The sequence below is a fragment of the Camellia sinensis genome, chromosome 1 (assembly GCF_055761805.1).
Source record: "Camellia sinensis isolate YWXY chromosome 1, ASM5576180v1, whole genome shotgun sequence".
Classification (NCBI taxonomy): domain Eukaryota; kingdom Viridiplantae; phylum Streptophyta; class Magnoliopsida; order Ericales; family Theaceae; genus Camellia; species Camellia sinensis.
Window position 1 is genome coordinate 64,041,526 of NC_138961.1, and position 288,358 is coordinate 64,329,883.

The following is a 288,358-nucleotide window of genomic DNA, read 5'->3' on the forward strand; positions in this document are numbered from 1 at the left end:
AAAAAAATATATATATATTTGATTCTCATTACGTATATTTGCCAATATAGCAAGGGATACTTAAAAGAAAGAAGAGAAATAACACACTCCAAGGCAAATAATAGATTGGGGGACTTCACAAACAACAGAGTGAAATGGTATTCTCCACATATCCCAGCAGCAAACATCAACACAAACATTGACAGTGAGAGGGAGACATAGGTAGAGACTGAGTGAGTGAGAGTGATACAGCAGATTTTTACCTGCAATTGTTGCTAGAGAGAGTTGAAGATGCTCCGAAAAATCACGATGGTGAGGACCCTGGTGGCTGACACATTGTAGAAGAAGACGAGTATGAGAAAGAGGAGTAAGAGAATGAAAAGAGACAAAAGTGAGACACAGATCTGTGGAGATATAAATAGAGAGACGATTATCAGTTCGAAAAAATACCTAGATGAATCAGAAATGGCGAAGATGGACGGCGGCGCAGACGGTGGAGAGGCGAGGACGGCGGACGGCAAGGTTGATGGTTAGGTGAGGTGATTGGCGCGAATTTTGGTCTGATCGAATTCGACATTTTTGCCAAAAGAGGCGGGGATTTCGTTTTATGTGAGTGTTTGAATTAGGAGTGGAATCCCCGACAAACATGTTGGTCGGCTAATGACTACTTGGGAATTTGCATAGCAAAACGACGTCGTTTTGGTTTCTGTGACAAACTCATATTAGTCGGTAAAAGATCGCACCTGCTGCAGCCCAATTTTGATTTTTCGCCTCTATTTTTGCCGACAAAAAATAGAATTTGGTCGCAAAAAGATACTTATTTGCAACAACATATTTTTAGTCGGTAATAGTTTGAAATTTTAGCAACCAAATTTTATTTTGGTTGCCAAATTTCATTTTTTTGCGATGAAAATATTTTTGGTCGGCAAAAGTGGTCGGCAAATGTGCTTATTCTTGTAGTGAAGGGTTGGAAAATATTATTGTGGTGTATAGAGAGAGATTTTGTAAATGGTGGATGTAAATAAAGGTGTATGACAATTTTATTTTGGTATTAGGGATATTTGAATAATTTTTTTTATGTTACGTCAGTTGAAGAAGAAATTTCGATAAAAAAGTATTTGTAATTTTCAAAATGTAAAGAAGAATTTGTATTTTTAATAAATTTTAAAGAGTGTATTTATAATTTAGTCAAAATAATAACAATTGCAGGGACTTTTATACCTTGTCGCACAAGTAATTGATAGGACTTGGTTATAATTAATTTGAAGAGAAAAAATGATAATATTTGACTTGACCTGAGGGAGTTGCAATGGTTCCGAACAATCCACGTAATTTCAGAGTAAAATGCTGTAATTGAAGAAAATGAAACAAACTCTAATGTGATATACACGTTGAAATTGAGATTCTCCTCATTATATGATTACAAAATAAAATTTAAAAAAAAAAAAATGCCCACATCATAGCTCTCACATGAATTAAAAAAAGTCATACTACGCAAATTAACAAATTTTATGAATTTTTTACTCATTTATATAACATTTATTATATTTTTAAATTGAGTAATGTTTTGAAATTTAGGCTGTGTAATGGAGTTTCAGCTGATGCTACTGCGGTGGCAGAGTCTTCAAGAACACCTGGGTTTTTTTCCAAGTAGATTAAGGCTTGTTTGGTTTGATTTTTAGATTCAGAAGATTTTTCTAAAAATTTAAAATATAATTTGGTGAAAAAAATGAAAAATATATAGTTTTATCTTTTTTTTTTCTTAGTGTATATTTTTATCAAATTAGTTTCTATTTTTTGAAAAAAAAATTAGAAAATTGTTTCTTGATCTAGTGTGACAGTTGCCTCAAATAGCAGACTCAACGCATTAGGAAAAATATCGAAGTGCAGTTTTACTCTACAATGTAATACATTTTGCAACCCAGCAGTGGTGGCATTGTGGTTAAGGCTTGGGGTTTAAGCCCCAAGGTCACAGGTTCAATTCCCTCCCCCTGAGCCAATCTCCTGGGCGAAGCACAGTTGGTTAGGAGATTGGATCTCAAGTTGTCTAATCAGCACTTGGTGTGGGTCAATGCTCCTCCGATGTGCGAGTCCTGACTTAAGCGGAGCTTGTCTTGGGAGGTCGGTGCAAGTTCCCAGGTTATAGTCTCCTCGCTCGGAACGGTTGGGAGGTCGGTGCAAGTTCCCAGGTTATAGTCTCCTCGCTCGGAACGGCTAACAGGACACCCTGGTGATCTCTGCAAAAGGCGCTGCCTTGGACTTGCAGAGGCAAGTTCAGGTTATAGTCTCCTCGCTCGGAACGGCTAACAGTTCCCAGGTTATAGTCTCCTCGCTCGGAACGGCTAACAGGACACCATGGTGATCTCTGCAAGAGGCGCTGCCTTGGACCTGCGGGAGGGTAGGGAGGATTTTCTTGTAATAATAAAAAATAAAATAAAAAGTATTACATTTTGCAGAAAATCCTCCTCCTTTTTTTTCTTAATGAAAAAGTATCTCAATTCTTGATTTAAGGAGGGTATAATAAAATGATTACAAAGAGTTAGTCATCACTACTGTTGAGGGTATAAATAGTTTAAATTTTTAGAGGAATTACTGGTCAATAATTTAGTATGATATTAAAATAAATATCAAATTCTACTGTTTACAAAACTTCACCGTTAACTTAATAATTATAATATTTTCCCGTGTCACGCATGCTTATAAAGAAGAGACTGACCACACATTTGTTATCATTATTTTCAAATGACATTGCAAATAGATATTGTGTGGGTGAAAATCTGACCACACTGCCCGTTTAGTGATCAGCTGGAGAGCACAAGCAGAATAGATGGCTAAAGTAACCTGAAACAGAAAGAAAAAGCTCTGGCGGTGGTTCTTCCACCCGGGGGCACTCCGACGATCAAGTCAGTATATCTCTCAAAGATAATCAAGTACTAAATTGAATACTCAAAGTATAAGTTACATCCTTAGACCCATGGGGGTGCCTCTCTTTTATAATATACTCAATCCAAGTCCCACTAGAAGTATGACTTCTATGAATTCTAGTTCACTGTTTACTCTGGACTCTTTTAAGTGATACGGATAAACTCCTTGAAAGTTTTATCCTTATCTTAATTCAGTCCCCTTTGTGCCTTAGGACTCTTGCCCCATATCTCGGATTCCGATACCTTCGGAGATGACCTCGGCTTCTCCGAGATTACCTCGGCTTAACTACCAGGGCACGTGGCACCTCGGCTGACACGTCGGCGTCACCATGCCACGTGTTGGTATACAGAAAATATATCCCCACAACTGCCCCCTAGGTTCTATTACCTCGGCATTCTGAGGTGATAGAACCTATTTCCGAAATTTTGTCACTTCTTTTCTGAGTAATAGCTTAAAAACTATTTTGTCAAGATTATTTATTTTCAGCCGACGTGTTCTCTTCGGAGAACATGGCTTCGATCGTATTCTCCCATGAGCTGTCATGCATATCTAACTGTTTCTCTTACGTGTTTCGTCTTTATTGGAGCGTGTCAGTGACGCGCCTGAAGCTGTCTGTTCATTTCGTCTGCGCCGTCTGACGCGTGCGTTACCCTAGGCGTAATGATTGCCCTAATTTTGCCACCGTTTCATATTTTTGACAAAACTTTTCTTTTGCCTCTATCTTTTCTTTACTTTTTCATTCCATCTTCTCGCTCTTTCTCTCTCTGAAAGCTTATTCTTCTTCGAATCTGCCATCGCCTCGATCTCTCTTCTGGATTTGCTTTTAACCCCTCATTCTTGCAAAGCCTTCTTTGCTGTTGCAACCGGTTTCTGGGTTCGGCGAACATTGCCTCGGCTTCCTTTGTCCTGGTAAGATCCTTTCTTTTAACTCTTCCATTCTTTTTATGTGCTTTTGTTTGTCTGTCGCCATTACTGATCTTTGCTCGAAGTCTTGATTTTATTTGTATCTTGAATTTGTGGCTTTTACCTTGAACTTCTATGCTTTTCCATCATTCTCTTTGCCGTTGTCCTTGATTTTTTCTGTATTTCTATTGTTTCTGAGAACTATACCTCTGTTCTTGAATCTGAAACTTCATCTTTGTTTTCTCTTTTTTGTATCTGCCCCAGATCTGTGCCCTCGATTTTTATCTTCATACTTCATTGATTTGGGATTTGTCTATAGAACCCTTAATCTTTAGGGAAACCTGAAAAACGCCCATCTTCTGAAACATATTCCTCTTAGTTTAATCCAACATAATGGGTATGTGGAGGCATAGGGTAAATACCCCGACAAAACTTGAATACTTTAGGCAAGAATTCTCGATCCCAGCCGACGTTCATCTTAAATTGGCTGGGGATAATGATACCATCGTGCCCACAGATCATACAATGCCTTTTCCAATAGTTTCTTTTACCGAATGTGGACTTCGGCTTCCACTCGATCCCCTTTTTCGTCAAGTTCTCCATTTCTATAAGCTGAACCCTATGCAACTTACTATCAATTCCTATAGGGTAATTAACGGTATTATTGCCTTAGCTAGGCAAGAAAACCTTAGAATCACCCTAGCCGACCTTCAATATTGTTATACCATGTGCCCTCTCGATCTGAAGGATAGGGGTTTTGGCTATTACCTTATGCCGAGATCCACTCAGTACAAAATTATAGCCGACCTCCCAGACTCCAACAAGGGGGCTGGAGATGATTTTCTCATTGCTTCTGGAAATTGGGAATTTGGCCCAGATGAAGATGTCCACCTCTACCCTCTTCCTCGAACACTTACAGAGGGCAAGAGTAAGAGCCCTGAGTCAACACTTAGTTGTTTTTACTTAAGACTTTAATACTTTATTTCTGACGCCCGTTTCTTTGCAGATCTTCATCAGCCACCGAAAAATTTTCGCCAATCCTTCTTCCCAGGAACAGATCTGAAAACATTTCTTGGCCTCCCAATCCATAAACGAAAAGCCCCAGTATTACTAAACTTCATCCCTACATACAAATCCACCTTACCCGACGTCCCAAGAAAAAGGAAAAAGAGCCTTTCTCCACCTACAGCCACAACCTTAACTGCTTCTACATCCCGAACAGATCAAGAATCCACATCTGACCCAGCCGATCTTCTATCAACTTCGGCCCCCTACTTAATACCAATTCCTGAACGTAAACGCCGAAGAAAGCTTGTAAAAACAGCCGAAATGGTTCGTCCAAGGCCTGTCGTCCAAGATCTTCTCGCCGACATTCCAACTGACGCCGAAGCCGCACCAACGCAAACAATGCTTCCACCCAAACCGAAGAGGGTAAAAAAGGCTCAGCCTAAGGCCAAGGCTACAGATGCCGAGGCTGAGGATGCTCTGCCGATTTCGAAGCTAGCTGAAAGCAAAAAATCAGCCTCTACTTCAACCAAAAGGTCTGCTGAGGGCCAACCCTCAGGGTCTACACAAACAAAGAGGCCAAGGTCATCGTCTGCGACGACCTCGGCTTCGAAGAAGCCCGACGTCCCCTGGGCCCCTGATCTATCCCTGGAGGATAGGCCTATCATGGCTAGTGAAAGTGCTGATGATATCAACGTTGCTGTCGCCCTTAGCACTGCTCTTCTTCTACCAAATGACTTGGAGCGAAATGCCAAGTTTAGTGAGTATGAAAATTACGCTCTGATGCTCCAACACTCTGCTCAAGTAAGTATTTCTGTCTGTACTTGTGATTCTTTCTTCCGTTCTTCACTGAGAGTACTGTCTCACATTTCTGTTCTTTTTGCAGGCCATTCAGCATGCCCACTCATTTTCCATGCAAGCCTTTGAAAATCGTCAAAGGTTGGTTGATATGAAGAGGGAAGCATCTTCTATGAAGAGAGAGATCAGGTCTCTTGAAGCAAAAATGAAAAAATTGGAGGATCAAGCCGAGGCTGCAACTAAGGTTCAAACTCTAGCTCTTGAGAAGGCCGAAGCTGCTGAGGCCGTTAGAAAGGTTGCTGAGGCCGAGAAAAGAGAGGCCGAGGTTCAGAAGGCCCAGCGGAGAAAGAACTACAGCAAGCCTTGGCCACCAAAGAGGCCGAAATCAAGGAGGCCGATGAAAAGGCCTATGCTCAAGGTATGGCCGACGTCGCAGAAGACTACAAGCTTCAAGTCAGGCAGGCATGCAACAGGGGATTTTCCCTTGGTTGGATGTCCTTGATAAAGAAGCTTGACCTTCCTGCTGACTCGCCATTGCGTCAGGCCGACGCTATTCCGTTACCATTTCCTCCACCTCCTCCTGAAGGTGAATCAAAGTCTGAGGCCGAGGCCGTGGAGGAAGATGAAGAAAAAGATGATGGTGAGGCCTTGGTGAGAAAACCCAAGAATGCTGCCGAAGTCAAGTCCCCTCCTCCTGCTGAGCTGGTTATGGACTTAACTCAAGATGAGGGGGGTGATGATGCTGAGGAAGTGCCCAGGGAGTCTGTTCAAGGGTATCTATCATCTGACCTCCTTCTGACTGAAAGAAGTCTTGACACAACATTGGCAGAGATAGATGCCGAAATACAAGCGGAGAAAGTGGCCGAGGAGATTCCACCTGAATCGTCCGAGGTCCCCGTTCCTGCAGTGGCTGATACTGAAGAATCTTGAAAATGTTTTTTGTACTTTTTTCCTTCTTTTTTCTGTACTTTGCACTTTGTACTTTCTGGGTAATGCAAAACTCTTTCTTTTGGCCGACGTGGTTTCTTCAACATGTAACTGTAACAGTTCTTTCTTTTGGATGTTTTGATCTTGTGATATTCTGTTGACTGCTTAATCTTTTGCATGTTGCTTCCTTTGTGCAATCTTCTCGGGGTTATATACCTCGGGTATAACCATGAGACTTTTACTTCGGCAAGATACTGTCCTGCAATCTTTTCATAAATTTCAACAAGTATACAACATATATTTCGGAATGTAAACTTTTACAAGCTCCTTCTTAAGTTTCAACAAGTTTTAGACGGTTATCTTAATCTTACCTACTTGTGAATTGTTACAAATTTCAACAAGTAATGAACAATATACTTAGCCTTTATTTTAACCTGTAACTTTCTGTGTACCTCAGCGGGTGATCGTATGTCGGCTTAACATAAACTTGTAAATTGCTACAAATTTCAACAAGTGTTAAGCATCTTCCCTTGGGTTTAAACAACCCACATATTGCTATGAGAACTTAAGCAATAACCTCGGCCTATCTTCAACTTGTAAATTGCTACAAATTTCAACAAGTGAAGATAAGGAATCAGCTTAATTCCAACTTGTAAATTGCTACAAATTTCAACAAGTGGATTAAGGAATAACATCGGCTTAACTTCAACTTGTAAATTGCTACAAATTTCAACAAGTGAAGATAAGGAATCAGCTTAATTCCAACTTGTAAATTGCTACAAATTTCAACAAGTGGATTAAGGAATAACATCGGCTTAACTTCAACTTGTAAATTGCTACAAATTTCAACAAGTGAAGATAAGGAATCAGCTTAATTCCAACTTGTAAATTGCTACAAATTTCAACAAGTGGATTAAGGAATAACATCGGCTTAACTTCAACTTGTAAATTGCTACAAATTTCAACAAGTGAAGATAAGGAATCAGCTTAATTCCAACTTGTAAATTGCTACAAATTTCAACAAGTGGATTAAGGAATAACATCGGCTTAACTTCAACTTGTAAATTGCTACAAATTTCAACAAGTGAAGATAAGGAATCAGCTTAATTCCAACTTGTAAATTGCTACAAATTTCAACAAGTGGATTAAGGAATAACATCAGCTTAACTTCAACTTGTAAATTGCTACAAATTTCAACAAGTGAAGATAAGGAATCAGCTTAATTCCAACTTGTAAATTGCTACAAATTTCAACAAGTGGATTAAGGAATAACATCGGCTTAGCTTTGAGTTTGATATGTCTTCAAAAACATCCATGCATAACTTTATCAATCGATCATGTTGAAAGGATTCTGAAAAGACTTTATTGATAACATCGGCCAAACAATGATGTTTTTCTAATGATAGAAAAATTTCAAATTACAAGTATTCCAAGGTCTGGGCAATGCTTTGCCCTCATTGTCCTCAAGCCGATATGCTCCATTGCCTAATACTGAAGTGACTCTGTAGGGTCCTTCCCAGTTTGGGCCAAGCTTGCCTTCCCTGGGATCCTTCTTGTTCCCGACGACTTTTCTTAAGACTAGGTCGCCAACTTGAAAATCTCTTGGATTAACCTTCTTGTTGTAAGCTCTGGCAAGCTGCTGCTGGTATACTGCGAGCTGAATCGCAGCTTTCTCTCTTCGTTCTTCCAATAAATCCAGGTCTCGGGCTAACAGTATGTCATTGGTTCCATTCTCTACTCCCTGGGTTCTGATCCCTGGGATGCCAATCTCCAATGGGATGACTGCTTCTGTGCCATAGGCCATGGCAAAGGGGGATTCTCCTGTTGATCTTCTCGGCGTAGTCTGATATGCCCAAAGTACGTTGGGCAATTCATCCACCCACTTTCCTTTTGCTGCCTGCAGCCTCTTCTTTATTCCATCCAGGATTACTTTGTTGGATGCTTCTGCTTGCCCATTGCTTTGAGGAAAACTTGGTGTTGAGAAATAATTCTTGATCTTGAATTTTGCACAAAAGTTTTTGATGAGTTTGCTGTCGAACTGTGTCCCGCTGTCGGCAACAATTGCTCTAGGAATCCCAAATCTGGTGATTATGTTTCTCCAAATAAAATTCTTGACATCCACATCTCGGATTTTGGCAAGAGGTTCTGCCTCTATCCATTTTGTGAAGTAGTCTGTTGCTACCAGCAAGTATTTTCTTTGCCCAGTTGCTTGGGGAAGTTGTCCAACCAGATCCATGCCCCATTGGGCAAACGGCCAAGGGCTGGATACTGGGTTTAGGTCGGCAGCTGGTTGATGTATCAAAGGTGCAAACCTTTGACATTGTTCGCACTTCTTTACATAGGCTTCGGCGTCCTTTTGCATGTAGGGCCACCAATACCCCTGGGTAATGGCCCTGTGGGCTAACGATCTGCCCCCTGCATGGCTTCCACAAATTCCTTCATGAATCTCGTAAAGGAAATCTTCAACCTGCAAAGGGTGTACGCACCTTAAAAGTGGTCCAGTGAAGGACCTCCTGTAGAGTTGGCCTTCCGCTGTTAGACTGAATCTGGCCGATTTCAGCCTAATTTTATGTGCTTCTTTATGGTCTTCTGGCAGCTTCCCCTCTTTTAGGAATGCAATGATTGCATCCATCCAACTTGGTCCAAGGCCTACGCACATTGCTTCTTGTTCAATGCTCTGTTTATCTATGCTCGGGGCCGACATGTAGTCGATCATAATTGTCCTTGTTTTTCCAGTTTGAATTGAGATGGCCAAGTTGGCTAACGCGTCGGCGTGGGTGTTGTCTTCTCGGCTTACTTGGAGTAATCTGCAGTTCTGGAATAGGGCTGCCAGTCGGATGACTTCCTTTGCATATGCCGACATTCTTTCGTCTCTGGCTGCAAATTCCCCTGTTGACTGGTTAACAATCAATTGTGAATCACAAAAAACAATTACCTCGGCTGCCTCTGCTGCTGCTGCTAGCTTTAGCCCTGCAATTAATGCTTCATATTCTGCTTCATTATTGGAGGCTTTGAACCCCAGACGGATGGACTGTTCTACAATTTCTCCATCTGGAGATATCAGCAGTACTCCTGCTCCTGCTCCCTGGCGGTTTGAACTTCCATCGACGAATAGTCTGAATGAATCGCCGATGTAGATGCTGCATGGTCTGAGCTTTTCTTTCTCTTGCTTTTTTGTCTTTGACTGGGATTCTTTTTGCTTGTCGGGGCAATGTTCCTCTTGGCTCGACGGAGCCCGAGGTGTGATGGCTTCAGGTGTGAGTTCTGCGACGAAGTCGGCCAAAACTTGGCCCTTTATTGCTGTTCTTGGCCTAAATTCTAGGTCAAACTGGCCTAGTGTTACTGCCCATTTTGCTATTCTTTCTGTTAAGTCTCCTTGATGTAATAAGGACTTCAGTGGGTGCTTTGTTAGAACCACAATCTTGTGTGCCTGAAAGTAATGGCTCAATTTCTTTGAGGCCATTACCAAGGCTAGCATCAATTTTTCCAGTGGTAGGTACCTTGTTTCCGCGTTAGCCAGAGTTTTGCTTACGTAATAGACAGCCTTTTGCTCCCCTTTTTCCTCTCGGATTAGCACTGCACTGACTGCGTGTTCAGAGACTGCTAAGTACAAAAACAATTCCTCCCCTGGGATTGGGTTAGAAAGGACCGGGGTTGTGGTCAAGTACTTTTTTAGGTCGGCTAAGGCAGCTTCACATTCTTCCGTCCACAGGAAGTCTGTGGCTTTTTTCACCAGGTTAAAGAAGGGTCTGCACTTGTCTGAGCTTCTGCTGATGAATCGGTTTAGGGTTGCGGCCCTTCCAGTGAGCACTTGAACTTGCTTTGCCGATGTTGGACTCTGTAGTTCCAGGATGGCCTTGATTTGGTCTGGGCTGGCTTCAATGCCCTTTCTTGTTACCAGATATCCTAGGAATTTGCCTGACCCAACTCCGAATGCGCACTTTGAGGCGTTGAGTCGGAGCTGATATGTTTTGAGTATGTCAAAGACCTCTTTTAGGTCGGCAAGATGACCTTTTGATTCCTTGGTCTTTACGACCATATCATCGATGTAAACTTCTACCATTTTGCCAATCAGGTGTCTAAACATCTTTGTCACTAACCTCTGATAGGTTGCTCCTGCGTTTTTCAGCCCAAAAGGCATTACCCTGTAACAGTACAGGCCTTTCGGGGTGATGAACGCGGTCTTCTCCTCATCTAGAGGGTACATAGCAATCTGGTGGTACCCTCTGTATGCATCTAAAAAACTCATCCTTTCATGTCCCGAAGTGGCGTCTACCAGAGGAAAGCTGTCTTTCGGGCAGGCTTTGTTGAGGCTGGTGAAGTCTACACAAACTCTCCACTTGCCATTCTTCTTTTTTACTACTACTGTGTTGGACAGCCACGTTGGGTACTGGACTTCTCGGATGGCCCTGGCTTCAAGGAGTCTGTCTACCTCTTCCTCGACTGCTTCGACGTGCATTAACGTCGGCCTTCTGGCTCGTTGAATCACAGGTTTTGCCGATCTGTCGACATTCAGACTGTGGCAAGTGACCTCAGGGTCAATGCCAGGCATTTCATAAGGTGTCCAGGCGAACGCCTCTATGTTTGCCCTTAAAAAATCTTCCAGTTCTTTTTCTTCTTCTCTAGCTAAGCCTGAGCCGAGAAGAAAAAATCGTTCTTCGTCGCCCTCCTGGACAAGGATTTTCTTTAGCGCCTCTTCGCTTTTCTCGGCTGGTTCTTTCCCGACGTCTTCTAGGACTTCCATGTCCTCGTCTTCAACTTCTGCTTTCTTTGGCTCTCGTATACTACAGGTGGATTTTATTGCTGCCATGGAGCAATTTTTGGCTTGTAGTTGATCCCCTCTGACTTCTTCAATCCCATGCTCTGTTGGGAACCGGAGTAGTTGATGCAACGTCGAGGGAACTGCCCCCATTGCATGCAACCACGGTCTTCCCAGGATGATGTTGTATGGTGAGGGTGTGTCAATTACCAGGAATTCCGTCCTGATCTTCTTAGTGCCGGCTTGTACCTCCAAGCTTGTTGCGCCCAGTGGCCATGTCGGCGTTCCATTAAAGCCGACCATCGGGCCGCTGGATTGTTCTAGGTCATCGGGATGAAGGCCTAGCTCTTTGTAACATCTGACGTACATGATGTCACAGGAGCTGCCTTGGTCTATTAGGATGCGTTTTACTTGGCACTCCCCAACCTGGAGGGATACTACCAAGGCATCATTATGCGGATGTTGGACCAGGTCTAGGTCGGCTTCAGTAAAGGCTATCATTGGCCCTTGGCATTCTTCTGGCCGATGTCTCTTTTCCCCGACTTGGTAGATATGCTGTAAATGTCTTACCCTCTGGGTTTCTCCTATGACTTCGTTTTCGTTGACCCTTGAGTGGATCACATTAACCACCCTCGGTTCTCCTGCTTGTGGTAGCTGTGCTGGGGGAGGGGATGCCGCTGGTGCTTGAGGCAACCTTGCCTGTTCTTCCCTCGTTCTGGCCTCGTCGACCAGGTCCCTCAGAAGGCCTTGTCTTACTAGGTCTTCCAAGTGTGCTTTTAAGGCTTTGCAACCTTGAGTTGGATGCCCTTCTTCATTGTGGTAGGCGCAACGTCTACCAACGTTCCTTCCTATGAATTCCCCTGGTGCTCTTGCTGGAGCCCTGAAATAAGGTTGATTTCGAATCCGATCTAAGATTTTATGGATTGGGATCCGGAATACCGTTGTTACTGCCTGTTTATTTCTCAATTCTATTTCTTGTTTGGTCGGTCCATTGTTGATTCGGCCTCGCTTTGGCGAGCCGTTTCCCTTTTCTTGTTTCACCTCCTTGTTTCCCGATGTATCTTCCTCGGCCCTGGCGTATTTCTCAATCCTTGCCATGAGTTCTTCCATGCTTTTTGGCAATGTTTTTGCCAAAGATTTCCGTAGTGGGCAGTTATCTTTCAGGCCGTTCTTGAAGGATACGACTGCTACTTCCTGGTTGCATTCAGGTATTCGGTTGAACACCTCGTAGTACCTCTTCGCATAGGCCCTGAGGCCTTCTTCTTTGGTGATTCGTAGAGCCATCAAAGCATCAACCCTCAGGGGTTGCAGCTTGTTGGTCACGAATCTGGCCACAAACATCTCGGCCAAGCCTTCCCATGTCTTTACGCTTCCTTTTGGTAACTTATGGAACCAATTAGATACAATTTCCCCAAAGGATGAGGGGAATACTTTGCAGAGCAATGGCTCGTTCCCGCTATACAACGCCATTGAATTTAGGTATAGCCCAACATGAAAGTTTGGATCTGACTTACCATCATAGATTTGAAACCTCGGCATACTGAATCTTTTGGGCGGTTCGAATTTGTCCAGTTCCACCGAGAAGGCTGTCCTCGGTTTCACTGGGGAATTTACCTCGGCTTCTGCATTCTGCTGCCTCCTCTTGAGGTAGTTCCTTAAGTCTTCTTTGCTCCTCCTTGGAGCTCGGCTGTCTTTGGATTTTAGTCTTTTTGGTACACTGCTTTCGGCCTCGTGGTGGGGTCGTTTGGATCTTTCTTCATGGGTTGTGTCAAAATGGAGTACTTGCCCCTGAACATGTCGATGTTCCTTGGGGTCTGGATTCTTCATGTGGTGTGTCCTTCGGGACTCTTCTTGCCTCGGGTTTTCCGGTCTGACTTCCCTGGAAGGCCGGTGAGAATGCCTTCCGCTTCTGGTATGCTGAGGGACCTCGGGGATTGTTTTTCTTCCATCCTTCTGGGTGTTGTTCGCCGGCATCGGCGTATCTTGCAGCGGGTATGGTGGCTGCATAACATTATTCTGCATCATGAAGTTGACGACTGACTGGAGGTCCGCCAACTTGTTTGCTAATTCTTTTACTTCTTCATCCCTCCTTAGGCACCTGTCCCTCCATACCTGGAGGTTATCTTCATTGTAGTATTTTCCTTGGTTTGCTCTTTTTGACGTGTCGCCTTCTGGGATGACGTCGTTCTCTCTGTGACCCTGGTCACGGGCTTCTGTATTGTGGTTATCTCCTTCGATGTCAAGGTCAATTGGTCTGCCACTCCCAGTGGGAGCGTCATCCCCAATATTTTCCTGCTGTCCGTTACTGGCCATCTATTCTTCCTTCGATTCCCACAGACGGCGCCAAATTGTGTGGGTGAAAATCTGACCACACTGCCCGTTTAGTGATCAGCTGGAGAGCACAAGCAGAATAGATGGCTAAAGTAACCTGAAACAGAAAGAAAAAGCTCTGGCGGTGGTTCTTCCACCCGGGGGCACTCCGACGATCAAGTCAGTATATCTCTCAAAGATAATCAAGTACTAAATTGAATACTCAAAGTATAAGTTACATCCTTAGACCCATGGGGGTGCCTCTCTTTTATAATATACTCAATCCAAGTCCCACTAGAAGTATGACTTCTATGAATTCTAGTTCACTGTTTACTCTGGACTCTTTTAAGTGATACGGATAAACTCCTTGAAAGTTTTATCCTTATCTTAATTCAGTCCCCTTTGTGCCTTAGGACTCTTGCCCCATATCTCGGATTCCGATACCTTCGGAGATGACCTCGGCTTCTCCGAGATTACCTCGGCTTAACTACCAGGGCACGTGGCACCTCGGCTGACACGTCGGCGTCACCATGCCACGTGTTGGTATACAGAAAATATATCCCCACAGATATTCATATTAGCACGCTATGAAACGTTCCATGATTCACCTCATTAATTAACAATTATTGACTTCATGAACAGCATAACATTCATGTTTGTCAATCACTGAAATTGCTATGAAGGTTCGAAGTTGGTAGAATATTGTACAGTCAACCCTAGAAGTTAAATGGGTACTATGAATATACAAGTCTTGATCATGGTTGAATGGAATAGCTTTTGCGTGTTGACAGTTTTATTTTTATAAACTTGAATACATTACAAGAAATTAAATTTTAATTGAAAACAAAAATTGCATAATGAAATCACTTATTTAAAATGAAATATTTTAGCTGTTAAAAGTGTTATCGTTGTTTTTTTCTTTTTTAAGCAAAAAAAATTAAACATTTAACGAAGAATTATTATAATTTTTTAAACAAAATTTTTGAATAAATCTTTTCAATACGAAATTTTTTTGTTCTTAAAAGTGAATTTATTAGTGACACTTTTAAAAATTGTCAATAAAGTTTTTTTTTTTACTTTTCAAAACTGCCTTTTAGTGATGACTCTCGATATAACAGGAATTGGCCTGCTAATGACTTTTGCAATAGAATTTTCATTTTTAGAAATGAAATTTTTTAATTCCTGAAATCTTTATATGTTGTAGTGACAAAAATTACATTAACTAAAGGTTTTCCTAAAGAAAAAATGCTAACAAGATTTTTAGTTGAATCAAACCTTTTCCTACGTGCACTATAACATATAAGAGTTTTAGAAACTAAATGTTTTGATCTCTAAAAATGAAAATTTTGTTGCAACAGATGTTTAGGGACCAATTTTTATCGTCATATAGTCGCTAAAAGATCGTCCCCAAAAAGTCAAAAATAAGGCGCTTAGCCTCAAAATTTTGAAAATGACACTAATAAATTTAAGGACAAAATAATTTGGTCCAAAAATTGTTTATTTTTGGGAAAAAAATTTGATCCTAAAAGGATAATAATTCATCACTAATGTCTAATTTTTATTCCCAAAAATATAATAGCGACACTTTTCGTAACAAAAATATTTGGTCCCTAAAAAATAATTTTGTCCCCAAATTTTGATTTTTAAAATCTTAAATTTTTGTAGTGATTACTTGGAGAATATGTATATCAAATTCATTTTAAATATGCCTGCAAATATAGTTTAAAAAAGGGCATGACTTCTGTCCAGTCCTTAATCGGACTGAAACGTGCTGTTGGGCCCGTGGGGCCCATCACGAGTCCCGTTTTGATAATCTGAACCGTTCAATTAGTAGAACTCATCGAGTACTATATGCCTGTAAAAAATCACATTAATCGGATATCGATAGCTATGTGATCAAATCAGTTTTGTATAAAAAAATGGACGATGAATAAATTAACGGTTGACAAAAATCTGGTTTGATCACATAGCTATCGATATCCGATCAACGTGATTTTTTATAAGCATATAGTACTCGACGAGTTCTACACATTGATCGGTTCAGATTATCAAAATGGGACCCTTGGTGGGCCTCCACGGGCCCAACAGTACGGTCCAATCTGATTAAGGACTGGACAAAAGCCATTCCCTTTAAAAAATGTATATCAGATTCAATGTAAGAATTTGGATTGCTTCCCCTGCTTTTGCTAGAATCCTTGTGTTATTTTTCTTATCTTAATTCAAATTTTCTTTTTTGATAAAAAAAAAAACAAAAATGATTTTTCCCCCAAAATTTCCCCCTTCCCGAACAGCTCGAAAAACAGATAGAAGAGAAAAACAGAGAGAAAGAGAAGAGAGGGAGAGGAGAGAGAAGAAGAGAGGAGAAAAGAACGAGGAGGGGAAGAGGGAATGGAGAGAGAGAGGGCCCCTTTGCTTCCGCCGATCGATTGTAGCTCGTCGCAGCCTCGCCTCTGCCCCGTTTCTGCCTCTTTCTTCTTCTTCTCTTCTTCTCTTCTTCTCTTCTTCTTTCTTCTTCTTTCTTTCTGCTTCTTTCTTCTTCTTCTGATTTTCTGATTGAAAAAAAAAAAATCAAAACGACGAAACGACGCCGTTTTGATTTCAGAGGGGAATCGGGGGCTTCGATTTCGAGCTACGTAGTACGGTTGAAAAAATAATAATAATAACAATGACATGGAGGTTGAAGAAAATCTCACTCACAGTTGGTTTGTAGGGATACTTAGGTAAGCAAGAATTTTGAATTAATTGTTGACCAAAAATAAGTAATCTAAAATAACTTAGGCATAAAAATGTATCAATAATGTTATGTAAAATAACTTAGGCATAAAAATGTATCAATAATGTTATGTAAAATAACTTAGTCTTACTACTTATAAATGCACTAGTGTATGCTCATACCTGAAGGTACGGTATAAATAATATTAGGATTAGAATATAATTGTAATCCTAATACTATTTAAATTTATTTTTTAATTTGATAAATTCACAAATTTATAATAAACTTTTGCAGTTCTCATAGAACTCCTCACAAAACTCGTTTTTGCTTATATAATATATAACTAGATATTTAGATGTGTCTGGCGTATATACAATTTCCACAGGCATACATACAATATTACTTTTGCTTATATAATTATATGGAAATTGTATGTATGCCCATAATGTCATAGTGTAGGGCATACATACATTGTATAGAAATATGTATAAAATATATTAAACAAAAAGGAAAAAATAAAAAAATAAACAAATACAGAGAAAAATAAAAACAGGAGAAAATAAAAAAAAATAAAAAGAAAAGAAAGAGGAAGTAACGCCCCAAAAATTGGGCAGGGTATATCTATTTATGCAACAAAACCCACCTGATAAACAAACACATATATATAGCTAACTATTTCATACACCCATTTCCATTAAATCCCAAATGCCAAATACATGTTGTTCACATCTCAATGCCCCAGTTTCAATCCCAAGCATGCATTTTACAACAAGTATGAACTGGAAGTCAAACAGATAATAAGTACCCTACAGGCTTACATATTTATCCAAGAACATTCTTGGTTACACAAAATGGAGTTTCAACTCAATGCAAATACAGCCATGGGCTTACATTCAACAAATAACAATAAAACAAAAATGAAGCCTCAGCTCCGAGTCCTCCAAAGTCAATGCCTTGGCGGAGGCATAGCACATGTACTTGAAATGGTTTCCCTTATATGGTGAGCCACTGCCCAGTACAGATATACTATGCAACATATGGACCATGACAAGACTAAAGAGGAGTATACTCATGCCATGCTCATGATAAAACAGTTTATCTCTCTTTTTATAAGCATGCAATGCTAAAATGCAGCAACAGATATAAAAGCCATTTCTATTTTAAACCATATCTGCTACATGAATACAAGCTTTGTGAATCTCTAGGTGTGTGTCTACAAATAGGCCTTAATGCACTACTATTGTCATTTTTACCAGTAAACTGGAAGGCTCGACACCTAACTGCGCAGTTCCACACCCCCTACCTAGATTCACCAAGTATTTATCTTTTCGCAAATAGATACATTTCCAAACATTTCTAAAAAACAGATACATTTCCAATGAAATGAATGTAATACAATGTTCAATGCAACAAATGAGGAATGTGATTCAATTTAGCTAAGTCTCATGTATTTCTACAACTATCTTGGCTATCCTCCACCGATAGGCCAAAACAGATATTTCTAAACAGATATTTAAACAATTAAATCCCAAAAATTCTGATAAATACAATCTATTCCGCATCTCATCAAATATGAACAACTACACTACTTTTCACATCACAATCACGTCCGGTAACCTCTCAAGGTCCATTTCTAACAGTGTCGATTTTATTTCAACAGATACATTAAGCAAAATAATACCGTTAATGCCCAAGAAAACATCATTTTCTTTCCAAACTCATTCTCGAAGCATTATTCAAGTATGACATCCTATTTTGATCAAAAGTCCTAAAAGTTAAGCGTAATTCCTTTGTTTTCTTTAAAAATGCTATTTTGGTCACAAAACGGTAAAAATTTCAAAACCGATCGAATCGAAATATGTTTTTGTTCAAATTTAAAACATAGATCTTTTATAACCTTAAAAACATATTCCAAGTTTACACTTTCACAATTTGGGCATCAATTCTTTATTTTTCTCAAAATTTCCCTTTTAAGCAAACAAATCACAAATTTTTCAAAAATTCTAATTAAATTATATACAACTCTAAGCTCCAGATAATCAAGAAAAAGTACATAAAGAAGTGTAGGAAAAATCCCTACCTCAAGCCAAGAAGCTTTCAAATTTTTCGGCAACATAAATTAAATTTTTTTAGAGCCAAACGACACCTTTTCCGCCTTCTACGTTTTGATCCAAAGCACTAGGGGTCAAAAATGACTTACACTAGATCAAACCCAAAAAAAACAACTTGGAATCCCTTTTCTCTTCTTTCCCATGGCAAGAGCTCCAAGAGCTCGCAAAAATTTGACAAAAATCTATTTGGTCACTTTTTATAGATATTTTCTAAACAAATATCTAACTAAACAAATATCTAACAATATATATATATATATATATATATATATATATATATATATCAATTTAAAAATACATTTCAACATCTTTAATGACAAAAGTAAATATAATATTTTCTCACCACAAAATATATTTCGTTTAATGATACACACCATAAATATTCACAACTCTTTTATGATAATCAAATAATAATAATAAAACAACAACAATATTACATGGTTACTAACGGATCACAATTCAATCAATTGGGTCCAAATGAATGGAGTTAAATAATTTAAAATAAATCCCCAACTGAGACTAAAGTATAAATTCAATTTTATTCAACTCGTTACAACCTTCCCCCCTTATGGAATTTCGTCCCCAAAATTTAAACTAGATAACCTCGCTGAATCAAAATCAATTACAACCGTAGGAACGCAATCATGGCATGATAACACAACCTCCCCATTAAACATAAGAAATTCACCCTATTTCATAACGTATACAATGTACATCCTAATATCAAAATAACATTTCTATTACAACTCTCAAACATCGATAAAAAAAGGTTCGAATACTTCTCGCGAACTTCAGCCTCACGTTCCCAAGTCGCCTCTTCAACTCCGTGGTGTCTCCACAACATTTTCACCAAGGGACAAATACGAACAAAAGATACACAAATACGTACATATACATAGACACATACGAACAAATACGGAGAAAATACACAGATACGTACATATACACAAACACATTTAGGGAATATGCCGTTACTGACAAGGAATATTTTGTCTATGGACGTCAGCGAGCATATGCCGTTACTACGACGGAATATTCCGTTAGCTGACGTCATCGCGCGTAAGAAAAACATGCAAAAAGGAAAGAAAACACAAATGCAGGGATACGGGGTTTCGAACCCCTGATCTCAAGCTTAGGCCCCAGCCCAAACCACTGAGCCAAACTACTCTTGTGACAAAAATAGTTGAATAAATGTATATAATAAATAAATATACACTATATATACATATATGTATATAACTTTCTTGCTTCTCTCTCTTCCTTCGAAAACTGTGTCTCACACGCGGCCTTGCTTTTGCATCAGCTGGTTGACAAAAGCAGACCTCCTTGATTTGTAAGCTCACCTCGGCTCTCTCTCCTTCTTTGTCTTCTTCTCTTCTGTCTTCTTTTTCGTCGGCTGGCCAACAAAAGCTACCCTCCTCAATTCTCTTCCATTTCCTTTTTTTTGTTTTTTTTTTTTTTGCCACGACTCTCTCTCCCTCTTTGTCTTCTTCTCTTCCGTCTTCTTCTTCTTCTTCTTCATCACTTTCTTTTTTCTACTTAATCACTCCCTTCTCCTTCTTCTTCCTCTTTCCCCTTGAGAGAAACAGAACATCGAGACTGAACGGAGGAGAAAAGCTAAAGCTGCCCCAAAACTCAGTCTGTTCTCTGTTATTTCTCTAACTCTCATTTCTTTCTTTTCACACCTCTCACCATACATGGCCTCATCTCGTCCCCTCACTCTCTTTTCGGACCTCAATGATCCAAGCTCTCTTGGACCGAGTGCCCCTGTTTCTACTCTCCTTAACCTTCCTAAACAGAGTGCCCCTGCTCATACTCTTCTTAACTTTCCCATGATGTCAGTTGAGCAAATCATGGTCGCTCAATCTAACATTGAAGCCAACCACTTCACACTGAGATCCTGCATGGAGACAGTGACTGTGGTTACCAAATTGTCTCACCGGCCGCAGAATAGAACCAGTGAGGTACATCAGTTAAATGCCAACTTTCTCTACTCCAGCGCATTTACAAAGATGCGCGAGCAGAGATTTGCGCACTGAAGGCGGAGAATAAAGAGCTGAAACAGAATACCACCGTCATGGCCCGATTTGGAGCACCTTCATACTTCGCCTTTGACAGCCAGCAGGGAGTCAACTCTCTCGGCCGTCCTGTACGCACTGAGGCAGGGCCTTCAAGGGTCATCCAAGAATACAAAAAAAGGAAGAGCTCAGCGGGAGAGTTGAGTAAGTGAAGTCAGCGTGTGGCCGTTATCAAAAACAAGATCCCTCTTCTTCTTTTTTTCATGTTGTCTCTACAATCGGGGACGTCATCCCCTGATTTCAATAAAATCAGTTTCGTTTTTTTTTTTTTTTTTTTGCACATCAATGGCATAACTGGCATAACACTTTGAGCTTGAAAACAATTTTGTTTGACTAAATTTGAGAATGATTGAATTTTGAACTCTCAACTTGACATTGATTCCATACTGACCTGAATCAAAATCATGGCTTAACGAAAGAAAAATGAAGCAAAACAATCCAAACACACTTATATACACTGACTGGTATTAACGAAAGAAAACCGTGTCAATCAATACATGGCAATAGAATTACAGAACACGAAGGTACCTCTCACAACCGAAGATGCTGGCATTAACTCTGGCGTGGTAACAACATACGCACGCCCAGTAGGTCTCTAATCCACCTGCTCCCCTCTCGGAGCATAAGCAGGATGTACAAACTGAGCTGAAGAGGCTCCCGAAGTGGCCCTTGAAGCCTATGTCGACTGTGTTGGCTGGTGACTCTAAGTCTGCCTCGATCCAGATTCACCAGATGTGCCACCCAACTATGGACAGTACCTCTTCATGTGTCCTACCTGTCCATACTGAAAGCAAGTCAAAGACTGCCTCCTCCCCTGACTCTGGCTCAGTAGACGGATTGAAAATGGAGCAGCCCGCTATCCTCCCCCCTTCTGTGGGCAAGAAAAGGACTTGTGACCCAACTGGCCACACTTAAAACAAGAAAATCCTCCCTGGCCACCTCCCCCTACCCCTGAACTTGGCACTGGAAAAGTAGACCTAGACTGTGCCCCATGAGACTGCTATGGTGTAAACCCTTTCTGCCTCTTGCTGTCTCGGGCCTCACCCTGCATCTCCTAGCCTCTCTGCCTGAAACCCCTCATCTCCTTCTCTCCAGCTCCTAACCGGGTTTCTATATGTGCCGTTGCCTCGACAAGGCAGCTGTACTCCCTCATCATAGACCCGCCCACACAGTAGGCAAGCTCATCTCTCGGTTGAGTCTCAAACTCGATACAACGTGCTCCTCTGTCGCCATAAGCTCAGGAGCAAATATGGCCAAACTAGCAAAAGTGGCCTCGAACTCCGCCACCGGTGTGCCAAGCTGTTGTTTGAGGTTTTTGAACTGTTCCCTCAACCTCTCTCTGATAGTAGTAGGCAGATACTTCTCCTGAAAGGCGTTGACAAAGGCCTTCCAGGTCACCCCAACACGTGCTCGCGCGTATTTCCACCACTAACCCGCTTCTCCCTTCAGCTGAAAGGATGTCAAGGTCACTCTCAGAGCGCCGTCCTCAATGTCTAGCATCTTGAACATCTTAACCGTCTGCTCTAGCCACTCATCAGCATTTAGCGGCTTCTTAGGATCTCCCACAAAAATATCCGGATTGGTTTGGAAGAACTCTCTTTTTAGCAAGAGTGGTCCTGTCTCTGCAACTGGGGCAGCTGGGGCTTGTGCTAGGTTCTCAGCCCTCAGTATGTTTAGTACCCCTGCTATCTCTCGTGCCAAAACACCCATGGCTTGTTGCCCAGCTGGCTCAGCCACATATGTCTGCCATGTCCGCTCCTCTTGCGTTGGAATCTCATCCGGTATTGGCATCTCGTGCCTCCTAGGCCTACCATGCCTACCACTACACCTTCTACGTCCTGACATCCTAATAAAGGTAACATTCGAGATTGGCACAGTCACAATTGTGCCGAAGCTAACTCACTCACGTCCTAAGGCAATGGACAATAGTTAATTCATTCCACATAAGCACATAGTCACATAAGCACATAAGCACATACAGATTTTCTTTCTAGATAATGATTGTCCCATGACGTTGCTAGAGTTCCAATAAAAAATAGCAGTGATCAAGTGCTCTTCTGACTAGACTTCCAGGAACTCACAGACCCAATCAATATCTCAGAAATCAAACCCCATACCCATATAATCACATAAGCATGTTATCACTTAGCACCTCATCATACAAATATCTCTATCAAGCGAGATAAACCCACTATGGTACTAACCACTCCCCACGTACCCAAAGTATTCAAACCTGGTACGCTCTGATACCAAGTTGTAACACTCCAAAAACTGGGCAGGATATATTTATTTATGCAACAAAACCCACCTGATAGACAAACACATATATAGCTAACTATTCCATACATCTATTTCAATTAAATCCCAAATGCCAAATACATGTTGTTCATATCTCAATGCCCCAGTTCCAATCCCAGGCATGCACTTTACAACAAGTATGAAATGGAAGCCAAACAGATAATAAGTGCCCTACAGGCTTACATATTTATCCAAGAACATTCTTGGTTACACAAAATGAAGTTTCAACTCAATACAAATACAACCCTGGGCTTACATTCAACAAATAACAATAAAATAAAAATGAAGCCTCAGCTCCGAGTCCTCCCAAGTCAATGCCTTGGCGAAGGCATAGCACTTGTACCTGAAATGGTTTCCCTTATAGGGTGAGCCACAACCTAGTAGAAATATACTACACAACATATAGACCATGACAAGACTAAAAAAGAGTATGCTCATGATAAAATAATTTATCTCTCTTTTTATAAAGCATGCAATGTTAAGATGCAACAACAAATATAAAAACTATTTCAATTTTAAACCATATATGTTACATGAATACAGGCACTGTGAATCTCTAGGTGAGTGTCTGCAAGTAGGCCCTAATGCACTACCATTGTCATTTTTACCAGTAAACTGGAAGGCTCGACACCTAACCGCGCAGTTCCATACCTCTTACCCAGATTCACCAAGTATTCATCTTTTCGCAAACAGATACATTTCTAATGAAATGAATGTAATGCAATGTCCAATGCAACAAATGAAGAATGTGGTTCAATTTACCTAAGTCTCATGCATTTCTACAACCATCATGGCTGTCCTCCACCGATAGCCCAAAATAGATATTTCTAAACAGATATTTAAACAATTAAATCTCAAAAATTCTGATAAACACAATCTATTCCACATCTCATCAAATATGAACAATTACACTAGTTTTCATATCACAATCACGTTCGGTAACCTCTCAAGGTCCATTTCTAATAGTGTTGGTTTTATATTGTAACGCCCCGAATTTCTAGCCCAAATGATAATACAACAATAATGGCTCTTTTAAGGAAAACCGAATATAAATCTCCAAACTTACATTACATGATATAATAGTTCTTCATGCAACAATACATTAATCCAACAACAAGTAAATAAACAAATAAATACCCTCAAGGGTTTACAAGTTTCCAAGGCTTGAGCCTGGTTACACAAAACGGTTATTCAAACCCACACACATACAACCCTTGGCTTACACACAGAGTCACAGCAAAATGAGAGTCTCGTACTCTCAACACACATTTCCTCGCCTTTAGTTAGGCGACATCACCACATCTTTTCCTGCACAAAAATCCCGTAGGGTGAGCATAAAGCCAAGTAGGAAATCCTTAACAAAGTTTATACATTTTATACAAGTCTCAAGAGATGAAATGCACATGCCATGCTATGTCCCTTCTTGAAGATAAATCACATTTTCATCTTTTGAAAACCATCATGCTCAATGATGTCATGCAATTTCAATTGTTCAAAACTTAACAATTTATTTCAAGGGCGGTAAATACGACTCTAGTAATCCCTAGGTCGATGTCTGCAAATAAATTATACAAGTACTACCAATTTGTCATTTTTATCGGTATTAACCGGAAGACCCGACACCCATCCGCGCGGGTTTTCGGTCTTTCACCCCGGACTCTCAGACCAACTTATTCAATATCATCTACACCACCTATCAAGACTTACCAACGTATTCACCCCAAAACCATTTCATGAAAACTTGTTTCTCAACATTCTTTTCTCAATGCAAGTTTTCAAATTAACTTTCAAAGTTTAATGTAATCAAATGAATTGTTTTGCCAATAACACAAGATGAATATAAATACTTTTATTCTAATTCATCATCCAAGGAATAACACAATTCCCTCTTCTCAAGTATCCTCAACAATTAGTCATTTCAAGACTATTTCAAGTTTTGAACAATAATTTCCAAAATGAACAACAATTCTCGTATTCCCTGAAATTCATCATTTATATAAATATAAATAAGAAAATTTTCCAAACATCCATTTATTTTGACACAAAATAAATACAACAATAATATTCATGGATTTTCAGTCTCTTTTACAAAAATTCCCAAATTTTAGGTTTTCTCACCAAAACTATACAACTCAAATCATTTAAAAGAAAACTTTCCAAAATCATCTTTTCTTCAATCAACGAAGATCAAAACCCATAAGATAATTTTAAAAGAATAAGAGACAAACCTACTTTCAAAATCACTCAACTTCTTGAATCAACAATCAATTTTCAAAGCTATCGAAAGATGATTTTGAAAATCATATAGATCTTGCAAAAATATATATATATAACTCTAAGAAAATCCCTAACACAAGTTTTGAAGAAAAAATTGAGATGGAACGCCAAAATTTACTATGTCGAAACTCGATCTCCACAGCACCCAACGAAGCCCTCGAGGTGATGACCAACTTTGGTGAAGAACTTAGGCCTAAATCCCAATGGATTTGGAGAAATCAAAGAGAGAATGTGACTTCTAGAGAGAGAGAGAGTGCTGCAAAAATGATTCAAAATATCTGATCTACGAACTGATATAAACAGGCTCGCTCGAGCGAAGGAGTTGTCGCTCGAGCGACCAGATACAACAAATCTCCTCGCTCGAGCGCAAGAAGCCTCGCTCGAGCGTAAAATACTAAGCTTCAGAAGTTTTTCAGACGCACTCCTCGCTCGAGCGCAAGAAGCCTCGCTCGAGCGAGCGACTCTTTTCTGCAAAAGTACTGGTGCTCACAAAGCTCGCTCGAGCGCAAAAAACCTCGCTCGAGCGAAGAGCCAAAATTTCAAGACAACAAAAGTTTGAACAACTTGCAACTAACCAGTTCCAAACACTCCCAAGACATCCCAAAACTCGAATTCAAAGAGTGAAAGGAAGAAAAGACGTAGATAATATTATCTAACCATGAAACCCGAGTCCAGAACACCATGAAAGACGGATCAAAAACTGGAATCGCTATAATCTTCCCCCCTTAAAGAATTTCGTCCTCGAAATTACAAATTAAGTCCAAAATCATAATTACACTAGCCACAACAAGGTTATTCTTACAATTACATCACCATGACCCATTCTCCGGCCATCCATTCCCATCGACTCGACTCACAAGTCCCAATCAAAAATGAAATTTACAATTTCCCAAAACATTTGCCATGTTAAATCAAAGTCAGAATTTTCAAAAGTTTTTACACTGCATACATAATGCTTCCAAAAGTGATACCACACACACAACATTCCATATTCTCAAAACATATGTCATGTTTATATTGAATCCATGTTTTTGGAAAACAAGAATAACTCATGAAATGTTCTCATAAGTTAAAACATATACAATGCCCATACTATTCACTAACATAACCAAATCCCATTACATGTTCATGCATCAAAAAACAAGTCCGGATATTTCTCTCAGACTCCCAACTCACGCTCCCAAGTCACTTCCTCAACCCCGTGATGTTTCCATAATACTTTTACCAAGGGAATTGTCTTGCCTCGTAAGACTTGGTCCCATCTATCCAAGACTCTCATCGATCTCTCCTCATACGAGGCATCCTCATCTACCTCTAAGTCGGTCCAATCCAACACGTGTAATGGATCCAGCTTATATTTCTGAAGCATACTAATATGAAACACGTCATGAACCCCAGAAAGCTGTGGCGGTAATGCCAAACGATAAGCAACCTCTCCAATCCGCTCAAGGATTTCAAAAGGGCCAATAAACCGAGGGGACAACTTTCCACTCTTCCCAAACCTCATCAAGCCCCGTCTAGGTGATATCTTCAAGAAGACATAATCTCCTACCTCAAAAGACAAGGATCTCCTCCTATGGTCGGCATAGCTTTTCTGGCGACTCTGAGCCGTAGCTAGCCTTTTACGGATAAGTACTACTTTCTCCGTTATTTCCCGAACCAACTCTGGACCTAACAAAGGTGCATCTCCCACCTCGGCCCAACAAACAGGAGATTTGCACGGTCGACCATACAAGGCCTCAAACGGTGCCATGCCAATACTCGATTGGAAACTATTGTTATAGGCAAACTCCACTAAGGGCAAGTGCCTCTCCCACGAACCCGAAAAGTCAAGAACACAGCCTTGAAGCATATCCTCAAGGATCTAAATAGTACGCTCGGACTATCCGTCAACCTGAGGATGATACGCAATACTAAAGGTCAATCTGGTGCCCAAGGCACTCTGCAAACTCTGTCATAATCGAGCAGTGAAATGCGGATCTCTATCCGAAACAATCGTTACAGGGACCCCGTGTAACCTCACTATGTCCCTAATGTACAGGTCGGCAAGATAATCTACTAAGTCACTTACGCGTATAGGAATAACATGCGCCGACTTAGCCAGCCAGTCTACTACCACCCAAATGGCATCACTATCCTGTTGAGTCCTCAGAACGCCCACAATGAAGTCCATCGTAATATGTTCCCAATTTCACTCCGCTATAGGCAAGGGTTGCAACAAACCCGCTGGCCTCTGATGTTCGACCTTCACTTGTTGACAAGTAAGGCACTTTGACACAAACACAGCTACATCCCTTTTCATGCCTCTCCACCAAAACTGGCAACTAAGATCCTGATACACCTTCATGCCTCTCGGATGTACCGCAAGGCGTGAGTGATGAAACTCTCGAAGTACTTCCTCTCTACAAGATTCTGGTACAAGCAGACGGTCTAGGTAACGTACACTCCAAGTGGATATTCAAACCTTTCTCTACCTTCCCATTGGAAATTTTAACCCAGATCGACTCCACCTCATGGTCCTTTTGTTATGCCTCTATGACCTTACAAATCAAGGTAGGTTGAGTATTCAAAGTAAACAGGGTAGCACTCTCTCCGGACTCACCCAAGTGCAAATCAAATTTTCCAATAACATCTAGCATATCCCATTCCCGAATGGCCACACTTTCCAAACTACTCACAGGTTTTTGACTCAAAGCATCGGCCACCACATTGGCTTTCCCCGGATGATAGTGTAACTCAAAGTCATAATCCTACATAAATTCCATCCACCTCCGTTGTCATAAATTCAAGTCTTTTTGAGAAAACAAATACTTTAGACTCTTATGATCGGAGAAAACCTCAAACTTCTCACCATACAAGTAATGCCTCCAAATTTTCAAGGCAAAAATCACTGCCGCTAATTCTAAATCATGAGTGGGGTAATTCTTCTCGTGAGTTTTCAATTGTCGTGATCCGTAGGCCACAACTTTTCCCTCTTGCATCAAGACACAACCAAGTCCATCCCCGAATGCATCACAATAGACAGTGTAATTCAAATCCCTTTTCGGAATTATCAAAACCGATGCGGTAGTCAATCTAGTCTTAAGTTCTTGGAATGACTTTTCACAAGTCTCACTCCATATAAATTTGATACCCTTTCTAGTCAACCTAGGCAAAGGTGCAACTAGTCTAGAGAAGTAACTTACAAAACGTCGATAATACCTCGCTAATCCCAAGAAACTCCGAATTTCAAAAACATTCTTGAGTTGTTCCCAATCTTGTACGGCATCTATCTTTGAGGAGTCCACAGTTACTCCCTCTCTAAACACTATATGCCCCAAAAACTTCACCTCAGTTAACCAAAACTCACATTTCTCAAATTTGGCATACAATTGGTGCTCACTAAGTAAACCCAGCACTACCCACAAGTGAGTCTCGAGTACCTCCTCGGAGGTTGAATAAATCAATATGTCATCCACAAAAACGACTACAAAATGGTCCAAGTATTCCTTCAAAATTCTGTTCATCAAATCCATAAAGGAAGCAGGCGCATTGGTTAACCCAAAAGGCATTACAAGGAATTCATAGTGGCCATAACGCGTACAAAAGGCCATTTTCTGAATGTCCTCCTCCCGGACTCTCAACTAATTGTACCCCGACCTCAAATCTATTTTTGAGAAGCAACGAGACCCTCTAAGTTGGTCAAACAAATCATCTATTCTGGGTAGAGGATACTTGTTCTTAACTGTAATTTTAGTCAACTTGGGGTAATCAATACACAACCGCAACGATCCACCCTACTTCTTCGCAAAGAGAGCCGGTGCTCCCCAAAGTGATGTACTAGGACGAATGAAGCTCTTATTTAAAAGCTCTTGGAGTTGAATCTTCAACTCATGTAATTCGGCGGGTACAAATCTATACGGTGACATGGAAATCGGTGTCGTGCCAGGCACTAATTGAATGGAGAACTCAATCTCCTGGTGAAGTGGTAAACTAGTAAGATCTTCTAGAAAGACATCCAGGTATTCAAAAACTGTCCTTGGTAACTCAACATGAGCCCCGTCACTCTCATTATCCAAGAAAGTTGCAAGAAGGCCACTAAGTTTGCTCATACTACGAGGGTCAACAACTGGCAACAAGGCTCTATCAACTGGGTTCCCCAGAAAATAGAAACAATCCCTACCTGAGGTACATACACTAACTCTCTGATGGTAACAATCAATCACAGCTCGATACGAACATAACCAGTCCAAGATGACATCAAAACTCGACATGCCTAGTAACACAAAAGCAAACGGAAGTCGACGCCCGACGACTTCTATCTCACAATCTCGACACCCCTAGTCTAACTCAATCATACCCCCAACAGGTGACTCTACTCTGAGCAGAGATGCCAACTATGCCACCTCTAGCCCCAAAGCAGACACAAATGCAGCAAATATAAATGAATGAGAAACACCCGTATCTATTAACACGCTAGCCAAAGTATTACACACAACAAAAATACCTCTCACAACTGAGCATCCCAGTGACTGCTCTGGCGCGGTGATAGCATACACACGCCCTTGTGACCCTTGATAAACTTGCTCTTCCCTCGGAGCATAAGCCTGGTGCACCGACTGAGCCGAAGCGGCTCGCTGGTTAGCTCGCGAGGTCTGTGCAGAATGAGCCTACTGGTGGCTTTGAGTCTGCCTTGACCCTGATGTGCCAGATGTGCCTCCCAACTGTGGGCAAGTCCTCTTTATGTGCCCTGGTTAACCACATTGAAAACAATTAAACCCTTGACCTTTATTCTGAGACTGAAACTGACTTTGAGATTGGTTAGGTGGTGGTGGTGGTAACATCAACTGCCCTCCTCCTTTCTGTGGACATGCAAAGGCTTTGTGACCCTGTTGGCCACACTTGAAGCAAAAAAAAAGCCACTATGTGCACTCTTTCCCGAGCCCAAACTAGGCAAAGGAAAGGTGGATCTAGACTGCTGGGGCTGGGATGAGAAATTGCCCCTGCTCCTCTTATTCTGCCTATAGTCCCCCTGGGATTCCTGGCCCTTAGACCTCGAACCCCGATGTCTCTCCTCCTCAACCTGCACAGTAACCTCTACATATGTCGCCGCCTCCACGAGATGAGCATAGTTTTGAACCATATTTCTGGAAACTTTGTACAAGATCTTGGTTCTTAACTTCTTCTCAAACTCAATACAACGGTGCTCTTCCGTTGCCACCAACTCCGGTGCAAACCGGGACAAACTAGAAAAGGTCGCCTCAAACTCGGCCACAAACATGTTATTTTGTTTGAGGTCCAAAAACTCCTGCCTCAATCTCTCCCTAGCAGTGGGAGGTAAGTACTTATCTTGGAAAGCAATCACAAAGGCTTCTCATGTTGGCTCCACTGAACCCTTGGCGTACTTCCACCATTGACCTGTATCTCCTTTAAGATAGTAACTCACGAGATTCACCCTTAGTTCACTATCCTCAATGTGAAACATCTCAAATGTCTTCACTGTTTGTTCGAGCCACTCATCTGCTTTCTTGGGCTCGTGGCCACCAAGGAACTCATCCGGTTTGGCCCGCAAAAACTCTCAAGTAAGGAAACCCGCAGCGTTCTCTTGGGCTTGGTTCTCAGCCCTCAACAAATTCATAGCCCCTGCTATCTCTCGAGCTAGGGTCCCTATTACGATGTGACCCACTGGTTCGGCCACACTAGCTTGGTCTGTCCCTTCCTCTTATACCGGAACCCCATGGACCGGTATTTCATGCACACCCTGGCGGGCTCTTCCACGCCTCCCACCTCTACCACCACGGGTTTGACCTCTTCCTGACATCCTATAAAGGACAATAGAAAAATTTAGCACACTAACCCATATGTGCCCGCAATTTACCTTGCATGTCTAATCACCGCAATTCTATATATTTCACTACTATATAGACATTTCAATTTCATTTTACATAAGCACTTAGTCATGTAAACACATACGGATTATTCTTTCATGATGAAATTCGTCCCACGAAAAACCAAGAATTCTTAGTAGAACGAGTATTGATCAAGTACCCTTCTAAAAAGACCTCAAGGAATTTAACAGGTGCAAACAACATCCCAAAAGTCCAACCATATACCCACATAGCCACATAAGCATGTTATCACATAGTCACAAAATGTATAACATCTTCCTATCATGCAACCTATCATGCAGCATGAACCCATTGTGGTAAAACGACCACTTCCCACGACCTCCAAGTATTCGAACCCCATAGTTCTGATACCAAGTTGTAACGTCCCAAATTTCTAGCCGAAATAATAATATAACAATCATGGCTCTTTCAAGGAAAATCGAATATAAATCTCCAAACTTACATTACATGATACAATAGTTCTTCATGTAACAACACATTAATCCAACAACAAGTAAATAAACAAATAAATACCCTCAAGGGTTTACAAGTTTCCAAGGCTTGAGCCTGGTTACACAAAACGGTTATTCAAACCCACACACATACAGGCCTTAGCTTACACACAGAGTCACAGCAAAATGAGAGTCTCGTACTCTCAACACACATTTTCTCGCCTTTAGTTAGGCAGCATCACCACATCTTTTCCTGCACAAAAATCTTGTAGGGTGAGCATAAAGCCCAGTAGGAAATCATTAACAAAGTATATACATTTTATACAAGTCTCAAGAGATGAAATGCACATGCCATGCTATGCCCATTTTTGAAGATAAATCACATTTTCATCTTTTGAAAACCATCATGCTCAATGATGTCATGCAATTTCAATTGTTTAAAACTTAACAATTTATTTCAAGGGCGGTAAATACGACTCTGGTAATCCCTAGATCGGTGTCTGCAAATAGACTATACAAGTATTACCAAATTGTTATTTTTACCGGTATTAACCAGAAGGCTCGCCGCCCATCCATGCGGGTTTTCGGTCTTTCACCCCGGACTCTCAGCCAACTTATTAAATATCATCTACACCATCTATCAAGACTTATCAACGTATTTACCCCCAAAACCATTTCATGAAAACTTATTTCTCAACATTCTTTTCTCAATGCAAGTTTTAAAATCAACTTTCAAAGTTTAATGTAATCAAATGAATTGTTATGCCAATAACACAAGATGAATATAAATACTTTTATTCCAATTCATCATCCAAGGAATAACACAATTCCCTCTTCTCAAGTATCCTCAACAATTAGTCATTTCAAGACTATTTCATCGTTTTCAACAATAATTTCTAAAATGAACAACAATTCTCGTATTCCCTGAAATTCATCATTTATATAAATATAAATAAGAAATTTTTCCAAACATCCATTTATTTTGACCCACAAAATAAATACAACAATAACATTCATGAATTTTCTGTTTCTTTAAAAAAAATCTCCAAATTCCAGGTTTTCTCACCAAAACTATACAATTCAAATCCTTTAAAAGAAAACTTTCCAAAATCATCTTTTCTTCAATCAACGAAGATCAAAATCCATAAGATCATTTTAAAAGAATAAGAGACAAACCCACTTTCAAAATCGCTCAACTTCTTGAATCAACAATCAATTTTCAAAGCTATCGAAAGATGATTTCGAAAATCATATAGATCTTGCAAAAATATATATATAACTCTAAGAAAATCCCTACCTCAAGTTTTGAAGAAAAATTGAGATGAAAAGCCAAAATTTACAGTGTAGAAACTCGATCTCCACCGCACCCAACGAAGCCCTCGAGGTAATGACCAACTTTGGTGAAGAACTTAGGCCTAAATCCCAATGAATTTGGAGAAATCAAAAAGAGAAGGTGACTTCTAGAGAGAGAATATGAACATCTCAAAATCTGGACAATTTTAGAGAGATAGTGCTACAAAAATGATTCAAAATATCTGATTTACGAACTGATATAAACAGGTTTGCTCGAGCGAAAAAGTTGTCGCTCGAGCGACCAGACATAACAAGTCTCCTCGCTCGAGCGCAAGAAGTCTCGCTCGAGCGAGCGACTCTTTTCTGTAGAAGTACTGGGAGTTCACAAAGCTCGCTCGAGCGCAAGAAGCCTCACTCGAGCGAAGAGCCAAAAATTCAGGACAACAAAAGTTTGAACAACTTGCAACTAACCAGTTCCAAACACTCCCAAGACATCCCAAAACTCGAACTCAAAGAATGGAAGGAAGAAAAGACGTAGATAATATTATCTAACCATAAAACCCGAGTCCAGAACACCACGAAGGACGGATCAATAACCGGAATCGCTATATATTCCAACAGATACATTAAGAAAAATAATACTGTTAATATCCAAGAAAATATCATTTTCTTTCCATACTCATTCTCTAAGCATTATTCAACTACGACATCCTATTTTGATCCAAAGCCCCAAAAGTTAAACGTAATTCTTTTGTTTTCTTTAAAAATACTCTTTTGGTAGCAAAACGGTAAAAATTTCAAAACCGATCGAATCGAAGTCTGTTTTTGTTCAAATTTAAAACATAGCTCTTTCATAACCTTACAAACATATTTCAAGTTTATACTTTCGCAATTTGGGCATCAACTCTTTATTTTTCTCAAAATTTTTCTTTTAAGCAAATAAATCACAAATTTTTCAAAAATTCTAATTAAATTATACAACTCTAAACTCCATATAATCAAGTAAAAGTACATAAAGAAGTGTAGAAAAAATTCCTACCTCAAGCCAAGAAGCATTCAAATTTTTCGGCAACAGAAATTAAATTTTTTTGGAGCCAAACGACACCTTTTCCGCCTTCTACGTATTGATCTAAAGCACTAGGGGTCAAAAATGACTTACACTAGATCAAACCCAAGAAAAATCAACTTAGAATCCCTTTTCTCTTCTTTCCCACGGCAAGAGCTCCAAGAACTCGCAAAAGTTTGACAAAAATCTATTTGGTCACTTTTTATAGATATTTTCTAAACAAATATCTAACCCCATATATATATATATATATATATATATATCAATTTAAAAATATTTTTCAACATCTTTAATGACAAAAGTAAATATAATATTTTCTCACCACAAAATATATTTGGTTTAATGGTACATACCATAAATATTCACAACTCTTTTATGGTAATCAAATAATAATAATAAAACAACAACAATATTACATGGTTACTAACGAATCACGATTCAATCAATTGGGTCCAAAATGAATGGAGTTAAATAATTTAAAATAAATCCCCAACTGAGATTAAAGTATAAATTCAATTTGATTCAACTCGTTACAGTGGGATCATGGGATCATTGAAGGATGGGTGAGAAAATGAAATGTGTGTGTGTGTGTGTGTGTGTGTGTGTGTGTGTGTGTGTGTGAGAGAGAGAGAGAGAGAGAGAGAGAGAGAAACGGGAAAGTAGAAAATGTATATATAGGATATTTTTTTGGAAAATATATCTCAGTCATTATTTTATAATTTGAACAGATCTAAGTCCTTCAAATATCCTAATAGGACAAAAATATGTTGAAGATTCAAAAACCGTCATGCTTTATGAATAAAAAATAAGTAAACAAAAAGGAGAAAATAAAAAAAAAACAAATAGCACTACAAGAAGTTGGGTCTTGAGTGACGAAATTTTTTTGTCTCCAAAGAGCTAATTTCGTCACTATAGATATTTGTGAGGAAATATTTTCGTCACCGGTTTCGTCATTGAATGTTTGTCACTAAAAGCCAACGTGACGAAAAATAATTTCGTCACCAATGAAATTACTTCAGTGACGAAATTTTTTGTCACCAATAAAACAACATTTTGTCGCAAAAAATTCTCATTTTCGTCACCAAATAGTTATTCAATACCATATTTATGACTTTAGTTGACGAATAAATTTGTCACGCATGTTGATCATTGATGAGGAAATAATTTCGTCACAATAAGATGTAAAGGTGACGAAATTTTTCGTCTTCAAAAGTCATAATTTTTTTGTTACCAATAAAACAACATTTTGTCGCCAAAAATTCTCATTTTCGTCACCAAATAGTTATTTAGTACCATATTTATAATTTTAGTTGAGGAATAAATTTGTCACGCATGTTGATCATTGATGAGGAGATAATTTCGTCACAATAAGATGTAAAGGTGACAAACTTTTTCGTCTTCAAAAGTCATACATGGGTGACGAAATATATTTCGTCACAAATATGTATATATACGTGACGAAATTTTTAGTCACCAAATAACAAAATAAATAAAAACTTTCATATGTAAACTGCAGTAAATTTTGTCACAAAAAAAGTTTATCAGTGATGAATAATTACTTTGTCATAATAACAAATACAAATGACGAAACAAATTCGTCACTAAACTTGTTCCATATTTTATATTTCAATTTAAATTATTATTTCACAAATATCCCTACTCATATCCAATAGCATTTTAAATGTACTAAGAAATTCACTAGCTATTATACACCACTCCACAAAAAAATTCACTAAACAATTTATATTATAAATGAAAATGTATCCATCAAACAAATTTAATAATAATCCATTAAGTATAATAAAAAAAACCATCATAGCAAATTCCAAAATGAACTAACGTGGAGTCAACAAAAAAATAACACTCGATCTTGATTTGCAACTAGAACTAAGTATCAGTTCAAGAAAAAAAAAAATTCAACACTTCATCTTGATTTGCAAGTATGCTTCCAAATGTCATCAAAAATCAATCTGCAAAGAAAATAAACAAGGAAAACATTAATATATTATCAATTACATCTAAACTCATATATAAATAATTTTATTTTATAAACCAATTTAGTAGAAATGCATATAACAATCTAAAACTTTAAAAAGTTGAGGTGATCCTTGATGATAAAGCAAAGCAACACAGGTAATAGAAGATGCCAAATATTAATAATCATTTAATACATAAAGGAAAAAGAAAAGTAAAGAGCAATGGAAAGAGCACATCCCAATAAGATGTAGTAATAAAATACTTTCTTCACTCAAAGTATTATTCATGTGAAAAATATTGTTACAAAAACAATAATTAAAAAAAGGCTTACATGGCCATAAACAACCAGTGGAATGACTCACTTGAACACCTAATACAGAGAACATATAATACAATTAAAGAAAGGGAAAATGAATTAAGAAATTTAAAATTAAAAAAAAAAACCATTTCCCAATCAGCTGGAATAATAAGATAATCAGATTCACAACGAACTTACAAACCTGTGCATGTTCCAGTTATGTTCCAAGCAGAAAATGGGCCAAATTCATTCTCATCTTTTCTGATAGAAAGCCACTACAAGAAGTGATGACAAGGAAAATAAAAAGAACAATCTCAGATTCAATAAAACTTAGCTGCATTATAAGACTGCGTGTTAGCAAAATTTATGTCAAATAGCTAAATTGTCAATAGTCAAATGCAATGTTTAAAAAAATGAATTACAAATTCATATATATATATTGAAAACCAATATTGAAAATAGTCGTAGAATTCTAGAGAACAAACAAGCTCTTGAAAAAAGGGTATGATCTATTTTCCTCCTAAAGTAAAAAGAGTAAAAATGATTATACAATCAAAACTTACTGATACAAACAACCAGAAAAGGAAAAACAAGAAAGAAGAAACCAAAAGCAATTGCCTAAATATGTTAGCTACATGCTCCAACTAAACAACACTAGTTTAGTAGTTCCAAAGTGATAGAAAACAAGTCCATGTATAAGATAGGCTTTTTATAGCTAGACATTGACTCCATTATAAGCCAAGAAAATGGCCATGTTCATTCCTTGATGTAACAGATAGGATTCATATGGGAGACCCTGTAAATACCCGCAAACATGATAATGGTACGATGAATAATAATTTGTTTCATGGTCAATGAGTGCGACATATAGGAAATTTGATTCACAGTTAATCAGTGGTCACATGTGGGAGAAGAATTTAAAGATAATATGGTGGATTGCGATTTTGTTTGCTCCTTAATTACATAGGCAAGTTTAGAAACAAAAGACTCTGGGTGTTCACATGACCATTAATGACAAAATGGTAATAGACATTTGCATTCAAGCAGGAAATTATTAGGGGAAGGTAGAAATCACTCATTATGGTGGGGTTGAGGTCTACCAGACAATTGTGTAACTCTCTAATGATCTTGGTGCATCTAAAGATATTAGGAAAGAAATGGAAGAAGTTCCTTGAACATATAATGTAATTGTCAGAGGACATATAGGGTCAGATTTTGGAATGAACGTAGGCTGCCAGAAGAAAGGGGGCAGGGGTTGCTCTTGAGAGAGAACGTGTTCCAACTCAGAATTCTGCAAGAGGTAACCTCCAAATTTGGAGGTTTTGAGGTCAAGTACTAGTACACACAATTGATTGGAGATTGTAAGTATTTTTTCCTAGTAAAGGGATATCAAATCCAAACTAACAATGTGTTTATGTGTGTCTACGAGATAGACATGTATTCTAAATGTCCAAACTCCACCTAAAAACATCTAAAAATATAATAGGGCATGTCTGAATGGGTGCCCAACACATGTCCAACATGGACATGGAACCTTTTTAGAAGAATCCATATTTCTTAGATTTAGCTAGATTCTTGTACTTGTATAGGATGATAGCATGTGCTTCCCTTGGACTTTCTACATGAGTTGTATCCACTTTTAGCACCTTTTATAAATCTGTCTCTTATTAATAAAAATACATAACCAACAAAAAAAAAAAAAGTTAAGCGTCATCAACATTAAATCCCAGCCAAAACATTTATTGGTACCACGATCAATAAAAGTTCCATCCCATTAGGATAATAACCTGCCTCTCCTCCTATAAACATTATCCCAAAGAGAGAGTCCAAATTTATGTTTATTGGACAGGCACCATACATGTGCATGTGCTACAGTTATTTACGTGTCATACTGGGATGAAAACCGACATAACATAAGCTTTTCAGTACACGCTTGCTACACTAGTTTTGCATTTTTTATTCTCAACAAACTCAAGAGACTACATATTTAATTGATAATTACAATCATAAATCAAATATTTGATAGTCGCCATCATATATCAAACACCAAGAATATGCTTATTCATATTTGGTATACCTAAAACCATACTTGTCAACAAGACGGCTAAGGAAGGATCAGTGTTACTCATGGATGGTCAAAGAATCTCATGTCCCACTGCTTCTAAAAATGTATTTCAAAGGGTTGTGGAAATGAACTACTCTCAGCTACCACAATACATGAAATATGCAATCAAAGCCTGATATGCAAAACTGAATGCACTCTTCAATCAAAAGGGGGGTTCCAAATTGAAGATCCTCATTGAGCTGCTATATAAAAAATCAAGATTCCTAAAAATACAATTGCTAGAGCATCTCATTGTTCTCTCGATTAAAGACCCATGGGGAAGAAATTATAAAAAGTAATTCAGAGTAAAATAGAACATTTAGAGAGAGAAAAAATGCAACACCCATCAATATGAATAGGCAAACCATGTTAACTTCATGATCAGACAAGGTATTAAGAACTATAATGTAATGGTTAATTACAACATCTAATAAAAGTTCACAGTTTTTACAAGAAAAATTGAAAGCATGTAAAGCTATTGTGATCTCCCAAAAAAAATAAAAAATAAAAAAAATAATAATTCTTTACTTTTTGGTCGAGGTCAGAAGAAATTGGAAACCTGATCAATATTGTAGACTATTGTACAAACAAAACTCTTTGGAAATGATATCAGGAAATGAATACCACTAAAAAGAAATAAATAATTGAATTGAAAATGAGATAAAGATGACATAAGTTAAGAACATGAGCATAGCCCATGTTACACCTCTAGCTTTCATTTAGAGAGAGAGATTAACAGTGTGGCATTGCTCTATTCAGTATCCAGAATATTATGGTTTCAGCATTTCATGTATTAACACATCAAACCATAAAACACAACATAAAGTATCCAAGAAACACAAGCATTCTGGTTGAAAAGACAATCAAAATTACCTTAACAAGATCCTTGATGCTGCCATGTCCTTTGATTAGAACACGGCACTCAGCACTTGCCTCTACTCTCTTGAGTGAGTTCCCTCTAGGACCAAGGAGGCGGCCGACAAAATTGAACTTCAACGACAAGTGGGTAACAAGAAGTTAAACATGAAATGCAGTAAACCACACCATGAAAAAGATGCAATGGAATTAGAGAGTAACTCGTACATTAGGATATTGATCAACTGTGATATCCACCCTCATCATTCTCTTCACTATAAGACCAGATGAGCTGCCTTGAGAACCAAGCCTGTTTTGTGCAGATGAGGGCTGCAATAAACCTGACATCTATGTAATAAAAACACAGCCAACGTTAAAAGAACGTAAAAGATAGATACACTTGTAATACTGTTTTGCAAAGCAAGATCTACCAAATTTCCAAAAAACTATCACAAAGAAAAGTACCTTAGAACTGCTGCACATTGAAATTAAGATAACCCACAGAAGTAAATAGGTGCACCTCAACATATATTACCAGCTCTTATGAGTTTTTTTTTTTTTTGGTTAATTTTTTCTTTGCATTCAGATGATAGCATATTTAACTACTGTATCAACAACATAATAAATTAGTCACTTCTTAGAACCAAAAACAAATGAATTGGTCTCTGCCAATAAGTCTCCCCTTGTAATGTACACCACTAAACATCATGTTAATTAAGAAGTCAGCAGTAAGAACAAAAGTCCTCCAATTGTCTCAGCCCTTATAGGTAAATGTCCTTTCCAACATTGTGTTAACTATCTAGTTATGCTGGATTAGGACACTTGATTAAATCTTTGTGTTATTCTTAATGATGTTAGCCTCAAACTAACCGTCATGAAAGACACGGAATTTCAGTACAAGCACTCAAATAGACTAATGAAGTTAGAATGAAATGTTTAAAAAATGAGTCAGGAATGCTTCTGAAAAACAATAAAATTAGATGGAACAAAAGGTTATGTTAATAGTTAGTATCCGTACTTTTGATTGAAACGGTGATGCCCATCTGTTCACATTGGCTCCTCCATTTGAAAATATTCCTCCTAAAGCCAGGGAGCTAGCATGTTCCAACCCACTTTGATCTAAAAATGACGCATTCCCCAACAATGTGGTTACACGCAATATTTCTGCTCCAAAAATGTCAATTTTCAAGAATAAAATGTACCAGTTACATTTGTTAACAAATTAGTCACCAATCTCCACAAAATCGATAGACTACCCTGATTGTTTACTGGGCTAGCCATAATCAATGCTTCCCCCTATGTGACAAACTCAAATCTTTCAAAAAGAATGTACCCTAGTAGAAAATGAGAAAAGAACATGTAGTTAAGCTCTATTCTATTATAACTGAATGGTCTATACTCATTCACAAAAGATTTGACAAACTTAACATAATTATTGATATGTGGAGAAGGGTGCATAAGAAAATACATCTCCAATCAATCAGCTGCTTATTTAAAAAATTCACAATCTTAAACATCTTACAACAAAGTTTGACGCCTTTAAATAAAATATTATTCATGACATATCACTATTCAAATATAAAATGGAGGAGTAAAAGGTTTCAACAGCAAAAGATGAAGATTAGGAAAAAGAACCAAAAAAAAAAAAAAACAGAAAAGAAAAGAAAAATAATTAACTATTTAACAATACAAAGTAATTACAATCCAAATAATACTACTTCACTTGAAGTACCTCTTTTTGCTGAGATAAAAGCATCCAGAAATACAAAACTCGAAACTCACAAAACTGAAGGCCAAAGATTCAGAAATGCAAACAATTTTCTCAACCAGAGAACAAGTTCCAAGAGACCACCAAAAACCCCTCAATTCTACTCTGTAACATTGTAGGAAAATCCTATCATGTAGAGAGGTTAAATAGATAACAAATTTATGGAGTTAGACTAGCACAATCAAGCCGTGTCAGCTAATAAACCTTTGCTAGAAATCTATTGACAATCCTTTTTTTTTCCCTTCTACCTACAACAAATAATTAGTTAAGGTTAACCCCAACCCCCCCTCCCCGAGTAATTATTTTGTCAATATATTATTCAGAAACCTGTTCAATAAGGGAAACCTGTGAAGGCAACGGAAGTCAATCAATGTTGTGAAAACAACCAAGCAAATAAGTTATTGTCAACCTGCTTACCAGGGAGAAACATTAGCAATCAAATCAATCATGTCCCCACCATTCAATCCGAAGAAATCACAACCTTTAAATGCAAAATACAGTCCGAAGAAGTCACATATGGGACACTGCGTGTCTCATTAGATTTGAAAATTAGGGAAAATAGAGATAGAAAAATAGAGAGAGAGGACCCATACCTGAAAATACAAAGCAGAGAAATCAAATAATAAGAGGCATTGATGGAAGAGAACACATGGCACTAAAGGAGACGGGCGGACGGGCTCGGAGATGCGACGTCGGCGGCACCAATGAAGGAGGAGAATGGGCGACGTCGGCGGCAGCGCTGGAGAAAAACACGCTAAAGGAGGACATGGAATGCTAAAGGAAGAGACCTAACTTGTGTTTTGTTTTTGAGAGAGAGAGAGATATGAGAGGAAAACTAATAAACACAAAAAAAAAAAAAAAAAAAAAAGAGTGGAAAACTAATAAACACACAAAGGGGGGGGATATTAATCTATTTTTTTTTCATTATCGCTCAATATGTCAAAATTCTCCCTTTAAAATTAATGACAAAATATTTTTCTCATCAAAGGTCTCAAAATATTAAAAATTATCAGTGAGGAAATGGTCTTAAAATATTTAAAATCAAGTTTCTCAAAAAAAAAAATTAAAAATATTGATGACGAAAATATATTCCTCACTAATAATTTTATAATTGGTGACAAATTCTTTTCTAACCAAAAGTCTCAAAATTTTGGCGCCACCCAAAACAATAAGAGGCAAAACCTTTGGTGACGAAATTTAATTTTTCCTCACCTAAAAAAAATATTTATTGATGAAAATAAATTTTGTCACCAATTATTTTTACGTTTTTATTATATGTGACAAAATTTTATAGTTTGTCACGGATTATTTTTTTTTAGTGACGAAATTTTTTTTTTTTTTTACTACTTTTCATCACCATAAGTTACTTAGAGAGCTAATTAACTTGTGTTCTGTTTTGAGAGAGAGAGAGGGGGGAGAACAGGAAAACTGATAAACAAAAAAAAAAAAGAGGGAAAGTTAATAGTCTATTTTTTTTTCATTACCGCCCAATATGTCAAAATTTTCCCTACAAAATTAGTGACAAAATAATTTTCTCACTAAAAAGTCTCAAAATATTAAAAATTATTAATGACAAAAATATATTTCTCACCAAATGGTCTTAAAATATTTAAAATCAAGTTTCTTAAAAAATATATATATAAAATTATTGGTGATGAAAATATATTTCTCACCAAGCGAAGAAGATGTGGCGGTTACCGGCAAGGCTACTAGTGGCGGCGACGATCGGCAAGGCTAATAGAGGCAACGATGGCGATCGGCGTGGTGGAGGAGCAAGGGGTAAGACAAATTAATACCCTATTTTGAGAGAGAGAGAGAGAGAGAGAGAGAGATAGATAGAGATGATAAACAGAAAAGGGGTAAAAAAAATTAATACCCTTTTTTTTTTTTATTGCCGCTCAATATATCAAAAATTTCCCACTAAAATTGGTGACAATATTATTTCCTCACCAAAAGATATCAAAAATATTAAAACGTTTTGGTGACGAAAATATATTCCTCACAAATAATTTTATAATTAGTGACAAATTTTTTTCTTACCAAAAGTCCCAAAATTTTGGCGCCACCAAAAAAAAAAAGCGGGAAATTTTTTGTTGACGAAACTTAATTTTTCCTCACGTAAAATGAAGTATTTATTGACGAAAATAAATTTTGTCACCTACCATTTTCATTTTTTTATTATATGTGACAAAATTTATAAATTCCTCACGAATTATTTTTATTTAGTGACGAATTTTATTTTCTTCACTAGTTTTCGTCACCGTAGGTTACTTTTGTTGTAGTGTAGTGAGAAAAATAAAAAGAAAAGATGAGGGAATGTGGGATCATGAGATCATAGAAGGATGCGTGAGAAAAAGAAAAAGTAAGAGAGAGAGGCGGAAAAATAGAAAATGTACATGTAGGATATTTTTTTCAAAAATATATCTCAGCTGTTTTAAAATTTGAATAGATCTCGGTCGTCAAAATGTCCTAGTAGGATAAATGTGTATAGGACAAATTCAAAAACCATCATGTTTTATTATATAGATGTTCATAAATGAGATAATAGACAATATGATAGCAAATCACGGTAAATAATACTTTATTTTGATTTTTTTTTCAATTTGACCCTTTATTTTAAAATTTTTTCTAAATTTACTTCAAAAACTAACTTATATCCAAAATTAAACAGAAAATGACACATTGGCAGTCATGTAATGTGGGGACATACTTTTAGGGTGGTCCTCATGTGGCCGAGGATGTTGGCCGAGGTGCCACATGAATGGACCATGTTACCAAGATATGATGCGATTATAATACGAGATATTCGGATAGAGGACAAAAGTCCTAAATGATGTTAAACTACTTATTTGGGTAAGGTTGGACTCTTAAGAGAATTGATCTAAATCTAAATAAGTGGAGTCTTAGGTAAGTAATAACTTTATAAAGGATAGAGTCCTATGAAGTGATATCCTTCGAGAGGACGAGAGCATTACTGACTATAAAAGTAAGGCACCCCCGTGGTTCTAAGTTACGCTTTAATTGAAAGTTGTTCAACTTATGCCGATATCTTTGTGAGATAAATTGACTGACTTGATTGTCGGAGTATCCTAGGGTGGATGAACCACCGCGATATTTTTTGTCTTCTTGTGTGCAGGTGTTTGGCTTAATCTGTTCTTCCATGTGTTCTCCAACTGAGTTCTCTAGATCTCGGCAGTGAAATCTATTTGGTTGTGAGTTCAAAAATCGACACCCACAATTCGGTGTCATCTGTGAGAACTTAGTAAGGAGATCAAATTGAAGATGATATAACCAATGAGAAGGTGACACGTCATAATGTTGGTATGACGGTTGAGTTTGTTTTGCGATAATAGATTTCGAATCTTGATGTTTTTGAACTAGCGAGTCACGATCTCGATTGAGATGTTGATCTTGGATGAGAAAGAATATTTTAGTTCTTGGTTTTTGCCGAGTGGGACACATGCAAGTCCTTGTTTCTTAACGCCGACAAGTAATGATCTTGATCGAAGAGCATCTTCCAGCATATTTAGTCGACATGTTGGGAGGTCAGACGACATAGGTTCCATTGTCTCAGGTTACTGACATAATAGAACTTAGGGGCAATTGTAGGGATATATCCTTAGGGTTGTCTGCGTGGCTGAAGTTGTTGGCCGAGATGCTACGTGGATAGACCATGTTACTGTAATATGATGTGATTATATCAAAATCTGAGATATTCGGATAGAGGACAAGAGTCTTAGGTGATGTTAGACTACTTATTGGGGTAAGGTTGGACTCTTAAGAGAGTTAATCCAAATCTAAATAAGTAGAACCTTGGATAAGTGATATCCTTGTAAAAGATAGAGTCATATGAAGTGATATCCTTCTAGAGAATGAAGGCACTGCTGACTATAAAAGTAAGGCACCTTTGTAGGTCTAAGGTATGCTTTAATTGAGAGTTGTTCTACTTGTGTCGATATCTTTGTGAGATAAGTTGACTGACTTCATCATAAGGGTGTCTCCGGGTGGACGAGCCACCATAGTATTTCTTGTCTTCTTGTATGCAGATGCTCTCCAGCTAAGTTCTCTAAATCTCAGCAATGAGATCTATTTGATTGTGAGGTCGAAAGTTAACACCCACATGTGGCATACAAATATTTTATATATATAACTCACACTTCTAACACAAACTCAAAATTTAATATAATAATATATTTTTTATGTCAAATAACAGTTAAACATGATATTTTTTGTTTAATTTTAAATATAAATTAACTTTACGAGTAAATTTAAAAATAAAAAAATAATTTAAAAAAAAAAACTCGCAACGAAAGATTAAAGTTAAAACAAAAAATTCTTCACTAACTAAAGTGAAAAAATAAACACATATAAAAGAGGAGAAGTGTAACTTACACTAGCAAATAATTTTGACATTATCAAATTCGAAGGATTATGTGTCAGCAATGAGTCGCGAAGTGCACGCTTATTGACGAGTTCCAATCTTCAAGGAAAAAAATAATAATAATAATTTATTGACGAGCAATAGAAGTAAACTTCTCTCGTTCTAAAAAAAAATGCAGAAGTAAACTTTTCAGACTTTTGGAAACTTCATCGACTTTGTAATTTTTTTTTTCATTTATTTAAAACATTTATCTGTATGTGAACAAAACAGCCTTATCTCTTTAGTTTTAATTATAATTTTGAACAAAAAAAAAATTATGTGACAATTTATTAGGTTTTTATTCTTGGCAATCCCGTTTGACAAAACTCCTTTAAGTTGTATTTGTTTTCATACTTTTTATTACAGTGAGGCGATGAGTGTTTAGATGTGAATCCAACCCAAATTGTGCCTTGCAGAGAAGTTTGTGATGTTAATACTTTCAAGATTACCACTTCGCTGATTATGACGGGGGTCGAGCTACCTGATCAGCTTACAGCCGAAGCAAAATGCAAAAATGCATTCAAAATTGCCTATCCGCTCAAGCGTCCGTTTCCCCGCTCGAGCGGAGAATGCTAAGTTCCAGAAGTTTGGTGAGCCTGCAAAAATACTGTGATCCGTGTTTTCACGCTCGAGCGTCGAAATCCCCGCTCGAGCGTACATCCTGGTTTGGAACACGTCATATAGTGTCTCCGCTTGGGCGTCTATTTCCCCGCTCGAGCGTACACCCTAGTGCGGAACACTTCATATAGTGTCCCCGCTCGAGTGTCAATTCCCACGCTCAAGCGGACCTCGCGATTTCAGATTTTATAAATTCGCAACGTGCTCCAAATCTATGATAACTTCTCCAGATCTTCTTCTTGGATTCTAGGGTTTATATCTGGGGATATTTTGCTAGTTTTCTTTGATGTTTTGATTGAGTATTAAACTCATGGTTTAAAGAGTATACATCAAAGGATTATTTGTTTGTTCTACACAAAAGAGAGAGTTGTTCTTCGGTGGATTCTAAAGAATTCGAGCCTGAAGCTTTGGTGGATTCCGGAGTGGCTCATCGTCAAGACAATTCCGAGGTGAAGACGGGGTTGGAAGAGGCACATAGAGGTTGGTTTAATTCGGGCGTGGATTCGCTAGGTAATTGAGAGTATACCTGTGTAATTCCTTTATATCTTCTTTGTGGAATGTTTTGTGGCTGTTGCCCGTGATTTTTTTTATCACAATTGGAGGTGTCCAATTGTGGTTTTTTCACGTAAAATCGTTATGTCGATTTGTCTTGATTGTTTGATTGGGATTGTTATATACTGCTTAAAATTGATACATAATCACAAATCAACACCTAGAAGATTTCTAGATTTTTCACAATTTATTTAACCAAACAAGTATAACTTTTTTCATGTATCTTATGAAAAGTTATACCAAATAGATTTACAACTTATTGTAATTCTTTTAAACTAATCATCTAAAAGGTCATAATCATTAAAAATAATTTATAAATGAAAAAATGATACCAAATAGCCAATATTTTTCATATTTGTTATTCCAATATACAAAAATGATATACTATCCTTGAAATTGAGAATAGCTAGGGGAGTCTGGATTGTTTGGAACTAGCCTCTCAACTCTTTGGACAAATTACATTCGTAGTTTATAGTTTATTCAATTGTATCAATTTTATTCTTAAGTTTTTTAAATTATATTAATATACTTTAAAAATTGAATTGAACTCAATGACCAAAATAAATCAATTCACTCTCTTAAAAATGATTTACGGTTTGATGTCTAATTTAAATGATTTGTTCTCTTTTGAATGGATCATTTTGCCTTTTATTTATGTCTTATTTCTTAATTAATATTATCAATTAGATTACATTGACACAATGTAAAAAATTAAAGAGCAAAATTAATACAATTGAAATTGTAACAACCAAATTGACAAAAGAAATAAAATAAGATGACTTGTATAATTTGCCTTACTTGTAAAGGGTGTATACCTTTGCATTTTATGCTAAATCTTACTCAGCTCTCTCATTTTCAATTGTAACCTTACACTTTTAATTAAGTGGCAAGGTGATCTTTTCATTAATTTATAATTGAATTGGCTAACAGACGTTATCATATCGTGTGCCTATCACATGAGCATTTTTTTAAGGCAAAAATGTGAAAAAAAAAAAAAAAGTTTTTTTTTCTTATTATCTATTTCTTCGCTATATTTCTCTTTGTACAATATTTTCTAGAACAATACTATAGACCACTAATTTGCCATCACTAATTCCACCACTAGTGAGGTGGCAATTGAAAAAAAAAAAAAAAAAGGCACAAACACGCTGTAGCAGTGAGTGGGACCCACTGCCACATCATTAGAGCCACCACTAATTAGTGTTTTAAAGCATACTTTAGACCACTAATTTGTCATTACTAATTCCACCACTAGTGAGGCGACAATTGAAAAAAAAAAAAAAAAAAAAAAAAAAAAAAAAAAAAAGCACAAACGCGCTGTAATAGTAGATGAAACCCACTGTCACATCATTAGAGTCACCTCTAATTAGTGGTCTAAAGCATTTCTCTATTTTTTAAACCCACAATCAACGACCACCACTTACCTGCCCTTGGCCCACCAACCAAGGCCACCACACGACATTTTCTAATCACCCTACCTTAAATTCTCTCTCACATTCTCTTGTATGTGCCCCTGTTGTCTTCCTCCTACCTCTTTCTCCAAAGAGATGGGAAGAAGAAAAGCAAATGGAGTGGGTTTGCAGTGGAATGGGCATAGCAATAATGGTAGGCAGATAGGAATGAGAGAGAGGGTTGCGGTGAAGGAGGTGGTAATGTTTGTGGCCCATAGCATTGTGGAGTAAATGGTTTTTATGCGGTGATGTTTTACCGAAACCAATTGAGGGGTGCGGTTGGCCATGGGTGTTGGAAAGGGTTAGGTTGTGAATGGTGGGAAGCGGTGTGGGTGGTGTTAAAATGTAAGGAGTTGGTGGGAAAAGGATAGGGTGGTGAGACATGGGTGAACAGTGGTCACGGATGGTGGGAAGAGGTGGGTAGTGATGGCAGGTATAGAAAATATATTAGAGAGAAAACAGAGAGAGAAAATAGGGTGAAGAAATAGAGAAGAAGAAGAAGAAGAAGAAAACTGTATTTTTGTCCCAAAAAATATCTAATGTAGGGTTAAATGGCAATTTTTGTTAATAAATTTAACACCAGACTAACAGAATAACCACATTGTAATTTGACCCAAAAGTTAAGAAGTTGATTGTTATAATTGAGAGATAAGGGACTAAAATGAAATTTGGTGTAAACGTTAGAGTGCAAAGTGTAATTTATCCTTAATAAAAAAAATTGGAGGTGTAAGAAATAAAGCTATTATTTTAGTCTAAATTTTATTTTGATGGGAAAATTTTTTTAAAAAAAAGGGGGGGGAGGGTTGAACCTTATAACAAAATAAATAATGATTTTTTGATTTTGTAAATTTAAACTCTGATTTTGTATTTGTTTTCAATTTAAATCATTCGTCTATTTTCATATTTCTTAATCACATAACAACTGGTCTCCTCCATAAATCGATTGTTGAGTTAAAATAACAGAGCCTATGACGTAAGCAACATTTTTTTTTAGAAATACCTATATTAACAAATCCGAATTTAGCACACTTTAGTTTTTTCACATTAATTCCTTATTCCCAATTTTCTTTCAACTAATACAACCACTTTGCCTAATCATCAGACCACTCTCTCCCGCTCTCAATCAACACCACCACCATTATTATCTATAAGCATTTGGTGTGTCGCCAAGAAGGGTTGGAAAATATTATGGTGGTGCATAGAGAGGGATTTAGTGAATGGTGGATGAAAATAAGGGTGTGCGATAATTTTATTTTGGTATTATGGATATTTGAATAATTTTTTTTTTACATTATGTCAGTTGAAGAAGAATTTTCAATAAAAAAGTATTTTTTTACCGATCAAAAAAAAAAATTCAAAATGTAAAGAAGAATTTTATTTTTAACAAATTTTGAAGAGTGTATTTATAATTTATCCAAAATAATAACAATTGCAGTGACTTTCATACCTTGTCGCACAAGTAGTTGATAGGACTTGATTATAATTAATTTGGAGAGAAAAAATGATAATATTTGACTTGACCTGAGAGCGTCGCAATGGTTCCCAACAATCCACATAATTTCAGAGTAAAATACTGTAATTGAAGAAAATGAAACAAACTCTAATGTGATATACCCGTTGAAATTGAGATTCTCCTCATTATATGATTATAAAATAAAATTTAAAAAAAATGCCCACATCATAGCTCTCACATGAATAAAAAAAGTCATACTGTGCAAATTAACAAATTTTATGAATTTTTTACTCATTTTTATAACATTTAATCGAGTTATGTTTTGAAATTGAGGCTGTGTAATGGAGTTTCAGCTGATGCTACTGCGGTGGCAGTCTTCAAGAACACCTGGGTATTTTTCCAAGTAGATTAAGGCCTGTTTGGTTTGATTTTTAGATTCAGAAAATTTTTCTAAAAATTTATAATATAATTTGGTGAAAAAAATGAAATATATATAGTTTTATCTTTTTTGGAGGCAAAAGTAAATTTTAAAAATTATTTTCTTAGTGTATATTTTTATCAAATTAGTTTCTATTTTTTTTTTAAAAAAAAATAGAAAATTGTTTCTTGATCTAGTGTGACAGTTGCCTCAAATAACAGACTCAACGCATTAGGAAAAATATCCAAGTGCAGTTTTACTCTAGAATGTATTACATTTTGCAGAAAATCCTTCTTCTTTTTTTTTCTTAATGAAAAGTATCTCAATTCTTGATTTAAGGAGGGTATAATAAAATGATTACAAAGAATTAGTCATCACTACTGTTGAGGGTATAAATAGTTTAAATTTTTAGGGGAATTACTGGTCAATAATTTAATATGGTATTAAAATAAATACCCGATTCTAAGTGTTTACAAAACTTCACCGTTAACCTAATAATTATAAATTTCACGTGTCACGCATGCTTATGAAGGAGAGACTGACCACACATTTGTTACCATTATTTCAAATGACATTGCAAATAGATATTCATACACTACAAGAAAAAGCATTTTTGCCGACCACTTTTAGCTACCAAAACTAATTTAGTCGCCAAAAGTCACGGAATTAGCTACCAAAAATAATATTAGTCGGCAAAAGTCAACTTTTTAGCTACCAATTTTTTTTAGTAGGGGAATGTTGATTATTGGCTACTAAAAAAAATTTAGTAGCTAAAGATATTACAATTGGCGACTAAAACAATTTTTAGTAGCTAAACATATGACAATTGGCTACTAAATAAAAATTTAGTAGCCGTAGAGGTACCTTTAGCTACTAAATTGTTTGGTAGCTGAATGAAAATAAAAAAATTAATTTTTAATCTTTGCCGACCAAAATTTTGGTCGCCAAATGTTAACTTTCGGCGACAAAATTGCTTTTGGTCGCCAAAGACCTACCTTTAGCTACTAAACTATTTGGTAGCCGAATGAAAATAAAAAAATTAATTTTTAATCTTTGCCGACCAAGATTTTGGTCGCCAAATGGTAACTTTCGGCGACAAAATTGCTTTTGGTCGCCAAAGACCTACCTTTGGCTACTAAACTATTTGGTAGCCGAATGAAAATAAAAAAATTAATTTTTAATCTTTGCCGACCAAGATTTTGGTCGCCAAATGTTAACTTTCGGCGACAAAATTCCTTGTAGTCGCCAAAGACCTACTTTTGGCTACTACATTTTTTGGTAGCCGAATGAAAATAAAAAAATTAACAAAATAGTTGTTTTATTTTATTAATAACAATACCATTAGTCTCCACTTGAAAATTTGACTAAACAAAATAGTTATTTTTATTTTTGTTTTTATTTTTATTTTTAGGTTGTACACCCACCATCCAAAATTATTAATATCTTATTTTATTTTTTATTATCTCAAAATATTAATTTTAAAAAAATTAATTATTAAAATAATATGAACTTCTTATTTTGTCCTTTTTTTAAATCCATTAATAATACAAAAAGTACAATTATGACAATTGATATTTCTACAAAAATATACTATCAAAAGGTAATTTTGAAAAATTAATATTTTTAAAATGTAATAATTGTATTATAAAAAGAAATTAAATTCTGAAAATAGACTATTATTTTTAGGTGGAAGAAGTTGTCGGCTTTCATTTGATGGGTTGAACACATCTTTTAATAATTGGGCCCTCACGCGAAAGGTATGCTAAAATGGGCAACTTGTTATTGGCTGTTTGTCGATAGTTTTACATTGCAAAAATTTAAAGGCATAGTTACAGGTCAATCTGATGAATTTAATTTTTAATAATAAATTTATTATTTTTAAAAAGTACAATTAAACTATTTATACTTTTTACATCATCATATTTCAATAACACTAATAAATTAAGAATAAATCAAAATTCACAAATAAAAGAAAAAATATCCCAATTATTTATCATTTTAATAAATTTTTCAATATTATTACCAGTACTAATGAAATAATCATTTTACAGATACAAAACATATATTTAAAAAGTTTTAAAAAAATTTCATTATCAAAACGAGGGGTAAGTGTGTAAAAAAAATTCACTCATGACTTATGAGTAAATAAATCTGATTTGTAAGATTTTTTTTTAATTTTATACTTTCTAAATATTTCTAAATTTTGTAAATTTTTTTTCACAAACTGTGTCATAAAACTCCAATAAAGTAAAAAGTATAAACAATAAATAAAATTAAAAAATATTAATTTAACAAGCCTGATCTATTTTTCATTGACTCGAAAAAAATTAGCAGCAAATATTCGCTCTATTTCTCTCTCTTTTTGTCTATCTCTCGCTCATCTTTTGTTTCTCTCTCTTTTTCTATCTCTTCATCTCTCTCTCTCTCTCTCTATCTCTTTTTCTGTCTATCTCTCTCTCCCTGTCTCTCTCTCACTCATCACTCTTCTCTATCTCTCTCTGTCTACTTGTCTATTTGTCTATTTCTCTCTTACTATGTTCGTCTTGCTCACTCTCTTACTCTCATCTTCTCTATTTATCGAGCTCCTTCTCGATTTATCGATTCACTATAAGAAAATACACTTTTAGCAACCACTTTGTCTATCTCTCTCTCTCTCGCTCATCACTCTATCTCTCTCTCTATCTCTCTTCTTTATCTGTCTCTCACAAAATTAAAATATTTTTAAAATATTTAAATATTTAAAATATTTAAAATATTGATTTGAATTAAGTTTTGAAAAGAGTTTTGAATTATCTGTCTTCTTTATTTATTGAGCTCCCTTTCGATTTATCAATCCACTACAAAAAAATGCACTTTTAGCGACCACTTTGTCTCTTTCTCGCTCATCACTCAGTCTCTTTCTCTGTCTCTCTATCTCTTTTCTCTATTCGTCTCTTACTCATCTCTCTCTCTCACTACCCATCTTCTCTACCACATTTACCACTACTGCAAATGCCATTCAACTACCATCACTCTTATTTTTCTCTCTTTCACTCATCACTCTTCTTTCTTTGTCTGCATGTCTATCTGTCTGTGTGTCTTTCGTTCATCTTTCTTCTCTTTATCTCTCATTTGTCTTCTCTCTATGTCTCTATTTTTCTGTTCTCTCTCTCGTTCATCTCTTTTCGTTCTCTTTCTATATATCTCTCTCATCGCTTGTTTCTCTCTATTTTTCTATATGTCTCTCTCTATCTCTTTCTCTGTCTGTCTTTCTGCCTGTCTCTCTCTATATCTCTTTCTCTCTTTATCTCTCTCTCACTTATCACTCTTCTCTCTTTGTTTCTCTCTCTATGTCTGTTTGTTTGTCTCTCACTCTTCTCTCTCTCTCTCTTTCTTTCTATGTGTCTATCTGTCTGTTTATCTCTCTCTCCCATTGTGTTCACATTGCTCACTCTCTCTCTCATCTCTGTGTCTCTCTGTGTCTCTCACTCATCTATCTCTTCTATCATCTCTTTTCTCTCTCTGTCTCTTTCGCTCATCTCTCTTCTCTTTATCTCTCTCGCTCATCTCTCTTCTCTCTATCTCTGTGTGTCTCTGTCTATCACTCTCTTCCTCATCTCTGTGTCTCTCTGTCTATCACTCTCTCTCACCACCCATCTCTTCTATCACCTTCACCACTACTGCAAACACCAGTCCACCACTACTATTACTTCTATTGTCACTACTTCACCTCTACGACTACCATTACTACTACTATCGCCACCATCTCTTCCTATTTTTTACATATCTTTTCGTGAAAAATTAAAAAAATACCTCAAATAAAATTAATTTTTTTACATTATATTTTAATTAAAAATTATTAAAAAAAATCTACTCCCAAATTTAGCATAAAAATAACTTTTCATCAAATTATACTTTTTGATCACCGGTGTGCTGAAAGCACCGCGCGCCTCTCACGCGAAAATTTGAATTCAGACAGCGCCAAGAAGCCACTGCCCCCATATCACGACCAATCTCTGCCTCACGCCTCTCCCCTTTTCTTATTTTGTCCTTTTTTTAAATCCATTAATAATACAAACAGAACAATTATGACAATTGATATTTCTAAAAAAAATATACTATCAAAAGGTAATTTTGAAAAATTAATATTTTTAAAATGTAATAATTGTATTGTAAAAAGAAATTAAATTCTGAAAATAGACTATTATTTTTAATAATTGTAATAATTGGGCCCTCACGCGAAAGGTATGCTAAAATGGGCAACTTGTTATTGGCTGTTTGTCGATAGTTTTACATTGTAAAAATTTAAAAGCATAGTTACAGGTCAGTTTGATGAATTTAATTTTTAATAATAAATTTATTATTTTTAAAAAGTACAATTAAACTATTTATACTTTTTACATCATCATATTTCAATAACACTAATAAATTAAGAGTAAATCAAAATTCACAAATAAAAGACAAAATATCCCAATTATTTATCATTTTAATAAATTTTTCAATATTATTACCAGTACTAATGAAATAATCATTTTACAGACACGAAACATATATTTAAAAAGTTTTAAAAAAATTTCATTATTAAAACGAGGGCTAAGTGTGTAAAACAAATTCACTCATGACTTATGAGTAAATAAATCTGATTTGTAAGACTTATTTTTAAATTTATACTTTCTAAATATTTCTAAATTTTGTAATTTTTTTTTTCACAAACTGAGTCATAAAACTCCAATAAACTAAAAAGTATAAACAATAAATAAAATTAAAAAATATTAATTTAACAAGCCTGATCTATTTTTCATTGACTCGAAAAAAATTAGCAGCAAATATTCGCTCTATTTCTCTCTCTTTTTGTCTATCTCTCGCTCATCTTTTGTTTCTCTCTTTTTCTCTCTCTATCTCTTTTTCTGTCTATCTCTCTCTCCCTGTCTTTCTCTCACTCATCACTCTTCTCTATCTCTCTCTGTCTACTTGTCTATTTGTCTATTTCTCTCTTACTATGTTCGTCTTGCTCACTCTCTTACTCTCATCTTCTCTATTTATCGAGCTCCTTCTCGATTTATCGATCCACTATAAGAAAATACACTTTTAGCAACCACTTTGTCTATCTCTCTCTCTCTCGCTCATCACTCTATCTCTCTCTCTCTCTCTCTCTCTCTATCTCTCTTCTTTATCTGTCTCTCACCAAATTAAAATATTTTTAAAATATTTAAATATTTAAAATATTTAAAAAATTGATTTGAATTAAGTTTTGAAAAGAGTTTTGAATTATCTGTCTTCTTTATTTATTAAGCTCCCTTTCGATTTATCGATCCACTACAAAAAAATGCACTTTTAGCGACCACTTTGTCTCTTTCTCGCTCATCACTCTGTCTCTTTCTCTGTCTCTCTATCTTTTTTCTCTATTCGTCTCTCACTCATCTCTCTCTCTCACCACCCATCTTCTCTACCACATTTACCACTACTGCAAATGCCATTCAACTACCACCACTCTTATTTTTCTCTCTTTCACTCATCACTCTTCTTTCTCTGTCTGTTTGTCTATCTGTCTGTGTGTCTTTCGTTCATCTTTCTTCTCTTTATCTCTCTCATTTGTCTTCTCTTTATCTCTCTCATTTGTCTTCTCTTTATCTCTCTCATTTTTCTGTTCTCTCTCTATTTTTCGTTCATCTTTCTGCTTGTTTCTCTCTATTTTTCTATATGTCTCTCTCTATCTCTTTCTCTCGCTCATCTCTCTTCTCTCTATCTTTGTGTCTCTCTGTCTATCACTCTCTCCCTCATCTCTGTGTCTCTCTGTCTATCACTCTCTCTTACCACCCATCTCTGCTATCACCTTCACCACTACTGCAAACACCATTCCACCACCACTATTACTTCTACTGTCGCTACTTCACCTCTACGACTACCATTACTACTACTATCGCCACCACTCTATTACCACCACTACTACTACTGCTACTACTACTACCATTACCTCTCTTTCACCCCTGCCACTCTATTTACACTATCGCTACCACAACTTCACCAGTAATCTGTTTTGCCATCGCCATCACCACCACCACCACCATCATCTCTTATCTACGACCTTCACTACTGCTGCCGCTCCTTTTCCTCTACCACAAAAAATTAGTTCATGATATTTAGTAATAAAAAAAAAGGCCGCAGAAAAATATTTTTCATTGACTACAGAAAATTAACTTTTATTTTAGTGAAAAATATTTTTCATTAAAATATATATTACCCCTACTTCTACAAAATAAAAAATAATAATATTTTTTTTCATTAAAATAAAAATGAAACAAATAAATTTTCAATCTTAATAATTAAAAAAAAAAATTAAAAAATTCATTAACTATAAAAATATATATATTTTAACAAAAAATAAATTTATTTAATTATTTTTTATTTTTATTTTTATTTTTCATCCCCGCCCCTAAATTGGTCTTTTCGCTACATTTCACTTTTCGCTACAAAAAGTTTAGTCGGTATTGATTATTCTTTGGCGACCAAATTTAATTTTAGTCGCTGAAGGTAGAAACAATTTTTTTGATTTAGAGGGAACTGAATATTGGCGCCCGCGCCCCTCTTTCAAACAATTTTTTTTTTTTCAGATAACAGGACAAAAATAGTTGCGTTATTTTATTCTTATTCGGTTCAATCTCTTGCTGCTTTCACATTTCATCTATCAATTCCCACATTCCTCCATCAACTCTCTTCATTCCAAACCCTAATTCACTACTTTCGTTATCCATATCATCAATAAACTAAGTCACTGACAATCGTGAATTTTCAAACCCTAATCAACGCAGATTCGATCTTCGAAATTCAATCAGTTTGGTTTGGGGAATTGGAGAGACGATGAGTGCTCAGAAGAAGAGGAATTTTCAGATAGAAGCTTTTAAACATCGGGTCGTGGTGGATCCGAAATACGCAGAGAAGACTTGGAAGATCTTGGAACATGCGATTCAGGAGATATACAATCACAAAATTGGTTGTGTTCTCTCTCTCTCCTTGGGCTCACTGCCTCCATTGCCTTGTTTCAACCACTTGCTCTTCTGGATTTCGAGTGATTCTCTGCCTAAACAGGCGATTGTCATCCTTCATTGGTAAGTCTCTCTCATTCCTTTGCTTTATTTCACTTACGGTTTTAGGCTCTAGTTTTTTGTTTTGTGCGATTGAACCCTATATAGCCATGTTCGGTTTAGTTTTTTCATCTGAGTTCGTGAAATTAAAACTCAAAGTAACGAATATTTTATCGAAGTTAGAAATACTAACCTTACAATTAGGATAGCACAAAAATTCCTCTATCAATTTCTAATGGCTTAATGTCAAATGCTGCTTTGGTGACTAAAATGCAGTGGTACTTTTTCCTTTCTCTTGTGTGAAAATTTGAATATTCTCTTTTGGTTTTTCCATTGTTATTTGTATTTTTCTTATTTAGTTCAAGCTCTTGTGTTGACAGGGAACTAATAAAACTCTTGTATTGCGAGAGATACCTGAAGATGGAGTTCAAAAATTATTGCCTAAGAAGGATTTTTTGGCAGCCTGCGACAAAGCAGTATTTCTTCATGACAGGTAGCTAAAATGCTATTGTTTTTGTCAGATTTAGTGTTGCCAAGTAGGGGGTGATGTTTGTTTTTGTGGTTAATCATTAATATATTCTTCTCATATATCTAACAACTTCAAACATGAGAAATTCGAATTCTATGTTTTTTGGTTTGGAAACTTGGATATATTTTGCTTATTATTATATATTATAGTCTTTTTAAATAACTCTTAATTGAAAATTGAAAGTAATTGGGTTTTGAATTTTACGTTATTTGGTTTGCAATTGGATATATAGCTTAATATTGTATTTTTATATACTCTTTTGCTAATAATTGAAAGTAGTAGCTTCTAAAGTATACAAAGATTCCTAATTGAAAGTGGTCATGTTTATTTTATTTATGTATTCATGATTGGTCAACAATTTCTAAATCATGTTCTCATCAATGGTAAATTGAATCTAAAAGGATGGTATATTAAGCATTTATTAACAAATTTTGGATGATATTTTATTCCAGGGGTTGTCATATTGTTATTATGTTAATAAAGCTTTTATCCCTTGTATTTAAAACATATATATATATATATATATATTAGCATTTTATTGGCACCCCATTATAATAGTTAGCCTCTGCTGTAGTTCAAATTCTTGTTGATTCACTCCTTTGTTTTGCGCTATGTTACATGGACTCGGGTACAGAGTGCGTGTGCATATTTAGAGGTCGGACTCATCAAATCTCAAATTCAAGAGTGCGGACTCGGCAAAAAAGAGTCATAGTTTTATATTTCTAATCTATTATGTGAGATAAAATGATACTATATGTAACATACAATGTCAAAAAAGGTACTTTATAGCAATTACACAACAAAAGATACATATAAGATAGTGTTAAATACGAATATATGAGAAGTGTGCAATGGAAAGTATCGGATGCCACACCCTTGTCTGAGTGTTGAGTGTCCGGAATGGATATTTAATTTATTTTGTAGAGTCTATGTAACATAGGTTTTGTGAAAGATTGACAGATCTAGAATTGGACCAAACCTTTTATGTCAACAATATATTGATCTTTGTGCCAAAATATCTTTTAAGTACACTGTTAAGTATGGACACTATCGTAGAGATGCTATGGTGTTGCTTGATAGGCATTGGAATTGGACATAGACACAGCTTGGACATACTGTCTGACACATGCTCTATTGTAGAAGTTTGAGATGATTCCTTTAATTTTGGACATATCATGGACCCACATTATATGTAAGATTAAATCTTCTTGCTTATGAGCAAGCCATGTGGAGTGCGATTGGTGTTGAGGAAAGATCTTTTGAATAAGCAAGCAACAAGGACTGTAGGTTTGTCAATATTTGCAAACCTTTATTGATTTACGTTTAATGGTATGAGCTCTGCTAACCCCCATCATCTGCGAGGTGTGGGCATGATGCTGTACATGAATTTGATAGGACATAGGCACTTATTAAGTCACATCTTAAAAAAGAGGAATTGGGACATGACAGGGACAGGTATATGTGAAACAATATTCAGTAATATGCTTGCAACAATTGTTGAAGGGTATGTTCTAAGATTTTTTTTTTTGTTTTGTTTATTTATAATATATGTTTTTAAATAAAATAATAAAATTGAATACTTCCATACAGAGGAAAGGAAATATTCAAGTAGTAGTTTAAATGAATGCTTTATTGTTTATTACAAAAATAGATATGCTTTCTGCCTTGATAAAAGACATTACAAGGCCTGGTGCATGATTACATGTCAATGAATTTGATGTAAGAAGTTCATGTAACCAAGTTAAAAAGGCACGATATTTAAATTGATTTTTTTTACGTCTTCGGAATAAATAAATGAACTTCAATTATTATGGCAGCAAAAAAGAAAAAAAAAAGAGAACAAACTCTTCACGTGCAAAGTATAAAAGTGAATCCCCCTTTTCCCCCTTTATATCTTGAATAAGGTACCACACCCAAAAGGTTCAAAGAATAAAAATAAACAGGGAATGATTACTTTTTTTTTTTTTTTTGATCGGCGAAAGTTAGTTGTTAGTTGTTAGATTAGTACCTACAGGAGTTGGTCTCCCCACCCATTGTAAAGCACCCCCTAGAGAGAGTTGAACCCATGACCTCCCCCTAGAGACCAAGCCCTTAGGAAAGTCGTAGTGGCCAACTAGGTTACACCTAGTTAATTAATAGGGAATGATTCCTTAAGCCACACAAATAGACTTTCAAGAGCCATGGGGCATCCCTTTGGGCTAGAAATCTGAAGCTCCTTCCCCTCAAAAAGATCTCTCTCTCTCTCAACACACCACATATCACACAAAATAACATAACCTTCCATTCCCTCCTCTCACTTATACACTAGTATTTGATGACGTTATTTTTAATTCTATTTTTTTTTCTTCTAAAGAAGACCTTTTCCAATTTATAATTTTATAACCCCTTGTATTTGCATAATGATAGCTATATATATATGCATTGTTAATGCTATGAAAAAAAAAAAACTCATTCTATTTGTAATAATGATAGCTATATTCATTGTTAATGCTATGAAAAATCCTTATTCCTAATTTCTAACTACTTATTGAACCATCTCTCTTTTTTCTTTTTAATTTGTTAAATAAGCTCTTTTAATATAGTTTCTAACAAAATAACATAACCTTCCTTCAGCGACTAAAATTAAATTTGGTCGCCAAAGAATAATCAATACCGACTAAACTTTTTGTAGCGAAAAGTGAAATGTAGCGAAAAGACCAATTTAGGGGCGGGGATGAAAAATAAAAATAAAAATAAAAAATAATTAAATAAATTTATTTTTTGTTAAAATATATATATTTTTATAGTTAATGAATTTTTTAATTTTTTTTTTTAATTATTAAGATTGAAAATTTATTTGTTTCATTTTTATTTTAATGAAAAAAAATATTATTATTTTTTATTTTGTAGAAGTAGGGGTAATATATATTTTAATGAAAAATATTTTTCACTAAAATAAAAGTTAATTTTCTGTAGTCAATGAAAAATATTTTTCTGCGGCCTTTTTTTTTATTACTAAATATCATGAACTAATTTTTTGTGGTAGAGGAAAAGGAGCGGCAGCAGTAGTGAAGGTCGTAGATAAGAGATGATGGTGGTGGTGGTGGTGATGGCGATGGCAAAACAGATTACTGGTGAAGTTGTGGTAGCGATAGTGTAAATAGAGTGGCAGGGGTGAAAGAGAGGTAATGGTAGTAGTAGTAGCAGTAGTAGTAGTGGTGGTAATAGAGTGGTGGCGATAGTAGTAGTAATGGTAGTCGTAGAGGTGAAGTAGCGACAGTAGAAGTAATAGTGGTGGTGGAATGGTGTTTGCAGTAGTGGTGAAGGTGATAGCAGAGATGGGTGGTAAGAGAGAGTGATAGACAGAGAGACACAGAGATGAGGGAGAGAGTGATAGACAGAGAGACACAAAGATAGAGAGAAGAGAGATGAGCGAGAGAAAGAGATAGAGAGAGACATATAGAAAAATAGAGAGAAACAAGCAGAAAGATGAACGAAAAATAGAGAGAGAACAGAAAAATGAGAGAGATAAAGAGAAGACAAATGAGAGAGATAAAGAGAAGACAAATGAGAGAGATAAAGAGAAGAAAGATGAACGAAAGACACACAGACAGATAGACAAACAGACAGAGAAAGAAGAGTGATGAGTGAAAGAGAGAAAAATAAGAGTGGTGGTAGTTGAATGGCATTTGCAGTAGTGGTAAATGTGGTAGAGAAGATGGGTGGTGAGAGAGAGAGATGAGTGAGAGACGAATAGAGAAAAAAGATAGAGAGACAGAGAAAGAGACAGAGTGATGAGCGAGAAAGAGACAAAGTGGTCGCTAAAAGTGCATTTTTTTGTAGTGGATCGATAAATCGAAAGGGAGCTTAATAAATAAAGAAGACAGATAATTCAAAACTCTTTTCAAAACTTAATTCAAATCAATTTTTTAAATATTTTAAATATTTAAATATTTTAAAAATATTTTAATTTGGTGAGAGACAGATAAAGAAGAGAGATAGAGAGAGAGAGAGAGAGAGAGAGATAGAGTGATGAGCGAGAGAGAGAGAGATAGACAAAGTGGTTGCTAAAAGTGTATTTTCTTATAGTGGATCGATAAATCGAGAAGGAGCTCGATAAATAGAGAAGATGAGAGTAAGAGAGTGAGCAAGACGAACATAGTAAGAGAGAAATAGACAAATAGACAAGTAGACAGAGAGAGATAGAGAAGAGTGATGAGTGAGAGAAAGACAGGGAGAGAGAGATAGACAGAAAAAGAGATAGAGAGAGAAAAAGAGAGAAACAAAAGATGAGCGAGAGATAGACAAAAAGAGAGAGAAATAGAGCGAATATTTGCTGCTAATTTTTTTCGAGTCAATGAAAAATAGATCAGGCTTGTTAAATTAATATTTTTTAATTTTATTTATTGTTTATACTTTTTAGTTTATTGGAGTTTTATGACTCAGTTTGTGAAAAAAAAAATTACAAAATTTAGAAATATTTAGAAAGTATAAATTTAAAAATAAGTCTTACAAATCAGATTTATTTACTCATAAGTCATGAGTGAATTTGTTTTACACACTTAGCCCTCGTTTTAATAATGAAATTTTTTTAAAACTTTTTAAATATATGTTTCGTGTCTGTAAAATGATTATTTCATTAGTACTGGTAATAATATTGAAAAATTTATTAAAATGATAAATAATTGGGATATTTTGTCTTTTATTTGTGAATTTTGATTTACTCTTAATTTATTAGTGTTATTGAAATATGATGATGTAAAAAGTATAAATAGTTTAATTGTACTTTTTAAAAATAATAAATTTATTATTAAAAATTAAATTCATCAAACTGACCTGTAACTATGCTTTTAAATTTTTACAATGTAAAACTATCGACAAACAGCCAATAACAAGTTGCCCATTTTAGCATACCTTTCGCGTGAGGGCCCAATTATTACAATTATTAAAAATAATAGTCTATTTTCAGAATTTAATTTCTTTTTACAATACAATTATTACATTTTAAAAATATTAATTTTTCAAAATTACCTTTTGATAGTATATTTTTTTAGAAATATCAATTGTCATAATTGTTCTGTTTGTATTATTAATGGATTTAAAAAAAGGACAAAATAAGAAAAGGGGAGAGGCGTGAGGCAGAGATTGGTCGTGATATGGGGGCAGTGGCTTCTTGGCGCTGTCTGAATTCAAATTTTCGCGTGAGAGGCGCGCGGTGCTTTCAGCACACCGGTGATCAAAAAGTATAATTTGATGAAAAGTTATTTTTATGCTAAATTTGGGAGTAGATTTTTTTTAATAATTTTTAATTAAAATATAATGTAAAAAAATTAATTTTATTTGAGGTATTTTTTTAATTTTTCACGAAAAGATATGTAAAAAATAGGAAGAGATGGTGGCGATAGTAGTAGTAATGGTAGTCGTAGAGGTGAAGTAGTGACAATAGAAGTAATAGTAGTGGTGGACTGGTGTTTGCAGTAGTGGTGAAGGTGATAGAAGAGATGGGTGGTGAGAGAGAGTGATAGACAGAGAGACACAGAGATGAGGAAGAGAGTGATAGACAGAGACACACAGAGATAGAGAGAAGAGAGATGAGCGAGAGAGATAAAGAGAAGAGAGATGAGCGAAAGAGACAGAGAGAGAAAAGAGATGATAGAAGAGATAGATGAGTGAGAGACACAGAGAGACACAGAGATGAGAGAGAGAGTGAGCAATGTGAACACAATGGGAGAGAGAGATAAACAGACAGATAGACACATAGAAAGAAAGAGAGAGAGAGAGAAGAGTGAGAGACAAACAAACAGACATAGAGAGAGAAACAAAGAGAGAAGAGTGATAAGTGAGAGAGAGATAAAGAGAGAAAGAGATATAGAGAGAGACAGGCAGAAAGACAGACAGAGAAAGAGATAGAGAGAGACATATAGAAAAATAGAGAGAAACAAGCGATGAGAGAGATATATAGAAAGAGAACGAAAAGAGATGAACGAGAGAGAGAACAGAAAAATAGAGACATAGAGAGAAGACAAATGAGAGATAAAGAGAAGAAAGATGAACGAAAGACACACAGACAGATAGACATGCAGACAAAGAAAGAAGAGTGATGAGTGAAAGAGAGAAAAATAAGAGTGATGGTAGTTGAATGGCATTTGCAGTAGTGGTAAATGTGGTAGAGAAGATGGGTAGTGAGAGAGAGAGATGAGTAAGAGACGAATAGAGAAAAGAGATAGAGAGACAGAGAAAGAGACTGAGTGATGAGCGAGAAAGAGACAAAGTGGTCGCTAAAAGTGCATTTTTTTGTAGTGGATTGATAAATCGAAAGGGAGCTCAATAAATAAAGAAGACAGATAATTCAAAACTCTTTTCAAAACTTAATTCAAATCAATATTTTAAATATTTTAAATATTTAAATATTTTAAAAATATTTTAATTTTGTGAGAGACAGATAAAGAAGAGAGATAGAGAGAGAGATAGAGTGATGAGCGAGAGAGAGAGAGATAGACAAAGTGGTTGCTAAAAGTGTATTTTCTTATAGTGAATCGATAAATCGAGAAGGAGCTCGATAAATAGAGAAGATGAGAGTAAGAGAGTGAGCAAGACGAACATAGTAAGAGAGAAATAGACAAATAGACAAGTAGACAGAGAGAGATAGAGAAGAGTGATGAGTGAGAGAGAGACAGGGAGAGAGAGATAGACAGAAAAAGAGATAGAGAGAGAGAGAGAGAGATGAAGAGATAGAAAAAGAGAGAGAAACAAAAGATGAGCGAGAGATAGACAAAAAGAGAGAGAAATAGAGCGAATATTTGCTGCTAATTTTTTTCGAGTCAATGAAAAATAGATCAGGCTTGTTAAATTAATATTTTTTAATTTTATTTATTGTTTATACTTTTTACTTTATTGGAGTTTTATGACACAGTTTGTGAAAAAAAATTTACAAAATTTAGAAATATTTAGAAAGTATAAAATTAAAAAAAAATCTTACAAATCAGATTTATTTACTCATAAGTCATGAGTGAATTTTTTTTACACACTTACCCCTCGTTTTGATAATGAAATTTTTTTAAAACTTTTTAAATATATGTTTTGTATCTGTAAAATGATTATTTCATTAGTACTGGTAATAATATTGAAAAATTTATTAAAATGATAAATAATTGGGATATTTTTTCTTTTATTTGTGAATTTTGATTTATTCTTAATTTATTAGTGTTATTGAAATATGATGATGTAAAAAGTATAAATAGTTTAATTGTACTTTTTAAAAATAATAAATTTATTATTAAAAATTAAATTCATCAGATTGACCTGTAACTATGCCTTTAAATTTTTGCAATGTAAAACTATCGACAAACAGCCAATAACAAGTTGCCCATTTTAGCATACCTTTCGCGTGAGGGCCCAATTATTAAAAGATGTGTTCAACCCATCAAATGAAAGCCGACAACTTCTTCCACCTAAAAATAATAGTCTATTTTCAGAATTTAATTTCTTTTTATAATACAATTATTACATTTTAAAAATATTAATTTTTCAAAATTACCTTTTGATAGTATATTTTTGTAGAAATATCAATTGTCATAATTGTACTTTTTGTATTATTAATGGATTTAAAAAAAGGACAAAATAAGAAGTTCATATTATTTTAATAATTAATTTTTTTAAAATTAATATTTTGAGATAATAAAAAATAAAATAAGATATTAATAATTTTGGATGGTGGGTGTACAACCTAAAAATAAAAATAAAAACAAAAATAAAAATAACTATTTTGTTTAGTCAAATTTTCAAGTGGAGACTAATGGTATTGTTATTAATAAAATAAAACAACTATTTTGTTAATTTTTTTATTTTCATTCGGCTACCAAAAAATGTAGTAGCCAAAAGTAGGTCTTTGGCGACTACAAGGAATTTTGTCGCCGAAAGTTAACATTTGGCAACCAAAATCTTGGTCGGCAAAGATTAAAAATTAATTTTTTTATTTTCATTCGGCTACCAAATAGTTTAGTAGCCAAAGGTATGTCTTTGGCGACCAAAAGCAATTTTGTCGCCGAAAGTTACCATTTGGCGACCAAAATCTTGGTCGGCAAAGATTAAAAATTAATTTTTTTATTTTCATTCGGCTACCAAATAGTTTAGTAGCTAAAGGTAGGTCTTTGGCGACCAAAAGCAATTTTGTCGCCGAAAGTTAACATTTGGCGACCAAAATTTTGGTCGGCAAAGATTAAAAATTAATTTTTTTATTTTCATTCAGCTACCAAACAATTTAGTAGCTAAAGGTACCTCTACGGCTACTAAATTTTTATTTAGTAGCCAATTGTCATATGTTTAGCTACTAAAAATTGTTTTAGTCGCCAATTGTAATATCTTTAGCTACTAAATTTTTTTTAGTAGCCAATAATCAACATTCCCCTACTAAAAAAAATTGGTAGCTAAAAAGTTGACTTTTGCCGACTAATATTATTTTTGGTAGCTAATTCCGTGACTTTTGGCGACTAAATTAGTTTTGGTAGCTAAAAGTGGTCGGCAAAAATGCTTTTTCTTGTAGTGTAATGACTCGCAATACAGCTGGAATTGGCTTGATAATGACTTTTGCAATAGAGTTTTCATTTTTAGAAACAAAAATTTTTAATTCCTGAAATCTTTATATGTTGTAGTGATAAAAATTACATTAACTGAAGGTTTGCCTAAAGGAAAAATGCTAACAAGATTTAGTTGAATCAAAGCTTTTCCTATATGACTTGGAGAATATGTAGATCAAATTCATTTTAAATATACCTAAAAATATAGTTTAAAAAATGTATATCAGATTCATTGTAAGAATTTGGATTGCTTCCCCTACTTTTGCTAGAATCCTTGAATTATTGTTCTTATCTTAATTCAAATTTTCTTTTTTGATTAAAAAAAAATGACATGGAGGTTGAAGAACATCTCACTCACAGTTGGTTCGTAGGGGTACTCAGGTAAGCAAGAATTTTGAATTAGTTGTTGACCAAAAATAAGTAATGTAAAATAACTTAGGCATAAAAATGTATCAATAATGTTATGTAAAATAACTTAGTCTCACTACTTACAAATGCATGTTGATAAATGACATAACAGACAATATGATAGCAAATCAGGGTAAATTACACTTTATTTTGATTTTTTTTGTCAATTTGACCCTTTATTTTTAAAATTTTTCTAAATTTACTTCAAAAACTAACTTATATCCAAAATTAAATAGCAAATAACACATTGACAGTCATGTAGTGTGGGGACATATTTTTAAGGTTGTCCACGTGGCCGAGGTTGTTGGCCGATGTGTCACACGTGGATGGACCATGTTACCGAGATATTATGCGATTATAATCCGAGATATTCAAATAGAAGACAAGAGTCCTAGATGATTTTAGACTACTTATTTGGGTAAGGTTGGACTCTTAAGAGAGTTGATCCAAATCTAAATAAGTAGAGTCTTTGATGAGTGATATACTTGTAAAGGATGAGAGTCCTATGAAGTGATATCCTTCTAGGAGACAGAGGCATTGCTGACTATAAAAGTAAGGCATCCCCGTAGGTCTAAGGTACGCTTTAATTGAAAGTTGTTCTACTTTTGCTGATATCTTTGTAAGATAAGTTGACTGACTTGATCATCAGAGTGCCCTTGGGTGGACGAGTCACCGTGGTATTTCTTGTTTTCTTGTGTGCAAGTGTTTGGCTAAATCTATTCTTTCGTGTGCTCTTCAACTAAGTTCCTTAGATCTCGGCAATGAGATCTATTTGGTCGTGAGATCAAAAATCAACACTCACAATTTGATACCGTCTGTGGAAACTTAGGAAAAATAAATGGCCAATATCGAATAAGGAGATCAAGTCGGAGATAATATAACCAATGAGGAGGTGACATGTCATGATGTTGATATGATTGTTTGGTTTGTTTTGAGGTAACAGATTTTGAATCTTGATGTTCTTGAACTAGCGAGTCACGATCTCGACTAGTAGTGCGAGCTCGGTTGAGATGTTGATCTTGGATGAGAAAGAACATTTTATTTCTTGGTTTTTGACGAGTGGACACATACAAGTCCTTGCTTCTTGACGCAGACGAGTCATGATCTCGATTGAAGAGCATCTTCCAGCATATTTAGTAGATATGTTGGGAGGTCAGACGATATAAGTTTCATCACCTCAGGTTGCTAAAGTAATAGATCCTAGGGGGCAGTTTGTCCACATGGTCGAGGTTGTTGGCCATGGTACTACGTGGATGAACCATGTTATGATGCGATTATATCGGAATCCAAGATATTCGGATAGAGGACAAGAGTACTAAATGATGTTAGACTACTTATTAGGGTAAGGTTGGACTCTTAAGAGAGTTGATCCAAATCTAAATAAGTGGAATCTTGGATAAGTGATATCCTTCTAGAAGACGAGGACACTGCTGACTATAAAAGTAAGACACCCTCGTGGGTCTAAGGTATGCTTTAATTGAGAGTTGTTCTACTTGTGCCGATATCTTTATGAGATAAGTTGATTGACTTCATCGTCGGAGTGTCCCTAGGTGGACGAGCCACCGTGGTATTTCTTATCTTCTTGTATGCAGGTGTTTGGCTTGATCGATTCTTCTGTGTGCTCTCTAGCTGAATTCCCAAGATCTCGACAGTGAGATTTGTTTGGTTGTAAGGTTAAAAATCAACACTCACATGTGACATACAAATATTTTATATATATATAACTCACAATTCTAACACAAACTCAAAATTTAATATAATAATATATATTTTATGCCAAATAACAGTTAAATATGGTATTTTCTGTTTAATTTTGAATATAAATTAATTTTATGAGTAAATTAAATAAATAAACTTGCACACAAAGATTAAAGTTAAAATAACAAATCCTTCACTAACTAAAGTGAAAAAATAAACACATATAAAAAAGGTGGAATTTAAACTAGCAAATAATTTTAACATTATCAAATTTAAAGGATTATATATCAGCTATGACTCGTGATGTGCACACTTATTGACGAGTTCCAATCTTCGAGGAAATAATTGCATATAGCATTGTTCAATAATAATTTATTAACGAGTAATAGAGTTAAACTTTTCTCGTTCTAAAAAAAATGGAAGTAAACTTTTCGAACTTTTGGAAACTTTTTTTTTGATCAGCAAAAGAAAAAATTTATTGATGAAAGAAGCAAATTACAAGCAAAGATACATCAATAAATCAGGGAAGTGCACAAGCATCATAGCTAACCTTCACAATCCCAACTAGGTTGGCACCATAAAGGAAGCACAATCATATGCAAGCACTTAACCCAAGATTGGCGAGAAGCCAATTGAAAACGAACATAAAAATAGGAGGTTGGAGACCAAAGTTTCTGCCGTAATCAACTCACATACCAACGCAGACCTTCAAGCAGCCTTTATATGTGAACAAAATAGTCTTACCTCTTTAGTTTTAATTATAATTTTGAACAAAAAAAAAAAGTTTATGTGACAATTTATTTAACTAAATAAGTTTAACTTTCTTCATGTATTATGAAAAGCTATACCAAATAGACTTACAACTTATTTTAATTCTTTTAAACTAATAATCTAAAAGGTCATAATCATTAAAAATAATTTATAAATGAAAAAATGATACCAAATAGCCAATAATTTTCATATTTGTTATTCCAATATACAAAAATGATGTACTTTCCTTGAAATTGAGAAGTCTAGATTGTTTGGAACTGCCTCTCTACTCTTTGGACAAATTACATTCCTATGTATTAATGTGGTTATTATAGTTCTAATTGCATCAATTTTATTCTTAAATTTTTTAAATTGTATCAATTCATTTTAAAAATTGAATTGAACTCAATAACCAAAATAATCAATTCACTCACTTAAAAATGATTTACGGTTTGATGTTTAATTTAAATGATTTCTTTTCTTTTGAATGGATCATTTTGCATTTTATTTATGTCTTATTTCTTAAGCAATATTATCAATTAGACTACATTGATACAACATGAAAAATTAAAGAGCAAAATTAATGCAATTGAAATTATAACAACCAAATTGACAAAAGAAATAAAATAAGATGACTTGTATAATTTGCCTTACTAAAGGGTAAATTAAATTTTTTACCCTTGCATTTTATATTGAATCTTACTCTACTCTCTCATTTTTAATTGTAACCCTTGCTTTTTTAATTAAGTTGCAATGTGATATTTTCATTAATTTACAATTGAATTGGCTAATAGAGTGGGTTTGCAGTGAAAGGGAGGTGGTAATGTTCGTGGCCCATAGCATTGTGGAGTAAATGGTTTTTATGCCGTGATGTTTTACCGAAACCAATTCTCCCTATTTTGGGTTTAAATATGGACATTGAACAAGTTGTATGGTCCAACCTCTTTATTTTGTTTTCTAATTTCCGTTAGTATAGTATATTTATAACTGTTTTGTTTTAGTTGGTTTTTTCTGTATAACTTTGGTAGGGCGTGGGGTATACCCCTCAGAATCTCATAAATTTTCTTATTTTATCTTATGACTTATTCATCCAAAAAAAAAAAAAAAAACCCAATTGAGGGGTGCGGTTGGCGATGGGTGGTGGAAAGGGTCAGGTTGTGAATGGTGGGAAGCGGTGTGGGTGGTGTTAAAATGTAAGGAGTTGGTGGGAAAAGGATAAAGTGGTGAGACATGGGTGAATAGTGGCCATGGATGGTGGGAAGGGGTAAGGGTAAAAAGAAAACGATGGGGTGGCTGGAAGAGGTGGGTAGTGATGGTGGGTATAGAAAATATATTAGAGAGAAAACAGAGAAAGAAAATAGGGTGAAGAAATAGAGAAGAAGAAAATTGTATTTTTGTCCAAAAAATATCTAGTTTGTGGTTAAATGGCAATTTTTGTTAATAAATTTAACACCAAACTAACAGAAGAACCACATTGTAATTTGATCCAAAAGTTAAGAAGTTGACTGTTATAATTGAGAAATGAGGGACTAAAATGAAATTTGGTATAAACTGTTAGAGTACAAAGTGTAATTTACCCTTAATAAAACCAATGAAGGTGTAAGAAATAAAGCTACTATTTTAGTCTAAATTTTATTTTGATGGGAAAATTTTTTTTTTTAAAAAAAAAAAAGGAGGGGGGGGGGGGTTGAACCTTATAACAAAATAAATAATGAATTTTTGATTTTGTAAATTTAAACTCTAATTTTTTTATTTATTTTCAATTTAAATCATTTGTCTATTTTCATAAATAAAACTAATGGAAAAAATGTTTCACCTTTATTTAACAAAATTATGTTGGATTAGATTAAAAATAAATTAAAAATTTAGAATTTAAATTCATAAAATTCAAAATTTATTTTGTTACGAAACTTTGAATTTATTTTTGTAATTTTTCCTAATCTTAGTGACTAAGTTTTGCTCATTAATTGGGTGAATGTTTAGTGTCGAAATATTAAACCTTCGTATCAAATAAAAGCTTTTAAGAGATGTCTTCAAATCTTGGTTTGTTTGACTGGTTTGCTTATTTGGAGAAGAAGCAACGCAGAGCCAACTCGATCTTCTAATCCAGTTTTAAATATAAAACAAAAACACATAAAGAAAGTGGCAAAAGTCTACATATATCCAAATCCCAGAGCGGTGGAAAACTAAATAAATAAATAAATAAGAAGGAAACTGCAGCAATGGAATCTGGTCCAACAAACAATGTGAAAATATGTATATATATATATAAAATAACACAAAATGACATGATTAGTTGATTTTATTATTTAAAGAAAACAAAAGGCCTTATATAACTTTGAAATTACCACATTATTCATATCCTATAAATAAATTCTCTAAAAAAAAGTTTGTAGGAATAGACTTTTCCTGCCAAGCATATTTAATAACTCAAAAAACAAACATTTAACTCTCTTAAACTTAGAAGTTCAATTGAAAGGCTTTGAAGAAGAAGGCAAACGAAGAATTCTACTACATGGCAGCAGCAGCAGCTGAAGACGGTCACAATTAGAGAGAGAGAGAGAGAGAGAGATGCATCCCTCAAGAAGAAGAGGTTTGGTCCCATTCATCATCTTCCTCAAGGTAGTTTCAGACCCAACCTGAGTATCAAGCAACGCAAGCAATCAAAGTTTCAATTTAATTAGCAGATGAGTTTTCCTGAGGAATATGTAACACTTTATCTGAGGTTGTTGAGGGCTGCTGAAAAAGATGACACCAGGGAACTATATATATTACATGAACAAAACTCACTCTTGTTGCACGGTCCGTCGTTATGGGGAGAGAATGAAAACCCTCTACACGTCTCCTGTAAGCATGGCAGCGTTCGATTTGTGATAGAGGTTCTGAATTTAAATCCAGGGTTAGCTAGAAGAAGAAGAAACAGTGATGGTTTTAGTCCTATGCATGTGGCTTCGGCTAATGGGCACGTTGAGATAGTTCAAGTGTTGGTGGATTTCGATTCTAAACTCTGCCTTGTGGAGGACATTGAAGATCGGGTTCCTCTCCATGTGGCAGCAATGAAGGGGAAAGGGGATGCTGTTAGGGCATTAGTCCATGCATGTCCGGAGTCTCTTCGAAAGCTGACCTGCCGCGGAGAGACTGCTCTTCACCTTGCCCTCAAGAATCACCAAACTGGTGCTTTCGTAGTCCTTTTGGAAGAGATTCAAAAATGGAAGCAAGAGGAGCTCCTTAACTGGAAGGACATTGAAGGCAACACTGTTCTGCACATTGTCACCTCCCGTAAACTGATCCAGGCATGCTCTCTTTTCCCTTCTCTCTCTCTCTCTCTCTTTCTCTCTCTCTCTCTGTGTTTGTGCATAGAGATGGACATGTCATGTGGGTAAGAGTTCAATATTATAAGATTGTGTGGCTTTATAGAACACCTTTGAGCATAGAGTTGAATTTCGCAGAGAAAGAGAGTCAATTAATCATGGGTTAAGATTCTTAATTACTCTAATTAAATTTTTTCCTTTTTGTTTTTGTTATGATGATCATGCTAAAATTCTTTACAATTAGAGAAATCATATACATAATTTTATTTCTTACCTTATTTTCTCATTTTTAAACACATCGCATCAATAAATACACAAAAGTTATATATAAAATTTAAAGTTATGGTTTTAACTCTTATGAATCTTTTATCAAAAGTTGTCAAATACAGCCAAGCTAATAAGGACACTGCCTTAAGCCTCATCATTGGCTTGTAAAAAAAATATATTAAAATTAGGCTACAAACGGGTTTGGAATCCATTTTCACATACAGGTCCAGCCCGGCCTAATAATGAGGCTTAGGCTGCCTCATCAAAAGGCAAAATTATGCAATAGGGTAATGACGAATATGCTGGTTATACATTGTAATGTTTATTATGAGTAATAAAATGTTACTATTACTTTGCTAATTTATAAAAATAATAATAATTTATAGTTTGAGATGCCAATCAATCCACATTCCTGGCTGAAAACTATTAAGCCAAGTTCATTACCCCCTCAGTTGATCAACACAATTGCAAAAGATGTTCCTGTGAAATATCTATATATGAGCAATTGATTTCATGTAAACAAATACATGACAAATTAGACCTTTGATTTTCGTAATTTGTTTATTGAATTAATTTGATTCTTATAGTTCTAGTTGTTTAATTTTATCATTTAATTGTTCAAATTTTGTTTAATTAACATCAATTAAGAAATTAGAGAAAAAATTCAATTGGAATAAAACATTTCAAATTAGGGGTTTACCCATTTCTTCTTAGTTCACATCATATAAAAATAAAAATCTAATTACAATTATGTTCATCAGGCAAATTCCTATTAAAAACAACAGGTATAAACCCTTTCTCCCAGCCGCACCACCCGTCAGTTATTGCCCCCATTGCTACAAAACCCTAGCCGCCGCCGCCGCCCCTCTAAAACCCTTCATATCGCAAATCCCCAGCTCTCCACCACCGCGACTTGCCTCCCTAACCCCCACTGAAGAGCAGGAAAGGAGGAGGTGGGGAAAAGAGCATGGAGAGGGACAAAAGAGGATAATGGAGCTACTGCTCATAACTCTTACAGCTAATTTCTTCTATCTTTCTCTATAATTATGCCTTCAAAATATTTTTTGACAGCAGTTATAAGTTCTCTGTGTCACAGATTCTGGAGCTACTGCTCTCACTCAACCTCAACTCTACAAATGGGACAGTAATGTTGGATGTAAACTCCATTAATGGCAGAGGACACACACCCTTAGATCTCCACTACGAAACCACCGCCAATGACATGCTGGCACGAGAGATCCGCATAGTCCTTCAGGATGCTGGTGCTGTCGAGGGACGTTACTTGACCCACCTCACAGCGGCAGCTCAACCACCACCTCCACAACCATCACCACCATCTACTGCTGAATCACAACCGCCCCAAAAACTATTGCCAGTTAAGATCAGAAACTCCTTATTAACTGTTCTCATCATGGCTGCCACTTTTGCCTTCACTTCTTCCAACCCACCCAATTGTTTCAATCTACAAGCTGTCACGGATGTCAAACATCCTCCTCCTCGCCTCACCTTATCCTCGTTGGTATTGGGTTCTAAATCTAACAACCAATACAGGGGCATATTCTGCTACATGATGTTCAACATTGCTGGGTTTCTTGCAAGCATGTGTGCTATTCTGGTTCTGGTAAGGCCACTTCCTCACAGCTCAGTTGTGAGCTTTGTCATGGTTACAATGTTCATTGCTTATCTTCTTGTGGTGGATAAGATCATGCCAAGTTTCTCAGTCATATTATTGGGTTCCTTGGAAATTTCAAGTACTCTTCTTGTTTGGTTATCAGCTCTGGCATTCATATTTTGTGGATTTATGATTTCGCTTCTTGTGAAACTATTTCATGGTGTCTACAACCGATGGAAATCGTCAAGAGGCCATGCATGATATGCTGTTTGGAGTGATCTTGTGGTTTGATGAAGGCATTTCTCTCTGATATATGGAGATTGTGTGTATAAATAAATAAACGCTAAGAAGAGAAGGACCATGGTGCATGGATGGCCTCTCTTTTTCTTATATGTTTATGAATAAGTAAGGGAATGCTAGGTAATGGATATGCTTGGCATGTGTGTAAAAATCTGTATTGAAATATGTAAATTATATATAAATATGTGTGAAATTTATATTAGAGTATTAATTTTATGTCGTTATTTAAATCTTACCCAGTATGTAGCGAGTCATAATAACTAATGATAATTTTGAATTAAATGCCCCACTTAATCTTAATGCATCAATCACTTATATTGTACTTAAAATCATGATTTTATGAGTGATTCGTGAAAAAAAAGAAGGGGGGGGAGGGAATACAATTTTTTTTTTTTTTTTATATCATACACATGCAATGGTTCAATTATAAATTTAAATTGCAAAATACTTATTGTTTAAATAATTCATAAAAATATTTTTGAGAAAATTATAAAAATAAAAATAAAAAAACAGGATTTTGACCGTTATATAAAAATAAATCCTAAATTTTTAATTTAACAGTAATAATAGAGACCCCTACAAAACACAACTCTCACAACCCCAAAAATGATCTGAACCATTCATGCCACTGTCAGACACAACTCACAAAAAAAAAAATTTAAACACATCAGGATTGTTAGATGCGAATCCAACCTGAATTATACTTTGCAGAGAAGTTTGTGATGTTAATACTTTTAAGATTGTCACTTCGCTCATTATGACGGGGATCGAGCTGCCCGGTCAGCTCGCGAGAGTCCAGGGGGCAACGCCCCTTGGCGGGTCCGAGGCAGCGCTCCCGAAGCAAAATGCAAAAATACATTCAAAGTTGCCTCCCCGCTCGAGTGTCCATGCCCCTGCTCGAGCGAAGAATGCTGAGTTCCAGAAGTTTATTCGCCTGCAAAAATATTGGATGTTGTTTTTTCCCGCTCGAGCGGAACTTTCCGCGCTCGAGCGTAGGTCCACTCGAGCAGCCAATCCGACACTCGAGCGGAGATCGCGGGACAGTTTTCTATAAATACGTGTTTCAGTCCAAATCTACGATTACTTTTCCAGATTTTCTTTTTAGGTTCTAAGGTTTATATCTGGGGATATTTTGTTAGTTTTCTTTGATATTTTGATTGAGTATTCAACTCATGATTTAAAGAGTATACATCAAAGGATTATTTGTTTGTTCTACACAAAAGAGAGAGTTGTTTTTCGGTAGATTCTGAAGAATTCGAGCATGAAGCTTTGGTGGATTCCGGAGTGGCTCATCGTCGAGACAATTCCGATGTGAAGACGGGGTTGGAAGAGGCACATAGAGGTTGGTTCAATTCGGGCATGGATTCGCTAGGTAATTTTGAGTATATCTGTGTAATTCCTTTATATCTTCTTAGTGGATTATTTTGTGGCTGTTGCCCGTGGTTTTTTATCACAATTGGAGGTGTTCAATTGTGATTTTTTCACGTAAAATCGTTATGTCGATTTGTCTTGATTATTTGATTGGGATTGTTATATACTGCTTAAAATTGATACATAATCACAAATCAACATCTAGGGAATTTCTAGATTTTTTTAAAAATCTTAAACTTTTTATTTATTTATTTTCAATCTAAATCATTTGCCTGTTTTTGTTAAGTAAAATCGACAGAAAAATTGATATTTTAGTTATTAAACTTAATGAAAATAGGAATTTTAGACATTTCGTTTAGTTTAATAGCTTTTTTTTTTTTTTTTGGTCAGGTTTAGTTAACAAAAATAGGTACATGGTATAAATTGAAAACAAATCAAAAGATTAGGGTTTAAATTAATAAAATTAAAAATTCAAGATTTATTTTGTTATAAGGTCAAACCATAAGTTTTTTTATTTTATTTTTTATAATTGTCCCAATAATTTTTTTGTTGTGTAATTATTCTTTTCTACCTTATCATCTTCGGGAGTGTAAATAAAATGAGGAGATGAACTGTTTATATAGAGATAGGATGTAATATTTAATGAACATTGGTAGTCCCTATATTTTACTTCTTGTATCATTTTAATTCCTATAATTTTTATTAGCTCAATTTTGACCTTTAATTTTATATTTTGTGTCAATTTAGTCAAATTGATAATCCAATCATCCTCCCCACAGAGTCAAAAAAGCATGGCCTGAACATGTTTATATTTGACCTTAGTTTTAATGATAAAAGCTAAAGTTGAAAAAAAAATTAGGCCTTGTCTATTTGGTAGGTTAGGTTGAATGGGATTATAAGTACAGTAGAATTAAGTAAAGAGATTATTAATGTGATAGTATTAATTTAAGGGTGTTTGTTTATGTAGTGGTGTGGTGATATTAATTTATTAGGATTAAATCTATAAAATTGCATAAACATGCTCCTTGTATAATTATTAGCTTTGTTGTTTTTGTAATATAAGGACAAAATTGTCTTTTCACAGCTAATCCCATGAGATTGGATTACCAATCTCACCCCTATTATGAGAATAATCCCACCATATGAGGGTATTCATAGTCCTATAGGGCTACTAATCTCCTTCTCTTCTTTTTTATCAACCATGAGTTATGTTGGGTGCACAAGATTGATAGTCCAATCTCATCTATGAAGGCAAATAAATATGACGAATTAGCAGTTTCCTAGCATTTCAATTGGGTTGATAGTCCAATCCCATCTATGAAGGCAAATAAATATGACGTTGATATTAGCAATTTCCTAGCATTTCAGTTGGATTGATAGTCCAATCCATCTATGAAGGCAAATAAATATGACGTTGATATTAGCAATTTCCTAGAATTTCAGTTCGATTGATAGTCCAATAATCCCATCTATGAAGGCAAATAAATATGACGTTGATATTAGCAGTTTCCTAGCATTTCAATTGAAAGAAATGTGTGTGTGTGTGTGTGAGAGAGAGAGAGAGAGAGAATGGGGGGAGAGAGAGTTGCAAATCATTGAAAAGTATCGACAAATTCATATTATGTGGATTGAAATTTTTCAGTCCACAGCAATTTGTCCGTCTTTGAATGCGGTAGGTGGGTTAGTCGAATATTTTGATAATTTCCAGCTAGCAAATTAGATAGGTTAGAAATAGGAAAAATTAGTGAAATATTTATCACTAAATTTTGGTAATAAAAGAGGTCTAATATATATATATTTTTATTAGTTAAGGTCTTTTAATAATATTATTAAAGAAATTTCAACTCATCATAAAGAAATTTTCCAAATTTTTCTGTAACAAATTTCTCTGTGAGAAGTTGAAATTTCTCTTTGAAATTTCTAAAATCCCTCTATGAAATTGAAATTTCTCTGTGAAATTTTCTTTGAAGCATTGAAATTTTTTTGTGAAAATATTGAGGAATCCCAATTACTATAAAAATGTTGCATATCTTTTATCTTATAAAGTCTTAATATCAGAGACCTTAAACTAAAATCTCCTTAAAAATATAAATTGGGAACTAACATGAATATAAGTTTAAGGGGGACTTACTTGTACATTCCAACAGGTAGATTTATTACCTAAATAAGACCTGTGATGAGAAATTACGTTTTTATGGGAAAAAAAAAAGTCATTAATTGTTAGTTTGTAGCAACAATTTGAAAGAATTATCACAAAAAAAAAAAAAAACTAATTGTTAGTTTTTAGCGACAGATTCAGGAAATCGTCACAAAAAAATGTCATTAATTGTCAGTTTTAACGATAGATTTGGAAAATTGTCACAAAAGTCTTGTTATCAACTATTCTCCAATTTCAAAGACGAATTAATAGAATTTAATGAGAATTAAGTCTAATTATTAAGATTTACTAATAATTTTATAATTTCAACCAAATAAATTATTATTTATTTTAAATCCCAACTCAAAACTCACAAATTAATCGAATACATGACATTATTCAAATTATTTTCACAAATCATTATACAAAATGATCAAATTTAAAAAAATGCAATAAAAACGAGTGAAAACGTCTCCTTTTAGAAGTCGGGTAAAAATGATCAAATTTAAAAAAATGCAATAAAAACGAGTGAAAACGTCTCCTTTTAGAAGTCGGGTAAAAATGAAGTGCCAATCGTATTAGAGTTAAGAAGAAATTGTATGTAAACAAGTGCAAGGTACATTTTATATACGTATTGGTTGAATCAATTTGTATAGGGAGAAATTTTTATTTGTATGTTTGATTTTAATTTTCTGAATTCAATTTTTTAAAAATTGAGTTTTTTATTTTTGTATTTTTTTTGTTTTTAGTGAATATTTTTTAAAATTTAAGCAATTTTTTTTTTTATTTTTTTAGATTCACCTTATTTAGATATACCTAAAAAGTAAAATATTTATAAAAATATATTTTAAAAAATTAATAAATACACAAGAATACGAAAAATATAACTCGTGGTGTATCTAAAAATTAATCCACATAATATATTTAAAAATAAATATATTGACATACACAAGAATATATAACTCATGGTGTATCTAAAAATATATTATGTGGATAATCAAATATATACAAAATATACAAAATATTTTATGGATTAACCAAATATATTATGTGGATTAACCAAAATATAAAAAATATATTTATGTTTAAATATAAAAAATATACAAAATATATTATCTAAAATATATTATGTGGATAAACATACTCCTTGTATAATTATTAGCTTTAAAATATATTTTTTCGTATTCTTGTGTAAAAAAATACCAAAAATATTTCACAAATATTATTCTTTTTAAGTGTATTTATGTTAGGTGTATCTAAAAATTTTAAAAAAAATACTTAAAATATTAAAAAATTCAGTAAAAATAAAAAATATATAAAAATAAAATTTTAATTTTTTAAAAAATATATCCTAAAAATAATAACCAAACAAGTTGTATGCTATTCCATCCAACCCAACGACTTTTATTAGGGCTGAGTGAGGAATCCGTGAAATCTGTAATCCGATCCAGTTCAGTCCAATCTGATAGGTTTGGATTGGTTTTTTGAATCCGCGGTTCGGTTCCGGATTGAAGATTTAAAAATCCGTAGTATACGGATTGGTTCCGGATTGAACCCCACGGTTCCGGATTGGAACCGATCCGGACCGTATACAAATAGTATATATTTTTATTATATATCTTCCCCCATAATATCTTCTCTTATTCTATATAAAATCTAAACTCAAACCTAAAACCGTATAACATCTTCTTTTATTACTTTTGTTTGTTAGTTTTTAATTTTAATTTGTAATAGTCTAAATATTTATGGTGAAATTAGTTTTCTTATGATTGTTTAAATTCTAGAACAATATGTCACTATTATAGAAATATATGTTGCTATTGTGGAACTAATATAGCGCTATGTTTATATTTTTATGAAATTAAAGTGTTATATATATTTTTTTGTTATTTACTTATGTGAATCCGTGGTCCTAATCCGATCCAATCCGTATTTAAATGGATTGGTTCGGATTGGTTCCATGATTTCAACGGATTGGATTGGTTCCAATTTTTCAAGAACCGTAGATAACGGATTGGTCCTGATTTTACCCCAATCCGATCCAATCCGGACCATGCTCACCCCTAACTTTTATCATCTAATAACTAGACAAACCCACTCATCTTCTTTTTCATTAAAGTTCCAACCCCTCGACTTTAATCAAATAAGATTAAGATATTATTTGTGATAAATTAAATAATTACAGTTATTTATATAAACATATTTATATAGGTTACATCATGTGCATACTGGATTCTGCACTAGATGAAAGTGGATCGGGACTCTGCATCTGTTGGACTATCCAGGGACTGAGGTTCCTGCCACAAGAAACACCGTAAGAGCTGCCCGGCCGGGGTTGACCGGATAACCCCTCCGGTGTGGGAATCAGTGATCGGAGAAGAGAGTTCAGTTTTTAAGTAAATGGGGTTTTACTTGGAATAGTTCAACCTTCAATGTGAAGTTCATGTAGTATATATATAGGGTTCCTTGCTTGCTTCTCAAGATGGTTTCCTGGAGCTTGGGTGCTGCCAAGTGTCCTTTTAGCATTGCTCAAGGTAGGGGACCACCTGGTAATTGTCATTGAATGCATATACTCATTGTAGTCATACTGATAACAAACCACATTCCTTCAGTTCAACAACTTCCGTGATTCTAGGTGTGGGGAACCAACTGAGGTGGCAACTTGCACATGCACAGGCTCACAACTTCCACGTTTCTCTGTGAGGTTCTCTCTGCTCGGTACCTCAGTACCTCAGTTTGGCCCTAGACCAGACTTCTGTTGAGATGAACCAGTCCATTTGGACATCTTTGTGTGGGCTCGGCCCACTTCTGTTCGGCCCATAGATTCAGTCTCGCAGCTCGGCCCAGCCCAGCATCACGGCTGGACTAGCCTTTCCACTACGGGTTGGGCCCAAGTGCTTGTGGACTTGGGTTGACTGTTGATCATGAAGTTGGGCTCAATTGGCTTGCCCATATACTTATCTAACCCACTTGAATTTGGGCTTCAGTGGATTGGGCCAGCCCAAGGCTTGGATCAGACCCATTTCACATTCAGCCCCTTCACATCTTTTTTATACGTTTTTATACATTTTTTTATAAAAAATTAAAAAATATACTTATTTAAATTATTCCAAAGGTAAATTATAAATACACTCCTTGAGGTTTGCTTACAATAGAAATTGCCCCCTGTAATTTAAAAAATTATAAATACCTTCCTGTCATAATTTTTTATTTAACAAAATTAATTGAAAAAGTGAAATTTCTAACTGTTCGCCTATACAATAATAAAATTATCTGAATTATTAATTGAAATAAAATTTTAACATTATTAAAAACTATTAATTAATTTGATGATTTATTAATAAAATGACCTATTTGTTATGAAATTAGAAACCTTAGGCACATAATGTAATTTCTAGAACTATAGAAGTAATTTGTAATTTAAGTAAAACTCAGATGGTGTGTTTGTAATTTACCCTTATTCCAAATGAGTCCGGATCCTCGGCCGCCCTCTCCTGCAGCGCCCCAAAACGACGTCGTTTTAGGGCAAATTTCAATTAAAAAAAAAAGACAGAGTAGGAGCAAACTAGAGAGGAAGAAAAAGAAAAGAAGAAGAGAAAAGATGGAAGGCAGCGGCAGATCCGGACTTCTTCTTTTTTGGGTCACCCCCGCAAATCACTAGCTTTTCGCCGCCTTCTACGACTGCCTAGATCTGCTTTCTCTCTCTCTCTCTCTCTCTCTCTCTCTCTCTCTCTCTCTCTCTCTCTGTATATTAAAGTTGGAGAACTTTTTAATTCTTTTTCTTCAAGCTCAAAGACAACTGGTTGGTGAAGATCATAGCTTTGATAAAGCTATGTAAATACATATCGATTAGCGTTATGTTGGTGGGTGTTACTGTCAGCTGATCTTGGGGGTTCTTAGGTTAGAGTTTTAGTTCAGTTTTGAAGAGGTGGTTTTTTTTTAATCAATTTCCTTTGAATTGGGATGATTGATAAGCTGACAAACAAAATAATTGATAAAAAAAATTAGGAGTTCTTCGAGATTATTGGTTGATTTAGGAATTTCTCCTGTAGGTTTAACTGAGAGGATGACGGGATTGGCCCCGCCGTTTCTTGGAGTGGGAAGAAGAGAAAGCAATGAAGAGAGATGGGTTTCAGAATTTGAGAGGTTTTGGAGAAGATGTGAGAGAGAGAGAGAGAGAGAGGAAAAAAACCGATGGTATGAGAGAAGAGAGATTGAAAGGAGTGGTGGGGTGATTGGGCGACAGTGGCGGCTTGGGAGTGGAAGCGGCCAAACCCTAGATCTAGATCGAGATAGTGGGAAGAGACCGAGGGTCTGCTACTGCCTTCCTTCTTCTCCCGTCTTCCTTCCTTCTTCTCCCTCTCTGGTTTGCTCATGTTCTGTCTTTTTTTTCAATTGAAATTTTGCCCCAAAACGACGTCTTTTTGGGGCGCCGCACGAGAGGGCAGCCGAGGATCCAGACTCATTCCAAATATCCCCTAAATGCAAGATCATATCCCTCATTCTCATCATGAGAGGTCAGGGTCACTACTGTGAATCCCTCACCTGTTATACCTAGTGTTCGGATGAAAGCGATACGATTTTGTATTTGTTTCATTTTTTTTTAGGGTTCAGATAAAGAAGCTCTTTTATTTTTTTTATTATTATTATTTTAGGATTTAAACAAAGCAACGTTCTTTTATTTTTTTATTTTTTTTTTCCCCCTTTTTATTGCCTTCTCTCCTAACAATTAAATTTTAAAAAAAAAATTATGTACAGTATCAATGTAAATTCATTGTGTCTAGTACAATTGTAATATTATATTAGAACTAGTATATTATATAAGGGCTAGGCTTGTCTCCAGTCTGAGATCGGACTGGAGCGTACTATTGAGCTTGTAGAGGCCAACCACAAATCCTATTTTGATGATTCGAACCATTTAATATATAAAACTCGTCGAATACTTTATCCCTATAAAAAAAATCACGTTGACCGAATATCGGTAACTACTTGATCAGATCATATTTCTGTCAATGATAAATATAATTTTCAAAATAAATTGCTGACAATAATCTGAATGCTAAAATTTTCAAAATAAATACTATTATGTGTATGTCATCAATGAAAAAAATTAGATCGATATAATAATTGTAATATTTTCATTTTATAGCATTTGTTTTTGAAAAAAATAAATGATAAGAGTGTTTTATAAAATAGACCATCCACTTTTTTAGAGACAAATGCTATAAAATGAAAAACTTATGATTATCGGATCAATCTAAATTTTTTTGTGGATGATATACACTAATGGTCCTACAAAATTAACAGTTTGGTGAAACGGGACGGTGGTGGGCTCCACAAGTCTGAACATGACAATCAAATTCAAATTTGAACTTAAGAAAAAATCAACCCTTTTCATTATACCAAAATCAAATTGTTAATGACGAATCATCTCTAAAAGTTTGATTAAACGTTGCAGAAGAGACGTTAGAGGGTAGTGAAGAGGTGCCGGGGAGTGGCAGCCAAAGGTGGGAAGGAACTGTAGATGACAGTTAGAGATGGTGATGATGGTTGGTGCCTGGGGTGAGAGGAGATTTGGATGGTAGAAAAGGGTAAAAATGAAATTTTATGGATAGATAAAATTATAATAAAAACGAGTGTTACTATTAGCACTTACCTAATTTCTTTGGATCCGTCAATTCTCACTATTTTTTTATTACAATTATACTCTGAAGTAAAATTACATTAAAAGACAACTTTTAATGGAACACTCACCCACTAAATGAAAACAATTAGAATAACACTCTACAATACTGTACACCCACCTCCATCCCCATCTATACGTATTCCTTACCAACCTAAATCCTAACCATATTCTTCTTCATCACCATCTTAAACCCACATATTCATCTTTAATGAAAAACATTTGAAACCACCTAATCAGTTAATGTTTTGTTTAGTGGGTTCAAATGTGTTTGGTATTCCAAATCAAACAATCCTATTACACTCTGAATTTCTATATTTATGGTTATTTTCACCATTCGTTGATACTTATAGAGTAATTGAGGACGATTACAATAACTCTGATGAGGTTGTTGTTGCATTGGTAAATTTATCTATCTTGCATTTACGATTATGGGTCATTTTCGATTCGGTACTGGTTTGTCGATTGTTAAGATTATGTTCAATAATACAGTGCTGAATAGAAATATTAAGTTTAGTAATACAGTGCTTAACATAAACATTTTATTCGGCATTGGAATGCCAAACGGTTCCAATTTGTAGGATTTTTCCTTTATTTCTATTTTTTCTAAGGATTTTTTCCTCTAAAACCCCCTGTATCGAGGGTTTTATCCCGTAAAAAACCCAAATATATATATATATATATATGTGATGGGGAGTTGGAGGTTATTTGAGAGAAAAAGAAAGAGACTGTCGAAGAGATTTCCAATGAGATTTCCAACTGAGATATTGTCATTCATGATGACAAGAGAAAGAGACCATCGTTTATGAGAGAATGAGATGAGAGAGACAGTCGATTCGTCTCTCAATCGTTCATTGTTTACTGAGAGAAAAAGAAGAAGAAAGGGTGTACAAAATTAGGTGGATGTGCACTTAAGTGTGATGATATTATGAATATGAGTAAAATTAGTATTAAGTGGAGTATTCAAAGAAATCTTATTAAAATTTAGGGTTTAGATTGGGGGTTTACAGAAATAGAGGGTCCAAAAAAATTAAGTAGGTGCTAATAGCAACTTGTGTAGGTATTATTTAGCAACACAATTTTAAATTAAATGCTAACTCTTGATCACTTTGTGAAGAGTGAATAAATAATTTTATCTTCTATTTTTTATTTAATTTCTAAATGATTATTACTAATTGAACTAAATTATTTAAAAATTCAACATTGTAGGCCAATGAAGTTTGAAGTGCAAAATCTTTATAATTGTATGCAAAAGTCGATGAAGTTTCCAAAACGTCCAAAAGTTAGACTTTCTATCACTCAGTAACCTTTTTTTCTTATTTTATTTATATAAGATATTATAATAAAATTTAATAAATTATAATTATAATAATGAAAATTAAATACAATTTTATAAAATAATTCTCAAAATGAGAGAGAAAACCCCGATTAATACACAAAGAATAAAACCTACAACACATGTAAGGAGATTCGAACCATTAACTTCTTAGTGAAATGTAAGAGTTCTGACCAATTGAAGTAAACTCGATTAGTTATCACTCAATAAACTTAAGCATGCGCTTCATGAATCATTCTGACATAACCCTTTACATTTTGAATAATATTACAATAAGATTATGATGTTGGTATTTTGATCATATTTAGATTGGGTAATTATAAATAGATTCTCTGAAATTTGTTTAAAATATGAATTGTCTCTATGGTTTAAAAAATTATATATACCTCATTATCAGAATTTTTTATTTAACAAAATTAACTAAAAAAATAAAATTCCTAACTACTCTCCTATACAATAATAAAGTTACTCGAATTATTGATTAAAATAAATTTCTAATATAATTAAAAACTGTTAATTGACTTGATGATTTTTTAATAAACTGGGTCATTTGTTATAAAATAAAAACCTTAAGGGGCAGAATATAATTTTCAGAATCCCATGAGGTAATTTGTATTTTAAACAAATATCAAGAGATATATTTGTAATTTATCCTATTTATATTTTTTGTCTTAATATTGTATTCTTAATAAGTATTAAATCAATACAATATTAATACATGTAATAATAATAATAATAATAATAAATGATCATCACAACATGTTGATGTATTTTTTGGACACATTTAGAATAAATTGATCTGTATATTTCTAAATTTATTCATGAGTGTGTGGTAACATTAAACAAATATCATGTAGGAAAATTCAACTAAATTTTGGTTAGCTATTCTATTCATCCATGACCAAGACTTGCATATAGTCTACCCATTCAACTTCTGGGTTTCCGATCAACAAAAAAATGAACTTCTGGGGTTGGACTGTGCAATACTTTCCCAACTTCGAACATTCCTAGCAATTTCTGTTAAGTGACATTTTTATGTTTCTGTTGTTGAATAATCAAAGTCATTAGATAAACATCAACCTCAATGTTGTCCTGTTCATGAAGTCATTAATTCTTAAATAATGGAGGTAAATCATGGTAGCGTGATAGCGTGCTAATCTAAATATCTATCTGCAATGCCACTTGATAAAGATGATGACAGATGTGTGACCAGTCTCTACTTTATTAACGGGTCAAACACATGTAAATATTATAATTATCAGATTAACTGTGAAATTTTGTTTAAGATACCATATTGAATTAATGACCTCTAATCCCTCTAAAAACTTAAACTGTACATATCCTCAACAGCAGTGATGACCTCATGATCATTATATTATACCCTCCCTTCCCTTGATTTAAAGACATGAGATACTTTTCACTAAGCAAAAAAAAATGGATTTTCTGCAACATGTAAGACATTCAAGAGCAAAACAATACTTGGATGGTTTTCCTAATGCCAGTCTGTTACTTGAAGCAACTGCAACAGAAGATAAAGAACACTTCCTTAATCTACTCGAAAAAAACCCAGGTGTTCTCGAAGACTCCACCACCGCAGTAGCATTAGATGAAAACTCCACCACCGCGGTAGCATCAGATGAAACTCAATTACAAGCAGCCTCAAAGTTGGGGCATATAGTAATAGTGAGAGAGATGGTACCAAGAAAGCCTGAATTTGCAAGAGAGTTTAACAAAGATGGGTATGGTTGTTTGCACCTGGCTTCTTCCATGGGACACCGTGAGGTTGTGCAGTACCTAATCAAATGCAATATTGGCAAAGACCTATGTCTTTTCAATGACAAATTTGGGATGACACCACTTCATAGTGCAGCTGTGAACAGGAGGCTTGAAGTTATGAGGGCATCCCTGCTCGATGCGTGGCCTGAGTCTGTCATGGTGGAGACTGAGAGAAGAGAGGCAGCTCTTCATATTGCAGTCCTGTATAATCAGATGAGTGAGGCGGAGGAACTCATCAATGCCAAGGACAGTGGTGGCAATACAGTTCTTCACCTTGCTACCTCCAGGAAACAATTCCAGGCAAAATCTCTCTTTTCATCTTCTAGTTATTGATGTTGTCTTGTTGTCTGTCTGCTTCAATTGTTGAATTGGCTTCATCCTCTCATGCATGAATCAGGGACAGGATCTATGATTTGAACTTTGGCGGTTGAAAGTATGCAACTCCAATCAAGAAAATATGAATAATATTATCAAACTAAGGATTACTACCAACATAATTGAGTATAATATGAACACACAATCGAGTATAACTTACAAAAAGTAAATAACTGATAAAAATAATTGCTATATATTTAGACATGTGAAATTGTACTTGACACTTGTTCATGATATAAAAAGCATCTAAAATAAATTCGACATCAAAAATTCAAACAATGTCTTTCTCAATATATGTGATTAACTAGCTAAAAAATCATCTTTCATCATATTTAGTTGTTTTGTCCTACAAGTTTTATAGCTGAAATATAAGTTTCAATGACCAGTTGAAATAGGTAAATTAACACAAGACAAATTAATCTATCAATAAAAGAATAACTTGTTTTAATAAACAATATCAAATTTAATGAACTCATATTTTAGGATGTAATGTCAAAAACAATCAATATACCTATTTCAAAAAAATGACCAGACAAGAATGAGTGATGAAATAAGAGATATCAGTAAATTAAATGTTGACGTATAGAAAAACATAAATGACGAGCAGAAAACAAAAATCAGTTCTTACATACTTAACATTCAATAACATGCAATATATTTACTTTTGTATGAAGTGCAAATAAACATATACACATGTTTTTTTGTGTGAGCATCTGAAATTTGGAACAAGCTAGAAAGAAAATTCAACAGTCATCTTCTGTTTTGGTTTTATCAGGCTGCTTCCATTGGGCTTGACTTGCATATTGTCAATCCTCTTGGGGGGTGACACAAAAGGTATACCAATTACTAAAATTGTAATTACATATTATTTTTATCTTCTAACTTTCTATAATAACAGATATCTTAAATTTTAACTCTACAATAATCAGCACAAATTAAGACCTTTCTTCACTATTAGTAGGCAATACAGAGCAGCCCAGATAGTATTATTTTAGAAATGAAAATTCAATACAGAGAAATACTTTTTTGTTCTGTTTGTTTTTGAGTTTTTACTTCATTGTTCATGCAGACTCTGGAGACATTGCTTGTGGGTAATCCTACCAATAAGGCTTCAGTGGAGGTGAATACTGTGAATGCCCGTGGTTTTACAGCTTTGGACAGCTTTGATGTCCAACTGCCAAGTGGCAAACAGATGGACATGGAAATCGACAAGATCCTCCGAAGAGCAGGAGCTTTACAAGCCAGACACTTATCCACACCAAACCTAGGCCTACCCAATGGCAGAGATGAAGTTCTTATCGACATCAAGAACATTTTTAACAAACAGCCTTCACATGACCCCTTCATCAAATCCTCCAAAAATTTAAAACAACTGCCAATAGATGATGCGTATAACATAATGTTACTAGCAGCAGTAGTGGTAGCAACTATGACCTTTTATACAGCACTGTGCCGTCTTGACACCCTCCAACAAAATATAATTATTCCAACAGGTTTGTTCATATTCTTCAACTCTGCAGGGTTTTTTACATCAATAGCCATGATTATATACCTCACAGATGAGCAACCCATGAAACTATGGCTTCTAATCTCTTTGTCCTCACTGCTTGGATCTTATACATGCTTAATAACCAAAATATCGCCAAATGTACCTCTCAATCTGCTCTGCCTAGCAAGTCCTGCCCTGCTTTTGGCAGCTGCCAGGGTTTTTGCCATTTTTTGCAGCTCGAGTTGCAAGTACCTGCCATGGAAATGCACAAGGAATCTTGATATCTATTAATGTCAGACACTTTATTCAATGATTCAGAAAACCTCTCCCCGAGTTAAATGGTTTTTTTCACCTTAAGGCTTCAAATTTAGAGGTTCTCTATTGGCAGAATATAGTGCTGTGTATAAGCTGTAAGATATGTCATGTTCTGTAAATTCTTGTCTGAAAACTGTTTGGATTTTAATAATTTGTATTATATGAATGCTTTTTACCTAGAACAATGAAAGTGCACCAGTCATATTAATGTACCCAATCCAGCCATTTCACTCCAAATTCAATGCCACTGACAGTTTGAATGCTAAAAGGCTTGGCCACAATGACTGTGGACTTAGAACTATATGCTTTTTAACATCTAACTGCATATAGACTTCAACCAGGAATTCTCCATATTCAATGTCTAGAAGATTAAGCATCACAAGGTAACTATATGATCAAAAGAACTATCATGGTGAATCCATGTTCCAGAAAATCTGGATTAACATGTTATAGAGCTATATGCTTTTTCACATTGTTATACACATTCGATAAGGTGCTACCATTTCAATTAACATGGTTCGCTTTATGCTCAGAACCAACAAGAAAAATGAAGAAGAAGAAAGAGAACTGCAAACACACTTTATTTGTGGCTTTACATATTTTACTCTAGAAGCAGACCCAATATAATTCCCGGTACAAAACATCAAGTCTAAATAATTCATTGATGATAATGATGAAATTCAGAAATAAAGTTGGTCAATCAACAGTGGTGACCTTTAGTAGATATGGTATTCTGGAAATTTGAAAATAAAATTAGCTTTCATAGTCTTCTTGGAATTTACATATTTTGTAGGTTTTATTGCCTATCTTACAGTCGATGCCGCTAAATTTGCAGGTAAATATACGTGGCTTTGCATATTTCCCAACCATAGTGCATCTCCTCACTTTCCCTTCAACCACTCTCTTCAGTACATCACTGATGTCACCTAATGCCCAAGCTAAGGATACATGCGGGCGTGGATCCTGTGATCAACAACCAAACTTTTTTAGACCAAAAAAAAAAAAAAAGTAATAATAAAAAAAGAGATAACATAAAGAACTTCAATTGTTACTTCAATTGATTGAGCAATATCAACATACTTGTGGAAGACTACAATTAATAACAAGCCAAACCTTATAAAATTCAGGAAGATTGTGAAGCTTGTAAACCTCATTAACAGCTTGAATCTGCTTCCTTATCTGAAATCCATTGAAATTTAATTGAATCTCACAGTTTAGGAGACATGGTATTTAAATTAGGGAAAATTCGCCATAAGCCCTTCACACTAACAGCTTCCTTCTAAAAGTCCAAGTTTTAAATCTTAAATGCATTAACCTCCGGTCAATGTCTTTAATGCATAAAGTCCATATTCTAATAAGACTACAATTTTATGGGCTATTTTATGTCCATATGCATAAAGTCCTTCTATTGGCAGTCACTTAAAAATTCTAGTACACAAATATTTTTATATGCTACTGCTCATATGAAACTGTGGACAGTGATAAGCAACTGGAAACGATTTGTGAGAAGTAATAGAGAAATCTTCAAGATGGCGAAGATCAATTTTTTCTTTTTTCGTTTAACAGCAATTCATTTGAAATTCTTGCATTTCGTGATCGATTTTAAGGTACTAAATAGGTTCATATATATTCCATATATGTAGCGATCCCAGTTTTGCCACTTCGCTTAGTATGTCGGGCATCGAGCTGCCTAGTCAGCTCACGGGGGTCCAGAGGGCAGCGCCCCTTGGCGGGTCCAAGGGCAACGTCCTAGAGGGAATCGAACTGCCCGATCAGCTCGCAGGGGTCCAGGGGGCAGCGTCACTTGGCGGGTCATAGGGCAGCGCCCTGGCAAGGTTAAAGGGCAGCGCCCCCGAAGCAAAAATGCAAAATGCATTAGAAGTTGCTTGTCCTCTCGAGCGGCCGTTTATGGGCTCGAGCGGAGAATGTTTGGTTTCAGAAATTTGACCTGTTTGCAAAAGTACTGAGAAAGTGTATTTGACGCTCGAGCGGGGCTTTCCACGCTCGAGCCGACCATGTTATATCAGTTCGTGAATCTAATATTTCAGATCACTTTTGTATATCTCTCTCTCTAAAAACCCTTTCCTCTCCCTACTCTCTACATTCCCCTACGCCAAATTGGATCAAAACCTTAATTTCTCAAAATCCATTAGAGTTCTGCCATAAGTTCATCATCAAAGTTGGTTAACTTCTCGAGGGTTTCGTTGTGTGCGGTGAAGATCGAGTTTCGACACCGTTGATTTTGGAAGTTTCATCTCATTTCTTCTTCAAAACTTGAGCTAGGGATTTTCTTAGAGTTATATATATATATTTGCAAGATCAATATGATTTTCGAAATCATCTTTCGATAGCTTTGAAAATTGATTGTTGATTCAAAAAGTTGAGCGATTTTGAAAGTGGGTTTGTCTCTTGTTCTTTTAAAATGATCTTATGGGTTTTGATCTTCGTTGATTGACGAAAAGGTAATTTTGGAAAGTTTTCTTTCAAAAGATTTGAGTTGTATAGTTTTTGTAAGAAAACCTAGAATTTGGGAATTTTTTTAAAAGAGACTGAAAATCCATGAATAATATTGTTATATTTATTTTGTGTGTCAAAATAAATAGATGTTTGAAAATTTTCTTATTTATATTTGTATAAATGATGAATTTTAGGAAATATGAGAATTGTTGTTCATTTTGAAAATTGTTGTTCAAAACGTTGAAATAGTCTTAAAATGACTAATTGTTGAGGACGCTTGAAAAGAGGGAATTGTGTTATTCCTTGGATGATGAATTGGAATAAAAGTATTTATATTCATCTTGTGTTATTGGCATATCAATTCATTTGATTACATTAAACTTCGAAAGTTGATTTAAAAACTTGCATTGAGAAAAGAATGTTGAGAAACAAGTTTTCATGGAATGATTTTGGGGTAAATACGTTGGTAAGTCTTGATAGGTGGTGTAGATGATATTGAATAAGTTGGCCTGAGAGTCCAGGGTGAAAGATCGAAAATCCGCGCAGATAGGTGTTGAGCCTTCTTGTTAATACCGGTAAAAATGACAAATTGGTGGTACTTGTATAGTCTACTTGCAAACACCGACCTAGGGATTACCAGAATTGTATTTACCGCCCTTGAAATAAATTGTTAAATTTTGAACAATTGAAATTGCATGATATCATTGAGCATGATGGTTTTCAAAAGATTAAAATGTAATTTATCTTCAAAAAGAACATAGCATGGCATGTGCATTTCATCTCATGAGACTTGTATAAAACATATATACTTTGTTAAGAATTTTCTACTGGGCTTTATGCTCATCCTACGGGATTTTTGTGCAGGAAAAGATGTGGTGATCCCACCCAACTAGGGGCATGGAAGTATGTGTTGGGGATACAATGCTCTCATTTTGCAGTGACTCTGTGTGTAAGCCAAGGGTTGTGTTTGTGTGGGTTTGAATAACCGTTTTGTGTAACCAGACTCAACCATTGGAAACTTGTAAACCCTTAAGGGTATTTATTTGTTTATTTACTTGTTGTTGGATTAATGTATTGTTGCATAAAGAACGATTGTATCATGTAATGTAAGTTTGGAGATTTATATTCGGTTTTCCTTGAAAGAGCCATGATTGTTGTCTTATTATTTGGGCTAGAAATTTGGGGCGTTACAATATAAAACATTGTTTTTTCATTAGTTTGCTTCTTCACAAAGACACTAATGGGTGGGAGATTGACTTCCTGCTAATAATTGATGAGTGTGAGGGGCCTGTGGTTCTTGTATAGCATGCCGACTCAAGGCTTGGGTTCAAGTTCTTATAGATAAATATTTCAATCATCATTCGAGTTAGAGTTGGAGTTTTGTTCGATCACTTCATTCAATTAGTGTTCGTGTTAGAGTTAGAGATTCGTTCAATCACTATTTGATTCTTAATAATTCGTTCAATCATTATTAGATTAATTTTACTTAGATTGCTTTGATAATATATGTCGAAGTGTTTTATTTGCTGATACTCTATTTAAACGATAGTAAAATTTTACTCTGATTTGCTATAATAATATGTAATCTGTCATTTATTTGCTAATGCTCTACTTTAAATTTACAGTAAAATTTTACCCTATTAAAGTTATTATCTAATTTTGCTCTGCTAAAGTCATGCTTTTGTAATTGTTTATTAATAATTATAGTGATTATGGTGTTTATAGTGTTTTACAATTTAAAAATTAAAATTTTATAGTAAACTTTACTGTGAATCAGAATAAAGTTTTACTGTTAATCAGAGTAAAATTTTACTATTTACATCAAGTTCGACTATAAAAATTCTACTATTTTTTTTAAAAAAAGAATTTCATAGTCAACCTAGATCTTTGTGGGAGATAGGGATGTAAGAAAAATCGAAAAAACCGATCAAACCGATTGAACCGGACCAAACCAACTATATTTGGTCTTTTTTTAACAAGAATCGGTCTGTGCGGTTTTTAAATTTGATTTTTTTTAGTTTTCATTCCATAAACCAACTATATTTGGTCTTTTTTAACAAGAATCGGTCTGTGCGGTTTTTAAATTTGATTTTTGTTAATTTTTGTTCTGTATAGGTTCAAGCACCTTGTGCACCGAACTACACTGAAACCGAAACCGACCACTTCAACATATATTGCATTTATAATATATATATATAATCTAATAATATAATGATATTAATAAGTATTAATTAATTAACCTTATCATCTTTATAGCCTAAGTTTATAAACTCTTATTATATACAATTTTAACTCTAACTCATTATTCTTGAAACCTTAGTATTTTTTAATTTTTTTTTGTTTTTATTTTTGTTAATCTAAGAATTGAAAAATATTTATTAAATGGATGGATTGGATATGTTTCAGAACCGAACGGATCAATTTTCGCCCGTGTGGCGCTCAAACTCCACCAAGTTTAAGCCCGCCATAGCTCGTTGACAAATCGAGTGTTGATGGTCTCACCCGTTTGAACATTAGGGCCCAATACTTTGTCAAGCAAAACAACTTCACAAGGAAGCTCCGTCTTCACCCGGATGCCACAAGTAGGCCTGACGCCTCAAGTGCACCAAGCACGGCATAAGTCGCTTCATAGCGCCAAGCTTACCTCAGCAAGGTGCTCGCCCAACTTAGGTTTACGTCACCAAGGTGCCTAGCCACACAACAATGTGTTAGCGAAGGCCCTCGACTTAGCCGACAAGCCAACATTGCACGTTGGGTCTTTAATAGCATCTCGAAGTGTCGTAGGGTCAAGCATGCCTCAATAGATGCATATTGGATGGCCACTTGGTCATGCGAATAGGTCCTAATAATTTGACTTAATTCTCATCAAGTCCTATTGAAAATAAGTCTTGGTAAAATTGTAGCTAAAAATAATTTTTTTGTGACAATTTTTTATAAATGTTGCTAAAAATTGACAATTAGTGACTTTTTTTTGTCATGATTTTTATAAATTGTCGCTAAAACTTACAATTAGTAACTTTTTTAATGACCAAATTTTTTCATAAAACCTATTAGACAATAAGTCCACTTATTAGGACTTACACATAAGTACCCCTTTGAAATAGTGGACAATTAACTAATTTAATGTTTTTATATAGATTAGTGATTATATTGTTGTTTGGGGTGTCCTAAAAAAGTGCACTTTTTGTCTTTTTGGACTAAAAAGTTGAGAAAAAAAATATGGATGTTTGGGTTAATTTTTTGACTTTTTATGGAAAAAATGTGTATTAAAAAATTGTATAAGTAAGTGTGTAGGAGAAGATAGGATAGAAGGCCGTACGGACTAACAGTGGATTGGTAGTGGAGTCGGCTGGGTGAGTAGATGAGAAAATATTGTCTCCTTCTCGAGCTTTGATTGGATGGTGTTGTTTGGCCCGTGGGGGCCCACCACGGGTCCCATTTTTCTAATCGGAACCGTTCAATGTGTAGAACTCGTCGAGTACTATATGCTTGTAAAGAATCACGTTGATTGTATATCGATAGCTATATGATCGTGTTAGTTTTTTTTGTTAACTGTTAACTATAACACCATCCATTTTTATACAAAACTATTTTGATCATGTAGTTAGCGATATCCGATAGACGTGATTTTTTGTAGGCATATAATACTAGACGAGTTCTACATATTGAATGGTTCAGATTATCAAAACGGGACCCATGGTGGCCCCCCACGAGCCCAACTTTACCATCCAATTTTGTGATTGGCCAGTTGTAATTTTTTTTTTTTCTCTGTCACTGACTAGTTGATCACCTCTGTACCAATAACCAAACCAAACCAAACCAAGCCTTAAGTCCCATCAAATGGGGTCGGCTACATGAATCCTTCTTCTCCACGCGACCCTATCAAAGGCCATTTCATTAGTTAAATTAAGTAGATTCATATCTCTATTTATAACGCTAGTCAACGTTAATCTAGGCCTACCCCGTCCCCTAACACTTCCATCTATCGTTACAGCATCGCATCTCTTCACTACTGCCTCTGTTGGTCTCCGTTGAATATGACCAAACCATCTCAAACGATTCTCTCTCAACTTATCTTCTATCGGTGCTACTCCTACCCATTCCCGAATACACTCATTCCTAATCCTGTCCTGTCTAGTCTTACCACACATCCACCTTAGCATTCTCATCTCAGCCACACTCATCTTATCTACATGTTGTTTCTTGGTTGCCCAACACTCCGTCCCATACAACATAGCTGGTCTAATAGCCGTTCTATAGAACTTACCTTCTAGTCTAGTGGGTATTCGTTTATCGCACAATACCCCAGACGCACTTCTCCACTTACACCATCCCGCCTTAATCCTATGGGCCACATCTGCATCAATCTATCCCGCTGTTGTGATAATCGACCCTAAATAACAAAAATGTTCACTCTTAGGCAGTTCTTGGTTCTCAATCTTCACTTCTCCTCTGCTTTCATTGTTACTGTTACTAAATTTACACTCCATGTACTCTGTCTTAGTTCTGCTTATCCGAAATCCTTTAGATTCAAGAGTTTTTCTCCAAATCTCCAACTTTGTGTTAACTCCTTCTCTAGTCTCATCCACTAACACAATATCGTCTGCAAAAAGCATACACCATGGCACGTCATCCTGAATATTTATCGTCAACTCGTCCATAACTAAAGCAAAGAGATAAGGACTTAAGGTAGATCCTTGGTGTAACCCTACAGTGATAGGAAATTCATTTGTTTCTCCAGCTGGCGATCTAATAGTGGTCACCACCCCTTCATACATGTCCCTAATCATGTCAATGTAGCCTTTTGTCACCCCTTTCTTCTCTAACGCCCATCATATTATATCTCGGGGCACTCTGTCATATGCTTTCTCAAGGTCGATAAACACCATATGAATGTCTATTTTCTTTTCTTTGTACTTTTCTATAACTCTCCTCAAAAGATAGATCGCTTCCATTGTTGACCTACCAGGCATAAACCCAAATTGATTCTCTGACACCTCTGTTATGTCTCGCAATCGGCGTTCCATCACCCTCTCCCACATTTTCATTATATGACACATTAGCTTAATTCCTCTATAGTTGTTACAATTCTGGACATCACCTTTATTCTTATAGATTGGCACTAAAATACTCTTCCTCCACTCATCTGGCATGTTCCTAGTCAACAAAATTTTGCTAAACAACCTAGTCAACCAAGCAACTCCCTTTTTACCCAAACACTTCCAAGCTTCAATAGGGATATCATCAGGTCCTAAAGCCTTATTTGATTTCATCTTCTTAAGTGCAATTTCTACTTCAAAGTTCCTAATCCTGCGATAGAATCTATAGTCTTGGTTTATCGTATTACTGATTATTTCTTCCCCTATTGTCGTACTTCCATGTTCCTCATTTAACAATTTCGCAAAATAATTCTTCCATCTTTCCTTAATCTCATCATCCTTCACCAATACCTTAGAATCCTCACTCTTAATGCACTTTACTTGATTAAAATCTCTTGTTTTCCTCTCCCGTATCTTAGAAAGTTTGTATACCCTCTTCTCTCCCTCCTTACTATCTAGTCTAGTGTATAGGTCATCATAAACTTTCAACTTAGTCTCTCTCACTACTTTCTTGACCTCCTTATTAGCCAATCTATAGCTCTTAAGGTTTTTCTCAGTTCTATCCTTCTGCCACTTTTTAAAGCACTCTTTTTTTTGCCTTAACTACCGCTTGGACCTCTTCCCTCCACCACCAAGTTTCCCTAGAGCTGGGTCCCATTCCTTTCGACTCTCCAAGCACTTCCCTTGAGATTCTCCTCATACAATTGGCCATCGAATTCCACATAGTGTTAGCATCACCTTCTAAGTCCCAAGTACCTTCCTTGTCCATTCGATTCTTAAATATTTCTAATTTTTCCCCTTTTAAGTCCCACCATCTTGTCCTACGACGCCCACCATCCTTCCTAACTTGGTATTGCCCTCTAAAACATAAATCTAGTACCAAAATCCTATGTTGAGAGACCAGACTCTCACCAGGAATCACGTTACAATCATTGCATTTTAGGCAATCCACTTTTCTCACTAAGAAATAATCTATTTGGCTCTTAACTAATCCACTCTTAAAAGTTATCAAATGTTCCTCCCTCTTCTTATACATAGTATTGGCCACCACCAGGTCAGAAGCCAACGCAAAATCTAAGATTCTCTCTCCAGCCTCATTTCTGTCACCAAAACTGTATCCACCATGCACCCTTCCATAACCTACTTTATCTATGCCCACATGGCCATTAAAATCTCCACATATAACCAGGTTCTCTCCTACGGGTATCTCCTGTAAGATCTCATCCATTTGCTCCCAAAAATCCCTCTTAGTCTGATCATCTAACCCTACTTGAGGGGCGTAAGCGCTAATAATATTCACTAAATTCCCTCCAATAACTAGCTTAATTAGCATAATCCTATCTCCTTTCCTAGTGACCGCCACCACACTTTCCACAAGACCCTTGGCAATTATGATTCCTACCCCATTTCTGCGTCTATCCTTACCACTATAATAAAGTTTAAAACCAGTATCCTCAATTTCCCTAGCTTTCTCTCCCGTCCACTTAGTTTCTTGTATGCAAGCTATACTAACTCTCCTCCTAATCATAACATCTACCAATTCCATCGTCCTACCAGTTAAGGTTCCTATGTTCCAAGTGGCTATCCTAAACCTATAGTCTTGAACTAGCTTCTTTACCCGCGCTCGTCCAGAAAAACGCGGAAACCTTTGCCCATTTTTCACCGCACCCAGGCGTCGATACGGCGCCCCTTGCTCACTTTTCAGAACACCCGGAGACAGGCGCAACGCGTCACTTGAGGGGAACGATCTTGGGCCAAAAAGTTGATTTATTTTAATATTTGTATATTTATTTTTTATTTTATTTTTTTATGAATAGTGATAACTTTTTAACTTTTTTGGTAACTTGTTGACTTTTTGACTTTTTCTAAGGTTGCCAAACCAGCCCTTCAAGTTTAAAAGGTCCTAAACCGATTACACCAAACTGAACCATTTTAATCGGATCGATTCAATTCGGTTTGATGGGAGAAGAAGTCTATATCAGTATTCAAAATAAAAGAACCGACATTATCGATTCAGTAAAATTTTTTAATTAAATACCGACCGTACCGAACCAATTACATCCCCAGTGGGAAGATTCTAAAAATACTTATTTTATTAAAAAGCGACATCTAGGTCAAAAGTGTTCAGTGTGTTTGATTTTAATTTCCTGAATTCAGTTTTCTAGAAATTAAGTTTTTTTGTTTTTCGTATTTTTTTGTTTTTAGTGAATATTTTTATAATTTTAAGTAATTTTTTTACTTTTTTAGATGCACCTTACTTAGATGTATCTAAATAATAAAATATTTGTGAAAAAATATTTAAAAAAATTAATAAATACACAAATATAAAAAAAAATATACTGAATTTTCGTATTCTTTTTGTATTTTTGGTATTTAGTGATTTTTTTAAATATTTTTTTTCACAAATATTATACTTTTAGAGTGTATTTATGTTAGGTGTGCCTAAAAATAAAAAAATAAAAAAAATAAAAATAAAAAAAATGCTTAAAATATTGAAAAAATTCATTGAAAACAAAAAAAAAATACGAAAAATAAAAAAGAAAAATTTTCTAAAAAGTGTTTTCTGGAAACTAAAACCAAACAAGCTGAATATTATTTTAAAGTTTTAAATATTAAATTAGTCACTAAGGATATTTTGGTAATAGTGGTGTCTGCTAGACTTTTCAAGGAAGTTTTTCTGTGCTTGTTAAAGTTTTATTATGAAGGGATTTTGACCAATTTCCCATTAAATTACTAGAAGAAAGAAAAAAAAATACTCATATGCCTATCAAGTAACATAATGTGGTGCACAACCAGTACATTCTCGATACAACTAAAAAATAAATAAAAATTCCTCTCCTAAGAGGAAGACCTAACTGAACAAAAATGACGTAACCCTGACCATATCTTGTCCAGGACAATATACGTATGACAGCATATAAAGTTTGTGAAGTTTTCATAGCAATGAGAACTTAAAGAGACTAGTATGACAATAATATTAATGGCATTTTCAAACAAACAATATATATCCTAGGAGCTATTACTAAATACTCATGTTGATGCTAGTGTCACACACCGTGTGAAAAAGTAAAATTGTCTTTGGAAGTTGGAAGGCACTTACATCTACCTGCCACTTTAAAACCATATAAAAGTGCAGTGTCAAACATATGAATAAAACCAATGTGCGTTCCAATTTAAGGAGGAAAAACTGCTCAAAACATGATAAAAGTGGTGCAAAAGGACATTATCAAACTTACCTCTGCCAATCCTTTTGTTTTAACTTCAATTGAAAGAAAGGAGCGCGTGTGATCATCATTCACAAAAACCTCCCACTCATTAAAATCAATCCAATACCTGTTTCACATCACAACAATGAGTGAAACCCATATCATAAAATATATGTGCCATCACATTGTCGTTCTTAATAATTGAATTGGAACATTATAAGCTGGACATATATCTGACCTGCTCTGAAACTGAAGCTTCTGACGAAGCATTGCCACCACCGAGTCAATTTGGTGCCGTCGAATTGGAACAGTTCTCCCCAAACTTATGTGGAATTCTCTCCCCAAGGAAGCTTGTTCAAGCTTCAGATCATCAGTGCACAAAATGTTGAGTGGGATGTCAATGTCAATAGCATTTAGACCAGGTACACAAGATGAGACCTTCTTCAGAAACTGGGCCAACTCCTTCATTGGAGCAGAAGGGATACGAACTATTATGAGACATATAACTTAATTAATGCTATGTTCTAATTCTGGAACTCAAATTAAATACAATGTGATGCGCGTTAGATGTCTTTGAATCAGTTGTTGGGAAAGGTCAAAGATAAACTGCATGATTTCATTCCAAATTTAATCATAATGACACTAGCACAACACCAATAATTCTCATGATCCAATTTGCCATCTACAACATTCGAGCAATATCGATTACCGAGACACAAGCATGCACACACTAGACAACAATATATTGGTTAATCTGAAATGGCGTCTTAAAAAACACATAGGGATGTACATAATGAATGAAATTTCTCAAATTTCTTCATAAGCAACAATTATTTCCAATACTAAATGGAATAGAGGAAGAACAGACTTTTGAGTTTGAGCCTAACTATAGCATTAACCACTGGCAGTCTGTTTGATTAGAGTAAAAAATATGATGAAAAGTGAGTAAAAAAAAAAAAATCACTTTGCTCCATCAAACTATCACACTAGTATCACTTTCACTCCTCAACTATAAATTTGAACACTTACCACCTTAAAATTTTAACATTTGTTCACTTTACTCCAAACCATCAATGGAGCTAGTATTTTTGACAAAATATCACACTTTTCGGCTATCACACTTTTCGGCACAAAAAAAAACTTCTGCATCTAGAGGCTATAGTTTGATACAATTGGTTGTATTTTGTGTTTTATTAAATAATTTCAAAACAATTTGTTGTGTTTTATTGCATGGTAGATATACATATTTGTCTCCTTATCTGTCTCATTACTATAGACCAAAGTAAATCAATACCCTCAATTAAGGCCTCGTTTGGAAACCAGCCCGTTTAGCCAAAAAGCCAAAAAGTTACTAAAAAAGTCAAAAAGCCAACAATCCATATCAAAAAGTCAAAGATTCTCATTTCTATCTACTTTTTGCACATCTTTTCGTAAAAAGCCAAAAAGTCATTCCAAGCATACTAGTTTTTTTTTAGCTCATATTTTAGCCAAATAGCCAAAAAGTTACTAAATTAGCATGTTCCCAAACGAGGCCTAAGCATGTGTGTGCCAACAAATGTGATAATTCCATCAGAATTATTAATGTCACTAAAGGTTTGGGATAAAATGAACTAATGTGAATAATTTAAGGGATAATTGTTAAAATTGATAATTCAAGGGTAAAGTGATAGAAGTTTGATAGTTTGAGGGGGCAAAGTAAATTTTTTTTTTAAATTAAAAAAATATTTTTGTATACGTTTCGTTAAGTTCAAATTTTGGACAAATTACACCAGTATATATTTGCTCTTTTGTCATTTTGATCCCTGGAGTTTTAATTGGCTCAATTTTGACTCTGAATTTATAATTTTGTCTCAATTTGATTCAATTGATAACAACTGTTACCATTTTTTATGAAAAATGTGCACATAAATGCCATGTGTCATCCTTTTAGGGACAAAGTTATAAACTTACACAGTTCAATGAGTTAATCTCAACCAACTCAATAATCATTTTCCATCAAAACTCCTAATGGTCATATCAATTAGACCAAATTAGAACAAAATCTAAAATTAATGGTCAAAATTAAGTCAATTGAAAATGTAGAGACCAAAATGACTTCATAGACAAAATATAAGGACTACTTGTGTAATTTGTCATTGAATTTTTGTTAAAATTTTGTAAGAAAATAGAAAGTGGGATAACAGCTAGAAAATTAGAAAAAGAGATAATAACGAACTACTTTCAATTTCACCAATTCTTATATATGTATATATATATATATATTAGGATAAATTGTACTATTAGTCCTTGTAGTGCAAGTTAAGTATCATTTTAGTCCCCGTAGTTTCAATTTAAACAATTTAACCTTATACTTTTAATTTTGTTGTAATGTTGTCCATCCATTATGCATCGTTCACATTTTGAACGAAAAAAAATCACATACAAAATTGGAGAGACCAAAATGAAATTTAAAAGAAACTATAGGGACAACTAGTGTAATTTATTCATTACACCAATAGTTCCTATGTTTCTTTTAAATTCCACTTTAGCCCCTTTAGTTTTGTATGTGATTTTTTCTGTTAAAAATTATAATGGTAAGTAACGGATTTCAAATTGTTCAAATTAAAATTATGCAAACTAAAGTAAATTTCGCTTGAACTACCAGACTAATGGTATAATTTACCTATATTTTATTTCATTTTATTTCAATAAAACTAAAGGCAAGTTTGCATAATGGCATCAATTTTATATGATTCTTTCTTTTTTTAACTTTTAAGACTGTATTTCGTTCATAAATTTTAATAAGAATTTGAAAAGGGGTGTGAAATATAATTATGTTTTATTCACATTTCACCCCGTCTTTCCAATTCTTTCCCAAATTCCTACCCAAATCCATAATCCAAACCCAGTATTACTTTCCACCACTTTCATTCTAACTCTCAACTCATCCAAAAACAAATCCACATACCCAGTTGAATTCTAAGCTTAAAATGGAAAAGAGGCTTTGGAGTTGTATCTCATACTAGTACTAAATCTATGGAAACAATACACAAAACGTGACATTTTTTAAGAATATTACCTGGGATGTAGACATATAACGCATAGTTGCCTTTAACATGAGGGAAGCTCCGAATCCTACTCGCCTTGCCATTTGGCAAGTAGTCTGATTTATCACCTTCTTCCTCAAAAAAATCAAACACTTGATGAGCATCAAATTCAAATCGTATGTACATATATGTGTATGTATGCATATGCAGAGAGAGAATTGAAGCGTTAAAAGATGTGTTACCCAGAGAATTGGGAGGACTGTGGAGACGAAGAGTATGTAGAGGAGGCAAAGGGTTTGATAGTTGTTGACTGGAATTGGAAGCTGATGATGATGATGCTGGTGGGAGACGATCGGAGGACGAGCCGGATGAGGAGTCCCCGTAAAAAGCTCTCTTGTTGTACTCCATTTTTGTCCAAACTTCGTCGGATTCTCCCAGTCTCCTGAATGTCCGCTACTCTACTGCTACCTGGTAAAGCAGGACAGTCAGCTGGCTGAAAAGGAAAGGAAAGGAAAGGAAAGGAAAATTATTGGGCGCAGATTCTCTCCAAGGACTGGACGGTGCTGTTGGCCTTGTAGACCCATCACGAGTTTCATTTTAGTTCTTCAAATCGTTTAATGTGTGTAATTTATTAAATATTTATTTAGGTAAAAAATTATATTGATCGAATATCGATAATTATTTGATCAAAATATATTTTTATCAAAAATTTATTTTTAAAATTATATTTACTATTAACAAAAATATGATCTGATCAAGTGACTATCAATATTTAAACAACATAATTTTTTGCATAAATAAAATATTTAAGGAACTTTCTACATTGAAATTTTTAAACTTCTAAAGGGCCCACGGTCCTAACCACACTATCTAATCCACTTTATCTACAAAGTGAAGTAGAGATAAACCTTTTCCATAATAATACATCTATTTTTAAAATTTAATGATATATTACTGAGATGATTGATTTAAAATTAGAGAAAATATAAAAAAAAATATTTTACATATTTTAATAAATTATCAAATTTAAAAAGTGAGTCTAATTTTTAAATTTTAATAACATCACCTAAAAAGAAATTGTCACACTTTTTGAAAGTGTTTGAACAACACATAAATTATGAGATAAATTATAGGGAAAATCACTATTCGGGCCATAAGATCAAAAATAATTACAAAAGAGTTGGGGTGCAACTTTTTCTGTAAATTTTTTCACAAAAAAAGTTACACCACCACTTTTTTGTAATTATTTTTCCCACTTCTGAATGTCAAGTAATTTTTTCCACCACGAGTTCTATTTCAATGATCTGAACCGTTAAATATATATAGCATGTTGAATACTTCATTCCTATAAAAAATTTACGTTGATCAGATATTATTAGTCTCTTGATCAGAATATATTTTTGTCAACAATTTATTTTTTAAATTATATTTACCGTTAAAAATAATATAATCTGGTCAAGGGGCTATCAATATCAAATGGACTTGAATTTCTAGAAGGATGAAATACTCAATGAGTTCTATAGGATACAGAAGACAAATTACTTACCATATAACAAGGACAAAATATTAATTTTACTTGATCACACGTGAAATCCACCAAAGCAGAACAAAATAAAAAGAGTAGTGCTATAGCATCCCATGAATTATTTTGGACCCCTTATTTCTTTAGACTGCCACTCTCTTAAACTGAAAATAAGAGAGTACTATTTTTTACATTTTTTTCATTTTTCCACACTCAACTTATAGACTAAATATGATAAAAGAATTCCCTTTCTTATTATTTCTTAGGATAAATTACAAATACATCCCTTGAGATTTTATTAAAATATGAATTGTCCATTGTGGTTTAAAAAATTATAAATACCCCTTTTTAGAATTTTTTATTTAACAGAATTAACTAAAAAATAAAATTCTTAACCGCTCTTCTATACAATGATAAAAGTACCTAAATTATTAATTGAAATAAATTCCTGATATCATTAAAAACTGTTAATTGACTTAATGATTTATTATCGATCATTTGTTATGAAATTGAAATTTTTAAGGGACGAGATTTAATTTCTAAAATTATAAGGGCAATCATATTTTAATCAAATTTTAAGAGATGTATTTATAATTTACTCAATTTCATATCATTTTTCTCATCAAATAACCTTATTCAAATTGAGTGTTTAGTGTTTCAGTGTGAAATACTACCACCGTCCCATTTTATTGATCCATTATTTTATTTTTTATTGTTCTAAAATGTATGTCTACTTTGAAAAGTCAAAATTTTAAATTTAAAAGTTTCTAAAATTATTGATGGGTCATTTCACACACCAAATATAAAATACTAAACTAAACCAAATTCCTTAGAATAATGACAAGTCTAAGTATCGATCCACAGAGACAATTGTGAAAGTAAACTAATTTAAATGCTAAATTCCTAAATTAATTTTGATAAAAAGATTGATTGTTTATAATCTAATAATAATTAAATTAAACAAAGCAAATAAACTAGCAATTATAAATAAAGATGAATTTACTGATTTGGCAAAAAACCTAGGCAATGAGTTCACCACTAGTTACGTAAATAAGGTTTCAATTTGAAATTAATTATGCTACGGTTCGAACTAAATAATACTTCGCAACTACAAGTTCGAAGCTTTAATCAAGAGAGTTATCACATTCAATGTATAGGCACGAACCATCTCAAGTAGTACGAGTCGTTCGCTCTAAACTAGGGTAGTAAAACGACTCGTTCCTTGTAGTATGGCTCGTCTCATACTTTGAATATGACAGAAAAGAAAATCATTGTATGGAAAGCATTCAACAATCACAGAAAACCAAATACTCAAAGAAATAGTGAAAAATATATATTTGAAACTTCTAAAACACCATACAATTGTTCAAACCTTTACATAATCAAAAACCAAAAAGAAAACCTAATTACATAGCTAGGGTTTCATCAAAAACCTAGAAAAGAAGAGCCTAGCCACTCATGGAGGAATAGGAAGAGGTGAAAGAGATGGAAGAGGTGGAAGCCCCCATGAAAATTTCTTTTGAAGTTTGAGAATAATCACCTTTTTAAAACCCTAGCCTCTCTTTCCTAGAATAATTTTCGAACCCTTTTACAGCCCCTTTTTTCTTCTTTTTATGCCCAACAGAATAGACTGAAAATTTCATGTAGGTAACCCTAGGTGGGCCGCTCGAGTGGTGATAGGCCGCACGTGCGGTGAGGTGGCAGGCCAGGCTTTTTTATTCCTCACATGGAGAATCTGCTTTCGCACCCTTTTTTATTGAATTTGCGTGTTACCTGTCAAATTTGTACAAATGCACAAAACACATCATCTCCGCCAAATTAACAATATTGAAAGATTAAAAATATAATTTAAGTGGCCTTAATGTGGTACCTTTCGGCCTACATCACATCCCCCAACTTACATTTTGCTAGTCCTCAAGCAAAACAAAAGAAATAAGAAAAGTAAAATAACTCTAAGCCACTTTCGTAGGGATCACGATTGCATTTAACATATGCAACAATCCTTTAAACCACAAGGTTACCCCAAGTGGACGAGTATAGTCTCGTGAAGGTTTCCAGAAATGATACCCACAAACATCAACATATTCATATTTGCTCAACAACAATTAACCACACTACTCCACCTAACAATCAACTTATGTGCCACTACTGTGTGATATTAAGACATGATGAGTCATTGAAGGCACAGTGGACAAGCATGAAAGAATCTATAGAGCCAAAACCACAATTCAGTTAATACAAAAGTAAAGTCTCCTGTATTTGTGAATGCTAGTAAACACATCATCAGTACCCTTGGTGTAAAGTGCATTCTCCATACTAGTTAACTATCCACTATAATAGCCCAGTGTAACTCACAATATCCCTCAACATATACAGACAAGATTAAACTTTTGTAACTAGAATTCTCAAATTTTTATTTTTATTTTTTATTTTTTATGAAAAGACTGTGCAATATCCTGATCCATTAAGTTTTCTAATCAACCCATGTGACAAGCATTGGGCCAATGACTCCCAAATCAGACGGTTTTAAGGCACTAGGTGTGAAGACACCCCTACGGGCTTAATAACTCAAGCTAAAAAGGTTACAAATCCGAACAAGCCATTTTCCTTTTTTTTTTTTCTCAACTATGTAACGTCTAGGTCCTTTAAGCTTTCTAATTAACCCATGTAACCAGTATTGGGCTAATGACTTCCAAATTAAACGGTTTTAGGGCACTAGGTGTAGAGACACCCTTTCGGGCTTAATAACTCGAGTTAAAGAGGCTACGAATCCAAACAAGTCAAGTGTTTATTTTATTTTATTTTTATTTTTTATTTTGAGAATCAAGGCTAGTCATTTATTCTTTTCTGCCACACTAGCAATTATCAATGATGTACACCAGGGATTAGAATAGAGAGGTCACCGTTATGAAAGTGTGTCTATGTGAATCAAGGCATACTCATGACAAATGTACTAATACCACAAACACAAACAACTGTCCTAGTATAAACATCACATGCGAGTATTTACCAAATAAACCTTTTTCATACAAGTCCACAATGTTCCCTAATTAACATATGCTTATATCACTACCATACTGGCACAAAGTGAACATCAAGTGAAGTGGTGCAATCAAGTGTAGCAAGCACAAACATGAATTATTTTTATAAATACGCTCACCCCCCCTCCAAATTGAAATAGAACATTGTCCTCAATGTAAGCAATTGTAAAGAAGAAAGAGAGAGAGAGAGATCTTACTAGGCAGCGTAGGCCCACAGCCAGAGAGGCAGGGATGAACCAAATACACACATACAGAGTTTTTTTTTTTTTTTTTGGACTATACGGTATTAAAGGAAAAGAAAAAAATAAAATAAAACAAAACAAAAATAAATAAAGAAATAAAACAAAGAAAATAGAACGAAGATCATTGATTTAGATCCAGTGGTGTCTGAAAATGCAGCTCAAATACGGCAAGCATCAGTGTTTGAGTGTCGAACGCCTCATCATGAATCCTAGCGCCAAGCTAATCAAACCGCTGCTGGCTCAACTCTCGGTATGTGTAGAAGTTAGTTTGCAGAGTTGCAACTGACTGCTGATACCCATCAAAGGCCATTTGCCAATGATCCCGATATGCCTGGTAGTCTACTCGGAGATCAACCACAGATTATTGAATAGCAACTTGATTATCCAAAAGAGACTGATATTGCATCCACGTCATACGAAATGGCGATGGCGCTGGGGCTAGTGCGGCGGCGGGCTCTACTAGAACATCATTAGGATTGGTTGGGGCATCGGGGAGGAGTAGTGGAGACGGCAAGCAAGCAGTGGTTTGGCGCTAGTAGGTTTTACCATAAAGCGTTGGCAGCGGAAGCTGAATCTCATTGGGTTCAAGTGGGTATGTCCCTTGGCCTTTTATGAGTGCAGTGATGAGGTTGGCGAAATGGAGGGCCCATGTAGAATCGCCTCAGGTGTTGCGCAACTTGACTTCATTAAGGATACGAAACGTTTGGTTGAAGATCAAAATAGGCATGTCGACCTAAAACCTGAAGTCAAATTGGTGCAAGGCACAGAGGAAGTTAGCGTGCCGCCCCCCGACAACGGTGCCAAAATTTGATGGGTCGTTTCACACACCAAATATAAACACTAAACTAAACCAAATTCCTTAGAATAATGGTAAGTCCAAGCATCGATCCACAGAGACAATTATGAAATTAAACTAATTTAAATGCTAAATTCCTAAATTAATTTTGATAAAAAGATTGATTGTTCATAACCTAATAATAATTAAATTAAACAAAACGAATAAACTAGCAATTATAAATAAAGATGAATTTACTAATTTGGAAAAAAACCTAGGGCAATGAGTTCACCACTAGTTACGTAAACAAGGTTTCAATTTGAAACCAATTATACTATAGTTCAAACTAAATAATACTTCGCAACTACAAGTTCGAAGCATTTATCAAAAGAGTTATCACGTTCAATGTATAGGCACAAACCATCTCAAGTAGTACGAGTTGTTCGCTCTAAACTAGGGTAGCAAAATGACTCGTCCCTCGTAACATAGCTCGTCTCATACTTTGAATATGAAAGAAAAGAAAACCATTATATGGAAAGCATTCAATAATCACAGAAAGCCTAATCCTCAAAGAAATAGTGGAAAATATATATTTGAAACTTCTAAAACACCATACAATTGTTCAAACCTTTACATAATCAAAAATAAAAAAGAAAACCTAATTACATAGCTAGGGTTTCATCAAAATCCTAAAAAAGAAGAGCCTAGCCACTCATGGAGGAGTGGGAAGAGGTGGAAAAGATGGAAGAGGTGGAAGCCCCCATGAAAGTTTCTTTTGAAGTTTGAGAATAATCACCTTTTCAAAACCCTAGCCTTCTTTTACTTAGAATAATTTTCGAACCCTTTTACAGTCCCTTTTTCTTCCTTTTATTCCTAGCTGAAAAGACTGAAAATTTCACACACAGAACCCTAGGTGGGCCGCTCGAGCGATGATAGGCTGCACGTGTAGTGGGGCTTGGCCGCACATGCAGTGAGGTGGCAGGCCAGGTTTTTTCGTTCCTCGCACGAAGAATCTGCTTTCGTGCCCTTTTTAATTGAATTTGCATGTTACTTACCAAATCTGTACAAATGCACAAAACACTTTGAAAGACTAAAAATGCACAAAATATATCATCTCTACCAAATAAACAATATTGAAAGACTAAAAATATAACTTAAGTGGCCTCAATGTGGTACCTTTCGGCCTACATCAATTATCCTTTGTAAAGTAATTATATATATATTGAAAAATGAGAATGGAATGATATTTTTTCAATTAATCCTATGAAATTTGAATTCAAAGTATAGTTGTTATATTTTCTTAAAAAAATTATAATTGTTATATTTTCTTAAAAAAATAAATTTTTAAAAGGGATTATTAATATGGGATGGGAAGAGGGGCTATAAAACATCTCCATTGCTTTCATAAGTGCATTGTTAGTTACATAGAACTGGTTTGAAATTTGACTTTTTTATGATTTTTTTTTTTTTGAAATATTTTTTAAAACAGTAAAGAAAATAATTTGATAGCTTGTAGTAACTTTTTAACTTTTTAGCAAATGTCCTCCAATGCTATGGTTAGATACTAAGGTAGTATTTGGTTCACTTGAATGAAACGAAATGGAATGATCATTCCATAAAAATGTTTATTCCCATGTTTGATTGATTAAAAAACTAATAACAAAATGCATTACAAATGAAATCATCACTTACCATTTCAATAGAATGTCATTCAAATATGTGAGCTTGATGAATGATCATTCCATTTCATTTCAACTCATTCCAATGAATCAAATAAAGAATAGGAGGACTTACATGTAGGTCCTAATAGGTGGACTTATTGTCTAATTGATCCTACGAGAATTAATAGCATTTTTCATTAAACACTAATAAAAAATGTTACAAATTGATAATTTCCAGCGATAATTTAAAATTTATCACAAAAAATGTCACTAATTATAAATTTTAGCAACAGTTTAAAAAAAATTGTCACAAAAAATTCACAAATTTTTAAATTTCAACAATAGTTTGAAAAATTCGTCATAGAAAAACGTCACTAACTGTAAGTTTTAGTAACAATTTATAAAAATTGTAACAAAAAAAGTCATTAATTGTCAATTTTTAGCGACATATGCAAAAAATTGTTACAAAAAATTATTTCTAATAACGATTTTATTAAGACTTATTTTCAACGAGATTTTATGAGAATTAAGTCCAACTATTAGAACCTACTAGAAGTTTAAGGGTTGTTTTAGGAATTACCTATTTTAGTTAATTTTTTAACTTTTTATAAAAAAAAAAAAAAAAGTGTAAAAAAATATAGAGAAAATTTGAATTTTTTGTGGTAGCTTTTTAGCTATTTTAGGCAATTACCAAAACAAGCCTAAGGATTGTTTTGAAAATTGACTTCTTAGTTAATTTTTTTTACTTTTTACAAAAAAAAAAATGTGAGAAATTCTATTTCTATACACTTACTGTAGACACTCCATTTTGACTGGCCCTAAGACTTAGGCACTTTCTTTTGATTACCTTATGATAACAATCAAAATATGTTTCTCACAGAATCTTCAAAGAGAGATGGAGTTTGATCTTTAATCCCAACCTTCACACATTTTTTTGGCTAAATTATTTTTTTTCCTAAATTCACCAATCTCCACTAACAAAAGAATCTTGTCTCTTTAATCTCCACTACCAAATTTTCTACATATCAATCCTCACTCACCATCCACTTTCATAATCATAACCTACCATCGCCACTCATCATCCACTTTCATAGTTACACCACACCATCCCCACTCACCTTTTACTTTCAAAATTATACCCCACCATCCCCACTCACCATCTACTTTCATAATCACATCCTCTCATCTCCACTCACCATCCACCTTAATAATCACATCGCATCAATCCCCACTCACCATCCACTTTCATAATTACATATCATCATCCCAACTCACCATCTACTTTCATAATCACATTCCACCATCTTCACTTACCATCTACTTTCATAATCACATCCCACTATGTCAACTCATCATCCATTTTCCTAAATCGCACACCACCATCACCATTCATCATTCACCTCCATTATACATTGTCCCCCATTAGCTCCATTATCTTCCACTTTGTCCTTCACTTTGTCTTCCATTTTGTCTTCCACTTTGTCTTCCACCATTGCCCACTTGCATTGGCTATATAATCAAAGCTCTAGTCTTTGAATTTGAGGATGGATTTTTGAAGAAGAGAAATATGAAGAGTGAATGCTAAAATTGTGTTAGAATTTGAGAGAAAATAAAGTCTTAAAAACAAGAGAGTTGCCTTGCCAAACTAGTAAAATTATATAGCCTCTTACATTTTATCTTCCTTTGTCAAAACTACTCAAAGCCTTAATCAAAGAGAGAGTATTGCTGCCAAGAAAAGAGTGATCATACATTTATTCAAAACCATCATTCTAAGCTCAAATTTCAAGCTCTTGAATTGAGGATTAAGATCATAATTCACAACTTTGAGTGTGATCAAGAGGAAGTTTGAAAATCAAGAAGTTCGATCTTTTTTGGAAGGTGAGTATTCAATTCTTTCATTTTTCTTGCATGTTCTATCTTATATTTATTTTCTTGTGTTAGTTTCATATTAGTTTTATTGTACTCTTGTATGTTCTATCTTATATTTATTTTCTTATTTTAATTTCATATTAGTTTTGTTGTAATCTTGCATGTTCTATCTTATATTTGTTTTCTGATTTTAAGTTCATGTTAGTTTTGTTGTAATTTTACACTTTCTATTTTATATTTGTTTTCTTGTTTTAATATAACCGATAGTGGTTAGTTGAACCACCTACATATTTCTTGTTTGTTCCTTTTCTTGGTTTTGCAACAAGACGACATTGTCTTCTGATGTTAACCAACTTCCAGTGGTTTCCAAGGCACATGAAACTTTTTCTTTTGTTTATTTTATTTTGAGTGTTTTGTGAGGTTTTCATTTTATTGTAATATTCTCCTCATCCCTCTCCAATTTGATTTGTAATTATTCTTTTAAGTGTTGTAATATTTCCTGCCCCGCTTCTTTCTATTTCGTTCTTTTACGTGCTTTCTTTATTTGTGAATATGCATCATATTTTATTTTTTGTTATACCCATGCTTTGCATCCATGTTTCATGCATCTTAATTTGGCTAAGTTTGCATTTGTGGATTTAATCAATTCCTATGTGATTATGTACGTTACCTCATGTTTTTGAGATGATTCACATATCATATCTTAGAAGCCATATCTTTAGCTGCATCTCATGAGTGAATTGTATTAGGATTTTGTATATAAGATCATACATGTTTTATTAACTTTGTTTTGTAGCTGTTCGCAGGACATCGGTAAATATGTATTTTTTATGTTTTAGCATCCCGCTTGTGTGTGTTTTTCTTATTATATTTAAACATCCTATCATGTGGTCACTTGCTTACTTGATATAACTGTATGAATGACAGTGGATGGAGATTGTGTCGATTAATTTAGAATGATGTTAATTTTTTATGTTTGTAAACTCAACTGATTTGGGTTGTACATCTTCAAAACTTTTTCAAAATACATAAAATCAAATTGTTCCAAAATGAATGGCATAGTCTATACTTGTATGCTTCACATAGTAAATTTTAGGATTTATTAAATAATCAAAACATGAACATATAAAGAAAATAAAATTCATATCATGGTTTAGTAGAAGTTGATCTTTTGATCGAGTGAGCGGGGGTGCTCAATAATGACCTTTCCCTTTCATACCTAAGGTTCTGAGCCAAGCATCTTTGGTGACGATGAACAGTGGCCTTGGTACGAGTCACAAGTTTTCTAATTTTCCCAAAACATTAGATGGCGACTTTAAGATCTGGTGATGCAATTCATTTCTGGCAAAGGTTTTGCAACAAAATGGATTTTCTATAAAAGTTGCCAAAACTGGACTCCCATTTATGTTTCACATTGCATTCGTGAGACTAGATCAAAGAAATCGAGGGTCCGAACCGTTTAATGCGCAGGGGTTCCCCCCAGGCATGTCACACTTACTTACCTCAGTACACACACTTAATGAAATATTATTTTAATGACAATTATATCCTAAAATAAAATGACCTTAATGGACATCAAAACACACTCATAATATTAAGTCAAAATTTTCTCTGTACACATCATTTAAAAATAAAAATAAAAATTTAACAAACATCTTTTGAGTAAAAAAAAAAAATTAAACCCTAATTTTTCCACTGTTTCTTACGTCATTCATTGTTTCTTAGTTTAAATCAAGTGAAAGGATTATTAAATTTCTAGTGCATGTGCTTACAAGTTTCAAAGCCAACACAACGACTAATCTATGAAAAAGTCACAAACTTTCATATCAGCACATAACCCTGTTGATTAAGGCCGAAATGTACATCATTGAGGCCGTTAATTAGAATCTCTTAACTTCACTTGCTGGTCAAACCGTATATTTTTATGTGTGTTGAGTGTCAATCAGGTTATACATCGTCGGAGCATAAAATGAGCAAAAAGACAGAATTTGGCAGAGTTGACTTTTCCCGCACGTGCGTTGACTTTTTCCGCACGTGCGTTGACTTTCCCGCACGTGCGTTGACTTTTTCTGGGAAAGTCAAACCGACGTTTTAAACCTGTTTGGACGAGATTGGAAGGATAAAAAGAAGAGAAAAAGGCTGGATTAGGGTTCTGAAATTGTTTTGGACCTAAAGAGGGAGGCTAGGGTTTGCAAAAGAGGAAGAAACAAAAAGCTTCAAGGATGTCTCCTATGGTGATTCCTTCTCCTTCTACTTCCTTCCACTCCTCCATGAGTGGCTAGTCTTCTTTTCTAGGGTTTTGATGAAACCCTAGCCATGTAATTATGTAGTTTTCTTTTTTGATTTTATATTATGTAAGGTTTGAACCATTGTATGGTGTTTTAGAAATTCTTTATATATGATCTTCATTATCTTTTCAAATATTTAACTTTCTGTGATTGTTGAATATTATCCATACATGAGTTTTCTATTCCTTCACATTCAAGGTATGGGACGAACCATGCTACGAGGAACGAGTCGTATCACTACCCTAGTTTAGAGTGAACGATTCGTATTACTTGAGATGGTTCGTGCTCGTACATTGAATGTGATGATCTTCTTGTTAAATGCTTTGAGCTTGTAGTTGTGAAGCATTAATTTGTTCAAACCATAGCATAATTAATTTCAATTGGAAACCCTAATTATGTGGTTAGTGGTGAATTCTCAACCCTAGGATTTTTCCCCAATTTAGTAAATCCAATTTCATTTATTATTGGTAATTTAATTCCTTTGTTTAATTTATTTGTTATTAAATTAGGTTATGATCATTCAATCTTTTTATCAAAATTAATTTAGGAATTTAACAATTAAATTAGTTTAATTTCACAATAGTCCCTGTGGATCGATACCTGGACTTGCCATTATTCTGATAGAATTTGGTATAGTTTAGTATTTAATTTTGGTGTGTTCAACGACACCATCACCTGTAGTATCCAACAGTTTCCTCAAGTGTTTGCAAGTCTGAGACAAGCTGTTTCATCTTCTTCTTCTTGTGTTTGGATCAACTAAAAAGAGTTTACTCCACACAATGAGAACTCCATATTTTCAATATAGATGGAAGTCAAGAAACAACTTCAGTAGCAGACTAGTGTTCAGTTGGTGAAGAGCATAGTCTACGAACTCGAATCCAAGACCTAGTATGAGCATTTTCATACCAGAATTCAGCCACCATAGTCTACTTTTTTTGGATAACAACTGCCGAAATTATTGATTCTATTCGAAAATCAAGTTCCAAAACCAAATTCAAAACTCGACTTTCGAATTTAAGAATTTATTTTAAAAATCAAGTTCTGAATTTTTTTACATGTTTCGGAAGTTAAAAATTGAATAAACCTATTTCATTTGGATAACCAGTACCAAATGAGCAAAATTGAATTTCTTCTAGGAAAAAATGAGAATTTATGAAAAATAAGAGATAGATGGAGTTGTAGGTCTTCAATGGAGTTGTCAAAAGAGTGCAGATTGACGAAAAACGAAATGGGAGGAAGATGTTCACTTTCAACAATGCAATGGGTCTTCAATGAAGTCACCATGAGTCTTCTTCAATGGAGTTTGATGTTGCACCTTCAAGGTGGGTGGAATAAAAAATGGGTCTATAGTTTAGGTGGTGTGCGTACAAGGATGTTAGTTTAGGGTATAATTGGAACATGTGATGTGTGGACTGAGAACAAAAATATAAAACTAATTTCATAAGTGTGTGCATTGAGAAATTATGTATACAGAGATAAAAGAGTGTATAGAAATAGAATTTCCTGAAAAAAGTGTAATAAAGTAGGAAGAAGGGTTAATCTTTTTGTAATATTGTTTTTACTATTTTAGCCTATCCATCGAGAGAGTGATGTACTGTGGTGACTAATGAAATGAAATATATATATATATATATATATATATATATTTATTTATTTATTTTATTTAATATAAATATATATATCAAAGTGGATCTTACTCTTATAATAGTTTAACACATATTAACCACACTATTGACGTATAGACTTAAATTTTAAGTAACAAACACTTTACACGTAAAATTATGTTTATCACTTTTAGAACCGATATTATTCTAAAATTGATAATATTTTAATATTAAAACTAACTAACAAATGCTCACTCTTAGAATTTTTATTTTATTTTATAGAAAAATATGAGACTTTAATATATTGCATATCATGCAATAATTTATTCAATAAAATATATTGAAATATAAAATAAATCTTAAAAAGAATAAAGAGAATCTCCATACAAGGAGAATACGAGTCTTCACATAAGGAGAAAAATAAACCTCCACGCATGGATAAAAAAACCTCTATAAAAGGAGAAAACTTCTACACAAAAAGACATTATTGTAACACAATAAATAAATAACCAAACTAAACCAAACCAAGCTTTAAGTCCCATCAAATGGGGTCGGCTACATGAATCCTTCTTCTCCACACGGCTCTATCAAAAGCCATTTGGTTAGTCAAATTAAATAAATCCATATCTCTATTTACAACGCTAGCCAGCGTTAATCTAGGCCTACGTGGTCCTCTAACATTTCCATCTATCGTCACTATATCGCATATCTTCACTACTGCCTTTGTTGGTCTCCGTTAAATATAACCAAACCATGTCAATCGATTCTCTCTCAACTTATCTTTTATCGGTGCTACTCATACCCATTCTTGAATATACTCATTCCTAATTCTGTCTTGTCTAGTCTTGCCACACATCCACTTTAGCATCCCCATCTCAGCCACACTCATCTTATCTACATGTTGTTTCTTGGTTGCCCAACACTCCGTCCCATACAACATCACTGGTCTAATAGCCATTCTATAGAACTTTCCTCTTAGTCTAGTGGGTATTCGTTTATTATATAGTACCCCAGATGCATTTTTCCACTTATACCATCCTACCTTAATCCTATGGGCCACATTCGCATCAATCTCCCCCGCCGTTGTGATGATCGACCTTAAATAACGAAAATGCTTACTCTTAGGTAGTTCTTGATTCTCAATCTTCATTTCTCATATGCTTTCATTGTTACTATTACCAAATTTACACCCCATGTATTCTGCCTTAGTTCTGCTTATCCAGAATCCTTTAGATTCAAATGTTTTTCTCCAAATCTCTAACTTTGTGTTAACTCCTTCTCTAGTCTCATCTATTAGCACAATATCGTCTGCAAAAGCATACACCATGGCACGCCATCCGGAATATTTCTCGTTAACTCATTCATAACTAAAGTAAAAAGATAAGATCTTAAGGTAGTTCCTTGACATTCCTTATTTAATAGTTTCTCAAAGTAGTTCTTCCTCAAAGTTCTTAATCTTACGATAGAACCCATAGGCTTGGTTTATCATGTTGCTGGCTATTTCTTTCTTTATTGACATACCTTAATGTTCCTTATTTAATAGTTTCTCAAAGTAATTCTTCCATCTCTCCTTAATCTATTCATCCTTCACTAATACCTTAGAATCCTCGCTCTTGATGCACTTAACTTAAGTAAAATCTCTTGCTTTCATCTCCCGTATCTTAGCAAGTTTGTATACCCTCTTCTTTTCCTCCTTACTATCTAGTCTAGTGTATAGGTTATCATAAGCTTTTAACTTAGCCTCTCTCACTACTTTCTTGACCTCCTTATTAGTCAATTTATAACTCTTAAGGTTTTCCTCAGTTCTATCCTTTTGTTACTTTTAAAGCACTCTTTTTTTTTTCCTTAACTACTACTTGAACCTTTTCCTTCCACCACCAAGTTTCCCTAGAGCTGGGTCCCGTTCCTTTCGACTCTCCAAGCACTTCCCTTTAGATTCTCCTCATGCAATTGGCCATCAAGTTCCATATAGTGTTAGCATCATCTTCCAAGTCCCAAGTACCTTCCTTATCCATTATGTTCTTAAATATTTCTAGTTTATCCCCTTTTAGGTACCACCATCTTGTCCTACGACGCCCACCATCCTTCTTAGCTTGATATTGCCCTTTAAAACATAAATCTAGTATCAAAATTCTATATTGAGAGGTTAGGCTCTCTCCAGGAATCACCTTACAATTATTGCATTTTAGGCGGTCCACTTTTCTCACTAAGCAGTAATCTATTTGGCTCTTAACTAATCTATTCTTAAAGGTTATGAAATGCTCATCCCTCTTCTTATACATAGTATTGGCCACCACCAGGTTAGAAGCCAACACAAAATCTCAGGTTGCGTTTGGTAGAGTTTTGTAAATATGATTTGAGAGTATGAGTTGTATTTTGAGTTTGTGAGTTGTAGAATTATGATTTGAGTGTAGAAAATTTGTTTGGTTATGGTTTTTGAATTGAGTTTTGAATTGTATGTGAAATTGAGTTTTGAAAGTTTGATGTGACATGTGAAATAAGAAAATTTGTTTGGTGATGAGTTTTCAAAATAGTTTTCAAAACTTAATTCAACGTACAATTGATAATCAAACACATAACTCATATATCGATATCCGTATTTTTTATCAACAATCATAACCAAACTATTTTTAAAATAGTCAAATAAAAAAAATCAATTAATTATTTTTAAGTAATTTTTTTGAATAATTTTTTTTTCAAATAATTTTTTTTTTAAATAACTTCTATGTCAATTATTTTGTGTCAATTAATTTTTTTGTCAATTAATTTTTTAGGCCTGTACAAACATTTTGTACAATATGTTTTTAATATTTTTCAAAAATTTTGTTGTTAATATTTTTCAAAAATTTTGTTGAAGTCAACAACTTTGGAGATTACATATCGATAAAAATTAACAAAACTCAGTGTGTTCAATATTTTTAAATACAAACCAAAACGTAAACGTTACCAAACATTATCAACACTTTTTCATTTATTAAATTTTATTAATTTAATAAAAAAAATCGTTTCTTTTTGTTGGTGCATTATTGTCACCTAACTCTCACCCACTCGTGAAGGTCATATAATTGGGGGCAAGAGTGATATTTGTGTACAAAATGACCAATTCGCCCCTCTTGATTTGAATGCCAGGTTATTATGTAAGAAAAAAATGAAAAGGGTAATACTGTAATTTCGCTCATCCAATAGACCCAACCCCTCCTATGCTGAATGTCAATTCATCACTGTGTGATAAAGGAAAAGAAAGAAGAAGCCAAAAACCTATACACATAGTCAGTAATCAGCATACGGAAGAAATTAAAAATAAGTAAGGAAAACAAAAAAAAAAATCAGTAAGAAATGAAAAGTAAATAAGAAAAAAAAAAACCCCCCTTCTCGACCTTCTGAACCTGAGCCTTTATATAAGTCAGTATCTCTGCATTCGTTTAACCACACCATCTTTACCATCTTATTCCAACAACTTCAGCAACTCCCTCACCCTACAATATTGACTACATTCAGTGTACATATCCGTGTAAAGGAAGAGAGAAGATGTTAGTTTGAAGCACAATTCATATTCTTGATAGCTTCAGAGTTGAGCTGCAAGAAGGCGAAGAATCCACCATTCGGGACAATCGACCGGCCATCCGATTTCAGCCACCAGTTCGCCTTTTGCGCTCAGTTTCGCTATCTGTTGGTTGCCTTTTAGTAGAGGCTCAGTTTGCCTATATGTTCCTTTTTTTTTCACACCAACATCATACATTTTACTATATATTTTTCTTAACTTTTGCAGTCATCATGTCGAAACAAAAAGAGCGAGACTCGAACGTGGCGAAACCTCTAACCCTGTACAACGTCAACCACAGCAACAACATCATCACTATCCAACTATTGATTTTCTCACATATAATCACGAGCAAACTTATTCAAATTGTGCTAATCGACCAATTATTATAGGAAGAAAGGTAAATCTACCTTCTCAATATGATCCACTGTTGCTTGGCAGACTGGATACGATGGGATGGTTACCTTTAACTAATTTACCACATAAGGTATATCCCCGTCTTGTATATTTATTTTACCTTCAGTTGACATCTGCTGAGGGACAAGTGGAACAGTTCAATCTGACCTCTTATGTGAATGGGGAAGTAATCACACTCAACCCCTGCACTTTCGCACAAATTATTGGAGTTGAAACAGGAGATTTGCAATGCCATTTTCAAACTAAGGCTCAGTTAGCTAACATTGTTGGTGATCTAACTGAGGTTTATACCACAATTTGTGAGAGCCGATTCACCGGCACTAATTTACAAGCAAGACATTTAAAACCCCACCTTCGTATTCTTCATCGATGGATAGTTGAAAATGTCACTCCAAAAAAAGGACATTTTGATGTTGTTCCATGTTTTAATGTTTATTTGTTATATTGTTTTGAAATTGGACAAAAATTAGATTTATGCTACATATTACTGAGAGAAATGATGGTTGCAAAACTTGGTACTCTCTCAGTGGCCGGTCACTACCTTTTGGAGCTTTGTAAACCAAAATTTTTCAAAGCGCGTCATGTCAACCTTGAAGGTGAAGTAGATGTGAGAATCACTTCACCAATTTCTGAGTAAACACTGACTCGAGCTAGTGGTGCTGAAAACTTACTGGGCTCTATTAATTTTGAAAATGAACCAATACCTGATGACGAAGAACCCAATGACAATGCCATGCCACCAAATGAACAACCCCAATACTGGACTGATTATTTAGCGTTGGAACAAAAACGGTACAATCAGCGCCTACAATGAGAATAACAAATAGCTAATCAGGTCAATACATTGGCTACTCGGTTCGATGAATTTGCCACCGTTCAACAATTTGGTGAGTTTCGTGTAGACTTAGGGAGACGTGATAAAGTGACAAGGAACCGCATTGATCAGATTGACCATCGAGTCACTCAGGTGTACCACCACTACTTCTCTCTACCTTCACCACCACCTGACAATGATGCTTAACTTGTTTCGATGAGTGTTTAAATGGTTTACACGTTGTTGTGGTTACATTTTGTTTTCTTATTTTGTTGTGGTTATTTTGTTTTCTCATTTTGTTGTGGTTATTTTATTTTGTTATTTTGTTGTAATCTTTTGTATTGACGTAATGAATAGTATTTTTTTTCTGCACTGTAAAATTAACCAATGACAATGTTATAACAATTTGTGAGTTATATTATGAAATTAAAAAAAAATTGTACAAAAATTAATAAAAAGAAATTAAAATTAATAACAAAGCCTTCATTTCAATAAAATGAAAAAATTAAAATTAAAAAAGTCTACGAATTAATAAAAAAATTTAAATTAATAACAAAACCATTATTTTAATAAAATGAAAAAAACAAATTAAGAAAAAAAATTCAGCTAAAATGAAATAAAAAAAATTAAAAATTAGTAATTATACATTTTCTTTAATAAAAAGGAAAAAAAATTTAATAAAAACTTGTTTGGTATAAAAATTACTAACAAAACCATTATGTTAATAATATGAACCAAAAAAAAAAACAATTAATAAAAAGACATTTAAAATAATAACAAAGCCAAAATTTCAATAGAATGAAAAAAATAAAGTAATAAAAAAATGTCGTCTACAAATTAATAAAAAAAATTAAAATTAATAACAAATCTATCCATGGCAAACAATTTTTTTTTAATAAAAAGTTAATGAACATCATAAACTAAATGAATATCATAAAGGGTATGACTTCTGTCTAGTCTGGAATCGGACTGGACCGTGCTGTTGGATCTGTGGGGGCCCACCACGGGTACCGTTTTGATAATCTAAACGTTCAATATGTAGAAATTGTCGAGTACTATATGCCTGTAAAAAATCACGTTGATTGGATATCGATAGCTATGTGATCAAAACAGTTTTTTGTCAACCGTTAATTTGTTCAACGTCCAATTTTTTAATACGAAACTGATTTGATCATATAGCTATCGATATCCGATTAACGTGATTTTTTACAGGCATATAGTACTCAACGAGTTCTACACATTGAACGGTTCAGATTATCAAAACAGAACCTGTGATAGGCCCCCATGGGCTCAACAGCACGGTCCAGTTCAATCCCGGACTGGACAGAAGCCATACCCTATCATAAACTACAATTTTTGCATGCATCATTCAACCATCAAATTCGATAAAGTGTTTGACCCTGCATATTATACATTGCATCAACAACATATTTAAGTGTCTTCATTAACATAATAACATTTTGTTGATTGGCCATGTGATGATCTTTGTGTTCCCTTTCATTTAATTGTCATTTAGCCCAATCGTTGTCCTCATTGTTAGTTATCCTACAAAAAGAGGAAAAAAGTCATTAAATTCACAGTTACGTAAAGTGGGGGAAGTTATGTAATAAAGGTATCATAATGATTGAAACTAGTAAAATAATTATACATTTAAAACCATTAGTCACTATGATATTCACTTGCCTTGTTCACATCACAAATCTATCCATGGCCAACATGTTTTTGCCACATAGTAGTAGGAATTGCATCCCTAAAGTTAGATTGGTACGTCAACTCATATTGTAACATGTCAGCATAGTCAGCTTGGTCTCCAACAAGCCCGTATGCTTCCGTTTCTGCCGTCATTTCATTATAAGTTTCCATGAAAAGTGGGTTCATATCTGCAAGCAAACGGATCCAATTATGCAGTACACAACATGCAATCATGAGAGGGCCTTGTCTTGTAGACTTGTAATTTGGCATGGACCGCAATATTGGGAATCGCTTCTTCAGAACACCAAATGTTCTTTCTATGACATTGTGTAATGACGAATGTCGATGGTTAAACAATTCCTTAGGTTCTAAATAATGACGGCCATGAAACTCTTGCAAGTGATAGCATTGGGAACGAAATGGGGCAAGAAATCCAGGCATGTTCGTAAAACCAGCATCCACTAAATAATGCTTCCCTACATGTAAATAATGAATGCACTGTTCTGTCAAAAAGGTGTACGAAAAAATAATACCAAAAAGTGTACCGTATGTTATTTCGTGACACTCACTATTGGGTGGGTGTGGGAACTATAGATCAGCTCTTGTAATAGAGTCAACTAATATAGCGTTGTCATGAGCGCTACCTTCCCATCCAAAATTAGTAAATGTGAACAACATGTTGAAGTCACAAGCTGCGAGTACATTTTGCGATACCGTAGATTTGCGACCGCGTAATGAATTTTGTCTTGAAGTAGGGACCTATGCATCCACCAATGTGCCATCGATAGCACAGAAACAATCCTAATTAAAAGATATTTGTTTGACATTAAAATCAAAACAAACTTGGATATTACTTTTATAATACGAGCAAAAAAAAATATCTTCAAATAGCATTTACAGGACAATCATTAAATTCATATCTTGAGCCAGGGAAAAAACCTCCTGTCATTTAAAATTTTTGCCGGTATCTTATCTTGGTTACATGGTTTGATAATCGTTGATGCAAGCTTGCACAATGCCCGCATTACAATCTTGATGTGCCAACAAATTGTTTCCATGGAGTGTTGAAATCTATCTGCCAGTATTCGATGGTGATCATGTTGTGCAAAAGTATATAAAAAAATTCCAAGCGATTCCTCAACACTGATATGCATATGTTCAATATCGATAAAGCCACTTTGGAGTAAGGTGTCTTTCAATAAAATAAATGTTTGTGCATCCATTCGCATAATGTCCATCATTGTTTCTGGATGGCCATTTAATAAGCTGAAGATGTAATCATCACCTTTGAATGGACAAGTTCGTTGCGGTAGGCGACTACTTGACGCGTTGATATGGTCATGCATGAAAGCAATCATCAAAAAATCCATAAAATCTTCAATAACCTCATCCTCCTCCGATGAGATCTCCATTGCATTGTTTTCTGTGTCGGACGACATATTGTTTCGTCTACATCACAGTAAAAGCATAATTATAAAATAATGTTTGACAATATGCTAACGCTTACCATTATTGGTGAAACTGAATTAAAAAGTGGCTACATGAATAGTCGGCCTTAGTCATTTACCAACATCCACTAAAATATATACGAGAAGAAAATTTGTTTAATATGTAGTCATCTCGTAATAACACAACATATTGATGTAAAACAGAAACTACTTATAAGTTCAATAAAATTAAACATACGAAGATGGAAAAGAAAGAGCATCTCATGGGATGAAAAAAAATGATAAAAAACAAATCAGGAATCATCAAATCATCTTGCAGAACGACAAGGAGATTCGTTAACACAATCAAAACACGACTTCTCACTTCACTGCAAAGCGAGGATTATAGCTAGGCGCATATGGGTAGGAGTACGCATAAAAAACCTTCGCCATTCCTTGTCTTTAAACAATGTCAGTGCCCTAACGTATTGCACCGGTGGTATGTCCCCAAGCTCTAGCAATGCATCTTGACATGCATCAAGGGAATACTCATCACCACCTACACTTACAGCCTGTCTCATTTGATCGTGCATGTGAATGTTCTATTTTTTCCTGTACATAGGATGTGAAAGCTACACACACATCATCGAACCCACTTGACCGTGACTTTTTCAAACGACCACTGTCAGTTTGGCTGCTTGTAGGGGCCCTCTTGTGACTTTTGCCCTTCGTTGGATCCATGTACTCATCGCCAAATAAGTCAACAGGAATGGCTTCAGCAGCATTACTCCCACTAACTTTAGGGTTCCAAACTTTATTTAGCATTTCATCTTCTTCATCTGACTCAAGGGCTCCTTGTGTGGATGCACGAGACAAGGCCCTTATGGCACAACAATTTTCAACAATTTCCGCCATTTCTTGGAAATACTCAAATCCTTTTGTCCTAAACTTCTTTACATTTCTGGTAGCCTACAACAATTGGAAGTATTTAATTAAGCATACTGTATGTGTGATGAAATGTTAAAAAAAAAAAATTGAAAATGGTACAGGTTAATGAAAAACCTTATCCCAAAATTCATCGGGTGCAACAACAGTGCCTACAATGGGATCCCATCCCAGACCAGTCTGTGTCTGCAGCCGCTTAAACGTTTAGTAATCAGCTTTCAATCGCTGATATTTTTGTTGCACCTGCATTGTTGTATACTGAAATCCATACAGATTGTGCAACTGATTTGCAAAATGATTCCAATGCCTAATTGTCCACACAATAGTACAGCCCGTTGTTTGATTTTTTTTAACCTTTTCTCTCAACATGTTTATTAATTTCAATTCAATTCTGGGAGTCCACATTTTTGTATCCTGATTGTCATCGGAATTGTTTCCATCCATCTATAAACATACAATTTATATTTAAACTACTCTGGAGTGGATATAAAATAATAACAAAGCAAACTACTCTGGAATGGATAGAAAAAAATAACAGAGCAAAAACCAATTACAATTATTTATGTGGGAACCAAAATTAATATTTATTTGAACTTGGTAAATAATGTTAGGAAAAGCAGATGGTTTGAAGGGTAACACAGATAAAAAAATAAAACCACATAACATTAATGTTTACTTCCAACTTGTTAAATAATGTTAGGAGAAGCAGATGATTTGAAGGGCAACACAAAAAGAAAATAAAAACACATAACATTAATGTTTATTTGAACTGTAGAAAAGACAGATGATTTAAAAGCCAAAACAGAGACAAAATAAAAATCACATAACATTGTCTGTAAAAAGTTTGTGAAGCAAGTTTACACAGTAAAAAAATAACCACAAATAAGCAGAAGAAGAAGGCCACATTAAGAAATAAGCAGAAGAGCAGAAGAAGAGAAGAAGAAATAAGTAGAAGAAGAAGAACAACAAAAGAAGAGTTGAAGAGAAGGATGAGCAGGGAGGTTGACCAGCCGGTCGACCGGCCGGATGACCTGGGGAACGACCGACCAGATAACCCGGGGGACGACCGGCTCAGCTTCAACCGTTCAAAGAGTTCGGACAGATTAGCAACTATCTTTATGGTTGTTCGGACTTCTCAGAAATCATTTCAGAACTCATTTGCACATAACAGATGATTGAAGAATATACTTACCAGATTAGTAGGAGTTGAATAGTTATCACTGGAGTGGATATAGTGAGTGAATGTGCGACTCTTTGGTAGTCGTCTGATTTGACAATGGGTTTGATAAATTTGACTTGAAACAAAAAAAATTGGAAATAAAATTAGGGATGATTTTTTCAAATCAATGATCTATAAGAAAATATTTGAAATAAGTTTGTGATTTATTTGACCTCGGTGTCGTCGTTGTTTGGTTGCCCGTAGAATGAATCTTCCACAATGCACAAATTGTAACTCACTTGATTTGTGAGAGATGGTATGGGTAGGGAGTAGGTTCACAGGATTTATGATTTATAAAATGGTCAGAGTTCTCTATGAACACTACCCGTGACAAATCTTCAGTCCTGATCTTTGAAACATAGAAAGATGAATAGATCAATTCACGTGAACCTTTTCAGAGACGATGAACATGGAAGCTTTTCAGAAAGGAAGAGGAATAAGGCTGAAGACATTGAAAGTGGAGAATGAATCACAAAGCTGCCAAACGGGTTTTCAAATTGTAGTTTGAATTATATGGTGGAATTCTATTTTGAAAGTGGTATCCAAACGTGAAGTGGTAGTGATAGGGTAGAAATGTAATTTTAAAACACATCCAAACAGAGCCTAAGATACTCTCTCTAGCCTCATTTCTATCACCAAAACCATATCCACTATGCACCCTTTCATAGCCTAGTTTATCTATGCATACATGGCCATTAAATTCTCTAACTATAACTAGGTTCTCTCCTACGGGTATCTTTTGTAAGATCTCATCCATTCGCTCCCAAAAATCCCTCTTAGTCTGATCATCTAACCCTACCTGAGGGCGTATGCACTAATAACGTTCACTATATTCCCTCCAATAACTAGTTTAATTAACATAATCCTATCCCCTTTTCTACTGACCACTACTACATTTTCCACAAGACTCTTGATAACTATGATTCCTACCCCATTCTTGCATCTATCCTTACCACTATAATACAGTTTAAAATCGGTATCCTCAATTTCCCTAGCTTTCTCACCTATCCACTTAGTTTTTTGTACACATGCTATACTAACTCTTCTCCTAATCATAACATCTACCAATTCCATTGTCTTGCTAGTTAAGGTTCCTATATTCCAAGTGGCTACCCTAAACCTATAGTCTTGGATTGGCTTCTTTACCTGTGCTTGTCCAGAAAAAAGTAGGAACCTTTGCCCATTTTTCACGCACCCAGGCGTTGATACGACGTCCCTTGCTTACTTTTTAAAACACCCGGAGGCAAGCGCAACGCTTCACTTAAGGGGGACGACCTAGCATTTAAATGATTGAAAGTAGGATTCATTGTTATAAGGGGTCCGAGCGGCTTTTTTATGTGTTGGTTGTCGACTACCTAACACACAGCCCTCATCCTTTACCTGGGTTTGGGACGGCGAAGTTGTTAACAACCCTAGCGGAATTTAACACAAAAAATAAGTAAATAAAAATAAAACTAGATAAAAATAAGTTTAAAAAAAATTAAAAACAATCGTCATCAAACAAATATTACCAATCACCTTCATAATCCATTTATCATCACACTTGGTAATTATGATAGCTTAATTCATCATTACCATCTCTCCCCTAAATAGCATAGAAAGAGAGGGGTTAGGGTTTGTATCAAAATAATTAAAAAAATTAGAGTTTGATTTATTATTGGGATCGAACGTTCTTTTTTGGGCAAATTACCTATAACTCCTATGAGAGGAACACATGTTTTACTTAGTCCCAAAATTTTTGGTGTAAAGCCAAAAATCCCAAGGCAACTATCTTTTTTTCCCCCTTTTTCTGATATATACTTACCAGTGACCAACGGCTACCATCGATTGGGGTTCACTAGCAACCGCCAACTCCTTACTTCGCCTTTAGTGACGACGAAGAAGATAAGTTTCTGACGATATTCTTAACCTAGATCTACTCAGATTTGGCTAGCGCAATACAAGACTCACTGGGATATTTAGATTTAGAACATATCTGAGTAGATCTATATTAGATTCAATTAGATCTAAACCAAAAATGGTTAACTCTCTTTATGTTTGTCCCTTTCATTTGATCTCTCAGTTTTTTTTTCCTACTACACACTTCTCTTTTCTTGTTTTAATAGAAAAAAATTTTAACTTCTAAAAAAATATTTTTCGAATTTAAATTACAAATGGTGAAAACTGTAAAATTTTACAATCTTGAAAATATGTTTTTGGTTTTCTCTATGACTTTAGTATTTTATTTTTCTCTTTATTAAAAAAAAAAGAAGGAAATATTGACAAATTGAAAAAACTACAAACCCTTAGAAACTACTGATCTAAGATCTCTACCATTGTCACGACGTGAAATTGTGTTTTAATAAATTACAAACGAGCAAATTAATAATTTTTATAGTTTCGAAACCACAAATTTGTGCAGTTTGATAAACAATAAATTCAAACTCTAAAATTTTTAAAAATTTGTGAACTAAAAATTGTATGCTCTGTATGATAAAGAGTTATTTTTTATGTTTTGTGGCGTTGGAGAGGATGTAGTTAAATTTTACTATGCTTTCGCTCTAATTTCTCCCTTTTTTCTTTTTCTTCTTATACTTCTTTTTTTTTAGTGACGTTTTGGACATTTCGGTGAGTGTCTGACGATGTTCTTGACGTCTAGAGGCATTTTAGACATTTTGGCAATTTTTGGTGACATTCAGAACACTTTGACGAATTTTTGATGATACTCCGGCGAATTTTTTATGTTTGTCCCTTTCATTTGATCTCTCAGTTTTTTTTTTCCTTGCTATTACACACTTCTCTTTTCTTGTTTTAATAGAGAGAATTTTTAACTTCTGAAAAAATATTTTCGAGTTTAAATTACAAATGGTGACAACTGTAAATTTTTACAATCTTGAAGATATGTTTTTGCTTTTCTTTATGATTTTAGTATTTTATTTTTCTCTTTATTAAAAAAAATTAGGAAATATTGACAAACTGAAAAAACTACAAACCTTTAGAAACTACTGATCTCAGATCTCCACCATTGTCACGACGTGAAATTGTGTTTTAATAAATTACAAACGAGCAAATTAATAACTTTTATAGTTTTGAAACTGCAATTTGTGCAGTTTGATAAACAATAAATTCAAACTCTAAATTTTTAAAAATTTGTGAACTAAAAATTATATGCTCTGCATGATAAAGAGTAATTTTTCATGTTTTGTGGCGTTGGAGAGGATGTAGTTAAATTCTACTATGTTTTCACTCTAATTTCTCCCTTTTTTCTTCTTCTTATTCTTCTTTTTTTCGGTGATGTTCTGGATTTTTCGGTGAGTGTCCGCCAATGTTCTTGACGTCTAGAGGCATTTTAGACATTTTGGCAATTTTTGGTGACATTTAGAACATTATGACGAATTTTTGATGATACTCCGGTGACTTTTCGGCGCTATTGAGATGTGATAGTGTCTTTAAATTAAAAAAAAAAAATATTAGTAACAATTAAAAATATATATGATTAATTGAAATAAGTATTTTGTTTTGAAATTGAATGAGTTTTGAATTGTTCAAATAGGACCTCCGGGTCAATATCCCTAGTCTTGTTTTTTTGTTGTATTAATCGGCCCATGTTTAAGTAGGCCCAGTGCCCCTTTATGAGGGCCTTGGGTCCGAAGCAGGCCCTTTGGTGTAAAATTTGAACCGTAGAGTAGGAGGGAAATGGCTTCGTAGTTCAAACTCTCTCTCTCTTCCTGGACTGAGAAAAAGCACAACTGTTCCTTATTCTTCTTCTAGGGTTTACACACAGAGCTGAGAGCTCTCTCAACTCAAGATGAACAAGGAAGATGAGCATTTAGGAGGTTTATCAGAGCAACAAAAAGTTCGAATTTCTCAGAATTTCAGAGCAGCCAAGGCCCTCCTTGCCCGCAAAAGGCCTCGCGACTCCACTAATACCCACCATCAGTTTCCTGACAGGTATGTGCTTTCCCAGCTTCATCCTTATTCTGTTCTATCTGTTTGGTTTCCTAGAAAATCAATGAAAATAAAAGTGAAAATTTCATTGCTAACCCTGTGCTGTGCCTTGTTGGTTCAAGAGTAAAATAGAAAGTAAAAATATAAACTCAAAGTCGGACTCGTTTTGTTCTAGTTAGTAAAGTTGATTAGAAGCGCCCCCATTTCTAAAATTTTGATTTAACCCAATTGGTGTGTTTCTTTCGACATTTTAATTGATCAATGTACAAATGCCTCTAAAATTCAAGGGACAATTACACACACACAAAAAAAAAAAAACTCTTTGAGCCTTCTAACAAAATAAATCCTCAATTTTTAATTTTATCAATTTAAATCCTAATATTTTAATTTACTTTTAATTTAAACCATTTACCTATTTTAATTAAGTAAAATTGACAGAAAAATGGTATTTTAGTCATTAATATCAATGTAAATATATATAAAATGTCTAAAATACTTTTTTCATTGAGTTTAATGACTAAAATATCAATTTTCCATCGATTTTACTTAATGGAAATAGGCAAATGGTTTAAATTGAAAATAAATTAAAAAATTAGGATTTAAATTGACAAAATTAAAAACTCAGTTTATTTTGTTGGAATTTTTTGTTGTTGTTGTTGTTGTAAAATTCAATTATTGTGCAAAATTGGTATGTTTCTTTCTGCATTTGTTGGTTATACGATACAATGAAAGAATGGAAGAATTTTGATATGTGGTTATTAATATGGGCATTGCTTGTTCTAGATATGCAGATACAAAGAGAATTGAAACTCCAGCACAGGTTATTGGCATCAAAAGGCTTCCTCTTTCAGAGATTCCAATGAACACACCTTCCCCAGCTTCCTTTAAGGGGTCGAAAATACCAGGAGGTGAATGTAACATCAGTTCATCTTCTAGGGGCATATCCGTTAGTATGATTGATGATAGTTTGAGTATAAGGACAATGGGTGTTGATTTGGAGAATGAGGCAGTTCCTAATTCATTTGAAACTCCAACAAGACAACTGGAATGTAGTGGCAGTTTATGCTCTGATGCCATAGTTGTCAACGGAATTGAATCGATTGATGATAGTTTGAGTAAAAGGAAAACGGGTGTTGTGTTGGAAGATCAGTCTGGGCTAAGTTCTTTTGTTACTCCAGTGAGACAACTGCATTTTTCTGCCTTGTGCAAGTCTTCATCTGTATTTAGTGTTTTAGATGAGGATATTGACAATACCATTTTGGAAGAAATTGATGCTCTATGTGAGCAGAAGACAGTGGTAAACTCAGGAAGGGAGGAGTGCAGCGGTAATTTTCAAATGGAAATTCAGTCTGTTGAAGAGAATAGTTCGGAGCAAAAGACAAATTTGAGTTCTGTTTTCCCAGAGTTGTTGAAAACTGAAGGCATTATGAATTCAAGTGAGGATCAAGAATGTGGAGTAGGGGAATTGAGGATTTCAGTGGCTGCACAAAATGGGAGTATGCCAGAGGAATCTGTGAAATATATGGATTCTCTGAATGACAGGCAGCGGGAAGCTGCTTGTAGTGACATTTCTATCCCTTTGATGATTGTTGCTGGACCAGGAAGTGGAAAGGTCTGCATTTTATGATATTTTTCACTTTCCACTAATTTATTCTTTGAAATCTTTGTTTGCTTTTATGCCTTGTTTATAGCTTGCTTTCACTTGTATAATGTCAGACTTCTACGATGGTTGGACGTGTTCTGATGTTGCTTAATGAGGTATTGCTAATTTGCTATATATTGCTTGACCATCTGGTTGATCATTACATTTGTTTGAATGTTTCTTAAACAGGCACTGGGTTTTCTCAAGTGATTGATTCGTTATTATTTTATCTTTACTTGATCTTTGTTTTGTCTTGTATGTGGTGTTTTATTATACTTTTTACTTCTGCTCTTCCCCACTCAAATATTTTAGGGCATTGGTCCATCCAATATTCTGGCTATGACTTTCACTACAGCGGCTGTTTCTGAAATGAGAGATCGAATTGGAGCAGTGGCTGGAAAGGCAACAGCGAAAGAGCTTACAATCAGCACATTCCATTCATTTTCTCTGCAACTTTGTCGTTCACATGCTGAAAAGTATGCATATTTTGAGATTTTTCAAAGTATTCGTGACTTGGAAATATATGTATACGTTGTTCAGGCTTACTTGTTGCCATCTTTTCAAAATGCAATCTGAATTTCTGTTAGAGTGTTTAATTTTGTTTTGGTGAGCTTTTTGCAAATTAAGATTAAAATATTATTAATTGACTTAGGGTAGATCAAGCCACTTCAGGAAGTCAAAGTAATATATTTTCACATAATACATGTAGCATGTGTGCATAGTGTATTACTTAGAAAATATGAGGAAGAAGAACTCCGAAAATATGAGGAAGAAGGAATATATTTCTGTTATATTCAAAACTTCTTATTTTACAAGACCAAATGACACTCCTTATATAGGAGATATTACAAACATCATTATAACCCATTATATGCCACTTCCATATTATATATTACCACTATCTACCACTATCATATTATATACATGCCACTATCTACCACCAACACCACTATCATATTCTATACATGCCACTATCTACCACCAACACCACTATCATATTCTATACATGCCACTATCTATCACCAACACCACTATCATATGCCACTATCTTATTATATGCATTAACACAAATTTCCAGCACTCCCCCTCAAGCTGGTTTGAAGATATATTCCATAGCCAGCTTGCTAGTCAGCTTATCAAATTGCTTCTTGTGTAGTCCCTTCGTAAGCACATCAGCTAATTGTTCACTTGTTGGAAGGTAGGTCATACAGATTATGCCAGCATTGATTTTCTCCTTGATGAAATGTTTATCCATTTCTATATGTTTTGTGCGATCATGTAGAACTGGATTATGAGCTATAGATATAGCTGCTTTGTTGTCACAATAGACCTTCATAGGTGTCAGGTGAGAAAGCTTTAATTCTTCAAGAATTCTTTTAATCCATATTACTTCACAGATTCCATGGGCAACAGCTCTGAACTCTGCTTCTGTACTACTTCTAGCTACCACATTCTGTTTTTTACTCCGCTATGTAACTAGGTTCCCACCTACAAAGGAGCAGTATCCGGATGTTGATCTCCTGTCTGTAACACTTCCTGCCCAGTCTGCATCTGTGTATACTTCAACTTGAAGATGTCCATGTTTCTTGAACAGTAAGCCTCTCCCTGGAGTTCCTTTCAAATATCTTAAGATCTTATAAACGGCCTCAAAGTGCTCTGCCCCTGGTGAGTGCATGAACTGACTTACCATGCTGACTGCAAAGGCAATATCAGGCCGCGTATGAGACAAGTAAATCAATTTCTCGACAAGTCGCTGATATTGTTCCCTCCTCTTTGACTTCTTCAGCCTTAGCAGCTTGTAACTTCAAGTTAGGCTCGATCGGAGTCTCCATCATCTTACAACCAAGCATACCTGTTTCTCCAAGGAGATCAAGAACATATTTTCTCTGATTAACGAATATACCTTCCTTGGATCTTGCAAATTCCATTCCGAGGAAATACTTGAGGGCTCCCAGATCCTTAATGTGAAATTCTTTTGCGAGTTTCTCTTTGAGGGCTGCTAACTCTGCTTCATCATTACCAGTTAAAATGATGTCATCAACATAAACAATCAAAATTGCAATTTTACTGTTTTTTGAATGTTTATAAAATATTGTGTGATCTGCTTGACTCTGCGAGAAGCCACAACTGATAACTGCATTCCCAAAGCGTTCAAACCACGCTCTTGGTGATTGTTTGAGTCCGTATAATGACTTGTTCAATCTGCATACTCTGTCGCTTCCAAGTCTCTGCTCAAATCCCGGCGGTAGGCTCATGAACACCTCCTCTTCAAGATCACCATTGAGAAATGCATTTTTAATGTCAAGTTGATGTAGAGAGGCCAATCTGAATTTACTGCAAGAGATAACAGTACTCTGATGGAATTTATTTTAGCAACAGGAGCAAACGTCTCCTGATAGTCGATCCCATAAGTTTGAGTGAAGCCTTTAGCCACTAGTCTCGCTTTGTATCTCTCAACGCTTCCATTTGCGTTACATTTTATCGTAAACACCCATTTACACCCAACTGTTTTCTTGTCTTTGGGTAGATCAACTATCTCCCAAGTACCACTTCTCCTTAAAGCATTCATCTCTTCAATGACTGCTAATTTCCAATTCGGATCATCCAATGCTTCTTGTATATTCCTTGGAACAAACAAGTGTGAAATCCTAGATGTGAAAGCTCTATGGTTTTTAGACAGTCTTTGATAGGAGAGGTAATTTGCAATAGGATGTTTAATGCAATTTCGGACACCTTTCCTTATTGCTATAGGAACATCAAGGTCGGAAATAGAAGGAATAGGATTACCTAAAATTTCGATGCCAGAACTCGGGTGGACATTCGAGTCATTAGGATGGACATTCGGGTCATTATTCCTCAGATGAAATCGCTTCCTAGTATAAACCTGAAGCTCAGGATTTAGATCATTTTGTAGTACTTCTCCCCCTAAACAAGAATCTTCTTGACTAGGCACCATAGAACTTGGTTCTCCTAAGTGATCATTATCAGACAGATGTGGTTTTTGTGTAGGATAAATGACATTGGGGAGCGGGATAGAAATATCCCAAAAACGGTCTTCTACTTCACTTGTCTCCCCCTGAAGAGAAGTGTTGGGGAAATAGGATTTTGTTTCCACAAATGACACATCCATACTCACATGAAATTTCTTGGTTTGAGGATCGAAACACTTATACCCCTTTTTGTTTGAGGAATAACCCAAAAAAACACATTTTATAGCACGAGGGTCAAGTTTTGAACGAAATTGACTAGGAACATGAACATAGGCAGTACATCCAAAAACTTTGGCGGGTGAATCAGAAAACAACCTCGTGTCAGGAAAAAAAGTTTTGAGACAATCGAAAGGTGTTTTGTATGTTAACACCTTTGTAGGCATCCTGTTTATCAAATAAGAGGCTGTTAAAATTGCTTCACCCCATAAATATTTAGGAACATGCATGTAAAACATTATAGCACGTGCTACTTCAAGTAGATGTTTATTTTTTCGTTCTGCAATGCCATTTTGTTGAGGGGTATCCCGACATGTAGATTGATGAAAAATCCCATTTTTTTCCAAAAACTCACCCAACTGCTCATTGAAATATTCTGTTCCATTATCAGAATGTAAAATACCAATTTTGGTTTGAAATTGGTTTTCAATCATATTGTAAAAATTTGTGAATAAATTTTTCACGTCAGATTTTTTATTCATCAAATAAATCCAACATAAGCGGGTATGGTCATCAATAAATGTAACAAACCATCTTTTACCAGAAAGAGTAGTGATTTTAGAAGGGCCCCAAACATCACTATGAATCAAATAAAAAGGTTTGGAAGCCTGGTAAGGTTTTGGCAAATAAGTAGAGCGATGAAATTTTGCAAAAATGCAACTTTCACAATGAAAAGAAGAACAATCAATCCCTTTAAATAATTCTGAAAATAAATGTTTCAGATAAAGAAAACTAGGATGTCCTAGCCTATAGTGCCATAGCATTATTTTTTCTCGAACAGAGATTGAACTAGTACTATTAAAGCTCTGAGCTTTTTTATTACTAACAGGTACTTCATCAAAGTAGTAAAGACCTTCAAGCATCCTAGCACGCCCAATCATCATCCCCGAGTTCTGGTCCTGAAATTCACAATGGGATTCAAAAAATGTAACACGACAATTAGAATCCTTAGATAGTTTACTTACAGACAAAAGGTTACAGGCTAAGTTGGGGACGTGAAGAACAACATTGAGATTAATTTTCTCAGTTAGTTTAATAAATCCTTTTCCTACAATAGGTGAAAAACAACAATCGGCTATTCTGATTTTGTCATGACCAGAACAAGGGAAATAGGTACTAAATAAATGGGAAAAACTAGTCATGTGATCGGAGGCACCGGAATCTATGATCCACGGAGAGAAGTTTAGGCAAGAGAAGGCTTTAGGATTTCTACCTGTTTGTGCCAACAAAACACTAGGAGTACCGGATGAGGAGTTGGATTTTATCAGCTTTAAGAGTTGATCAATCTGCTCTTTGTTGAAGGGACCTGAATCGGCTTCATTAGCGGTAGGAAAGCCACGATTCTTCTCTCCTTGTTTGCTGCTTTTCCAGTTGACAGGTTTGCCATGGATCTTCCAACACGTTTCGCGTGTATGGGGAGGCTTGTTGCAAAAATCACACCAGACCCGTGGCTTATCATCAAACCTGCGCTGGTAATTTGCAGCCTTGTTGGCCGTAGCATCGCTAATTAAAGCAGAAATTTCAATTGATTCACCAGTACCTTTTTTCTTAAGCATGACGCTCCTTCGGCTCTCTTCCCTTCTGACTTCGGCAAATACTTCGCCAATGGATGGGAGAGGAGGTCTGCCAATAATTCTTCCTCGCACTTCATCGAACTCAATGTTGAGGCCGGCAAGAAACTTGTAAATACGACTGTCTTCCACAGTTTTCTTGTGGTGGTTGCAGTCGTCAACCGATTTCCATTCGTATGTGTTGAAGATGTCAAGATCCTGCCACAACCTTTTCAACGAATTGAAATATTTGGTGACGGAATCATCTCCTTGACGAATCTCTCCCAACTTCAAAGTTAATTCGAAAACTTGAGATTGATTTCCTAGGTCAGAATACATCTGACTAACATTATCCCACAATTCTTGTGCAGTAGGATAGCACATGTAATTAGAGCTTATATCCTCCTCCATGGAATTGACCAACCATGTCATAACCATGGAGTTTTTAGCGTCCCAACTGTCGAACAGCGGATCATTAACAGCAGGAGCCTTCTTGTCACTAGTGATGTAACCGATCTTTCCTTGCCCATGGATATACATCCGGACAGATTGTGACCAGCGGAGAAAATTATCACCATTTAGGCGGATGGTGGTGATTTGGACAGAGTGAGAGTTGAATGTTTTCACCGGAATGGCAGCGGCAGGGGTTGAAGTGGTTTCAGACGTGACTTCCGACATGGCTATGACGGTTTTAGGACTGCTGTTTTTTTGTAGCTCTGATACCAACTTAGAAAATATGAGGAAGAAGAACTCCGAAAATATGAGGAAGAAGGAATATATTTCTGTTATATTCAAAACTTCGTATTTTACAAGACCAAATGACACTCCTTATATAGGAGATATTACAAACATCATTATAACCCATTATATGCCACTTACATATTATATATTACCACTATCTACCACTATCATATTATATATACATGCCACTATCTACCACCAACACCACTATCATATTCTATACATGCCACTATCTACCACCAACACCACTATCATATTCTATACATGCCACTATCTATCACCAACACCACTATCATATGCCACTATCTTATTATATGCATTAACACAAATTTCCAGCAGTATTCTATAGGGCACATACTGTATCATTTTTCAGTAAGATATCACAGATGATATATGTATCAAAGACACCTATTGCTTTTCATGTGCAACATGTCATATTTTTAATATTAAGTTTTCCCGAGTGACTAAAAACTGTGATTGCATAGGTGTCTAGTTCATGACATCATATGTACCTATTGAATTCAGTGGTTTTCTTTTATTTTTTTTTTTTTTCTTTCTTCTTCTTCTTCTTCTTCTTTTTTTTAAACAAATTCTGCTGATAGTGAAATATCCAGAACCAGCTGGTGTAGTAACCCATGCTGCCCCAGATTAGATGGTGAAAGTGAAACACTGAAACTTAATTCAACTTGATCCAGTAATGCTTTTTCCAATGACTTGAACAGTGCTTTTTTCCAATGATTTGAACAGTACTGTGCATTGCAGGGGGCCCGCCCCCGGGCTGTTCCCCTTCACTGCTGTATCTGTTTTCTCTCTCTCTCTCTCTCTGCTTCTTTGATGATGTCTTCTTTTTTTTTTTCTTCTTCTTTCTTCTTCTTCTTCTTCTTCTTCTTCTTCTTCCCCCTTCCCCTTTGCTGATGTCTCTGTTTTTTTTTTTTTTCCCTTTTTCTGCTGTCTCTATTTTTTTCTTCTGCTTTTTCGATGCTGGCTTCTTCTTCTTTTTCTTCTTTCTTCTTCGCTGCTGTCTCTGTTTTTTCTGCTGTCTCTATTTTTTTTTGTTTGTTGTTGTTGCTTCTCTTCGATGCTGTCTTCTTCTTTCTTCCTGTTGAATGTGTATTATTTTACCTTTGAAAATTGGAATGCTATGTAATATGTACTTTTATGGCTTTGAGAATTATTTTATAATTTGCCTTAGTTACTTTTTTTTAAAAATTCTATATCTTAGTGATTACATGCTATGAATCATTGGTCTATATTAATTTATATATTTTTACTGAGCCTGTGAGCCTTACTTCAATAAAGTTTGCGTCTCGCCTTGCGCCTAAATCCCAAGAGACCTTTGGCGCCTTGGTGCGCCTTGAGCCTTTAAAAACACTGGACTTGAAGTTCTTGAATGCATTTCTGTTTTGGCAGACATTGAACTATGTTTATTTGTTCTTCTGCGGGTTTTTTCCTTGCAATTCCAAGCATATATTATATGTGGCTGGTGCAATGATTTCTCTACAATTAACTTTTTTATTCAATGTTGGATGGTAAACCATATTATCGGGCCATACAAGCACACAAACCTGTGAATCAATGCTAGAAATTATTATTCCAGTTTGAGGGTCCAAATTTTGGCTGCCTAGCATCTTAATGATCCAAACTATCTTGAATGGATGGTAAGCACTAGCTGGATTACATGATTGTGTTTTTCTTCTTTCGTAGAGCTATACTTGCATATGAGACTATTTGAGACCTACCTAATAATTGTATTTTTTTTTTATTTTGAATGGAAGATAGATTTATGTCACCATAAAGATCTGAGCACACTATTAGAATGTTTTAGAATAATTCTAATTTTATATACTATATTCCTTGGATTTAACAAGGTTCAAAACATATAAGGTTGTGTTCATTTGATTCTCCCCAAACTGCATAGTTGCTTGCGGGAGGTCTTGCATTGGGCTATGATTCATTTAATTCACTTTTTATGAAGGCCATCAATTCTTCTCTATATTCTCACAAGTTTGGTTTGATTTACACTAGCAACATCAAGCTTAAGGAGTGAGTTATTTAGTTTCCTTTTTTATGTAAATTTAATTTAAATCATAGTTGTGGATAATTTTTACCCCCGTATTTGTAGAATAAGCTAGTTCTTAAAACAGAAGAATTTGTGGCCATTGAACCCTTGAGAGAGGCATCACATTATTGGCTTAGTACGCTCAGTAAATCATATCTTCATTTTTTTGTGTCTTACTTTTATGCAGCCACTTTAGGTTCCTTGTTATTTTAGTCTATCTTGGTATTTTGCTCCAATCCGATTCATTCTTAAATGAATAACAACCTAACGTATAACCATGCAACAGGTTAGGTCGCACACCAGAATTCTTGATATATGGGCATGGGCAACAAAGAAGAGCAATCATTGAGGCTGTGAGGCTATTGGAAAATGGAAAGAATAGGCAAAATCAGGATGCTCATAGACATGATGAAGAGTTAAAAGATGTAAATTCTCCACAATATTTCAAAGATAAGTCAAAGAAGTGGCAAAAGTTTGTAGCTCAAGTAAGTGGCTTATTCACATTGGTAATATTTTGCCATATTTTCTAATCTAAAAGCTTAGTGACATGGGGTTCTTGCTCTAAATTGAACTCTTTCTTTTTCTTTCTCCATTTTATATGATTAATGAACTAAACCAGCAAGATTTAATTATTTATTTTTTTGCAATCTGATCTTCAACATTTTCTTGTCTTTTGTAGAACTTGATTAGTGTCTTATGAGCTTGTTCTTGATAGATTTAAGTAAAGAATGAATTTGTTTGTTTGTTTGTTTTTTTCCTGTTTAGAAGAATAGTAGGACATAATTATTGGCTCTGCTGTAATATCTAGTTAACTCTGCTTTTGATGTAAAAGCTAACATTGAACGTTGAATTTCTCATTCCATGTGAGCATGTATGTGTGTGCGAACTTGTGCGTAGGTGCAAATAATAAATTCTCATGGGTTATGGGGAAGTGTTGGGTGATGTTAGTAAAATTGAGGCGTGAACTGCCACAGCGTGGTGTTTCTTCTTTTTCTGATTGAGGCTTGGCTGCAACTCCTTGTAACTGCCACATCTTCTCTTGGCCTTTCATTGCTTTGCCACCTGTCACTTCTTGCTTCCTTTCCATAACTGCTTGTAACCGCCCTTTTCTTTATTCCAACTTGTGATTTTATTCTGGTGAATGGCTTTAACTGCTGCATTGACCCATGACTTGACCCGTCACGTGTCCTTTTCATAAAGAAGTATGTTAGAATTTACCATAACCCACTCCACCTACCACCTCCACTAACACTCACTCCACCTACCACCTCCACTACCCCTTCACCTACTAACTTCTTCTCTTCTATATATGAATCATTGTAAACAGAATAAATATAACAATCTTGTTGAACATCAATCAATAATATACATCAAATTTAAAAAAAAAAAAGAAAAAAAAAGAAGTATGTTAGAATTTACCATAACCCACTCCACCTACCACCTCCACTAACACTCACTCCACCTACCACCTCCACTACCCCTTCACCTACTACCTTCTTCTCTTCTATATATGAATCATTGTAAACAGAATAAATATAACAATCTTGTTGAACATCAATCAATAATATACATCAAATTTTAAAAAAAAAAAAAAAAAAAACACAACAACGGCTTTGTTTTCTTTTCTGCAGACGGCCACACACCGACATCCCTTCTCTACTCTGCCGCCGGTCTTTTCTTCTTGCCTCCGTCCTGGGCGGCCCTTGCCGGTGTTGCCTCCGTATTTCCCACTCCACTGGGCATGATCACTACTCCCTGCTCCTCCACTGTAGCATATGGCGGCCCTCCAAATCGGAACATCACGGTGGCCTTCCGCTTCAGCTCCTTATTCTCTGCCTTTAGCACACTGATCTCTGCTCGCGCATCCTTATACATGCGTTGGAGCAGAGCCAGCTGGGAATTTAAATGCTGCACCTCATTTGTCCTACTCTGCAGCCGGTTCGACAAATTTGTGACCGCCGTCATGGTTTCCACGCATGACTTCAGAGTATACTGATTAGCCTCAATATCAGTTTGCACCGCCATTTTTTGCTCCACCGACCGCATCGGAAAGTTAAATGGAGCAAAACCAGAGGTGTTTGGTTGAGGTTCACTGGCCACCGCACCAGTTATTTCTCTTGTGGGCTCGTTCAGTTCTGGAAAGAGCGTGAGCAGGTTCTGGGTAGCTGGACGGGAAGAAGAGGCCATGTTTTGGGTTGCTCAGTGTTTCAGCGCAGGGTTTACAGAGTGTTTCAGACTGCCAAAATTCAGAGGTTTCAGAATGGTATGCCTCAGCCTCAGCCTTCGTCTTGGTTAAATAGCCAAGGACGATCCGCGCATCGCGCGCCACTTGCCGACAGACGCCACACGGGCGCGCCAGCCAAGGCACTCACGTGCCTCACCATCATATCTGGCACGTCTTTTGATGAATTGGGCACGCCTTTTGATGGCACGCCTTTTGACAAACTTGGGCACACCTTTTGAGGGTGCAACTTTTTCAACGGTCTGACATGACCCCATAAACTGTCCCGACATTTGATTCCGGTTAGCCTTCTACAACGGTCCGACATGACCCCATAAACTGTCCCGACATTTGATTCCGGTTAGCATCTCCAACGGTCCGACATGACCCCATAAACTGTCCCGACATTTGATTCCGGTTAGCATCTCCAACGGTCCGACATGACCCCATAAACTATCCCGACATTGATTCCGGTTAGCATACAGTGTCCTCTACAACGTTATGACACCACCATACCGTGTCCTCTACAACGTTATGACACCACCATACAGTGTCCTCTACACCGTTATGACACCACCATACAGTGTCCTCTACACCGTTATGACACCACCATCCAGTGTCCTCTACCACGTTATGACACAACCATCCAGTGTCCTCTACCACGTTATGGCACCACCTTTCAGTGTCTTCACCAACGGTCTGACACGACCATACCGTGTCTCCTATCTTTTTTTATTTTTATGTATTTTCTTGTTTTGTAACTCTCTCCAAACTCAAGTTGGTTAATTCCTATCCTCCTTGAGTTTGCGGGGGGCTGTTAGAATTTACCATAACCCACTCCACCTACCACCTCCACTAACACTCACTCCACCTACCACCTCCACTACCCCTTCACCTACTACCTTCTTCTCTTCTATATATGAATCATTGTAAACAGAATAAATATAACAATCTTGTTGAACATCAATCAATAATATACATCAAATTTTACAAAGTACATGTTGCTTGCATTTTGTTGCCACCTCTAGGTCTGTTGACAGACCTGTAGAAGAAAAAACGGCACAAACAGGTGAATCAAATCTTAAGTTGGATTTGTGAGTGTTATATTTCTTTTTTGATTGTTTTGAGTCACATGAAGTTTTTACAATGGACAATAAGTTTTTTTTCCATTCATGTAATTTACATTAAATTCTTGTGATGCTTGATTGATCTTGGCCTGAAGAAGGAACTGTATGAATTGTGAGTAAACGCTTTTAATTCTTGAAGTTTCTTTTGCAATTTAATCACTGTCCAGAGAAAATTCAGCAAAACTGGAACTATTAATATAGCTGCAAATTGGGATAGTAATAGTCGGCCCAAACTCAGCTTGTGTAGCTCAAAATATTGGTGATTTGCCTCATGTTTAATGAGATGGTATCTATTTGCAAATTGTGGGGATGGGCTCTGAATTCATTTCTTTTAAATAGTTGTGAAAGGACTATTCTGTATTTTAAAAAAGGAGCCAGGCTAGGATGGTTCGTGGTACACAAAAGGTAGAAAATAAAATTCAAGAAGAATTTCTTTCACTTTTTCTTTAGTTTGTACTTTGTAGTATAGCAAGTAATCACCTTCATAATTGTTAATAGTATTTTACGGCAGTGTCCTCCACTTTATGACATTGGTGTTTCTTTGTTACTTATGCATGTTATAGCAGCATTAATGCAATCTAATTTCAGGCCAAAGCTTCTGGAAAGACTCCTGAAGATTGCCATAAAGTGGGTGATGCCATAGGGGTAAGCAGAAATTAAGCAGTTTCTTCCATCTTTTCTTTTGCTGCTATTTTGATTAGTTTTTAACTATTCTGATCTTTGAGTGTGGTTTAGGCGGCAATTCTTCAAAACTACAATGACATATTAAGAACTTGTAATGCTCTGGACTACCATGACTTAATCAACTGTTCAGTGAACCTGCTCAGTGATTTTCCTGAAGGTTCATGTCATCTCAACGTGTTTAATAAACTAATAATCTGCAATTGTTATCGTGTTTCAACTAACAGTTACTTTTCATTTGAAGTATTTAAGGAGTGCCAGGAGTCATGGAAAGCAATTGTGATAGATGAATTTCAAGACACAAGTAGCATGCAGTATGGTCTGCTGCGGATTCTTGCAACTCATAAACGCATAACTATTGTTGGTGATGAAGATCAGGTTTATTTTATGTTTGTTACAATTATTTTTCAATTTTCTAGTTTTTCCCCCCTTCTCACTTATTTAATTCATTCTTCTATTATCACTAAAAAACAATGCCCAATTAGTACACATTATTCTTCTATTATCACACTTCTTAAATATTCTGTATATCTTACTGCAGTCAATTTTCAGTTTCAATGGCGCTGACGTATCTGGATTTGATTCATTCCGTAAAGATTTTCCAAACCACAAAGAAGTATGATTTATTTTTACATAGCTATTATTGTCATGTGCTTTGGCTGTGTTTAAGGAGTGCCAGGAGTCATGGAAAGCAATTGTGATAGATAAATTTCATATTTCACTTCTTGTGATAAGTTTTGGAATGAAAGCTTTTTAAATATGTTTCCTTTTCATTGATCGTGTGCAAATTTTGACAGGTTAGATTAAATAAGAATTATCGGTCCACCCGCTGTATCGTTGAAGCTGCATCATCTCTTATAAAAAATAATTTGAACCGAGGCCAGCTAAAGAATGTTCTCACTGATAATTCTTGTGGATCTAAGGTAATCATTGTTAAAATTGAAACCAAACTACTAACTCTTGTTGAAGCTGGTAAGTGATTCTGTATTCTTTTGACTCCATATGCAGATTTCTGTAAAGGAATGTTGTAATGAGGTTGCACAGTGTGCATTTGTTGTTGATAAGATCTTAGAAATTACATCTGAAGGTTCATCTGCTAAGTGCTCTTATGGCAATATTGCTGTTCTTTACCGGAGGCAGGTCAAGCATACCTTCTATAATGTTGAGTTTCCAACAACAAAAAAAGCTTTTGTGACTTTTCTGAACAGTTTGCGGCTCTGCCTTTCATACATCAGGTGTCAGGAAAAGTGTTTCAAGCAGCATTCCGAGACAGGAAAATACCATTCAACATTCATGGTGTGGCCTTCTATAGAAAAAAGGTTGCTGACTCCCCTGTTGTTCATAAATGGAAATGTTATTTGTTGATATCTGTACATTTGTAGAGCTATACTGCACTCCAGTAATCTTGTTGCTAGTGGATTGGAATTGGCTTTTGATTGATGCACTCAAAAATACAGAATTCCTTTAGCTTTTCTTTAATGCCAATATTTACTTCAGAAACTACTGTAATTTGCAACAGTTTTCCTGTATGATATGTGAGCACATCTTGTTCCTTTGTTGTCCATTTTATAACATGCATGCACGGAAAGTTTAGCATGATTATTGGTTATGAACCAACTAACCTTTTCTTATAATAGGTAGTCAGAGCCATAATTGCTATGCTTAGAACAACGTTGCCTGGTTGTGATGATGGTTCTTTTCGCCGAGTGTTCAAGGCTTTACTACCTTTTGACAAAGAAGAGAAGAAAAAGGTGCTTTTATAATATTTATCTATCTCATTCTTCCCCAATTGGGTTGTTTGTGCATTCCCAACTGTTGTCAATTCCCCCCTCCCCCCCGTATATATGGCTATTACCAAAGTTTGCTGCTCTCATATCTGCGGTCATTGACATTTCATTTTCCTGTCTGCTTATCTGTTGCAGGTAATTGATCATATTGATAAAATATCAACTGTAAGGAGATGCAGCTTTGTTTCAGCTGCATGTGACATATTTAGTGCAAAGATTTCTGGTACATTTAAAAGGTTTGTTCTGACATTCTTTTCTGGGATCATTTCCCTGTTGGATAACATCATTGAAGCAAGTTTACCTGACCACACTATTTGCACTCAATATGCTAAAAATGATACAGATTGTTATTTATTTTGAATTTTATATGCTAACTGGCCAATTGAATTTTCTGGTTGATACTATAACATTTTTATGTAGACAAGCTACATCTTACATACTTTCTTTTAGTTATTAAGAATGTCCTCTTATTTCAATTCCATTGTTAGATGATGGCTTGTCACTGGTAGTAAGAAGGTTTATTGTTCCTAAATTTGGATTGAGAAGTAAGAAAATAGGATAGAAGAAATTCTGGAAGCTTGAAATTAAAGAACTGAAGTTTCTAAAGGGAGGAACTTCAAAAATTAAAATACATTCATGGATTAGGTAGAGACTTGAAAGAGTAAAAAAATTGCAGATGCAATGCTCTAGCTTGAATACTGAAAATTCCAAGCCATGGCAATTGAATTCCACTATTTGTGTACTTGAATATGTAATGAGTCGAATCATCATGACAAAAGACCACTTACTGCAGTTAGCACACATGCAATGAAATTATTGTATTTCTCATATTTTTTGCCATTTATTTCTATGTTTGTTTTAACGGAAGAGTTGTAAAAATGAGGTATATGTCCTGCATATCTTGCAGAGTCTTTTATTTTTATTTTTAAAGCACGGGAAGCAAGAGAAAAATGTAAAATTGGATGTATTATTGATTGATATATTGATTGATTTATTGATTCATCTTCTGTCTATTACAAATCGTTCCTTATATAGATGTAGGTGTAGTGGATGGTGATAGTGGTGTAGTGGGTTAGGTTTAGTGGAGTAGGTGAGGTGGTAGTGGTGTAGTGGGTTAGGTTTAGTGGAGTAGGTGAGGTGGTAGTGGTGGTAGGTGATGGTAAATTCTAACAGCCCCCCGCAAACTCAAGGAGGATAGAAACTAACCAACTTGAGTTTGAAGAGAGGAACAAAACAAGAAAATACATAAAAAAAAAGGATAGGAGACACTGTATGGTCGTGTCAGACCGTTGGTGAAGACACTGGATGGTGGTGTCATAACGTTGTAGAGGACACTGTATGGGGGTGTCATAACGTTGTAGAGGACACTGGATGGCGGTGTCAGACCGATGTAGAAGACAGTTTATGGGGTCATGTCGGACCGTTGTAGAAGACAGTTTATGGGGTCATGTCGGACCGTTGTAGCAGACAATGTTGTGACAGTTGTTGTGACAGTTTACAGAGTCTTGTCGGACCCATAAAGGAGCTAACCGGAATCAATGTCGGGACAGTTTACAGAGTCTTGTCGGACCCTTGTAGAAACTAACCGGAATCTATGTCGGGACAGTTTACAGAGTCTTGTCGGACCCATGAAGGAGCTAACCGGAATCAATGTCGGGACAGTTTACAGAGTCTTGTCGGACCCTTAAAAAGTCGCACCCTCAAAAAGTGTGCCCAATCTTTCAAAAGGCGTGCCATCAAAAGGCGTGCCCAATCCATAAAAAGGCGTGCCATCAAAAGGCGTGCCCAATCCATAAAAAGGCGTGCCATCAAAAGGCGTGCCAAGTTGTCGGGCGTTAAGAGGCGCGCGATGCGCGTGGCTGCCTCGGCTATATAACCAAGACTGAACCTGAGGCTGAGGCAGACAAAAAACTTCTGAAAAATCCTCTGAAAAAAACTCTTCGTTGTGCTGAGAGAGAGAGTCTGGAACACTCTGTTGCGAGAGATAGTCTGTAATACTCTGTTGCCCAGAAAATGGCCTCGTCTTCCCGGAGTCTGCTCACTCTCTTTCCTGACCTCAACGAGTCAACAAGAGAGATAACGGGTGCGGTGGCCAGTGAAACTCAACCAAGTGCTTCCGGTTTTGCTCCGTTGAACTTTCCGATGCGGTCTGTGGAGCAAAAAATGGCGGTGCAGTCGGATGTGGAGGCCAATCAGTATACCTTGAAGTCATGTGTGGAAACCATGACTGCGGTGACAAACTTGTCGAACCGGCTGCAGAGTAGGGCAAATGAGGTGCAGCAGTTAAACTCCCAGCTGGCTCTGCTCCAACGCATGTATAAGGATGCGCGAGCAGAGATAAGTGTGCTAAAGGCGGAAAACAGGGAGTTGAAGCGGAAGGCCACCGTGATGTTCCGATTTGGAGGTCCGCCATACGCTGAAGTGGAGAAGCAGGGAGGAGGCAACTTGCTTGGTGGTCTAGGAAGCACGGAGGCAACACCGTCAAGGGCCGCCCAGGACGGAGGCAAAAAGAAGAGACCTGCAGTAGAGTAGAGAAGGGAAAAGAAAAATCCCTCCTGGTTGAGTGATTGTTTTTTTTTTTTTTTTTGGTGTGGTTTTGGAGTTGTGGTGTAAAATGGTGATCGGGGTGAGCCCGACATGAATAAAATAAGATGGTGTGCAGTTCGTCTTCTTCCTCGTTTTTTTTTTTTTTTTTAATAAAAAAAAAAAAATACAAAGAAAGAGAAATAAAAAAAGAAAGAAATAGAAAGAATATATATATAAGGAAAAGGCTGAAAAATATTAAAAAAAAGATTGTGGGTGTGCTGGAGTGGGTTCAAAAGTGGACTGATAATGAGTACGAAAAAATAAAAAGAAAAAGAAAGTGGGGAACAAGCACCAATAAGCTTTATAATAAAAAAATTTTGGGCGGTGCGTGCATGTGGGAACAACGGGAAGAGAGAGAGAGAGAGAGAGGTTCCACCCCTCCAAGATTATTCTTTGTTTGTTTTGTTTTTAACTTTCTGAAAAAAAGCAGACATGGGAGCGACTCGGCGTGTGGTGTAGGACAGCTCTCAAGGCCATCAAGGCTGCTCGATCCGACGGCAGCTCTCAAGGCCATCAAGGCTGCTCGATCCGACGGTAGGCACGAGAACACGGCGGAGCTCATAGACAGCAAGAGAGCTGGGATGAAGATGAGCTGGGATGACAGCAAGAGAAATGTTGTGGTTGTTTTTGTGTTGGCCAAAATCTGCAACGAGAGCTCGCAGCTCTTGGCAGATATTCAGAATGTTAAGCCGACCCATGTTTTCAATGCTGCTGGTGTGACTGGCAGACCCAATGTTGATTGGTGTGAAAGTCATAAAACAGAAACAATACGTGCCAATGTTGCTGGTACGCTAAACTTAGCAGATGTTTGCAGGGAGTATGGGCTTTTGATGATAAATTTCGCTACTAGATGTATATTCGAATACGATGCTGCTCATCCAGAAGGTTCTGGAATTGGGTACAAGGAGGAAGCCGTTTGACTGAGAGACCCGTGGGCGATGTAGAGAGAGAGAATGAGGAAGAGAACGATGCTGCTGCGGCTGCCGCTGCTGCGGCTGCCGTTGCCGACTTGGACGACGCCGATGGAGGTGATGATTTACAGAGTGAGGTTGCAGAGACCAAGGTGAAAGGAGAGGAGGTATGTGTTGGGGTCCGGCGGGCGGTGAAGGTAAGGTTGCCGCCCGCCGGAAGGTGAAGATCACCTAGAGCTAACCTATTGCTCTGATACCATGTAAAATTGGATGTATTATTGATTGATATATTGATTGATTTATTGATTCATCTTCTGTCTATTACAAATCGTTCCTTATATAGATGTAGGTGTAGTGGATGGTGTGTAGTGGATGGTGATAGTGGTGTAGTGGGTTAGGTTTAGTGGAGTAGGTGAGGTGGTAGTGGTGTAGTGGGTTAGGTTTTGTGACACCCCCGTTCCGTAATATGTTAATTGGTCCTTAACATGATGTGATTATGTATTTTGATATGATTTTGTGTTCCACTATGTGAAAATATGTGGTTTGAAATTTTATCTGTTCATCGTAGGAATATCTGTTTGAGTAGTCTGTTTTGGAAATTTAATTGAGGGCCTTATCGGCCACGGAACCCGAAATTGATTACGCCATTGTGGTTGGCATAATTTTAGGGCCTACGGTGAAATTTAATTGAAATTTGATTCTGGTCAATTTAAACTGATTAAATTGAGAAATTAAGTACCCCATTATTTTATATTAAAATATTTGTTAGTGGGGCTTGTTGTATAGTTGTATTGCACTCTCCTTTAGCTCTCTTAAAACTCAAAATCTGAGTTAGACAATTGAGAGTGAGAGAGAGGCCGGCCATGGAGAGAAAAAGGGAGAGATTTGTGTAATTTGAGCTCAAGACTTGGGAATTTGAAGATCTAGCTCAAGATTTGGCTAGAGCTTGAGTGTTGAAGCTCTTAGGTAAGTGATTTCATGAACTCTTACTTGTAATTTGTAAGTTCAAGGGTTGTTTGTGATCAAGAACATGTAATGAGTTGATTTTTGTTGAGATTGAAGTCTTAGAACTCATGCATGTAAGAAATTACTTTGAATTTGCATGTTTGAGCTTGAAACACATGATTCATGTGGAGTTTTGGGTAAAGCTCACATTGTAGTCACCATTTGTACCATCTAAGTTGAGAATGATGAGCATCTCCCACATGCATGTACAAATCATGGGAGTATAAGTCTTGAATGTTGAATTTGAGCATGTTGATGATGGGTTTGAGACAATTTGGGACATGCATGTAGATAATTCATGTAATTGAGCTTCCTAATGTTGTAATCTGCATTAGTAGCATGTTAGCATGTGTAAATGTGTAATTTGAACCATTGCATGCAAGAAATGTAGATGGAAAACTGATTTGGAGCTCAAGAACACGATCTGGGAAACCCAGATTTTTGAGGTCCGCTCGAGCGGGGTAATGGCCGCTCGAGCGGGAAAATCGTGCTCCCAGCATTTTTGCAGAGTTGGATGCCCGCTCGAGCGGGACATTTCGCGCTCGAGCGTGGATTTTTGTAGACGGACCTTCAGCTCGAGCGCATCTTTTGTGCAACCAGTGCCTTGCAGGCCTTAAGGGTCCGCTCGAGTGGAGAATCTTACGCTCGAGCGGGGACCCTGTTTCCTGGAATTTTGTTCATGCATTCTGTGATTCGTTTTCCGTTCTCTTTCACTTGTAAGCACTCTTAGGCATGTGTTAAGCATTGTAAATGAGTTAATGAGATAAGAACAAAGCCTAAAGAGGAATATGTGAATTAAAGAACGGATTGAACTGTTAGTTACCACTTAGAAAATATAAAGAAGAAGAACTCCGAAATATGAGGAAGAAGGAATATATTTCTGTTATATTCAAAACTTCTTATCTTACAAGACCAAATGACACTCCTTATATAGGAGATATTACAAACATCATCATAACCCATTATAAGCCACTTACATATTATATATTACCACTATCTACCACTATCATATTCTATACATGCCACTATCTACAACTAACACCACTATCATATTCTATACATGCCACTATCTACAACTAACACCACTATCATATTCTATACATACCACTATCTACCACCAACACCACTATCATATTCTATACATGCCACTATCTACCACCAACACCACTATCATATTATATGCATGAACACAATTTCCAGCACTCCCCCTCAAGCTGGTTTGAAGATATCTTCCATAGCCAGCTTGCTAGTCAGCTTATCAAATTGCTTCTTGTGTAGTCCCTTCGTTAGCACATCAGCTAATTGTTCACCTGTTGGAAGGTAGGTCATACAGATTATGCCAGCATTGATTTTCTCCTTGATGAAATGTTTATCTACTTCTATATGTTTTGTGCGATCATGTAGAACTGGATTATGAGCTATAGATATAGCTGCTTTGTTGTCACAATAGACCTTCATAGGTGTCGGGTGAGAAAACTTTAATTCTTCAAGAATTCTTTTAATCCACATTACTTCACAGATTCCATGGGCAACAGCTCTGAACTCTGCTTCTGCACTACTTCTAACTACCACATTCTGTTTTTTACTCCGCCATGTAACTAGGTTCCCACCTACAAAGGAGCAGTATCCGGATGTTGATCTCCTGTCTGTAACACTTCCTGCCCAATCTGCATCTGTGTATACTTCAACTTGAAGATGTCCATGTTTCTTGAACAGTAAGCCTCTCCCTGGAGTTCCTTTCAAATATCTTAAGATCTTATAAACGGCCTCAAAGTGCTCTGCCCCTGGTGAGTGCATGAACTGACTTACCATGCTGACTGCAAAGGCAATATCAGGCCGCGTATGAGACAAGTAAATCAATTTCCCTACAAGTCGCTGATATTGTTCTCTCTCTTTGACTTCTTCAGCCTTAGCAGCTTGTAACTTCAAGTTAGGCTCGATCGGAGTCTCCGCCATCTTACAGCCAAGCATACCTGTTTCTCCAAGGAGATCAAGAACATATTTTCTCTGATTAACGAATATACCTTCCTTGGATCTTGCAAATTCCATTCCGAGGAAATACTTGAGGGCTCCCAGATCCTTAATGTGAAATTCTTTTGCGAGTTTCTCTTTGAGGGCTGCTAACTCTGCTTCATCATTACCAGTTAAAATGATGTCATCAACATAAACAATCAAAATTGTAATTTTACTGTTTTTTGAATGTTTATAAAATATTGTGTGATCTGCTTGACTCTGCGAGAAGCCACAACTGATAACTGCCTTCCCAAAGCGTTCAAACCACGCTCTTGGTGATTGTTTGAGTCCGTATAATGACTTGTTCAATCTGCATACTCTGTCACTTCCAAGTCTCTGCTCAAATCCCGGCGGTAGGCTCATGAACACCTCCTCTTCAAGATCACCATTGAGAAATGCATTTTTAATGTCAAGTTGATGTAGAGGCCAATCTGAATTTACTGCAAGAGATAACAGTACTCTGATGGAATTTATTTTAGCAACAGGAGCAAACGTCTCCTGATAGTCGATCCCATAAGTTTGAGTGAAGCCTTTAGCTACCAGTCTCGCCTTGTATCTCTCAACGCTTCCATCTGCGTTACATTTTATCGTAAACACCCATTTACACCCAACTGTTTTCTTGTCTTTGGGTAGATCAACTATCTCCCAAGTATCACTTCTCCTTAAAGCATTCATCTCCTCCATGACTGCTAATTTCCAATTCGGATCATCCAATGCTTCCTGTATATTCCTTGGAACAAACAAGTGTGAAATCCTAGATGTGAAAGCTCTATGGTTTTTAGACAGTCTTTGATAGGAGAGGTAATTTGCAATAGGATGTTTAATGCAATTTCGGACACCTTTCCTAATTGCTATAGGTACATCAAGGTCGGAAATAGAAGGAATAGGATTACCTAAAATTTCGATGCCAGAACTCGGGTGGACATTCGGGTCATTAGGATGGACATTCGGGTCATTATTCCTCAGATGAAATCGCTTCCTAGTATAAACCTGAAGCTCAGGATTTAGATCATTTTGTAGTACTTCTCCCCCTAAACAAGAATCTTCTTGACTAGGCACCATAGAACTTGGTTCTCCTAAGTGATCATTATCAGATAGATGTGGTTTTTGTGTAGGATAAATGACATTGGGGAGCGGGATAGAAATATCCCAAAAACGGTCTTCTACTCCACTTGTCTCCCCCTGAAGAGAAGTGTTGGGGAAATAGGATTTTGTTTCCACAAATGACACATCCATACTCACATGAAATTTCTTGTTTTGAGGATCGAAGCACTTATACCCCTTTTTGTTTGAGGAATAACCCAAAAAAACACATTTTATAGCACGGGGGTCAAGTTTTGAACGAAATTGACTGGGAACATGAACATAGGCAGTACATCCAAAAACTTTGGCGGGTAAATCAGAAAACAACCTCGTGTCAGGAAAAAAAGTTTTGAGACAATCAAAAGGTGTTTTGTATGTTAACACCTTTGTAGGCATCCTGTTTATCAAATAAGAGGCTGTTAAAATTGCTTCACCCCATAAATATTTAGGAACATGCATGTAAAACATTATAGCACGTGCTACTTCAAGTAGATGTTTATTTTTTCGTTCTGCAATGCCATTTTGTTGAGGGGTATCCCGACATGTAGATTGATGAAAAATTCCCTTTTTTTCCAAAAACTCACCCAACTGCTCATTGAAATATTCTGTTCCATTATCAGAATGTAAAATACCAATTTTGGTTTGAAATTGGTTTTCAATCATATTGTAAAAATTTGTGAATAAATTTTTCACGTCAGATTTTTTATTCATCAAATAAATCCAACATAAGCGGGTATGGTCATCAATAAATGTAACAAACCATCTTTTACCAGAAAGAGTAGTGATTTTAGAAGGGCCCCAAACATCACTATGAATCAAATAAAAAGGTTTTGAAGCCTGGTAAGGTTTTGGCAAATAAGTAGAGCGATGAAATTTTGCAAAAATGCAACTTTCACAATGAAAAGAAGAACAATCAATCCCTTTAAATAATTCTGAAAATAAATGTTTCAGATAAAGAAAACTAGGATGTCCTAGCCTATAGTGCCATAGCATTATTTTTTCTCGAACAGAGATTGAACTGGTACTATTAAAGCTCTGAGCTTTTTTATTACTAACAGGTACTTCATCAAAGTAGTAAAGACCTTCAAGCATCCTAGCACGCCCAATCATCATCCCCGAGTTCTGGTCCTGAAATTCACAATGGGATTCAAAAAATGTAACACGACAATTAGAATCCTTAGATAGTTTACTGACAGACAAAAGGTTACAGGCTAAGTTGGGGACGTGAAGAACAGCATTGAGATTAATTTTCTCAGTTAGTTTAATAAATCCTTTTCCTGCAATAGGTGAAAAACTACCATCGGCTATTCTGATTTTGTCATGACCAGAACAAGGGAAATAGGTACTAAATAAATGGGAAAAACTAGTCATGTGATCGGAGGCACCGGAATCTATGATCCACGGAGAGAAGTTTAGGCAAGAGAAGGCTTTAGGATTTCTACCTGTTTGTGCCAACAAAACACTAGGAGTACCGGTTGAGGAGTTGGATTTTATCAGCTTTAAGAGTTGATCAATCTGCTCTTTGTTGAAGGGACCTGAATCGGCTTCATTAGCGGTAGGAAAGCCACGATTCTTCTCTCCTTGTTTGCTGCTTTTCCAGTTGACAGGTTTGCCATGAATCTTCCAACACGTTTCGCGTGTATGGCGAGGCTTGTTGCAAAAATCACACCAGACCCGTGGCTTATCATCAAACCTGCGCTGGTAATTTGCAGCCTTGTTGGCCGCAGCATCGCTAATTAAAGCAGAAATTTCAATTGATTCACCATTACCTTTTTTCTTAAGCATGACGCTCCTTCGGCTCTCTTCCCTTCTGACTTCGGCAAATACTTCGCCAATGGATGGGAGAGGAGGTCTGCCAATAATTCTTCCTCGCACTTCATCGAATTCAATGTTGAGACCGGCAAGAAACTTGTAAATACGGCTGTCTTCCACAGTTTTCTTGTGGTGGTTGCAGTCGTCAACCGATTTCCATTCGTATGTGTTGAAGATGTCAAGATCCTGCCACAACCTTTTCAACGAATTGAAATATTTGGTGACGGAATCATCTCCTTGACGAATCTCTCCCAACTTCAAAGTTAATTCGAAAACTTGAGATTGATTTCCTAGGTCAGAATACATCTGACTAACATTATCCCACAATTCTTGTGCAGTAGTATAGCACATGTAATTAGAGCTTATATCCTCCTCCATGGAATTGACCAACCATGTCATAACCATGGAGTTTTCAGCGTCCCAATTGTCGAACAGCGGATCATTAACAGCAGGAGCCTTCTTGTCACCAGTGATGTAACCGATCTTTCCTTGCCCACGGATATACATCCGGACAGATTGTGACCAGCGGAGAAAATTATCACCATTTAGGCGGATGGTGGTGATTTGGACAGAGTGAGAGTTGGACGTTTTCACCGGAATGGCAGCGGCAGGGGTTGAAGTGGTTCCGGACGTGACTTCCGACATGGCTATGACGGTTTTAGGGCTGTTGTGTTTTTTGTTGCTCTGATACCAACTTAGAAAATATAAAGAAGAAGAACTCCGAAAATATGAGGAAGAAGGAATATATTTCTGTTATATTCAAAACTTCTTATCTTACAAGACCAAATGACACTCCTTATATAGGAGATATTACAAACATCATCATAACCCATTATAAGCCACTTACATATTATATATTACCACTATCTACCACTATCATATTCTATACATGCCACTATCTACAACTAACACCACTATCATATTCTATACATGCCACTATCTACAACTAACACCACTATCATATTCTATACATACCACTATCTACCACCAACACCACTATCATATTCTATACATGCCACTATCTACCACCAACACCACTATCATATTATATGCATGAACACAATTTCCAGCATTACCCTTTTGTATTCATGAAATGTGTAGGGTCAAGCTCCAGGGCGCATCCACAAGCCGATCACTGTGAGTAATATCAATATTTGAAAACTTGTCAATGTCCAATTGTTATTCCCCTATAAATATTATGAGTTGTTAATTGGGATTGTGGACAAAAGTCTGACAAGAATAAATGAACGAATGGGCCAAAGGCCGTTTGACATGAACGAATGGGCCAAAGGCCGTTTGACATGAATGAATGGGCCAAAGGCCGTTTGACATGAAGGAATGGGCCAAAGGCCGTTTGACATGAAGGAATGGGCCAAAGGCCGTTTGACATGAACGAATGGGCCAAAGGCCGTTTGACATGAACGAATGGGCCAAAGGCCGTTTGACATGAATGAATGGGCCAAAGGCCGTTTGACATGAATGAATGGGCCAAAGGCCGTTTGACATGAATGAATGGGCCAAAGGCCGTTTGACATGAATGGAAACCCGGATGGGCCAAAGGCCAGAATGTTTGGAACTACAGTTACTTGACTTGCATTTCGTATAGTTATATATATTTTGCTGTTAAACAGAAGTATGAATTGGGCCCAAGGCCGTTTGGAGCATGTTGATCTACATATTGTTATGTAACTGTTATATTTGATATTATTCACTGGGCTATCGCTCACGCTCATTCATGTATTTGTAGGTGAGCCAAGGGAAGTCCAAACCCAGCCCCAGTGAAGTCTGCTAGGAACAACAGGAGTTTAGGGAGAGTCAGCCTTGTGCCTCGCGCATGAGACCATCCTTGCCCTTTTACTATGTACCTATGTTTTGTCTCGTTGGCAAGGACCCAGTGCATGTCTGTACATAGTCTGTTATAGGTTGACTCGTTTTGGACGATCCTGTCTGTAATGAATTTTGTGAAGCTGTACTTTTGATGTGAGTTATTAACGTATCTGAGTATGGGTTGTTTGATGTGCATGTAAGCACGGCTCTATGGACAAAGTTTTTAATTTTGCTTCCGTTTGGCCCCCATTAACTCTGTTAAAATACGTTTAGAACAGTTTGAGGCCGTAGGTAATCTCATGATTACTGGCCGGTTACGTCCTTAACCCACGGGGGCGGGTTCGGGTCGTGACAGGTTTAGTGGAGTAGGTGAGGTGGTAGTGGTGGTAGGTGATGGTAAATTCTAACAAAAAATATATGAATAATATATATATATATATTTTGTTTCAATGGCAAGTGGAGGTGTCAAATAAAGAAAAAGTGAAATTTTCATATTTTCGATGATAGCCTCCATCTACATGCAAATGCTTGAATAATCAATGGAGTAATGCTGCTGGAAATAGAGACTGAAGGCACTGCTTACACGACATGGACAAGTCGACACAATAATTTTGAAAAAACTGCAGGACACAAAACATGAGGGACATGCACAAAATACTTGATTTTATATATCTATTATACACTATATATATGAATATTTCATTCAAATATAATAAGAAAATTTGATATCACGCTAATTTCTTAAGTTAAAGGAGGATGGATTAATAGGTATAAATTTACGTTGTTTTCTTTTATTATTAGTCTAGAGTTTTTTTTTTCAAACTTGTTATGTGTTTCATGTATGTGTAGGTTATGGACGAAAGTGTGTCCCAAGAGTCCGAAGCGTGTTTGAGTCTAAAGAAATTTGAAAAATAATAGTACATGTTTGGACGCGTGTCCGACACAATGTCACAAGTGTCCAATGAATGTTGGGAAGTGTCCAACGAGTGTCAGTGTCCAACAGAGCGTGCCACTTGTCCATGCTTCTTAGGTTAAATGTGTTTATTTTCAAGTGGTTTCTTTGGTGAAGCTCCCCCCGCAAGAAAGTATAGGAGTTGGCCTAGTCATTCTACACAAACATTTTAGTCATGTGCATTTTATTATTATTATTATTATTTGATTAGGCAAATTGTTGTGACATTGACGCTGGCATAGAGTATGAGCATTGGCCTTTTCAATTATGTGAGATTTATGTTATTTGAAAATATTTCGACTCGTATGGTTTTACTAAATGTGAATGTTGAATCTCGTAACCATATAATTATGACTCTTGTTGTATGTTGTAGGAATCAACTTACTCAAGGACGTAAGGTGTTGTTTTCACTAGACATGATATCGAATCTTGTTCAAAGGGTAAATATATTTATTTATTTTTTGTATTATCAATGAGTTGAATCAGTAGATTTTTCTTATTCGTGATGAGTTGTGTCTGGTTTTGAATATGAATAAATAAAGGAAAATTCGGTTTCATATAGTGAGAAGAAATGAAACCAGCTACTTTTTGTGGGAACTTTCTATTTGATAAGTTAGTTCTGACTACTAAATAGTGGAACCTAGCTTGGTTTCGTGCAACTTCAGCCCTATGCTGCACACACTTTTATTCTACTTGAGTATAACTTTTGTGTGTGCCAAAGTACAATAGTATCTTTTGGAGAGAAAGAGAGGAGTGAATCTATCCATTCATTTAATCCATCTTTTGACTCATATCACGCTAGAGAATATTTCTTCAATTTTAATTAAATTTCTCTTTAATGAAATCCTGCAAGAGTTCATCTTACTTATTGTTGCTTACAGGAACACTCAATTTCAGCTGTCATAACTTCAGTGGCTAACATGATACCTCAGGTTTGTTTTCTCTTTGTTAGGATTTTTATCCTAAGGAATTTAATGGTTTGTGTTTTGGCAATACTTCTCTTGACAAAACTTGATATCTTGATTATTGATTAGTGTTTTTGTTTTTCATTATTTCTTTGGCCATTATTTTCTTTACTTTGTTTATTTGATGATGTGATGTTGTATGGGACGGAGTGTTGGGCAACCGAGAAACATGTAGATAAGATGAGGGTTGCTGAGATGAGGATCATAAGGTGGATGTGTGGCAAGACTAGAAAAGACAAAATTAGGAATGAGTATATTCGGGAATAGGTAGGAGTAGTACCGATAGAAGATAAGTTGAGAGAGAAGAGATTGAGATGGTTAGGCCATATTCAACGGAGACCAACAGAGGCAGTAGTGAAGAGATGCGATGCAGTGACGGTAGATGGAAGTGTTAGCGGACGGGATAAACCTAGATTGACGTTGGCTAGTGTAGTAAATAGAGATATGAATCTACTTAACTTGACTAATGAAATGGCCTTTGATAGAGTCACGTGGAGAAGAAGGATTCATATAGCCGATCCCATTTGATGGGACTTAAGGCTTGGTTTGGTTTGTTTATTTGATGATCTTTCATTATCTTCTTGGCCTGATAATTTGATTGAAAGTTTTCTAAACAACAAAAGTGACAGTTTTTTGTCAAAGATCAAGTGAAGTTTTTGGAGGCTCGAGATATTGTGCTAATGTTAATTTGAAAAAGAAAATTTGTTTTGATTTCTCGGTGAATCAAAGCAAGAAGCAACAACTTGCTTTGATTTTGTTCATGGCACATGGCAGACAAAATAAAGTGAATGGGTAATGGAAAAGGCTAAAGGTGATAATGCTTTGAAATGTGCTGATGTCTTATTTAATTATTTAATAAAACAATATACAATTTGTGGAAGATCTTGTTGGAATGCAAATTGATTGTCAAAGCACATGGGGAAAAATGAGTGTACAACTCAGGGTGGCTGTTTGTCGGAGCATTTAGCTGACAGCACATGGCCAAATTTGTGGACTCAAAAGCAGCAACAAAGCCTGCAAGAGCAGCTGGTCAAGCACGCTTAATCGCACCCGCGAATATTACCATCGCGCCCGCGATGTTCATGGAGCCCACGATTAGCTCGCAATTTGGAGAATCCGAAAATCCAGCTCCCAGTATTTTTTGACCTGTGCCCACGAACTAAAGACCGCGCCCACGATGGTGGACACTTCCTGCTCTATTTAAAGCAAGCGTTGCTGAATTGTTTTGGTACCTCTCTAAGATTATTTTATATCTCTCTCAACATATTTTTAATATTTCTAAACTTAGTGAGAGATCTATTTTTGAGAGAAATAATTTTGAGAGAAATATTTTTTTGAGAGAGTTTGTTTATTTTTGAGAGTGATCTTTGTAGTGAGGTTTCATTTGTAACACTGTCATATTTGCTTGATGATCTATTAATTCTTAAGTGCTTCAAGTTGATCATCAAGCCTTTTGTAAAAGTTTATTCACATCTTCCCAAAAGTGAACCCTCTTGGTGGATTCCAAGATTGTAGATTTCGGTGGTTTCCGAAATCATTAGCATCGTGGCAATTCGACAACCGTGGTGGATATCTAGTGGAGATTGTGGAGGTACTTGTAGAGTGAGCAAAGACGTGTGTCGGTGAGTGGACTCGTAGTGCCTGGATTGGCCTTTGTAAAATATCTCTTGTACTACCTTTTTTTCATAGTGGATTATTCGTTTGGCCAGGAGCCTGTGGTTTTTTATGACAAGTTCTGGATTCCAATTGTGATTTTCCACATAAAAAATATCTTGTGTTGTGGATTGATTTTCTCTTTCTCTCTTATTTACATTGATCATGATTGTTTAATTTTTAATTGGATTGCCTAAATCGATAATCATGTTATACGGGACGTATCTAGATTTTCAAAAGGATTTTTCGATAAAACTAGATTTTTCACTCTTCCACTAGGGTATCCTAGTAGGAAACAATATAAGGTTTGAACGTCTGTAAATGTATTTGGCTGGTATCGACTACAAGCTGATCTTTGTATTTAGGTATACTAGTTTCCTAGAATTATGACATGCACATGAAAGATATTACTTAAGCTACAGTTTAGTTGATGAAATTATGTGAACTCATATAAATAATTTATATGAATGTATGGATGTACGGGTGCTTATCTGTAAAAGGTGGAAAATGTAGTGCAATGCATTGCTTTTTAATGTGTCATGGTTGACACCATTATTCTTTGACCTAGTGAGATTCAACAGATTGGTTATATCTTGCTACTTTTAGTTTGTCATCTTCTACTTTTTTTCTTCTCTTGGTGCAATGGTATAACAATGGGACCATACAAAAGTAATGGTCTTCGTTTAATATTGTTGTCCGCATTGTTATCAAATTGCGAATTGAATTGTGAATTGTAAGATTGACTTTATATATTATATTATATAATTTATGTATGTATGAACTTAGAAAATATGAGGAAGAAGGAATATATTTCTGTTATATTCAAAACTTCTTATCTTACAAGACCAAATGACACTCCTTATATAGGAGATATTACAAACATCATTATAACCCATTATATGCCACTTACCTATTATATATTACCACTATCTACCACTATCATATTATATACATGCCACTATCTTCCACCAACACCACTATCATATTCTATACATGCCACTATATGCCACCAACACCACTATCATATTATATACATGCCACTATTTTCCACCAACACCACTATCATATTCTATACATGCCACTATATGCCACCAACACCACTATCATATGCCACTATGTTATTAACACAAATTTCCAGCACTCCCCCTCAAGCTGGTTTGAAGATATCTTCCATAGCCAGCTTGCTAGTCAGCTTATCAAATTGCTTCTTGTGTAGTCCCTTCGTTAACACATCAGCTAATTGTTCACCTGTTGGAAGGTAGGTCATACAGATTATGCCAGCATTGATTTTCTCCTTGATGAAATGTTTATCCACTTCTATATGTTTTGTGCGATCATGTAGAACTGGATTATGAGCTATAGATATAGCTGCTTTGTTGTCACAATAGACCTTCATAGGTGTCGGGTGAGAAAACTTTAATTCTTCAAGAATTCTTTTAATCCACATTACTTCACAGATTCCATGGGCAACAGCTCTGAACTCTGCTTCTGCACTACTTCTAGCTACCACATTCTGTTTTTTACTCCGCCATGTAACTAGGTTCCCACCTACAAAGGATCAGTATCCGGATGTGGATCTCCTGTCTGTAACACTTCCTGCCCAGTCTGCATCTGTGTATACTTCAACTTGAAGATGTCCATGTTTCTTGAACAGTAAGCCTCTCCCTGGAGTTCCTTTCAAATATCTTAAGATCTTATAAACGGCCTCAAAGTGCTCTGCCCCTGGTGAGTGCATGAACTGACTTACCATGCTGACTGCAAAGGCAATATCAGGCCGCGTATGAGACAAGTAAATCAATTTCTCGACAAGTCGCTGATATTGTTCCCTCTCTTTGACTTCTTCAGCCTTAGCAGCTTGTAACTTCAAGTTAGGCTTGATCGGAGTCTCCACCATCTTACAACCAAGCATACCTGTTTCTCCAAGGAGATCAAGAACATATTTTCTCTGATTAACGAATATACCTTCCTTGGATCTTGCAAATTCCATTCCGAGGAAATACTTGAGGGCTCCCAGATCCTTAATGTGAAATTCTTTTGCGAGTTTCTTTTTGAGGCCTGCTAACTCTGCTTCATCATTACCAGTTAAAATGATGTCATCAACATAAACAATCAAAATTGCAATTTTACTGTTTTTTGAATGTTTATAAAATATTGTGTGATCTGCTTGACTCTGCGAGAAGCCACAACTGATAACTGCATTCCCAAAGCGTTCAAACCACGCTCTTGGTAATTGTTTGAGTCCGTATAATGACTTGTTCAATCTGCATACTCTGTCGCTTCCAAGTCTCTGCTCAAATCCCGGCGGTAGGCTCATGAACACCTCCTCTTCAAGATCACCATTGAGAAATGCATTTTTAATGTCAAGTTGATGTAGAGGCCAATCTGAATTTACTGCAAGAGATAACAGTACTCTGATGGAATTTATTTTAGCAACAGGAGCAAACGTCTCCTGATAGTCGATCCCATAAGTTTGAGTGAAGCCTTTAGCCACCAGTCTCGCCTTGTATCTCTCAACGCTTCCATCTGCGTTACATTTTATCGTAAACACCCATTTACACCCAACTGTTTTCTTGTCTTTGGGTAGATCAACTATCTCCCAAGTACCACTTCTCCTTAAAGCATTCATCTCCTCCATGACTGCTAATTTCCAATTCGGATCATCCAATGCTTCCTGTATATTCCTTGGAACAAACAAGTGTGAAATCCTAGATGTGAAAGCTCTATGATTTTTAGACAGTCTTTGATAGGAGAGGTAATTTGCAATAGGATGTTTAATGCAATTTCGGACACCTTTCCTAATTGCTATAGGAACATCAAGGTCGGAAATAGAAGGAATAGGATTACCTAAAATTTCGATGCCAGAACTCGGGTGGACATTCGGGTCATTAGGATGAACATTCGGGTCATTATTCCTCAGATGAAATCGCTTCCTAGTATAAACCTGAAGCTCAGGATTTAGATCATGTTGTAGTACTTCTCCCCCTAAACAAGAATCTTCATGACTAGGCACCATAGAACTTGGTTCTCCTAAGTGATCATTATCAGACAGATGTGGTTTTTGTGTAGGATAAATGACATTGGGGAGCGGGATAGAAATATCCCAAAAACGGTCTTCTACTCCACTTGTCTCCCCCTGAAGAGAAGTGTTGGGGAAATAGGATTTTGTTTCCACAAATGACACATCCATACTCACATGAAATTTCTTGGTTTGAGGATCGAAACACTTATACCCCTTTTTGTTTGAGGAATAACCCAAAAAAACACATTTTATAGCACGGGGGTCAAGTTTTGAACGAAATTGACTGGGAACATGAACATAGGCAATACATCCAAAAACTTTGGCAGGTAAATCAGAAAACAACCTCGTGTCAGGAAAAAAAGTTTTGAGACAATCAAAAGGTGTTTTGTATGTTAACACCTTTGTAGGCATCCTGTTTATCAAATAAGAGGCTGTTAAAATTGCTTCACCCCATAAATATTTAGGAACATGCATGTAAAACATTATAGCACGTGCTACTTCAAGTAGATGTTTATTTTTTCGTTCTGCAATGCCATTTTGTTGAGGGGTATCCCGACATGTAGATTGATGAAAAATCCCCTTTTTTTCCAAAAACTCACCCAACTGCTCATTGAAATATTCTGTTCCATTATCAGAATGTAAAATACCAATTTTGGTTTGAAATTGGTTTTCAATCATATTGTAAAAATTTGTGAATAAATTTTTCACGTCAGATTTTTTATTCATCAAATAAATCCAACATAAGCGGGTATGGTCATCAATAAATGTAACAAACCATTTTTTACCAGAAAGAGTAGTGATTTTAGAAGGGCCCCAAACATCACTATGAATCAAATAAAAAGGTTTGGAAGCCTGGTAAGGTTTTGGCAAATAAGTAGAGCGATGAAATTTTGCAAAAATGCAACTTTCACAATGAAAAGAAGAACAATCAATCCCTTTAAATAATGCTGGAAATAAATGTTTCAGATAAAGAAAACTAGGATGCCCTAGCCTATAGTGCCATAGCATTATTTTTTCTCGAACAGAGATTGAACTAGTACTATTAAAGCTCTGAGCTTTTTTATTACTAACAGGTACTTCATCAAAGTAGTAAAGACCTTCAAGCATCCTAGCACGCCCAATCATCATCCCCGAGTTCTGGTCCTGAAATTCACAATGGGATTAAAAAAATGTAACACGACAATTAGAATCCTTAGATAGTTTACTGACAGACAAAAGGTTACAGGCTAAGTTGGGGACGTGAAGAACAGCATTGAGATTAATTTTCTCAGTTAGTTTAATAAATCCTTTTCCTGCAATAGGTGAAAAACTACCATCGGCTATTCTGATTTTGTCATGACCAGAACAAGGGAAATAGGTACTAAATAAATGGGAAAAACTAGTCATGTGATCGGAGGCACCGGAATCTATGATCCACGGAGAGAAGTTTAGGCAAGAGAAGGCTTTAGGATTTCTACCTGTTTGTGCCAACAAAACACTAGGAGTACCGGATGAGGAGTTGGATTTTATCAGCTTTAAGAGTTGATCAATCTGCTCTTTGTTGAAGGGACCTGAATCGGCTTCATTAGCGGTAGGAAAGCCACGATTCTTCTCTCCTTGTTTGCTGCTTTTCCAGTTGACAGGTTTGTCATGGATCTTCCAACACGTTTCGCGTGTATGGGGAGGCTTGTTGCAAAAATCACACCAGACCCGTGGCTTATCATCAAACCTGCGCTGGTAATTTGCAGCCTTGTTGGCCGCAGCATCGCTAATTAAAGCAGAAATTTCAATTGATTCACCAGTACCTTTTTTCTTAAGCATGACGCTCCTTCGGCTCTCTTCCCTTCTGACTTCGGCAAATACTTCGCCAATGGATGGGAGAGGAGGTCTGCCAATAATTCTTCCTCGCACTTCATCGAACTCAATGTTGAGGCCGGCAAGAAACTTGTAAATACGGCTGTCTTCCACAGTTTTCTTGTGGTGGTTGCAGTCGTCAACCGATTTCCATTCGTATGTGTTGAAGATGTCAAGATCCTGCCACAACCTTTTCAACGAATTGAAATATTTGGTGACGGAATCATCTCCTTGACGAATCTCTCCCAACTTCAAAGTTAATTCGAAAACTTGAGATTGATTTCCTAGGTCAGAATACATCTGACTAACATTATCCCACAATTCTTGTGCAGTAGTATAGCACATGTAATTAGAGCTTATATCCTCCTCCATGGAATTGACCAACCATGTCATAACCATGGAGTTTTCAGCGTCCCAACTGTCGAACAGCGGATCATTAACAGCAGGAGCCTTCTTGTCACCAGTGATGTAACCGATCTTTCCTTGCCCACGGATATACATCCGGACAGATTGTGACCAGCGGAGAAAATTATCACCATTTAGGCGGATGGTGGTGATTTGGACAGAGTGAGAGTTGGACGTTTTCACCGGAATGACTTCCGACATGGCTATGACGGTTTTAGGGCTGCTGTGTTTTTTGTTGCTCTGATACCAACTTAGAAAATATGAGGAAGAAGAACTCCGAAAATATGAGGAAGAAGGAATATATTTCTGTTATATTCAAAACTTCTTATCTTACAAGACCAAATGACACTCCTTATATAGGAGATATTACAAACATCATTATAACCCATTATATGCCACTTACCTATTATATATTACCACTATCTACCACTATCATATTATATACATGCCACTATCTTCCACCAACACCACTATCATATTCTATACATGCCACTATATGCCACCAACACCACTATCATATGCCACTATCTTATTAACACAAATTTCCAGCATTTCTGTTATATTCAAAACTTCTTATCTTACAATACCAAATGACACTCCTTATATAGGAGATATTACAAACATCATTATAACCCATTATATGCCACTTACCTATTATATATTACCACTATCATATTATATACATGCCACTATCTTCCACCAACACCACTATCATATTCTATACATGCCACTATATGCCACCAACACCACTATCATATTATATACATGCCACTATTTTCCACCAACACCACTATCATATTCTATATACATGCCACTAAATGCCACCAACACCACTATCATATGCCTATTAACACAAATTTCCAGCATATGATTTATCCAAAAAAAATATATATATATAATTTATATATGTATGTACATATAAAATTACATGCATAGTGTTTAAGGCGAAGTAAATAGAATATACATATAAAACCATGTATTAATATAAATAATTGATCTCTTTTTTATTTCATGGTAGAGATTACCGAGGTGAAAACGGCGACATATCATGCGTTACGAAAAAATAAAATAAAAAACTAAATTGTTGTCATTTCAATGATTCTGAGTGAATCGCACAATTCACTCAATTTCCAATTCAACAACATGATTCAAATAATTTTGGTTGAAACTCATCGAATCGTGAATTGCACGGTTTTAACAGCCATACTTGTCCTTGTCCACATCTTAGTAGCAGGAAATTCCTACTTCGGTGACGTTTCTTACTCAAAAATGCATTTTTGCACTCCCAAGTATGAAGCTCACTCCCAACTGAGATAGAAACTCTTAACCATACAAATCTCAATGCAATAAAAGAAAAACAACTTAAACTTATAATAATACTTCCTATTTACATAATAATTATGTATACTTCACAAAGACAGTTTAACATCAGTCTCAAATATTTATTTGTAATTTAACACATATTACAACTAAGCAAAAAAATAAAAATAAAAATTGTTAGAATATATTTACATATATAATATTTAATATATAAAATATATGCCACTTCCATAGGCGCTCCCAACTTTAGAAACTTCTACATGTTCTAAGATGCATATCCTTTTTGTCAAAATGATTACAATAATGCAGTTGAATCTATGTGGTTAGTTCATGATATTGGATAACCATTTTTAGTTTTTCAGTTGATTACTTTTATAAGTTCCTAGTTTTGAATTTCTCTTCCATGGTTTTATGAAACCAAAATATTCAAAAATTAGGCATTAAGCACTGTAATTATGCCCAAGGTCTTGTGGCCTAGTGGCATGGGGGCAAGACATAAGTGCTTGCAAGGAGAGGTTGGCGGTTCAACTCCCTCCAGTGTTAATTTAACAACTAACCATTGACTTTTGTAGATCCAAAAAAAAAAAAAAAAGAAGCAGTGTAGTTATGACTCCTTATTGCAGCAGTTCAGTATTTCCCATGTGTATGGATTTCCATTTAATCTTTCTCAATGTGAAATATGACATTGTCTTTCTAATCTGAGGTTTATTTGGGTCAAGAATGTACATATCTACTGCATACATTTGCATCTGTTATATTTTCTTATCCTTTAGTTGTCCCATCTCACACTAAATTCTGTTTGATCTGGTTGCATTCAAGCTCATTTTTTAAATAGCTCTTCCTGTTTATATATCTTAGCAGTGAGCTCAAATAAAGAACTTTGTACCTTTTCCTTCCTTTCGGACAGCAATTTGTTATTAAAAGTATCTTATTTTGATGTATCATGACATTCATATTTAGTTGCTTTGTCACCATAATTGTGGTTCTATACTTCAATGTACTTTTACTAACAAACGGCAATTTGATCTATGACTTGATTTGTAGAAATACCTTCTTGAACAACGGGCAGTTATTGACAATGATGGAGGGAAATTGCTAAATGAAGACAATGACCTCAGATCTGTAAGTTTGAACTTAAGCAGTAATTTAGGTCTAACAAGAATTTATATCTTTATCATCCTGATGTCTTGCTGAAGTGGAGCAATTTTATTTTTATACCCATCTTGGCAATTTATTTATTTTGGCTATTTCTTTACTATGGTGTTGATGTAGCATTAAACTTGAGTTTGAACACTTACATGAGGTCTTGTGGAAGAAAATCTCATAATTATGAAGCTCTAAACATGAGTTTCAACACTTGAGATGAGATCCACTGGATGGAAATTTCATTAATAGGGGCTGAAGTTAGGGTGCTAGCTATCTCCTAGTTTCTATGTTCTTAATTTGGATTACCTCCTAATTATTTGTTATTTTTTTGAGTTATCATATTCCTGTATTTGCCTTAATCTAGAATCTAGGCCACACCAAAATGCACCCCCTTCCCTTTGGCCAATCCCTTAGTGGAAGCTTTCCTTCACAAATTCGAGTTGAGGATGGGAGTTAGTTTTATTGCTTATATTAACAATCACCTCCGTTAGAGTAGTTATTATTTTCTATTTTATTGTTCTTCTGTTAATATTTACTTAAGTTGAGGGTACAATGGTCATATCACTATGTTAGGGTTTGTATATATATTTTGCTGATGTAATTAATAGTTTCATTCCATATATATAAAAATTCTCTCTTCTCTTATCTCTTCTTCTTCCTCCTAAACCCTAATCCTAAATTGCTTCATTATACATTCTAACTTGGTATCAGAACAACAATCCATCTTTGTTTAGTGTTTATCAAACTCTTGTAGTTCTTCTGAGGCGAAAACGACATGCTGACGTCATCTTTCGAATAATGACGTAAGCGTGATGTCACAATGCTCCCTTTTTGGTCGCCTCTCTTCCTTGATGTTAATGGTGATTTTCTAGAATTTTTTGGGATCGTCTGATGTAAGTTTTGTATTTTTTGAATGATTTTCGAGTTGTTTGGTGTTATTTTTTTGATCTGTGATTCTATGAGCTATCTGCGATTTCTACCTAGTGGGTTGTCTTCTTTAGGAGCTGAAATTAGTATCTACACCTTTCTTGAGTGTTGTTTTGTGATTTGGTGCTGTTTTCTTGGAGTTTTTGTGGATTTTGGCTTCTCCCTATTCGGCAAATAGGAGGTTTTCCTCTTTGAATTGGTCCTATAACTTGGAACTCTCTTATTGGGCTCTTCTTGTTGCTGTGTTGATGCTTCGTTGTGTGTTGCTGTTTAATTGTTGGAGTTCTTGATTAATTGTTGCTGTGTTGATCGCTTGATTTCTGCTCTGTTGAAGTTTCTGGTTGTTTCTTCCATCTTCCTTTGGTATTATGGCTGAACCAAGACGTGCTTCTCAATTCTCTATAATTAAGGATGATGAAATACCCAAGTCAATTACCACTAAGAAATTAAACGGGTTAAATAATCTGGCTTGGGCTCATATTGTTAAGATTTTCTTATATGGCAAGAAGTCATAGTTGCTTACTGAACTTCCATCTACTGAGGATGATAAAGGCTATGATGATTGGTTGTGTGAGGATTCCTGTGTTATGGGTTGGATTTGGCATAGTCTAGAACCACATGTTGCTACTACCGTAGAATTTTGTGATACCTAAAATTTAGTATTCCCTTGTTGAATCTTTTTCGAATCAGAGTAATGTCACTCAGGTCTGAGTTATATGAGTAAATTTTTGCTATGCGCCAATCTGGCCGGTCATTTCTCGAGTATTATAGTAGTTAAGACCTTGTGGGATCAGTTATTGCAGCATCGGCCCTTCACTACTGATGTGAACAAACAGAAGCAACATTGAGAGGAATTTATGATGACTTCCTTACTTTCTGGCTTAGATCCTGAATTGAGGGGGTTCAAGGATCAGATTCTTGCCAGTGAGACTTTACCGTCTGCTGCTAATGCCTATTCTTGGATGTTACATTCTTCTTTGGGCCAGTCCCAACCCCCATCTAGGTCCTTTACATTGTCTTCTTCTGCCGTGGTCTTTAGTAGTGGTGATCGAGGGTCTACTCGCAGCGGTTTTCATGGCTTTTCTGGTTCATGAGGTTCTTATTCTGGTTCACAAGGTTCTCGTGGAGGTGGTTCCCGTGGTGGGGGATTTTGTGGTGGTGGTTCACGTGGAGGCGATAGTAGTGGACTTGGTGATCGCAAGTGTATTTATTGTGGTTCCCAAGGTCATATTGAACCTTGGTGTTGGCAGAAGTATGGCAAACCTGATCATGTACATCAGGTTGTGGATGCTCCATCCTCACAGTCATCCTTGTTTTCCATTAGTTCTGTTGCTTCTCCGGTTGATTCTCATGAGACTCTCACTATGCTTCTCCAGTTGATTCTCAAGACTTAGATTAGTGAGCTTACCACTCTTGTTCAGTCTCTCCAGCCTAATCTGCCTTCATCCTCTACTGCTATTATGATTAGTTCAGGTAATGTTGCATGTGTGGCCAAGTCTACTCAGCCTTGGCTTCTAGACTATGGTGCTAGTTCTCATATCTCTGGTAATTCCTCTCTTTTTGATACTCTTAGGCCTGTTGATCATACTGTTATACTTGCTGATGGATCTTCTCAACCTGTCAGTGGTCAAGGTCCTCTTCATCCCACTTCATCCTTTTCCTTACCATCTGGTCTTTATGTTCCCAAGTTTCTATTTAATTTGCTTTATGTTATCCAATTAACTCAAGCTCTCCACTGTTCAATAACTTTTTCTCCCACTTCATGTGTTTTACAAGACCTCCAGACTATGAGGATGATTGGTTCGGGGCATGAGAAGGATGGCTTATATTTTTTGGACACTGAGATTTCTCCTCCTCCTCAATCTACTGTGTTGAGCGCTACTATACCTCCTCTTCTGTGGCATTTTGGCTTGGGTCATCCCTCTTTGGCCAAGCTCAAGTTAGTTGTTCTTGGTTTGAGTCATGTTTCTAAGACTGAGTGTGAAGTTTGTCAACTTGGAAAGCATCATCGTAGTTCTTTTCCTAGTCGTAGTGTTAGTCGTGTGTTTGAGTCGTTTATTCTTGTCCATACAGATATCTAGGGTCCTTAAAAAACTCCCATTGTTAATGATTTTTTTTTTATTTTGTTATTTTTGTGGATGATTATTCTCAGATGACTTGGTTATTTTTAATGAAATAGAGATCTGATTTGCCTTCTATCATCTCTAAGTTTTATAATGAGATCTTTACTCAATTTGGGAAACGTATTAAGATATTTCTGTTTGATAATGTCTTAGAATATGTGTAGTATATTGTGACTACCTTTTGTGATACTCGTGGTATTATTCATCAAACTAGTTGTTCTCATACATCTCAAAATGGTGTTACAGAGCGAAAACGTTATTTGTTAGATGTTGCTTGCACACTGATGTTTAATATACATGTCCCCAAACAATTTTGAGGTGATGTTCTCACGGCTTGTTTCCTTATTAACCGCATGCCCTCCAGTGTTGTACACACGTCTTCATATTATCAGTTATATCCCACATCGTCTCCTTTTCCCTTGTCACCTTGTGTTTTTGGATGTGTTGCCTTTGTTCATGTTCTTGACCTCGATTTGGATAAGTTTTCTCATTCTCCTCGTGCTCGCAAATGTGTGTTCTTAGGCTACTCTTGTACTCAGAAAGGGTATCGGTGCTATCATTCTGAGTCACGTTGATACGTTGTTAGTGTCGATGTTACCTTTTTTGAGTCCATTCCTTTTTTCTCCTTCTCTGGGCAACAGTTATCTACTGATCTTCTTTCTTGTAGTGAGGGGAAGCCGGCCTCCCTCACCTCTACTCTTCTGTCTTGTGATCCTTCCTCTTCCCTTTCTATATCTTCTCCCTCTAGTATCGCCTCTACCCCTCCTTTGCTGGTTTATCAGCGGTTTCAAGCTTGTCACATTGTGTCTTATGGCCTGACCAGTTCATCTCCTTCGTCTGAGGCTCCTGACTCCCCTGTTCTATCTACTGATGTGCCTTCTGATGATCGTCCTATTGCCCTTCGCAAAGGTAAACATACCTGCACTCAATGTTCTATTGCTAATTTTGTTTTTCATGCTCGCCTCTCTCCTAGTCTCCATTCCTTTGCTTGTAGCTTGTCTAGTATTACCATTCCCCGTTCATATCAACAAGCTATGTCCATCTCTGGTTGGAAGCATGCCATGGATGAGGAAATGCATGCCCTTCATAAGAATCAGATGTGGGAACTTACTCCTCTACCTTCTAGCAAATCTATTGTGAGTTGTCGTTGGATTTATACTGTTAAGTATCTTGTTGATGGGATTGTTGAGCGGCTTAAGGCTTGCTTGGTAGCCAAAGGCTACACAAACCTATGGTGTTGATTGCTTGGAGACTTCCTCTCTTGTGGCTCGTCTTAACTTTGTGCGGATCCTTCTCTCCGTTGCTGTTAGGTCTTGGCCTTTATATCAACTTGATATCAAGAATGCCTTTCTTTATGGCGATCTCCAAGAGAAAGTCTATATAGATCAACCCCTTGGATATGTTGTTCCCAATCATGAGCATCTTGTTTGTCGATTAGGGAAGGCTGTATGGTCTCAAGCTGTCCCCTCGTGCCTGGTTTGATCGTTTCAGTGCTGTTGTGATCGTCTATGGTTTTCGCTGTTCCACCTTTGATCACTTTGTCTTTGTTCGCCACTTGTCCATTGAGAGTATTGTTCTTATTACCTATGTTGATGATATAATCACTTCTGGGAGCGATTCCACTAGTATTGCTGATTTGAAGCAGTATTTGGGACAATAATTTCACACCAAAGACTTGGTTTATCTTTGGTATTTTCTTGGTATTGAAATTGCTCGCTCTTCTCAAGGATTATCTCTCTCCCAACGGAAGTATGTTCTTGATCTTCTCACTAAGACTGGCCTCTTAAGCACTCATCCTAGTGATACTCCCATGGATTCTAGTGTCAAACTTAATGGTGAAATTGGGGACTTGTTTCCTAATATTGGTTGTTATCGTTGGTTGGTTTAGAAGTTAATCAATCTCACTGTCACTCATTCCGATATTACGTATGCCGTGGGAGTGGTTAGTCAGTTTGTGCATGCTTTCCGCCAACCTCATTTTGCTGTTGTGTGTTGTATCTTGCAGTACTTGAAGAATGCTCCCGGTCGGGGTTTGCTCTATCGGCCATCTTCCTCGTTGTCTGTCACCGATTTCAGTGATGCTGATTAGGCTGGTAATAAGATTGACCGCCCCCTTCGGCTATTGTACCTTTATTGGTGGTAATTTTGTTATTTGGCGTAGCAAGAAATAGACTGTTGTTGCTCGTTCTAGTGTCGAGGCTGAGTACCTTGCCATGGCTCATACTGCTTCTGAGAAGTTCTGGATTCAGTCTCTTCTCTAAGGTTTTGGCTTTTCTGTTCCCACTCCTATGCGTATGTCTTCTGATAATCAGGCGGCTATCTTCATTGCTAACAATCTAGTGTTTCATGAACGAACCAAACATATAGAAGTTGATTGCCATTTCATTTGTGATCTCTTACTCCGCAAGCAACTTGTGACTTCTTATGTTCGTTCTGAAGACCAATTGGGTGATATTCTCACTAAATCTTTTTTCATTTCATCGTTTATTTGCCGAGTTGGGCATGTTTGATCTCTATGTTCCAACGTGAGGAGGAGTGTTTGAATAGTTATTATTTTCTATTTTATTGTTCTTATGTTAATATTTACTTAAGTTGAGGATACGATGGCCATATCACTCTATTAGGGTTTGTATATCTATTTTGCTGATGTAATTAATAGATTCATTCAAGATATATAAAAATTCTCTCTCTTCTCTTATCTCTTCTTCTTCCTCCTAAACCTTAACCCTAAATTGCATCATTATACATTCTAGCTACCTCATTTAAAAGTTTACGCTATAAAAGAGGGTGTAACTTTATACATTCAACATATCTTCTCATGTGTGGCCAATCTTTCCTCCATGTGGATTAAACATGTGCAAGTATTATAAGTATCAAGTATGCTGTGCAATTAAAACGAAATACAAAACCTTTGTGGTCTGGTACCATTATACAAAGTTGTGAGAGAGAGAGAGAGAGAGAGTCAAGGATCATTGTCATACTTAAACATGATTGCTGATTGCTTCACAGAGACATGCTTATGCTACGAGTGTTGTCAGCAAAATATTGTCTGGAGAGAAATCTTCATCCATGATTGTTGTTAATTATTATTATTATTGTTAAAATCCACCTACTCTCCACCTACTTCACCCACTTAAACCTACTCCACTAAACCTAACCCACTACACCACTACCACCTCACCTACTCCACTAAACCTAACCCACTACACCACTACCACCTCCACTTCACCTACTCCTTACCTACTACACACTCACCCTCTTCTATATATAGGAATCATGAATCATTGTAATAAATATCAATAATATCAATCATAATACATACAATTTCTCTCTATATCAATTTTTCTTACATGGTATCAGAGCCTTAAGATTTAGGCCTATACTCCTTTCTTTCCGGCGGGCAGCCGGCCGACAACCTTGCCTTCGCTGCCCGCTGGAATTTTTCTCCACATACCCATCTCAGTCTCATCAGTGGAAGAATTCATCAAGAGCTACTACTACCTCACAAGTTCCGTCTTTGTTAGCCTCATCAACCACATCATCTTCAAAAAAAAAAAAAAAAAAAAACCTTACCCAACAGCAGCAGCAGGCTAGAACCCAGCAACTTCCATCTCCAAGGGTGGTGGTGCCAGTGGAAGTGCGAGGACATCGACCTCCACTTCACAACCTGGCAATAAACCCACCGCCCAACCTTCTTCATTGTCTTCTCAGCAGCCCAAGAACTCCACATCAGTGCCAAGCCGGAAATCATCTCCGGTTGATGTCAGAAGTGTTCCATCAATACTTGGCCACCCCCATATTACCTCTTCAAGCCCTGGAACAACGTCTCAAATACAACAACAGTTGCCCAAACAGATGGTGCAGCAACAACAGCTATTCTTCTCTGCTCCATACCTGCAAACTAAAGGCCCTCATTCCAGATCCGCTTGACTCGGTGCTTCCTCGTCTCGCCGGCCTCCTCCGATTTTAACAACTCCGGTGAGGTTGGGAGCAGAGAGGCCTCCAGTTCCGGCGGCGGTCTATCTCGGCTGTGTACGAGACAGTCACTGGTCTTGGACCCAGAACAATGCAAACAAAATACCAAAAACAAACAAAGACCCAGATCCGAATCAGGCTGTTCTCTCTCTCCTTTCTTCACTTTTCCAACCCATGTGCACCTTTCTTTTATTATTATTATTATTTTTTTTTTCACCACCTTTAGTTGCTGCTTTATCGATTAATTAAATTATTGGATCCATGTCATTCTTACATCTGACAGTATTATCATACGCCACACCCACTCCATTTCTTTATGTTTTTCTTTTATTTCCTTCTTTCCACCCACTCTTGTTCCCCACTCATCGTTTTTTATATTTATTTTATTCCCTCTTTTGACAAGGACACGAACCACACACTGTTTTGCACACCCATCACCTTCTTTCCCTTATTTTATTTTTTATTACTTTAACCTTCCGAAATTTTTCTTCACCTTTATCCCCCACTTCATTTTATTTCTTATTATTATTCTTCTTTTCCACCAAAAAAAAAAAAAAAAAAACAAAACGACGCAGATGCACTGCACACCAAACTCAACGTCCTTTTATTCATCTCAGGGGATCCACCCCGATCACACTTTTACATCAAAAAAAAAAAAAACAAACAACCTCATCCACAGGCGGGATTTTTTCTTCTCTACTCTGCCGCTGGTCTTTTCTTCTTGCCTCCGTCCTGGGCGGCCCTTGCCGGTGTTGCCCCTGTGTTTCCCACTCCACTGGGCATGATCACTACTCCCTGCTCCTCCACTGCAGCATATGGCGGCCCTCCAAATCGGAACATCACGGTGGCCTTCCGCTTCAGCTCCTTATTTTCCGCCTTTAGCACACTTATCTCTGCTCGCGCATCCTTATACATGCGTTGGAGCAGAGCCAGCTGGGAGTTTAACTGCTGCACCTCATTTGCCCTACTCTGCAGCCGGTTCGACAAGTTTGTAACCGCAGTCATGGTTTCCACACATGACTTCAATGTATACTGATTGGCTTCCACATCCGACTGCACTGCCATTCTTTGCTCCACAGACCGCATCGGAAAGTTCAACGGAGCAAACTCCGGGGCGCTTGGTTGAGGTTCCAGTGCCACCGCACCAGTTCTTTCTCTTGTTGACTCGTTGAGGTCGGGAAAGAGGGTGAGCAGACCGCGGGAAGACGAAGCCATTTTTCTGGGCAACAGAGTGTTACAGAGTATCTTTCTCAGCAAAACGAAGAATTTTTCAGAGGTTTCTCTCAGTTTTTCTGTCTCAGCTTCTGCCTCAGCCTCAGCCTCCATCTTGGTTAAATAGCCGAGGCAGCCACGCGTATCGCGCGCCACTTGATGCCAGACGACAAACGGGCGCGCCAGCCAAGGTACTCACGTGCCTCGCCATCATATCTGGCACGCCTTTTTATGGATTGGGCACGCTTTTTGATGGCACGCCTTTTGAAAAATTGGGCACACCTTTTGAGGGTGCGACTTTTTAAGGGTCCGACAAGACTCTGTAAACTGTCCCGACATTGATTCCGGTTAGCTCCTTCATGGGTCCGACAAGACTCTGTAAACTGTCCCGACATTGATTCCGGTTAGTTTCTACAAGGGTCCGACAAGACTCTATAAACTGTCCCGACATTGATTCCGGTTAGCTCCTTCATGGGTCCGACAAGACTTTGTAAACTGTCCCGACATTGATTCCGGTTAGTTTCTACAAGGGTCCGACAAGACTCTGTAAACTGTCCCGACATTGATTCCGGTTAGTTTCTACAAGGGTCCAGCAAGACTCCGTAAACTGTCACCACAACTGTTACAACATTGTCTGCTACAACGGTCCGACATGACCCCATAAACTGTCTTCTACATCGGTCTGACACCGCCATCCAGTGTCCTCTACAACGTTATGACACCACCATCCAGTGTCTTCACCAATGGTCTGACACGACCATACAGTGTCTCTTATCCTCTTTTATTTTTATGTATTTTCTTGTTTTGTTACTCTCTCCAAACTCAAGTTGGTTAGTTCCTATCCCCCTTGAGTTTGCGGGGGCTGTTAAAATCCACCTACTCTCCACCTACTTCACCCACTTAAACCTACTCCACTAAACCTAACCCACTACACCACTACCACCTCACCTACTCCACTAAACCTAACCCACTACACCACTACCACCTCCACTTCACCTACTCCTTACCTACTACACACTCACCCTCTTCTATATATAGGAATCATGAATCATTGTAATAAATATCAATAATATCAATCATAATACATACAATTTCTCTCTATATCAATTTTTCTTACAATTATTTCTGCTCATACCAAGCCATATAAATGCATACATTAGGGTGCTAATTCTTTATAAATGACAGTCTTAACTTGCACTACTTAACAAAGTCAAAAAAGAGAATATTACAATTTTTTTCTAGCTCTTTACTCATTAAGTTCCTTTGAGGGGATATGATCAATATCTAAGGAAAAGCTTATATGGTATTAAATGGACTGAAAAACAATATTTGCCATCTTTCCAAGTGACTCTTAACGTGGACTGAACTGTCTATGTTTTTATTATCATTACAAACACAGCCTCATTTATTTCCTTTGAAATTTTAAATTGTATAAACTTATGAGTCTGGCCATAACAATTATTCCTTCAGCACTCAATATGTGATATGGAATTTGGATGCTTCATTATGCAGGTGCTCCAGTATCTACTGGATGATGTCTCTGAGTTTTTGTCAACGCGATTTATTATGCCAGAAGAGGGGAGAGATATCATAGAGGAAGACAAAGGCTGCATTAATGTACTTAAAGCTTTTATTGATTATATATCTGAAAGGGAGAGCGAAAATTTTCGTTCAAGGAGACATAACAATAAAGATGGTGTTACCCTGACTACCATTCATCAGGTTTTTCCTCTTTCTAAACAGCTAGATGTTTCCTTTTGTTTCCATGGAGATTCCTGTGTCTGTCAATGTAGATGTTTGAGAATACCCTTGGCTTACTTTCTTCACATCTCCCTTCTTTTCGTTTCTGTGCAGTCAAAAGGCCTGGAGTGGGATAATGTTTTCATAGTCAAGGTATCCTTGAGAAGTGACTTCTTCTACTGATGTTCATTTTGCATAATTGTCAGTAACCTAGCGGTTTTTTCAAAGTAACAATATGTAGTCTAATAGAGTATGTTGTATTGCATTTGCGGTTCCACTTCACCTAATGAAAAGTTTGGACTGGAGCATGGTATGACTCTTAGCTATTTATTCTCCATTATCTCTTGGGTGGTGAATTGCTGACAAATTTAGTTCCATCTGCTGAATTGGACATGTGCATTTCACATAATGGGAAGATTTCTCATTAGTTCTGACATTTGAAAGGCAAAACCACATTTAGGAAAGCCATGAGATGTACTTTACCATCAAATGGGGTCGGCTACATGAATCCAAGGCCCTCTGCTCCTTTCTTGAAATAAAATCATTTTCTGAAAGAAGTGACAGATTTGTTTTTTGTTCAATCAAAAGAAAATGTGGGTGGGATTTACGTAAGGTTCTATGTGTGGATTTCAACTTGTTGAGTTGCAAACTGTAGCGGTGGCCATGAACTGCACTAGCTTCTGTTGAGTCCCATGTCAGAAGAATGAATGAGCTGAACACAATAAATATCATAGGCTAGATGATTTGGGGGTGGACCTGGCTTGTTACTTGTATCATAGCAGACCTATGTACACAACCGTGTGGGCTCAGGTCACTGCTGTGTGTGTGATCCAGAACGGCTATTAAGAAATCCGTTCAACTATATTGATCTCAAAACCAGAAATTATGGAGAATTGATCCAATAGAAAAGATCAAAGATATCAAGAAGAATAAAAATATAGAAACAAAAAGAACAAGGGTCAAAACCCTAATAAATAAATTACATAGTTTTTAAGTTTCCCTTCATCCCACGCCTTTCCATTCCCCATCAGTGTGGTTGCTCTGTTTGGCTTTCCATTCCCCTCCTGGATTAATTGTGGTGTTTGAGCCTCTTGATATTGTAGATTACCCCTTTTGGAGGACACAGTAGATTACATAAACTGGATTGGGAATTGAAGCCTATATATATATATATATAGAGAGAGAGAGAGAGAGAGAGATTGAAGTGATTCTTGATTACCTAATGGAAAAAAGGAAAGGAAGAAAGAAGTGGCATGTTATGATACAAATGGAAAGAAAGTGAACATTAGAATGTGGTGTAATGTACTTGGTATAAAATAGAATCTCTGTGATGAGCTTTGAAAGCTTTTAATCTATTGATAATTTATTTGAAAAAAATATTTATTATTTAAGTTACTTCACCTGGTTAGTTTGATTAGAAGATCACTTGTAATGTTGAGCTCAAATTTGGTGGTAAAAGGATTGTTACTGGCGGCTGCAGAGTAACATTTTTATATATACATATATTGTTGTATTAATATTCATATCAATGTATACATACACATATTTAAGACGTGCACACACCTTGTCCTATCTTTGGCCAAAATTTTGTTGTTACTTGTAAAATTGTGATTAACATGTCAGTTTAAAATGAATAAAAGACATCATCATTTCTGTTGGAAGTTGTCAAGCAATAATCTAATGCTTAAATGAATGCCCCAGGTGAATGAATCTGAAATCCCTTTGTTGCATGAATTCAATGGTGTTCTGAAGGAAAATTGCAATTCAATTGAGGTAAACATATTCTCTCATGAATTTTTTTTTGTTCACTGTGTCATGCTTTCCCCCCCCCCCCCCCCCCCCTTTTTCCAAATATCAATGTTTGTGTGGTACTCAACTAGTTTTGTTTTGTTTTTAAATATATATGTACTATTAGGAGGAGCGGCGATTGCTATATGTGGCGATGACTCGTGCTCGGAAAAAACTTTTCATTCTTTATGTTATTATGGACTCAAATTGGCAGGTTTGATCTGTATAACAATTCTGTTTTACTTTTTGGTTCTTATTCTTTTTCTGAACATCAGTGTGATTCATTCCAGATGCTTCAGCCATCACGGTTTTTAAAAGAAATTCCTGATCATCTTCGAGAGATCCAGGTGTGTTTTACTGTGCAATCATTGTTTGTCAATTTTGAAGGTATCTAGGAGATGAAGAATCACGTTTTATTGCTTAGTGGCTTGCTTGGGATGCTTGCTGTTTATTTTATTATTCTTGAGTTAATTTATAATTGCAATATGTTCTTCAGCGATATCTTCTTGGGTTTAAGATAACTCACTGTTAAAATCCACCCACTACACCACCTCCACTTCACCTACTCCACTAAACCTAACCCACTACACCACTATCACCTCCACTTCACCTACTCCACTAAACTTAACCCACTACACCACTACCACCTCCACTTCACCTACTCCACCTACCACCTACTACCACCTACTCTTCTATATATAGGAATCATTGTAACATATCAATAAATCAATCAATAATACATCAATTTTTTACATGGTATCAGAGCAAGGTTAAGACCTTAGTATTTCTCGCTTCACCGGCGGGCGGCAACCTCGCCTTGGCCGCCCGCCGGACCTCAACCTAGTCCGCTAGAATTTTCTACACATACCTTGAAATTTCTTCGAGTCCACCACCTTCAATAAACCTTTGTGCTGCCGCCACCCAAAAGTTCTTCCCACACCCTGAAACGGATTATGATGCTGCTCGGGTTCATGACAGTCCTCATCTCTTATAAGATTAACGTGAACTGAGGATCTTCTATCCGCAGGCTCGAGCTCTTTTGGACACTCAGACTTTGTAATGCTCTCCATGAAAGGTGCATTTCCAGGTTCATCCAACCTCCGCAAAGGGCCATCATTTACAGTAAAACCGTTTCTCCAGCAAACAATGTTGTGAATGACTGCCTCAAGCTGTTGAGGCACAGGAGCAGACGGTATTGTTTCTCCTAAAAGTAATCTTTCAGTTCCAGTAAAGCTTCTTGAGCTTGAAGATGGACGAGAGTTCTCAAGGGGCACTAACCCAACTTTATTTTGAACCCATCACACTGATGTTTTTCATATAATTCATCTACAAATATTTTTTATCTATTTTCTTTATCCCTTGTTTTCTTTCATTTTATTTTTTTCTTTAAAAAAAAAAAAAAAAAAAAAAATCCTTCAAACACCATTCCTGGATTTAACAAAACCGTGGGCCCCGAAACCACGTGACCCACTTTCCTTATTTTCCCACTCTTTCGTTTTGATTTCACATATTTTCTTATTATTTCTTGCTTTATTTTTCTTTCACATTATTTTTAATTTTTTTCACATTCCATTCATACCATATAAATTTGCACAACAAACCATATTTTATTCATCTCAGGGATCCACCCCGATCACAATTTTACACAAAAAAAAAAAAAAAAAAAAAAACACACCAAAAGATTTGTTTTTCTGCAGACGGCCACCCACCGGCCTCATTTCTTCGCCTATTCCGCCGGTCTTTTCTTCTTGCCTCCGTCCTGGGCGGTCCTTGACGGTGTTGCCTCCGTGCTTCCTCGACCACCAAGCAAGTTTCCTCCTCCCTGCTCCTCCACTACAGCATATGGTGGCCCTCCAAATCGGAACATCACGGTGGCCTTCCGCTTCAGCTCCTTGTTTTCTGCCTTCAGCACACTTATCTCTGCTCGCGCATCCTTATACATGCGCTGGAGCAGAGCCAGTTGGGAGTTTAACTGTTGCACCTCATTTGTCCTGCTCTGCAGCCGGTGCGACAAGTTTGTGACCGCAGTCATGGTTTCCACACATGACTTCAGAGTATACTGATTGGCCTCAATATCAGTTTGCACCGCCATTTTTTGCTCCACCGACCGCATCGGAAAGTTCAACGGAGCAAAACCAGAGGTGTTTGGTTGAGGTTCACTGGCCACCGCACCAGTTATTTCTCTTGTGGGCTCGTTCAGTTCTGGAAAGAGCGTGAGCAGACCACGGGAAGAGGAGCCCATGTTCTGGGTAGCTGGACGGGAAGAAGAGGCCATGTTGCTGAGTGTTTCAGAGACGGGTTGGTTACAGAGTCTTACAGAGACACTCTCTCAGCAAAAGGAACTATCTCTCTCAGCAACACGAAGAGTTTTTTTTTCAGAGTTTTTTAGCGGGTTTTCTGCCTCAGCCTCAGCCTCCGCTTCGATTTATAAAGACCTTGACGAAGAGGCAAACACGCGCATCATGAGTCGCTCGGCGCTCGCCGACAACTTGGCACGCCTTTTGATGGCACGTCTTTTTATGGATTGGGCACGCCTTTTGATGGCACGCCTTTTTATGGATTAGGAATGCCTTTTGATGGCACGCCTTTTGAAAGATTGGGCACACCTTTTGAGGGTGCGACTTTTTAAGGGTCCGACAAGACTCTGTAAACTGTCCCGACATTGATTCCGGTTAGCTCCTTCAAGGGTCCGACAAGACTCTGTAAACTGTCCCGACATTGATTCCGGTTAGCTCCTTCAAGGGTCCGACAAGACCCTGTAAACTGTCCCGACATTGATTCCGGTTAGCTCCTTCATGGGTCCGACAAGACTCTGTAAACTGTCCCGACATTGATTTCGGTTAGTTTCTACAAGGGTCCAGCAAGACTCCGTAAACTGTCTCAACAACTGTCAGAACATTGTCTGCTACAACGGTCCGACATGACCCCATAAACTGTCTTCTACATCGGTCTGACACCGCCATCCAGTGTCCTCTACACCGTTATGACACCACCATACAGTGTCCTCTACAACGTTATGACACCCCCATACAGTGTCCTCTACAACGTTATGACACCACCATCCAGTGTCTTCACCAATGGTCTGACACGACCATACAGTGTCACCTATCCTCTTTTATTTTTATGTATTTTCTTGTTTTGTTACTCTCTCCAAACTCAAGTTGGTTAGTTCCTATCCCCCTTGAGTTTGCGGGGGGCTGTTAAAATCCACCCACTACACCACCTCCACTTCACCTACTCCACTAAACCTAACCCACTACACCACTATCACCTCCACTTCACCTACTCCACTAAACTTAACCCACTACACCACTACCACCTCCACTTCACCTACTCCACCTACCACCTACTACCACCTACTCTTCTATATATAGGAATCATTGTAACATATCAATAAATCAATCAATAATACATCAATTTTTTACACTCACGTAAGAAGTGGATCACAATATTTAGTTGTATGATCAAAAGAAGAAATTAAGCACAACCAAAATGTCAAAGTGGAGGAATTTGAATTCTAACCATGAATATAAGTTTCAAAACAAGAAAAAAAAAGAAGAAGAAACGATTCCACTGTAATTGTATTACCAAAGTTATTCTTGTAACTTGAAAGCAGTGCTAAAATGAGAAGTACTACACTTTTTCACAATTCAAAATGAATTTTCTTTTTTTCTTTATTGTATATAAACTTCAATATAATTGGCTATCAAGGAAAAAAAATATTTGAAACTAAAAGATGAGTTGATGATCAGATGGTGTGGGGGGGAAACTTAAGTATGCAATGTGTTTGGACGGCAGAAGTATGAGTGGGTTGGTTCATTGGATGACCTATAACTTTTCAAGGTGTCAATGGAAAAAGTTTCCATAGGCTTGGAAGTTGGAAGTTGATACGAAAAGTTTTACTCCTTTTTTTCTTGGCTTTTCTTTTTTCAAGTTAGGAAAGGATGAATAATAGGAGAGAAAGAGAACCCAAGGGAGTGTGGCAATTTGGTAAGGCCTTGAGGCATAATCCTTGAGGTCCCAAGTTCCACTCTTCCTAGGGCCAGCCACCCGGGCAACAACACATATGGTTTCGTAGGACGAACTTTCCAGGCTTGAGCAAATTGTATCCAGTGTAAGGAGTGTGGGTTCGAATCCTCGCTTATGTGCAAGTCCGCGACTTATCGTTATATAGTTGAGTGGCCTTGCTATGTAGCACCGTCTAAGAGTGGCCTCTGGGGCCTCGGCTCCCTAGGGTTTAGCCCCAGAGGTCACCCCTCTGTGGTTAGGCCTTTTAATAATAGGAGAGAGAGAATTCATAAAGGACAAATAGTAGAAGACCAATTCAAGTTTGCATGATTATTTGTTTGGAATTTATCCATTTGGATTTTAGATTGTGAAAAAGAATGGTGTGCTATGGTTGATTTAGATTGATAGGGATGTTTGTCCCTTATTGCATGTTGTTTCTGAAAGCACCACATGCACATGCCATTACTGTTGAAACTCATTTGGCAATCATTTTTTACTTCTAACCTGTATTTACGATTCAAAAGTGTGGGTTCAATTTCTTTTCATGCTGGTTTATGTTTTAATACTTCCTGAGGTTAGCTAAATCTGTTGTTGCTGCTGTTTTTTCTTTTTCCTTTCTGGATTTGAAGTCTGAGCTGAATTCAAAAGATCTACAAGAGAAGGACCAACAAATTCAAACTGGAACTGCTGAAATTCCTGCTGGTCTATCAAGAGAAACGGAATCTTCTGACGTAGATATAGTGCTGAAGGATACTGTCAAGATTCCAGTCCATGAAGGTTCCAAAGAGTCGATGGAATCAATGGAGGCATGCTACGGGAATAGTTTTTTGAAAAGGTCTTTCTCCAAGTAGTGGGATTGTCAGATTAATATGTCAATATAAACCATTTCATATTGATCAAGATTGCTTTTCTTAGACTAACATCTGCTTGATTTATCTATGCCGGTTCACAGATTCATTGTAGAGGACCGAGCAGTTGTTTCCCATTTATTCCATCAATGGGCCAAGAAGCCAGCATTTCAAGACGCAAAGAGGTTACTTGACAAGGTGAATCCTTTATTACATCCCTTTTTTTCAAATTTCTGGAAAGCATTGTTTATTTTTTTACTCTTATTTTGCCTAACTATTTATGTAATTTCTTCTTTTGATTCCCTTTAAATCCATGCAGGAGTGTTCTGTATATGTGAATGTAATCTTTGGTTTTCAGTCTTTTGTTCAGTTTGACTTCTTCCTTATTTCCTTGTTACTGTTTCTTCTTCCTGAACCATGGTACTTGAATTCAACCAATTCATGCAGTCTGATAGCCAAGCATATGGTCTGAAATATACCAATGTTTTTTATTGAAATTGGCATGCAAACTCTTCTGCATCAGCTACTCTTTTGTTTATGCCTGGCTTGCAGAACTTGATGAATTTACATCATCAAAATTGCATTCCCTAAAATGTAGTTCTGTGAGTTGAATGGTGAAGGGCCTGACCTTGGCCACAGCTATGAAATTTTAAATTTGTTTAAGAAAAGAGTATGCCCATGAGTTTGGCTGTAGCGATGAACTTACAGGTTGTTTATGTAAAGTGTATTGTTAGTTTGGCAGTACTGCCAAATGGGAAATCTTTGTTGTAGTTGGTACCATTTAAGGTATTACTCCTTGACACTGGTGCAGCTTAGTGCCGTTTGGTGGTAGACTCGTATAAAAGAATGCCTTTATTAGTAACATTTCATTTACTGTGTTGTGTACCTAAAAAATAATGTCCACTCTTTGTTAGGTCTTTGCTCACCTGCCCTGGCCACACCAGTTATCCAATTGTCTTTTGTTATTACTCGATGGATTTCCTTATTTTTCTTTCTGGTTTCCTTTGTTAAGTACTGATGTAGTCTCTTTGGTACCAAGCAGCAATGTGAGTTCATATTGTTGCTGATAATCGTGGCATATCTACAGGAGATATTTTTCTAACTTTATTGCCCTCTTGCTAGTGTTGTTATGCGGTTGGATGGCTGGATTCTCTATCAATGCTGTCTTTCAACAGATCATCTATCAATGTTTTATCAGTAGTAACAACAGCTTGTTGCGTATGCATTCCACTTCTACCCGTTAAAATTTTTTATGAGGTGTTAATAGCAGTTCTGTCTCAACTTTTGAGACATTTTTTCCACACCAAGAATTGGTCTTGGGCTTTTTTCCAGTGAACTCATCGTTTCCATGCTTTTATATTCCCGTGTACATTTGACAGCTTTTGTTTTCCTGATTGACCTTGCATTTTATGTTTGTCTCTGGTGTATTTACAGGTTGGCTTCGCAATTGACGAACGCTTGAGAGTCAAGAAAAGCACACACAAGGTTGTTTTGACTTTATTTTTTTTCATCTTATCAGCAACTATTTCTCTCTTGCTTTCTGCTTTTTTAATTCATATCATTCTTGCGGTCATAGCCTGCCATTCTGTTTAAGCTTTCTAGCCAGCTATTTTTGCTGTGAACCCTCTTGATTTACCTGTGAAACTAATATTAGTCTCACATTACCTGCTCATGAACACATGCTGCTAGGACTTGTTTGATACATGTCTCCTAAAAGCACAAAATTGTCATGACCCTTCCAACTATAAATCCTGAAAAAGATAATTCCACAGATTCTGGTTTTTCGACATATGGATTCTAAGGATAACCCCTAAACGAAAGCTCTACAGAAACCAGGGATGAAAAAGGAGTCTTTGGGCAGTCAAGAGATGTGATAGTTATACAGGAAAGATATGTAAAAAAAATCTCAGATTTAACCATGTATTCTGGATGGCTTAACAATAGTTTACCGAGGGTTTAAACTTCGAAAAATTGGACAGTTAGTCAAACAGAACTCAAGGTTCTCAGCCAATAAAATCAATTTACACTAGTGTCTGCTATAGTTCCTGAAGTTTCTATGATGAATTATTCTACAAACATACAGGCACATGCTATGACACATGTAATTATGTTCATGTATGCATATTCAGTTTCATAGTATCAGCAAAATGACTCTTGCATGACATGCCAGGATGTTATGCGTGAACTAAAGTCCTGCTTAAAGTGTGATGAGGCATTTCAATATGCACAATATGTGAGTTCTCTTCTCTTCTAAAAAATATTAGTTGAAGCTTATCATAGCTTTTGTTCAAAAATAGACAATTATTGTTGTTAGTTGTTTAATTTATTTATTATTGTTATTACTGGCATAGGTTCTGAGGTGGGAACAAATACCTGCTGATAAGCGTGCTCATTTGATGAGGGAGAAACAGGTAAGTTTTTCAGCTCATAATTCACTATCTCTGAGGCATACGGCGTGTGAATGTGCAGGATAGGTTCACTAAGATTACTAAGATTGAAAACGTGAAATTATGTATCACAAAATGGTTTCTTAAAATATAAGATGGATTCACTATTTTTGGTGTCTTGAAGGTTTTTTTAGCCTGTTTGAGGTTCTAATTAATCTGTGTTAAGCATATCCTTGATTAATGACAAAGAGCTCTAAACTCTTCGGTGTTTATGTAATTCTCCACATTCTTAGCAGTAATTTTTCAGAAATTAAACTTGTCAATTTAAATAATATCAGACATTTCCATATTGATCCATGATAGAACACACAATTAATAAGTTCTTCAAATTACACTATCTATGCTCATGCACACATGCAGTCAAACTCAGACGAGAATATTTGTTGTACCCATTTTGTCATATGTTTTCTTTATGTGTCTGTAATATCTCTTCCAGTAATATTGTATAATTGTTCATTACTGTTGAAAAACAAAGGGATTGCAAGCGTTACGCCTCAGGTCATAAGCTTTTGCCTGGCATACTATAAAGAAATGGTTGTTTTATCTCTTGCATATTAGTATAAAGATTACTTTTTCTGCCCTCGTCAATAATTTGAAGCATTATTTATTTTTATTTTTTTGCCTTCTAGGAACATTTTCAGAAACTAAGGATTGAGAATGCAATGGGTTCATCTGCCCCCACCTCTAAACAGGTGACATCTATTCTCTACTAAATAACTTATGTCTGGTATTAGCCTCCTTTCATGGCAAATACAAAATACATATGACAATAGCCTATAAAAGTAAATCTTCTTTTTTTTGTCCTTACAAGTTTATGAAATAAACTTTTCATAAACATGGCATATAATTTATTGATTTCTATGTTATGTTTCTGTTTCCTTGTGTTGAATATTTTAAACAGCATAACAAGAAATTACATACTGATGCATAGTTTATGTTTTCATTAGCCGAAAACCAATATAGGTCTTAAATATATTTTTCCTCACCAAGACTGTACAAAGCTACAAACAGAATATTTATACAAATGACATGGCTCACAGTGGTAGTGTCATTTGAAAATAAATGACCCATCAATGTGCTCATAATTTCAAAATTTTACCACCACATTGTTACATTGTCTTGGGTAGAACTCACCCTAAAAGCTAGTTGTTAAGGTGAGGGTGCCCTCACCCTTTAGTACTCAGGCTATGTGAGACTTCACTTCACACCCTCTCTCCCGCCCAACATGCTCACTCGGCAGCACTTGTGGCGTGCAAGCTAGGGACACGCACCCTACCCATCCCTGAGTACCCTGACTTTGATACCAGGTTACACGATCTTGGGTAGAACTCACCCAAGGCCGGCCCTGGGCATAGGCCCACCAGGCCATGACCTAGGGCCCCTCAAAATAGAGCTAAAAAAGGGGTCCCTCCTATTATAGTTTAGTGTAACATATTAGATATGTTTTAAGTTTAAAAAAAAAATTGAAAAGACCCAAATTAACTTAAAATAAATTGACCCATTAAAAAATTGAAAGGCCCATTCAAAATTAAAAGGGCCAAAAAAAAAAAAAAGACCCCCTCCTATTATAGTTTATTGTAATATATTAGGTATGTTTTAAGTCCAAAAAAAATTAAAGGTCCAAATTAATTTAAAATAAATTGACCCATTAAAAAATTGAAAGACCCATTCAAAATTGACACAAATCTTTTGTCATTTACCTTCAAAAAAAAAATTTCATTCAATGAGAAAGATAATGTGAAGGGCTCCAAAAATTTATTAGTTGATTATTGGCTTTGGGCCCCGAAAATCTCAGGGCCGGACATAGGCTCACCACAAAAGTTTGCTGTTAAGGTGAGGGTAAGGTGAGGGTACCCTCACACTTACATGCTTAATATTACTTTAGTACTCGGGCAATACGAGACTTCACTTTACACACATCATTCTAAGTGAGATTTCTATATAAAAAACTGTTTTAATGTTCTTTTCCCCCAAGTCCACCTCCTCAATTTCAAGGTCCTTTACATGTCCATGAAGTTATCAAAAAAAAAAAACAAACTCCATTTTTACTTTTTATCATTTTTTTTCATTCTAACCTTATGTTTAGGAGTTGCCTAGTTGTTTCAACCATATTCTTATTTGCAGTGACTTAAAAATGAGTGACATATGAATATAAAAAGATGTTTGGTTACACTGTTGAAAGAGTATAAAATATTTTGCTTATCCAAAACTTTTATCACTTCATGTTGGATTTTTCATCTTTCTTCCTATGATATATGTTCTCTTGGTCACTAAAAGAGCTTGTAAGCATGGGAAGACTGCTGAGGATTCCCCATCTGTTATTATATTTCATGTCAAGTTCGATCAAAATTGACTTCTATTACTTTGGCCTCGCTTGGGCTATTTTTTTCTTCATGGATGCCAGATTGCTTATTTACAGAGCTTGGGATGCACGGTGGTCCCTTCATCACGTCTCCATGCGTCTCGTTTGATTGAGGAATACAAATCATTGTAGCAAATTTTGATAGTTTTGCCTTCATTTTCTTTCTTCTTTTGTTTTTTGCCTCAATTTCCAAACTGAGGTTTTATTTATAGAAGAATAACTTTTCGGACAATTTTTTTTTTGTTACTGACTTGTTTCAAAATTGTTGTAGACTATTAACAAGTGATGGAATTGGACCTTAAGAAATGTTAATAAGGGCAATGTGATTTTTCTAAATGCATGAGATTATGCTGTGAATTGGGAGCAAAGTATTAACATCAACAATGAGTATATGGATAATAGCATTAAATTTTTTATTATTATTTAGTGATCTATTATTCCAATAGGCATGTACTAGTTGATTGAACACAGGGAGCACATAATATATGTTGCAACTTAGGGTTTAGTATAACAACAATGCATAGTTGTGTACAAACCATTTCAACCATTCAATAGTAGTAACTAATAATCATGTTTTAGTTCAACAAACATATTCCTCATGACATTTATACACCAATGCTAATTAGTTTGAAAAGGTTGAAAGGGAAACGAAATTAGTGGAACCAAGAAATTTCCTCTAAACATATTAACATAGTACAATAACCTTCACCAATAGTTATATGTTTTCCACCCCTAGATTCAGAAACAACACATGGTCAATCACTTTCAAGAAAAAATAGAAATAACTCGAGCGCATAGCACCATTAATAATTGACCAAACAAAGTTGCCATAATGTGGCAAGAGAGTTAGGTCCCAACAAAGATGAGCGTGACAAATTAAAAATTGACATCTTGCCATATCATTGTGGGTTAAATTATGAGAACTTTTTTAGGGCTCACAAACATTTTCGTTAAATGAATTGAGTTAATTGCTCCTTTAAGCAGTTAATCAAAAGTGTATTTGCCACAATATTAAGGACAGGAAGCACATGAAATTATAGTACAAAAATTCTTCAAACATCTTATATTACGAAAAATGAGGTTTCTCCCTTAGTAAAAGGATTACAATTATAGAGCTGATGCTTGTAATATTATTGAACAATTTGTATATATACAAAAGATGTTAGGACTTGTCATGAATGTGTAGATGCAGCAGAAAATCTCACATAGAATTGAGGGCGAAGTAAGAAATGATATGCTTTTCTAATCAAATGGATCAATCCGAGGGTCATGCTCACTTGCCATCGCCATCCCTGTACACAGGCAGGTAGGGCACATGACCTGCAAAATGAAAAGGTATTGAAATAAAAATTTCAAAAGTCACGGGTTGGATCTCACATGTGTCACTACCAGTTTGTCAAATAACTTCCTGATTCAGCAACCAACTTAAATAAACAATAAATTTAAAAATAAAAATAATAAATAAATAAATAAACAGCTCTAGCTCAGCTACTGTCAAAGCAGGTCTAGTGTCTTACTGCACAGGAAGAAATTTCACCAATGGGGCTACAAAGGTATAGTCAGACAGGTCAGCTTAAGAAACAAATAAGAAGATTAATTTCAAGCACGTTGAAGTCAGTAATTTAGCACAATATAAACACAAGGGCTTCAAAGCATTCCAAATTAGATATTTCTTTTTTCTGATGAAATAGCATCTTGTTTCCGTAATCTCTTCCCCAAGAATCTCACATTAGTTCATCAAGCAACCATTTTAACCATGCACATAAGCCATATATTGCACCATCAGAATCTGCTATTCTACCGCCCTCAGATAGTAAACAGGTCCATGTGACATTCATTAAATAAATACGGAAACCAAAATCCCAAATGTCTAACCTTTCCAGAACCCGAACAGTTTGAACATCGTTCAGTTTTAGGAGGTGCTAGGTGCTGATCTCCACCATTAACAGTTGAAACTGGTTCAACAAGGACAAGCGCTCCTGAGCTTGAACAGCGAGCACAAGCAAGATATCCTGCATAAACCAGATGATCAGCATATAAGTACAGCAAGTATAAACATCATGACTAGAACAAGCAAAAAGAATAGCTCGCTGGTTTGTAAGATAGATGGGACCAAGAAAACAAGCACGCAGTGGCTTAAACAAATGCAGAGAAAACTTCTTTTGGTGGTCAGGAAGATAGAAGTAGGACAAAAAAAAGACAGAAAAGACGAAGGATAATTGGAATTATTCAAGAGAATCTCTTAATTCTATAGCAAGATTCCAAATTAGGGACTGTAGATCATATGTAAGACCCCAAAACACAACTTGATCTATATTAATGCTTGTAAACATAACCACAACAGATGTCAAGCAATCTCAAACTTACCAAAATACCCTCGACTCTCAAAACATAGGAAACCGTAAACAAAGGTGACCCAGCAGTAAACTAACTCTAGATAAACTAAAATTAAGAATATAAACACTACCATGGACACTTTTCTTAGAACTAAAAAGTCTTCTTGCATGTTGTAGGGGCCATAGGTTTTGTTTTAGGCTTTCAAAGTGGATACGCATATCTAATCATGCAATAGCTGTCATATTACCAAAGGCAGGTGGTTTTTAGTAACAATTTTCCACAATGAATGTGTTAAAAAAATTCCAGCACGTAAAAGACAAGAATAAATGGACCCAAGCAAGGCATACATTTAGAATTATTTCTTCCAAGCCCAAATAATATAAACAAAAGCAACTAATTCAAAGACAAGGTTTTAATGTAACAGCAAAATCCTTGAAAATGGTCAGAAGTAGGATTTGTTAAAATGAATACCTGTTCCAAGACAGTACTTGCATCTTTTATGCTCCTGCTGTTTTACATTATTTATTTCAACCACCATCAAAGCTGAGATCACTCCAACTGCTCCCCCAGAGAACGATGCCACGATGGGATCAACCTGACTGTGATTAAAACAAAAATAACTCCTATGTACTAAAAACTAGAAGCAATAGTCTACTCACTAAGCACACAAAACTTTTCCCTCTGCAATTCTGGAACTTCCAGAACCCCATAAAAAAATTATAAACTCTTTCGTTATCCATGCTTGCAATCTGACTGATATAAGCTTTCTACAAATTCCACAGGCATCATTAAAAACATTCTCAACACAGAATATTGTGCTGAGAATGACAGAATATATATCTTTCTAGTAGATTGTTTGACAAATTAACCAAACTGAACAGGTGGTCTGATGGTGTAAGATGCATGGACAGGAAAACATTCCAAATAACTCATCAGGTACAAGAATTGTGATTCAAATGCAAAAGATTCAGAACTGCTAACATTCTAATATAGAAGGTTACACTCCACATACAAGCATACCTCAACTGCATTGGCAGATGCACACTCTGAATAAAGTCTGCATATGATGTGCCTCCTAGTCCCAACTTTAGCTCCAGCTGAGATGAACATTTGAAAGGAGAAACAATGGTTAGAAGGTGGATGGGCTTCATGTGATTCCATTTGGATCTAAAGAATCCGCCAAAGAGCCTTCTTCTAACTAGGAGAGTAAGCAAGTATCATTGAGAACCAAGATAATGTTAACACGTTTTGATAACATGGTTTCTACAATCTACTAGTATGTAGACGTCCAAAGGCTGAGGAAAATAACCGTTCAACGCTTTCTACAACATAAAGTGCTTATGTCAGTCCTTGACAAGGTTAAAACTTCATTTTAGGTCTGATATTTGTCCCTAGGTTGTGCCAGGCTGGCTCAAGACAAGCCCAAATAGGACAAATTTACAAATCCCCGGTCGACGCCAGGATTTTGTTGGGTCCTCAAGGTTTTTTATGTTTTCGATTTCTTCCAAAAAAAAAGTGTGTTGGGCCAAGCTCCAGATGCCTTAGCCCAACCCTTACTTGAAGGGGTCCAAGACCAACCATAGGGCAGCCTCAAGCCAACCCATGATCCTCGGGCTTTTTTTTACGTCTCTACTTCTTTACACATTTAAGAGGAGAGTTGATGCAAAATAAAAAAAAGGTTGTACTCGGTGTGTGCATACTTATTGCATCATTTAATGAAGTTTAGGCTCACTTTGAGCCTAAATATGTTTCCTATAGGTTGTTCGCTGCTAATGTAATGTTGTCTATTTTTTACTGAGTTTATAAATCCAGAGCATTCGATAATTTGTAAATTAGTTCAGACAAAGATTGTGGTCAAGCTATATCCTTACAAAAATTATTTAGTACCTTACCTGTAACGCAAATATAATGTGCATACACCAATCAAAGTGTAACAGACCAAGGATAAGGTTGGTTTGTAGGAAAATCAATTTACGACATCACCCCTTTACAATATATAATCAGAAAAGAACATAAAGTTATCAAAAACTTATATTTTCACCCTGTGTTTGTGTGACTATTTGTGCAACTCTCAAAGTACATATTAAAGCCCGAATACTCCTAAAAACTGAAACGAATAAGACATTAAAATGGCAATTCAATGTTTAATAAAAATATATTGAGGAAATCTTACATTTAGATCATGGTACCAGTAAAACTGACTGTGAGGTTGTTAAATAAACTTACAGTTGTAAGCAATCAAACTCAAGATATCATAAAAACATGAGTACTAAATATTAAAAGAACTGACGAAAGTTAAAGAACTATATCTTAAGCATGCAAAACTTCATCTATGATGATAGAAAAAAACAATCTCGATAATCATTCTCCTAGTAACACTCAGGAAAACCCTAAGAGGAATGATTCCTAAAGATATCTGGCGAATACGGATCAATTTATGGACAGAGTAAAAAAAGAAAAGACACTTAAAAAACCAATGGAAATTGATTGTGCTGCTGTAAAAGAACAAAAATATCAATTAGAAAGAAAACACAAATTATCCAAACTAAACAAAGCCTTTGGAGAATTTAGATTTTTGAAGATCCAGACTATTCAAAGCCAAGTATACTATATTCTTGAAGCACCTAGGCCTTCATCTACAAAGTTAAGATTACTCACCCTATCTATGTGACTAATATACATATAGTGTAGAAATTTAATGTATAAAGAGAAAAAGAGAATTGTATTATTGATTGATATTTGTAATTGTTGAATTATTGAATGCTACAATGATTCCTATATATAGAAGAGTAGGTGGTAGTAGGTGGTAGATGGAGTAGGTAAAGTGGAGGTGGTAGGTGGAGTAGGTGAAGTGGAGGTGGTAGTGGTGTAGTGGGTTTAGTGGAGTAGGTGAGGTGGTAGTGGTGTAGTGGGTTAGGTTTAGTGGAGTAGGTGAGGTAGTAGTGGTGTAATGGGTTAGGTTTAGTGGGTGAAGTAGGTGATAGGTTTTAACAGCCCCCGCAAACTCAAGGGGGATAGGAACTAACCAACTTGAGTTTGGAGAGAGTAACAAAACAAGAAAATACATAAAAAATAAAAGAGGATAGGAGACACTGTATGGTCGTGTCAGACCGTTGTAGAAGACCGATGTAGAAGACACTGGCTCGTGTCGGACCGATGTAGAAGACAGTTTATGGGGTCATGTCGGACCGTTGTAGAAGACAGTTTACGGAGTCTTGCTGGACCCTTGTAGAAACTAACCGGAATCAATGTCGGGACAGTTTACAGAGTCTTGTCGGACCCATAAAGGAGCTAACCGGAATCAATGTAGGGACAGTTTACAGAGTCTTGTCGGACCCATGAAGGAGCTAACCGGAATCAATGTCGGGACAGTTTACAGAGTCTTGTCGGACCCATGAAGGAGCTAACCGGAATCAATGTCGGGACAGTTTACAGAGTCTTGTCGGACCCATGAAGGAGCTAACCGGAATCAATGTCGGGACAGTTTACAGAGTCTTGTCGGACCCTTAAAAAGTCGCACCCTCAAAAGGTGTGCCCAATTTTTCAAAAAAGGCGTGCCATCAAAAGGCGTGCCCAATCCATAAAAAGACGTGCCATCAAAATGCGTGCCCAATCCATAAAAAGGCGTGCTATCAAAAGTTGCGCCCTCAAAAGGCGCGCCCACTTCATCAAAAGTCGTGCCCGACAGAAAGCGTCGAGCCATCAAAAGGTGAGCCGGAGACGCGGCGAGGCACGTGAGCGACAGAGCGGCGTGTCGGCCGCGTCGTCAGTGTCAATATAAACCAATGCGGAGGCGGAGGAAACCAAACCAGACTGAAACCTCTGAACTTGTCATTCTGAAACAATCTGTAAATACTCTGTATCCAACCCTTCTCGGAAACACTCAGCAACCCAAAAAACATGGCCTCTTCTTCCCGTTCAGCTACCCAGAACATGGCCTCATCTTCCCGTGGTCTGCTCACTCTCTTTCCCAACCTCAACGAGTCAACAGGAGAGATAACAGGTGCGGTGGCCCGTGAACCTCAACCAAACACCTCTGGTTTTGCTCCGTTGAACTTTCCGATGCGGTCGGTGGAGCAAAAAATGGCGGTGCAAACTGATATTGAGGCCAATCAGTATACTCTGAAGTCATGTGTGGAAACCATGACTGCGGTCACAAACTTGTCGCACCAGCTGCAGAGCAGGACAAATGAGGTGCAACAGTTAAACTCCCAGCTGGCTCTGCTCCAACGCATGTATAAGGATGCGCGAGCAGAGATAAGTGTGCTAAAGACAGAAAACAAGGAGCTGAAGCGGAAGGCCACCGTGATGTTCTGATTTGGAGGTCCACCATATGCTGTAGTGGAGGAGCTTGGGGGAGTGAACGTGCTCGGCGGCGTAGGAAACACGGAGGCAGCACCGGCAAGGGCCGCCCAGGACGGAGGCAAGAAGAAGAGACCGGCGGCAGAGTAGAGAAGAAAAATCCCGCCTGTGGATGTGGTTGTTTGGGTTTTTTTTTTTTTTTTTTGTGTGTAAAATTGTGATCAGGGCGAAATCCCGATAGAAATAAAATGAGTGTATTGTGCAAATCCGAATGGCTTGAAGGTACAAGACTGAGCAGAAAAATTAGATGGAATGAATTTTTTTTTTTTTTAATTTTTTAATTTTTAATTTTTTTTTTTATTTTTAATAATAAAAAATTGAGGTTCAAGGAAAAGTTGGGCTGTGGAAAGAAGAAAAAGAAAAAGTAGCACCCACGTGAGTTCCATCCAATTTTTTATATATATAAGATAAAAAAAAAAAAGGTTTGGACGGTGGAAAAATATTTCAAAATAGAAAAAATTATATAATATAGTTATCTCTTTGAAACTATATGCTGGTGTTGATCAAAAAAGTGGGCCAAATTACTAATACCGCCAATCTTGTAGACATCCTGAAGTGGGAGACGAAGAGGCTTGTCTGATGGCCTCTTGGGCTCTGTAATCATGTCGAGGGCATCAAGAAGGGTTGGGCCCTTGTACCATGTTACCGGTGTAGAAGACACTGTATGAGTGTGTATATAGACTGCCCAAAAGATATACATGGATATAGATATCGAGCCCTCAAAAGTCGTGCCCTATTTTGTGGCTTGGAATAGCAGGGGATTGAAACCAGACGCAAGGAAGGCCGGTGTCGCGACGGAGCTTTGGCAAAGGGACATCGACGTGCAAGCGGTGGTGGTCTCCGGCGACTGAACAGTAGTGCACTCAGAAAGGAAATTTCAAGGTATGTGTAGAAAAATTTTAGCAGATTAGGTTGAGGTCCGGCGGACGGCCAAGGCGAGGTTGCCGCCCGCCGGTGAAGCGAAAAATACTAAGTGCTTAACCTTGCTCTGATACCATGTAGAAATTTAATGTATAAAGAGAAAAAGAGAATTGTATTATTGATTGATATTTGTAATTGTTGAATTATTGAATGCTACAATGATTCCTATATATAGAAGAGTAGGTGGTAGTAGGTGGTAGATGGAGTAGGTAAAGTGGAGGTGGTAGGTGGAGTAGGTGAAGTGGAGGTGGTAGTGGTGTAGTGGGTTTAGTGGAGTAGGTGAGGTGGTAGTGGTGTAGTGGGTTAGGTTTAGTGGAGTAGGTGAGGTGGTAGTGGTGTAGTGGGTTAGGTTTAGTGGGTGAAGTAGGTGATAGGTTTTAACATATAGGTGTCCAAATCAAGAAGTGAAATATATTATTGAACTAAACTGATAATAGATAAAAATGAAACAGGAGGTAATGTTCTCAAGTTACTGGGTATTTAAAGCTTGGTTCTAATAACTAAGTGCAAGAAAACTTACAGTAGGTGCTAGAAGACCACCAAAAATGATAATCCCGCCGATAAGAGAGAAACAAGTCGCATAGTACAGCCTAAGATTCGCTGAGCTCTGCATGAAATACACTTATTGGTCATTGTATGAAGAATCTCTTCAAGGCAAACAAAGGAACTGATTTTTCATGATTCATAGATAACAAAACAGAAAAGAAAAATAAGATAAAGATAGAAAGGGTTGTATGACCAACACAAAATTCACATCATCCATTGCTGCAAGATAATGGATTTTAAGAATTACCAATGGAGGCAAGAATGGAATGAATGAAGGAAAATTTGGAAGTTCATTTTCTTGTTCTTCATTTTGGATTCCAAGTTCAGCATTTTTTATCCTCTGTTGTATCCGGAGCCGGCGAACCTACAAAAGTTTTCAACGATACCAGTATTAGCAATACGATGTTTCAACATACAAGATGGAGGTTAAAAATCCAGGCATTTCATTTTCATGTTAATTATTGAAAGCATGAATACAAGGATTACAAGTTTACATTACAATATTATTTTTCACATGATAGTATGCTACAACTGGATCAACAACAATGCTAACAGTTCTAGTAAGAACATACAGAAGCATGTGTAAGAACTGTAAAGTTCTATGAAAAGACAAACTAAGCATAGAATGTCAGCTCCTCTATTACTTCACAGATATACACTTTGCAATCATAGATGTATCCAACACATATCCAAACCTATACCCATGTCGAGTAGCATCCTATACAGGTGTTCCGCACACGTTAATGTGTCCAAGTTAGATAACATATTCATATGAATGAAGACTACAAACAGTAATGTGATGATTTATTATTTTTTGATTTGTTCCACATGTACTTTTTCCATTTCTATTTTCCCCAGGCCCTTGTTCAGTGAGTACAAAATATATGGTTGTAATCTTTTGGTACTATGTGGTTCATGATATTACTAGCTTTTTCTTATATAAAAGTACTCTACCAAAATAACAGTAGAAGTAACAAATGCACCGTATATGGACATTATGTTAACTATCTAATAACCAACAAAAATTATCCAAAATCGATCTTACCTGCAAAAAGCTTATGAAAACTAAGGCAGTATCATCAAAGACACCAATCAACAGCAAGTTTTACCCTCCAAAACTCACCTCCTCCATATGCAAAAATATTTTGTTTCGCCGGCTTCGAATATTATCTTGAATTTCTTGCAATTCCATTTTGGCAAAATCCTGCACTGTTTCAGGTCCTTCAATGATACAAAACCTGCACTCAAAAACACACAGATTATCTGCACAATGTAATCGCCTTCTACGCCTTAATTCTAACCGGATTTGTTTATCTAAGCCATATGTCAACAAGCACATCAAGCATTAAATTTTCAGATTATTCAATCAATTTCTGACACTGTTTAAAAATTTAAAAACAATAAAAAAAAAAAAAAAACTGAATTAAGTATACTCTACGCAAAATTGAAGCTGAATCTAACCTACTGATGATATCACACAAAAAGTTAATAATTCAAATTAGAATCAAATGAGTATCGAAAAAGAGTAGAGATAGATTACCCAGAGGAGTTTTTATCAGATGAGTCGGAATCAATAGAAGGAGCAAATGAAGAACCCTCGGGGTCCAAAGCCATGGATGGGCATATGTGTTTGGATCTCAACTTTACTTGAATAAATCTCGAGTTCTTCGACCATGGCGAATTGCGCTGTAAGAGTGGCGTCACAGGGTATGAAACCGCCAATATTCGACCTGAACAAACCATCGCTCTCTCTCTTGCTCTACTCTTTCTCTCTCTAGAAACGCGTAGCTCTGTGTATGTCTTCAATGGGATGGGATGGGATGGGATGGGATGGGATGTAGAAGAGAAGGAAGAGAGAAGTCGTTAGCAGTGGAGTGGAGTGGAGTGGAGTGGAGTGGAGACAAGAAGGAGTATCTTGTTTTAGAGGGCGATCAGGGCGGCACGGATCTTTCTCCTCCGACTCTGGTGGTGCCCAAAATAATTATCAGGTGGTCGCCACGTGTTTCGATGCTATTTGCCTTTGTGTTTTTTCAACTGTTCTCTCCTCTTATACTCCACGAATAATGTTTGAGAGACACAATTTATGTGGCTCAAATGGCTCAAAACTGTCAAAACGATGTCGTTTTGGCATGTTTTGTGCTCAAAACGATGTCGTTTTTACAATTTTGAACCATTTGAGTCACAAAAATTGTGACCCTCTACCATTACTCATACTCCACTGTGTGCTTGCAATCATTTTTTATTTTTTTGTTGGGACGATGTTTGCAATCATTTAGGTTGCGTTGAGAGAAACTCTCCGATCACATTTTCACTAGTTTCGGTTTGAGATTTTAAATTATAATTTTATATTTATTTTTTAAAAAAAAAAATTCAGGCGAAAAAATTTGACTAATCCGGTCATTCTCCCGAACGTCTAATCAGTTGACCGAAATAATGTTCGATTTTTTTTTTACCTATTATTTTTCTATTTTAAATAAAAAATATTTCTAATTTTTTTTTTTTTAATTTTTGATGATCTTTGAATAGGATTTTGAGTTATATATTTGGTTATGAGTTATAAAATTTTTAATTAAATATCATATGTCACATCATTTATTTCAAACTCAATTCAAAACTCCTTTCAAAATTCATAACTAAACAAATTTTTCATACTCAAATTATAATTCTAAAACTCACAAATTCAAAATACAACTCTATTCTCAAATTATATTTAGAAAACTATACCAAACGCTACCTTAGAATTTTCTTTTTCCTTTCATACAATTTTTATTTGCGATAGATCATGCTACACACACTTCTAAAGTCCATTGGTACTATATAGTTAAAGAAAAAGTTAATATAATTTGATATTTTGACTTATAATTAAAAAAATACTATAACTAAATAACACAAGGCATTATCAAATATTTTATAAGTTATAATTAAAGAAAAAAAATGACACAACTTAAAAGTATATATAATAAAGAGCGTGTATAATAGAATTTTTTTTTTTATTTTTATTTCCACACAAGAAAATGAAATTGTATTTGGGGATGAAATTTTTTTCATGCCCCACCTCTACGCATATTTTCGACCCTATAACAGAAAGTAAGATAAGGACGGATTTTGCTCCTCTATCCAATTTGTTCTTGCCTTCATTCTGATTATGTTTATCAAATATATTTATAATAGAGACCCGGGGTTGTTTGGGATGATCTAAATAAGTATACTTTTTGACTTTTTATGAAATATGGGTTGGGTTTGGGTTGGGTTTGAAGTGATGTGTTAAAGAGGTGATGTGACTTAAATAAGATGATGTGACTTAAATAGGATAGTAGCTTTTTGAATTTTTATCTTTTTTCAATCATGCCAAACTTGACCTCAGTCCAAATATCCATTTTGTAGACTTTAAGGCCATAGATCCAAGCTTCTTTTTTTTTTTTTTTTTTTTTTGGGTCTATAAGAACAATATATGTTTATGGAGCCGCGTTTTATTTGGGTCCTATAAGCCTAATATATGTCTATCTGTCAAAACTAACATCTTGGATGGGTCTATGAAATATTAGATGTCTATTTATTCAAATGTTTAGGTCCATAGATTATGGAATAAAAAGTTAAAATAATTTAGACAGATAAGAAAAAATTCTAAGACAAATAGATTTAATTTGGACAAATAAGCAAAATAATACTAGGACAAATATATTAAAAATATTAAAATAAATTGGACAAATAAAAGTATAAAAATATTAACATATAGATTGAAAATAATTTGAACAGATAGGTTAAAAATATTGTAAATAAGTTAAAATAATTTGAAAAAATAGATTCAAAAAATTGAACACAGATAAAAATTTGGACTATTTATGGAATTAAATTTGTTAAATCCTTGTGCATGAACTTTTGACCAACAAATTCAAGAAATTGATCCTTATTTCCCTAACAAAACTATCATGTGTCTTCAATCACTTGTATGGTTGGGTTGTTGATTTATCAAGGATTGTTTCATTATTATATATAATATATGAGAGGGTAATTTGTGTAAACAAATTGAGCCGAGCTAGTTCATTACCTTTGGAGGTTGGGTCGCGTAGTGGGCTGAGGAAAGAATGAGGATAGTCCGATTCGGAGCCGAACAAGTGCTAGGTCACATGTGTGGACCTAGCTATTTTGGTGTTACCTAAGCTTGAATCGAGCTATATAAAGCACGGTCAAACAGACAAAGGTATAAGTCAACTGGTCGATGAGAAAGGTCAAGTAGTCGTAGCTCGGCAGCTCACCGTTCTCGTATTACAAGCTACACGATTCAGTCAAGGACAGAACAGACTAAGGCAACCCAGTTGCACGGTGATAGCCGAACCAAGTGTTCACGCCATCTCACTTGGCTTGCAGTGAGGAGAATGTTCTAGGGATAAGCATTATCCTTTAGGAATGTGATTCCTAAGAGGACTCTGCTAATGAGAGTTAGAGTCCTACTAGGATTGTGCCACGTAGAATCTATAAAAGCTTATGACAGAACCTATTCCCAGGTATTGCAACCCTTACTCTCGAATACATAAATCTTTGGTGTATTTAGTCAACTTGCTAACTTAGGCATCAGAGGGTTTCTGACACACACCCACCGGCTAGCTCACGTTTGTGTTTTCAGGTGATAAGATGACGACGTTTGGAGGAGTGCAAATTTGATCAACAGGTTTATATAAGAAGGATTATTTCATGCTCGTACAATTAGCATTGTCTGTGGGAAAGATACAGAGAACTTACCTTTTGATTAAGTTTTCCTTCAACTAGTTTCAATGGCACACAATGAAGACTTGCCTCAGTCTATCGCTGTAGACATCCCATTTTTGACCCCCCGCAAGGCTCGAGCGCTTTGTCCGGTACACTCGATGATAAAAGTGGTGTTGTACGTGGTTCGAGGTCTCAACGAAGAGGTCGTGTTTAAGCTCCGAAACAATGTCAAACCTTTCATATTTCCACTGATTATACCCAAATAAATCCATTTTTACACCTTGTGCCACCCTATGTTGAGGCTGAAACAGAAAAATAGGGAAATGCATTGGGGCCCGGCCGTGCCTCATTGAGGGCCGGCCGGGCTTTGGTAGTGAGAAACACTGTTCTGAGCAGAAGCCCCGCCAGCTATCCATTTTTGAAGGTATTTGGGATATTTCTGGCTCAAATTCTATAAAAACGACCATATACCTCTGTTTTAAGGGTTGGAGAAGTTCAAGAAAGCCTCTATACCACCTCGAGAGCTCCTTCTTCTCCTTCTTCTTGTGCAAACAACACTATGAGCTAACCTACCACCTTGAATCTATATCCATACATCATATACACCTTCACACCTGAGCCTAGGAACCTTGGTTGAGCCTTGAATACCATAATTCAAGCTTGAGAGTGTGTTGAGACTTAGCTTGGTTCATAGTCAAAAGCTTACTTCTTTGAGAGGTATAAGCTTGCTATCTTCTCTCTTGCTTTCATTTATTTCATTTGCTACATAGTTCTTATTGTTTTGTGTTGTTTTGATCCTCTTCCAAGTGTTTGAGTTTGGGTTTGGAGAGCTACCAAAAAGATAGAGAGAGTTTACACTCTTTCTATACCTTTACCTATAGCTCAAACCCTTACTTCTACACTCTTTTTCTTTGTTCCCTGAACTAATTTTCAGAGTTAAAAAAGGGCCAAAAATCATGCTTCAAGGTTTTGAAAGTGGAGGAGTTAGCCATCCTTCCTTGTTCTTACTTAATTGTCTTATTTTCTCTCTTTGTTGATTAGCTTTTTAGGCTCTTTTCATGCATTTTTAGCCATTGTTTTTCATCTGTTTAGGGCTATTTTAGGGCTGTCTTAAGTTGTTTTAATAGTTCATGCTTTGAATAGCTTAATTGTTGTCTCATAAGTATGCCTACATAGCATGTTGTATATTGTTCTTAGCTTTTTTTTAACTCATTCCCATGTTTAAGAACCTCATTTTAATAATTAACTTGTCATTCATCTCTTTCATTTGAGAGTTGTTTCAATCGGTTGACGGTTATTCAAAACGTGAACTAGCGATTTACGCTTAATGGCTTAATCTCTATGGAGGTTTATTGCCAACGGTGTAGTCTCTTTTTTCATGTTGAGAATCCCTCCCGTTTGACATATTTCTCACTTAGTGGACATAATCTCTAGTGGACATAACGATCATCTTGGACTTAATGGATTAAAGGATGGCAAAGACTAATGAATTTGGCTTAAAATGAATCAACTCGCATAAAGAAGATGAGTTATATTGCTTGGGGTTTGACCGGACGTTATGCGGAATCCGTTGTGTCAAGGGTTGTCTTACATCAATTCATGATGTCTTGATGAACCTTAAAGCGTCTCTACCTCCTTCTCTTGAGTTCACTCCATGATAGGAGGGAGGGGTGGTTGTTATTCATTTCATTTATTGATTTTTGTCCAAGTTGTGTATCGAAATCATCAAGCAATCAATTTGCTCATTGATGGTTTTGGAAACAACTCCAACATTCTCTCGAGGCTTTCCCATGACAAAGAAGTGTGAAAGGGACAAACAGAGTTCAGAACATTATGTCTGCACTGTTTTCACTTCAATACACAAAACAGAGTTTTGCACAAAATTGAGGCACGGTTGGCCTTCTTTAGGCCCGACTAGGCTTCGTTGAGGGCCGGTTGGTCCTCAATGTTTGGTCAGTAGTATATTTTTACAGAAAACAGAAAGCAGTAGCTAAAGGTGAAACAGAATGATCTAGGCAGACAGTGCTGTTCTGGGACCTTGTGCATGCAACCCTTGTGTATTAATGCTCTATGCATTGTTGTAATTAATTTATTTATTAGTCTTGTAATTAATTAATTATTGTTTATTTGTAATTGTTATAGTTAATTAACTTAGATAGTTAGTTTACTTATCATGGTTATCCTTGTTGTAACAGCATAATTAGTTAGTTAATTCTTATTTATTCATTCGATTTTGTAATAAGTAGTTTAATTCAAACTTTCGAACTTTGATTCGGACCCTCCTACGTGAGGGCACAGTTGTTATAATGTGTATGTCTTCCAACCTCATGTCTTTCTCCATTTTATTTACCTGCTTATGATGGTTAGTTTAGGGCATCATGTTTTGTTTAGTATCTCTCATGCCTTGCATCCATTGTCTTGCATACATTAGGCTCGGCACATCATTTTAACTTACATTGTTAGCTAAATACTTCTCTGAATACGTGCCCTATCGCATGTCTTGAATGAAATCATATGCCATGCTTATAGCCGAATCCATAAAATACATAATATGTGTGTTGCATTAGTCATATTGCATAGTTAGGATCACGCATTTTTCTAACTCTTTCACCTTTTTAGCTTGGAGTACTAGGTGAGCATTTACTTGCTTTAGCTTATTGCATTGAATGTTAGTGCTGCCATGTCTAGCATGTCCACCATGAGACTAAGTGCTTAAGTGATATAACTGTTTGAATGTCTGTGGATGAAGGCTAGTTGCTTGAACTGGGGTGGTTTGATCAAATGTCCATTTTAGCCTACTTTTTCAAATGACAAATTCACAAAACAATTTCGAAACAAAACATGAGACCAAGTGTTCTAATTCTTGCAAATTAGTCTATACCTTGTGTGTGCATCACATAGTAATATAGCTAATAAATCGGAATAAGAGCATATAATGTAAATAAGAATCACATCATGAATAGTAGAGGCCGATCTTTGATCGAGCGAGGGAGGTGTTCAATTCATGACCTTCCCCTCTTATACCTAAGTTCCCGAGCCGAGACAACTTTGGTGATGATGGACTAATAGCCTTTGGCACGAGTCTTAGGTTTCCTAAATTTCTCAAAAATATTTAGGTGGGGACTCTGAAATCTGGCAAAGCAGTCCATTTTTGGCATTTTATTTAAAACATCGATTTTCCAAAAAGAATTTCCGAATTTGGACTCTTTGCTGTTTATCTATTTCACATTGCATTTGTGATATCAGATTCAAGACCACACACGGAAGTCCGAACTGTATGGCTTATTTGTTTTCCGAAAAGAACACGAAAAGTCGAGCTACAGCCGCCGATGGACAAACTCCAAAAGAAAATAAGAGGCACGAGGATTTGCCTTTTGTTCCGCCCATGGCAGACTTAGACCCTCAGCAATGGAACCCTCATAGGGGTACATAGAAAAAACGAGGATTGAGTCCTCATCGCTCTCAAAGCCCAGATAGACAAACATGGAGGATGGATGCCCAGGTTCTGGAGGATCGCGTGAAGGAGCAAGATGAATTAATTAAGAGAATGACGACTGACATAGAAGCCATGAAACGCCAAATAAAGGGTAAAAGCATGGCAGAGGTGGAAATCCAAGAATGCAGAACGTGTTCTCGCTGCTCAGAAGATCGGAATATGCAAGCCATACCAATACATTCTGAGAGGGGAAGCCTCTAAACAGGCAATACACTTTTAAGGACCTTTAGGACTCGTTAATCCAGGTCTGAAAGAATGTCACGCCCCGGATTTAAGAGGTCCAGTCGACGTGAGTAAACCACCCAACGATAGACAATAACTAATAACACTCATGCAGATATATATAATATAGGCACATAGTACATGTGTTATTCCAATTTTATACATTCTTAGATACAACATCTAAGTCAAATGGATGCGCTGTAACAAAAACATACAAAGATGTTATAAATCAAATTAAAATGCCCAAAGGCTTACATCATATACAAAGGGTGTAACCCTTACAAATACGGCACATGGCCAACAAATATATATATGGCCCTTGGCCGATAAGTAAATGAACCACCTTACACGGTTCCAAACACAACTTCAACATCTTAGTCCACATCAGCATAAGCATCCCTGAAAAGCATTTTCAGCCACGTAGGAGGGTGAGCATAAAGCCCAGTAGGAAATATTTCAAAAACTAAATACGCTCCACCAGTGTAAATGATCATACATGAATGCAATACATACATACATAATATGCTCAATGCATTCTCAAATCCACTTTGTTTCTCAATAAAAACTCTTTCTTTCCAGTCTTCCAAACCTTTCGTTTATTCAAAACGTTTTCCAAATTCAATACATTAGTTTGATATAAAAATCCATTTCCATAAGTCAATCCAAGTATCTCAATACCGACTAGCAATTTTATTGCCAATTCCAATACGAATACATCGTTAACCAACAGCAAATACATTGCTAAAACCATTTCAAAATCATTTCTTTCCAAAACTGATAATAAATAAAATAAGTAAATCTCCAAAACCAATATGACCTTTCACAAAAATTTCATCCGTGGGAAACCGTCAAATGGGACCCATGTAAATGTAGGCTATACAAACACCACCATTGCCATTTTACGAAAATTTCATCCGTGGGATCGGTACCCATGTATACGCGCGTTTTTCAGGACTTTCACACTAAACACACAAGCCAACTTAATTCAACAGAGTTCATCTCCTTTCTCTTCCCAAACATGGAGTACATCCCCTTTCTCCTCCCAAATATCATACATATGCAATGTATTAAAACACAGTCATATTCAATGACAACTGATAAGACATTAGTTTCAATTCACCTAATCCACATGCAATGTTCTATAACAACCATTTCTCAGATTTACCATTTTATTTACTCTTTCCAAATAGCACAATACATGTGATCCAAAATAAGATTTTCAAAATGAAACAAATGCCCTTAAAACATAACACAAGAATTTTCAAAATCTCTTTCCAAAACATACAGTTTAAATACTCAAAATCCATTGCATGCTCCATAATATGCATGATTTATAAACAATCCAGTTTGTCTAGTCCACATGCAATTTCTACCACAATCATAGCTATCCTCCACTGATAGCCCAAAACAAATATCTCCAAATAAATAAATAAATTCCATTAAAGACACACTTTTCTAAAATCTTAAATGGGAGTGATAATACATATCTAACTCTACCATCATCCTTAATCATCATTTCAATTTCACATTTCTCAACATTTATTCTATTTCCTCTGTACAATCTAAAAAATTACATTTTAGGACATAACTCCCTTTCTCTTTGAAAATTCATTTCAATGTAAGAAATAGCTCATTTCAACATATATTAACTTCAATTTCATAATCACAACCTTTTTTAAGAAAACATTTGAAAACCCCTCATTTGCATTTTGATTTAAATATCCAATAGCTTCCCAAAATATCAACATTTTATGGTTTCTCCAAATTAGGGCTTTTTACATTTGAAAACTCATATACATTCTTTGTAAGTGGAAAATAAACTTTTGTAGTTAAACTAAGCTCAACAATCCCATTTGGAACAAACCCTAACTTACAAACAAATTATCAAAAATCAATCTAAGAACAATGGGATCCATATATTTAAAATGCACCACAAATACAGTACCGAACTCATATTGAGTTTAAGAAATAGACCTTACCTCTTGAAGCAAGAAGGAAACAAGTCGGAAAAGTCACCGGCAACAAAACAATGATTTGTTGAGATTAAATAGAAGCGCTTGTCATGCTCTACGTTTTGGTATATGGAACTAGGGGTCAAAGATGTATAAAAATAGATGAAATCAAGCCTACAAAGCTTAAGAAACCAAAAATGGCAGAATGAGAGAGAAAGGGAAGTGAGAAATGAAGAGATTTGATCCAAAAAATGGTTTTTAAAGATTTGATTCTGCGTCTTATGCTCGAGCGTCGATATGCTCACAGTACAGATTTGCAAATTTCAAATAGGTATATCTCTCTCGTCCGGACTCTGTTTAGGATTTTTCTTGTGTCCAAATTGAAGCTCTAGAAGTAAGCTTTCTAATAGTTCTAGCCTCACATCAAGATTCAAAGTGTGGAGAGAAAAAATAATAAAAAAAGTGAAGACTACTCAATAACAACTATTCTAATTTGGAGTTTTTGGGTCAACCTCACCCAACCACTATGGCAACACCTCAACCAAGGCTCAAATATCGACTAAGAAGGTCTAAAATCAATATAATCAAAGAGTCAAATATAATTTCATTATAACAGGAAGTACAGAGTGTTACAACCTCCCCACCGTAAGAAATTTCGTCCCCGAAATTGAAGTAATGCCAAAACCAAAAAACCACACAACGATGACAAAGAATACAACACCAACCCACGTTTAGATCCATCATAGAATACTCTAGGTTCGACACCTTGGGGCCCCAAAGATGACCGAACAACAAAACACCAAGGAACAAACACGTATGCCTCTTTGACCCACATGACTTGTAGTGGTCTTTGAAACAAGAAACAACAATCACCACAACAACAAAAGTAACCACTCGGACTCAAAGACATCAACCATGCCTGAATCACCCACAACACCGAAATCGCCCGAGTGCTCAAATGCTCGAACACAGAGAATAAGAGGACTCCTCGCACACCAAACTCTCGACCCACTCTCAGAACGAGAACACAAGGTAAAATACGACTGAAGAATAACGAATACAGCATAACAAGCCCCATAAGGTAAACACTAGGGTTGGCAATTTGAAACCGGCCCGACGGGGACCCGATCCTCCGTCCCCGATTTGAGCAGTTTTTTTTCGAAAAAATATCCCCAACGGGGCGGGAATGGTATTTAAAAATTAATCCCCGATTAGTTTTGGGCCGAGGACGGGGATAAGGGTTCCAGTCCCATACCCGGCCCGTCCCCGTCCTCGTTTGTCCCTGAAATGAAATTACGATTTTACCCCTATATATATAGACCAAACCCTCCTCATCTCATTTATCTCTCTCAAACTCACCCACTCACTCAGATTTCTCTCATTCTCTCATTTTCTTTCTCTCATTTCTTATCATCATCATCATCATCCAAAATAGATCTGAACAGATCCATCAATCCTCCACTACCACCGCTTCCACCGCCATGGCTTCCTCTTCGACTCCCCAACGCCTCCGCCTCACTCTCACATCGGCCGAAAAAGTGGCCACAGCAGATCCGCCGATCCTCCACCACCACCGCAATAGATCCGCAGCAGATCACTTCCTTTTTGACATCACTCATCGCCTCCTCCATCGCAGATCTGCCGATCCTCCATCATCATCATCCCCCGCCGCAGATCTCGACAATTTCAGATCTCCTTTTTTTTTTTGTAAGTTGTTGATGATGATGATGATGATGATGATACATATATATATATATATATGTGTGTGTGTGTGTGTGTGTGTATGTTGTTGAACAATTTCAGATCTATTCTTTGTTTTTTTTTAAAGTTGTTGATGATGATGATGATAGATACACACCCACACACACCCACATATCTATATATATGGGTGTGTGTGTGTGTGTGTATTGAACAATTTCAATTTTTTTTTTTTAAAGTTGATTGTTGTTGTTGATGATGATGATGATGATGAAACATTGAAAATAGATTTTTTTTTTTTTTTTTTTGTGTTGAACAAAATTATATATATAAAAAAAAATCGGAGATTTTTCGGGGTCGGGGATCGGGGGTGGGGGTAGTGATGGTGTCCCCGTCGGGGATCGGGGGCGGGGACGGGGATTTTTTTGCCTTCAGGGATCGGGGACGGGGAGTGTAATCCCTGGCCCCGGCCCGGTCCGTTGCCATTCCTAGTAAATACATAGCACATAACTTGCAACTCAGGCTAGATTACAACGCACCGCACAACACAAGGTACCACATCCAATGTTAAAGAAAATTCCTTCCTTTTCCCATTTGTCTCAAAACGCTTTGCTTTTTCAAAAGATGCCCCAACCGCACCGTCACAATCCAAATACATTTTCAACCGTCCACAACAAACTCAGAGATTTCCAAACTGTTTTTCGGAAAACCATAGATGATGTTTATAACACAAAACCATTTTCATTTTGTTTCTGATTTGTTGGATTCAACTTTTATTAAACCGAAAACTTACGTTTTAATTCAAAACCGTTTAAGTTCAAGAAAATACCCAAGGCCAGAACACCAAAAGATTTTTTTTTTTTTTTTGGTGGTCAAAATCATTCATTAGCATTCCTCCGGTGAACCATAACACGGTCACCCAACAAAACCCATCACACCCACGGTGATGCCACAATACAAAAACCAAATTTCCACGATGAGAATCCAAGAACCTTCCAAAATGCCAGCAATGCAACAACACAAGAAAAGAAATTTTACACTCACAATCACATAATGGCGTAAAAGCACAGCAAAATCGTAACCCCAAACCGGTTACCTCAAACTCAAATTAACTTCCCAACTGTCCATATGGAATTTACATGCCACGCTAAGATATTGATCAATTACATAATCCTTCAATTCCATCCTATTCTTGAGGTGACTATATGTCAACCAATCCAAATGCCAAACAATCTATTATTCAACACCACTATCCCATACTAGCCTCCAAATACCAACATGCCACTTAACTCCATATCTCAACACTACACCAACACATATTACCTAACCAAATTAACTCTAGGATGGAGTTCCTCACACGATCTTACATTCTCATTGAATCACACCAGATTTTGCAAGTTAACCCATACTACCTCAAATTTTAGCCCATCCCCTGCACGTATGCCCACATGGCAATACTTCCTCGCACCACACTTGAGTTCGAGCTGAACTCCCAAAGACCAATAAAGTAGATGACAAACTTACACAACTCACTACCCGCTCCACACAACCTCACCATAGCACTGGAAGTTCCATCCTCAAATTAAAACCGCAACAAAAAATCACCCCAACACTAGGGATCTTACATGGCGTTCATAAACAATCTCCACTTATGACAAAAGTAATTTAACTTAGAACACATTAAACCATGCAATAATACAATAAGCATAATATTACCACACCAAGGCAACCTCCTAGGATAGTCCCATGAGCAATCCCTTTCTACACATTTCTTAACAACATACTTCTACATACTGCCAATCCCAAACAGAAGGATCTATAATTAAAGCAATTTCCATAAAACAAACCTAACCACTCTCAGTATGCTAGAAATAATTGCCCCCACAAAAGAAACTTAAGTCACTCTCATGCCAACCACTCTTACTAACTCAAACACTAACATTGCCAACTCACAAAGACCTAATAAGGAATTCTTAAAGATGTTATAATGACATCGATCCATCTAATCCACTTCTTGGTATGAACAACAATACTCCAGCACCAAACACCCCCATAATGGGTTCCAAATACGCAAAACCACTCGAACGACCAGAATACCACACTTCCATAAATTATAAACATAAACTGACCGCTCGAGCGCAAAAGTACCACTCAAGCGCAAGAAACACCGCTCGAGTAAAGAATACCAACTCCTAGAAGTTTTCAGACAGAAGACCACCGCTCGAGCACAAGAAGGGCAGCTCGAGCCAAGACCGCTCGAGTGCAAGAAGTACCGCTCGAGCGTAGAATATACTCTTCCAGTAGTTTTGCAGACCTGTAAAAGTACTAAGAGTTTGCAAAGACTACTTGAGTGCAAGAAGCTACGCTCGAGTGTAGAGGCCAATACTGGGCAACCAAAGTTTTGATAAATAAGCTACCAACCCGTTCCAAATGCAACCAACATAACCCAAAGGCCAAACTCAAGGAGGGAAAGGAGAAATAAGACATGAGCACCAATATAAAACAACGAAACCAGAATCCAAAATATCAAATGGGTCGGGACCAAACCAAAATCATCATATCTCCAACATAAACCCATAACCAATATCAACCAAACTGAATATATTGACTGGTAAAACTCCACCCTCACAATAACCCAACAAGTCACAATGACCCTCAAAGTACTTGTGAGACTTGGAAAATCCTCTCACATGGATGTTGATGAGCTCCAATGAAGATATGAGCTTGGCTACTGTCATCTGCAAGGATAAACATAGTTGGTGCCACCCAACCGAGGTTATCGGCCGAAGACACTCCGATGATAAAGTTAGCCACCAAAATTAGAGAAAGAAGATGCAGGAAATAAAGTGTTTGTGTGCTGTGTGAGGCAGAGAGATCATCTACCTCTGCTCTGGGATGCCCCCTTTTTATATAGATGGGGGGGCCTGATATTTGTTTTGGTTAAACCCATTGTAGGCCTTGTTTGGGTTAGTTCCAATAAGCTGATATATTTTTTTTTCTAGCTCTCACAATTGCCCAAAAACTTTCATTGTCTGCTATAGAAGGAATGAGAGTTTTTCTTACCGAGTTACCCTGTTCAAATAAATGTTAGGTCTTTTGATTAATGAATGGATGATTGTATGAATGCATGTATGTTTGAATGCATATACAAATATATATATATATATATATAAGGGAGATAGATTAAATAAATGATGATGATCATAGTACGAAATTATATCATACGAGTTCCAAACAAATCATAACGATGGGCCACGATATTGTTACTATGATAACCCTGTTCCGTATTATGCTAATTGGTCCTTAGTATGAATATGATTATGTGTTTGATATGATTTTGTGTGCCATTATGTGAAAATATGTGGTTTTGAATTTCTATTTGTTCACCGTAGGAAAATCTGTTTGATTATCTGCTTTGGAATTTAAATTGAAGGCTCTAACGGCCACCAAACCCAAAATTGATTACGCCATTGCGATTAGCGTAATTTTTAGAGCCTACAGTGAAATTTAATTGAAAATTGATTCGGATCAGATTAATTAGATTAAGTTAATGATATAGTGCTCAATTATTCAATATTGTAAATATAATTAAGGAAACTCATATAAGTGGAGCATTATACACCCAACCCCTCTCTTTTTGTTCATTTGGCTGAAACCAACTCAAAGAAAAGAGAGAGAGGGCCGGCTAGAGAGAAAGAGAGGGAAACAATTGAAGTTTTGATTTTGAAGCTTGAGTAATTGAGACCAACTCAAGATTTGACCATAAATTGGGAAGATCGGGCTTCTAGGTAAGCAATTGGCTATGAATTCATGAGTTTAATATTGTAATTTGTGAATTCAAAGTTGAAGGGTGATCAAGAATAAGAATTGTGTTGTATTTGATGAATTTGAAGTCATGGAGTGCATACATGTGTATAATTGCCATGAATTTGTATAGTTGAGCATGAAAGGCATGATCTATGTAGGATTTTGGTTAGAGTTCATGCTTGTGATCACCATTTGCACCATTTGAGTTGGTAATGAAAGTTATATCTCACATGCATGTACAATTCCTAAGAGTATGAGCTTTGAATGCATGAAATTGTTATGTTGGAAATAAGTTTGGTGTGAATTGAGACATGCATGTGATTAATTTGTGAAATTGAGCTTCATAATGTAATGAGTTTGGTGTTGGATCATGTTAGTATATGTATATGTGAAGGTTGAGCCAAAATCATGTGTTTAGAGCCTTTGAATATCAAATTCGAACTCAAGAACAAGTTCTGGAAAACCCAAAATTTATGACGTCCGCTCGAGTGGGAGAACCGCCACTCGAGCGGGGAATGCGAGCTCCCAGAACTTTTTGCTGACATGATGTCCGCTCAAGCGGGGAACTATGTAGGATGACCTTCCGCTCAAGCTTCCGAGTTCGCGCTCGAGCGTAGAAAAGATGTAACCAGTACTTTTGCAAACCTCATGGGTCCGCTCAAGCGGGGAAGTCCACGCTGAAGCGGGGACCCCTGTTTCTGAAATTTTGAAAATGCGTTCTGTGTCTTATTTTCTATTCCCTTTCACTTCTAAGTACTCTTAGGCATGCATTAAGCATTATAATGAGTTAAAGGATAAGAATGAAGCCTAAATAGGAATATGTGAATTAAAAACGGATTGAATTGTTTGTGACCCTTTGTGTTCATGGAATGTGTAGGGTCGAGTTCCAGGGTAAATCATCCAGCCGATCACTGTGAGTAATATCTTAGCAAAGATATTTGAAATATGTTATTTGTCCAGTTGCTCATCTTCCTATAAGTCTGTTAATCTGAATTGTGGACAAATATTTGCTAGGTCGAAAGAATGAAAGTCTGAATGGGCCAAAGGTTAGTTTGACATGAAAGTTTGAATGGGCCAAAGGCCAATTTGACACGAAAGTATGAATAGGCCAGAGGCCAGTTTGACACGAAAGTCTGAATGAGCCAAAGGCTAGTTTGACATGAAAGTATGAATGGGCCAGAGGCCAGTTTGGCATGAAAGTACGAATGGGCCAAAGGCCAGTTTGACAAGAAAGAACGAATGGGCCGAAGGCCAGTCTGACACGAATGAGAGAATGGTTGGGCCAAAGGCCAGTTTGACATGAATGAAAAATAGATGGGCTAAAGGCCAGTTTGACATGAATAGATTGGGCCCAAGGCCGTCCGATGTATTTGGAACCGTAGTTACTTGGCCTACATATGTATAAATGTATGTATTAGATAGAAATATGAATTGGGCCCAAGGCCGTCTGATGTATATTGTTCCAATGTATTTTCTTTTTTTGATATTATTCACTGGGCTTTCGCTCACGCTCATTCATGTGTCTATAGGTGAGCCAAGGGAGGTCCAAACCCAGCCTCGGTGAAGTTTGTGTGGAACAACCGAGGTTTTGAGGAGTCAGCCCTTACGTCTCACGCACGAGACACGTCTTTGCCCTTTTGCTATCTTGTGTTATTTGGTCATGTTGGCGAGGACTTTGGATACGTTGTAAATAATTTTGATTGGCTGACCTAGACTTGAATGATCTTGTCTATACAAAACTTTATGTTACTGTATTTTCTGATGTGAGTTATTAATATGAATATGTATGGTTTGTTATAATGTGCCATGTAAGCACAGCTCTATGGATAAAGTTTTAAATTTGCTTCCGTTTGGCCCCTTTACTCTGATGAGTTATGTCTAGTTTGGTTTGAGGCCGTAGGTAATCCCTTGATTACTAGCCGGTTATGTCCTTAACCCATAGGGGCGGGTTTGGGTCATGACAGTTACCCCCGGGCAAGGGTCGTAGGCCGCGGTATTATGACCCCCGGGCGAGGGTGTAGTATATTGCCGAGTGCGAAGAGCGCTTCAAAATATGGACTTTTGTGCCGAGCTAGAGATATTTCTATGTGCTGAGCACAGAAATGATTTCCTGAACCAAATAATGTAGATTGAATAAAGTAGATATATCATCCAAAAATGGACCACGGTATTATTACTCCTGGGCGAAGGTGTAGACCTGCGGTATTATAACCCCCGGGTAAGGGTATGGGCCACGGTATTTTAACCTCCGGGTGTAGGTGTAGGTCGTAGTATTCTAACCCCCGGGGAAGGGTGTAGGCCTTTGCTGATGGCGCTCCGTGCCGAGTGCAAATATTACGCTATACTCGAAAACTTTTGCTGATTTTAAATGGCAATCAAGTGCCAATATTGCAAGGATTTTGAATAATGCATCCTGTCAGTGATGGCTTATATTGAATGAGGTAGACATGTTAATCACCAATAATATTGCTCCACTTGTAAGGAATTGCCAAGTAGATATTGGGTCAACTATTTAATTGCCTAGTAAAATTTGGGCTAATTAGCATTGCTTGGTTTGCGTTTAGTCCAATGTAGACTTGCCCCATGGCTTTCGAATGACAGGTGTTAGTCGGAAGGAATTCAGATTAGACTTGCCCTATTGCCCTCTGTTGCGGGGAAGACTCGGCTTTCGTAAAATGACGGCACTGCGAATTGCTGACTGCCAAATACGAATGGTCAACTGCCAACTGTGTAATGTATTGCCCCAAAACTGGCGCTTGCTTGGAGCAGTGCGAAAAGGAGTGGGAGTTTGTAACTCAAGCAAATTTCGTTATAATGTTTGTACCAAGTTGGCCGAGTATGCATACATATCAGAGGTACAAAGATGATGATCGGCTGATGTGCCCCAATTGGAAAGCGAAAAATTGACTAAGATGTCCCCGTGGACAATAGATGGCCAAGGTAACGAAATGAATGATTGGGGAATGATGTGACTGTTGATTTTGTATTTAATGTTCCCGATTGGCAGATGTATTGAGCTCGATATACGACTCAGAATTTGCAGAATTGGACCGTACGAATTTGTTTAGAAGGGTCCAAATAGTTGGAAATGACTATAGGATCGCTATAATCGGACTCCTGATGGCGTAGTTATAACCAAAATAGAACTGAGAGCTCAGATCAGTGGAATGTAATTCAATCGCAAAGCATAGGATAATTCCTTTATTGGTTGGCTGGTCGTCTTCTCCAGTGAACCAGTTCACTTTCTACGCAAACTTTGATTAGCCTGTATGGCTTCGTTTTAGCTCCGATTTTGACGCGGTTTGTGGCGTTGGACTCATCTCAATGAGGACTTCATGCTAGGATGGCCAGAACTTGATTTTGACAATTTTGAAAGTTTTAGTATTTTGAAAATTTGGTCCATTTCGCAACTACCGGCCACCTTTCGTTAGTTCTTGGCTCCTTGGGTTGGTGGGTTTGGACTCCTTAAATTGACACGAATCCGCTAGTATTTTCAGATGTGGATTTCAACAAGCTAAGATGCTAGTATTATGCCAAGATATTAGTACCGAGCAAGATTATGTATGTAGTGGATATAATATACGCGTCGAATAAAGTTGCCAAAGCCAAATAATATTGCCAAAGCCGAGTTGATAATATACGGAATGAAAAGCCGAATTGCAGAGTTGAGCAATGTTGCAGTATAATGTGTTGCCGAATAAATTGTCGAAGCCTAATAATGTTGATGAATTAATAATGGTAAACGCACACAAATGTAGTCTGTGGAAGAATGTGTTGGATGGGGGAATGTATGCGGCAAAAAAGCTTGGTGGTCCGCGTTGTTGGCTATGCAGTCGGCGACGCATAATCAAGGCCATTTTTCATTGCCAAAGAATGTAGCTCGGGGTCATAGTTCGGCCAAATAACTCTGTAGTTATGCCGAGCAATTTGCTATGAGTTAGCTCAAACGCCGGATATAAATGTAAAGCTCCCGAATCAGCCATGTTGGGTTGCCGTACAACCTTGGTGGATTGCCAAACAACTTTTGCAAAAAAACTTGTGCGTGAACCCAACTGTGTATGGAAAATCGAGGGACTTGAGTGGTGTGTCGAGTAACTAGTGTCAAAACATCGAGGTCTGTTTCATATATAATGTGACTTTGTCGAGAAGTTGGTCAGCAACACTTGGGTCAGTGATTGTGCCGATCTTTTGGTCGGTAATTTTTCTTAGCTTCGCATTGTGTCGGCACCCCTTCAAATTTGGATTTGCTAAGAACTTAGCTAGCAATGGTTGGTGATTTATTTTGGCACGTTCTTGCTGGAGCATTTGGTTGGCTTGTTCTTGTAGTTTTGTCTTTGTCAAGAGTTTGGGTGGTAATGCTTGGTAACTTTTGGCTTTGCCAAGTGCACTTGTTACATGAGAGAAATACTTGAGTGCTATGAGGTCTTTTAAATTATACTACAATAATAATTGCCCAAGTTCTAAGAATAATTTCTGTTGATGTTGAGGAAAACATATTCAATTAATAATTGTGATAAACATCAAGTTGAAATTAGATAAAACAATGTAACTCTTGAAGTCGTCCTTTACTATGGTGCCAAATAATAAAGTTTAATCCAATCAAGATATACCAAGACATAGAAGTGGAGACCCAGCCAGGGGCTCACTATAATATCTAATTCGTAAGCCAAACAGGTCATAAAGACTTGTATGTGACAGACATATAAATGCATGCAAATATGGTGATTATTTTTTAGGCCAGCAAACTATTAGTATTATTTATTTATTTATTTTCAAGAGATATGGTTGTGAAGAAATTGATCGGCAACTCAATAAGGAGCCAACTAACACTTTATTGATACTAGGTGTTGAGAAGGGGCATGCAGGGCTGCTATTATGTTGTTCGGCCCCACAAGCAATTGTTGTATTTGCATGTCACTATTGCTAAAGATGCAATGTTTGCCAGAACAGACTCCATGCTAATAATATTATACTTGTAATACGGATTGACGATTATACTTAGTACCAATCGGCCTCTTGATCGGCAAGTCGACAATTGGCTCGCTGACTTCTTTGGTTGCTGAAGTTTATTGCTGAGTTGTCGAAATGGTTGCTGCAATATTTCTTGACAAACTAAAATGAGCATCTAAAACAAAAGGTTGCCACATTGGTCAAGTTGATAAATAAATTTATATGCAAAGACTACAAAAAATGAGTCAACTGTGTGAGAGAGAAAACAGTGAAATGGCCCCTTGAATTTCTTTCTCTATATCTGGTTTTAAAATCCATATGGAGTGCTTGAAATGGAAAGCAAGCTTGACATGGAAAAGCAAGGAAAAGCAAAGTTGTAATTATATTGATGCAAATCACATTAAAATATAAATAAACTTGCAGTAGATGAGAGCAAAAGCAAACAATGTGTATTTATCATCTTCTTCGTTGATCTCTCAGACGATTCCCACAGACAGCACCAATTGTGAGATCAGGAAAATCCCCTCACATGGATGTTGATGAGCTTAAACGAAGAGATGAGCTTGGCTACTATCATCTGCAAGGATAAACATAGTCAGTGCCACCTAACCGGGGTTGCCGGCCGGAGACACTCCGATGATAAAGTTAGCCACCAGAATTAGAGAAAGAAGATGAAGGAAATAAAGTGTTTGTGTGCTGTGTGGGGCAGAGAGATCATCTACCTCTTCTCTGGGATGCCCCCCTCTTTATATAGATGGGAGGGCCTGATATTTGTTTGGGTTAGACCCATTGTAAGCCTTGTTTGGGTTAGTTCCAATAAGCTGATATATTTTTTTTTTTGGCTCCCACTTCCACAACCAACTTTACCGTCCATCCATTCTAAATCAATTTCAACCAAACACAAATTATTTAACATAGTATACAAACCCTAATCAAAATAAGGCTCTCCGACCCTCATATTCCTAAGTCAAAACGCAATAGTTCTTAAACTTTCAAATGAAGATTTCCCAATTCCAAAACAACTCACATCCCAACCAACCACACTCCACAATACTAACCTCTAAGTTACCAACACCATAGTCAAAACTATATACCAACACTACCCACATTTACAAGGGCAATCCCAACTCTTCGTGTTCTAAAAACTCTAACACTACCAGCACCCTTTCCACGGGTTACAACACTTAAAACAATTCACTCAATTGGGGAACACACCCCACGCCTTTGACCACTCATGGTCATAACTAATTCCAACACATACTAGTCCACGGACAAATGACCCACACCAAACCTACACGACATCACTTAAATGAGTATAACAACTCTGTCCAGCCACCAAGCACAAAGGACTCAAAACATCACCGTCTCTTAAAGACATATTAATTGTCACTAACAACAAACCAACACCAACTCACAACTTATGCTAATACACAACATATCACCAGTATAGCAATCACCAAGGTGCCCACTCCGAGTCCACTACTCAATCCAAAATGTTTCTATAAGAAAGGAAACACCTAATTTAAGATATATAACACTGGCATATTTTCCCAAAATAGTAACACAACACAATCACATAATAATTTCTCAAACAACCCCATTGAGACTCCAATTAATTTACATACCATCTACCACATAACACGTAACACGTAATCGCGCTAAGTCTACAAAGATAATCATTCGTTCCAGTACTCGCTTAAATTTCTCATTAGAAATAATGTTGATCAAGCACACTTCCAATAAGACCTCCAAGTTAGTCAACTAGACACCGAATAATATCCATGAGTCTCAACACTATGCCTACATAAAATGCAACACATAAGCATGTTATCATTTAGCACACAACATACAAATGTCCTCACCAAGCATGATAAACCCATTATGGCTAACCACTTCCCGCAAGCCCAAGGTTTTCAAACTCGGTTAGCTCTGATACCAAGTTATCACTCCCCGGATTTAAGAGGTCCAACCCACGTGAGTAAACCACCCAACGATAGACAATAACTAACAACACTCATGCAAATATATATAACATAGGCACACAGTACATGTGTTATTCTAATTTTATACATTCTTAGATACAACATCTAAGTCAAATGGATGTACTGTAACAAAAACATACAAAGATATTATAAATCAAATTAAAATGCCCAAAGGCTTACATCATATACAAAGGGTGTAACCCTTACAAGAATGGCACACGGCTAACAAATACATATATGGCCCTTGGTCGACAAGTAAAAGAACCACCTTACACGGTTCCAAACACAACTTCAACGTCTCAGTCCACATCCGCATAAACATCCCTGAAAAATATTTTCAGCCACGTAGGGTGAGCATAAAGCCCAGTAGGAAATATTTCAAAAACTAAATACGCTCCACCAATGTAAATGATCATGAATGCAATACATACGTACATAATATGCTCAATGCATTCTCAAATCCACTTTGTTTTTCAATAAAAACCTTTTCTTTCAAGTTTTTCAAACCTTTTGTTTATTCAAAATGTTTTCTGAATTCAATAGATTAGTTTGATATAAAAATCCATTTTCATAAGTCAATCCAGGTATCTTAATACCAACTAGCAATTTCATTGCTGAATACATCGTTAACCAACAACAAATACATTGCTAAAACCGTTTCAAAATCATTTCTTTTCAAAACCAAAATGATAATAAATGAAATGGGTAAATCTCCAAAACCAATACGACCTTTCACGAAAATTTCGTCCGTGGAAAACCGTCAAACGGGACCCATGTAAACGTAGGCTATACAAGTACTATCATTGCCATTTTATAAAAATTTCGTCCGCGGGATCGGCACCTATGTATATACGTGTTTTTCAGGACTTTCACCCTGAACACACACGCCAACTTAATTCAATGAAGTCCATCTCCTTTCACCTTCCAAACATGATGTGCATCCCCTTTCTCCTCCCAAACATCATACATATACAATATATTAAAGCACGGTCATATTCAATGACAACCGATAAGACATTAGTTTCAATTCACTTAATCCGCATACAATGTTCTATAACAACCATTTCTCAGATTTACCATTTTATTTACTCTTTCCAAATAGCACAATACATGTGATCCAAAATATGATTTTCAAAATGAAACAAATGCCCTTAAAACATAACACAAGAATTTTCAAAATCTCTTTCCAAAACATACAGTTTAAATACTCAAAATCCATTGCATGCTCCATGATATGCATGATTTATAAACAGTCCAGTTTGTCTAGTCCACATGCAATTTCTATAACAATCATAGCTATCCTTCACCGATAGCACAAAACAAATATGTCTAAACAAATAAATAAATTCTATTAAAAACACACTTTTCCAAAATTTCAAATAGGAGTGATAATACATATCTAACTCCACCATCATCCTTAATCATCATTTCAATTTCAAATTTCTCACATTTATTCCATTTCCTCTTTACAATCTCAAAAATTACATTTTAGAGCATAACTCCCTTCCTCTTTGAAAATTCATTTCAATGCAAGAAATAGCTCATTTCAACATATATTAACTTCAATTTCACAATTACAACCTTTTTCAAGAAATCATTTGAAAACCCCTCATTTACATTTTGATTTAATAATCCAACAATTTCCCAAAAGATCAATATTTTAGGGTTTCTCCAAATTAGGGCTTTTTACATTTAAAAACTCATATACATTCTTTGTAAGTGGAAAATAAACTTTTGTAGCTAAACTATAGCACAATAATCCCATTTGGAACAAACCCTAACCTACAAACAAATTATCAAAAATCAATCCAAGAACAATTGGATCCATATATTTAAAATACACCACAAATACACTACCGAACTCATATTGAGCTTAAGAAATAGACCTTACCTCTTGAAGCAAGAAGGAAACAAGTTGGAAAAGTCACCAGCGACGAAACAACGATCCATTGAGATTAAATGGAAGCCCTCGTCGTGCTCTACGTTTTTGGTATATGGAACTAGGGGTCAAAAATGTATAGAAATAGATAAAATCAAGCCTACAAAGCTTAAAAAACCAAAAATGGCGGAAGGAGAGAGAAAGGGAAGTGAGAAATGAAGAGATTTGATCCAAAAAGTGGTTTTTAAAGATCTGATTCTGCGTCGTACGCTCGAGCGTCGAAAGTTGTGCTCGAGCGCACTATGCTCACAACACAAATTTACAAATTTCAAACAGGTGTATATCTCTCGTCTGGACTCCGTTTAGGGTCGTTCTTCTGTCCAAATAGAAGCTTCGAAAGTAAGCTTTTTAATGGTTCTAACCTCACATCAAGATTCAAAGTGTGGAGAGAGAAAATGATAAAAGAGTGAAGACTACTCAATAACAACTATTCTAATTTGGAGTTTTTGAGTCAATCTCACCCAACAACTATGGCAACACCTCAAGCAAGGCTTAAATATCGACTAAGACGGTCCAAAATCAAGATAATCAAAGAGTCAAATATAATTTCATTATAACAGGAAGTACAAAATGTTATAGAGAATAAGGACTAAAAGGTCTTACAAAGAGAGAAGTAGTTATAGACCCTCACATACTCACCAAACCACTGCTCGGCACACCAAGCTGCCCAAGTCAGTGGATTTGCGATCAATTTTGGAGGAATGGGTACAAGGGAGAAAAGACGCCCAGGCCCATGACCCTCAAAGGATCTCAACTCTGTAGCGGCTAGCACCTAGGATGCACGGGAGCATCGAGGTTAGAATGCTAGTACCGCACATTGCTACAAACCAGCTGATAAGGAATTGGCAAGGTTGTAGAGCTCGCCTTTCATTCTGGCGATAAAGAACGCACCACTGCTCTTAGGCTTCAACCAGTCTAAGTTCACGATCTACGACGGGAAGTCAGATCCTTACATGTATTTAAGGCATTTTCGTCAAGTTATGGCCATACATCTGCAAAACGAGACTCTAATGTGCATCATATTTTCATCCAGCCTTAGAGATTTGGGCTTAACTTGGTTTGAAAAGTTTCCAGAATGCAACATTGCTTCTTAGGCACAACTTGCGGAGGCATTTGTTATCAAGTTCAAGACAAACACCAAGATGCGGGTTAAAATAGATCAGTTGCTCGCCATCAACATGGGCGAGACAGAAACATTGAAGTCTTACAACAACAGATATTGGGAGACTTTCAACCAGATAGGTGATTACCATACTAACCTAACTATCGCGCAGTACAAGCGGGGTTTGCCAGTGGGCTATAAGTTGAGGTATTCAATAATAATGACACCAACCCTCACTATAGAAGCCTTGATGGAGAGAGTGCACCAGCACATTAGGGTAGATGAAGATGGTGCTCACGCCAAAGTAAAGTCTGGCACAACAGCGATGTTAAACAAGAAACGTACGGGAAAGATTAATACGATAGGAAAGAATGGCTGACCTAACAACAATCGCGGTGCACCGGCCAATGATGAAGATGCCAAGGCAAGGAGGTTAATGGTCCACACCGCCATTACGACTGTTTTCAAGAAGCTCATCTACTAAATTCTTAGTGAAATACACAATGAACCCTTCGTTTAGCGGCCTGCCAAGTTGGGAGAAGCACAGAGGGGCTACGACAAGAGGTTTAGGTTCATCTTCCATGATGAAGTAAGGCACCAAACCAAAGATTATATGTCTTTAAGGTAACATTTGAAAGAATTGGTGGCAGCTGGCCACTTAGATCGATACATTGAAGGAGAAGCTCAGTTTGCTCCTCAAGATCGCAATGCGACAGACGGGATATTGGCAGATGGTCCACCTCAAGGCATAATCAATGTGATTGATGGGATCATAGAACCTAAGCGAGTTTGCGAGCTTAAAGGGGTGATCAAAAAAGTGAAACACATGAGGAAAGTGCTGAGTGCTCAACCGATCATAAAGAAAGGGAAGACAGAAGCAAAGAACGTCATTACTTTCTCTGACAGAGACTTAGTAAGGTTGCAGAACCCTTACAACGACGCACTAGTTGTTATTTGTGAGTCAAAAATTTTGATATCAAGCGGATCTTGATAGACCAGGTAAGCTCATGCGAGATAATGTACTATGAGACCTTCAAACAATTGAAATTAGAAGATAAAGACTTGACACCAGTGGCTTCCCCATTGGTCAGCTTTAACTCAATGCCAGAGTGGCTGGTTGGAAAGATAATTTTGTCAGTCAAAACTAGATTGATGACAAAACAAGTGGAGTTCTGGGTGTTGAAAGTTCTGTCCACTTACAACATCATTTTGGGAAAAGCATGGTTGTACGCCATGCGAGCTATAGCATTGACTTACCATTAAGTGATGCACTTTTCAAATGAAGCCGAAGTAATTGAAGAAGTCTTGGGAGACCAAATCATGTCCAAGCAATGGTTCATGACCATGAACAGCAGCCGAGCTGCCAAAGGATTTGTGCAGATAGTAGAAGAACATGAGAGCAACGTGATGTTCGCAGACGTTGGCAAGGCAGCCGAACAGAAAGCGGTGGAAGATCTGGTGGAAGTAAGAATAGATAAGAACAACCCAGAGAAGTTATTCTTACTCAGCTCATCTTTGTCCAGCACTAAGGGAAAATAAATCATGAAATTTTTTATCTCCAATATTGAAGTGTTTACTTGGACGTCGTACGATATGCCTAGCATTAACTCAAACTTCATCTACTATTAACTTAACGTCAACCCTACCACCAGACCAATTATACAACGAACTCGTAGTTGGCATTACACCACGCTGAGATAGTGGCTAAAGAAGTAGAAAACCTATTGGAAGCAGGGGCAATCAAAGAAGTTCATTATCCTAAATGGATTTCCAACACAGTGGCAGTGCCCAAGAAAAATGGCAAACGACGCGTTTGTGTAGACTACAAGACAGTTAACAAAGCATGCCCAAAAGATAGCTTTCCTCTACCAAGGATAGACCAACTGGTGGACCTAACTGTAGACCACAACCGACTAAGCTTTCTTGATACGTATCGTGGATACCATCAGATTGCTATGTATGAACTAGACCAGGATGTCACATCTTTTACAACTCCAAAAGGGTTATACTGCTACAAGGTCATGCTTTTTGGCTTAAAAAATACAAGGGCAACGTTTCAGTGAATGGTCACCAAAATGTTCGAACCATTGTTAAGCAAAACAATAGAAGCTTACATTGACGACATGGTGGTCAAAAGTAAGAATGAAGCAGACCATCTCAACGAACTAACTGAGATGTTTCAAATTTTGAAGACCCACAAACTGCGACTAAATGCTACCAAGTGTGCATTTGGTGTGGGGTCAGGCAAGTTCCTTGGCTTTTTAGTGACCAACCGCGGTATAGAAGCAGATCCTTCCAAAATTAGGGTTGTTCAAGAGCTCAAAAGGCCTAACATGGTGAAGGAATTGCAGCGATCGTCAGACAGATGTTGACCATTCTTTCGGGTGCTTAAAGCAAAATTTGAGTGGGATGAAGACTGTGACCAAGCTCTAGAGAGCTTAAAGGCATACTTGACCTCTCTGCCACTGTTAGCGACCTAGTGCCTGGAGAGGAACTTTACTTATACTTAATGGTTTCCCAGCATGCAATTAGCGCAGTATTGGTGCGCACAAAAGGAGTACAACACTTGCCCATCTTTTATGTAAGTAAGACAATGCTGAACACCGAAATAAGGTACTTGCCGTTAGAGAAGCTTGCTTTAGCTTTAATGATGGCCTTAAGAAAGCTGTCGCACTACTTCCATGCACACACTGTGGTTGTATTAACGGCATTTCCTCTAAAAACTTTGCTTGAAAGGGCATATTTCTCTGGAAGAATACTAAAGTGGGCTGTGGAGTTGGGACAGTTCAACGTCAAATTCCAACCTAGAATGGCGATAAAGGCCTAAGCTTTGGCAGACTTTATGGCAGAATTTGCTCCAGGAAGTCACTCTGTTTGTCTGGTCGACTTGACAAAAGAAACTGAAAAATGGAAGAGTGTCGCGGGAATAGTGCATCCTTCACGGCGAGTTAATCAACCGTGTAATGTGTTAGTAAGCCTAACAGTGGTTGCACTATCAACTGAGGCCAACAACGCATTGTCAGAGGGAGAAGGAGCAAGCTGCGTAACTACATGCGTAATTTGTGAGGACATGACTGAAAGGGAAATGGTAAGGCGACCGAGTAATGAGGTTAACATCCAAATGGCGGACAAAGACTTGAAAGAAATCATTGACATCCTAGACCCTAAAATATCTTCAAACTCATCCATATGCTGGTAGTTGTTTGTGGAAGAGATGTGGAAGCTCTTTGTGGATGACGCATCCAATAGACATGGCATTGGACTTGGGATAGTCCTTATCTCGCCAGATGGATTAACCGTCGAATAGGAAATCACACTTGGATTTCCATTATCCAATAATGAAGCAAAATACGAAGCACTATTAGCCGATTTAAAGTCAGCCTACCGAATGAAGGCCATCGATATAATGGTGTACAGCGACTCCCAATTAGTCGTCAACCAAATATTTGGCGACTATGAAGCAAAGGATGACAGAATGGCCAAGTATCAAGAGCTGGTCAGAAATGAGATCATGAAATTCAAAGTCATAAGGATAGAAGAAATCGTCGCGAGAAAAATAGTAAGGCAGACGAACTGGCCGGTTCTGCGTTGCTGGCAGACACTTCTATCCCACATCCTTGGCTAATTGACTTCCTGCCAAGACCGAGCATCGAGGAACCTAAAGCGGCTGAGGTATTTTGCGCCAAGCTAGGTCCTTCTTGGATGGACCCTATCATCATCTTCTTGAAAGATAAGATTTTTCCAGAGGAGCGAAGTCACAACGATTTTGGCTTTCTCCATCTCTAGCGCTATACAAAAAGTCCTTCACTGGACCATACTTGAAGTGTGTCCATCCTAGCAAGGTCGATACATTTCCATTCAAAATTCACGAGGGCATTTGCAGAAGCCATTAGGGGGGAGATCTTTGGCCTACCGAGCTATCTCGCAAGGATATTGGTGGTCGTGCATGCAAGCAGACATCGAGAAATATGTCAAAAAATGCAAAAAATACCAAAAATTTGCACATCAAATCCATCAGCTAGCCAGAGAGCTCTTACCTCTGACCAACCTTTAGCCTTTTGCAATATGGGGCTTAGACATAGTAGGACCACTCCCAACCATACCGGGCAGCAAAAAGTTTTTCATCGCAATGACAGACTACTTCACAAAATGGGTGGAGGCAGAGGCACTCGCATCCATCAAAGAGTAAGACGTCGAGAAGTTTGTCTGACAGAACATCATAGCCTAGTTCGGAATTCCTAAGGCCTTGATATCAAACAACGGCACTCAGTTTGACGGATGACTCTTCAGAAGCTTTTGTGAAGAGCTTAAAATAGAATTCTACAACTCCACGCTGGTTTACCCTCAAGCTAATGGCCAGGCTGAAGCATCAAACAAGGTGATCCTGGATGGCTTGAAGAAGAGGTTGGAAATGGCGAAAGGAAAGTGGATTGAAGAACTACTCCATGTCTTATGGGCCTACTGGACTACACCAAGGCGGTCAATTGGAGAAACACCCTTTGCCTTAGCCTATAGCATGGAAACAATGATCCCTCTGGAAGTCGGCCTCCCCACCATGAGCAGTAAAAATTTTGACCCAGATTTGAATGGTGAAGCAATTACCTTGGAATTCGACCTTACCGAAGAACGAAGAGAAAGGACACTAATCTACATTGCTTTATATCAGCAAGAACTGTCCAGAAATACAACAAGACGGTGCATCCAAGGTAGTTTAAGATTGGAGATTGGGTACTGCACAAAGTAATGGGAAATACTTGGGTGCTTGGTGATGGAAAATTAGGACCCAACTAAGAAGGATCGTACAAAGTGGTTGGGCTAGCGGGCAAGGGAGCTTACCACTTGGACAACAATAACGGTCGAGCTATCCCAAGGCTGTGGAACACAGCCAATCTCAAGATATTTTATTTTTAGCCCTTTGTACTCGTAATTTTTTCCAACTTTTTGATTGGTAATTAATAAAACAAGTAGGCAGTTTTTTTCTGAATTGTTTTTCAATACTTGTATTTATTTCGGTCTGTATGTAAAAAAAATTTGCACAACTAGGGCAAAGTGGGTTGGTAGGTTTGACCAACTCTTTCTTGAAATCCTTTGACCGAGATGGTTATCTCGGCTAAAGTAGGTTGGCAGGTTTGACCAACTTTTTGGAAATCTTTGACCGAGATGGTTATTTCGGCCAAAGTAGGTTGACAGGTATCGAGATAATTATCTCAGCCAAAGTAGGATGACAAGTTTGACTAACTTTTTTGATTCCTTTGACCGAAATGATTATCTCAACCAAAGAAGGTTGGCAGGTTTGACCAATAAATTTTTGAAGTCTTTGGCCGGATAGTTATCTCGGCCAAAGCAGGTTGGCAGGTTTGTCTAACAAATTTTGGAAGTCTTTGGCCAGATGGTTATCTTGGCCAAAACAGGTTGACAGGTTTGACCAACAAGTTTTTTAGACTCCTTGACCAAGATGGTTATCTCGGCAAAAGAAGGTTGGCCGGTTTGACCAACAAATTTTAAAGTCTTTGCCAAATGGTTATCTCGGCCAAAGGAGGTTGGTAGGTGTGACCACCAAATTTTTGAAGTTCTTCGACTAAGATGGTTATCTCAGCCAAAGTAGGCTAGCAGGATTGACAATGACCGAGTTGGCTAACTCAGCAGAGCATGCAAAGCCCAATAAAGTAAATTGAAGAAACAATTGACGAGCAAAAAGTTAAAATTTTTCATTAATATCGAAATTGATTACAAGAGGAAGGGGTAGGTAACCCGGTTACAACACAAAAAGCAAAAAAGAAAACAACTACAAAAACAGAAGATACAGAAGCATGGTTATATCACGGTTACACAAAAAGATCATCTAGCTTGGCCTTAGTACTAGCACCAGCTTCACCACTTGGCAGATCAGCTCCAGCACCATCTTCTAGGGCCAGATTGGTGATGCCTTCTTCGATGATCAAGCCTGTCTTGGTCTGGCTAGGCACTTCTAATTGAGCTGGCAATGAGTTTTCATGATCGAGATCGCCAGTTGATGAAGAAGGCACCGGGCTATCATCCTCCTCCACTTGCAGGAACTTCTGTTAAACAGCGTTGGCATATGCCGCCATATAGCTTGGAATGAAATGGGGAAAAGGATTGAGGAAGACCTTAGAGTAAGGGCATGGCCGAGCTTCTCCGCCGCCTTCTTTCATTCATATTTGAAGAAGATATCCTTGGCTATCTCGCATTGTCGGACATAGGTTTGCTCGCCCTCAATGTAACCTCGGTCCTCAACATCCTCCATCTTCTTCTTGAGGGCCTTTATTTCGACATTTTTGGTTTTTTCTAGCTTGGCGAGTTCACGCAGATAGCGGTCATTCTTCTCCGCCAACACTTTTTTTTGTTCACTTTGACAGTGCAGACTTGCTCAGCTAACGCTTCTTTTTTAACATTCAGCTCGGCCAAACTAGCCCTAAGCTCCTTTAGCTCGACATCTTTAGCCTAACTGTCAGCAATGACAGCTTAGGCAGTTTTTCTCAATTCAAACACACGTTGGTTTTTTTCCACAATTTGCAAATCATGGGAAACGTTAAGTCAAAACCGTGCAAAGAGTTGAAGACAATGGAAATATAGAATTCAAGCTTTCCAAGATGAGCGACTTAGTGGCAGACCGAATGGCCTTTAACTCAATCAACTGCTCGTGCCTTTCCATGTCAGCTAGAAAGCAGAGGCTCTTAGCCAAGTTGAGGCCAACTGATGGTTCTTCTTGGCATAAACAGAATCAATGGTGGTCACAGCATGGCCTTTGAATGTTACAGTCGGTGTCCATATCGGGGAAGGTAAGAGTAGCACGACCAAAACAGCGGCCCCCGTGGGGAGGTTTAGTTTTGGGCAGCCCGACTTCTGGCTGCTCGATCTCTTTTTCATTCGCCATCTATTATTATGCGGTGGACGAAGTGCGAGCCCTTTTGCTAGGTTGAGACGTAGATACCCTTGTAGTTGGTAGAGCAACAATGGTTTCGCACGCTTGATCAGCTGGGTGTTGCTCGACCTGGACTTCAGCAGGAGTAGTGGTTGTTTGCTTAGTGAAAAGAGCGCAAATAGTTATTTTCTTAGCCATCTCCTGCTCTTTGGTGAGGGAGATGAGGTTGATTTGTGGAAGATTGGGGTCTGGTTTGGGTGAATACTCCAAGAGGAAGTTGGTGACTTTACTCTTCCGCTTATCGTTGTATCAGTAAGTCAGTTTGAAACTCAAGAGCTCGGTCTAGTCCCTATGCTGGTATCGTAGTGCAGCACGGAGAGCATCTTGATTGGCGTAAGCATAGTTTTCTTTAAGCAAGTTCAGATTTGCAAAAAATAGCAAGGGTTAGCACGGTAGAAAGTACTGATATCACAAGAGAGAGAAGAACCGAGCAATTTATACTAGTTATGCCTTTATTCTAGTTTATGTTGTAGCCGGGTATCTGGGCCTCTTGGTCTTCATAATTACCCGAGACCTAAAGAAAATCATCATCGTGCAAGTCTTTGTTCGATGTACGCTTGACGACTTTCTCGCGACCTCTTTTGACTTTGAGGTAATATACCCAATTGTCATCATTTTGACCGAGCGAATACTGGTGGAATATCTCAGTTAGTCCATGGTTCATGCCAAGACGACGGTTTAGCTCGGCTATACCATGTATAATCCGGTATGTGTTTGTGGAGACTTAGGTTAGACAGAGCTTGGTTTGCCTGAGGAATTCACACATCAAGGGCTGAACTAGAAACCAGAGTCCACCCTAGACTGTCGAAAGCATGATAAAGGGGCAAAAACCATATTTGCCCCATGGTACAGTGTCATGTTTAGCTAGAGTGAACTATACATCATTTGGGATGTTATAATCCCTCTTAAATCCGGTTATAACACCTGGCGAACTCACTATGAAGCAGTATTTGCCCATGGTGCAAGTGGTTTGCTTGGCCAATTAGCTCAGCTCTGACTTGGTTGCTCAGTTGAGCAGCGTCGCCAAGTACTGAAGTGTGGGTGTGTTTGGCCAACCTAGTCGAGTCTGCAAAGTGAAAAGTAAATTGTGTTATGTTCAAGTGTTGACTGAGCTAAAATAATGCAAAACTTAAAGTTTGCTCGACTAGAAGAGTGTGCACATAGAGCTTAGCTCAGTCCAGAGCAGTTCGGTCCGATACAAGGGCAAGGTTTTAGCCCGGTTTTGTCAAGGGGCAAGGTTTTAGCCCAGTCAAGCTCAGCAATGGTGTTCCTAGCTCGGTTGTAGTGCCTAAAACCGCGCAAACAAGATCTTAGGTTGGTTACAGCATGATTTTGGGTCAAAATCACGATTTTCGACCGGTGTTAATCCCAGTTGTTAGATGTGCGCCTTAGAGTGGGATTCTAAGAGTTTCAGAGGCCCAAATGTGATTTCACGTTCTTTTTAATTTTTGTGAATTTCAGTGTTATAAGGCTATTTATAAACATGGATAGTGGATTAACAGTGTGGAGATACTAAAAACTTAAAGAACAGTACGAACATCAATGAAAAAGGCTCATGAAACTTACTGATTCGAGAAACTGAAGTGGATTCAAATCGATTAAAAGGAGTTTCTATGTGATTGTGAAATCACTATGTTGTTGAATGTGCTTAGATCTGGGTACAAGAGGCAAGAATCATGAGGCAAGAGCTATGGGTCTTGAGGTTTTGCAATAAGGAAGATGAACAGTAAACGGACCCTTCGAGTATATATACCATATATATACAAAGTGCGAAAAGGTGCTGTCATTTAAAATTTTGGGAAAAATGCTTGATGGTTGTGACAGAGATACGAGGATCGATATAGGCAAACCATGTGTCGCAGATAAGACATCATGTCAGACATGACGGAATGGTGGGAGAACGTGTCGCACAACGAACAAGACTGCTTTGAACCGAATGAGTTACACGACCGAGCGTCTATTGTAGCTCGGCTAGGTATAGCAATTTAGCTCGGTTGAGATGAGTAATCCCAATCATGCGTTGTAGATGGAATTAAGGGGCAATTGAGAGGGTAATGTGTGTGGACAAATTGGGCCGAGCTAGTTCGTTACCTTTGGGGGTTGGGCGGTATAGTGGGCCAAGGTAAGAATGAAAATAGCCCGGTTTGGAGCCGAACAAGTGCTAAGTCACATGTATGGGCCTAACTATTTTGGTTTTAACCAAGCCTGAATCGAGCTGCATGAAGTACGATCAAACAGACCGAGGTATAAGTCAACTGGTCAAGGAGAAGGCCGAGCAGTCGTAGCTCGGTAGCTCACAATTCTCGTATTGCAAGCTATACGATTCAGTCAAGGACAAAACAAACTAAGGCAGCCTAGTTGCACGGTGATAGCCGAACCAAGTGTTCACGCCATCTCACTTGGTTTGCAGTGAGAAGGGGTGTTCCACGGATAAACATTATCCTTTAGGAATGCGATTCCTAGGAGGATTCTGCTAAGGAGAGTTAGAGTCCTACTAGGATTGTGCCACGTGGAATCTATAAAAAGCTCATGACAGAACCTATTCCCAGGTATTGCAATTCTTACCCTCGAATACACAGAGCTTTAGTGTCTTTAGTCAACTTGTTGTCATAGGCATCGGAAGGTTTCCGGTACACATCAACTGGCTAGCTTACGTTTGTGTTTTCAAATGACAAGACGACGACGTTTGGAGAAATGCAAATTTGATCAACAATATTATATGATAAAGATTATTTCATATTCGTACAATATATAATTTAATTTTCAATATAATAAAATAGAAATACTAAAATATTTCACTTAACATTTATTTTTATTCAAAAAGAAATTGTAATTATTATACTATATTGTATTATTTTTAATTTTTATTAATAGTTTTATTTTTAAGCTTACAAAATTAATTTGTTCTTATCCTGCTCCCTTCCTAGTTTGTCTCATCATGATATGATAATTACTTCAATGATTTGAATATCTTTTATTCTATTTTAGGGTAAGAGTTTAAATTTTTTAATAAAATATCATTATGAGCCAAACATATTCATAAGCTCAAATTTCAAATCTCCATCTGGAAATCTAAGCCATACAAGCACCTAATTGTGGTCATCCTAAAAAAGTTAACTCTTGGTTTTTTTTATTAAAAAAAAAAATCAAAAAAAAATCAAAAAATACTAAATAATTCAAATAACATCTATCTTTTACGTTTAAATTTTTTTTTTCATCTATCTTTTACATTTAATTTTTTTTTTTTTTGAATTTTAAAAAGGTCAAAATGACAACCACAAGCCATTCTAAGGGTTGTTATGAAAACTAGTTATTTTAATTAATTTTTTAATTTTTTATAGTAAAATGTGTAAAAAATTAAAGAAAAAATTTAATTTTTTAATTTTTTTAATTGTGTTTGGTGGCTCTCAAACTTGGCCTTGGTCATACTCAAGTTTTAAGCCAAACCAGTTTAGGTCATACTTAGGGTAACTTATTATAACTAGTTATGAATGGGAAATTCTATGATATATAATATTTTTTGAGGTGTGTATCATATGCTTCCGTCACAATATTTTTAGTTTTTAGTTATGATTTATTGTGATATTAGTTATAACTTGATTATACATATTGTGATATTAGTTATGACTCATTATTATGTTGGTTATGATAGTATTTTAGTTATCTAAAAAGTTTTGGTTATATTTATGTAGTGTTTGGTTATAATCTTTATTTTCTATTTTTAGTTATGAACTTAAGATGATCTAATTATGACATTTGTGATAATCAATACATATATCATAACTTGCATGGGGAAAGCACCATTAAATCCCTAACTTAGGAATGTTAACCCATTTAGTCCCGACGTTTTTTTGTTGGACTAATAAGTCTTATTTTATGAGTAAAGACATTAGTACCCATTTTTTTACGCATCTGGGTCAGTAATTGATGGGGTAATTTTGGGTTGGTGTTTATGTATAATTTACCGAATTGCCCAAAAAGCTTATTATAGACCTTTTTTAGATTTCCCTCATTTTCCAAACATCAGCAACATCTTCAATATTGTAAGGGCAAGACGAAATCGAGGTTGCAAACCATCGAACAAATGAACAAACGTTGCAGACAAGCGGTGACGAAGCGACGACTCTCACGATCTCACGGTGGTGGTACTGGATCGGTGTGGATCAGCGAAGGATCTAGACAGAGCGAAAGTAGAGAGAGATCGGTGAGCTTGGGACATCCTTGGTTTAGATCATCAGAGATGGAGGTTTTGTTTGTTCTGAATGTTTGTTCTGATGATGTTTGATGTTTGGAAAATGAGATGTTTATTCTTTATTTGATAAATGGAAAAGGAGATGTTCTGAATGTTTCATTTTGATGACTTTTTCAATGTTTGTCCTTGATATATTGTATATGATGTTTGATGTTTCTTGATGATGTTTGGGTTAGAGCTTATAGGAAAACGAGATGTTTGATGTTTGTTCTGATGATGTTCACAAACATTGTATCAGATCTTGGATGTTTGGTGTTTGGAAAAGGAGATGTTTGTTCTTTATTTGATAAATGGAAAAGGAGATGTTCTGAATGTTTCATTTTGATGACTTTTTCAATGTTTGTCCTTGATATATTGTATATGATGTTTGATGTTTCTTGATGATGTTCGAGTTAGACCTTATGGGAAAAGGAGATGTTTGATGTTTGTTCTGATGATGTTCACAAACATTGTATCAGATCTTGATCGTCAAAGCCGATAATGTTGGATCGAACAAACGTTGCAGACGATTGCGAACCATCAAACAAACGAACAAACGTTGCAGACGAGTGGTGGCGAAGCGACGGCTCTCACGATCTCACGGCGCTGGTACTGGATCGGTGTGGATCGGCGAAGGATCTAGACAGAGAGAAAGTAAAGAGAGATCGGTGAGCTTGGGACATCCTTGATTTAGATCATCAGAGATGGAGGTTTCGTTTGTTCTGATGATGTGTGATGTTTGGAAAATGAGATGTTTGGGAGTAGACCAAGAACTAAAACTACTATTTCAAAAGTTATTGAGGGGGTAATTTTGGGTTGGTGTTTAAATGAATCTGATGTTTGAAACACCCACAAACATCAAGAACATTCAGAACAAACATTGGATGGATATGGATAAAAATGAACATCATCAAAATGAAACCAATATGGGTAAAAATGTAAATTTTATATACAATATATAAAAAATATATGTCATACTACAAATAAAAAGGACTAAAACACTTAGGACTAATTAGAGCAACATTTATTAAAATGGGATTTATGAGTAATTTTTCCAACTTACTTATGGTTATACACCTATATCATTACCCTTTATGAAAGCCATATAAATACATATCTTTTGGCGGTAGTCTAAAAAAAGTGAAAGCAATATATTTTTATAATTGAGGGAGTCAAAATATACAGAGCATAGATAAATGAACAAAATAATATTTGTTAATAGTTTAGGGGTTTTGGTGTAATTAATCCCTTTTTGTTATGACACTTTTGTGTTAAAGTGCTTGGTGCAGTTTTACTATAATTTACGAAGTAAAAATAATTTAAAAAATTTAATTATTTGGAAGATAGGAGAAATGGGCTTTCAACTTTTTTTTTTTTTTTTTAAGAAATTACCAACAACAAAAAAATAAATAAATTTGAGCCCTTTAACAAAATAAACATTAAATTTTAAATTTTGTCAATTTAAATTCTAGGCTTTGATTTATTTTTAATCTAAATTATCCACCTATTTTCATTAAATAAAATTAATAAAAAAATAATATTTCAATCATTAAACTCAATAAAAATTGATATTTCAGACATTTTTTTACTTTTTTTGTATACCTATATTGAGTTTAATAATTAAAATATATTTTTTTGTTAATTTTACTTAACAAAAATATACGCATAATTTAGATTGAAAACAAATCAAAACATTAAAATTTAAATTAATAAAATTAAAACTCAAGATTTATTTTATTATAAGCTGAAATCTTTTTTTATTTTTATTGTAATTGTTTCTTATTATCAACTTTTCACTTGATTATTTTTTTTATTTTAAAATTCATATGATATCAAGCAGGTAGAGTCATGCCGGCCTAGGTATACACATAGGGGTGTAAAAATGGCCCGAGGCCCGTGGGCGGCCTGAAGTCCGCCCGAAGCTCGAGGTAGGCCCGACTCATTTCGGCTCGGTTAAACTCGAGCCCAGCCTAGTACCTTGGGCCTGGGCCTTCCATTTTGGGGCCCGACCCGACCCAAAAAGTTTTGGGCCCTGCGAGTAGCCCGGCCCGGCCCAACCATCAATTCCTTCCTCTACCAATGATCAAATTTCAAAAAATAAAAATAAAAAACAACTTACAATAGTTAAATAATTAAAAAAAATAAATAAAAAGATTGATCTTATAAAAATAAAAAAATAAAAAAATTAAATAAATAAAAAGATTGATCTTATAAAAATAAAAAAATAAAAATTAATATAATTAAATAAATAACATTAATAATTTAAAAATAAAAAAAAATTAATAATAATTTATTAAATTAAAATCAAATTAATAATTATTTGTTGGAAAAGGGTGATATGATGTATTACTGGCAGTGGCAGTGCACAGCAGCACAGTCTGTGTATGTGGTGGCTGGCTTTATTTTATTTATTTTTTTTTAATTTCTTACGTCATTGATTGTTTCATGGGAAAGTGCACCTAACCTAACGTGAAAGGAAAATATATATATATATATATATATATGTATATATATTAAGTTGGAAGGTAATACTGGGCTTGTGGGGGCTCACCACGAGTCTCATTTTGATAATTCGAACCATTTAATGTGTAGAACTCTTCCATGACTATATGCATGTAGAAAATCATGTTAATCGGATATCGCTAACTACATAATCAAATTAATTTGGTATAAAAAAGCATGGTGTTATAGTTAATAGTTGACAAAAAAAACTAATCCGATCAGATAGTTAAAGATATTCAATCAACGTGATTTTTTACAAACATATAATACTCGATGAGTTGTACACATTGAACAGTTCCGATTAGCAAAACGGGACCCGTGATGGCTCCCACTGGCCAAAGAGCACCGTCCAAATGGTTGCTCGAAAAGGAGGCAACCATTTCCTAAAACTTTGTCATGCCACCATACAGCTCCTACCTACTATTATAGTACTAGCCTAGCCTCAATTTTGAGCCTAGCCTCAATTTTGAGCCATTGCATTGCAAATTTGCATCTCCTACAACTCAAACAGATATATATAAAACAGTCATAATTCAAACAGTTAGAATTTAAACTAGTATAAATATATTTTAGTTTTCAAAATATATTTCACAACAAATTATTCTCTCTCTCTCTCTCTCTCTCTCTCTCTCTTCAACTCTCTCTTCATCTCTCTCAACTCTCAATTAATTTTGAAGTGTCATCCGTAAGTAGCTATTGCAATTGTGCAACAAGAAACTTTTAACAGAAGAAGAAAATTTCTATATCGCATTCGCCAGTCGGTAAAGTTAATTAGTTTAATTAAATTTATTAACTACTCATTTTTTTCATTAATTATTTATGCACATATATTAATTATTATTTTTTACTGATTGAATTTACACATTATTTAAATCAATTGTTAATTCTTATATATCGTTTTAGTTGCATTACTATGGATCCTAATATGCCTAATGTTTATGTCGATGTTGATACATATGCTACACCACATGAATCTGTTGATTCTCCTTCGAATATCCCTCTTCCAACAGTTGCATCATCATCTAGGAGCAGAAGTAGTAGTGTTTGGGAACATTGTGAAAAAATATCTATAAATAATCCTGATGGCACAATTACATTTAAAGAAAAATGTAAATATTGTGCACGTTTACTTAGTGTTACATCTGCAGGGGATACTAGTCATTTAAAAAGACATTCTGACAAATATTTACAAAGTAAACAACCTGATATTCGAATTCAAATGCAATTAGGGACTTCATCAACTGATAATTTGCAAACATTTTTATATGATCCTATACGTGCACAAAATTCTGTAGTTGATTATATTATTAAAAAAGAACAACCTTTTAGTACTAGTGAATGTCCTGATTTTGCCGAAATGATTCAGGAAAGTTTTGCACCGCAATATCAAAGTTTTTCAAGGAATACTACTAGAAACATGATTTTAAAGAAATTTGAGGATATTAAAAGTGAATTATTTGATATCTTTAAAAATTTGAATGGAAGAGTTTGTTTAACATCTGATCTGTGGTCAAATAATAGTTTTGAATATCAATGTATCACTGCACATTTTATTGATAATGATTGGAAATTAAATAAAAGAATTATTTCATTTAAATTAATTGAACTTCCATACACTGATCATTCGCTTGGTGTAGAAATAAGAAATGTATTATATGAGTGGGCTTTACAAAATAAAATATTTACGATTAGTTTAGATAATGTATCATATTATAATCAAACTGTAGCCCATTTAAAATCAACTTTACAATTACTTGTTGATGGTGATTTATTTCATGTTCGTTATTGTGCCCATATTTTAAATTTGATTGTTAAAGAAGCTATGCATGTATACGAAACTTCTATACTTGTAATAAAAAATGCAGTTGTTACTATTATATCTTCTGGTAATCGAATTTCAGAATATAGAAAAATTTGTCAATGAGAAAATATGTCATTTAAAAAATTAATTTTAGATGTAGATAGTAGGTGGAATTCAACATATAATATGTTAAAAATAGCTTGTAAACAAAGAAGAGCAATAGATTTATTTTTTGCAACAATATCAATAGGAGGAGTACTGACATCCACTGAACTTAATTGGCGCCAAGTAGCCTTGTATAAAGATTTTTTAAAAGTTTTCGATACTTCAACAAAATTATTTTCTTATATATATATATTCCTACTTCACCATTTGTTTTACATATACTAGCAAAAATAATTAAAGTTTTCATAAAATATATGGGTAATGAACTTTATGTAACCATTATTACTTCAATGAAAGAAAAATTTGATAAATATTTTCATCATTTGCCTTATCTATTAAGTTTAGTTATAATAATTGATCCTAGGTGTAAAGAAGTTGGTTTACAAGAATTTTTAGAGCGTATTTTCGCTGATCAAATACAGTTTGCCCCTATTATGCAAACATACAACAGATTATTTCAAGAATACAGGACAGCTGTAGCTACATCTGCATCTGTAAATACGCCTACACACACTGCACTAGCAGTCCAACAATCTCGAGGAGGGAGATTAAGTATTTTCACAGCAATAAAAAGTAGAAGAATATCTCAACATACAAGTGTAAGTAGTTCTGAACTATAACGTTATTTGGAAAGCCCGTTAGTGGATGATTCCGATAATTTTGACATTTTGGAATGGTGGAAACAAAATGAATCTATGTGGCCCGTGCTTTCACAGATGGCCCGTGATATACTAACCGTTCCTATTTCTACAGTTGCTTCAAAAACAGCTTTTAGTGCAGGTGGACAGGTGCTGAGTGACTACAGGAGCAGGCTTTCACCCGAAATGGTTGAGGCATTGATGATATCCAGGGATCATATGCACGCGCTTACAAGAAGACAAAATTTTAGTGAAAATGAGCGAATTCAATATGATTTGGATGACATATCATCGGACAACGCGACTGAAATGTCTATCTCCTCCGATGATTGATCAACAATTTATTTTTTACTATTTCATGTCATTTCGTTTTTTTCTTGGTTTTTGTTTTTATTTTTTTATTTTTTTTGTATTAGATTATTGAGGTGAAGTATACTGCAAATGATTGGTAGGCTAGTAGGTGCCAACCTAGTTGGGATATACTTGACCTATAGTGATGCAATTGTTATACCATCATCAGTAATCTACACCTAATTTATTTAATATTATCAATTTTTGTAATATTTTATTTCATTTTGAAATAAAAATTATTCATTCAATAAATGTTATATGAATAATTTAATATTGTAATATTGAAAGTTTCAATTTCATATATATAAAATTATTCATTTCGAAAGAAAAAAAAAATTACATAATTGCATACTTTTTAGTTATAAGTTCACAATTAAAAAAATATAAGTCGTATATAATTAAATTTAAATATCACCATAAAACATTACATAACCAATCAAAATATCTCATTAATCGTAATTAAAATACTTTAGTATAAATTTTTTTTAAAATTTTTTATTTCTAATATTAAAAAAAAAAATCTGACTAGGCCCAGCCCCGCGGCCCTAGGCCTCATTATGAGTGGGCTTGGGCCTGGGCCCCACATTTTAGCCCATGGGCCGGGCCAGCCCGCTAAAAATCACGAGCCCACAAAGCCCGAATGGGCCCGGCCGGGCCATTATTACACCATTATATACACAATATATAATAAATGGGAAATTTTGCAATTTCAAACAAATAATGGAAAATTTTGCAATTTGAAATAAAAAAATGGAAAACTTTGGGAAGGGAATTTTGAGTGGAGGCAGAGTCCTTGTGGCGTTAAAGCCTTTTTTGCCGTTTCTATCTGTGGGTCCAACTCCACTATGGCTTGTTTTGGAAAGGTGATAAAAAGTAATTTTTTTACTTTTAATCAAGATTTTTGGTTTTTTCATAGAGTAACTTTGGAAGTTAGTAAAAAATTGTTTTTTTACTTTTTTAAATAATATTTTTTTAAGTTGTCATGTCAGGGTGTACAACTGTAAAATTACCAAAGTGTCCTCACCCAATGTAATATATTGGCCTTTATGATCCTGCACCAATTCTATAAGAGTAGTATCGTAATTTCGTGTAGTTGATTATAATCAGAATCGCAAATCAATTTTTGCAGAAAAACACTGGCGTCTGGCGTTGGCGTTCTCAGCCAGATGCAGCGTAAAACTCTGTTGCCAAAATAGGACTAAATCTTATTTTGAAAAATTGATTTTTTTAGTTTTTCAAATTTTTTTGACTTTTTTTTTTTTATGTGAGATATGATGTGATCAAAAATAAATTCAAAATTAACTTTTAACTTTTTTAACTTAACTTATCCCAAAAAAAAAATTTAACTTATTCCCATATGACCCAAAATCTCACTTATATGTGAATGGATAATGTTCAATTTATTTATTTATAATAATTCAATTTATCATCAAAATGTCATTAAAATTATATTCGAATTTTAAATTTGAAGAAAAATTTTACTAATTTTAAATTTATTTTCATAAATTTTTATACAACTTCAATATTCAAACACAACCAAAGCAATTCTGAATTATTCACTATATCTTTACAGAAAGCCCTTATTTATCATTCATGCGCATATTTTTTTCACGTAAAAAGTAGAACAACAGTCAAATAAAATATTTCCAGACTTTTTTTTGTCTCAATTAGTCAACATTTTTCCTATGTTTAGAATTTTTTTTTTTAAAAAATCATTTTTAAATTTTATTATTAAACACAATTCTTAAGACATTAGTTAACAAGACTTGTTTGGCGTTTTATTGATGGTTCATTTGGGAAATAGTTTTTCTAGTTACTTTTTGGCTAAATATGAAGTGAAAAAGTATAAAAAGTGTTTGGGAATGTTATTTTATTTTATTTTTTACTTTTTAATAAAAAAATGTGCAAACAATAGGGCTGGGCATAAGATTATCCGAATCGTAAAAACCATCAAATCCGATTTGAACTGCATACAAATGGGCGGTTTCAAGTATTGACTAAGGTTGGGTGCGGTTTAGATTATTCCTTCATTGTCCGGGTTGCGGACGGATTGCGGGTTTCACCCACACCCCCACCCGCAAGGACCTGCCTGCACTAAACATTTTTTTTTTCTTTGAAGAATTATACTAACGGTCCTTATAGTTTGGGTCTTGTGTCATTTTGGACTCTAACTTTTCAGTTGTAACATATTTGACCCTGAATTTTAAATTTTGTTCCAAACAATGACAATTGAAGACATTATTGCTCAATTTCAAGGATAAAGTGTCAATTTGATAAAATATAAACTAATTTGACAAAAATAAATGTCAAAAAAATATTTTTGAAATTTTAAAAATTATTTCTACCCACTAAAAATAAAATTATGTAAAATTGATAAATTTTTTAGACATTTATTTATTTATTTATTTATTTATTACCAAATTAATTTTTATTATGTGTTTGAATAATGATCATGTAATAGGTGATTGTTTTTATTTTCATTAAATTAGTTTTTATTTTTTCAAAAGTCAAATATGGCGACAACTTTGATATTATTATTAAACTAATCTATTAAATCAAAAAATCCAAAACTAAAAACATTTTATATATTAAATATATCGATTACACATTAAAAGCCTAATAACCACCCATTAGAGCATCTCCAAGGAAGCTGCTATTCAACCTGCCAAAGCTAAAATTTGACAAGAATAACAAAAACAGGGTCTCCAATGGTCTGCTATTCTACTTGTCAAAGATAGCAAATGCCATTTCTGTTCTCAAATTTGGCAAGTTGAATAGCAGCTGCCAAACTTGCCAAATCAGCAAAGCAATTATCAACATATTTTTTGCACCAAATTCAGTTGAAGAAACAGATTTGAAAGAGTAGAAAACCCAACAAATTCAGAATAAAACCCAATTTATACAATTTTTTTGCCAAATTCACAAAATCATTTATCACCAAATCATTATTCAGAATCATTTTTTTGTTTGTTTTCAGAATCAAACCCAAATCATTTTTTAGAATCATTTTTTTTTTTTGCCAAATTCAGAATCAAATTTTTTTTTTAATCATTTATCACCAAATCAGTCGATGGAAATGGGAGTGTAAAAATTAGATGGATTTTTTGACAATAAACCAAACCAAAATCAGATGGATCAACAAAAATTAAACCAAAAATCAAAATAAATAATTACGAAAAATCGGAGAGCATAGACCTGAGTTGTTTGAAGATCTGGAGATGCTTGAGTTCTTTGAAGATTTGGTTTGAAGCCATCGCGAGACCTGAGTTTGAAAAATCACGATCACCTCCACATCAATAACCAGAAAAATAAACAAAAAATCAAAGCATATATATATATATATATGATATCTATATAGACGGAGAGCAAGAGAGGGAGAGAGACAGATAGGAGAGTACAAAGATTGAAGCATACAGAGATCGGTGAAGAGAGGGAAGACAGTGCGAGAGTCACAGAGAGAAAGCGAGATCGGTTTGAGGAGAGGGTAGACAGTGCGAGAATGAGAGAGAGAGATCGGTTTGAGGAGAGTGAGAGGGAAGACAATGTGATGAGAGTGAGGAGAGGATTGGATGATTCTCAGTGTGATGAGAGATCGGTTTGAGGAGAGTGAGAATGATGATTCTCAGTGTGATGAGAATGAGAGTGAGAGGAGAGGGTTGGATGAGAGATCGGTTTGAGGAGAGTGAGAGGGATGATTCTCAGTGTGATGAGAGTGTGAGGAGAGGGTTGGATGATTCTGGAGAATCATCTCAACCATTGAACATTTTAGACGTGGACGATTGTGATCTCCCACTTTTCCCTTAAAACAGCCGTTGTGCTTTGTTTGGTTTAAAAAAAAAATCGAGATGAAAAAAAGAACTTGAGATGAAAAAACATGACTTTGAGATAAAAAAAAAGGAAGAACACATAATAATGACTATGGACATTTCTCATTTGGACCCTCAGATGAAAGCGTATTACACAATGCGAAAAAATGAGATTTTCGCCAAGTGATCCTCAAATGTGAGCAACCCAAATTTTTATTTTCCCTTACCTCCTGATGAATAATTATGAGATAATGTATTTTTAAATTTTGCAATATCATTTAATTTTTGATATAATTGTTAGTCTTTATTTGCAATGTCATTTTTTATTTTGTAATAAAATTTCATGTTGTTTTTTATTTTTGAGTATTTTCTACAAAACAATGTAATATTATTTTTGCAATGTATAATGTTGACTAATTTTTAGTATAATTTAAACTTTTGGTGGGGTGAATTATATTAGATATTTTTTGGTGTGGTGAATTATATTTAATTTTTTTTTCCAATTTTAAATTTTTTTTCATTTTTTATATTTGTCTAGTTGGGAATAATATAAATATATAATTTTTTTTACAAACTGGTAAAAAAATGTCACAAAAGACAAAAAATAAACAAAAATAAAATCACAAAAAAATCTATATCCAAACAACACCTACAAATTTGGAGGGAAAGTTGGTTGAGATTTCCTAAAATAGCAAATGATCATTGGAGCACAATTGCTATAATTTGGCAAAATAGCACTATTCATTGCCAAATTACAGCAATAACAATGGCATTATAGCAACAATGGTTGGAGATGCTCTTACATGATCATCATCCAAACACATAATAAAAATTAATTTAGTAAAATAAATAAATAAATATTTAAAATATTTATCAATTTTACATAATTTTATCTTTGGTGTGTAGAAATTATTTTTAAAAATTCAAAAATTATTTTTTGACATTTATTTTTGTCAAATTAATTTATATTTTATCAAATTGACGACTTTGCCCTTAATATTCAGCAATAATATCTTCAATTGCCCTTATTTGAAACAAGATTTAAAATTCAGGATCAAATGTATCATAATTGAAAAGTTAGGGACTAAAGTGATACGAGCCCCAAACTATAAGGATTGTTATTGTAATTTGCGTTATTTTTTTTTAACTTGGGATTTGTGCGCTTTAATAATCGCTAATGCCGGTGCAAATTTAATTCCTAGGCAAAATATTCAATTTGACAAAGCTGAGCCCGTCATCTTGGGTGAGAAGATATCTATTTTTTTTTTTTTTTTATCGTTGATGCTGGTGCAAATGAACATTTCTTTATAATACAGTTCCAATCCCAATATTCTTTATTTATTTATTTATTATTGTTTAATACTATTCTACTTATCTTCTAAATGCAAAAAAACACAATTATATATAAAAGTATCATTAGGGAAAGTCCTCTCTATTTATCAGTATATATGTTTATGTAGTTTCATTTTCCTTATATTTTTCATTACCTTAGAGAAATTGAAGATCCGTATATACATACATAATATATACTTACAATTGTTGTGTTTTTAATTTTATAAGTTTTAATTCATTAATTATTGATGTTCTAAAGTAATGGGGAAAAACATGCCCAAGTTTTGCTTTTTAAAGGAAAAAGTTTAATCCGCAAACCACCCGCAACTACCTACATATTCGCAAACTCTATCTGCATAAAACGTAACCTACACTATGGGCGGTAGCGGGTTCAATTTTTCCCAAACCGTATATATGCGGGGGGTCCAAACCGCAAATCGAACCGTCTAAAACTGATACGCAACTACCCCTGACAAAAAGTAAAGAGAATGAAATGAATATTTGACATTTTCAATATAGATTTTTAGTGACTTTTGGGCTAAATCTTGTGATGTTTTGAAAAGTTGGTAAAAAGTTAACTTTTTAGCTTTTTTAGTTTATTTTGTCTTTTTGTAAATAAAAAATGTGAGAGATGATGTGACCCAAAACAGGTAAAAAACTAAAAGCTAATTTTTTTTTTTGCTTCCCAAAAGACCCCCTTAGGTTTCTAAATGCACCTTGAGCTTGTTTGATACAACTTTTTTGAAGTTAAAAGTTGAATAATTAAAAAGTAGAAGTTAAGGGATTGTTTAATAATAGACTATTTTAATAGTTTTTTTACTTTTCACGAAAAGATATGTAGAAAAGTATAAAGGTGATGTGACTCAAATAAATGATGATATAGCCTAAATAAGATAATAAAAAAAATGTTAAAATAGGTTGTTCCCTATGGCCATGTTTGTTTCGCGAATTGAGTGGCTAGATTGGACTACCATGGTTGTAGGGCCCATCCATAACATGTTTTGTAGTAAAATGGGAGGGCGAATTAATAATCTAAGGAGCTTTAGTAATCCCCCTCAGTAGGGGGATTAGCTTGGCTAGGTTTTAAATGGGATTAGGAAAATAGTGAAAGGATTGAGTCTATTTTATATAAAAATTTTATTTTTTTAACCAAGTGCACCTGTTTGTTTTAATATTTATTTTAGTTTTTTTAATATAAAAATAATTTATTTATTTATTTTATATATAAATAATTTAACAATTCCATCACCAACCATCTGTCATACTATCATCAAAACAAATACACTTTTACTTAATCCTTTTACTAACAATCTCTTCACTAACTATCATCTCACTAACAATTTCATCCAATCTAATCCGCCAAACAGACGTGATCTAAGAGTACATCTTCTTTAAGATAATCTTTTTTTTTTCAATTTATTTAAGTTAATTTTGCATCATGAGTTACAAATAGAAGTTAATTCAAAAAACTTATTCTAAAAATAAAAAAAAATAAAAAAAGAGGATAAATTACACTGACCTCTTTTGAAATTTAGAAAAAATACAATAAGTTTCACAAGTTTGGTAATTACACTTAAGAGTTTTAATTTAGATAACATTTGATTCCATTTTCATAAAAAATTCGTTAGTCATATGAATAAAAAAATGATATTGTCATTTTTTTTACATTAAAATATATATTTTACATTATGTGTCTTTGTGTTTTCATATCATCTGTATTAGCTTTGATTTCCTTAATTTTACTAAAATGGAGGTTCATATAATTATGTCAAAATCGTAAAATTTATTATTATTTTTTTAACCTCAATAGAAGTGAGCATAAATTGTCAAAAAAAAAAAAAAAAACTCTAAAACAGTTCAAAAATCTACGCCAAAGAGAATCATTATTCCAATGGATTAGGGGATTACTTATCCCCTAGAAATTTCAATCATATTATACAAACAAACATATTGACTATTGCACTTCCAACCAAATCACTGTTGCACTGCAAGACAATCGGCACCAATCACCACATTCCACCATCCAAATTTTCTCAATTCATTTTCTTTCATATCTATCTTCTTTCTTATCCTTAACTAATAAGTCGCTATCCACTGCTATTTATATTTGCCACCAATATCCCAAAAAAATAATGGCCACATTTGGCAAACATATCTGATAAAACTGTCACCACATTTTGATCAATGTCTACCCCACCAAATTAATTTTGTTATGTATCATAGCTATGAATGTCAGCATCCCATGGAAGCTTCTGTACCCATTCTTTAAGCAACAGAGACAACAGAGAATAAAAATAACCAACAAAAGTAAATCATTGTCAATAGCTGATAAGATTGCACTTAGAGTGGATTGTGAAATTGAAAGAGAGGGTGAACATAGTGTGAACCTAATCCAAGAAAGTGCTCATCCAAAACTATTTATAAGGAGTAGGGCTGAATAAGGAATTCGTGAAATCCGTAATCCGATCCAGTCCAGTCCAATCCGATAGATTTGGATTGATTTTTTGAATCCATGGTTCGGTTCCGGATTGAACAATTAAAAATCCGTAGTCCACGGATTGGTTTCGGATTGAACTCCACGGTTCCGGATTGAAACCGATCCGGACCGTATACAAATAGTCTATGTTTTTATTATACATCCTCCGCATTGTATCTTCTCTTATTCCATATAAAACCTAAACTCAAACCTAAACCAGCATAATATCTTCTTTTATTACTTTTGTTTGTTAGTTTTTAGTTTTAATTTGTAATGGTTTAAATATTTATGGTGAAACTAATTTTTTTATGGTTGTTTAAATTGTAGAACAGTATGTCGCTATTATAAAAAGACATATTGCTATTGTGGAACTAATATAGCACTATGTTTATGTTTTTATGAAATTAAAGTGTTATATATATATTTTTTTGTTATTTAATTATGTGAATCCGTGGTCCTAAACAGATCCAATCCATGTTTAAATGGATTGGTTCGGATTGGTTCCATGATTTAAACGGATTGGATTGGTTCAAATTTTTCAAGAACCGTAAATAATGGATTGGTCCTGGTTTTACCTCCAATCCGGTCCAATCCGGATCATGCTCACCCCTAATAAGGAGAACTTGGTGAAAATACCATTCTTTTTTTTTATTTTTTATTTTTTTTATCAATGGTATTTTTTGTGAGGCAATCAGTGCAACAACTTGTTGAAGATACCATTTTTTTCTTTATCAATGGTATTTTTTGTGAGGCAAATCATAGTGCGAAAGCACTTGCAAATATAAAAGTTGATTGACAGAAAGAGCTGATCATGTATAATAACTCCTTATTTGATTCGGCTTATGTGTAATGGCTGATACAATTGGACTTGTATATAAGAGGTTTTTTTTTTTTTTTTTGCTTGTGAACCTAATCCAAGAAAGTGCTCATCCAAAACTATTTATAAGGAGAACTTGGTGAAAATACCATTTTATTTTTTATTTTTTTATCAATGGTATTTTTTGTGAGGCTAATCAGTGCAACAACGTGTTGAAGATACCATTTTTTTCTTTATCAAGGGTATTTTTTGTGAGGCAAATCATAGTGCGAATGCACTTGCAAATATAAAAGTTGATTGACAGAAAGAGCTGATGATGTATAATTATAATAACCCCTTATTTGATTGGGCTTATGTGTAATGGCTGATACAATTGGACTTGTATATAAGAGGTTTTTTTTTTGCTTGTTTACAACAAAATCCATCAGTAAGCATAATCTACTATGATACCCATTTGGTGTGCGACTTACGAATTTGAAAGCACTTGGGATTCCATGTGCTAAGAGTATTTTGTAGCACTTTTCAGAGCATAATTGACTCAAATAAGTTGAAAATTTTATTCATTGACATATTGAAAAGTATGCTTTTAGTTTGTGGGTTCAACTATGGTACAAAACAAGTGATTTTAGTATTGCATCATAAAAATTGATGTCACAGTGTGTAGTAAAGTTAGTTTAATTTCAATGAATCAAAATATTAGGCTTAGTGGTTGTGTAGCAGAACACCAATTTGTAGTGTGAATTTTCGAGTTCAATTCCTTTGTAGAGGAGTTTGATACTGTTTATAGTAGTGTTTAGTGGTTGTTGGGCTTGATTTAGGCCCTAGTAGTGTTTATTTCTCCTTCATTGGATTGGTTTGTTGTAGTTTAAATAAGTTGATTATGACTTATTTTAATTTATAAATATGTGCTAAATTATTTTGTGCAGCTTTTTGCTTACAACATATTGGGCAAAAATAACTTAAATAAACTGAAAAAAAAAACTGATTATGTAGAAGAGAGGAGGCTTTTAACTTAGGGTTTATGACTATCAATTTTCAACTTATAAGAGTATCTCCAACGTTTACTATTTTTTTTCTATCAAATTTGAGTAAAGACTTCATTTGATATTGAGCGTTCTAACGAATAATTTGTATTTTTCATCAAAGTATCGGTCGACTAAGAGGCGGATGTCTATCCAGTTGATCGGTTTGCGTAAATTGACCAACACCTTTATGAAAAGTTGTCCGAAAGGATGTTTGAGAGAATGTTCAGGAGGGACGTCCAATCCAACTATCTCCTATAAATTTGATGAAAGGATAAAGCTCCATTGATTTGATAAAAAAAGTAACTCTCCTTCTATCTGATATCACTTTGATGAAAATGTTAGAACTCATGTTTTAACATTTTTTTTTTATCAAATTTGAATTTGATGAAGTATGAGAGACGCTCCAATAAGTCACACCATACAATCCCATTGGTTGTGTTAGGTTTAGTAAATGTTTTTTTTTTCTTCTAACTATTGTATGTAATATTTTTTTATGTAGGATCAATTTTAGTGATAAATAAAAAGCACTTGATTTTTGAGAATATATTTTTATTTTTTTAATCCTATTTTAGTAATTACCAATTAAAGACTACTTTGATTATTTACTTGCATTGATTTATCCAAACCTAACTATTAGGAGTAGCTCATTAATTACTAATTATATAATAATCTGAAATAGATTATTTAATAATTTTTTTAAAACCTTTTTTTGTTAAAATAAAGAAAAAAAACTAGAATATTTGAGATGATTTTTAAAAATTTTTTTATTATGAAAAACGTATAAAAAACAAAAAGAAAAAATAATTTTTAATTTTTTTGTATATATATATTTTTTACCTTTTAATTTTTGTAGTGAATTTTTTATTAGGGTAAATTACAAATATATCCTCTAAGATTTGCTTAAAGTACAGATTATCTTGTGTGGTTTGAAAAATTACAGACAATCCTTTGTTAAAAAATTTTATTTAACAGAATTAACTAAAAAAATAAAATTTATAATTGTTCTCCTATACAATAATAAAATTACCCAAATTGTTAATTAAAATATATTTCTAACATCATTAAAAACTGTTAATTGATTTGATGATTTATTAATAAAAGGGACGATTTATTATGAAATTAGAAATCTCAAAAGGTGAAATGTAATTTTTAAAATTACAATAAACGATTTATATTTTAATCAAACATTAGATGGTGTATTTGTAATTTACCTTTTTTTTTATGATTAGGGGAATTTCCCAAACCAAGCCAATTGGGTTTGAAATTATCTTAACCTGGCGTAGGAAAAGTCTCCACACCTAAACAGTGGTCCAACTACCCATCTCCCAAACAAGCCCCAAAAATGGGGGTTCAAGGTGAAAAACCCTAGCTCAGCCCCTATAAATACATAGCAACCATTAGTCCACCCTAATTCTCTAGGGTTTCAATCTTATTTACTGCTTTCTTTTCTTCTTCGTTTGTTTTGTTTTCATTGTCATTTTTCATTTCTTTTTCTGTTTGTTTATCTTAAAATTTGAAAGAAATCGCAGTGACGACTCCATGAAATTCAAGCTCAACAGACCGGAATGCAGGTTTTTCTCTCTAGAGAAGTTTGCGTGTCGACTACCCCGCTGAACTGAGCGATTCTCTCTCTCTCTCTCTCTCTATATGTGTGTGTGTGTGTGTGTGTGTGTGTTCATGTATTTTAGTTTTATTAATTTATAATTATGCTTAGTTTGTCAAATCTCTTTTCCCCTCTTCTAGATCTCGTCTTTATCATTTTCTTGGTATAGGGTTGAAAATTTTTTTTGATTCAAAAAAAAAAAAAAAAAACATTTTTTGTACAATGTAGATGAGGATGATGCAATAGTAAAACTATCCAACACTTGATCTGAGACATTATCTGTTGAGTGATGCTAAACCTTTGCTTCTGAATCTTGTTGTTATGATCTTGTTTTTAAAATTTACATTTTTTAGATGTATATCTTAGGAGATTCGATTTTATAGAATCATTTGAGATTAACGTTAGTAATAATGAAGTACTAAACCATTAGTTATACTTGCGGTCGGTGCGTACATTATGCATGCCTTAATTGGTGCCGAAGTGCGAGCGATATGATGCAAAGCACAAAGATTTCAAACAAATACTAGATGTGTTAACATTTAATTTTGTTTACTGAAAGTAGTTAATGTTCTATCCTCACATCAAAAGTCAACTAAAAAATTAAGAGAAACCCAAGAACAAAAAAAAAAAAAAAAAAAATTACTAACAAAGAAAGAAAAAAAGAAAAAGAAAAAATAGAAACCCAAGAACAATCAACAATAAACATAAGTATAAGTGAAACTTAGGAACAAAACAAAACTCAATAATAAATGTAAGTGTCTTATCAAACAAAATAATTAAAAAATAAAAAAGTATGATGGTTTGACCACCGTACTTGCAGCTTCACTCTCTCTTTTTTGATGTGCTAATGGCTTTGCTACAATTAGCATACCCTTTAGCAGCAACATTGGAGAGGTTGAAATTGCCTTCTGCTGTGTTAACTGATAGTAGCATCTCTGATGGGATCTTAAAAGAACCCATTGGTGTCAGTCTTTTACTTAGTTAGCAAACAAAGTTTTGTATGTCTTCAAATGAATTAGACAACCTATTAGTTAAATTAGTAGTTTGTTAGAGGTGGTGCTAAAAGTGTTAAGTAGTTTGTTAGAGGTGTTGCTAAAAGTGGCGATGTAGTTAGCACATGTGTGCGGGTGTTTCCTGATTGATAGTGGTGGGATCAGCATAGTTTTGTTTTTTTAAAAAGAATTTATTTTGTTTGATATAAATGTATATTTTAGTAGACCCCATTCTTTCCTAACATACTTCAATTACACAAAAGGGTGAGTTTGTAAGAGTTCACTTAAGTTGTACTCTAGCATGTTATATGGACATCATTGGCTTTTGTTTTTTTACATTGTTTCGATATAAGTATTTTTTTTACCAAAGTTTTTAGTTATATATAGTCTACCATGCTAAATGTCCTTAATTGATTTTTTGCTCGTTTCACATATCCTTGTTGTATAAGATTGACAATTACTTTGCTTTTGAGTTAATGTGGTTTATTGTTTCTCCTCTTACGGTTTTCATTTTTTGTTTCTATACATTATTTGCAAGAGATCACCAAGTGATGAAGTGTTGAAATATCTTAGGACACCATTGGACATAACTGTTTAAAGTTGTGAATGAAAATGCCATTTTTTTGATGATGATAAGTTTGTCAATACAATGTTTTTAGTATTTCTACTTTTAGTGCCCTCTTAACTTGCATTGACGTACATGCAAGGACTAATGATCACACAATTCAATTTGTATGGAAATCTGTTGATTAATGTTTTCTAAATTTTCTGTTTTTAATAGTATGGACAAGAATGTCTTTGATAAATTCGTGTGTTACATTACATATGCTTGCCTGTTTACTTAATAAAATGACACATGGTCATTAAAATTTTGATGGAATTCTCAAATGTGTTTACTATCATTGGGTGATGTCTGTTGACTTCTCATATAGACATAGTGGGTGCTTGGGAAGTGGGTTTTTTTTGTTGTAGGATATTATTGGAGAAACAAATTTTGGTGTTTAGGAAGATAGTTGAGTTTTTTTGTGGTTGAATGTGATGTTTGTGAGAGAAAAAGTGAAATGATTATGGGATTTGATGTGATATTTTGTTTGGATTTTTTTTTTTGGTTTTGTAAAACATTTGTCTTGTAGTGAAAAAATAAAAAAAAATCCAAAAACTTAGTTGCCAAACACCGCCGTATATAACTACGTTTGGAACGATGAGTGTTGTGTATTAGGTTCATATATTTTGCTTAATTTTATAACTTGTGTATAAAAAACCTAAAAGCATCATTAGACATTCTTGAAAAATCTGTTTCTTATTAATAATGTTGTGGCAATGATATTTTAAGAGTTAATTATCTAAAAGTCCTATTTATAAATGTTATGGTAGCTCAGGTTTTATTTAAGATTTTTTTAATCAATAAGTCCTATTTAGTAAAACTGAAAATATTATTAATTTTTCTCAATTTTTAAAATTAAGAAGATTATCAATTTTACATAGAAGTGTTTTAGATAATTGTTTTAATAATTGATAAAAAAAACAAAGTATGAGATCAAACATTTTTGTCTTTGATGTTTTAAAATTTTGAAAATCAAAATAAATATTAAATTATCATGTTCCTTTATAGTTAATCATAAATGATGAACAATCATTGTTTCGATTATTAAAAATTTAATGGGATTTGAAAGTTCAAAAAATCTTTATTAGGACTTGATAGAGTATAAGGGGTTATTTGAGATGAACTATATAGGTGCATTTTTTGACTTTTTAATTAAACTAGAGAAAATATAGTTTGAGATAATTTTTTAATTTTTTGCAAAAAAATATGTATTAAAATATTGTATGAAATATTGAAATTACCGAACTACCCTTCTAACAGGCACATTTGCTTTTGTGCATGTCAGTGAATTGTGTTCATCACTGTTCAGTGCACTCTGTTTTTGTTTTTCTTTAATTTTTTTTTCACCTGTGTATGTCAGAGGAAGGGACAAAAGCAAGGGCAATTCTGTCTTTTTGCCCTATGATTTTAAGCCATAGTTTCCCGCCCAATGTTTGTGAATAGAATAAGTAGGTGTTTGGCATCCTTTAAAAAAGACAGCCAAAAAGTCTTTGAAAAAGCAAAAAAGTTAATACTATTCACATGTTTGGGAAGGAAAAAAAGTTTGAATAGACAGAGGGTAAAAAGACAGAAATGCCCTTGGCTTTGTCCACTTACAACAGTGCATTTTTTGGTAAAAAAAAAAACAGTGTAGCGCAGTGCATTGACGCGGGATTTCACTGACATGCACGAAAAGCATGTTAGTGCTCAGAAGGGTAGAAAGGTAATTTTGTTAGTTGATGCAATATTTTAATACACATTTTTTCGTAAAATGTCAAAAGTTATCCTAAACATATATATATTTTTCCTATATTTTTTTAGCCAAAAAAGTGAAAAAGTGCACTTATATGGTTTATTCCAAACAACTCCTAAACTTTTTTGCTTTTTTATCTTTTTTAGCTTATCCCAAACAAGTTCTAAGTTCATAAATTAGGACTTGTGTGTAAACGTCCCATATTTGAATGTTTGTTTTGCATGTCAAGGGAGTAAAATTATGTAGGGCTGGGGCTAAAATTATGTAGGGCTTTGGATTTTAAATTTTTCTTCACTGAGAATTTTACATTTTGAGATTAGTTACTGGTATAAAAAGTATTTGCCTAATGTTAGACTCTTAAGTATCTTAGCATAATTGATTAGAAGTAGTATGTCACACTTTGGAGACTGATTTTCCTTACACACTTGACAAGGTGTGTGAATAAAATACACTTTTATATTAGGTAAAATAGTGAGTCTACCACTTTAAGTGATGTATATCAAACCTCATTACATTAATTGGGGGTCAATTACATTATTTTAACTAATAAAAGAGTGTGTTTTGTTCATACACTTTGTTAGTGATGTACAAAATAGTTTTCAATATTTGGTTGCACCATGTTATAGATCTTATATGGATTATCAAAAATTACTACCGTGAACATGGGGTTTGTTGCATACTTATTGTGGGCTTCACCCTCATTTTGGTAAATATTTTGATAATTTTTGTGGTATCTCTAATATTTTTATTCTGGTTTGGGAATTTTAAAAAAGGCTAAAAAGCCAAAAAGTTACCAAAAAAGTTATCACTATTCACAAAATAAAAAAATTAATATACAAATATTAAAATACAAATTAATTTTTTGGCCCATCTAGGTACTGACGTCAAAGCAAAGACAGTATACAGTATTTTTTTTCCCTTTGCTTTGACGTCAGTACCTAGATGAGCAAAAAAGTTGATTTGTATTTTAATATTTGTATATTAATTTTTTTATTATTTTTTTTGGTGGATAGTGATAACTTTTTTGGTAACTTTTTGGTTTTTTTTTTAAAGTTCCCAAACCAGGCCTATAATTTTGGAGTTTTTATTAGTAGCATGTGTTTTAACTAGGTCATGGGTTCAACTTTCCCTTGGTGCTTTGCAATGGGTGGAGATGCTAATGTCTACAGGTGCTAATGTAACAATTAACAACTAACTTTCGCCAATCAAAAAAAAAAAAAAATAGCATGTGTTTTAAAGTCACTTCTGGTGCAACAAAATTGTTTTATTACGCAAGTTTTAGAAGCTCATTACCAAACTTGATTGGTCTGGAATGAAAACATGACTTTGAGGCCAAAGTCGGGATTACTTTTGGCGAATAGAGAGCTTAAAGTCGTGCGTTCAAAACACGATTGATATTATGTTTTAATAGTTGTGTTTTGAAATCATGGCTTTGAGCTCAAAGTTGCGTTCTTTCATTCCATGTGGTGAAAAAATCAAAAGTTTTCCGACAATGTGATTTTGTATCTTGTGTAACGGGTACATCATGATGGTCTATTTACATAATAGAAATATATCAACGTGGTGTGTCTGTTACACAAGATTTTACCTCCAATAGTGGGATTGTTGCATATACTAGTATATTGTTATTTCATTGAAAAGTTGCTTCTATAGCAATCATTCAATATTGACACTGGGCAGGAACTTTTTTGTTTGGTGTTGGCATATATTATTGACATGTCAAAAATGTCAATGCTTTAGTTGTCTTATTAATCGACATGATATTTGATACGGTCATTTGCATAACAAAATATTGTATTTAAAATCAAGGAATAACTATTATTTCGAAGTATAGCGGTTAAGGCCAAGTGTCGATTCTTGGGGACTAATCGAATTGTTTTATTTCAGAAATAATAATTAAAGTGATTGGTTTTGAAAATAATAAACAATTAAAAAAAAGAAAAGAGAGGCATGCCTCCCATGTCTTGAGAGAAGGTGTGGGAGGCATGGTTATCTTTTTTTTTTTTTTTTTTTTAAATTTATTTTATAATATATATAATATAATATATAAAATATCTAAAACGTATTATTTACACTAAATTTATATATAAACACCTAAAATATATACAAACACACAAAATTATAAAATAATACAAATTAATGGACTAATAAAATGTATGTTAGTGGGCCAAATGTGTAATATTTAGGCTCCGATCAATATTACATTCTCATGTCAAATATTAGCGTAGCAAATAGAATTATGTTCAAATTTTTAAGAGAAAAGTTGTGTGTGTGTCTTGGTCTCCTGCTAGTATTTGTCCTTGGATTGTAAATTGGTGCTCTAGCAAGTTGTTCTGAGAATTGAGTTCTTGTACAGTTAAGTGAAAGGAAAATTGAACGGGAAAAAGTAATGTATTTTGTACTTCTATTTCATATATTAATATTGTATTATGCTTTTTCTCAAACAACAATAAATGAATAAAAGTGAAATGGAAAGAGAATATATTTGGTTTTTTGTTTTTGTTTCTAAATGTGGTCTTCTTTAATTTGGGGTTGGAATTTGTGTATTGAATAGTTCTTGCTATGTTCTACTGAAGGCTCTTACAAGTTCTGTTTCATAGTTTTGTTGATCTCTATCTTCACCACGAAGAGGTCATGGAAATATGGAAAGACAACTTCAGAGAATCTGGTTTCATGTTGGTGATCAAAAAAAGAATTTAGTTTCTAGTTTTGCTATTACTCCAGCAAAATGGTTTGCCACTAGCATTCTTTCACATTGATGAGATTTTACAATGGATTATGGCTTTTAGTGGTTTAAAGAGGTTATTTAAAGGGAATTGCTATTGCTAAATAATGTATATTGGTTTACTCAGATTGTATATTGGTGATCAGTCAAGTTCTTGTCTAGTTAAGCGAAATGGAAAAAGATTTGTGCAATATGTGGTTGTTTTTGTTTTTGTTTTTCAATGTGGTTTTCTTTAGTTTGGGTGAAATTTGCGTATTGAAAGTGTTTCATATGTTCTATTGAATCATGTTATGAGTTCTACACTGTCAACTTATTAAATATTTTTGTTTCTCCAAATAACCATGGCTGATTTATGTAGATGATGCCACTAGATTCACAGTTTTCTTGAGTTAGTCTCTTTTTTGTCATGAAGAGACATTGAAATATGGAGAGACATCTTTGGAGAATTTGGTTTCAAGTTTTCGCTATTACTTAAGCAAAATGGTTTGCTATTATCATTCTTTCATATTGATGAGATTTGATAATGGATGGCTTCATTTCTCTCCATGGTAGACTAAAGCAAGATAGGCTATTAGATTTGAATAATGGCAGCAATTTCAAAATTGTATGCATTATTGTGCTTCTCTATTGATGATGATGGTTGCTGTTGAGTAATTCTTATTTTTGAGCTTTACAGAAGATAAGGTAGAGATAAGGTGGCCTGTTGGTCATGTTGTTTCTTTCCTACCAATGCAGCTGGATGGCGAGGCTTTGTGATTAATTTTATTTCTTTTCTAGCAGAGTTGGTGCTTGTCCTGTTGAATCAATTGCTTGTAATTTTAGCAGAGAAGGAAAGAGGGTATGTTTTGTGAATGCTGGTGTCATGCAATTTGTAGAACCGGTCATTGGTGTTTGATATTGCAGCTGTTAAATATTTATGCAAACAAATTCTGCAAACAAATTCTGCATTGCTGTGATACAATTTTGTAGAGTATTTTGATTGCATGTCATACAAATCCAGACTTTTGAGCTCACAATGAAATCCTTGAGTAAGGCTTATTACATTGTTTTTACTAGTAGGGATTATAATTGTAGAAAGAGTGTCATTGCACAATTGAATGGAAGCTAGCTTGCTCGTTTGAAATATAAGCTAGCTTGTTCGTTGAAAATATACCAGTAGGGATCATAATTAGGGGTGCTTGTGGTTCGGTTGCGGCTGGGGAACCTTTGATCCGCCATTCGTTTGCCAAATTGGCGGATGCGGATTGAGCGGATTGGTGGATTGGCGGACGGATGCGAATCAGTTTGACGGTTTAAACTTTTACAAATTTTGAACATAATACAACAATTTGTTAACATTTTTTTTAGATAACATTCCAACTTAACATAATCAAAAGATTGTCAAGTAAATTGTCAAATACTAATAATAAATACATTAAGAAAACCAAACATTATTAAAACTATTTTATTTGATTTAAAAAAAAAATGACAAAATTAAGCCTTATGTTTTTTACACTAATAATACCAAATATCAACCCTTGCCTTTTGATAAAAGGATTTCGAAATTGAAAACATAACAGAATATTTAAATTCTTTCTCAATTGAAAACACAAACAGAATATTTAAACAAATTGAAAATACAAAGTCTTACAAATTGCTAGGGGTGCTTCAAGTTTGAGAGTTCGGTTGCGGTCAAACGAACCTCAAATCTGCCATCCGTCTAAAACTAGGCGGATTGAAAAAAAATTAATCCGCAACCATCCTCTCGTTATCATGCATTCGTCCAAAATGCGGCGAATTGGTTTGGTCGGTTTGGATTGTTTGGAATATCCTCTGAGCACCCCTGATTATGCTTATCAGTTGCATTGAGGTCTCCTTTGGTACTCAAGTGTAAGCTAGCTTGTTCGTCTAAAATGAGCTACAAATAAGCGAAGCAAAGCTTTTTAACAGATTTAGTTGATAAGGAGGGTGGTTTGGGCAATGATATGATTGAACGTAATAGATGCTCAAAATCCTTTTCTGTTACTAATATGGTAGCGTGGGTTGTAGATAGTTTAATTCATAAAATTGTGGTTGATGGCTCATTATATAACAATCAGGTGATAACAAATGCTGCAGGTTTTTTTGCTTTGTCATCTACTACTGTGGAAGCAAAATCATGTTTTGAAGTTGTTCTATGGTGTGTCGACCTTCACTTAGTGAAGGTTATTAATATCTTCACGGAGTCTCTCTCTCTCTCTCTATATATATATATATATAGATATATAAATATGTATGTCTGTGTTCATGTGTATGCATGTATTTCAGCTTTATTAATTTGTAATTCTACTTAATTTGTCAAATATGTGCTTTGGAAAACAGAGATTGCGATGAGGATAAAAAGCTCCCTCTTCGGAAATCTAAAGTTGAGGATGAATTGCTGGCAGAATCGAGCTACTACTTTTTAAGCCACCCCTGAGTAATCTCTTTTCCTCTCTTCTAGATCTCGTCTTTTATCATTTTTTTGGTCTTGGGTTGAAAATCTTTTTGATTACAAAAAAAGAAAAAAAAAAAAAAATTGTATGCGTTGATGGTCTGATACAATGTAGATGAGGATGATGCAATAGTAAAATTATCCACCCCTTGATCTGAGACTGTCTGTTGAGTGATGCTAAACCTTTGCTTCTGAATCTTCTTGTTATGATCTTGTTTTTAGAACTTACATTTTTTAGATGTATATCTTAGGAGATCCGATTTTATAGAATCATTTGAGATTAACGTTAGTAAAAATGAAGTACTAAACTATTAGTTATACTTGCGGTCGGTGCATACAATGTATGCCTTAATTGGTGCCAAAGTGCGAGCAATATGATGCAAACTGCAAAGATTACAACCAAATACTAGATGTGTTAACATTTAATTTTGTTTACTGAAAGTAGTTAATGTTATATCCTCACATCAAAAGTCAACTAAAAAATTAAGAGAAACCCAAGAAAAATATATATATGTATATGTTACTAACAAATAAAGAAAAAGTAGAAACCCAAGAACAATCAATAATAAAAATAAGTATAAGTGAAACTTAGGAACAAAACAAACAATTCAATACTAAACATAAGTCTCTAATAAAAAAAAATAATTAAAATATAAGAAGTAAGATGGTTTGACCATCGTACTTGCAGCTTCACTCTCTCTTTCTTGGTGTGCTAATGGCTTTGCTACAATTAGCATACCCTTTAGCAACAACATTGGAGAGGTTGAAATTGCCTTCTGTCATGTTAATTGATAGTAGCATCTCCTATGGGATCTTAAAAGAACCCATTGGTGTCAGTCTTTTACTTGGTTAACAAACAAAGTTTTGTATGTCTTCTAATGAATTAGACAACGAATTAGTTAAATTAGTAGTTTGTTGGAGGTGGTGCTAAAAGTGTCAAGTTAGTAGTTTGTTAGAGGTGTTGCTAAAAGTGGCGATGCAGTTAGCACATTTGTGTGAGTGTTGCCTGATTGATAGTGGTGGGATCAATATGCTTTTTTAAAAAAAAAATTATTTTGTTTGATATAAATGTATATTTTAGTAGACCCCATTCTTACATAACATACTTTAATTACACCATTATTCACTCTCTAAATTAATAAACACTTAAGACAACATTGGGTCTCCTATTCACTAAAATGGTGGCATTGGCTGTCATTGAGATATCTGACAAAAGGGTGAATTTGTAAGAATTCACTTACTCTAGCATGTTATATGGACATCATTGGCTTTTGTTTTTTACATTTTTTTCGATATGAGTATTTTTTTACCCAAAGTTTTTACTTTAGTTATATATATATTCAACCATGCTAAATGTCCTCCATTGATGTTTTGCTTGTTTAGAATAACAAAGAAATCATATATCCTTGTTGTATAAGATTGACAATTACTTTACTTTTGAGTTAATGTGGTTCATTGTTTCTTTTCTTATGGTTTTCATTTTCTGTTTTTATACATTATTTGCAAGAGATCACCAAGTGATGAAGTGTTGAATATCTTAGGACACCATTGGACATAACTGTTTAAAGTTGTGAATGAAAATTCCATTTTTCTGATGATGATAAGTTTGTCAATACAATGTTTTTAGTATTTTTACTTTTAGTGCCCTCTTAACATGCATTGACGTGCATGCAAGGACTTGTGATCACACAATTCAATTTGTATGGAAATATGTTGATTAATGTTTTCTGAATTTTCTATTTTTAATAGTATGGACAAGAATGTCTTTGATAAATTCTTGTGTTACATTACATATGCTTGTGTGTTTACTTAATAAAATGATACATGGTCATTCAAATTTTGATGGAACTCTCAAATGTGTTTACTATCATTGGGTGATGTGTGTTGGCTTCTCATATAGACATATATAATCACATTTGGAATGGTGAGTGTTGTGTATTAGGTTCATATATGTTGCTTAATTTTATAACTTGTGTATAAAAAACCTAAAAGCATCATTAGACATTCTTGAAAAATGTGTTTCTTTAGCTAAATGATTGACATGATTCTTATTAATAATGTTGTGGCAATGATATTTTAATGTTTGTTTTGCATCGTAAGGGAGTAAAATTATGTAGGGCTTGGACTAAAATTATGTGGGGCTTTGGATTTTAAATTTCTCTTTATTTAAAAATAAGCAGGGTAATGAGAATTTTACAATTATTTTCCGAGAGAATGTGAAATTGACTCTGAAGAAGGCTTTGACAATATGGTAGTTGAAGGTATACAAAATAAAATTTGTCTCTGATTTCTTCCAGAAACTTTGAAGCTTTCAAATGGAAATTCAGTTTTGATTGTGATTTGGTTTCTCCTCGTAAGGGCTTCTGTCAAATTTTTGATACAGGTTCATATGGTGAAGGCCAGTTTTACAGCAGATTTTGGAATAGTTTCAGGCACATTCTTGAAGTTGAATCGTTAAAATTTGAACAGATTCGTGATTGTTTGAACTGCGTCTGTCTATAACCCCACTCATTCTAAGTTGTAGGAGATAGAAATTAGTATTGAATTACAATCTAAATTAGAGTCATAGTAGCTTTGAATTTTTCGATTTTTTGCTCTGTTTTTCTTCATCCTCATTTAGCTTTCTGCATTAGAGAACACAAGTTTGGCTTGCCATATCTTGGATCGTTCTGCTACGGTCTTGGATTCTAGTTGTTGTATCGAGGGAGGTTGGCGTTGACAACCTGAGCATCTCGGTGGAGGGTGAATGAAACCTTAAGGAAATTGTGTCCCAACACAAGTCTCGACTAATTTTGGTATTGTATCGTTATGTATTACAATTTCTAGTTTAATTTCTAGTATAATCTTATTGCATATTTGTTTGTTTAAAGTATTATTGTTGTGTTTATTGCTTTATTTCTCTGAAATAATTTCATTGTTTTCCCTTTTACTCTGGTTTGATTATAAATCAAACCCAAAATCATTTTTGTGCTCACTTTGTAAGTGAATTAATTACATCATTTGTAATAACTTTCCAACAGTTTTAAGGTTTAAAATTTTGGTTGTGTTGAATTTGTTTTTGTTACGATCGAGTGTTTTATTCTGTGTGGATGTGGTTTTATAGAATTTTTCATTAAATTGCAAAATAGCTATTATTTGTGGTTTAAGAATGATAACTGAAAATGAGAGTGCTGAGACTTATCCTACCCTGTTCCTATCTCGGGAATTGTGATGCCAACAGTAACTCTATCAGTATCGATCAATCATGGGAAAAAACGAGAAAAGTTTATTGGAATTGATTTTAAATGATGGCAACAAAAAATGTTATTTTATCTTACCACTTTAAATTTGGCTCGATATGCCCATGAAATTGTACTAGTGCTGAGCGAGGGAGAAATTGACCGGCAAATTGTGGCTGCAGTGGAAGCCTGGAAGCATGGGGACTTTTTGTGTTGGAATTATATTCTCAATAGTCTTGCAAACACACTTTGTAATGTGTATTACGTGAAGGGAATTGCTAGAGAATTGTGGGAATCTTTAGAACTACAATATAAGACATAAGATGCTAGCGCAAAGAAATTTGTTGGATTATATGATGGTTGATTCCAAGACTATTATTAGTCAAGGGCAAGACTTTTAGTTAATTCTTCATGAGATTCATGCTGAAGGAATGACTCTTAGTGAATCCTTTCAAGTTGTGGCAATTATTGAAAAGTTGCCACAAACATGGAAGGAATTTACGAATTATTTGAAGCATGGATGAAACTGGAGGAGTTGATTGTGCGGAGTTGATTGTGTGGCTTCGTATAGAGGAGGATAAACGTGGTTTTGACAAAAAGATAGGCAGTCATATGATTCGAGCCAAAGTGAATGTTGTGGAACAAGGACGATGCTCTAAATTCAACAACAGAAAGAGGAAGTATGATGGTGAGAGTCCCAAGTAGGGCTTCCAAGAGTTGAACAACAAGAGGTACAAAGGCAAGTGTTTTGTGTGCGGTAGAGATGGACAGTGAGCGATGAATTCCCATCAACGCAAGGATAACGGAGATTCTAGCAAGAGACCTGCACAAGCACATGTGACCAAAGTTAAAAACATTTCAAATGGGTTGGCAGACATTAGTCTCTTTGCAGTGGTGTTAGAGGCAAATTTGATAGACAATACCAAGGAATGGTGGGTGGACATGGGGCTACTTGTCATATTTGCGTCGACAAAAAGATATTTACGACCCATAATTTGGTGGAAAATGGAGAACAACTCTTTATTGGAAATTCTTCAACCTCTAAAGTCGAGGGATAAGGTAATGTTGTGTTGAAGATGACTTCGGGAAATGAACTCACTCTCAACAATGTACTCCGTTTTCTAGATATTCAAAAGAATCTAATTTTCGGGTCATTGTTGATTAAGAATAGGTTTAAATTAGTCTTTGAATCTGAGAAGGTTGTTCTTTCCAAAAACGGGATGTATATGGGAAAGGACTATATGTATGATGGGCTATTAAGCTCAATGTATTAACTGTTGTACCCAATATTATGAATAATAATAAGAATACTTTTTGTTTATATTGTCGAGTCCTGTTATTTGTGGCGGGCATGGTAGATTAGGACATGTGAATTTCAATTTTATTTGTATATTAATTTTTTTTAATTTGTTTACCTAAAATTGAAATTGATTTTAATCACAAGTGTGAAGTTTGCATTGAAGCAAAACTCTCAAAGGCATCATTTAATAAAGTAGAGAGAAGTACTAAACCTTTGAGTTTGATTCATATAGATATTAGGCATCTGAAATATGTTCAAACAAGAAAAGGTAAAAAGAATTTCTTTACTTTTATTGGTAATAGCACGCGGCATTATTATGTTTACTCGTTGAGAAGCAAAGATGAAGCCTTGGAGGCTTTCAAGCAATACAAAGTTAAGGTTGAGAACCAACTTGGCAAGAGAATTTAGGTTTTCAGAAATGACAGAGGTGGTGAATATGATGCTCCATTTGAGGAAGTGTGTTCTCAATTCAGAATTATTCATCAAACTACTGTCCATTATCGTCCTCAATCAAATGGAGTGGCTGAGAGAATGAACCAAACTCTAAAAGAGATGATCAATGCCATGTTAATAAGTTCGAGTTTATCCCAAAATTTGTGGGGGGAGGCAGTTCTATCTATAAATTTTATTTAAACAGAATACCCCACAAGAAGACAAACCAAATACCATGAGTTGTGGAAGGGTCGGAAACCTACCTACAATTATCTTAAAATGTGGGGGTGTTTGGCAAAAGTGGCTATCCCTAGTCCCAAGATGACTAAGGCCAAGTTTGGCATCTTCTCAAAAAGACAAAAAATCAAAAAGTTACTCAAAAAGTTAAAAAAAAAGTTATCACTATTCACCAAAAAAAATATTAAAAAATTAATTTTCCACACAAAAGTACAACTCAAGCAATCATGTATGTTCAGCGTTGTGCAGCGTTTGTGAAGAAAAATTGCACAGTTTGGGTGCAATTTTCACACACTGTTGTTCGGCCTGTGGGGGCCTATCACGGGTCCGGTTTTGATAATTTGAACCGTTAAATGTGTAGAATTCGTCGAGTACTATGTCTGTAAAAAATCACATTGATTGGATATCGATAACTATATGATCAAATCAGTTTTGTATAAAAAAATGAATGGTGTTATAATTAACGATTAAAAAAAAAAAAATCTGATCAGATAGCTATCGATATCCGATCAGCGTGATTTTTTATAAGCATATAGTACTCGATGAGTTCTACACATTGAACGGTTCAGATTATCAATACGAGACCCGTGATGCGCCCCACGGGCTGAACAAAACCGTCCAGTGCGATGCCTGAAAAGTAGCTAATAATTTCTTACCATCAATTTGGCTGTGCAGATTGTACGGCTATACAACACACATCTCTAATATTCTCCCACACATTTCTTTATACAATTTTTTAATACATATTTTTTCATAAAAAATCAAAGTTAACCCAAACATCCATAATTTTTTCCTCAACTTTTTAGTCTAAAAAGATAAAAAGTGCACTTATTTAGGACATCTCAAACAACTCCTAAGATTTGATAAAAAAACGCTAATTTGTGTATTCATCAGTTATGTGAATAATAATAGTACATATCGATTTTTGATTCATAAATCTGAAAATCTTGATGTGCATGAGAATACTATTATTGAGTCGAGGAATGCAATGTTCTTTGAACATATATTTCATTGCAAGACAACTGTAGAGTCTATGACTCCATAAGTAGAAAACACAAGTTTTATCAAAAGAACTTTTGATGTTATGAGTAAGAGTGAGGACCTAGAACATCAAGAGGATAATGAACCTAGACGAAGTAAGAGCGTTAGAACTTCAAATTCCTTTGGTCTTGATTTTCTAACTAACTTGTTAGAAAATGAGCCTCAAAGCTTTAAGGAAGCGATGTCAGGTCCTAAAGCATCTTTGTAGAAAGAGGCTGTGCATAGTGAAATTGAATCCATCATGCAAAATCATATTTGGAAATTGGTTGATCTCCCTTCAGGATGTAAACCACTTGGATATAAATGGATATTCAAGATAAAAATGAAAACAGATTGTTCAATTGACAAGTATAAAGCGAGAATTGTAGTCAAGGGGTATAGGGAAAAGGAGGGTCTAGATTATTTTGATACATATTTCTCTGTTACAAGAATAACATCCATTCGCATGCTAATAGCAATTGTGATGTATAATTTGGAGATACATCAATGGATGTTACAACAACTTTCTTACACGGCAACTTAGATGAGGAGATCTATACGGAACAACCCAAGGGGTTTGTGGTTCCAGGTGAAGAGAAGAAAGTTTGTAAGTTCGTAAAATTGCTTTATGGGTTAAAACAAACACCGAAACTATGACATGTGAAATTTGATTAAGTCATGATTTCAGATGGGTTTAAGAAAAATGAATGTGACAAGTGTGTTTATTTGAAGAAAATAGAAGAAGGCTATGTCTTAATTTGTCTTTATGTTGACATGATTATTATTTGGAATAATAATGGCATGATAAAGTCCACAAAGAAGATGTTAAACAAATGGTTTGACATGAAGGACTTTGGAGTTGCAGATGTAATTCTTGTAATGAAGATCACAAAATCTTGTGACGGATATGCTTTATCTCAGTCTCATTATGTTGAGAAATTCTGGAGAAATTAGTATTCATTTATCAAAGAATATAGGTGCGCAAGCATATCACAATTAGAGTACTCCCATGTTATTGGGAGCTTGATGTACCTTAAGAACTGCCCTCGACCTGATATTGCTTATGCAGTAAGCAAGTTGAGTAGGTATACAAGTAATCTAAGAAAAGAGCACTGGAAAGCTGTTGTTAGGGTACTTAGATATCTAAGATATATCCAGAGATACGGCTTACAGTATACTCGTTAGCAGTACTAGAAGGGTACAACGATGCAAATTGGATATCGGATATGAAAGGCTCGAAATCCACAAGTGGATATGTCTTTACCTTGGGAGGTAGTGCAGTCTCTTGGAAGTCATCCAAAGAGACATGCATAACAAGGTCTACAATGGAATTTGAGTTTATCGCATTAGATAAAACTGGAGAAGAAGTAAAGTCTTTGAAATTTCCTGTAAGAGATTCCAATGTGGCCTAAGCATAAACGTAATTTTTGATTTAAAAATTAACCATCTGATTGTATCAAGTCAATTAGGATGTAAGTTGTTTGGGGTGTCCTAAATAAGTGCACTTTGTTTTTTTGGACTAAAAAGTTGAGGAAAAAAATATGGATGTTTGGGTTAATTTTTTGATTTTTTATGGAAAAATGTGTATTAAAAAATTGTGTAAAGAAGTGTGTAGGAGAAGATTAGAGATGTGTATTGTACAGCCGTACAATCTGCACAGCCAAATTGATGGTAAGAAATTATTGGCTACTTTTCTGGCATTGCACTGGACCGTTTTGTTCGGCCCGTGGGGGCCATCACGGGTCCCTTTTTGATAATCTGAACCGTTCAATGTGTAGAACTCGTCGAGTACTACATGCCTATAAAAAATCACGTTGATCGGATATCGATAGCAATCGGATCAGATTTGTTATTTTTCAATTGTTAATTATAACACCATTCATTTTTTTATACAAAACTAATTTGATCATGTAGTTATCGATATCTGATCAATGCGATTTTTTACAATTATATAGTACTCGACGAGTTCTACACATTGAACGGTTCAGATTATCAAAACGGGACCCATAATGGGCCCCAGCGGGCTGAACAACAGTGTGTGAAAATTGCACCCAAACTGTGCAATTTTTCTTGACAAACGTTGCACAGCGTTGAACATACATGATTGCTGAGTTGTACTTTTGTGTGGAAAATTAATTTTTTAATAGTTTTTTTTGGTGAATAGTGATAATTTTTTAACTTTTTGAATAACTTTTTGGCTTTTTGTTTTTTTTGGGAGATGTCAAACTTGGCCTAAGTTTTGGATGCAACCACACTGAATAATTTATTAGGTTACACCAAAACCATACCCACACAAAATAAAACACTAGGTTGTAACAAAAACACCCACATAGGATAAAACCTATGTCTCTTCTTCAAAGAAGAATGTAAACCAGAGCACAAATCGACTCTCTCTCTTTAGTTTCTTTTCCTCAAATCTTCATCATTTCTCTTCAATTTTGTTTCATTGTTTTCCTATGATTTGTCTTTCACTTTCTCAAATCAAATAAAGTAGACCCAAAGTTTTTATATATTTATGAAATTTCTCCTCAAATAAAACAACAAATTATTATTTTTATTTATTTATTCAGGAAAAAAATTTCAACACAGCCAAAATTTTAAACCTTAAGATGGTTGGGAAGTTATTACAAATGATGTAGTTAATTCACTTACAAAGTGAGCACAAAGACGATTGTGACTTTGATTATAATCAAAGTAGAGCAGCAGGAAAAACAAACGAAATTATTTCAAAGAGAAATAGAGCAATAAACACAACAACAATACTTCAAACAAACAAATATGCAATAAGATTATATTGGAAATTAAACTAGAAATTGTAATGCAAAACGATACAGTACTGAAATTAGTCGATCCCAGATATGGCGAATCAAACTTGTTGTACTCTTCCCAGGACTCAAATACTCTCTAATGTAGAAAAACAGAGCAAAAAATTACAAAAAATTCGATGCGACTATGACTCTAATTTAAATTGTAATTGGATACCAATTTCTATCTCCAAACACGAATTTGTTCAAATTTTGGCGATTTTAACCTCAAGAATGTGCTTGAAACATGATGAAACACTGTTCCAAATCAGCTGTAAAGCTGACCTTCATCATATGAACCTCTATCAAGAATTTGATAAATTCCCCTAGGAGGGGGATAAACCTAATCACAATCGAAATTGAATTTCCATTTGAAAGCTTTAAAGTTTTTGGAAGAAATCAGAGACAAATTCAATTTTGAATTCATCCAACTACTGTGTCGCCGAAGCCTTCTTCGGAGTCAATTTCGCATTCACTCGGAAAATGGTTTTGAACAACCATATATATGAAGTGAATCAGCACGCAATATAGAACGCGTTTCCACCTGAACACACCTCAATCGATGTCCAGATCCCATCCCAAATTAGGCTCAAAGTTGTCCTAAACTCATGGTTTCACAAACCATTTTTCCAACATGCCCAATACTTTGGAGATTGATTTTGCTTACACACTTGGCAAGGGGTGTGAATAAAATGCACTTTTATATTAGGCAAAATAGTGAGGTCTTCCACTTTAAAATGATGTATATCAAAGCTTAAATGGGGTACATCACATTAAATGGGGGTCAATTACATTGTTTTAACCAATAAAAGAGTGTTTTGTTTTTTAATAATTTATGTGTTATCTTTAATATTTTTGTTTTAATTTTGAAGAATTTGAGTTTTTATTAGTAGCATGTGTTTTAACTAGGCCTAGTCTGATCGGCCATCATGACTTTCCTAAGGGCTTAGTTTAGTTCCTATGGAGAGGTCATGGTTTCAACTCTCTCTAGGGGAGTTGAATTAAGGAAGCAAGCACTTGGTGCTTTGCAATGGGTGGGCAGGCTAACTCCCATAGGTGCTAATTTAACAATTAACAACTAACTTTCGCCATTAAAAAAATAAAATAAAATTAGTGGCATGTGTTTTAAAAGTTACTTTGGGAACTTGATTTGGTTTGGAATGAAAACATGACTTTGAGGCCAAAGTCGGGATTACTTTTGGTGAATAGAGAGCTTAAAGTCGTGGGTTCAAAACACGACTGATATTATGTTTTAATAGGAGTTGTGTTTTGAAATCATGGTTTTGAGCTCAAAGTCATGTTCTTTCATTCCATGTGGTGAAAAAATCCAAAGTTTTAGCCTTATGTAATAAAGTTATTCGACAATGTGATCTTGTATCTCGTGCAGTGTTTTGAAAAGCGCGCTTAGGCGCGCCTAAGCCCAAGGCGAGATGAAGCGCAGCATTGCACCTCAAGCTTGGCGAGGCGAGGCGACATGGGCGAGGCGCAGATGAGGCGACGAAGCGCGCGCTTTATTATGAAGCTCGACACGTGCGCTTCATGCGCTTCGAATTTATTTCACTCCAACAGCCCCATTTGTTTACTGTGTGGATACCCACATGGGATGACATCTCATTTACATTATAAAATGATACAAACGTGGGTCAAAAGAGCGAAAACATTTAAAAAAGCCCTAGTGGAGAAGAAGAAGAAGAAGAAGCGACGTGAAGAAGATTATACGACACGCCAAATACACAGGTTCTCTTCTCCTCTCTCTTCTCTGGTTCTCTTCTCTTCTGGTTCGACTATTCTCTTCTCTCTCTCCTCTTCTTTGGTTCTCCTCTCCCTCTGTTATACCCTATTTTTTTTTTTTTTTGCTTCATTCTTCTCTTCTGGTTCGATTCTTCTCCTCTTCTTCTCTTTTCTCTCTTCATTGGTTCTCCTCTCTGCCTCTGTTATACCTTGTTTTTTTTTTTTTTGTTTTGTTTCATTCTTCTCTTCTGGTTCAATTCTTCTCCTTTTCTTCTCTTCTCTGCCTCTGTTATACTCTGGTTTTTTTTTTGTGGCTTCATTCTTTTCTTCTGGTTCGACTGTTCTTCTCTTCTCTTCTCTAGTTCATTTCTCTGCCTCTATTCTACTTTGTTTTTTTTTTTTGCTTCATTCTTGTCTTCTGGTTTGACTGTTCTTCTCTTCGTCTCTTCTTCTCTTCTCTGGTTCTTTTCTCTGCCTCTGTTCTACTCTTTTTTTTTTTTTTTTGCTTTACTGTTTTGGTCTTCTTCCCTTCTCGTCTTCTTCTCCTCTTCTCTGCTCTGCTCTAATTTGTTCTTCTTCTCTTGCTCTGTTTTTTTTTCCTCCTTTGTTCTACTCTGTTTTTTTTCCCCGTCAAAATAATAATAATAATAAAATGAACACTGAATCAGTGCTTATAGTCTCAATAGGTACATTCATAATAAATGACAATACCTGAGGGTGGAAAAAAAGATCCGGCATGGAAGTATGCAACAATGGTAAATCCTGAAAATCTAAGCAAGTTCAAGCGTAATTTTTGTGGAAAAGAGATGAATGGGGGTGTTTTCCGAGTTAAGCAACATCTTGTTAGAGGGTATAAGAATGTAATTAAATGTCCTAGATGCCCAACTGAGGTTAGTAATGAGGTGGCTGATTATATGGCAAAAGAAAAAAGCAACTGAAGGATCAATTGAACTTGATGCTTGACTTTGATGAAATGGTCAACGAAGAAGATTTTGAGGATGAGGATGATGTTGTAGAAATCTCTCCACATGGTAAACAACCTGTTCGTATTCAAGGTTCTACTCGAAAAACTACCTCTGCTTCTATTCAATTGAAACCTAAAAAGCCTAGGAAGATAGGGCTAGATAGGGTCCATGGATTGTTTCTTCACACCTGAGCTAGAGTTAGTGGTGCAAAAAAAAAAAAAAAAAGGCAAGGGAAAGCAAATTAAAATTGATGAAAATAATCCTTATAGAAAAGAGTTAATGGAGAGGGCCTATGTCAGAATTGCAAGATGGATATATGATATTGGAATTCCGTTTAATGTAGTCAATAATGAAAGTTTTGCACCAATGATTGAAGTCATAGGACAATTTGGTCCAGGTTTGAAACCACCAAGTTACCACATGATACGGATTCCTTATCTCAAGAAAGAAGTGAATCATGTCCATAAGTTGATGAAGGAGCACAAAGAGGATTGGGCAAAGTATGGATGTTCTATAATGCGTGATGGGTGGACGGATAGGAAGCATAGAACTTTGATTAATTTCTTGGTGAATTGTCCTAGAGGAACCATGTTTCTTGAGTCTATTGATGCATCTAGTTACTCAAAGGATGCAAACAAGATTTTTAACTTGCTTGACAAGTTTGTTGACAAAATTGGAGAAGCTAATGTGGTCCAAATTATCACCGACAATGCTGCAGCAAATGTATTGGCAGGTAAAATCCTCTAGCTCTATTGCAAATAGTGTGCTTTTGTTTTGGTTCTAATTGTTTAAACTAGTATGTTATAAACTTGCAACTTGTAATCTTATAGGGAAGTTTTTGGAGGCAAAGAGACCCCACTTGTATTGGACACCTTGTGCAGCCCATTGCTTGGATTTAATGTTGGAAGACATTTTCAAATTACCCAATTTTAAGAAGACATTTGAAAGAGCAATTGGGGTACACGGTTATATTTGTAATCGTCCATCTTTGTTGAATATGATGAGGAGTTTCACTCAATTGAAGGAGTTAGTGAAGCCTGCTAAAACCCGATTTGCAACAGCTTTCTTAACTCTGCAAAGACTTTATCAACAAAGGAACAACTTGGGGAAGATGTTTACTTCGGAGGAGTGGACCAAAAGCAAATTGGCAAAGGAGCCGCAGGGTAAGAAGACAGCTCAAATAATGCTAATGCCTTCATTTTGGAATCATGTTCACCTTGCCTTTCAGTTTTCATGTCCTCTTGTTCATGTACTAAGAATGGTTGATGGTGAAGACAAGCCTCCAATGGGATATATTTACGAGGCTATGGATAGGGCTAAAGAAGCTATTGCAAATGCATTCAATGGAAAAGAAGAGAAGTATATAGAGATCTTTGAAATCATTGATCAAAGGTGGGACATTCAATTGCATCGCCCTTTGCATGCTGCTGGGTTTTATTTAAATCTTAGTTTGTTTTACAAAGATTCAAATGTTGCAAAGGACGAAGAAATCATGACAGGCCTGTATCAATGTATATGAAGGTTGATCCCAACACTAGAGATCCAAGATAAAGTTTGTGCAGAATTAGCTAAGTATGAGAAGGCTGAAGGACTTTTTCTGATTCCTATGGCAAATAGACAAAGAAGTATAAGGGTACCAGGTAATCATTTACAATGTTCTATTCTAGTAGTCAATACCTTTTACTTAAAAATGTTTGCTAAGTGCTAACTAATTATCATGATCAGCTGATTGGTGGATTTCTTTTAGTCATGAAACTCCTGATTTGCAAAAATTTGCCATCAAAGTACTTAGTCTTACTTGTAGTTCATTTGGCTGTGAGAGAAATTGGAGTGTGTTTGAACATGTGAGTACCCGTTGCCAAATCTAGTAGTGAATTCCAAAAACAAATTCAGTTATATACAAATTTAAATGCTTTTTTATTTATTGTTGCAGCTTCACAGCAAAAAAAGAAATAGGCTGGCTCAAAAACGTCTCAATGATTTGGTGTTTGTGAAGTATAATAGAGCATTGAAGCGTCGATACATGAAACGTGCCAATATTGATCCCATCTCTTTGAAAGATATTGATGAGAGCAATGAATGGTTGATTGGGAGGATGGAGAATGAGCTTGTGTTTGATGATGATTCTTTGGGATGGGATGATGTTGCTGTAGCTGTTGGAGTTGAGGAGAGTAACCAAAGAACTAGATCAAGCACAACTAGGACAACACACCAACAACTTGTAGATGAAGAAGATGAATGGGAAGATGAAGATGAGGCTGAAGAGGAGGATGCGGATGGATACAAATCCAATGATGATGATGGAGGAGATGAAGTTCTTCATGCTGACGATGATGTCTATTAAGTTTTGAATACAATTATGCAACTATAGGACTTATATATTTTAATTTCTTTTTCGAACCACAAATTAGAAGCTTAGTTGCATTGAATTATGTAGATGATGATTTTAATACATAAGGTTTTTGGTGGATGTAAATGTCATACTTTATACCTTTTGTTGGATATTATACTTTTTAATATACTACATATATTTGTTATGTTAAAAATTTTGCCTACTTTATAATTTTGCATTGCTTTGATTATGTGCGCCTTGCTTTGGTGAGGCACACGCCTCGCTTCGCGCCTCGCGCTTAGGCTACAGGAGACCTTATCGCCTCGGTGCGCCTGGAGCCTTTTAAAACACTGATCTTGTGTAACGGGTATATCATGATGGTCTATTTACATGATAGAAATATATCACCGTGGTGTATTTGTTACACAAGATTTTACCTCCAATAGTGGGATTGTTGCATATACTAGTATATTGCCATTTCATTGAGAAGTTGCTTCTGTAGGAATCATTCAATATTGACACTGGGCAGAAACATTTTTGTCTGGTGTTGGCATATATTATTGACAAGTCAAAAATGTCAAATGGTTTAGTTGTCTTATTAATCGACATGATATTATATTGTCACATCAAATATTAACATAGCAAATAGAATTATGTTCGAATTTATGTGTGTTGGTCTCCTGCCAATATTTGTCCTTAGATTGTAAATTGGTGCTCTAGCAAGTTGTCCTGAGAATCAAGTTCTTGTACAGTTAAGTGAAAGGAAAATTGAACGGGAAAAAGGAATGTGTATATTGTACTTCTATTTCATATATTAATATATATATCTGTATTATGCTTTTCTTAGAAAACAATAAATAAATTAAAGTGAAAGGGAAAAAGAATATATTTGGGCTTTTGTTTTTGTTTCTAAATGTGGTCGTCTTTAATTTGGGGTTGGAATTTGTGTATTGAATAGTTCTTGCTATGTTCTACCGAAGGCTCCTACGAGTTCTGTTTATCTTGATCTCTGTCTTCACCATGAGGAGGTCATGGAAATATGGATAGACAACTTCAGAGAATCTGGTTTCAAGTTGGTGATCAAAAAAAGAATTTAGTTTCAAGTTCTGCTATTACTCTAGCAAAATGGTTTGCCACTAACATTCTTTCACATTGACGAGATTTTACAATGGATTATGGCTTTTAGTGTTTTAAACATTTTATTTAAAGGGAATTGCTATTGCTAAATAATATATAGTGTTTACTTAGATTGTATATTGGTGTTGTATCAGTCAAGTTGTTGTCTAGTTAAGCGAAATGGAAAACAATTTGTGCAATATATGTGGCTGTTTTTGTTTTTTTATGTGGTCCTCTTTAGTTTGGGTGAGAATTTGCGTATTGAATAGTGTTTCATATGTTCTATTGAATCATGTTATGAGTTCTACACTGTCATATGTTCTATTAAATATTTTTGTTTCTCCAAATAACCATGGTTGATTTATGTAGATGATACCATTAGTTTCATAGTTTTCTCGACTTTCTGTCTTCATCATGAAGAATCATTGAAATATGGGGAGACATCTTTGGAGAATTTGGTTTCAAGTTTTTGCTATTACTTAAGCAAAATAGTTTGCTATTATCATTCTTTCGTATTGATCAGATTTGAGAATGGATCGCTTCTTGTTTGTGTTAAAAGGTTCCTTCAAGGCAATAGGCATCTTTTTAGCAATTATGTAGTTCTTTTTTGCAATGACTCTATCCATCTAATAATTTACTTAAAACCCCTAGTTTAGATCAGTTTTGGTACTAGGAAATACATGTGTTTTCTTCAATATGGACCCGATGGCACTAAATTCACAATATTTACTCCTAAGTGTTCGATAGGCGAAATTATTCAGTGCTCTCCATGATAAGACTAAAGCAAGATAGGCTACTAGATTTGAGTAATGGCAGCAATTTCAAAATTGTATGCATTATTATGCTTCTCTATTGACGATGATGGTTCCTGTGGAGTAATTCTTATTTTTGAGTTTTACAGAAGATGAGGTAGCGATAAGGTTGCCTCTTGGTCTTCTTGTTTCTTGCCTACCAATGCAGTTTGATGGTGAGGCTTTGTGATTAATTTTATTTCTTTTCTAGCAGAGTTGGTGCTTGTCCTGTTGAATCGATTGCTTGTAATTTTATCAGGGAAGGAAAGAGGGTATGTTTTGTGAATGCCGGTGTCATGCAATTTGTAGAACCGGTCATTGGTGTTTGATGTTGCAGCTATCAAATATTTCTGCAAACAAATTCTGCATTGCTGTGATACAAATTTTTTAGTATTTTGATTCCATGTCGTACAAATCCAGACTTTTGAGCTCACAATGAAATCCATGAGTAAAGAGGACTTGTTACGATGTTTTTACTAGTATGGATTATAATTGTAGAAAGAGTGTCATTGCACAATTGAATGGAAGCTAGCTTGCTTGTTTAAAATATAAGCTAGCTTGTTCATTTAAAATATACTAGCAGGGATTATAATTATCAGTTACATTGAGGTCTCCTTTGCTAGTCAAATATAAGCTAGCTTGTTCGTCTAAAATAAGCGAAGCAAAGCTTTTTAACAGATTTAGTTGATAAGGAGGGTGGTTTGGGCAATAATATGATTGAACTTAATAGATGCTCAAAATCCTTTTCTGTTACTAATATGGTATCATGGGTTGTAGATAGTTTAATTCATAAAATTGTGGTTGATGGCTCATTTCTGGCAGGAGGAGCATGGGTGGCTTTTGATGAATATAACAATCAGGTGATAACAAAAGCTGCAGGTTTTTTGCTTTGTCAGCTGCTACTGTGGAAGCAAAAGCATGTTTTGAAGCTGTTAAATGGTGTGTCCATCGTCAAGTGAAGGCTATTAATATCTTCGCGGATTCTCCAGTTGCTGTAATGGGTTCACCCCTCTTGATGGTAAATAAAATTATAGAAATAGATGGTTATTATAATATTATTCATGTAAGTTTATATATCTGTATATATTTTTTGGGTAGAAATATTAATATAAATGTTTTATACTCTATTTATTTGTGATTTAAAAAAAAAAAAAATACATATGTCATTGTCAAATGATTTGAAAAGGGATCTTGATAAGAGTGGAATTTTTGTTAATAGAGTTTGTGTTAGGTTTTTTTTTTTATTAATCTTTAATAGACTTTCAAGATGGTATTATATTATTAACTAAATTTATTTACTTCTAAGTTTTATTCATTTTTTTTTTATCAATATTTTTAAAAAGTATTGAAATAAAATAAATATTTTAAAGCTTATTGATATATTAAAAAAATTATACAAGACATAAATTTTTTAGTTCATCACATATAACTGTCCATAATATTATACATCTAGCACACTCTAGCCAAGGCGAAATATGCCCAATTAGGACCAAAGCCTAGTCCAATCAACTAGAGAGAACAAAGAGCGAAGGTAATAACATCTCTAATGGTAGAGTTAAAATTGTTTATTAGAGCATTTTTATTAAAATAATCAAATTTTTAGTTAAATTTTAATTAAAAGTATATTTTTTTATTTTATCATCTTTTTAAATACATTCTCTAACAAACTCTACATTATTTATTTTATTTATTGAGTCATATTTCCTTAGTTATATGTAACTAGTGGTTTGATATTTAATTAAAATAGTTAACTAATAATTGAGTTTGATGTAATGTGTTTTTATAATTTTGTGTTATAAAATAATCAAGAGAAAGCTCTAATGAGCGTGATAATAATGCTCTTATATGACAAAAAATGTAGAAGTTGGGACCTATTTATATTTGTAAGTGTTTGTTAGTTTAGAGAGTGAGTGCGTGCTCCAATGATGTAAGTAAGGAATGTGTTAAGTGATATATATGTATAGATAGAATAAAAAGAAATTAAAAAAATAATTTGAAGCTCTCACTCTCTCTATTTCGCGTTCTTCTCGTTAGTGTTGACGGGACATATCTGTCAGGAGGAAGAGGCAAGCCATTCTCTCTCTCTCTCTCTCTCTCTCTCCCTTCCTCTCCGTCTCTCTCTTCCCTTTTCTCTATCCACTTCGTTACCTTGCTCTCCACAATTAATTTATGTTCTAACAAACATTAGTGTCGATGGCTAAACTAACGCCTCTATTGGAGACAAAAAATTGCATTCAAGTTAGTTACCTACATGTTAGCCAATACTGACACTACCAATGGAATTGTATTAACAAAAATAGTGAGTTTCATACTAATCATGTTTGATTGACAAAAATAACATGGGATTAAGAGGGATGTATTCTGAACAGGTAAACCTTTTAAGTGAGAGTTTGACAAATGCTTTCTAGTAATTATTTATTTATTTTTATAAAGTCCTTAGGCTAGAAGTTCCTAAAATTTGGACCAAATTTAAAAATATTCATTAAATACAAAACAAAAAAAAAAAAAGTTATTTTTTTTTATTGTTTTTGTTTTTAGTAAATTTTTTTCAATTTGATTCTTCTATTTATTTATTTAGGAGCTTTATAGTCTATAAGGATCTACAAAAAAAATTGACAAAATAATTAATTTTTTTTTATTAAGAATAAATTTAAAAAAAATATTTTTTTAATAGTAAAACAGTTGCCAAATTCTACATTGTTTGGGTAGCCAATTGGAAAATGACTCTTGTCCGTACCATTATTCTCCATACTTTTTTATATTTTATTTTGTGGGTTTCATTTTAGGCCTACAACGATAATCCAAACTATTCATTCCGTAAACCTTGTAATAAAGATCATTTGTGAAAAAAATCAATTTTGTTGAATATCCCTTTGCAACAAATCCGAAATAATGACGCTTGAGACACAGTTGAATGAAATTATGGGGTAATTACCTACCAATGGTAGTCAAAAAAAATAAACATTATAAATATTAATAATTAAAATCATAAACTTTTTCACTTAATTTTTAAAAATTCATCTGAATGGTAATTTCTCTAAAATTATCCCACTTGTATCTTGATGGATCACTTGTTTGCGAAATTATTAAGTAGTTATAGAGTAGTATTACTTGGCATTTATTTTTTAATTTTTTAATATAGGTAGCTTAATATTTTAGAAAAATTATTGAGAAATTGCTCCATTTTGTTTAGTTTTTGAAATGGGTTATGAGTTTTGAATTGTGTTTTGAATTGTGTTTTGGCCATTTTTATGTTGTTCTGTATTCAAAACGACGTCGTTTTGGCCATTTGAGCCACTTTTGAGCCACAAAATTTGAGCTACGTAGCATTGTCGATTTTTGAAATGAGTTTTGAAAAGAGAAAATTTGTTTGGTTAATAGTTTTGAAAAGAGTTTTAAGTTTTGAATTGTATTTTAAAATTATTTTGAATTATTTTTTTAATATTTAATAATTTTCTTTATTTTATTTTTTTAGGGAAATATTTTTTATTGTAAATATGTTTTTTTAATGTGCCCTATATTTATTACATTTGTTTTTCATTTCTTTACAATTTTTGTACAACAGTATATCGAATTCAAATCCCGATGGTTATGGCCATTTGAACATTAGTACAAGTACAGATCTTAATTCGTTTTCATTTGTGCCATTCACTTCACATGGGCTCAGTCCCATAAGAACAAAATATTTTAAATATTTAAAAATCTTAAAAATTTTATTTTTTTATTTTGAATATATATTTTATTTTTTAAATATTTTAAATATTTTTTTAATTATTTTTTGAAATATTTAATTTTTTTTTAAAAAATTAATTTTTTTTTTGGATTGCCCATATATATCTAAATCATAACAAATTATTTTTCCAATACTTAAAAAAATAACAAAATATTTTTTCAAAAATATATATATTTTTATTTTTTTGAAAAAAATATTTTTATAAAAAATAATTTTGAAGAACAAAATAAAAAAAATTGATTTTTTTTTAAATAGAGTTTTGAAAACTTGTTTGATTATGAGTTTTTTTAGAGAAGTTTTTGAAAAGAGTTTTAAAAATCTTATTTGTTTATAAGTTTTGAAAAGAATTTTGAAATTTTTTAATTCAAATCATGATTTGAAACCAAACCAAATACTACCCTTATTTGGGAGTGTTTTGGATTGAGAGATCCTCCCTTTTTTTAAGGGACACTTTTTTCTAAATCTCTTTTCTCCAACTTCTATTTCATTTAATTCACATTATTTTCTTATATTCCAATAAGTCTTATGAGTGACATATTTACTAAAATATCCTTAATAATATTTACATTTACAGTGCAAATGTTCCGTAATGTAAATGTTCACACCGTCGATGTGAATGTTCACATCGTCAATGTGAATGTTCACACCATCAATATGAATATTAACATGTTAGTGTAAATATTCATATTGTCAAAGTGCATATTCACACTGTCAATGTGAACATTTACACGTCAATGTGAATATTCACATCGTAAAATATGAATGTTCACATCACCAAATTGCTAATCGTTCAAAAAATATTTGTAAAGGTAGAAATGTCCATAAAATACCTTAAATATGAAAATTATGATTTGGTAGATCAAATGTTCAAATAATAGGACTTATTGAAATATAAGAATATCTTATGGACTAATTAAAATACAAACCCTTGAAAAGGAATTTCCTAATGGACTTGGTGAAAAGGAATCAAGGGTTTGATTAAAAAAAAAAAAAAAAAAAAAAAAAAAATTGTATGCGTTGATGGTCTGATACAATGTAGATGAGGATGATGCAATAGTAAAATTATCCAACCCTTGATCTGAGACTGTCTGTTGAGTGATGCTAAACCTTTGCTTCTGAATCTTCTTGTTATGATCTTGTTTTTAAAACTTACATTTTTTTAGATTTATTTCTTAGGAGATTCGATTTTAAATCATTTGAGATTAACGTTAGTAAAAATGAAGTACTAAACTATTAGTTATACTTTGCGGTTGGTGCATACAATGCATGCCTTAATTGGTGCCAAAGTGCGAGCAATATGATGCAAACTGCAAAGATTACAACCAAATACTTAGATGTGTTAACATTTAATTTTGTTTACTGAAAGTAGTTAATGTTCTATCCTCACATCAAAAGTCAACTAAAAAATTAAGAGAAACCCAAGAAAAATATATATATGTATATGTTACTAACAAATAAAGAAAAAGTAGAAACCCAAGAACAATCAATAATAAAAATAAGTATAAGTGAAACTTAGGAACAAAACAAACAATTCAATAATAAACATAAGTCTCTTATCAAAAAAAATAATTAAAATATGAGAAGTAAGATGGTTTGACCATCGTACTTGCAGCTTCACTCTCTCTTTCTTGGTGTGCTAATGGCTTTGCTACAATTAGCATACCCTTTAGCAACAACATTGGAGAGGTTGAAATTGCCTTCTGTCATGTTAATTGATCGTAGCATCTCCTATGGGATCTTAAAAGAACCCATTGGTGTCAGTCTTTTACTTGGTTAGCAAACAAAGTTTTGTATGTCTTCTAATGAATTAGACAACGAATTAGTTAAATTAGTAGTTTGTTGGAGGTGGTGCTAAAAGTGTCAAGTTAGTAGTTTGTTAGAGGTGGTGCTAAAAGTGGTGATGCAGTTAGCACATTTGTGTGAGTGTTGCCTGATTGATAGTGGTGGGATTGTTGTTTGGAAATATTATCAAACAACAATCGCGCTATGTAACAAATTTCAGAACAAATTTTTGTGAAGGACAAATATGAAAAGAATTTATAAGATAAATACATGGATTCTAGCATGATTGATCAAATCCATAGCTAGGGTTTCAAATGTGTTGGGAAGCTTGAAAGGTACAGACTATAGTGATCTTTGATTTAGACTTGACCCATTTATTACTTTTGAATCCGGGAAACCATATTCGTGATGGTCGTTCCTTTCTCTTTATGTTTGGTTTTGGCTTCAGGGGTCGACACCATCCTTGTTGGTGTCAACACTGCCTCATTTTCTTTATCTTGTTCTGCTCCTAGGATTGACACCAGCAATGGAGGTGTCGACACTATCTTACTGTTATGTTCTTGGAATAGTTACTGAAATTTAGGGTCGACACTAGTTTTGGTGGTGTCGACACTTGTCTTTGTTGTTGACCTCAAGAGTTGACACCAGTCTGGGAATGGTCGACCATTGACTACTGTAGAATCTGGGTTTAGTTGTTGAAATTTAGTGTCGACACCTCTGGTCCAAGGGTCGACACCTTGTCTATTGCCAGTATTGTCAATTTTTGTCAATTCTTCCTGGGTCGACACCACCGACGCAAGAGTCGACCCCTGTGAGTTTTTTTTTTTTTTTTTCTAGATTTTAGTTCGGTTTTGGGCCTTCCTTGTTGGGGATTTTGACATGTTCTTTTGGGTTGACTTTGGAACTTTATTTCACTTTAACCTAGCACTATAAATAGGGCCCTCACTTTCCATTTTCTTCACTTTATCTTCTCTTTCCCCTCTCTAAACCGTGAATCACTCTTCTATCTCTATAAACTCACTTTTTTGCTCAAAGATCTTTAGATCTACTCACTTAGAAGCATCTCCTCACTTTGCTCCTTTGAGATTAAGTATAAAGCTTGTCGAGGGCTTCGTTTTGGTCAGAGCAAATTGTTGTTTTGTTACCGTAAACTTTTGGGCTTTTCTTCCTTCCTCTTCTTCTTCTTCTTCTTCTTCTTCTTTTTCTAAGTTTGAGGTAGGGATTCTTTACACTCTTGTATGAGTTTTACCTTAGCTATTTGCTATTCCAAAAGATTATGGTGGTTTGGGGCTTTTGTCAAAAGCCTAGGGCTTGGAATCAAAATGTAAAAGAGGGGTTTTCAAATGATTTTAAGAAAAAGCTTGTGATTATGAATTTGGGGTTGATATATGTTGAAATGAGATATTTCTTACCTAGAAATGAATTTTCAAAGAGAAAGGGGTTTTTGCCCAAAAATGTGAATGTTTGAGATTGTAAAGAGAAAATGGAATTGATATGGTAATTGTGAAATTGAAATGATGATAATGATGATGGTGGAGTTGGATATGGATTATCACACCCATTTTGAGATTTTGATAAAATGTATCTTTAATGAAATTTATTTATCTGTTGAGAGATATTTGTTTTGGGCTATTAGTGAAGGATAGCTATGAGTGTTGTAGAAATTGCATGAGAATTAAGTGAACTAAAACTAATTTTTCATCCATGTGCATTGAACATTGTTGCTTATTTATTACATTGAAAATGTATATGATATTGAGAATGTTGGAAAGAGATGTGTATCACCAAATCAAGTTGGCCTACGTATCCAGGGTGAAAGTCCCGAAAAACGTGCGTATACATGGGTGCCGATTCCATGGACGAAATATTCGTAAAATGGCAATAGAAGCGCTTGTATAGGCTACGTTTCCATGGGTGTTGTTTGACGGTTTCTCGCGGACGAAATATCTGTAAAATGTTGTACCGGTTTGAGATTTCTTCATTATTTCTATTGTAAAAGGCATGGTTTTGAGAATTGAGACATAAAACTAACATAGTGTGGCTTTTGAAAAGGATATAAATGTTTTGGTATCGGCATTGTATATGCATAAAACCTTATGGTTTTGTTAAGATTTATACAATGTGTTGTAGTATTTCTGCTGGGTTTTGGCTCACCTTTTGTGGGAAAAACATTTCAAGTACCGCTGATATGCCTCCACCAAGGACCTAACTTGGGAGGACTGTGGAGTTGAAGGCTCATTGTTGTTATTTTGTATTTAATTTTGTGCAAGCCCAGGGCTTTATTTGTATTAAGCTTGAGACTCACTTTTGATGTACTCAAGCATTGACTTGGAAAGATGTAAGCCTTTAAGGCATATGATTATTTGTTTAGCTTTTATTTATTTTCTCAATCTTGTAACACATTCTGTAGATTCAGAATATATTGTTTATGAATGTATATCGCATGCGTCACCTTTTGTGTATCAAACTTTGATTAATGAAAGCTTATCAATTCATTTATGTTGCTATTTATTGGTTGTTAAGAGATGGGTATGTTATGTTTATTTTGGAGCGTTACAACTTGGTATCAAAGCGTGCTGAGTTTGAATACTTGGGTATGTGGGAAGTGGTTATTACCACAATGGGCTTGTCTCACTTGATAGAGGCATTTGTATGTATAGTACACTCTGTGATAACATGCTTATTTGATTATATGGGTGTGAGATTTAATTTTTAGGATATTGATTGGATCTACGGGTTTCTAGAAGTCCTATTAAAAGAGCACCTGATCACTACTGTTTCTAATTGGAACTCTAGCAACACCGCGGGACGGTCATTATCCAAGAAGAAAATCCGTATGTGTTTATGTGACTATGTGCTTATGTGGAATGAATTATTGTTGTCCACCGAAAAAGGACGCGAAGGAGTTAGCTTCCACACATTTATAAATGTGCTAATCTCTTTTGTTACCTTCATTAGGATGTCAGGACGTAGATGTAGTGGTGGTAGGTGTGATAGGCCTAGAAGGCACGAGGTGCCTTTGCCGGATGAGATTTTGGTGCAAAAGGAAGGGGTTGGTCAGGCCAATATGGCCAAACCAGTTGGTCAGCAGGCCATGGGCAACCCACGAGATGGTCCGAGCATTGCGGGAATCCATAGACATTCTTAAGGCTAAGAATCAAGTCCAGGCCCTTATTGATGAGGCCAGGCCGTCTTTTCTGAAGAAAGAGTTTTTCAGGTCAAATCCGAATGAGTTTGTGGGTTACCCTAAAAAGCCACTGAAAGTGGATGAATGGCTTGAGCAAATGATGAAGACGTTCGAGATGCTCGGTATTGAGGACGACCAGTTGAGAGTGACCTTGGCATCCTTCGAGCTGAAAGGAGATGCGGGTCAGTGGTGGAAGTATACGCGTGGGCGTATTGGGGTGACTTTGGAGGCCTTTGTCAACGCCTTTCAGGAGAAGTTCTTGCTTTCCACAGTTCAGAAGAAGTTGAGGGAGTAGTTCTTAAAGCTCAAGCAGCTCAACATGCCTATAGCTAAATTTGAGGCAGCCTTTACTAGCCTTTCTAGGTTTGCACCAGAGTTAGTGGCGACAGAGGAGCGCCGTTGTGTGGAGTTTGAGAAAAGGTTGAGGACCGGGCTTCTCTTCAAGATAGTCGGTTCAATGATTAGAGATTACGGGTGACTTATAGAGTCGACGACTTATCTTGAGACCGTGATTCAAATGGAGGAGGAGCAGATGAGGGGCTCCAGTGTTTAGATGGACAGTAAGAGACAGAGGGGTTCTACCCCACAGCAGTCTTGGGGAGCACAGTCAAGGTCCACTTTTCCAGTGCCGATTTCGGCTTCTAGGAGAAGTGGTCAAGGAGATTTTACTTGCTTTAAGTGTGGCCAGTTAGGCTACAAGTCTCCAACTTGCCCGCAAAGGAGAGGAGGGCAACGGTCTGTTTCATCTACAGCTCATTCTCAGAGCCAGAGTCAAAGGAAAGGGTGTAGCTCGGCTTTTCGCGCTCCCCTTTCGGAAGAATGAATAGTCCTTACAGTTCGGACTCCACTAATGTGTTGGTTCTGATTCTGATTTCACAAGTGCAATGTGAAACAGTGAAAACACAAAAATAGTCCAAATCCGGCAATTTCTTTTGAAAAATCGATGTTTGAATCAAATGCCAAAAAATGGACTGCTTGGTGTAGACGGCGCCCGCGTGGGACCTCGTTGCTACAGTTCGGACTCGATTTGTGTCACGGTTCTTAATCTGAACCAAAGAGTCCAAATCTGGCAAATCGTTTTGAGAAACAGATTTTTGAAAAAGTAGTGCCAAACATGGACTGCTTTGCCAGATACAGAGTCGCCACCTAAATATTTTAAAATGGGGGAATTTAGGAAACCCTGACTCGGTGCCGAAGGCCACATGTCCGTCATCACCGGAGTTGTCTCGGCTCGGGAGCTTGGGTACGATCGGGGAAGGTCAGCTATGAGCACCCCCTTTCGCCCGGTCTGAAGACCGGCCTCTACTAACCGTGATATCCAATTTTGAAAACGTTATGTGTTCTTAATCCGGTTATTAGCCTAGAATTACTATGTTATGCGCGCAGCAAACAAGTATAGACCAAATCGCCCAAATTGGAACAAGACATTTTATGTTTGTTTTGAAAATGGTTTGCTACTCGCAAGTAGGCTAAAATGCAGATTTTGCCACCCTCAAGTGGGCTTTTAGAAAAGATGATTTTGCCACTATCTAGTGGGCTTAAAACTCATAGTTTTAATGCATTATTCCAATTTAGGTAATTCAACCTCCACCCACAGGCATTTCAAACAGTTTAACACATAAGCATTTAGCCGCATGGCAAGCATACTGTCATGTTAACATTCACACACATGCGAGATGCTAAAGCATAAATACTTACATCGTACTCCGTGCCAAAACAGTAAACTAGTTAGCAAAACATGCGTGTCCTAGTTCATGCTAAATTGTCTAATGCAACACATACAGGATGCAATTAGATGGGCTCGGCTAATCTTAAATATGGCATACGATATGCAACCAACTAATTCATGTATTCAATTTTGGAATTTGAAAATACGAATGCGGTTAGCATGATGTACCGAGCCCGGTGCATGTTAACAGATGCATGAATGCACGCATGCATATCATAAGGTATGCTAATTTCAAAAATGCCCTAATCTACCATCATAAGCTGGTAAATAAAAGGGAAGAAAGAAATGGGGATTGGAAGACATACACACACTCACCCACACTTATTACATGTTTACCCTCACTCAGAGGGTTCGAATTAATATTACAGTCCCAAAATAATGAACAAATAAAATTTATTACAAAATTTCCTAATTAATTAAAAAAAGAGGAAGCAAAAGAATGAAGAGGGTGGCCACAGCCTCTGCCTCGGGGCGCGCAGATGATGCATGCTCGAATCCGTCCTGCCCGGAAAACCCGTACTATGCTCTTGTCGCCTCTGTTTGTACTGCCTTGTCTTTCTGAAAATTTCCAAAGTGCTGGAACAAGCTCTCTGCATCCTGCAGAGCACCACCGGCCAGACAGAATTGCCACCGGCACTCCGAAATTCCCATCGGCACTTTATCAGATTCATCGGCACTCCAGATAGTGCCGGTCGGCACTAAATTCTGCCGGTCGGCAGAAACTTCCTGCAATAGACAGTTTGACAGCAAACAGAGGACAGGCAGTGCATAGTATGGAGTTTTTGGACACATGTAAGCATGGTCCTACTTCTTATCATATTTTAGACTCAAAGAAGCATGACTTTCGATCCTTGAATCATCAATGGTACATGATGAGTCAAAGGATCGAATTTGCCATTTGATATGAAAATGCATGCAACAAACAACATGAAAAACCGAGGCCTTATCAAGTTAGAGTCAAAGGTCCCGATGACCGGGAATCAAGGCGCGTTGCATCACTTGAAGTATGAATGGTCCTTGATTCCCGAACTTAGTTTGACACCCCAAACCAAGTAAATGCAATGCATGTAATGCTCAACAAGGCTCAAATACATCATGCCACCAAGATATAAAGCACAACAAACATTATGCAACCAACATGACAAATGTACAATGCTAAGCATACAAGGTACAAAAATGGTGCAAACATGGACCAAATTGACTATGGGATTGATGTGCTACAAAGCTTAACGGAACAACTATGCAACAAACATGGAGTAAGCATGCAAGAGGGCTTAAAAATGGCAAAAGGGCAGACCCTTACCCTCCTCAAAACGGTGGCCAAGAGTGCTCAAAATGATAGACAATCAACTCATGTTAACAAGCAAATTCATGGTCCCAAAGCTAAGGCACACAAGGAGACAACTTACCTTCAATGACATGACCACTCATGGCATGATCAAGACAAGTAAAAAAAAAGAAACTATGCATGCAAAATAGGACCCCAAAAGCTCCTAATGTGGCAACTAAGATATCCCCCATGAAGCAAATACACTAAGGCTCATTCTTAGGCATAAGAGGACACACCCTCAAGACATGAAAAAGACCATGCATGCACACATGTAAGCATGATTCTTGGACTAAAATATGACCCTAGATGATGCCAAATCAAGAGGGTAAACACAACCATGCATGCTAGAGGTCAAAATGCTCAAAGCTTCCAAGCCAAAATACAAAGCAACTCTAACAAACATGCTAAACATGACCAAGTTGATAACCAACATATGTTAAGCATGGAAAAACAATGCTAAATGCTCCATGGAACCAAGCCAACACACACAAAAATCATGGCCTAATCATGGGATGTATTTTTAAGCAAGATGGAGCAATACAAAACAAATATCACAAGCATACAAGAGGGCCAAATCCGGCCAAAAACAGAGGTTATGTAAGACCTAAGATGCCTAAAAAAGTACTGAAATGAAGCCAAGAAACAACAAGCACACATGCTATCCTCTTGAGCCCAAAAAGCAAGGAAACAAAACCATAAAGGGAGAGGGGTGTCCCTCCCCTATGCAAGACTTCAAACCAACTTTTTTGACACTAAAATACACTGATTTTTGGTGATCAAAAGATCAAAATGCTGAAGTGAACGAAACCTTATCAAAAAGGCACCAAAATAGGCCAAACAAGGCCTATGAGGGTGAGTTTACAATCTAACCACAAAGTGACCTTAATGAAAGTGTTAGAGCAGGAAAATATGAGCCTTTTTTATGTTATACACAAGAGCCAAAACAATAAACAAAATAGGTAGAAAATCAATGCAAGTTTGGGGAATAAAAGGGAAGATGCTCACCCTTGAAGAACCCTTGAAGAACAAATGGCCTAACCTCCTTCTTTGGATCAAAACCAGTCCAAAACTCAAGAAACAACTCCCCCAAGCCCCTCAATCTCGGACTAAGGTGTAATGGTGTGTGTAATGGTGCAAAAGTAAGGTAAAACACACCTTTTGGGCCAAGAAACACACACAAGAAGGGAGAGGGAGAGAGGTATAGAGATAATATGTATCTATATCTCTAAAGGCTGATTTTGCTTCTGTTTTTCTAACCTAGAACCAAGAGGAAAGCCTCCCTCTTATAAGGATCCCTCTTGCAAAGCTTCTTCAACAAGCTTGGCTAGAGGGAAATCCCTCCATACACGTGTATGGAGGGGAAAGGAGTTGGTGCCAGCTATCACAGCTGGCACAAAATATCTCCATAAAGTGGAGGAACAGTGGTCGGCTGCCCAAAAAGGCTATTCCGGCAAAAAACAGTGCCGACCGGCAACATATTATGCCGACCGGCAATAAAGTGTGCCGACCGGCAAACAAAATTGCCGATGGAAGAAAAAGACCAGCCGGTGGCCTCCAGCCACTGCCGGTGGTGTATGGGGATATCTCACAAGGCATTCCCTGCCCCTCTAAGGAAAAACAAAAGTGTTTGGTGCAAAACCAGACACTAAACAGTCGAGTTCGGGGATCCTGAGGCAAGGCGCGCGAGCCGAGACCTCCGGGAACTCCAAACAAACACAATCATGGATGATCACCGAGTGTTCAAACGGTGACGTCCAAGTCTTGAGGACGGTCAAAAATGGGGTGTCTACAGTTGCCCCTCTTTGACAGAACTCGAAAGTCATAACAATGACGGGAGTGAATGTCAAAGCCCAGAGACGACCCATTTTTGACAAGGCCGAAGACTTAGACAAACATGCAATACAAATAAGATATGCGCCCGAAGGCAGGGGCAAAATGCAAGACAATGCACGGAGCCGAGCATAACTTATGATCATGCAAAGAAAGCTGTAACGAAGCAAACATGCAACAGTTTTAAGCTAGCATACCAAACTACACTACA

General features: G+C 35.7%; 7 protein-coding genes and 6 non-coding genes across 29 annotated transcripts; 10 read left to right on the forward strand and 3 right to left on the reverse strand.

Moving 5' to 3' along the window:
* Positions 1 to 35,536: 35,536 nt before the first annotated feature.
* LOC114294324 (KH domain-containing protein At4g26480-like) lies at positions 35,537 to 41,550 on the reverse strand. The gene is made up of 6 exons (XM_082867083.1): positions 41,357 to 41,550; positions 39,224 to 39,343; positions 39,014 to 39,130; positions 36,239 to 36,311; positions 36,070 to 36,108; positions 35,537 to 35,731 (listed from the first exon to the last, which is right to left on the reverse strand). The coding sequence occupies exons 2-6, from the start codon at positions 39,341 to 39,343 to the stop codon at positions 35,727 to 35,729; spliced, it is 354 nt and encodes a 117-aa protein (XP_082723209.1). The 5' UTR covers positions 41,357 to 41,550; the 3' UTR covers positions 35,537 to 35,726.
* Positions 41,551 to 71,025: 29,475 nt separating this feature from the next.
* On the forward strand, positions 71,026 to 74,377 carry LOC114281180 (uncharacterized). The gene is made up of 2 exons (XM_028223630.2): positions 71,026 to 71,969; positions 73,351 to 74,377. The coding sequence occupies exons 1-2, from the start codon at positions 71,364 to 71,366 to the stop codon at positions 74,125 to 74,127; spliced, it is 1,383 nt and encodes a 460-aa protein (XP_028079431.2). The 5' UTR covers positions 71,026 to 71,363; the 3' UTR covers positions 74,128 to 74,377.
* An 11,582-nt stretch (positions 74,378 to 85,959) lies between these two features.
* On the forward strand, positions 85,960 to 92,247 carry LOC114316351 (uncharacterized). 2 transcript variants are annotated; one of them, XM_082878450.1, is made up of 3 exons: positions 85,965 to 86,769; positions 87,914 to 88,337; positions 91,970 to 92,247. In XM_082878450.1, exons 1-3 carry the CDS (start codon positions 86,128 to 86,130, stop codon positions 91,996 to 91,998), a joined length of 1,095 nt encoding a protein of 364 aa, XP_082734576.1. In that variant the 5' UTR covers positions 85,965 to 86,127; the 3' UTR covers positions 91,999 to 92,247. The 2 variants fall into 2 exon arrangements, with proteins under 2 accessions (XP_028118808.1, XP_082734576.1); XM_028263007.2 differs by lacking the exon at positions 91,970 to 92,247 and having other exon boundaries at positions 85,960 to 86,769; positions 87,914 to 88,865.
* Positions 89,197 to 103,055, reverse strand: LOC114316352 (uncharacterized). Of its 5 annotated transcripts, none has more exons than XM_082878462.1 (6): positions 102,679 to 103,055; positions 102,469 to 102,567; positions 99,649 to 99,898; positions 99,441 to 99,537; positions 89,762 to 89,827; positions 89,197 to 89,611 (listed from the first exon to the last, which is right to left on the reverse strand). In XM_082878462.1, exons 1-6 carry the CDS (start codon positions 102,842 to 102,844, stop codon positions 89,402 to 89,404), a joined length of 888 nt encoding a protein of 295 aa, XP_082734588.1. In that variant the 5' UTR covers positions 102,845 to 103,055; the 3' UTR covers positions 89,197 to 89,401. The 5 variants fall into 5 exon arrangements, with proteins under 5 accessions (XP_082734588.1, XP_082734596.1, XP_082734618.1 ...); XM_082878470.1 differs by having other exon boundaries at positions 102,469 to 102,564; positions 102,679 to 103,052; XM_082878492.1 differs by lacking the exon at positions 89,762 to 89,827 and having other exon boundaries at positions 102,469 to 102,564; positions 102,679 to 103,039.
* Positions 103,056 to 129,135: 26,080 nt separating this feature from the next.
* Positions 129,136 to 188,730, forward strand: SRS2 (P-loop containing nucleoside triphosphate hydrolases superfamily protein). 2 transcript variants are annotated; one of them, XM_082878518.1, is made up of 30 exons: positions 129,136 to 129,423; positions 130,204 to 131,032; positions 131,137 to 131,178; positions 131,375 to 131,538; positions 138,905 to 139,103; positions 142,555 to 142,611; positions 142,702 to 142,807; positions 142,892 to 143,025; positions 143,189 to 143,263; positions 143,445 to 143,570; positions 143,656 to 143,787; positions 143,883 to 143,966; positions 144,285 to 144,398; positions 144,570 to 144,670; positions 156,997 to 157,063; positions 157,505 to 157,555; positions 166,863 to 166,940; positions 176,714 to 176,923; positions 177,056 to 177,094; positions 178,643 to 178,714; positions 178,857 to 178,943; positions 179,020 to 179,076; positions 183,367 to 183,572; positions 183,690 to 183,783; positions 184,708 to 184,803; positions 185,020 to 185,070; positions 185,756 to 185,818; positions 185,937 to 185,996; positions 186,662 to 186,724; positions 188,437 to 188,730. In XM_082878518.1, the coding sequence occupies exons 1-30, from the start codon at positions 129,281 to 129,283 to the stop codon at positions 188,524 to 188,526; spliced, it is 3,690 nt and encodes a 1,229-aa protein (XP_082734644.1). In that variant the 5' UTR covers positions 129,136 to 129,280; the 3' UTR covers positions 188,527 to 188,730. The 2 variants fall into 2 exon arrangements, with proteins under 2 accessions (XP_082734644.1, XP_082734650.1); XM_082878524.1 differs by lacking the exon at positions 184,708 to 184,803.
* A 698-nt stretch (positions 188,731 to 189,428) lies between these two features.
* On the reverse strand, positions 189,429 to 198,618 carry LOC114316350 (protein ORANGE, chloroplastic). Its single transcript, XM_028263006.2, has 8 exons — positions 198,101 to 198,618; positions 197,684 to 197,798; positions 196,808 to 196,924; positions 196,535 to 196,621; positions 191,752 to 191,828; positions 191,203 to 191,330; positions 190,270 to 190,406; positions 189,429 to 189,714 (listed from the first exon to the last, which is right to left on the reverse strand). Exons 1-8 carry the CDS (start codon positions 198,301 to 198,303, stop codon positions 189,637 to 189,639), a joined length of 942 nt encoding a protein of 313 aa, XP_028118807.1. The 5' UTR covers positions 198,304 to 198,618; the 3' UTR covers positions 189,429 to 189,636.
* Positions 198,619 to 249,735: 51,117 nt separating this feature from the next.
* On the forward strand, positions 249,736 to 275,544 carry LOC114316802 (uncharacterized). Of its 11 annotated transcripts, XM_082878582.1 has the most exons (6): positions 249,817 to 256,996; positions 258,256 to 258,341; positions 258,499 to 258,595; positions 269,009 to 269,358; positions 270,030 to 271,050; positions 271,148 to 272,787. In XM_082878582.1, the coding sequence occupies exons 5-6, from the start codon at positions 270,486 to 270,488 to the stop codon at positions 271,834 to 271,836; spliced, it is 1,254 nt and encodes a 417-aa protein (XP_082734708.1). In that variant the 5' UTR covers positions 249,817 to 256,996; positions 258,256 to 258,341; positions 258,499 to 258,595; positions 269,009 to 269,358; positions 270,030 to 270,485; the 3' UTR covers positions 271,837 to 272,787. The 11 variants fall into 11 exon arrangements, 5 of the variants coding, with proteins under 5 accessions (XP_082734708.1, XP_082734694.1, XP_082734701.1 ...); XR_014335602.1 differs by adding an exon at positions 275,379 to 275,544 and having other exon boundaries at positions 249,817 to 258,595; positions 271,148 to 271,957; XR_014335600.1 differs by having other exon boundaries at positions 249,817 to 258,595; positions 271,148 to 272,161; positions 272,251 to 272,787.
* On the forward strand, positions 250,024 to 250,127 carry LOC114316372 (small nucleolar RNA Z107/R87). Its single transcript, XR_003648180.2, has one exon. It is a non-coding gene; the product is annotated as a small nucleolar RNA Z107/R87 (small nucleolar RNA).
* Positions 250,331 to 250,421, forward strand: LOC114316373 (small nucleolar RNA snoR31). Its single transcript, XR_003648181.1, has one exon. It is a non-coding gene; the product is annotated as a small nucleolar RNA snoR31 (small nucleolar RNA).
* On the forward strand, positions 251,638 to 251,731 carry LOC114316371 (small nucleolar RNA snoR31/Z110/Z27). The gene has a single exon (XR_003648179.1). It is a non-coding gene; the product is annotated as a small nucleolar RNA snoR31/Z110/Z27 (small nucleolar RNA).
* Positions 258,497 to 258,599, forward strand: LOC114316370 (small nucleolar RNA R30/Z108). The gene has a single exon (XR_003648178.1). It is a non-coding gene; the product is annotated as a small nucleolar RNA R30/Z108 (small nucleolar RNA).
* Positions 258,723 to 258,811, forward strand: LOC114316368 (small nucleolar RNA snoR31). The gene has a single exon (XR_003648176.1). It is a non-coding gene; the product is annotated as a small nucleolar RNA snoR31 (small nucleolar RNA).
* Positions 275,545 to 279,325: 3,781 nt separating the features above from the next.
* On the forward strand, positions 279,326 to 279,414 carry LOC114316367 (small nucleolar RNA snoR31). Its single transcript, XR_003648175.1, has one exon. It is a non-coding gene; the product is annotated as a small nucleolar RNA snoR31 (small nucleolar RNA).
* Positions 279,415 to 288,358: the final 8,944 nt, after the last annotated feature.

Coding starts and splice junctions, on each gene's coding strand:
- LOC114281180 (XM_028223630.2), top strand. CDS start 71,364: ATGAGTTTTCCTGAGGAATATGTAACACTTTATCTGAGGTTGTTGAGG. Junction 71,970..73,350: donor CCTCCCGTAAACTGATCCAG/GCATGCTCTCTT, acceptor TCTGTGTCACAG/ATTCTGGAGCTACTGCTCTC.
- LOC114294324 (XM_082867083.1), bottom strand. CDS start 39,343: ATGTCAGGTTTATTGCAGCCCTCATCTGCACAAAACAGGCTTGGTTCT. Junction 39,131..39,223: donor CAGTTGATCAATATCCTAAT/GTACGAGTTACT, acceptor TTGTCGTTGAAG/TTCAATTTTGTCGGCCGCCT. Junction 36,312..39,013: donor GCATCAAGGATCTTGTTAAG/GTAATTTTGATT, acceptor CACTTCTTGTAG/TGGCTTTCTATCAGAAAAGA.
- LOC114316802 (XM_082878542.1), top strand. CDS start 270,486: ATGGATTGTTTCTTCACACCTGAGCTAGAGTTAGTGGTGCAAAAAAAA. Junction 271,051..271,147: donor TGCAGCAAATGTATTGGCAG/GTAAAATCCTCT, acceptor GTAATCTTATAG/GGAAGTTTTTGGAGGCAAAG.
- LOC114316350 (XM_028263006.2), bottom strand. CDS start 198,303: ATGGTTTGTTCAGGTCGAATATTGGCGGTTTCATACCCTGTGACGCCA. Junction 191,829..196,534: donor GTGGTCTTCTAGCACCTACT/GTAAGTTTTCTT, acceptor TGTTCATCTCAG/CTGGAGCTAAAGTTGGGACT. Junction 190,407..191,202: donor CAAGTACTGTCTTGGAACAG/GTATTCATTTTA, acceptor TGGTTTATGCAG/GATATCTTGCTTGTGCTCGC.
- SRS2 (XM_082878518.1), top strand. CDS start 129,281: ATGAACAAGGAAGATGAGCATTTAGGAGGTTTATCAGAGCAACAAAAA. Junction 144,399..144,569: donor ACAAAGAAGAGAAGAAAAAG/GTGCTTTTATAA, acceptor TATCTGTTGCAG/GTAATTGATCATATTGATAA. Junction 185,997..186,661: donor ATTTGATGAGGGAGAAACAG/GTAAGTTTTTCA, acceptor TTTGCCTTCTAG/GAACATTTTCAGAAACTAAG.
- LOC114316352 (XM_082878462.1), bottom strand. CDS start 102,844: ATGGAGTACAACAAGAGAGCTTTTTACGGGGACTCCTCATCCGGCTCG. Junction 99,899..102,468: donor GTTATATGTCTACATCCCAG/GTAATATTCTTA, acceptor GTCTCATAATAG/TTCGTATCCCTTCTGCTCCA. Junction 89,828..99,440: donor AAACAAAAGGATTGGCAGAG/GTAAGTTTGATA, acceptor AATGGATTTCAG/ATAAGGAAGCAGATTCAAGC.
- LOC114316351 (XM_028263007.2), top strand. CDS start 86,128: ATGGATTTTCTGCAACATGTAAGACATTCAAGAGCAAAACAATACTTG. Junction 86,770..87,913: donor CCTCCAGGAAACAATTCCAG/GCAAAATCTCTC, acceptor TTGTTCATGCAG/ACTCTGGAGACATTGCTTGT.